General features: G+C 38.1%; 23 protein-coding genes and 4 long non-coding RNA genes across 45 annotated transcripts in view; 14 read left to right on the forward strand and 13 right to left on the reverse strand.

The window, feature by feature from the left end:
- Window positions 1-4,321: 4,321 nt before the first annotated feature.
- Window positions 4,322-15,677, reverse strand: LOC131796795 (uncharacterized). 3 transcript variants are annotated; one of them, XM_066171063.1, is made up of 19 exons: window positions 15,429-15,677; window positions 14,323-14,344; window positions 14,087-14,205; window positions 12,513-12,707; window positions 11,871-12,066; window positions 10,855-11,186; window positions 10,515-10,740; window positions 10,086-10,109; window positions 9,274-9,616; window positions 8,309-8,665; window positions 7,973-8,008; window positions 7,516-7,708; window positions 7,250-7,423; window positions 6,996-7,074; window positions 6,654-6,775; window positions 6,398-6,544; window positions 5,839-6,004; window positions 5,295-5,488; window positions 4,322-4,881 (listed from the first exon to the last, which is right to left on the reverse strand). In XM_066171063.1, exons 1-19 carry the CDS (start codon window positions 15,441-15,443, stop codon window positions 4,561-4,563), a joined length of 3,261 nt encoding a protein of 1,086 aa, XP_066027160.1. In that variant the 5' UTR covers window positions 15,444-15,677; the 3' UTR covers window positions 4,322-4,560. The 3 variants fall into 3 exon arrangements, with proteins under 3 accessions (XP_066027160.1, XP_058970381.2, XP_066027165.1); XM_059114398.2 differs by having other exon boundaries at window positions 15,389-15,677; XM_066171068.1 differs by lacking the exon at window positions 15,429-15,677 and adding an exon at window positions 14,700-14,918.
- A 129-nt stretch (window positions 15,678-15,806) lies between these two features.
- On the forward strand, window positions 15,807-25,083 carry LOC131796749 (uncharacterized). Its single transcript, XM_066169626.1, has 10 exons — window positions 15,807-16,281; window positions 17,368-17,457; window positions 18,305-18,685; window positions 19,508-19,792; window positions 20,477-20,556; window positions 21,532-21,640; window positions 22,293-22,390; window positions 23,093-23,148; window positions 23,374-23,533; window positions 23,968-25,083. The coding sequence occupies exons 1-10, from the start codon at window positions 15,885-15,887 to the stop codon at window positions 24,094-24,096; spliced, it is 1,785 nt and encodes a 594-aa protein (XP_066025723.1). The 5' UTR covers window positions 15,807-15,884; the 3' UTR covers window positions 24,097-25,083.
- On the reverse strand, window positions 20,251-26,339 carry LOC131796750 (uncharacterized). Of its 3 annotated transcripts, XR_009341155.2 has the most exons (5): window positions 25,635-26,339; window positions 25,327-25,386; window positions 23,087-23,129; window positions 22,311-22,381; window positions 20,251-21,579 (listed from the first exon to the last, which is right to left on the reverse strand). It is a non-coding gene; the product is annotated as an uncharacterized lncRNA (long non-coding RNA). The 3 variants fall into 3 exon arrangements; XR_009341154.2 differs by having other exon boundaries at window positions 20,251-22,381; window positions 23,075-23,129; window positions 25,635-26,333; XR_009341153.2 differs by having other exon boundaries at window positions 20,251-22,381; window positions 25,635-26,329.
- Window positions 26,340-36,160: 9,821 nt separating this feature from the next.
- On the forward strand, window positions 36,161-45,448 carry LOC131800061 (uncharacterized). The gene is made up of 3 exons (XR_009341435.2): window positions 36,161-36,252; window positions 36,528-36,584; window positions 42,189-45,448. It is a non-coding gene; the product is annotated as an uncharacterized lncRNA (long non-coding RNA).
- A 2,895-nt stretch (window positions 45,449-48,343) lies between these two features.
- LOC131800182 (uncharacterized) lies at window positions 48,344-56,020 on the forward strand. Of its 2 annotated transcripts, XM_066169633.1 has the most exons (6): window positions 48,344-49,098; window positions 49,146-49,233; window positions 51,345-51,605; window positions 52,047-52,278; window positions 54,106-54,318; window positions 55,912-56,020. In XM_066169633.1, the coding sequence occupies exons 2-5, from the start codon at window positions 49,159-49,161 to the stop codon at window positions 54,150-54,152; spliced, it is 615 nt and encodes a 204-aa protein (XP_066025730.1). In that variant the 5' UTR covers window positions 48,344-49,098; window positions 49,146-49,158; the 3' UTR covers window positions 54,153-54,318; window positions 55,912-56,020. The 2 variants fall into 2 exon arrangements, with proteins under 2 accessions (XP_066025730.1, XP_066025727.1); XM_066169630.1 differs by having other exon boundaries at window positions 48,344-49,233.
- Window positions 54,312-59,944, reverse strand: LOC136282264 (uncharacterized). 3 transcript variants are annotated; one of them, XR_010718166.1, is made up of 4 exons: window positions 59,779-59,944; window positions 59,435-59,531; window positions 57,340-57,382; window positions 54,312-56,626 (listed from the first exon to the last, which is right to left on the reverse strand). It is a non-coding gene; the product is annotated as an uncharacterized lncRNA (long non-coding RNA). The 3 variants fall into 3 exon arrangements; XR_010718165.1 differs by having other exon boundaries at window positions 57,328-57,382; XR_010718164.1 differs by lacking the exon at window positions 54,312-56,626 and having other exon boundaries at window positions 57,053-57,382.
- Window positions 59,945-60,916: 972 nt separating this feature from the next.
- Window positions 60,917-62,082, reverse strand: LOC131796847 (adenosine receptor A3-like). The gene has a single exon (XM_059114454.2). It carries the CDS (start codon window positions 62,037-62,039, stop codon window positions 61,095-61,097), a length of 945 nt encoding a protein of 314 aa, XP_058970437.2. The 5' UTR covers window positions 62,040-62,082; the 3' UTR covers window positions 60,917-61,094.
- Window positions 62,083-66,795: 4,713 nt separating this feature from the next.
- Window positions 66,796-73,337, forward strand: LOC131796678 (probable glycine betaine transporter). The gene is made up of 3 exons (XM_059114286.2): window positions 66,796-67,279; window positions 69,874-69,922; window positions 70,426-73,337. Exons 1-3 carry the CDS (start codon window positions 66,889-66,891, stop codon window positions 72,254-72,256), a joined length of 2,271 nt encoding a protein of 756 aa, XP_058970269.1. The 5' UTR covers window positions 66,796-66,888; the 3' UTR covers window positions 72,257-73,337.
- Window positions 73,338-76,479: 3,142 nt separating this feature from the next.
- On the forward strand, window positions 76,480-80,463 carry LOC131796740 (epidermal growth factor-like protein 6). The gene is made up of 7 exons (XM_066162170.1): window positions 76,480-76,569; window positions 77,002-77,306; window positions 77,418-77,532; window positions 78,478-78,600; window positions 78,872-78,994; window positions 79,638-79,760; window positions 80,321-80,463. The coding sequence occupies exons 1-7, from the start codon at window positions 76,488-76,490 to the stop codon at window positions 80,461-80,463; spliced, it is 1,014 nt and encodes a 337-aa protein (XP_066018267.1). The 5' UTR covers window positions 76,480-76,487.
- A 140-nt stretch (window positions 80,464-80,603) lies between these two features.
- On the forward strand, window positions 80,604-83,219 carry LOC136278923 (microfibril-associated glycoprotein 4-like). Its single transcript, XM_066162172.1, has 5 exons — window positions 80,604-80,697; window positions 81,085-81,207; window positions 81,767-81,886; window positions 82,106-82,486; window positions 82,942-83,219. The coding sequence occupies exons 1-5, from the start codon at window positions 80,604-80,606 to the stop codon at window positions 83,217-83,219; spliced, it is 996 nt and encodes a 331-aa protein (XP_066018269.1).
- A 9,165-nt stretch (window positions 83,220-92,384) lies between these two features.
- On the forward strand, window positions 92,385-98,498 carry LOC131796746 (cytochrome P450 3A24-like). 2 transcript variants are annotated; one of them, XM_059114345.2, is made up of 14 exons: window positions 92,385-92,494; window positions 92,769-92,878; window positions 93,375-93,471; window positions 93,686-93,744; window positions 93,973-94,069; window positions 94,374-94,490; window positions 94,781-94,869; window positions 95,042-95,181; window positions 95,309-95,436; window positions 95,562-95,780; window positions 96,138-96,226; window positions 96,692-96,829; window positions 97,149-97,311; window positions 97,839-98,498. In XM_059114345.2, the coding sequence occupies exons 2-14, from the start codon at window positions 92,790-92,792 to the stop codon at window positions 97,917-97,919; spliced, it is 1,506 nt and encodes a 501-aa protein (XP_058970328.1). In that variant the 5' UTR covers window positions 92,385-92,494; window positions 92,769-92,789; the 3' UTR covers window positions 97,920-98,498. The 2 variants fall into 2 exon arrangements, with proteins under 2 accessions (XP_058970328.1, XP_058970327.1); XM_059114344.2 differs by having other exon boundaries at window positions 92,399-92,494; window positions 92,666-92,878.
- Window positions 98,499-99,552: 1,054 nt separating this feature from the next.
- Window positions 99,553-106,337, forward strand: LOC131796776 (cytochrome P450 3A29). The gene is made up of 14 exons (XM_059114374.2): window positions 99,553-99,588; window positions 99,813-99,925; window positions 100,926-101,022; window positions 101,219-101,277; window positions 101,762-101,858; window positions 101,951-102,067; window positions 102,581-102,669; window positions 102,799-102,938; window positions 103,437-103,564; window positions 103,980-104,198; window positions 104,494-104,582; window positions 104,849-104,986; window positions 105,150-105,312; window positions 105,617-106,337. Exons 2-14 carry the CDS (start codon window positions 99,837-99,839, stop codon window positions 105,695-105,697), a joined length of 1,506 nt encoding a protein of 501 aa, XP_058970357.2. The 5' UTR covers window positions 99,553-99,588; window positions 99,813-99,836; the 3' UTR covers window positions 105,698-106,337.
- A 746-nt stretch (window positions 106,338-107,083) lies between these two features.
- LOC131796741 (uncharacterized) lies at window positions 107,084-129,991 on the forward strand. Its single transcript, XM_066162178.1, has 40 exons — window positions 107,084-107,187; window positions 107,391-107,532; window positions 107,750-107,846; window positions 107,992-108,050; window positions 108,222-108,318; window positions 108,706-108,822; window positions 109,285-109,373; window positions 109,580-109,719; window positions 109,937-110,064; window positions 110,713-110,931; window positions 111,147-111,235; window positions 112,403-112,540; window positions 112,846-113,012; window positions 113,338-113,475; window positions 114,641-114,740; window positions 115,418-115,514; window positions 115,973-116,031; window positions 116,710-116,806; window positions 117,274-117,390; window positions 117,508-117,596; window positions 117,943-118,082; window positions 118,303-118,430; window positions 118,872-119,090; window positions 119,604-119,692; window positions 120,161-120,298; window positions 120,578-120,740; window positions 121,248-121,310; window positions 122,292-122,554; window positions 123,109-123,205; window positions 123,888-123,946; window positions 124,305-124,401; window positions 124,774-124,893; window positions 125,055-125,143; window positions 125,495-125,634; window positions 125,878-126,005; window positions 126,420-126,638; window positions 126,755-126,843; window positions 127,426-127,563; window positions 127,979-128,141; window positions 128,883-129,991. The coding sequence occupies exons 2-40, from the start codon at window positions 107,456-107,458 to the stop codon at window positions 128,961-128,963; spliced, it is 4,737 nt and encodes a 1,578-aa protein (XP_066018275.1). The 5' UTR covers window positions 107,084-107,187; window positions 107,391-107,455; the 3' UTR covers window positions 128,964-129,991.
- Window positions 129,992-132,249: 2,258 nt separating this feature from the next.
- On the forward strand, window positions 132,250-140,485 carry LOC131796766 (catalase). Of its 2 annotated transcripts, none has more exons than XM_059114365.2 (14): window positions 132,250-132,400; window positions 135,936-136,218; window positions 136,499-136,629; window positions 136,716-136,766; window positions 136,895-137,074; window positions 137,341-137,451; window positions 137,589-137,669; window positions 137,839-137,991; window positions 138,076-138,220; window positions 138,471-138,547; window positions 138,651-138,704; window positions 139,078-139,185; window positions 139,578-139,649; window positions 140,025-140,485. In XM_059114365.2, exons 1-14 carry the CDS (start codon window positions 132,344-132,346, stop codon window positions 140,025-140,027), a joined length of 1,506 nt encoding a protein of 501 aa, XP_058970348.1. In that variant the 5' UTR covers window positions 132,250-132,343; the 3' UTR covers window positions 140,028-140,485. The 2 variants fall into 2 exon arrangements, with proteins under 2 accessions (XP_058970348.1, XP_058970349.1); XM_059114366.2 differs by lacking the exon at window positions 132,250-132,400 and adding an exon at window positions 134,360-134,514.
- A 92-nt stretch (window positions 140,486-140,577) lies between these two features.
- Window positions 140,578-158,507, reverse strand: LOC131796767 (uncharacterized). Of its 2 annotated transcripts, XM_059114367.2 has the most exons (18): window positions 158,089-158,507; window positions 156,439-157,413; window positions 156,113-156,310; window positions 154,625-154,868; window positions 153,650-153,783; window positions 152,858-153,116; window positions 151,999-152,223; window positions 150,867-151,055; window positions 147,590-148,017; window positions 146,882-147,061; window positions 145,402-145,654; window positions 144,854-144,987; window positions 144,162-144,420; window positions 143,419-143,637; window positions 142,950-143,126; window positions 142,734-142,851; window positions 142,445-142,514; window positions 140,578-141,879 (listed from the first exon to the last, which is right to left on the reverse strand). In XM_059114367.2, the coding sequence occupies exons 2-18, from the start codon at window positions 156,853-156,855 to the stop codon at window positions 141,778-141,780; spliced, it is 3,606 nt and encodes a 1,201-aa protein (XP_058970350.2). In that variant the 5' UTR covers window positions 156,856-157,413; window positions 158,089-158,507; the 3' UTR covers window positions 140,578-141,777. The 2 variants fall into 2 exon arrangements, with proteins under 2 accessions (XP_058970350.2, XP_066020296.1); XM_066164199.1 differs by lacking the exons at window positions 156,113-156,310; window positions 156,439-157,413; window positions 158,089-158,507 and adding an exon at window positions 155,436-155,548.
- Window positions 158,508-166,442: 7,935 nt separating this feature from the next.
- On the reverse strand, window positions 166,443-169,454 carry LOC131796817 (uncharacterized). The gene is made up of 2 exons (XR_009341169.2): window positions 169,151-169,454; window positions 166,443-166,717 (listed from the first exon to the last, which is right to left on the reverse strand). It is a non-coding gene; the product is annotated as an uncharacterized lncRNA (long non-coding RNA).
- A 4,548-nt stretch (window positions 169,455-174,002) lies between these two features.
- Window positions 174,003-183,367, forward strand: LOC131796659 (calcium/calmodulin-dependent protein kinase type II alpha chain). Its single transcript, XM_059114259.2, has 3 exons — window positions 174,003-174,731; window positions 178,243-178,365; window positions 180,963-183,367. Exons 1-3 carry the CDS (start codon window positions 174,042-174,044, stop codon window positions 181,587-181,589), a joined length of 1,440 nt encoding a protein of 479 aa, XP_058970242.1. The 5' UTR covers window positions 174,003-174,041; the 3' UTR covers window positions 181,590-183,367.
- Window positions 183,368-184,919: 1,552 nt separating this feature from the next.
- Window positions 184,920-186,686, reverse strand: LOC131796788 (histamine H2 receptor-like). The gene has a single exon (XM_059114388.2). It carries the CDS (start codon window positions 186,333-186,335, stop codon window positions 185,430-185,432), a length of 906 nt encoding a protein of 301 aa, XP_058970371.2. The 5' UTR covers window positions 186,336-186,686; the 3' UTR covers window positions 184,920-185,429.
- A 2,905-nt stretch (window positions 186,687-189,591) lies between these two features.
- On the reverse strand, window positions 189,592-197,377 carry LOC131796793 (tetraspanin-17-like). The gene is made up of 8 exons (XM_059114395.2): window positions 197,203-197,377; window positions 195,572-195,760; window positions 195,082-195,156; window positions 194,778-194,873; window positions 194,444-194,554; window positions 192,858-192,908; window positions 191,950-192,066; window positions 189,592-191,769 (listed from the first exon to the last, which is right to left on the reverse strand). The coding sequence occupies exons 1-8, from the start codon at window positions 197,272-197,274 to the stop codon at window positions 191,686-191,688; spliced, it is 795 nt and encodes a 264-aa protein (XP_058970378.2). The 5' UTR covers window positions 197,275-197,377; the 3' UTR covers window positions 189,592-191,685.
- A 1,451-nt stretch (window positions 197,378-198,828) lies between these two features.
- LOC131796670 (tyrosine-protein phosphatase non-receptor type 13) lies at window positions 198,829-239,981 on the forward strand. 3 transcript variants are annotated; one of them, XM_059114273.2, is made up of 55 exons: window positions 198,829-198,998; window positions 201,990-202,099; window positions 202,920-203,076; window positions 203,776-203,871; window positions 204,063-204,148; window positions 204,360-204,425; window positions 204,929-205,021; window positions 205,164-205,250; window positions 205,797-205,868; window positions 206,214-206,400; window positions 206,499-206,864; window positions 207,209-207,449; window positions 207,841-208,033; window positions 208,415-208,483; window positions 208,924-209,007; window positions 209,135-209,225; window positions 209,447-209,517; window positions 209,590-209,663; window positions 210,060-210,243; window positions 210,715-210,897; window positions 211,944-212,009; window positions 212,237-212,305; window positions 212,828-212,904; window positions 213,274-213,377; window positions 213,652-214,005; window positions 217,491-217,556; window positions 220,758-220,841; window positions 222,524-222,631; window positions 222,961-223,095; window positions 223,845-224,108; window positions 224,563-224,813; window positions 224,924-224,983; window positions 225,502-225,853; window positions 225,977-227,001; window positions 227,806-227,958; window positions 228,390-228,494; window positions 229,225-229,404; window positions 229,541-229,816; window positions 230,505-230,588; window positions 230,680-230,766; window positions 230,834-230,925; window positions 231,352-231,490; window positions 233,127-233,956; window positions 234,342-234,480; window positions 234,594-234,684; window positions 234,829-234,896; window positions 235,075-235,116; window positions 235,296-235,394; window positions 235,538-235,596; window positions 235,860-235,935; window positions 236,476-236,541; window positions 236,903-236,982; window positions 237,439-237,511; window positions 237,776-237,838; window positions 238,395-239,981. In XM_059114273.2, the coding sequence occupies exons 3-55, from the start codon at window positions 202,944-202,946 to the stop codon at window positions 238,455-238,457; spliced, it is 8,256 nt and encodes a 2,751-aa protein (XP_058970256.2). In that variant the 5' UTR covers window positions 198,829-198,998; window positions 201,990-202,099; window positions 202,920-202,943; the 3' UTR covers window positions 238,458-239,981. The 3 variants fall into 3 exon arrangements, with proteins under 3 accessions (XP_058970256.2, XP_066020460.1, XP_066020458.1); XM_066164363.1 differs by having other exon boundaries at window positions 234,345-234,480; XM_066164361.1 differs by having other exon boundaries at window positions 220,761-220,841.
- Window positions 239,982-240,798: 817 nt separating this feature from the next.
- On the reverse strand, window positions 240,799-241,769 carry LOC131796832 (uncharacterized). The gene has a single exon (XM_059114436.2). The coding sequence runs from the start codon at window positions 241,741-241,743 to the stop codon at window positions 241,273-241,275; it is 471 nt and encodes a 156-aa protein (XP_058970419.1). The 5' UTR covers window positions 241,744-241,769; the 3' UTR covers window positions 240,799-241,272.
- Window positions 241,770-243,700: 1,931 nt separating this feature from the next.
- On the forward strand, window positions 243,701-245,675 carry LOC131796804 (cytidine and dCMP deaminase domain-containing protein 1-like). The gene has a single exon (XM_059114410.2). It carries the CDS (start codon window positions 243,737-243,739, stop codon window positions 244,982-244,984), a length of 1,248 nt encoding a protein of 415 aa, XP_058970393.2. The 5' UTR covers window positions 243,701-243,736; the 3' UTR covers window positions 244,985-245,675.
- Window positions 245,676-246,475: 800 nt separating this feature from the next.
- Window positions 246,476-253,602, reverse strand: LOC131796748 (calcium-responsive transcription factor). Of its 2 annotated transcripts, none has more exons than XM_059114347.2 (8): window positions 252,759-253,602; window positions 251,699-251,963; window positions 250,935-251,262; window positions 250,318-250,500; window positions 249,547-249,688; window positions 248,622-248,963; window positions 247,687-247,874; window positions 246,476-247,539 (listed from the first exon to the last, which is right to left on the reverse strand). In XM_059114347.2, exons 1-8 carry the CDS (start codon window positions 253,420-253,422, stop codon window positions 246,874-246,876), a joined length of 2,778 nt encoding a protein of 925 aa, XP_058970330.2. In that variant the 5' UTR covers window positions 253,423-253,602; the 3' UTR covers window positions 246,476-246,873. The 2 variants fall into 2 exon arrangements, with proteins under 2 accessions (XP_058970330.2, XP_058970329.2); XM_059114346.2 differs by having other exon boundaries at window positions 248,496-248,963.
- Window positions 253,603-258,069: 4,467 nt separating this feature from the next.
- Window positions 258,070-269,565, forward strand: LOC131796680 (cGMP-inhibited 3',5'-cyclic phosphodiesterase 3A-like). The gene is made up of 8 exons (XM_059114288.2): window positions 258,070-258,985; window positions 262,882-263,145; window positions 263,862-264,635; window positions 264,940-265,051; window positions 265,965-266,257; window positions 266,981-267,184; window positions 267,560-267,718; window positions 268,085-269,565. The coding sequence occupies exons 1-8, from the start codon at window positions 258,206-258,208 to the stop codon at window positions 268,619-268,621; spliced, it is 3,123 nt and encodes a 1,040-aa protein (XP_058970271.2). The 5' UTR covers window positions 258,070-258,205; the 3' UTR covers window positions 268,622-269,565.
- Window positions 269,566-269,710: 145 nt separating this feature from the next.
- On the reverse strand, window positions 269,711-278,009 carry LOC131796681 (putative L-lysine 2,3-aminomutase aq_1632). 6 transcript variants are annotated; one of them, XM_066165437.1, is made up of 7 exons: window positions 277,890-278,009; window positions 274,471-274,594; window positions 273,891-274,115; window positions 272,892-273,107; window positions 272,172-272,297; window positions 270,995-271,184; window positions 269,711-270,503 (listed from the first exon to the last, which is right to left on the reverse strand). In XM_066165437.1, the coding sequence occupies exons 2-7, from the start codon at window positions 274,583-274,585 to the stop codon at window positions 269,891-269,893; spliced, it is 1,485 nt and encodes a 494-aa protein (XP_066021534.1). In that variant the 5' UTR covers window positions 274,586-274,594; window positions 277,890-278,009; the 3' UTR covers window positions 269,711-269,890. The 6 variants fall into 6 exon arrangements, with proteins under 6 accessions (XP_066021534.1, XP_066021517.1, XP_066021532.1 ...); XM_066165420.1 differs by having other exon boundaries at window positions 274,417-274,594; XM_066165435.1 differs by lacking the exon at window positions 277,890-278,009 and adding an exon at window positions 275,121-275,139 and having other exon boundaries at window positions 274,417-274,594.
- A 2,442-nt stretch (window positions 278,010-280,451) lies between these two features.
- LOC131796769 (uncharacterized) lies at window positions 280,452-281,415 on the reverse strand. Its single transcript, XM_066162027.1, has one exon. The coding sequence runs from the start codon at window positions 281,407-281,409 to the stop codon at window positions 280,546-280,548; it is 864 nt and encodes a 287-aa protein (XP_066018124.1). The 5' UTR covers window positions 281,410-281,415; the 3' UTR covers window positions 280,452-280,545.
- Window positions 281,416-281,911: 496 nt separating this feature from the next.
- LOC131796768 (putative L-lysine 2,3-aminomutase aq_1632) overlaps window positions 281,912-283,436 on the reverse strand; it is an 11,954-nt gene continuing 10,429 nt past the window's right edge. The window contains exons 6-7 of the mRNA XM_059114368.2: window positions 283,014-283,203; window positions 281,912-282,524 (exon numbers count right to left, since the gene is read on the reverse strand). Coding sequence (XP_058970351.2) covers window positions 281,912-282,524; window positions 283,014-283,203 — 803 coding nt within the window. The remainder of the gene's footprint in view (window positions 282,525-283,013; window positions 283,204-283,436) is intronic.

Raw genomic sequence — 283,436 nt, forward strand, 5'->3', positions numbered from 1 at the left:
AATATATACCGAACCTAAACCGAAAACCTATGTCGAACTTAAGCCGAAAGTACCTGAAAAGGAACCCAAAGGAGAAACCTACAGGGAGGACCCATCCGACCCATGGGGACCCAACTAATTAACCTAACTACATTAAATTAAGCCGAATGCGAAGTCTATGGACTTCGAGCCGAAATTTGAATTAAGGTTCATCCAGAGCTCTAACTGATAACCCTCCGTCCAACCCAAAAGAAATGAGCTAACCAGTTTGTACTTGTCTTCCATCAGTATCTTCTTTCCCAGTTGAACATCTGCGAGTAAATCCTAAGATGAAGTATAAATTGGAAAGGAGTGAAGAGAAACCTTAGGTCTCATCTTCCAACGATCCAATTTCACACATCTTAAAATGTCCCCATCAGAGCCAAACTGGTACACACTTGCTTGAGTGAAGTGGTTGCTGAACCAGGTGGTAGAACAACACGGGCACATACCACAGGGAAATGGTGAAACTGAAACAAAAAAAAAGAACCCACCGAATTTTTAATTCAATTATGATAGAATTAATGTGTTAGTGAATACAAGAGTTGGTGTATACATAAATGAAGGATAGAAAGAAGGAGGGAATAGAGGTATGAATGAGTAAATGACAGAGTGACTGAATAATTGCATCAATAAGTATTTCTGTTAAAAAGTTCTGGAAACTTTTGGAGCCTAAAGCCAGAGATACATTCACAATTGTAGGAATAATTGCTAACCCTACGGGACAACGCAGGTCTTTTAGGGAATTTCTCGATTGTACAATTGCATTTGTCCACTTTTACAGTTTATGGTAAAATTTCAAACAATTTCTTTTCTTTTATACGCAATTTTATTTTTGCGGGTAAGCTGTATGTAGGAGTACTTTACGGCAATGACTGACTTCATGATAACGAAAAATCGGCTGAATCAGCGATTTTAGAGACAGAGGCGTCCGGAAAAAAGATGAAACAAGCAACAGCTTGAAAATAAAAATGGTGAGAGTGACCTGTGTACGTTTCAAATTATTATCTACGAACATTGCTTAAAAACTTTAACTGAAGCCGAAAACACAACTTTTACTGTAACATGAACGGAAAACTGAATAAAAACTAACGAACAATGGACTATTTAATAAGCGAATTTTGTAAACAAAAAATATTAATCCAATTTGCTTGGTAAAAAAAAAATTGGAAACATGCAGGACAAGCTCTCGCGCCGAAAGCCATTCAAGGTTAGAAGTGTTTTGAACATCACCACTTGAGAAAATTCTCAAATTATTCTCAAGTTTTTTAGCGTTCATTTTGAATTGCTGAAAATTCCATATTGGTTAATGGGAAAATATATCAAAGGAGTATAGTTACTCACCTATCTCTATTTCCTCTGCAGCTTGTGGGTCATCTTCCACGGCTGCGACATTCATATTTTGAATTAATGACGAACGCAAGAAGGCCAAGAAGTAATTCTTTTGGTAAGTTCTGTAACGAAACACGTGTCATTAAAATTCTCACCTCGCTCTAACTGAATACCTTAACCAATTTTTCGTTGGTGTTCACGTGAATTTTCCGGAACGAGCTGAGCCACTAGTTTCTCCGTGAAACACGTGTGTGTGGGAAATTTTATGTTTCATTTTCGTACAAGTGAAACCCTTATATTCAAAGCAAAAATTAACTCACCAGTTTCTTCTTTCTTTCCTCTTCGCAGTTCGGAAAAATTTTCGTTGGGTTTCGCCACTCTGTGAGCTTTGAAGAAGACCGTCTTTAAGCTTCTTTCGGAAGATTGAAACCGTGTGTCATCTTTTCACGTGTTTTTGTCAGAACAGAAACATTTGAAAAGCGCGCCTGGTCTTCTTTCGAGCCCAAGTGGTCAAATACTCGTTGCTGATTGGCTTATTTCATGTCAGCCGTTATACGTCATAGATTGACATCCTGATAAACCACTCCCTCGAGTATTATCTAGATGTCAGTCTTTTTCAGACTTCTTCTACTTCCGGTCAAAAGAACAAGTAGCTCTTAAAAAAAAAAAAAAAAAAAAAAAAAAAAACTAAGCTCAGTTGCTGCGTAAAGTTATCATTAATCTGCATTTTACATGGATTTCGATAAAGCCACAAGGACTAGTGAGACCTGCGTCGTGATCCCAACTCCTGTTGTTATATTAATTTTATTAAATTTGATAATGTACAAATTACAAATAGTGCGCGCACGCTTTTAAAATTTCGTCTGTCTTGACTTTCTGTGATATTTTTTCATTTGCATAACTAATTTTACAAAGACTGCAAATTATACTTGCCCTACGGGCGCGTGCAATTTTGTTATCTTTGAAAATTTACTCGTGCTTATTTACTCCAAACTGCACTTGAAATCATGTTTCATTGCATCGCATTGCCTTGCACTACATTGAGTTGTGCTGATATGTATGATTTCATTTTTGTTTTTTTTTTCTTTGATTGAGTCCATACTGATTTCCACAAAGTTACCTAAGGTATTGAACATTGTAAAAAAAAATATAATACATTTGAACAAAACGGCAAAACAGTTAGTTAGGAAAACATCATACTCATTAAATTATCCATGGCAAATAGCCCCTAGAACTCTATCCTCTCTTACCACCAATTCTTTGATGAAAATCTCTACTTATTTTAAGTTCGAGGGCGAATGACATCAATAACGAAAAAAAAAAACCTTTCCAAAACTGCTAATTTAGGAAACGTCCATTTAGAAGTTTATGCCAGAGATCACGACTGACTTTCCAAACATATGGGAGAAAATGTTTTCCCTTGCCGGGATTAAAAGGTGTGCCGATCCGTCAAAAGTGACACACGGGGAACGCATCAGAACCTCTGTCAATGCGGTCCTTTTGAGTCCCTGACCTTTGAGCGTAGATGGATCGTGGTACCATTACGATCATCATAGCACGTCGGACAATTTGAGCCCCAAGTATCTCCTCACTGACAACACGTTTTTTTATACAGACCCCGAGGATGTTTGAGATAATGATGACGTCATTGTCACTCGGCAGCGAACGAGTTAACAGGATAGGGGCTAATGTTGACTGCCACTACTGCTGCTATGGAGGCTCGAGTCTTGAGGACCGAGTCTACTAACGATTGGGACACTTGCTATAGCCAATTTCTCAAGGCCCCAACCAGATTACACCACGGTACTGACCGCTAAAATTCCCGTGGAGGCTTTCAACTTATCCATCAAGGTATTCCTTTAGTGACTCTAACGACCAATTAGCACAATAAACAAGTAAAAGACTGGAATTCTTTGCTATACATTTCATATGAAACCGTTTTCACCCGAAGAGCCCACAAACTAGCACCTGATGCTAGTCGTAGTCGAGTGTTCAGGAAAAAAACAAATTGCATATTTATCGAGATATGTTGGGATTTCGACCGAAAAGGAGTATGTTATGCCATAAGGAAACGAGTTCAAGATTTGGGGGCGAACTAGTAAAGTTTGGGGAAAACTTGTCTTACCTCAGGGGCGGTCAAGGGACGAAATTGCAGATACCCTGTGAATGACGTGCAATGATGTTGATATGATATCTAGTGACGGCGAATTATGTGTAACGATGGTTTAAGTGCGTAACGAAGGAACTCTCTTGTCTGTAACATTGGTTTAACAATCATCATGAAAGTAAAGAGTAAAACTAGAAAAGCACAATTGAGTGAACCGACAGCTAAGGTAATGTTGAGCTGAAGAAGAAAATATATCATGAATTCTATTAACGTTTATAAAAAAGTGGGATCTTGTGTGTTTATTGCATTTTGTAGCACGAGTAAACTGACATTAAAGGAAACAGCAAACGATTTTTATCGATCGCACACCAGAAATCTCCTTAATCTCTACACCCTAGCATCAGTGTCCACATTCTCCATACTCTCTTTTATGCAGTCCCCTCGTTACTTACGAGGAGAATTTGGTTAATAATCAAAGCTTCTTAAGTCGGTGATCATTTCCTTTATTCACATGATCTTTATAATTCAGCAGTTACTGTAAAGAGAAATTGGAAGCTGGTCACTTCTAGGGTTTGAAAGGTTAAATGATCAAACCCCAAAGTAGGCACACGAGCGTACGAGAACTGAGGTGTTGGTGTTGAGCAAATTTGGAGCTATAGAGAGAGCGCGGTGACTTCCTTTACTGCTCCGCACGGGGGAGAGAGGGGAGGTCGCTTTACTCTGAAGGACCACTTTGTTGAACCTAAAGGTTGAAAGGGTAAAAGGTCGAAGTATGGAGAAGTGTAAGAAAAACTGACATTTTGTGTTCGAGAAGATGCAACACATAAATTCATTGATAAATTTAAATTTTTTAAGATTACTCAATTGAGAAGTTAAAACGCTCCTTTATTGACTGATATTCTTCTTTTCCCTTCCTTTCTGATTGCCATGACAACGTTCATAACATAGAGAAGAGCTGCAGTGATTTTATCTGATTTTAACGAGGAGATTCCTTTTAAGGTCAAAAAGGACACACAAGGTAACAAAAGTTTGGCTAAACTCGAAGTGAACTTTCAATAGCTTGAAATTTTTGTTAATTATCTTAGCCACAGGTAGCCTCAGTTTTACTGTTTTACTTTAACAATGTTTAGAATCTCAGACAAGGTACTTTCGATGTGTTCTATCTTCTTATTTTGAATTTCAATAGTGCTTTCAATGCTTTTTATGCTTTCCCTGTGTTTTTTTACATTATCTGCTGTTTCGCTAATCTTGTCGTGCACATACTGCACTAGAGCATCGTTTGTCTCTTTTATCTCTTCCACAGAATCAAACGTTTGATATAAAATCATACGTCGTTCAGTCTCACTGAACATCGTACCGAACCCGTCATCTGAGCCGTTTGAGGACTGCGGTCTTTCTGAATACTTGACCTCCCCTGGACACATCTGAAAGGCAGAAAGCAGGAGGGAAAATACCAACACTTAATTTAAATAAAATGGGCCCGAAGGCACGCACATGATAAGTTAGGAGGGAAAGAAGGAAGCTATTTAGGAAGGCAGAAATAGGAGTGGGAAGAATATTCCTCCTTTTTCTTTTAAATGGAATGCAGGTTACCCCCTTCATGGTGGAAAGAGTGATTGTTAGTGTTCCTACAGTACCCAACAACACAAGACAATGAACCAACCGGGGTTTGGACCTAGACTTTTTGGCGCGAGGTCTGGGGCGCTGACCACTAGGTCTTTTCATCTAGCATAGCCAAGAGTGAAGTCAGAAAAAAATATTTTGGTGCACTAAAGAGACAGCTACGGTTTCATTTCCGTACTTTGCATAAGAGTAAAAATATCCCATTTCGACGAACCTTCGCCAGCACTCTAATTCCTCCATGCTTCATTCCAACAAAAGGGTAAAGATCTAATTTATCAGATCCTAACTCCACCAAAATCTGAGCCACTATCTGTCCATTTAAGGAGAAGAAAATTGGAATATTCCCATCTTGTATCTCATCAAAACCTACGGTACAGCCAATCAAATCCCCTCGATATACCACAGGACCTGGTAGCGAAGAAATAGAGAAATCAAGTTTACAACATGCAAAAACGATGAGCGAATCACAATTTCGAAATAAGCGTACTTCAAAGCTGGTTTCAGTCACTGACTGTATACTGAAGATAGTATATAAGACGAGGGTCGTTGGTAAGGTGAAATTAAATTGCAATTCTGCGGGTGATTTCGATTCAGTTTCTCGTACAAAATTGAAACGGAAAAGGGTTTCACTAATGGGTAGCGACACTAGAGAACTCCAAAACACTGTCTGGTAGAGAACATAGAGGGTACACTTCCTTTGTGCAACTTATAACTAGTTGTAAAACGTCACGAGATTTGTGTCACTTAAGCCTGAATACCTTCAAAAGTCTGTTTTCCAGAGGCACCGCAGTAAACAATAAGTCCATTACACGCATGATAACCAACAGTATGGCGAACATCTCCAGCGGCTCTGTGCACGTCATGTTTTCCACGAACCACACCAACGACTACGTCCCTCTCGGTTCCGCCTTCTTGAACCACCACCTAAAATACATTCAGACGATAAGGATTCTTTGATTACTTTAACTAATGTTGGCTTTTAATATGTACTAAAACAGTGGATAGCGTTAAAAGCACACTGATCAGCTACTGAAACTCCGAATTTCCTTCGATATTTCCTCCGAGCGACACGCGCGATATTTGCGCCCGAAAATATTGTAATCGTTGCAAGGACAAACTAATAAATGAGTTAAAATCAACTTTTTGTACTACATCATCATCTCACCGGTTAGTATATACTAAAACAACAATTCACTTTGGTGTCGGAGGCTAGCAGGGGATATTTACCTCGCCGCTTTGCGGTTCGGCAAATATCCACCTCCACTTCGGTGAATACAGGTTGTTATTTAACAAGTATCACACGATTTCCAGACTTACCTCAAATTTGGGGAAATCTACGGAGAACGGCTGTTTGTATCTGGCGCCATGGAATTCCTTTGGTGAAATTTTACAACTGCTACAAAGTTCTGGGCCGACGTAGGTTAACATGTAATCTTCAATATGAATTCCTTGACTCTTCCATGCCTGTTGAAATCATCAAACGAAACAATGCCTTGTTTTGCGCAGTCGTGGGTCCGTCGTAGCCTGTTGAGTCTGGTTGTTCTGAAATTACTATAACAAAATGGTAACTTACCGATCGTCCAACGGGACAATGATCCGCTTGATTGGGATCGGGGAATACTTGTCTAACGATCTGATTGCACATCTCCCGGTTTCTGTCCGTTTCTGACAGCATGCTGTTGACTTTACTCTCATCTGTGAAAAGGAGTTGATTTGATACAATCTCAATTACTATGTTACATCTTTTATAATTGAAGCGTCAGCTCGAACCTTCCCGATGCGCTATTTTTTCAACCATGGTTGAAGCGGCCACTTTGCTTTAATCATTTGTCTTTAAAATCACACGGAGTGAGTAAAATTAGCAACTCCAAACACTGGATGCGATAATCTTGATGGCATGTGAGAGAAACATCACCTGATAGTGGAAATGTGGATCCATGCTTCGCAAAATAAATCATTTTTAACTTTTCAGTCATGCTATCTAAGGCTTCCTCCTGGCAAGAACAAAAAAATAACTACAAGTATTATATGAATTAGGTGTTTCGTTAAAAAAAAAAGGTTGATAGGATACCAGAGAAACATACAAACTAAATGTTTCTTTCAGCGCGCCAGATGTGAAAATGGTAAAAAGTGGAATCTCGCAAGAAGCCGTAGTAAACTTGAGCTGACCTTTTTCTGTAATATCTCATTGTCCAATTTATCTCGAAGTTCGTATTTCGATCCCTTTCGCAATGCCAGAACAGGCTGGGATACCAGGTTTAACGGTACCGGAATCGGATGGTAGTCCTTGTAGGTACGAATTGTTACCGCTCTTTTGAAAGACCACTCCTTCAAAGAGTTTTTCTGTGGAAATGAAGATAACAATCACATCCTCAATTAGTAATATCAATTCGTACTCGCAATCTCGATCAATTAAAAGTATCTCAAAGTCATACCTGGACTCGTTCATATGTATTGGAGAGGACAGCAATCATCATATTCACAAGGAGGATTAGAGCGAAAATAATGAATACTGCATACAAAATTTGAGCCAGATAATCTGAAGCAGTTTCCATGCCAGCGTTGAATTGCTCCAATTCTGTCACGCCCAGCAACGTCCAGCAAAGATGCTTGATAATTACCCACCAACTAAAACAAAAGGAAAGAATTGAGTTGATGAAGAAGAAATATCATCCCACGTATGTTCCATAGACCCAAATTGCCACTTACTAAGACTTCACACAAGACGGTGAAGAACGTTCCCAGTAAAAGTAAAAGTTAATTACTAAAAGCTAGATATCATAATCTCTTGGTAAAAAACGTTAGAAACTGTTCAAAGTTTTGGTATTTCACAATTAGCAAGATACACTGATAATAAATATTTCTTCAATCTGGCAAAAAAATCTAACTTACCAGTATAATCCAGAGCTGCCACACTGCATGTTGCCCCTGGAAAACAAAAGAAGAGATTTCAATTTCAAGGTCAATTTCGAGTCAGAAATTAGGCCTTAATTAACACAATCTGCCGACTGAGGAACTCCTGCAGGAAGTGCTTCAGAATCAATCTAAATGGTGAAAAGGTGTACTTAGTGGCCAGAGCAGAAGCCTTCTGAAGCGTGAGTGACCGCTACCAAAGTGTCGTACTTTCCTGGTAGTGAGGACCTTGTATGGCTATTTAGTGACTCACCCTCATTAGACAAAAATCACTACACAACTGAGCTTGCAATACTACCCGCGGCCGATACTGACCTTTTGGCCTCTAGTTTATCCTCACTTGAAAAGAATGAATCCTCGGCAAGATAAATTTTGCTTATTGCCAGAGAAAACGCAAGGATTCCAACCAGAAACTGGAAGAAAATTGTGGCCACATCTTCAATGATGCTCATAAGAGCTATGTGTGTTGTGCCTGTCACCTTGCTCGCCTCCATCAAATGGCCAAATACCCTTAACGTCAGAATCATAGTGTTTAGGCCATAGCAATAGCCAGCGATCACCAACGCTCGATTCCCAGTCGCAGAAGCGGACACACCCCAAGTTATCATGCGCAGCAGGAACGTGACCACAAAAATAACAAGCATGATGAAGTCCAGCACATTCCACCGGTCACTGGGGAAAAAGTATTGAGGTTATCGATAAACGAGCAGAGACTAGGAGAGAGTAAACTGAATTGCCTTCGGACAAAATAGATTGATTTCCTTCGTCAACACCCAAATAAACTGATGTTAAGCAACATCCAAAAAGAAAACGAAAAAAAAAATGACCGCAAACTAGAAATAAAAGGCAGGATTCCTACATATTTTGGTGTAATGATGCACGCGCAAAGTGTATTTATGGAATTAATCATTTTACCATTTTTAACCCTTTCACTCCCGAGATCTAATTTATAATTCTCTTTACTGCCTGCCAAAAAATTCTTATGATGCTAGTTTGGAGCACTTGGCATTGGATTAACCAATAATCCCCTAATTGATACTGTTGCTCGTTCTCATCACTTTTCTGCCTGATTTTTACTGATATTTTAAGTATAAATTCTGTCTTGGTCACATTTTGCCTGCTGGTTTTTGTTTTGATTCTGGTTTGAAATAATGAAGGGAGTTGAAAAAGAAATTGCTGTCCGTGTGGCTAAGACGTCAAATCTCAATTTCATCGATGCAGTGACAATGGATGAACAACACTTTAATAATGATTATTCACTCGTTATTGTATAGACTTACATGAAGTATTTTCCTAAGGTGCTGAAACTCATCTGAGAGAGGAAATCGTCTACTTCAATGGGTGAATCCAAGTCAATTGACTGCTGATAAACATATCTTCTATGTTTTTCGGAATGCCTTGTGTCTTTCTTCAGTTTTTTCGTCGTTTTCCTGTTTTCGTATTCTTTAAATTCGGACAGGAAGCGACCGGCAAAGAATATCGAGATTACCCACTCCAGCCCGGAGAAGGAGACAACAGATGGCGAGAGACAGATCGCCACATGGAGACCCAACAAACACAGATAGCTAAGGCTGTCTCTGAAGAATATGAAGTATGGTGTGGTGAAGTAATCAAGATATTGATCTGTACATGGAAAAGAAAGAACATTATTATCAAACATTCTGGCGTTAATATACGCGACTAAGTTAAGTACAACAACACTATAGTTTTTACCGCCCTAGAAATTAGCTCTATGGGATTCACCATGTTCCTTAAGGGGATTTATTAGCATTTGCACTTTTTTTAGTGCAGGATTAATGGAAGTGTTTTTAACGGGTCACACTTTTATTTACTTGGTCAAATGTTTTCTCGAGAAATAATTTCTTCGCCAATAACGTTTTGCCTTCAATTGCTACCGAGAAGTGTACCAACTCACATTTGAGGCCAACAGAACAACAGATTATACAAATAAATTTATTAAAAAAAAATACAGTAATAGTAATGCTGGACGAGAATTAACGTGAACCTGGATAAAATTTGTAACATCTGGAGAACCATCAGAGGATTGTGCGTCCAAGAATTCAACCTGGGTCAATGTTAATTACAGACTTACCATAAAGATCCTCCTCGTAAACCTCTGCAAATGGAAGAAAAAAGTGGACAGTTGTAATATAGGTCAATTAGATCATACATTTCTTAAAAGTCGTATAAGAGTATTAAATCGGATTACATTTTTTGTTAAAAAATGGAGAACATTTTAAATGATATCCAGAAAATGTTTGCGTTTTAAGCATTATTAGCTTCGTGATATAATCTTCATTTGGAAAGGGATAGAGCTAAGCAGATTACGCTGTTAGTTCACGTAAATGAATTGTGGTTACCGTAATCAGGTCAGGAATTAAAGTGGTATGGAACACATCACGAGCCTAACCGCCCTTAGACATGGATAAAAAATTGAAGTTGTACGAGCTTTAGTCGTATATTTATTGCTGTTCTGCTGGGCGTTCTCGAATTCTTTAAAATAGCACTCGACAAGAATTACCTCGTAGCAACATCTTGCCAAGTTTAGCCAGATCTTCTAATGGACAACGTATGATTTGCTTATCTGAAGAAATAAGCTCCAATTCTTCCACAAGAGGACGTTCTCCAACGGCGACAGTCACAATTCTCGCACCAATAGTCTCAGTTAGATATTTTGTCTTCAAAAGCAGTCTTCCCTTTTGAGGACCAAATGATCCGGTCCTATCATTGGTGAAGAGTATAATGACCTGGGTGGCAATAAAAAAGACCACGAGGCAGATTAATCCATTTTGTTACTTGAGATTTCCCTCTGTTTCTCTGAAGTTGATGTTGTGCAAAGAAAAAAATAAATAAAAAACTACCTTTTCGGATTTGATACCGAGAGCGGCTTGGTTTTCAAAGGCCTCTGATGCTTGATCAAAGTCATCATGTAGTGCTGGACTGCAATTAACGGATGGATTCCGAGCCAGAATATCAAGCTTTTTAAGTAAAAGCTCCCCTCCGCTTTTCAATAATTCATTTTCGTCGAACCTTATGTGTTGGAAAGCCTTTCCCTTCTTGAAAGTTATCAGGCAGTAGTTGGCGGATCTGACGCCAATTTTTCGTACCATGTATCTTATGCAGTCTATCATCTTCTTGAAGTCGTCTTTTCCTCTCTTTCCGATAGCATTAAGAATGAAGCAAAGTTCTATAGCTGCAGACACAAAAATATGAGCTGTCATTTATTATATAGATGGCGGTGCCCGTAGCGAATCCTGTATTCTGATTTGCTATCCGAGCGGGCAGGATGGGGTTTGCCCGCTCTGGATTACCCACTCCCGCGCAAGAAAGAAAATTGCTCGGAACGAACTTACAAAAGATTTCGTAGTTTCCGGAGAGTGTCTGCCATGGAGTCGCTAGAAGTGTTAGAAGACAGTCAAAATAAAGAAAACATGAACGACTCTTGTGGGTTTATTTTGCTTCAAAATAGCTGGCTTTCTTTTTTCTTCTCTCGAAATAAACAAGAAATTCTTAATTCATAAAACGAAATCCTAGACTTCGTCTCAGTCCATAAAAACGCAGAAAAAAGAACTCAGCCAATATCCAGCCATCTTGACGACACGCTTGCTCAATAACGCAAATTTATTGACGATGGCATCAAGTAACTATTGCTCGTCAGGGTGAGGATAATTGCCCAACAATTCCCGAGACAAAGTCAAGTGGATCATTTGACAACATCCACAAAGCTTGAAAAGAATTATAATTGCTCATGTGATTATTAGAATTCCTGAATTCTTCATCTCGTTCAGAAACATTCCTCTACCGAAACATTGAGCAATAGAAACCGGAATATACTTGTATTGAAGAAAAATAGTTTTCATATAATTAAACCACATACCCTTCGACTTTCTTCGCCATGCATTGATGGAATGGGTAAAAAATAGGATGGCAAACATGAATGGGAAAAGGATGATATCCAGTAGACTGTAGAGCTTTAGCAATCTCCATTTCCATATGCACCTCGAACGCAGGCCTGCAAATCGACCTCTCCATACTTTTTCGAGTAAGTTGTAGACAACTGGATGGGAGAGGAACTTGAAGAAAAAAGGTTAAACAACTGTTTGTCTTTTTATAGATGACTGGAGTAGACCACGTTAAACTGAGATATTTGCCACAAATAAGAACGGCCGATTGCATGATCAAATTACCGGGAAGAGTATTGCCAGGCGAACGGCAATTTTGTAATGGTTTTTTATTGACAATTAACTCATACGGTGGAGACACATTGAAAAGCCAGAAGGCTTAATTTACGTTAAACCAAAAGTTCGATGAGGTAGTGGCCAAAATTTTTACGAATTACTTACAGGAGAAAAGTTTGAAGTGGAAATTGAATGATCAATCGAGGTTTTTAGTTTTTTTTAACACCAACATCACTCGTGTGGATGTCCCTTCTTACAAAACCACCGACGGGATATGTCTCCGTAATACTTTATCCAAAATGCAAACTTATGTATCAACCTATCAGGGTGGTTATACTTACCTTTCCTTGATTATACTCTATGGCTTTGTCTATGATCAAGTCCAGCGAATCACCAAAAGCCTCTCTGCCTCTTGTGTCCGTTTTTAGAGGGTCAATGAGACAAGTAGTAAACTCCTCCACGGAATTTGCCAACTTTTTGAGTTCTTCAACATCAGGCCTGTCCTGAAGAGCTTGGTATCTGAGATACCCACTAACCTTAATTCACATGATCAGAAGAGGAAAAAATTATGAAACTGAATGCTAAAAGCATAGGACAGTGCAATGCAGTTTAGTTGTGCAATAAAGTAGTCCATAATTCCTGACGCCTACGGGCTCGTCAAAACACTCAGCGATACTACACACCAAACGTCTGATAAGATACCTATATTTATATACCATCCAGCCAACAGGTAATGAGAATACTCAGGTAAAAGTTGTTATCCAGATCTCACACCAATTTCTCGTAACTAATTTACTAGGAAATGTGTCGCAGCTTGAGGGAAGAATTAACAATACAACTTGGGAGTTAAAGGGTTAATCGAATAAAAAAGGCGAATTTTTCCATGGACAAATTGTTAAAATAAACGTTTTTCTTTTACAGTTTGGAATAAAACTCATGAAACGCTTTCGCCTAAACGAGATTACTGTGTCCGCTACGTTATAGGAGAATTGGTACGTGCTTTTAGCCGTGCGTCTATATCGCGGTAAGGGTGCAATAAGGAAGTTTTTAGAGCACTCAAGATGTTTCTCTCGTGGATTCCAAACTTCCTGCCCGTATCTATACCCCATGATAAACGAACGCTGAGGATGAACCGTAAGTTACGGAACACCAGAACATTACTCAAAACAAACTAATTGAAAAAATAGCAGAGGGAAATTTTAAAAGCTGAAAAGGAACATTAATGGTAACAGTAATATGAAACGCAGCCGTGTCGGTTGTCTGTCACTGTATCACAATAATTATACTTCAGCTTTTTTCTCATATCGGGCAGAAAACCAATCACTAAAGGTCAATCAGACGAAGGAAATAATACAAAGAGCCTATGATAACACAAAGTAAAAGCAACCACACGGCAGCCCTCACCCTTTACACCCCAACATCAGTATGCATATTCTCCATACTGTTCTCTATACATTTCCTTAGGTGTTGACAAGGAGAATTTGTTTAACAATCGAGAGCTTCTTGAGTTGGTGACCATTTACTTTTATTATTCTTGTGACCTTGATGAGTGATTCAGGGTGAGAATGTAAGGAGAAGTTAGATGCCAGTCACTCTTAGAGTTAAAGAGTAAATACGCGCAGGAAACGCGTGTGACCACGTCAAGATTGGTTGCAGTTTTGTTTCCAGTCTCATCAGGCCCCGACCGGTTGTATGAAGGGTAGTACGCCATCCGCCGGATGAAGCTCTATCCAGTAGACAGCGCAGTACGTTTTAATTTATCAATTCTTATCCACTTGATAGCACTGAATTTATTCGTTGGATAGCGTTATTGATCAACTGGCCGAACACAGAGCGAAGTAGAGAAATTCCGATGCAATTCCACAATACTTTGAGCACTTTAAAAAATTGAAAACGACACTAACAACGTACGTACCTCAAATGCCTTCGAAAAAGTGTTCGTAATACAAGCTCCCAACGTTTTCGGTGTGATGGCTTCTGCTATAACATCAAAATGATCAGACGCCAATTTCTCGTTTAAATTTTCCTCCAACTCTGGTCGATATTCGCAAACAAAAAGGAGTAGTTAATGTTATGAATAAATATTCAAATGTTTCTTACTTTTTGAATTGACATACTTTGCATATTACAAGCTTAAAAAGATCAGCTTACTTCTCTTGTCCATGAGTGTAACCTGAAGAACAAAAAATGAATAAAAACAGTGAAAAAATTAGAAATAAATCTCCTAGAACATGACTACATTCAGTTATAATAATTTTTATTGACAGCAACTCCGAGCAAGGCAAAGGCATCGATATCTAACATAAAGGTGTAGAATGTTCTCCAATTGTCTTTCGTAGGTTGGGTTGACAGAATTATCATATTTCGGCATGTCCTCACCAATAAACGCCAAACATACTGTGATGGAATGGCATTGAAGAAAATGGAAAAACTGGCTTCCAGTTACTCTGTGATAAAATTCATCCCTCAAACTATAGCTGAGTTGACATTAGTTTCTGGTGAGGTTAAAATTTAAGTGTTATACTTACAGTTAAGAATTAAAACACGCTGTTAGGGCTTCTCGTAGTTACGATGTGAGCCGATTTGACGTCTCAAACAACTGACTTACCACGAGCAACAAGAATGTGAATGTATTTGTTAATTACTACTTGACCACAAATACGACCGTACACAATACAACAGAAACACAATATACGTTCCTTTCCTGTTTTAACGCTTCAGTTAGTTAGGAAAACAAGAAGTTGAAAATACTTAAAAAGATAATTGGATTTTTCTTAAACTGGTCGAAGCCATATCGATGTAAACTGAATCCTCAGAACTGAAAAGACGTCGCAATAATTTTTGCCAGAGAAAACTGTCTCCCTGTGGAGACGCAAGAAGTGTTTTGCCAGAGAAAACCGTCTTCCTGTGTGTCACGGTCTGCGAAACTTGTATCTTAGCCAATACAGAATGTCAATTCACTCGAAAATGCAAATCGCCCCGAAGTTATTCGCAATTGATGGTTTAGAAAGCCTTTAGCGTGGAAACACCCATTCCTCTCTGAAATGGGAATGATAATTTTTACTCTCAAGTACACGATAAAGTTTTTCATCAAGTGATCCTTAGTAAAACTTCCACAACCAAAAGTTCACTAGTTAACGTATCACGGTGATCGAATAAAGATTATCGCGAGTGCTAGATTTCTCACGTAATCTGTCTTCTCATACTTAAGACTCACCATATCTCAGGAACGTGGATGATATGAAAGGACCCAATACCTGCTGTGTTTTCATGTATTGATTCCCTCCATTCGCTTTCGATAAAATGACGCAAGCACCAGAAGTTTGTACAGAGATGTGCGTGACAAGCTGCTCGGAGGCCCTGAAAAGCCTGGATCTTCGCTATATTGGCGCTTGAATGAAAATTATCAATTTCTTATCGTGATTCCCAGGGTCTGTGTTTTTTTTATCATTATAATGCATATATCAAAGCTTTCCAAGACAAAACAAGCTACTCTTAGAAACGTAACGGCGTAATTCCAGCCGCGCAGCTGTCTGTGTAATACATGGGAACAGACACTCATGACGTCACAGCGTCTTACCTAAATATAGCACAGAGGGGAATACCCTAAGTTTCTTACTTTCCATTTGCGAATGTGTAGTTCATATTGGTAAATACCACTGTCTCTCAACTCTGAATTTTGGAACTCTTCGTGACCAGAAAAGGGCGAGGAAATGGAAACAAACTACAGATCGTTTATTTTAAGGATAGCAGAAAATATCACAAAAGAAAAGCTGGAACAAATGAAATACTTATGCATGGATTTTATTTCAGAAGGAAAACTTGAGACGATCACTTCTCCCTTGCAACTCTTTAGAGAGCTTGAAAGGCTCAAAATGATGGACATTGACAATCTATCATTTTTAAGGGAACTTTTAGAGAACGTCAAGTGTTTAGAGCTGGTAGGGAGACTAAACGACTTTATTTTACGACGAAAACTCTGCCTAGAGGAACAAAGAAAACAGCTAAGATATGGCAAAGACCTCTGCGATGCAGCAGTCAAATGTTTAGTGATGGGAGAAAGCAGAGGGGATCAGCCTCTTAGTCGCACAGAAGCATTGAAGACGTCGGGTGAGTGTCTTGTTTCTTGAGGCACGGAGTCAACAACCCCCTCCCCCCGTCCCCCAAACCCAAACAGTCACACACAAATATAGCAATGGATGCCATGGATCTACTCAAGTTCGCTAATTGCTTGGAACCAGAACCCCAGATAACCGATCCAAGATCTTGGATCTTCCTGCTTATTCCCACAACCACCTTCCCCTACATTTTCTCATCCATACAGTTAAGGTCTAGAAGCCTGGAGTAAGTGTCATTAAGAACAATCAGTAATTGGATTGGTTGATGATATATCTTCGGTATATAGTTAAGTAGGAAAAAGGGGAATGTTTGAACAAAAAAGACAGTTGAAGAAGTTCACAAATCATTTAAAAGTTCTGAATTTGTCATACATGCATTTCTCACACATCTTTCAAAATAAAAAGTAAAATCTGGAGGATATGTTTATTCTAGGCAGCCAGGCTCCATTTAAGTGGGGCTGAATGACAGAAAATGGCACAGGGAAAGAGCATTTATTGGATGAGGTTGAGCATGACATAATTTATTAACTACCAAACCAAGGTCTTGGTTATCTCTCAAAGCTGAAGGTTAAGGCAGATAACACTGACATGAATTTGACAATCCACGATATCATGCAAAAGCCAAATTCAATAATTGTTTTATAATACATTTTTCACACAACCTGCAAAAGAAGAAACCTCTCTGAATTTGTAAAAGTTTGAGAACACTACATGGACAGGGGGTTTAATTAGGGCTGACTTTGAACTCAACCTGATAACTGCAATACCACCTGTAGATTCTGGGTTCTCATATCATCTTCACTGATACACTATAGTACATTGATAGAATGCTCTTGACCAATCAGATTTTTCATAGAAAGTTGAAAGCATTATTATAATAATGCCATTAAGCTCACAGAACTACACAGAACCCAACTGAAAAATAACCCCATTGTAAAAAGTTATCACAACTGCTTTCTAATGATGGTAACTATGGTTATTTTTTTACTTGAAACAAATTTATTGAAAACATGAAAAGGATCATGCAGTGACTAAAGAGCAATGACTGAATTTAATGGTGGGATGATCATTTTTTTAGGTGGAAGGCAGGTGGATGAAGAGGAGCTCAGGTTACAGAATAGATGTCCTTGTGTAGTTCATTGTCCTCCAAATGAAAGAGAGCCAAGAGGTAAACTGTATTTGCCTTAATACATTGTCACTGTTTGCACTAGGGCTCATGGATCAGAAGTGACTTGGATTTTTGCTTCTCTTCTGGGTGGGATGTTACTTTTCTCAGAGGCGAGATAGTACTTGAAAAATAAAAGTATACCTTTCAACCTACTGAAGACAGAAGAGATCAAATAACCTGTTTAAAATTGAACATTTTGGTTCTTAGGGTGGGAGAAAAACTGGAGGAGTTGGGGGAATAACCTGTGAAGAAGGAGAAAAACCATCAATTAACCCATAAGTTAGATCAGAACTTACAATTGTACCTAGAGCTGTGAGGGAAAGGGATGAGACAGGCATTCTTAATGACTACACCAGGAATGGCTCCATTATATTTTCAGTTGATGAAAAGTAAACATGACACAGTGACTTAATAGCTGATCCAGGGTTACAACCAGGTCTCTTGGTTGATCAGGTTCCAGTTGTTAGAAAAGCAGTTGTAACTAATTGCCCATTAATTTCTCTTGTATCAATGCACACACAAGAGCACTGGCTATTGCATATTTGAGTTTCATTGAGGCAAAACATAAGAAACGTAAGAAATAATCAAAGTAGAATTTGTAGACTACCTACATACTAGTACACCTATTTCACAAATCAATCTTACTGTATGCCTAGGTTAAAGTAATAATTTTTTTAACAACTCAGCCCTGGAGTCCAATCCACAAGTGTTGAGGTCCAAATTCTTACTGTATCATGTGGACTAAAAATAAGTAAGAATTTGTAACAAATGGAAAGCAGATGATCCAATTGAGACTAATGCCAACAGCTGACAAGTGGCTTTGTTTTAAAAAATTCATTCCACATAGAAATTTCTCTTCATGTTGCTGTTAAGTTGGCCTCAAAAGGTGCTTGGTTTGCTGGAACATTCTTTATCCTCAAGAGGTACATAAATGATCCTGTGACTCTTGCTGGCTTGTTTGCATCAGTGGTCCTTCCATCAGGAGTAATGATAAAGTACCTTTGTGAAGGTTCTATCATTTGTGTGTTAGAAGCAACTCATCTGCCAGGGCTACAGGAATTGTGGCTAAATTATCAAAGTGGCAAGCTTCTAGAAGCTTTGGAAGAGGTTTTGATCACAGAGGAACTGAAAGCACTAGCAGATGGCCAAGAGATAACAATGAGTGTAACTCTAGATGAGAATATTTACCGTGAAGTATGTTTGGAACTCATGGTTGTTAAACAAAAGGGTAAGGTTCCAGCTCAGGGGGTAAATGAGATTAAAGAAGAGTGGGACAAGGGAATAATCAATAGGAAAAAAGTAGTTGAAACTTCAATTCTTGAGGTTTCTCAGAATTAAGCCAATGAAAAGCCATTAGCCAAAATTACAATCTCAAAAGACTTATCTTTTTTCAATTGTGACATTAAGAGAAGTAAAGCCTCCATAAGATTACAAATTCACAAGATGTACTTTCATGCCTGGATATAATAATAGACACCTGGTGTACAACAAGTCAAATCAAAAGAATATAGCTAGCAAGGTAGTACTTGTTAACAGGTATTTAGAAGAATGTATCACTTTGGTTAACCAACATCAATTTCATGCAATTTGCCTCTAACAGTTTGTCTACTGAAAAACCAATCTCAACAGTGGCAGATCCAGATCATGAGCTAAGGTTTTTTGTCACTTGCCCTGCCAGCTTTTCTTCCTTCTGTGATTCTTTTTTTTTTACACAAAATAAGGGAGGGGCTGAGCCCCCCAGGCCCCTAGATCTGCCACTGCTCAATCAGGCTCTCAAAAAGCCTCACCTCTGAATTTCAAAAATGAAAAAGGAAAAAAAAAAAGAAAAGAAAAATAAACTTGTCATGACTTGGATCCTGAAAAACCTCCTGGGAAATTTCACTCATCTAGAAAGTGTTCCCTATTGCTAGTATTTTGCATCTTTCCATCTGCAACCTTTATTGTAAAAAAAAAAGATTTAATGTGGCCAAATTAAATTCTATACTACAGTATAATTTAGTGAATATATCTGTGGAATTTTATTAATCTACTTGGTCAATTAATTTCACAGTTGATCAAACTTTTGGAAATGTTCAACAGAGACCACGCAGTTTATCTGACAGTCAGATTAATTTCTTTCAAAAACCTTGGACCACCTCCCAAGAAAAGAGCTTACACATTTTGGCTGAAGCAGAGAGATCACGACGCAAGAGGGCTGAAAAAAAATTGGTGAACATGCTAGCTTATCAATCTTTTGAAGCTGATTTCCAGTCTGAGTTCAGTCTCTTAATTGGTGAGAAAGGCCAAGAGACAGATGGTGATGAAAGTTCATCAGTGACCAGCAGTACCACAGAAGGTTAGTTTTTCCTGCTACCAAAACTAAATAACTACCAGCTGTTGATCTCTATTGGTCTATATTTACAGAACTTGGCTTTGTTTCAGTGGCAAGAAAGAACTACTGAGGATGTATGATTATTCTCCTTGGATGGGATACCACACCATAAAAGGGTCACCTTCAGCCCCATTCCCCCCCCCCCTTTCAGCATATTCAAGGCTTTCTTTACATTTTGCCACTATTTATTTAAATTTTTGGATGAAGAGGCTATGTGAGTAAAAGTGACTTGGCAAACTTCACAACACAGCTATTGTGACCTAAATGAATGCTATTACTAGAGAAGATTTGCATTCTTCATTGTGTTTATAAGTATGGCTACTTAATTGATTAATTTACAGGTAGGCACCTAAGAAAAACCAAGTGCTCCATCTTGTAAATAGTATAGTTATATAACTGTATAATAAAAATAAACACATGTATATGGTGCGTCATATTTTATTTAAATTGCAAATCATATACTGTAGTACACACATTTGCTCTGACAAAGGGCCAACAATCAAAATGTCACCTACGAAACTCTTTGCAGTTTCTTTAGAAACTTAATACATGCACTGATAAAATTCCAGCACAACTTTGATTTCGTTGCTTGTCAAGTATACCATTGACTTTTTGTATGAACCACTCTTTGATTGATCATCTTCACAGAGGAGCTCCTTGATTTTGAAGAAGCAAATAATGAACTGTCTGACTTCTGGTCATCCATAAAAGGTGGTCCGAAAGAAAAGGTGCAACTGTTATTGTTTACTTTCAATTGATGATTGCTAGGGTGAATTTCACAAGAGAGGCATCCTTATGAATGTCCTTCTTATCACTTTCCTTCTTCCCCCTTCTTGTTAAGCTCTGTCTATATACATGCAGAACTATGACACTATTGCTCTCTAGAACCTACAGTAAACTTTTTTTCATTTTAAAATACATCTGCCAAACAATAACTACAATGATACAACAGAGATGTGTGATAGAATAACAAAATCCACCTTAAAAAACAATTTAAAAAGCAACTAGGTTACAGGTTCAACAGGTAATTTGGTACAAACCTGTTTCATACCCAGCTAGGTTGATTGGTACCCAGTCAGTTGAGTCATTTTGTACCCAAACTGTGAGTCAGAGTATGCTTAACCTGTTAAGCACATTTTAAGTAGTTTCAGTTTTCATAGAACATATTTTGTTTATGTGGCATGCATTTTTTTAAATGTGACCACCAAAGGGAGACAAACAAATACACAAACTAGTTGTTTCTGCTTCAAAGGTCACAAGTATGCAACTGAATTTTGTTTGTCTCTAACTCCCTTCACTCGACTGAATTGTCGTATGCAATCAACATCTGCTCACATGCTTGCATGTGAGGAGTTTTGAATGAATGTATGTTGAGACTGGTACAAATTGACCTGTGGTTTGGGTATGAAATGATTTGATACCCTGCTAAAATGCACATTAACATCTCTTAATTATTGAGCACTGTTTTTTAGGACTAATGACAGATTCTTTCAAACCATTCCAAAAAGACCCCTCTGCAACCGACCTAACTGTGCAAAATATGATAAGAAAAATAAAGGACTGAACAGCTTCTTGACTAACTTATACTTATTTTGACTTATTTTATTGTCTTACAAAAAGGGATCCCATAATATGGCAAAAAGAAATAATAAAAATTACATAGGTTTACATGACATTATTACACTAAAATCTGTTTTATATAGAGTTGGAAGGACTTTGAAGGTGCTGTCAAGGGATCATATTCAGAATACCTACAGCATGAAGGAATTGCCTTGTTAAAATTTCTTATGTATGTCCTCATGGGCAAATATGGTAAGGACTAGTCAGAGCTATCTTATATTAGATACAAAGAAATTCTGCATAAGTAGTCAATAATAACACAGTTAGTTCAAATAACTGTCACTTTAACTGCACCATGCAAGATAACCAAAACACCAAGAAAGATTGATTAACTCAACCTACCTATCTACAATGCTGACAACATACGTGTGCTATGACAAAGTGAAAGTGCAGACATTTCCCAATAAAAATGCCTAGCATGTTGAGGACATTTCTCATTTAGTTGGGAAGGTCAAAAAATGGTGCTGATAAACATTTTAGTTTTGAGAAGGTGAAAATGTACATGCCTGTCAAAAAAAATCTAGTTTAATAAAATGTTATTGATAGTTACCTCCTCCTCAGCCGATCAAAAACCAGTTTTTTACATGGTGGAAATGGAGGAACCCCTTAGTGGGTTGCTAAGGTACTGCAGTTTACCATCCACAATGACTGATTCCTAGCATCCATACACTCTACTGCAGTCAGTGCACCTAGGACCACATCACAATGCCCCAACCAAGGGTTAAGCTGGGACCCATAAATGGTACAGTACAAAGAGCTTGGTAACCAAGTTTGGTCACCAAATCTCCCAACACTGCCTTAACCTGATGCTAAATTTAAGTTGTTGTACTTAAAAAATGTTTAGAAAAAAAGGAATCTGCACCTGTCTACCGCCATAACTTCATAAGACTCTCAGTGTGGTTTGGATCTCCCAATGAAGGAATGCAAGGCTGCCTAAAGAAGGTACAAGAAAGGAGTTACAAATGCCAATAATATTAATAAGAGTAACGCAAAAGCACATATTAAATACTATTCCTTCAACACAATATAATGATTACAGAATTTACCTACATACAACCAGTACATCTCCACTGATTGTAATTTTTCAATTCTACATTGCAGTATAATTACTTTGTGATGACCTGAGAGCTTGACTTGTGACTGTTTGTACATTTTTTCAGCTATAGATAACAGTACTACACTCTAATCACATGTTACCATTACATATTAGTTAACTCATTCTTGATAGTATATCAACTACAGAAATGATGACTGTGATGACAATTAAAACATTTCATTTACAGGTACAATAATCCTATAAACACTATCACGAGCAGCATTACAGAAGGAAAAATTGTTATGATGATGTGCATGTAATAAATGTTGACCATATGCTTAAAAAAAAAAACAGACAAGATTTGTGGATCAATAGAAGAATAAAAACACATTTTATTTACTTTTCAAGGAAAATGCCAAACCTTTAAAAATCCAAAATACAGTGTAACTGTTACAATTGCCCTCTAAAAAATTTCAACCTTGCCCTGCCACAATTTTGCTTAACTTCATGAAGTACAGATGATGCCTCTTTTTAAAAAATGCTCAAAGAGGAGTATGCCAACAGTGCAACCAAGAGATATGACACTGAACTACAACTTTAACCTTTAGATGCTCCATCTGATGAAGAACTCAGTTTCTGTTGATGCTGATGGTAAAAGAACAAGGTAAATATAGTTAATAGTTAATTTTACTGGTACCTTAAATTAGTTTAGGTTTGGGTCACCAAACTTTTGCATGATTATGACCCTCCCAACCCCCCCCCCCCAAAAAAAAGAAATTTTGGCCAATTAGGCCAACAAAGGTGTAAAATTCAGCAAGCACATCATGTGAACTAAAAATTGTAAAATCTTACTGGATGAAAATCACACAAACTGTTTCATCTTCCTCAGCTGGTTTGCTGGATATATGACAGAAGAAGAGGCCAAAAAGAAACTGCAGAGTGAAAAAAGTGGAGCCTTCTTGGTCCGGTTCAAATGTTACGGTCAACCAGGCTTTTTGCTGACCAAAAAGTCCCGTAATGGTCTAAGTATTGTTGACTTTCCAATCGAGGTAAGTAACATTGAAAATGTTAGGCTTTCTTCATGCTAAAAACATGACTTCAGTAAATTCTTTTGAAAATCTTCACTTCTCACAATTTTTAGGACTTCATTTTGAGCTCTGGATGAGGTCAGAGTTTTGTGTACTAAAATGATTATCTGACAAGATTACAGGGAAACCTGGTTACATGCTGAGGGTAAACTGTATACAAGAGGGAACATTCCCTACAGGGAGAGTAAATGATTCAAGCCTATTGGTGTTGAAGAAAATGTGGACACATAGCATGCAGGCCATTTCTAATCAATTTCAGGCATTGAAATTGTTGGGCTGAAGAAAATAAAATTTAATGTAGATGTAATTTGCTACTCTGTTTTTCTATTTCATTGGATTCCAATATAAACTTCAATATCATGGTAATGTTATCTTTTTTAAAATCCTTCAAATAGGTCGTTAGAGACACAGGAAAACTATCATTTAATGATCGAGATTTCCCAGATCTTCCCTCCTTGATGACAGAGTTGAGGAAGTCATGGATGACAGACCTACAACCTTTTTATTCTATGGAAGGATTTTGAAGAAACCCAACCCTAACAAAGTTTTATCAAGGAGCCAGGTTCTAAATAAAATTATTATTAACTTTTCATTCCCAACCTGTCGGATCATATGTAATTTTCAAAACTATACATTACGGTAGTTTCTTTGACAGCTGAGAATTTATGTAATTTCTGATGTTTGACTGACATGGGAACCAATATGTCAGAAATTTTTATTCTGATGGCATTTTGAAGTGGTTTGTGTGGGATCATGGAAGTTTTGGATCATTTAAGCATTTTGCAGGAAAATTAAGTCATTCTAAGTCGGTAAGTCTTATGTTTGACCACTCTCTTTTTTATATTTCTTGTAGTTTGGTAGTAATTAATATTGCAACCAGGTTAGTTTACCTGGTCCTCAGGGTATTGTGCTGCAGCATTTGATGAGGAACATTTCCACTCATTTTTTGACCACATTTACTGAGTGGTTTTTAGTGGTTTTTTTATATCTGGTGCAGCACAGGTTCTTCATGTAGAACCCCTAGTTTTAGGCTATATATTATAACATTGTATCAGGATTTGTATACTAGAAGACTGACCGACTCATCCTGAATAAACTTTTCACAATGAATGTCTTGTGTGAGTGTAGTCAGAATGATTTCATATCAAGGTTAATCCTCATTAATCACAATAATCTACATAATTTATACAAACTTCCTGCTTCAATTAATTTTGGGACAGTAGTGAGTTTCTAAGAGTATTTTATGCACTGATCACAATAAACAAAGGGGTCAAAGCTCTGACGACAATATTTTATATAAACCGTATTTAATGCAATCAAACTTCGAACTCATGGTTCTGCCATTAAGTTAACCTATAACACTGAGTTGTCAATAAAACTGTCCCTGGGTACATAATACAGTGACATACAATGTTATTCTCCTGATTCTACTATCAAATTAATAACAATATACAGTAAGTTGATTAATTCCAGTTGATTGGTATCAATTGACAACCACTTTCAATGCTTAATGGTGACATCAATGGCTTACCCATACAAATGCTAGACATTGATTAGTTCTTGAAAATCAGTATCAATCAATTTATTACTATTCATTGGTATTGATTGATTGTGATTGTCACCAATAATTTTTTTCATTGATTGGATACCCCAGTTGTTCTCAACCATGGTAGGTTCCCTTAGGAGGGGCCAGGGTCGGGGGAAAGTTTACCCCACCTATCTAAAGTCCTAACATCCATCTAAAAATGTCTCACCTCAAGGAATTAGATGAGTGGTTCTTCGCCAAGTGATGTAGCCGTGTTTTGTGGACCGTGCTTTAGCAAAAAAATTAAATATCTTGATTAACTAAAAAATTTTTATAGGAAAAGAAGGAAATCTAAATTAACTAGCCCAGGAAATCCATCACGAGCGCGCGCACTGAATCTAAAGTTGTTGCGCGCTCAACAGTTCCACTGAACAGTTGCACGAAGTAGCTCTTCCAGTTTGAGCCCAACTGCATGAGCTCCAGGAGTCTTAAATAGTATATTTTGTAACAAAATATATCATGAATTCTCTAACTTACCCAGACTTTTCCACGTCCACATTCCGAGCAATCTGCCTCACAAACAAACCAGCAACTAAGCAGTAAAAAAGTAAACACTGGCACTAATCGTGTGGTAACGTCAGCCGCTGACCGCTCACGGGAACTCCATCATGCCGTGACGTGCATGGAATAATGACAACCCTCTCCCGAACTCTTTTCTCCCACTTAAGCGCTCTATCCTTTTTTGCCAATTTTTCGTAGATTTACACCATTACTGACAGTCTAAATTAGACTTGCCATTGTTACTTGACTGCAGATCTTACGAGAGCCAACTGGTGTTCGCCAATTAACAGTTTTGTGAGGCTGACGAAAGTCGAGATATTTGTTAACGAGAATTCTTGTTATTAGATGCGATGAGATATTTGCATCTCGATGACTTGTAATTGTAACAAAGTGAGTCGTGTGTGTGTGTGTGTGTGTGTGTGTGTGTGTGTGTGTGCGTGTTCTGTTGAAGTACATTACGGTGGTGGGAGTGAAAGTAACTATAACTGCCCTGATTCATAATTCATGATTGCACTACCTTCCCCGGTTCATAATCCTCTTGAGAACATTAAACAACTGTAAACTGGAATAACAGTAAACAACAGTAAACAACAGTAAATTGGAATTCAGGGCCCGTCACCTGATAGATTGCAAGGAAGGTCTTTTTTTTTTTTTCGCTCGAATGTTTTCCAACTTGACCTTTACACCCTTACATCAGTATGCATATTTACAATTTTATGAAAAACGAAGGTTGTTCTGTTATTTCAGCGTGCGTTAGATTTCTCACATAATCTGTCTTCTCATACTTGCTCTTAAATTGGCCTCAAATTAGGTGCTTGGTTTGCTGGAACATTCTTTATCCTCAAGAGGTACATAAATGATCAAACAAAATAACATGGGATAAATGATACCTGGAAAGTTTCTTTTATTTGTTTCCCATAGATCACAGATGACAAACATCAGTGCCTCGTGTGCCCCTTTTTTGTTCTTACCACATTTTAATAATAATAATAATAATAATGAACGTTCTTTAATACGCATTTAAGAATCTCAATGCGCTTACAATTTTTACTAAGGTTGAGATCGGACGTCAGCATAATCAGGCGCCTCTGGCAGCCGCTTTAGTCCATGTAACGATCTCACCTTTTCCCCCCCATCCCACCCCAGGGGAGGACATCCATCACACAGTAATCTCGTGCGTGGGAAATTAACGTCTCCTACCCCTAACCCTGCAGGAGACGGGACCTCCATTTATTCGTCCCTATCCGAGAAGACTAGAATATCTAACCATTTCTTGATGTTGAGAAAGGAAGCATATTCTTCTCAGTTAATTTTAAGACCCTGAGTGTTGGTCCGGCCGGTATTGAACTCTCGACCTCCCGCACAGCAGTCCGGCGCTCTCCCAATTGAGCTAACCAGGCGGCGGTTAATTTTGATGTCATATGTGATCTATTACTGAAAAGACACATGGCAACTTGGAATCTATTTGTTGAGCAGACAACCTCATTCAAGGCTAGCAGGGAAAGCTGTGAGCCCAGGAAAAAAAGACAAACAGCAGCTAAGTCTGCAATTTAGGATAACTTCATTCTAATTTATTGTTACAGCACTGTAACAAGTTACAACAAGATTTTAATTAAAAAAATCAATTATATTTAACTGTAATTAATCCCTTCACTCCCAAGAGTGCTAGGTCAAAACTTGAGAAGAAATGAATTTCAATGTGCAGAATCAACAAAAACAAAGAGTAAAACATGAAAGTGCTGCTTGATGGCTTACATTGGAATGTTCACACACAAGAGTTTTATCCAAATAAGTTACAACCACATAAAATCAAGTCAAAGCCTGTGTCTGGGAGTGAAAGGGTTAAATACCATTTGTATCATCATCCAAAATTAAATGATTCATTTTAAGACTATTTTTAGACTGATAGTATTTATTGCAGTAAGTATAATTTAAGATATTGTATTTTATAGAAAAGAATCAGCAGATTTCATTCACAATTTGTGTCTAACCAAATTTAATGATTGATTAGGACTATTTTACTTGAATAGCTGTAATTGAGGATTAATTCATTTAAAGTTTTCAAGAAAAGAAAAATATATTAAATTCCATCCTAATATTACTATATGTTAATGTTAATATACAATCAAAAATATTTTACAAGTAAACCTTAATTAAGCTTGTAAATAAATTTCATTGAATACTTGAATTTTAGCTGGGATTTTTTAATTTTCAGTATTTATTTTACATTAGTAGCCTCAAATTTTTGCTTAAAACTCCCAGTAAGTTCAGCTTTTCAGGGAAAGTTATTGGTGCTCTGAGTTGGAATTTGGCTATAAACTTGGAATTTCTGGGAATTTTTGGGAATTTCTAGGTTTTTAGAGCCAGAGTTGTAATAGTTGGGAATTCCTAGGAATTCCTAGAAATTCCCAGTTGGAATTTACTGTGAAAATTCACACCTCTTATTCCTAGGGAATTCCAAAATCCATTTTGCAAGGATAATGCTGTCTTAATAACTACACTGTAGCCGTACAGACACAGGATCCTAACTTTATAGCAACAAACAGCAAGCAGCTAGCCTTCACACAAGATCAAGATTATCACCCTGTTTTATAATAATTAGTATACAAATTTTCCAGTCTCTTTTTGCCTTGGTAGCACATGTACAAAAAAGCAAGTTTGAGAAGCGTTTAATTGAGGAAGATTTTGTTTTTTTCAGAGAAATCTACTTTTCCAGCTCTTTAACAAAATTAAAATGTGTTTGGACAGAGATTTTGATTTGAAATTTTTTTGTCACCCTTACCAAAGTAAAAGTACGGGTTTGATATGGCAAATTATGGCCCATACATGGCCCATATATGGGTAAGATATGGGATGGTTAGACCTTCCTATAGGATTGATATGGTGCCCAGTTTTGTGAAAATTCAAGCTATGGGAAGTATATGAGATTGAAAGCCTTAGAAAAGATTTGTATGGTAATACTATGGGAACAAGGTGCCCATAGATATTCCATAGCAATGGCTCATCTGCTTCACTTTTTTTCTCTATGGGAATGATATGGGATCATCGCATTGTGCGGGATAACTATGAGAATCAGGTGCCCATAGGTATTCCATACCAGCTGTTAAAGCACGCTTGCTTTACCTGCTCTATGGAAATGATATGGAATCGTTCAGTTACATAGGAAAACTGTGGGAGTAAGGTGCCCATAGTTATCCCATATCAGCTGCTAATTCACACTTTGTTGTGCCTGCTCTATGGAAATGATATGGGATCATTCTTAACTGCATGGTCAAACTGAAGGAATAAATTGCCCAAAGTTATTTCATAGCAAATGTATGATGTATGACTACATCAAATGTTATGGGAATTCCATATAATTTCACATCTAGGGGAACTATGGGAATATTTAGGTGCTGGTAAGCAACATACACAATCCAGACTAATGCGATATCACTGCTTGCCTTTTTCATACAATTGTATTAAAATAGCTGCATCTAAAAGAAGCAAAAAAGGGCAAAAACAGGCAAGTCAGTAATTCAGCAGGATTTCTGAACAAATAATACAATGGGGTACTTTTGACAAAATTTGAGGTGTTTGGATAGCTGAAGAAACACTTTATCAAGTGTTTGATATGTTTTCTCAATTGAACAGAAACTACAGAATCAGGTTTCCATGCCACAATCATTGCTATGGTTTCCTTTGTATAAAACCTTATGAACTATTAAAATACATTTGAGGAACCATGCTCACAGCTAGGTGGTAATTTATAATGATGTATAAAAAGACTTCAGCTCACAGAAATAACACTGTTAAAAGTACTTTACATGTTTTAATATATTTCTTTTCTTTTTAAACCTTTACAAGTTTCCCAAAATAAAATTCATTCAATACATGTATCATGAGCATTGCCATTGCCTTGCCAACAAACCACGGTTACATTAACTAATAGTTTACTATCAGAATCTTGTTCCAAGTAATTGGGAAAATGAGCTGCATAATGCACCTCACTGTCTGAAAATGCCATATAAACACAGATATCAATAATGTTTTCAAGGGGAACAACAAATACCTGTGTGGGTGGTGCAAGGCAATGATGTGGCTCACTGGTCTCCCAAGCACTTTATGTTGCTCGCAGATACCTTTACTGGTTCTCGACAGTGGCTTAAACACAGCGCCACAGGAGGTCCTGGAACCAACAGGTGCTTTGAAGAAAATCTCTATCTGGCCATATTCAAGAGAGTGATGTTCATCCAATCTGTATGCAACTGTGAATGTGTTTCTTCTGGAAACCCTTTTGTACTGTTTCAAATGAAATACAGCGCTTCCAGCTTGGAGTCTTGTAAAGAACTTAACAGAAGATAAAGAATCCAGGCCCAGGAATGCTTGAAGATCATCTACAAATGGCTCAGTGGTACAGCTGCCACTCTTTAATGCACTGACAACATAAAAATCATCTTTCAGGTGAGTTTTATTGCTCCTTTAAAAGAACATAATAGCAATAAGAATTTGAGATAATAAGTTTTTCTATGATTTACATAATTATACTGGTAAGATGAGGGCGACAAATGTAAATGTTGCTTACATTCAAAACATAAGAATATCAGTCAAATGAGTATCATATAAGAGTTGTAAGCCCCCCAAAAAATTAAAATAATTATTTTTTCTTCCTCTCACCCAGGATAATGGTAATCAGCAAAAAGTCAATGATGAGATAAACAATTGCAAAAAGATTTGAAGTGGATCACATGAACACAGATGCAGCTATAGTCACTATGCCAACTCTACCTAGTATGCTGTCCTAGAAGGCGCATTACTAAATCCTTTGCTCTTCCTGGAGACATCTCCTTGATGAGCTCTGGGAGTTGCTGTTGACTTGTGACAGCAGTCATAATCTAACAATACATTCAAAATTATGTACAACAAAGCATTAGCAACATTTGTCTATTAATATTTCAGTTGATGAAATCAAAAAGACTGAAACATGTTAAACATGTTATTTTATGTTTTTAAATTCTTAAGCTTCATGCTTCTTGTTTTCTCTCTCCCTCCCCTCTGAATGCCTGTCACACAGGCTATCCTAATTTGACCTTGTTGCTATATCAACATAAAATCATCTTCCACAAAAGTCAGCTAACCTGGCCAGCTATGTTCTGAGTCCCATGGAAGTAGTTGCTGATGTCTCCATTCCAGTCCTCAAATACAAAAAGAGAACTAGACCAGAGGGAACCATGATTAAGGACAGATTCCTTCAAGTGCAGCAACATGTGCTGATTCATAAGAAAATACCGTGAACCTACAGGAACAGAATTTGTATCAAATAATTAATGTATATCAAAATCAATAGACTTTTATTTCCCAGATTCAGAGGATTTTCATCTCAGGCTTATAATTAGGTGCTGTTGTAAGTTAATAACAATTGAACCTTCATGCACTGGTTTACTGACCATAATATGCATCAAACATCTCCACAAAATGGATCAAGAGATTACCAGCCAACTCAAGTTGTTCTGGGGATATGGATCTTCCTGAGAGTAAGACAATTCCACCAACTAATAATGCATAGTGCTGATAATATTCATCATCCAGGACACCTTTCATACAGGGTAGTGAATAGAAAAACAGCCAATTTCGGTACTCTGTTGCTGCAAAAAGATCAAAAACAGGTACCAGTGTTTCAATTTAACTAAAAAAGAAAAACAAATGAAATATACAGTACAGTCAGTGGAACCTTGATTTCACAAACCTCTGTTTAACAAAATCCTTGATATAACGAACAATATTCTTCAGCCAAGCCAAAGTTAGAGAGTGATATGTATGGAACAAAACCTTGATAAAACAAACCTCAATAAAACAAATTCCTCCTTGTAATGAATGTAATCCAGAAGCCCAAACACAAAATCTACTGTCAACACACAAAAGAAGATGAACATGGAACAGACCATCAGCGATAAAAATCCTTTTATCTTTGTAACTCAAAACGCAGCAATAAGCTGCACTAATTTAGTGACAAAAGTTGCCCAGGTAAATGTGCGCGCCTCTACAAATCAATCTTAAACTATACCTTGATGGAACATGTATTTGCTCGTTTCTCCTTGAGTTTATTATATGAAGGTTTTCAATGTAACAAACCCTCAATTAAACAAACCAATCCACCCATTCCCCTATGACTTTGTTAGATCAAGATTCCACTATACATATACAATTTTTTTTCAAATTTTAGACTTAAACTGAAAATCTGAAAGCTTATATTGTAAGAAATCATCCATTGTACAACTATAAAAATAACATTTTTTAAAGATAGTGAGACCTAACTTTCCAAAATTTTACATGATGTTCTATACTCCTAGGAACTCTGGTGATGACACTGGGGGGCTTTATCTCCAAAAGGCGCATATCAACTTTCTCAACACTATTTCCACAATACCACCTTTGCCCACTGTGTTTTGAGTTGACCACAAACCAACTAGTTGTTTTACCACCCCAAGGAACACACAGTGCATGGAATCTATACCAATTCCATTAACAGTGTCAAAACTTGGCAGCTGTAACAAGGGACTGGGGGACTTGAAGCCAGAGACCTATGAAGTACATGCAAAAAAATCTGAATCAAACCAAAGCTAGACATTATTAGTGATGGTATAATTTCTTATATTCAGATTGTATAGATATTGGCAGGACTGTATAGCTAGCCGTTTATCCCAATGTGAAAAAAAATAATAGACAATACCTCCATATTTAAATAAATTTAAAAAGTTCCATTTTACATCTGAACAAGATTGTGTTTGATGAAGAAATGAAAAATGCTGAAAATTGTGTTAAGGGAGCTACATCACCATTCGTGTATTTTCAAAAAATTGGCTAAACTTTTCAAAATTGTCTGAATATTATTTTATTTGATGACTTTGTGAGTTCATAAAATACAGTGTATTATTTTTAACTCGTGAATTGCGCGCATGCGCAAGAGCGAGTTATAGATACGATGTGGGGAATGGCATTCGCTCGCTCGCTCGCTCGCTCGATTGGTCGATTCCTGTAAACTTTTTTTAGATTTTAGGCTTTTGAGTGCATTTGATAGTTTTTGGCGAGCAATAAACAGACGAAATGGCGACCTCTGTTGCTAAGAATAGTGGTGGGGTGAAAAGAAGCCAATGATAATCTTAAAAGAGTTTTTTTTTTTTCGTTTTAGTTTCAACAAGCGGCGCCAGCGACTGGCAGGCATGCAAGGATTCACACTGAAATAACAGAACAACCTTCGTTTTTCATAAAATTGTAATTTAAAATCCTTGAACTTGAAAACAATCCGAAGATTCATTGAAAATATCACTTACTGCCAAGCGCTCGGAGTTTATAGATGTTCAAAAGCTTTTTCTGTTAAGGCGTGAGATTGAGGACAAAATTGATCATTACGTTTCGTCGCGTGTGTTTTTCCTGTGTGAAGCAACAGAAGATGCCGGCGACTGACGAAATAACAAGTTAACACGAAAATCAAATAACACCTAAACAAACAATTTTAGCTACCGATTTTCAGTGAATTTTTAAAGAACAATTTTCTTTTAAGTTTCAAGACAATTTGAAGATTCAACATACATACAACGTACTAAAATGCGAAAGTTACACACCACAAAATTGATAAATAGGCCTGAAATGAAATTCTATCTTGTTATTGATTATACGTTGCCTAGCACGTGACTTAAATCTACCCAGGCGGAGATCCAAAATGACGGTGGCAGGCTTGGCTTAGTTATATCACTCAAAACTCGTTCCCGTTTGTCTCATTTGATAAAGAGGGAATCGTTAATGTTTTCACTAAGACAGTATTGCCTTGATTTTCTGATATTTACAACGAAAGACAGTAAATTTCACTTTTCACCCACATTTACTTCCAACCTTTTATTTTGAACCAGAAACAAAAATGATCGAAGTTTAAAAAACATGACATCATCCACCTTGTCAAATGTAATAGCATGATCATTTCAATTGTAATGCCTTCTTATCCCAACGTTACTTGGTTTCTTTGCTACATCAGCGAACACTGAACTACTGCTCGTACTCTAGATATGACAATCAACCACAAAATTCCCTAAACCAGATAACATTAAACATAATCTAAAAAATCATGAGTCAATTCACGAGTTTGCTCACAGAGCACTTTGATTAGATGACAGTATTTAGGCAACCTGCTACTGTATTTTTTTTAAGTGCCTCAAATGAGTTGGCTGTGACTGCTCCTGCAGTTCGTGGTTAGTATATCCTGATGCTGTGTTTCTGAATGGAAATGACATCACATGGCCCCTGGGACCAATCTTGACAGTTTCACCATGCTCATCACAGCAGCTGTCGTGACCAACATATGTAACCTGTTCTAAGACACCAGCGCAGGCAGGAAGATCAAAATGGCTTGAGAGAGCCTTGACCTTAGATTTTGCTTTCAGTCCATCTGGAAGTACCACTTCAATTCCTGTTGGTTAAAATAGTTGATTAGTAATATATAAAAATAACCCACCATTAGTGTTGCCCAGAAGAATAAGAACCACACGAAATGTAAAATCCTGGTTTGTTTGACCAAAATTGTAACTTACTATTAATATCTGTTTCTTGCAAAGTGTTAACAAATGGTTTAAGGAACATAGAAAAGAAAGTTTTCTCTTCTCCAAACCACAGGCCACCAAACACCCTGAACTTGTTATTTCTCCTAGATAATCTGTATTCTGATTTTTGTGTTGTTACAGTGTGAAAGTTCAAAGTTCTACCTTCCAAAACAATAGGATATTAATTCATTATTGGTTTGCATGTTATGGACGGTAATGGTTAGGATTTTTCATTTCAGTTTACAAAGCACTAGCAAACAATTTACTCTCGTTGAAACCTTCAAAACTCAAAGCGATAGTCATTTCTCCAGTCTAGGCACAACCAACATATAATTTTATATTTTACCAGTTACATTAACAGTTTATGTCTGTGTGACATGACCATTTTTGTTTCACTTGCCTCATTGCTGGAGGGAGTTCATCGACAAGAAGAAACAGTGGCCAAACTCCAAACTGCGATGAATGAAATATTGCCACACCATCAGTGTTAAGCTTAACAGAGATGTTGTATGGTTCTGAGAGGAAGCCACCTGACTTAAACTCCTTTTGGTAGAGTGCACCATCATACACATCTTCAATGTTACTGTCATCCCTCTTCATTCTTTGAAATCAGTATTTTAAGCCAATTACAAATTCAGGGTCTGCAAAGAAGGTACTTTAGTTAAATAAAGTTTTTATATCTATGCCTATCTCAAAACATTTTGAAATCATTGGCCTTTCACCGGTATCAGTTAATCATATCAGTAACAAAATAAAGGCTACGAAGTCTGAAAACTTTTTTGCATGATAGTTGGTGTATTGTACAAACAGAAGAAAGAACAACAACTGTCAAACAAAGATGTCAAGGTACGTACGATAAAGAATTGTTTTGTCTTCAATTTGCGCTAATTGATTAACAGTCCAGAAGATCAATGTTAACACCGATTCGCGCCACATCAGAGAGCACTTTTGGTTTGGGATTCTTTTCGTGGCTATTTGACCGACGCTGTCAAGGACCTCCTTGAGAGACGAAATGTTGATGTTGCTGTTATTCCCGGTGGCCTGACGTCAGTTTTGCAGCCCCTAGACAAGTGCATAGACAAGCCTTTCAAAGCCAAACTCCGAATGTTGTATGAAACATGGATGGTAAATGGCCCGTTCACGTATACCCCATCTGGAAAGAAGAGAGCGCCGAGCAAAGAACTGGTGTTGACCTGCATCGATCGCGCCTGGAACGGAATTCCTCAAGATTTAATTGAGAAGTCGTTCAAATCCTGTGGAATCGCGAATGCGCTAGACGACTCAAAAGACGATGCAGTTTGGGAAGAAGAGAATGAAGAGACAGAAAAGGATGCAGGGGAGATTATTGACAATGAATTCGAGACCGACAGTGAAGGCGAAGAAGGAGAATAAAACGTACCTGCAGCAGTATTTATAGAACGGTTCTTTTCAGAACCACCAAGTCGAGTAAAATCAATAACCAATATTCCCAGCCTTCTATCTATTTATTTTGTTTTATACCATGTTAAAGCTAGAAAATAGGACATTCTTGAATTTCGTTGCATGAAAATACTTGGCTATAAGACGCACCCCGAATCTGAGACAATTCAAAGGTGATAAGGCAAAATTTCTTTGAAAAATGGCCGTGCCTTATAACCGGAAAAATACGGTATTTTAGCGTAGCGGTAGCGTTGCGTCAAATGGCTCAGCGTAATTTCGAATGGTACAGCGTACACACAAACGGTGTAGTGTTATGTCGAATAGCTTTGCAGAGCATCACACGCTCTAGCTCAACGTCAAATTGCTTAGCAGTACATGAAATATTTCGATGTTGTGGCAAATCGTCGAGCTTGCTCGTGGCGTGAAGTAAAGGCTATCTCGCCGAAACCACCAAAAGTACCAACCGCAAATGGAACAGCGATCTACTGGAGGCATGACGTCATCGAGTGTAAAGATTGGAGCTTAACCACCACATGGTGTGGTCGCTGTGCTTAAAAGGCTTCACTTCGCCTTGCCGTAAAGCAGAGCCAATACGTAACTTTTCGGTAAGTTTTTCCTCTTTTTTCCCTGCTGATATCCACATTTATTCGTTATCGTTCATGAAAGCGTTGATTGAAATAGCAACAAGACTGAATTCTACCACGGTTTTCCGGCCTCCCGATTTACCGCAGTTTGCACGCGTCTGTTAGCCTGAATGTTTATAGTATTAAGCAGTATTATGACGTGCATTAAATGTCGCTTGTCGAGCTCTCTGCTCTTTTCTGACTCGCACTCAATTTTCAATGAGAGTTTAACTTCAACGACTCTTTCAAAATTACAGGAGTACGTGAGAAGTTGGATTTTGTGTGTGCCTTTGTGTGCAGAGTTGGACGCCATGGTAAGAAAACTGACATCCTTGACCTGTTTTGACATTTTTCAATCGAGTGATATTGAAGAAATGTAAAATGGTTTCCGTGTTTACATAGCCTGATGTAAACACGCGGGAGGTTGGGAGAACACGAGATAAGCGTAGGAAACCACGACGCGAAGCGGAGTGGTTTCCAGTTTATCGATTGTTCTCCCAACCTCCCATTTTACACCTTTTGGTATGTGCGCTGTGCCATTCGACATTGTGCTAAGGCATTTCACGCAACGCTACACCGTAGGCTGTACCATTCGACATTACGTTGAGCCATTTTACGCAAGCTACACCGTTTGTGCACTGTATTGCAAATGAGTGCTTAGCTATTCGCAATTGAGCTAGTCCATTTCACAATTTCATGTTCCAACTCGACATAGGCAACTAGACCGTTTATCATTTGGCTAAATTATTCATCTTTAGGGTGCTCTGTTTCACGAAGGAAAACTAAACCGTCTATAATTTGGCCATGCCATTCCTCTATAAGCTATGCTATCCTGCAGCCGATCCTTAGACCAGCTTTGTATTTGCTGATCTATTTGACATCCTTGTATTTTTGGTGGTGACGGCCGCCTATAATTTCTCAGTCGGCAGTCTACATTTTGTATTCGGTCTGCAGTCTGCATTTTTTACTAGAAGGTATCCGTGGCACCAATACAGTTTACTTTTGGTTATAGTTATTCGCACAAAAGACACAATCTACCACAAAATACCGGTGTGTGAGTTAATTCGACATTTTCGTTCTTTTCCGCGTTAATACTCTTCTTTACTTTTGTAAAAATGTAGATACATTTACAATGTTTCAAGTAATCCACCCACCCCAAAATATAACTTTTGCATGCATAGTAAGCCTATGTTTGTTTATTGTGAGACGTAAAGAAAATAAATAAAACTTGATTGTTTTCTCGAAAATGTTAATCTGCAATTAGCTTTTTCTTATCTGATTGTGGCGTAAAAGATCCCCTGTCACGTGTTTAGAATTAACAATATTGAATGCGCGGCGACAGTAGCAGCTGGGTACCATCGTAAAGGTGTTTCACTCAAATAAACAACTTTCCAGCAGACTTAATTGAATCCATTTAATATCAAAAAGACCGTTGAAACTACATCAGTGTAGTAACTCAAGCATTTTTCACCATAAAGTAGCGAAGAACTTGATAAGTTGAGATCACACAATAAAACATAAAAAAGCCAACTACAAATTTCCTTCTCTAACTTTTTGTTTTGAAACCGTTAAGGGTTTCATACACATGGAAAACCTCAATACGAAAAAAAAATCTACGTATATCAACGTGCTAGGATTCCTTCTTCTTTACCAGCCTAATTCAGTAGTGCCAGACCCAAGGCAGAGGTAACGATCATCAGGATTACACTGGAAGAATATACAGACCCCGCGTTACAGTAGTCGGAGTCACAGCAGCCGACTGCGCATTTCCCGTCTTTAAACGCGTCACAAGCCTTTTTTATTTCTTCACAGGTGCTGCTACAAAAGTTATCCACAATGGTTACGGTATGGTTGTCTTTTTTGACCCAGGTCCTTATGCATTCACCGTCTGAGCAGTCTACCGACATGTTGGCTTTATTTGCTTCCAGTTTGCTCTTGCTACATTTCTCTTCGGATCCCGAACAAGAGTAGCACTTGAGGCTGTAAGCTGAAATAAAGGAAATTAAGAAACTAAAATTTCAATGTGTTGCATATCCGCTCGCCAATTTTTGCCATACATATTTCGAAGTTTTTTCACACTCCATATATCGAAGCTTGTCAAATTCATTTTATTCTGCCAAAGAATTAAGTTCAACAGTATTGGAAATTAAACATGTGCCGAACTGAATTCGTGCTCAGATATATGCCGTATTCCGTGCTTTTAAGTGCGTGCATGACTGAGTCCGTTAGCGTCTATTGTGTATTTATAAAAACACTAGCGTAATTTATGCAATAGAATCGGAATAAGACACATTTTTCTCATCTCTTCTTTAAGAGTGGTGGAATACAATAGCAGCTACATAGATAACCCCGATTAATTCATGATATTGCTAGTTGTACAGGTGTTCCCTTACCAGAGCCTTCATTATTGTGAAAGTGAAAGTACACTAAGGACTTGTAATATTCAAGCGACGAAGTATTCTTTTTGTTGAAAGGAGAATCGATTTGAGCAAAGTTGTTTGTATGTCGCGATTTCCTCGTGCTCGAACCGAAGAGGATTCAGAAGTATTGATGGATACGTTTTTGGTGTGGTAAAGGTTCTGCACGAACTTTATGCCTCCTATGACGAGAGGAAGCAAACCGGAGAAAACAGGCAAATGCTCCTTCTCAAACGAAATAACACGGGATAAATGATACTTGGAAAGTTTCTTTTATTTGTTTCCCATTCTGCACGAACAAGGAAAATTTTAACGAAGGCTTTGAAACGTGATTTGACCAAACAGAACAAATCTAGGCTACAATAGAGAAAGGATTTCCTGGGCTTAGCAGGATTTCCACAAAGATTCCGTGTCACTCAATAAGAGCTGGCAGTATTATCAGAGGCAGTATTATGAAGCAAAATCGATAACACGAGAAACGAAATTGGAATAAACTCCACACATTAACATCACAAGCAGACGGAGAGGTTGGTATTCAGCTTAACGTTACACACAAACAACGCACACAGCTCAATCAAAGAGTTAACTTGTGCCTTAGCAAAGGGAAAGAAGGATGAGCCCGAGTGGACGTCACGGAAGGCCAGTGGCTCGAGGGAACAAAATTATTTCAGTTCAGTTTCGACGTGGCCAACATAAACGAATTCATAGCTTGTAAGGAGCTTGAAAGCGAAAGAAGGGTATGTCGACAGGAGAGATTGCTCGGACGGAACAGGTGGCGTTACTGTTCTCTTATTTCACGGTTGAACTTCACAATAACAAACAGAATAAACTTACCAGTTGCAAGAACTGCACAGAAGACAAAGATGCTCAGCACATGACCCTTCATTCTGCGTATCTCAGTGACTTTACGAACGTTGCAGCTTCCTCTAACAAAATCAGCGCCCTTCACAAACACCCTGTGTAATAGGGCGTTTTTATAACAGGGCCCTACCAATAAGATTACCAGTTTAAAATAGAGCGCCAATCAGGACACTCACTCGCAACTGTAAAATGTAAAAAATCTAATAGCAACAAACTGATTGCTTAATTAACGAAATGTGGTTCGTCAAGTATAACCCGGTCGTTATATGCTAATGATAGAAACAATTCAGAACAAATGAATAAATGTTCAAAATTCGAATAAATTGTGAACATTTATTCGGTCATTAAAAATAATGCAGACTAATAAGAACGATTGTGGCTGCTTTTTTAAAAGGCGAATTCAATGGCCGCTTTTTAAGAGACAAAATCAGCAAAAAGGCGAGCATAATCACCAGCACTACACGTATGAGTGCACCTTCAGGACCTTTAGCCTCCACAGTCCAATGCATTCTCACGTGAATCACTTGTGTAAGCTCAAACTGGTCACGAGGATAGGAATAAAAGTTCAACAACATATCTATCTTTATGACGGCTCTGAGTATGAAGGAGAAATGTCACTACCACACACGATTTTAGACCTCTGGTGCCTTCCGTTTGCGATTAGTGTTCGAGCTAAAATACCCCTACAATCCAACGGCAGAATAATACAATACAATACAATATTTATTTTGCCATATACGACATTTACAGATGGAAAAAAAAAAAATGAAGAAAATTGATGACAGAAAATAAATGGCGAGAAAACCTGAAAGAAACCACGAGGCTTATAACAAGTCAGGCTTTTTCACTTAAAATAACTAATCTTATGTTAGAATTACGATATGGACTTATGGTAATTAACTTTGACCGCGCACACGTACACACACGCACACGCACACACATATTAAGTAAGTTAGTTAAAAATTACTGCCTTACAGAAGTTAATACCTAGAGAGAAGAAATTCCTTAAGCTTTCTTTTAAAAGAAGCGGAGGAGGGAGAACTAGTTATGTCAGAATTAAGCGAATTATAAAAGTTTGGAACTTGAAAGTAAATTGAAAACTTCCTGGTGTTCGTTCTGCACAGTGGCAAACGGAAGGACTGAGCATTCCTAGTATTATAATTGTGGATTTGACTATTCAGTAAAAAAAAGTTATTGAATTTGGAAGGGAGTGTAGAGTTCTCGAATGAAAACATAAAAGTACCTAATTGAAACGAATGGATATCATGAAATTTTAAGAGTTTAAGTTCCTTAAAAATAGGGCCAGTATGGGCAATGTATGTAGAATTGCTTACTATTCTTAACGCACGTTTCTAAGGTTACAATTCTTTGAAGGTTTGACTTATAGGTACCAGCCCAAGCTAAATTGCAATAATACAAATATGGAATGATCATAGAATTGTATAAAGTACGAAGGGAGTGAGTAGAGAGAAAAAACCTAGATTTATGAATAATACCTATAGATTTGGATAATTTATTTGCTGTTAAGGATATATGCGATTTCCAGGTCAAATTGTCATCTAATAAAACACCCAAAAACATGGTCTCAGAAACACGAAGAATAGGCTGCTCATTTATGAAAGCTTGAAATTCAAAGGATTGCTTCTTTTGCCAAGGCTTGAATACCATAAAATTAGTCTTGGCTAAATTCAAGGAGAGCCGTTTGCTGCAAACCAGGTTGACAATTTGTTTAATTCTCTATTTAATGTGTTAATTAGGTAAACAGGATCATTATGGGAGATAAATAAGTTTTTATCATCAGCAAACAAGATTGCATCAAGCAGGGAAGCATTGTTCAAATCATTAACATACAGGATAAAAAATAAGGGACCAAGAATAGAACCTTGAGGCACCCCACAGGGAATCCCCTGTGGGGCAGATCTAACGTTATTAAATTCGACAAATCACTCAATAATCACTCTACACAGCTGTTGTTCAGGTTTTCCAATCTTTACCTTACTCCTGCAACATAGGAGTCCATTCTTCCTCTTAAATTGCTTTATTTCTTAATCCAGTCACGGTGATAAAATCTGAGAGTTAGAAATTGTCGAAATTATTTCACGCGACTTTGTTTTACTTTAATTGCAAACACTATTTTTGGCACACCAATTAAAGAATTCCAATATCACTTTGATTGAACGATGTCAAAACACGTCAAGGATGTCATGAATTGCCTCTGCTTTACGGCAAGGCGAGAGACTCTCTAACACAGCGACCACACAATGTGGTGGTTTCGCGCCAATCTTTACATTCGATGACGTCATGCCTCCAGTAGATCGCTGTTCCATTTGCGGTTTGTATTTTAGGTGGTTTCGGCGAGATAGCCTGCCTTGTTATTACAAACAGTCATCCTTTTAGTTTAAACACTCTAACAAGGCCACTACTAAACAGTGACTATTGTTACATCCTTTTCCTTATTAAAAAAAAAACAACAAAAAAACAAGATAAACAAAAAAAAAACAAAACAAAACAAACGACGTAAGTGAGTTCAACTGTTCAAAGTTTGTGGAACGTAGAAAGCTTACATCCCAGTAACATAATCCCTTAAATAAGTTGGCTTCTTAACAACTCTGACTGATCGCGTCGTTGGGCCTCCCACAGGTAACCCACTAGGCTTAGCAAGTGGCTCCGGTTGCCGAGATGCCATCGCACGCCCATTGGTCGTATCCACTCGACCACTGGGTACGGTTGTCCGCTTACACGGCGCGGAGAGCTCATGACCTGTCTGTGCTTGTTCAGGTAAGGATGTCGACTGTTGATCCGATTGCTCAACGCCTTCTTCAGCCACCAAAGCAGGTCTTGAATTCCTGCAGGCCTCCTTTGTTTTCCTCAGGTGACGGCGATTTCGACGATATCTGGCTCCATCTTCGGTAACCACCTCGAAGGACCGAGTTCCAACACACCTTTCAACCTTTGCTTTCACCGCTTCTTTACTCGGATTTCCAGGCGGCACGAGTTGCAATGTATCTCCACTTCTAACTGCTCTCAGATCCTTAGCCCCCCTTTTTTAAGCAAGGAATTGTCGTTCTTTCTTGGCGAGAAGTTTCTGATAGATCTTGGGCCCGACAACTGGCCTGAGAAGCTTAGGAATGATGGGTAGTTGTGCTCTTGTGCGCCTTGACATCAATCGCTGCACTGGACTGGTGCCCAATCCCTGACTAGGCGTGTTTCTGTATTCGAGGAGAGCGAGGTATGGATCTGTTCTGGCTTTTCTTGACTTCCTCATTTTTAGCGGAGTTAACAGCTGCTTCTACCTTTCCGTGGCTTTGCGGATAAGCTGGCGAACTTACATGCACAAAGTTCCACTGGCGACTGAATTCCTTAAATTCAGTTGAGGTAGACTGAGGACCGTTGTCAAATACACACGGCTCCAGGGTTCCATTCCTTGCAAAGTGCGACTTTAACTTCTGTACTACCGCCCCCGAAGTAGTTTTGTCAAGGGAATCGATTTCCCAGAAAGAAGAATAGTAATCAACACAAATGAGACAGTTTCGACCCCTGTAAGTGAACAAGTCAACTCCAACTTTCGCCCATGGCCGGTCGGGCACTTCATGAGGAATGAGAGTCTCCTTAGGCTGCTTCCGGTCAAACGCCCTGCAGACATCACACATTTCAATAAACTGCTTGATTTCAGCGCTCATTCCTGGCCAGTATATACTTTCTCTAGCGAGCAAAAGGGCGCTTACAACTCCACTATGAGCATAATGCAGACGATACAACATGTCTCGACGCAGCGACTTTGGGACCACTACTGTTTCTCCTCTAATGACAATGCCATCGCAGACGCTCAACTCATCACGAACGTCAAAGAAGGGCAACACCAGGTGAGATAGCTCTCCTTTAGTTTCAGGCCAACCAGCCTTGATGACTTTAATCAGTTCTAGAAGGCTGTTATCCTTCTGCGTGTGGTCTGGAATTTCTTGAAGCGTACTCGGCTTCAAACGGATGTGTGCTGCGTCATGTTGATACTCTCAATCTTTAAAGCGACATCCTGGCTCCCATCGTAGGGCTAATAAGCCCAACTAGGGTGTCGGCCAGATCCATGGTGGAGCCCTTCTTGGGGCCAAGGCTGACGTTGTACAACTGGACTCGCATGAGCATGCGCTGAAGCCTCTTCGGAGTTCGATGCAGTGGCTTCTTGAAAATAACTTCCAGAGGCTTGTGGTCTGATTCCACAAACACTTCTTTTACCGTAAGTGTAAGTATGAAACCTTTCCAAATCGTAAACAACAGCCAAAAGCTCCTTCTCAATCCGGGCGTACCAAGACTCTGCATCGGTTAGCGCACGGCTCGCACAGGCAATCGGCTGACCCTTCTGAAGTAGGATGGCACCCAGTCCTTAATCTGATGCATCGCACTGTAAGGTGAGGCTCTCTGTTGAGTCGAAAAATTTGAGGACAGGTGCCTTTGTGACCAGCAGCTTCACTTGTCGGACAGCACTGTCATGTATGTCAGTCCAGAACCACTCTACATCTGGTGAACTGAGCTTACGGAGTGGCTCCAATGCATCACTTAGTCGAGGCAAGAACTTGCTCAGATAATTTGTGAATCCAATAAATCTTCGTACACTGGCCACGTCAGTTGGCGTGGGCATTTCCAACACCGCCTTAACTTTTGCGGGATCTGCTTGAAGACCCTTCTCTGATATCACATGACCCATAAATGGGACTTCTTTGCGTTGCAGATTCACCTTGTCCTGGTTCAACTTAATGTTCTACTCCCGGCACCTCCGCATTGGAGTGGAAATTGTTGTCATGATCTGTCAGTGCTTCTTCCACTGCAGACCCCTCGCCAAAACTCAAGATATCATCATGAATGGTTAATACATCCGTCAGGCCGTCAAGTGCGTGGTTAAGCCTTCGTTGAAACTCCTCCGGGGTCGAACAAAGACCAAAGGGCAGGCGACGCCAGCAAAATCTTCTAAAGGGAGAATTGAATGTTGTTAAGCGTGAACTGTCATCGTCAAGTTCAACGTTCCAGAAACAGTTCATTGCGTCCATAGTGGAGAACACTTTAGCCCTGGAAAGCTCAGGTAGAATGTCTTCAACTGTCGAGGTTGGGTAGTGGCTCCTCCTAAGAACTTTGTTGAGGTCCTTGGGGTCCAAGCAAACACAGAAGAAATTCTGTCCATTAGGTTTTTGCACGATAACGAGGCTCGAAACCCAAGGGGTAGGCTCTATGACTTTTTCTATGATCCAGAGACTCTGCAACCGTTCCAACTCTCGTTTCAGCTTTCCCTTGAGCGCGACCGGTACTCGTCTGGGAGGATGGACCACTGGCATAGCATTCTCTTCAATTTTCAGCTTGTACTGCCCCTTCAATTTTCCAGCGCCTTGAAACACATCTGGGTACTCCTTTAAGACCTCTTCCATCGAAAGGGGACCCTGACTACCGCGCTGAACCTCAGTATTGACGGTCCTAATATTTTGGTGTTGCACCCTGACCAAATCCATCTGCTGCATCGCTGGATTTCCTAAAATCGGTGTTGACTGGTCATCGTCCACAACAACAAATTCGATCTGATACGTTTTGGAATTCTTGGGGTTAAATACAGCTACAGTGCACGTTCCAAGAGGTTTCATGATTGTGTTGTTATACATTGTGAGTAATTTCCGCGTGGGAAACAGTTCGGCTAAGAAACTTTGCGGGAATCAAATTGCATGTTGCGCCACTATCCTGTTGAAACTTAACTAGTGTGTTTTCGACGATAATTGTAGCAAACAAATTTTTAGCATATTCCAGATCGCTTGCTACATGAACCCTAACTACTTAACTTTCATCCACCGAGTGGAGCGTGAGGCAGTATTCATCGATCTCGCTTTCACTTTCTGATTCCACGACGTTCACTCTCGTTTTAGAAAGGCATTGAGAAGCGAAATGATTCATTCTTCCACAAACCGAACACCTCTTCCCGAACGCTGGGCAACTTTTCTTGGCAGCACGATGTTTTCCACCTCAGAATTTGCATCTCTCGCGTTCCGATCATCATTTTCCCGCCTTTTGGTCGCAGACTTGTCATGGCTTTTGTTAGCTGACACCTTGCCGCGCTTCGTTTGGTCCTTCAATAAGTTTACTGCTTCGCCCTCTTCCAAAGTTTTGGTCCGTGTTTTCGACAACTCGGCTGCTCTACAAATGCTGAGGGATCTTTGTAAATCAAGATCTGGGATCTTAAGAAGTTCTTCTCGAAGGTGCCGGTCCTGGATTCCACAAATGATCCGGTCTCTCACTAGCGAATCTTTAAGATCACCGAAGTTACAGGTCGCGGCCAACAGTTTCAAATCTGTAACGAACTTTTCTTGTGATTCACCCGGGTCCTGAGTACGGGAGAAAAACTTGAACCCCACAACAGTTTCATTTTTTCTGGGTTTACAATGCCTGTCGAACACTTCTAACACCTACGTTAAGGTTCTTTCCTGGCGGGAATTTCGAAGGCCATCGAATCATAAATTTCTCTTCCTTGATTGCCGATTAAATACAGAAATAACTTTACTTTCGTTGCTTCGTCTCTGCCGTTCATTGCCAGATCCATGTACAATTCTAATTCTTGCTTCCATCTTTTCCAACTGTCAGCCAAGTTTGTCGCATCGAAGTCTAACTGAGCGGGAGGTTTAAGCTGTGTAATCCTGTCAGTCGTTCCCGCATTTGCACTTGCCTGTTGTCTATCATGAGTTTCAAAATAAATTTAACTAATTCAAAAGGTGTAAAATAGGACCTGAAAAAAAATTTCAGGTCCTATTTTCAACTATTAGTTCAGTAATGGTCTTAGCTGCAAGGATCTCTTAAATTCCTTTCTTCACCGCACTGCACATATCAAACTTTGGGTTGGGATTTTGCTAACAATGGCACGATTTTTTTTATCCTTTTATGGGCATTGTCATTGTTGACAGCTTTGAGGCTCTTTTGTTATAAGAACAAAGGTTTGAAAGAACCGACGCGTATCCGATTTCCGAGCGCGAGATTCAAAAACTTCGTTAATGACCTGAATGTGACAAAATCTTTCTTTCTCGGGGTGGGCTTAGGGAGAAGTTGTCTTGAGCAACGGCAAACTTGCCGGGGGACGGAAGGGTAAATTTGTTACATGGAGAGCGGGCTGTTGGCTGTGTAAAGTTCTCTCCTTTTTTCCCGCAAATAAACGCAGAATTTCGAGGTAGAGAAAGGACGACAGTTTGTATCTTAAAATACGAATGGAATATGCCACTCAACTATCGTAAAAGAAATCGAAACTGAAGCGAAGGTACAAGTATTTTTAAGTATTTTTGCTGGCCTGTTGTAATGCGCGCCAAACAAGTTGCGAGAAAGCTGTCTGTCTCAAGCGAAGAATTAAAAAGCGTCATAACCAATTTTATTGTTTTTTTAGAGGGCACGGTAACGAATCTTGCAATCTGATTGGTTCTTTACCCGGTCAGTATTTTCCTATCTCTGCCCACGGGCCACGGTAACACTTTCGTGAGTCGCCGAGTACATCCCAACTTTCGTTGTCATTTTTCATAAATATACCTCGTTTTCCGGCTGGGCAGTATTTTTAAGCAAACACGTCGGTCACTACCTCAAGCCGATAAATAACTTATGAATCCTCCCTTTTCTCTCTATCAAATCACTTTGGTTGACAGAAAAATATTGGTTTCAGAATGAATTTGTATAAACAATAGTGTCATTACGTTGGTTGACAAGCGGCCTAAAAACCGTCTGCAATTAATTTTAATCGTTCACAAAAAGTACCCAGAAAGTTGAAACGTGAGGTATTTGGTTACAGTTAAACTGAACGATGGAACTTTCATTCATTTAATATCTGAATTTTCTCGAGCAATTTGTTCATAGTAAAAAAAAAAGCGAGCGAAGTTTTAATTTAAGTTCTACAACAAATATACGCTCCTGGTGAGTCTTTCCAATTCCGTTCAATTTGGACATTTGTACCTTAAATTGCGCAACAGAAATTGAAGGAATTTAGAAAAGGCTGCATTAAATTCCCTTGTGTCTCGTTGGAGTGTGCCGTTCGAATTTAGTTTTTGTGAAGGAAAGATCAGAGTTAAACACGCCATTACAGCAAACAAACGAGCAAACCCTCACAACTTCAAAATAAAAAATTGAATTTATTCACAATTACTTTCCTCGCCGTTTACTTAATGAACAGAGGTAAATCTTCGTACATGAATGAATGGTCGATGAGAGTAAATAATACTTTCCGTTAGATCATTAACTGATTTTTAAGAAAACATTGTCGTGACAGTCCTTGCCAAACTAGTTCTGTTGGTTTTCAAATGTTCCTACGCTTTTTTTTTCTTGCGCGCTCTCTAATTGACAGGTGTCAGATTGTGACAGATACTTGTAAAAATAATGTTTCAAAGTTTGTTTGGAAGCCTTTTAAATCACTTTTATCGTTACGGAAATGAAAATGTTTCGCTGAGGCATCTCTCTTAAATTTGCATCACCTCTATTTTAATTACCATTTACTCAATCAAAAATTGTTCAGTTTATGGAAGATCTTGCCGTATTTACGGCCATAAGTCATTCGGGTTCTCTCGGAAAGAATTTCGTCAAGTTTAAAAACAATAAATATGTTATTTACCAGCTAAGGGTCGGTCCGTATGGTGAAAAACTGTGACCTCGGTCTTGAAAATGCTGCCCTCGGCCTTCGGCCTCGGGCAGTATTTTCAAGACCTCGGTCACAGTTTTTCACCATACGGACCTCCCAGCCGGCAAATAACATATATATATTTGAAATATCTACTGTTAGAGCGGTTTATTGTCATAATAAAACCCCTTTCAGTGCATCAAGACCTTGAAAGTATTCAAAGCTTTTTAAACGCTTTCATAGTATTGTGTATTGTCTTATGGGCTTTGTCGCGAATTTGATCGTCAACAAACCATTAATTGATGACTTTTTTTCTTTCCGTGAAGAAGCGCGCTTGCTTGAAGAAGCGGCTGGGCAGCCTTCAAAGGTTCTAATATAGACTTTTATTCAGATTGTTGTGGGAATCACTGTGCGAATTGCCTATGTATACAATTAAACAAACTTTGTTTCCGTCCCGAAACATCTTTGAAAGCGTCTTTGAAATTCGCGCTCAGTTGACATCAATTGTTCTCTTGTTTTCATGAATGCCCTTATTATGCTAATGACGGGTTTTAAAACTGACGCGCGTGCCACTTGCAATTGACAACAATCATTTCGCTCTCGTCATTGGAAAAGAGTTATCTGAAAATAGTCATCGGAAAAGATCGGTTTAAAGTTGTTTAAAGTCTTAAAATGTTTTCGAAGTTCAAAGTAGGCAAGCCGCAAGCAAACGTCCTCTACAAACGTGGCCCAAGGCATTTCGAGGTAGAGCAGTCTGTCCTCTCTTTGCCCCTTCTTGAGGCGTACGACCAACGCATTCGCCATTTGCACGAAATCGTCAGTGACCAGGAGATGGAATTGGCAGAAAGAAGGGCAGAAGTTTTTCAGCTTCGCCAGGAACTCCAGCTTCTAAGAAATGAGCTTGTCCAAAGTCGCCTAGCAGTGGACCCTGTAAAGAACGCTCTGAAGTTTAACGTTAGCCGAAAAAACTATTGGGACGTAGATAAGTCTTCGCGGTCTATGAAGAGGAAAAAAATCAGAGAGTACCTCCGAAATGCCACAGAGATTTTACCAGCGGAATTCAAACCGATTGAGGTACGTATCATTACGAATTTTTCGTTATCACTAAGTTTTTAGGGGTGGTGAATGGTCTTTGAAGGTCTCGCAAAAATTTGGTCAAATTTTGCGGGTCTCGCAATGTATTTTTTTCGGCGGTTCTGAACGTCTCGCAGTCTCATATCTTTAAGCTTACATGATCATGCTGGGGACAAAATCGCAAATCAAAGGTTGAAAACAGTCTCGTTCTAAGAGAAAAACGTTGCATTCACCATTCGTCACCCCTAGTTTCACATTGGTCAATCTTTTTATTAAGACCTGATGCGTCTAATGGCTCAACGAGAACGGATGATAAATCTTTTCATTAACAATGTTTATTCAGTGTCATAAGCAATCTGTGTGTGATAGCGCTGAAATATTATAAGCCAGTCGAAAAATTTACTTTTTATTTTTCTGAAATATAAACTCTTCATTGAACATGCATAGTGTAGGCAGGTGCTAAGTACCTTTAGGGACTTACCAGGGCTTACTGCAAATAGATATCGACTTTTGGTTATTTTAAGGCAAAATTTATTTTAGCTGTAATCCAAGCCTTGAATTGCTCATTTTTTTTTTTTTGCTCATCGCAAAAAAATTTTTGGACGTGACGTATGTAGTGTGCCCACGGTATGACTTTTAGAAGAAACCGCTGAAAACATGGCGGCATCTCGGTACACGACAAGCGACTAAATACAGGAATGGCTCCGACCTGTGATTGGATGATAAAAATAGTAAAAGTTAATAACTTATATCTTAACTCCTTGCTCGTGAGTATGGTTAACCGCGTGTCTCGAAGCGGAACAATGAAATATCAATGTAAAAACACCGATGAGTATGGTTAACCGCGTTTCTCGGATGAAATATCAATGTGAGAACACCGATGAGTCAATCAAGAAATGGCTAAATTCATTTAGTCAGCTCACGCGGACAACCAGAGTACTAGAGCCATTCCTGTATTTCACTGCTGACAGGAATAGCTCCGACTCAAACGTTTAATAACTTTTTTTCAATGATTTTCTAATAATTTTTTAAACAGTTTTTGAAAAAAAATTTAAAACTAAACTTGTGAGCAGCGCTGTGCAAACAGTAGTTTTAAACAGATGAAGAGCCCGATTAATGGATTTGTCCTTCATGTGAACAATAACCTAGAAAATCAGTTTTCCACGAAAAAAGACTCCCTCGATTGTGGCTAAGCCATATTTCTCCAGCAGAGCATACTGTAAATTAAAAACATCGGGCGCAGCGTCACGCAACATCGCGTGATTTTCCAAACGTGAGATGCAGTTGCTGCATTATTTTAAAACTTAGGAACTTTATGGCCCTGTAGTAATAAAAGAGGACTTCATTTGCAAACACTGTAGACTTCAACATAAGAAGAATCTAATAAATTGCTTTTTCAGTTTTTATCTCGGTGTATGAATTATTTAGCCAGAACGAAAAAAAAAAATAATATACGCATGAGTTGGAGCCATTCCTGTTTGCGGTGAAATACATGAATGGCTCCAGTCTCTGGTCGTCCGCCTAAACTGACTAAATGAGTTTTGTCAGCGGAGCTTGTCAGCGGATGACTTTTTCATCGCCGGAATATCGCTGAACGACCTCGCTGAACAAGCTAGACTCTGCCTTCTCTTGATTATGTAAGTAGCCATTTCTTGATTGACTCATCGGTGTTCTCACATTGATATTTCATTCGAGACACGCGGTTAACCATACTCACGAGCAAGGAGTTAAGATATAAGTTATCACCCTTACTATTTTTATCATCCAATCACAGGTCGGAGCCATTCCTGTATTTAGTCGCTAGTCGGTACACGTACTGACAACAAAACGGCGCTGTATATTTCTAACTGGATAGTTAAAAACTTCGGAAAAAACACTTGGATTCCTGCTCGCCACCACTTATTTCTTCTTGAGGACCTAAGATACTGCTTGTTTAAACTTAATAATTTCATTTATTTTGTGATTTTTGTGTTGATTATATAACGTAAACTTATTCCAGCGCGATGACGTCTCCGTTTTCTTCCAACCCTGCAACCCAGTAACCAAAAAAAATTAGAGACGTCTGTACAAACAGGCTTCGCCTTTAGATGTTCTGTTCTTTTTGCGCACAGATTAAATTTGACGTAAGCGACCGGGAACTGGTGATCCCACTTTCCGACGGCCAACATGACCACGAAGACGAGGGTTACTCTCACGAGGTTGTCCAAAGGATTTTGGCGGCGAAGGATGAGGGGCTTGTGAGCGATAAAGCCTACCATGAACTGAGGATGGCGCTCCCCGAAAGTGTCCGAAGTCACGTCCCGCCACTGTCAACAATATTGCAGGAAAGGAGGACACAAAATAAGGAAATCGAAGTAATTCCAATTCCAGAGGTAGATTATTTTGTTGGTAAACTTATATTACACTCGAGGCAGTTATAGCTTTTTAACGTACGATGGAGGTGGCTCCCCACAGTAAGTTTAACAGGATGACAAGCGGAAGCCATATAATTTCTTATGCATAAGGGTTTGTATTCCTGGCATTCACGCTGATTTATCAACAACAATCCAAGATTTTTTATTTTGATCATTTGTGTGTGTCAAAGGTGCTATGGCAACAAGCATTGACTTTCAGTGAGGGCAAAAAGCTTTGCTGAAAGTGAAAAACATTCAGTCAGCACATTTGCCAAAGAAAACAATTTTAAACCATATTTAACTAAGCCTATGTTTAATCTTTGGTGGGTATGAGATTAGTCTCTTATGATGTTGTAACAATTTTTTCTGATTGTGTCAAATACTTATTAATTACTTTTTTGGGGTTTTGAATTAATGCAGGCCAAGCAAGGTGATGGTGCCCGTAGAAGTGTTTGCGATGTTCTGGAATATTTAATCACTATACCCGAAGTCAAAGAGGCCATCAAGAAAGATGGTTCTAAAATTAAGCTCCGATTTGCGGCGGATGGGAGGCGAACCAGCAAAAGAATCGGCACCGTGATGGCAGTTTTTAACATCTTGTGTGAGAACAAAGCAACGTATGAATACCAGTATACCCTGGCATTGTACAATGGTAAGTGCATAGATCTTAATGTCTACACTGTTTCATTTTTCATAAAACTATAATAAAATGAAAAATGATATATTACATGTACATATTAGATGGAAAGCTCCGAGCATCCTTTTTGGGCAGTGTGTGAAGTCTTAAAATAACTGTGACTTTTTTTTTAACTGGTATTCCGCAGCATAAAAGGGCAGAAAAACACCGAAGCTCCTTTCTTCATAATTTTTCATGCTAAACTTGCCATTTTAAATCAAAACTAAAAGGGTTACATTTGCGTCAACATGGGCCAACAAGTACTGTAAAAATTGTTCATCTTTACTAAACCTACTCAGGGATATTTGAGAAAACAATGTTTTTTGCTGGTCAAAATCTCACCTCTCCCAAAAGTAAAAAGTATTTGAAATACATGAATTTCATATATCTAAAAACATTATTCATCACTTGGATGATTTATTTGGACCCAACACATTTACCAGCTCCCAGTTGGCTTGTTAGCTCAGTTGGTAGAGTGCTGCACCAGTATCGTAGGGGTCATGGGTTCAAATCCCGTATGGGCCTGAATTTTTTTCAGGTCCAATTTTCAACTACTAGTTCAGTAGTGTTTTTTAGCTGTGAGGATCTCTTAAATTCATGAGTCATTTTGCATCACAGTAAAAACTTTTATGATCATGGAATCCAAGAGTCCTTTGAGGTTAGAAAGCAAATCTGTGATATGAGTACATTGCATTAATTGGGCAATTTGCATTTAACATAATTGACTGCTGCTTCATGAGAAAATCCATATTAATGTAGAGACTTACTAAAACTGAGTTTGAATAATAAATTTCATGATCATTAAGTTATAAACATATACATGTATGTATATCTCTTGGTAAAAAATTTTGTATAGCATACCTTTTATTGAGCCAAAGTTTTAAGCCTCTAAAATTACTCCTTTTCTTAAAACCTTCACATTCAAGGTATTGAGAATTTCTTTGAATTAATTTGGACCTCAGGGTATTTAAATTGCCTCAAATTCAATTCCCAGAAATTCCCAAGAATTCCACCCTTCTTAAATTATAGGTAGTTTGCATAGGTGATAATTCATAGGAATTCCTAGGAATTCCAAGTCCTCACTGAACTAGAGTCTTCCTTTCCCAGAAATACCCAAATTCCAAGCTTTTAAAATCAGAGCTTATTTGCATAGTTGGGAATTTTTGAGAATTCCTAGGGAATTCCTAGGAATTCCTAGAAAACTGGGAATTCAGTTAGCAAGGGTTATTTGCATAATTGGGAATTTTTGAGAATTCCTAGGAATTAGGAATTCCCAGAAAACTGGGAATTCAGTTCACAAGGGCAGGGGGGGGGAGGGGTGGTATTTTGTTCCTTGCCCTGCCAGCTTTTTTTCCGTCTGCAATCCTTTTTCTTTTTTACCCAATATGAGGGAGAGCCAGGCCCCCCCATAGATCTGCCACTGCTCAATCAGGCTCTCAAAAAGCCTCACCTAGGAATTTCAAAAATTAAAAAAAAAGTAAATTAATAAGAAAAGAAAAATAAAATTCACATCACTTGGATCGTGACAAACCTCTTGGGAAATTTCTCTTAACATTTTTTTATCTACAGTGTGCTTTTTATTGCTAGTATTTTGCATCTTTCCATCTACAACTTTAATTGTAAAAAAGAAACATGATTTAAATGTGGCCAAATTAACTTTTATACTGCAGTATTTTTTGGCGAATTTATCTGTAGAATTTTAATAATGTACTTATTCAATTATTTTTCACAGTTGATCAAACTTTTGATAAAGTTCAACAGAGACCACGCAGTTTATCTGACATTCAAATTAATTTCTTTCAGAAACCTTGGACCACCTCCCAAGAAAAGCGCTTGCACATTTTGGCTGAAGCAGAGAAATCACGAAACAAGCGGGCTGAAAAAAAATTGGTGAACATGCTAGCTTATCAATCTTTTGAAGCCAATTCCAGTCTGAGTCGAGTCTGTTCACTGGTGAGAAAGGCAAAGGGACAGATGGTGATGAAAGTTCATCTGTGACAAGCAGTACCCCTGAAGGTTAGTTTTTCCTACTACCAAGACTAAATAATTACCGGCTGTTAATCTCTATTGGTCTATATTTACAGAACTTGCCCGTATTTAATAATAATAATTTAACTCTTTTATTGCGTGCTTTCCACGAAATGATCAAGCGCGCATTACATGATTTCTATCTATAGCTGCAATTTACTACAGGGTATCTAACTGATAATTATTTAAAATATACTATGATAAATTAAAATATACAACATATGTTAAGATACTAGTAATTATCATGAAAAAAATTAATAAAAAGCTTCCCTAATTTAATACAGGGTATCTAACTAACAATTATTTAAAACATACTATGATAAAATTAAAATATACAATAGATGTTAAGATACTAGTAATTTTGGTGATAAAAATTAATAAAAAGCTTCCTTAGAAAGGTGTGTTTTCAAATGGCACTTACTCCTTCTTGTTAAGCTCTGTAGTTAAGTTCTACATGTAGAACTCTGACACTATTGCTCTCTAGAACCTAAACTTTTTTTCATCCAAACAATAACCACAATTATCATAATATAGCAGAAATGTACGATAGAATAACAAAATCCACCCTAAAAAACAATTTAAAAAGCAACTAGGTTACAGGTTCAACAGGTAAAAGCCTTGGACAATGATCACTCCCAAAACACAAAAAAAAGCTCGAATAAGTCTTGGGTTGAACTACTAGGTAAAACTGAAAATAAATCAATCCCCTTCCCTACCTGTGTAGTGCTTAGGAAAAAAAAATGCAAACAATAAATCTCCTTAGTACTTAATGTACATTGTACAGTATACAACGCATGTTAGGTAAATGTAAAAATCATTGTTATACAGGTCATACTAATGGTTACCAGTCCTTTCATACCCAGTGTATGTTCATTTCATACCGACTTGTTTCATACCCAGCTAGGCTGATTGGTTCCCAGCCAATTAAGTTGTTTTGTACCCAAACTAATTGTCAGAATATGCTTTACCTGTTAAGTATATTTAAAGTAAAGTCAGTTTGCATAAATAAGTGTTTTTACATGACATCCATTTTTAAACGTGACCTCCAAAGGGAGAAAAACAAATACACAATTTAGTTGTTTCTGCTTAGAAGGTCAAAAGTATACAACAGAATTTTGTCTATCTCTAACTCCCTTGACTCTACTGAATTGTCGTACGCAATCAACATCTGCTCACATACTTGTGTGTGAGGTATTTTGAATGAATGCATGTTGGGACTGGTACGAATCAATCTGTGGTTTGGGTACAAAACGACTCAAATTTAGTACAAATTGTCTGAATTTGGGTATGAAACAATTTGATACCATACTAAAATGCACATTAACATCTCTTAATTATTGAGCACTGTTTTTTAGGACTTATGACAGATTTTTTCAAACCATTACAAAAAGACCCCTATGCGACCAACCTAACTGAGCAAAATATGATAAGAAAAATAAAGGACTGAACAGCTTCTTGACTAACTTATACTTGACTTATTTTAGTGTCTCACAAAAAGGGATCCCACAATATGGCAAAAGGAAATAATAAAAATTACATAGGTTTACATGACATTATTACCATAAAATCTGTTTTATATAGAGTTGGAATGACTTTGAAGGTGCTCTCAAGGGATCCTATTCAGAATACCTACAGCATGAAGGAATTGCCTTGTTAAAATTTCTAATGTATGTCCTCATGGTCAAATATGGTAAGGACTAGTAAGAGCTATCTTATACATGTACAAAGAAATTCTACATAAGTAGTCAATAATTAACACTGTGACAGTTCAAATACTGTAACTGTCACTTTAACTGCACCAAAACACTTAGAAAGATTGATTTACTGGGCCTACCTTTGTAAAATTTGTGTGCTGACAACATACATGTGTGCTATGACAAGGTGAAAGTGCAGACATTTCCCAGTAAAAATGCCCAGTATGTTGAGGACATTTCTTATTCAGTTGGGAAGGTCAAAAAATGATGCTGATAAACATTTAGTTTTGAAAAGGTGCAAATGTGCATGCCCTTCAAAAAATGATTGTTTCCCAGCATCCATACACTCTACTGCAGTCAGTGCACCTAGGACCACATCACAATGCCCCAAGGGTTAAATTGGGACTTATAAATGGTACAGTACAAAGAGCTTGTTAACCAAGTTAGGTCACCAAATCTCCCAATACTGCTTTAACCTGATGCTAAATTTATGTTGTCGTCCTTAAAAAATATTTAGAAGAAAAGGAATCTGCATCTGTCTACCGCCATAACTTCATAAGACTCTCAGTGTGGTTTGGATCTCCCAATGAAGGAATGCAAGGCTGCCCAAAGAAGGTAAAAGAAAGGAGTTACAAATGCCAATAATATTAATAAGAGTAACACAAAAATACATATTAAATACTGTTCCTTCAACACAATATAATGACTACAGAATTTACCTACATACAACCAGTACATCTCCACTGATTGTAATTTTTCAGTTTTACACTGCAGTATAATTACTTTGTGAGGACCCGAGAGCTTGACTTGTGACTGTTATGTTATGACTACATTTTTTTAGCTACAGATAACTACACTCTAATCGCATGTTACCATTGCATATTAATTAACTTATTCTTGATAGTATATCAACTACAGAAATGATGACCATGATGACAATTAAAACATTTCATTTACAGGTACAATAATCCTATAACCACTATCATGAGCAGCATTGCAGAAGGAAAAATTGTTATGATGGTGTGTGCATGTAATTAATGTTGATTATATGCTTAAAAAAAACGGAAAAGATTTATGGATCAATAGAGGAATAAAAACACATTTTATTTACTTTTCAAGGAAAATACCAAACTTTTAAAAGTTCCACAGTACAGTGTAATTGTTACAATTGCTCTCTACAAAAATTTGAACTTTGCCCTGCCAGAATGCTGTTTAACTTCACAAAGTACATGTGATGCCTCTTTTTAAAAAAAGCTCAAAGAGGAGTATGCCAACAGCACAACCAAAAGATCTGACACTTAACTAGAACTTTAACCTTTAGATGCTCCATCTGATGAAGAACTCAGTTTCTGTTGATGCTGATGGTAAAAGAACAAGGTAAATATAGTTAAGAGTTAATTTTACTGGTACCTTAAATTAGTTTAGGTTTGGATCACCAAACTTTTGCATGATTATGACCCCTCCCAACCCCCCCCTCCCCCCCCCCCAAAAAAAAGAAATTTTGGCCATTAGTCCAACAAAGGTGTCAAAGTCAGCAAGCACATCATGTGAACTAGAAATTGTAAAATCTTATTTGATGAAAATCACACAAACTGTTTCATCTTCCTCAGCTGGTTTGCTGGATATATGACAGAAGAGGCCTATAAGAAACTGCAGAGTGAAAAGAGGGGAGCCTTCTTGGTCCGATTCAAATGTTACGGTCAACCAGGCTTTTTGCTGACCAAAAAGTCCTGTTATGATCTGAGTATTGTTGACTTTCCAATCGGGGCAAGTAACATTAAAAATGTTAGGCTTTCTTCATGCTGAAAACATGACTTCAGTAAATTCTTTTGAAAATCTTCACTTCTCATAATTTTTAGCACTACATTTTAAGCTCTGGATGAGGTCAGAGTGCTGTGTACTAAAATTATTATCTGACAAGATTACAGGGAAACCTGGTTTCATGCTGAGGGTAAACTGTATACAAGAGGGAACATTCCCTACAGGGAGAGTAAATGATCCAAGCCTATTGGTGTTGAAGAAAACGTGAACACATAGCATGAAGACCATTTCTAATCAATTTCAGGCATTGAAATTGTCGGGCTGAAGAAATTAAATGTATATGTAATTTGTTACTCTGTTTTTCTATTTCATTGGATTCTGATATGAACTTCAATATCATGGTAATGTTAGACCTATGACCTTTTTATTCTATGCAAGGATTTTGAAGGAACCCAACCCTAACAAAGTTTTAGCAAGGAGCCAGGTTCTAAATATATTAACTTTTCATTCCCAACTTGTCAGATCATATATAATTTTCAAAACTATACATTACTGTAGTTTCTTTGACATCTGAGAATTTATGTAATTTCTGATGTTTGAGTGACATGGGAACCAATATGTCAGAAATTTTTATTCTGATGGCATTTTGAAGCGGTTTGTGTGGCATAGTGGAAATTTGGATTATTTAAGCATTTCCCAGGAAAATTAAGTCATTCTTGGTCGGTAAGTCTTACATTTGACCACTTTCTTTTTAGTATTCCTAGTAATTTTGGTAGTAATTAATACTACAACCAGGTTAGTTTACCTGGTCCTTGGGGTATTGTGCTGCAGCATTTGATGAGGAATACATTTCCACTCATTTTTTGGCCACATCTAATGAGTGGTTTTTAGTGGTTTTTTTCATATCTGGTGCAGCACAGGTTCTTCATGTAGAACCCCTAGTTTTAGCCTATATATTATAACATTGTATCAGGATGTGAATACCAGAAGACTGACTGACTCATCCTAAATAAACTTTTCACAATGAATGTCTTGGGTGAGTGTAGTCAGAATGATTTCATATCAAGGTTAATCCTTATTAATCGCAATAATCTACATAATTTATACAAACTTCCTGCTTCAATTAATTTTGGGACAGTAGTGAATTTCTAAGAGTATTTTACACTCTGATCACCATAGTCAAAGGGTCAAAGCTGACCACAATATTTTATATAAAAGATATGTAATGCAATCACACACCTTGTTGTTCTCATGGTTTGGCCATTAATTTAACTATAATAGTTGTCGATAAAACTGTCTCTAGGTATATAATATAATGCAGTGATACACATTGTTATTCTCCTGGTTCTGCCATCAGTTTAATAGTTAATAACAATATACAGTAAGTTGATTAATTCCAGTTGATTGGTATCAATTGACAACAACTTTCAATGCTTAATGATGACATCAATGGGCTCACCCATACAATTGCTAGACATTGATTGGTTCTTGAATATCAATATCAATCAATTTAGTACTATTCATTGGTGTTGATTGATTGCGATTGTCACCAGTAATTTGTTTCATTGATTGGACACCCCAGTTGTTTTCAACTATGGCTAGGCAGGTTCTCTTAGGAGGGGTCAGGGTCGGGGGAAAGTTTACCCCACCTGTCTGAAGTCCTCACATCCATTTAAACATGTCTCATCTCAAGGAATTAGATGAGTGGTTCTTCGCCAAGTGATGTAGCCGTGTTTATGCACCGTGCTTTAGCAAAAAAAATAAATATCTTGATTAACTCAAAAATTTTGTAGGAAAAGAAGGAACTCTAAATAAACTAGCCCAGGAAATCCATCACGAGCGCGCGCACAGAATCTTAAGTTGTTGCGCGCTCAACAGTTCCACTATACAGTTGCACGAAGTAGCTCTTCCAGTTTGAGCCCAACTGCATGAGCTCCAGGAGTCTTAAATAGTATATTTTGCAACAAAATATATAATGAATTCTCTAACTTACCAAGACTTTTCCACGTCCACATTCCGAGCACTCTGCCTCACAAACTGACCAGCAACTAAGCAATAAAAGAGTAAACACTACCAACTAATCGTGTAGTAACGTCAGCCGCTGACCGCTCACGGGAACTCCATCATGCGCGTGACGAGCGAGTAATGACAACCTTCCCCCGAACTCTTTTCCCCGACTTAAGCACTCTATCTTTGTTTGACAATTTTTCGTTGATATACATCATTACTGACAGTCTAAAATTGACTTGCCATTGTTACTTGACCGCAGATCTTACGAGAGCTAACTGGTGTTCGCCAATTAACAGTTTTGTGAGGCTGACGAAAGTCGAGATATTTGTTAACGAGAATTCTTGTTATTAGATGCGATGAGATATTTGCATCTTGATGACTCGTAATTGTAACAAAGTGAGTCGTGTGTGTGTGTGTGTTCTGTTGAAGTACATTACGGTGGTGGGAGTGAAAGTAACTATAACTGCCCTGATTCATAATTCATGATTGCACTACCTTCCCCGGTTCATAATCCTCTTGAGAACATTAAACAACTGTAAACTGGAATAACAGTAAACAACAGTAAATTGGAATTCAGGGCCCGTCACCTGATAGATTGCAAGGAAGGTCTTTTTTTTTTTTTTCGCTCGAATGTTTTCCAACTTGACCTTTACACCCTAACATCAGTATGCACATTCTCCATACTGTTCTCTGTACATTTCCTATGGTACTGACGAGGAGAATCTGTCAATAAAATCAAGTTGGTGATCTTTTCTTTGATTCCGGCCCATGGCCTTGATATGATACTGAAAGGATCACTTCTGTGCCTAAAACTGAATTCTCTTCTTTTCTTTCTTTTACCGGCGAAATGAAGCGCAAACTGGGAATATAAGGTATGATTTTTGTGTCAAGCTTATGTACAATATAGTCGTTATTATATTCTCAAGATGAACCAAAACTTATCGCCTGCATAAGGGTGTGGAAAAGGAGGGGGGGTAGGGGGTAAGTCGAAGGATTTTTTTGATGGGATCACATGGTTTTTAGGGAACGGAGGGGGGGGTCAGTCGTCGCTCTTGGAGTATAAAAGGGGAGTATGAAAAATTGACTGAATGGGGAGGGATTATTAGAATACTAAAGAGCCTCAAGATGGGATCAGGTAACTTTTATTGTGACACAACCAAAATCCTACGACTCTCCCCCCCCCCCCCCTCCCTGGCGGTAAATAATGACCTGTGCCTGAAATAGCACGAAACAGTTACATAACAAGGGCATATTTTCGCGCTAGATGGAGGCTATCGTTTTTCGATATTTTTTCCATCGTTAGAGGCACTTTCTTAATATCTGCTTCACAGCTTGCCTCACTTCCTTAATTTTCCAGCAGTATAGAAAGGGATTAATCGTTGAATTCAAGTAAATTAACGTGGCCGTACATGTTCCAGCGATAAATATGGGTAGAGGTGTTCCAATCCGAAAAGCGACGGCCCCCAGTACCGAAAATGGAAGATAGCATATAACCAACGTGAGATGAACCCACAATGCACTGTATACTGTTGACTTGAATCTTAGCGCTCTCCTCAATTGAAAACCGTTTAGCCGGGTGTGGCTATCGCGAATTGTAACTCGCTGCCGTCTTCGAAGAAGAAAGAAGATGTTAGAGTAACTGTAGGCAGAAATTACGATGCTTAGCAGTATCACCAGGCATGTTACTATGAAAAAGATTCTTCTGCTTAGCAAATAAGCTATGCCAGTAATGAGGCTGCAAGTCCAAAATAAGACCACAACTCTTATCACCAAAGAACGGGTTACAATACGATAATAACTAGATTTCAGTGTCAAGACCAGTAGTCTGTCGAGGCTTATGGCAGTTAGTGTCAACAATGAAACACCACACAAAGTTGTGCTTGAGACAAATGTTAGATATCTCATGAGGCGGCACAATTTCAAGTGGCCGTTTCCAATGAGCAGTATACTGATAGCGTAAAGGGGTTGCGAGATGATGCCCACACAGAGGTCACTGGTAGCCAAAGAACGGAATAGGACTCTTGAAGGCGCTGACAATGTATATTCCTTACTCAAGGCAAGTAGTACCAGAATATTTCCACAAGAAGCAGTAATTGCAAGCACGATGTTCAAGACGGCAAGTAAAAAATGCCAAGTGAAAATTGTTTCTGTGTTACCCTGTACTCTGGAAATAATCCAGGAACATACGGTTTCATCTTTGTCACCTTCTGAAATCAGTCCAGTGCCGTTGGTTGAGTTGTTCATGTCGTGTTTACAACAAAACGCAGCTTATTTGCAAGTCACGAGAACTTCTCACTCCAGTAAGCAAGAATACTAACACACGCTTTTCCGTTTTGGGGTCGCGAGGTCTCGCAAGATAATTGCTTCCGAAAGCCTCCTGCTACTACCTATTCAAATTCACCAAATGGAAAAGAAATCAAATTTAAAAACAATAGGCTTAGCTGCTCGGCCCGAAGGGATGATTTATTGCCTTTTCAGTATCACACCGACGACAAGTCTAGACAAAAGAATGGATTTTCGAAAAGTTCGATTGTCACGTAACATGAGATATAAACAATATGCAATAGAGCGAATACGACGGAAAAGCACATCGTTCCAGGAGGAAAAAAATGATAGTCCGTTGTTGCTTTTTGTAATAATTATTATTTTATTAATTTTCAGTACTTTTTCTCTCTTCAAAATTAAAAAAGGGAATAGCGTATAGGATAACCTTCTCCCGGTCTATACTGAAAGTCGCTGTTATTTGCTCTTTCTGATTTGAAGTAAAACAATGGCCAGCGCATGCTTGCCGAGGTCTCTCTTTTCCTTGCTTCCTTGCTCTACGTGAAAAAAAGGCGACAACAGAGCTTGCTTACAGGTTAGTAGCTGATATGTCATTCCGGCACCGTATTGCGGCGGAAAGCTCGCGCTTCATATAAAAGAAGAATAACACCTCACTGTGATTTCAGTCCGCAAGCAAGGCGGGAAGTGGTGTCGAGATTAAGCAGTATGTATGATAGCTAAAGCATAAATCTTTATTTAAATCAAATCATCTGAGAAAATCTGTTTTTCAAAAATGGAGATAATTTTTTGGGAAAAACACCAGTAGCAGGTGCTAATATGACACACAGCGCCAGCTTTATTAAACGGTGCACGGGTAAGAACTCGCAGACCTCTCCACATAAACATTCTCCGCTTCCACTTTTCTGTTTTCCAAGCGAACCACAAGTATATTACAAATTAAGTCTTTGAAAATTGCTTCTCCTGCGGAAAATCACCGAGCGGTGAAGAGGTTTTCCTGAAATGTCACACATTTTTTAAAAGGATCGCACAGCAGGGCGACTGTGAGGCTAAAAGGAACGAACTGCAAAAATAAAACCACAGGGTAAGTCACCCGTTGCCAATAAGTATCCATCACCCGAGTCGAAAATACAAGTTAATTGATTTCTGAAGTTCTTCTCTCATCCTATAGTCGTCACTCGCATCAGGGAGCTGCGACGGTAAAAGGCAAACCTTTCTTTTTTCCTATCAAACAAGAAAGTAAAGAAAAGGAAAGAAGAAAAAGACAAGGAAGTTTGAAAAAACTTGAAATAGTCTATGCTCCTTGTTCCCGTTTGAAAGTTTAATGGACTCAGACGATGTTGATAGCCAGCCGACAACTTACTGGTCTTCCCGAAACTACGCACATATACATAAAATCACCAAAATAGCCAGGATGTAGGCGCTATGGATGTAGTGCAAGACTTCTTGGCAGAAAGAGTGTTCGATCAACTGAGTGCTTCCCCGAAAAAAATGCTTGCAACTGTGAACACAAAGCGCCTCACGGCAGTGAGTTGGTGATATCGATAAGTGATGACAAAAATAGGGAAGCCAGAAATGTCGAGTTCTTTAATTAATGATAGAAACAAAAAAAATATTCGCCCAAATATTAGTGTTCGCCTTGAGATGTATAAACTGTACACGTCAATTTATGACACACTTTCAACGCTGTGGTCTGAGCGCATTCAACTACTCTATAAGTGAGGGTAAGCAACACTCGAAACCAGCTGATTTATTATTAAGTTGCCTATAAAACGTGCTAAAGTCCAACGCCCACTCATAGGCCAGTGTTTTTCCTAAAGGTTACATCGCCTCCTAGCCTTTGGCGATTGTTGGTGTAGTCTTGCACGGATGTCCGTCACGAGTTCTTTCAAAATATTCTTAATCAGTGGATCCATTCTATAGAATTAATTGGAACCACAGAGAACTACAACGCTCACAGAATGTGTTTGACAAATACAAACGAAACTCTGACGTCAATTTCGTTTGCACAGCAGGCGTAAACTATGAACTAACTGACAGAAAAAGGAAGTTAATCGTTTTCAACCACTTGAATTTACATTTGCAAATATAAATAAATAGGTGAAGTTGCGGTTTACGATCGAAAGAGTTCTCGATCTTTGGTGCGTTATTTTTCTCAACCTTTACTTATAGTCCTGTTCAAACTCACATTCTCCCAAACTTCTCCCAAGGTGAGGCTACCTTACATCGCAGCCGAATTTTCTGAATGCAGTCATGACCGAAGACCCCTCATTCTGGGGGCGAAACTACTCCTTATCATGGCAAAATGGGTACGTTTCGCTGCGCAGGGAAAAACTCAACCGCCGGAACAGTTGAAAGTTGTGCATAATCCAATTAAAAGTACTTAAGCACAAGTTTCTTGCGGTAAAATTGGAAGCAAAATACAGAGATCTTGTCTTCAACTAGGTCACGACTGAGAGAAGACTACCTTGGGATCCTCCCAAGTGATCCTTAGCACCCTCACCCTCTCCCCCTTTTTATAGGGGCCAGTCACCGGCTGTATTGAACGCACAAAGCAGACCAACGAATTGACAGTGCAACGTTGATGTTGCTTGTTTGATATGTTGATGAAAATCAACAACATATCAAAAAAGCATTTTCTACTAAAAGATCCAACGGTCATGACTGGTTTTTCGTTTTAGCAAAGACTAACCAGAGCCAATTTCCTTGTAACCCAAATAACAGCGGAAGTTAGAAAGAAAACATTGCCCTGACTGCGAAACGCGATATTATTTTAAGCGTTTTTTGCAGATTGAGCAAAACAAATATTTTTTCAAGGACCCGAAGTAAATCACGTTTCGGAGTACTTGCCAAATGAGAAATATTTTCAAGAAAAGAAACTCATGGTATTGAAACTTAACAAGAATGAGAGCAATCAGTTTTCGAGATGGAATGTTCTCTGAAGGAATGGCTCAGAATAGGACAGATTCTAAGACGTATGAGAGAGTCACATGAGGATGTCGTCATGGTAGTCCCTGGCAAATATTTCCTCTTGTCAGATTGTGTAAACTGCGAAACGTTTTTCTGTGACATACATCTCGAGATTAAGAAGCCCTTTCTGGTGTATCACGTTCAATAATCCACATTTTATGCTCGCCCATCTTTACCAGCCTTTTTTTCGACTACAGAGAGGGATAATACTTGTTTTAGAAATCTTAATCTGTTAAACGTCAGAAGACGTATCGTTGACTTGATTTCTTTTTTTAAAGCAGTGATGGCAAATAATTGAAAGTAAAGTAAATATATAAAAGATTAGAAAGAGAGTCACGACGACTGAGGGGACCACCACAAGATCCATTCAGAAACTAAACGCAACGCAACAAACGCGTAAGGATAATGGCTAATAAGATTAAGTCAAAGTTTTCATTAATTCTTGGATAGTTCCGGTCACAAATGGCAGAATAGCAGCATGATCTGAAGAAGTTCAGAGAAATTTGGTCGCTTAAAATCGCTGCTTATTCGCTCACTGTTATAGATGACGTGAGTCTTTACTGTGGTTTGCGTGACTGTTTCCACTTGTGTGGCGCTTGCTTCTCGAATATCAGTCAGCACTTTCATTGAGTAACCAAGAAAATCCAAATGGAATGGAAGTAATGGTGCTCTAAAACCGTAATCGCATAAATTAGATCGTCAAATTCCATTCACGTGATTGGTCTCTTGCCACAAGGAAAAGGTTAAAGATTACATCTGACAGATCAGCAAAGAATTTTTTAATTATCATAGATTTGATTACACACAATAACGTCTAGTTCTTATTACATAAATGGTTATGAAAACAATAAGGAAATATTTCTACTTCAGCTCTCCTTAGTGATGTGTCTATCTTTGGTAGAAGAATTTACTGAAGTCAAATAAAAGGCTTGAGTTTCCAATTTTGCGAACGAAATTCCCTTGAACATTTAATTTCGAAACTCTTATTTCACTTTTCACTCGTAGCTACGAAGAGAAAGCATCTATCAGTCACTTTCTGTTTGCTTTTTGCGTGTCATTCGCAAGACGCTCAGCGATTCTCAGTCAAGTGTCTTGTGTAATTTTTTTCGATGAGAATTTTTAACTGCGAAATAACAGTTTTGAGTCATCTATCTAAACAAGATGAAAGGTTAAGGAAGCAATTCCGGTTCTTTGGTCGTTTACGTTGTTATGGTGGCTTGTCGGTTCGAAGGTCACTTTTTTGTCGATAATCTGTATAAAGCACGAGCATTTCCTTCATAAATCTGACAATTAGAACGTCATTACAGCAGTGATCTGTTCTACACTTTGAGTCCATTCGACCGCGTTTTCGCAGAAAATGTTAGAGAAGCTCAGCTTTTTTACCTGCAGAGACAGATTGTGATATGCCTCGCACGTGCATCAAATGGCGCTCATACGTGACGCACTTAATACTGCACCAACCTTCAGGTTGACCTTGAGTGTATCTCAGATGCGATAAAACCGAGAAAAAATAAATCAAATCAAAGTTAGAGGCCCATTAGCGAGTGAATTATCAGAGTTAGCCTGATGATCTATCCAGTAAAATTACGCGCTTCAGTAATAACCCTGGTACGTGCTAAAGTTGGAGCGAAACCTAAATCCTGTCATTCAGAAGGAAAACAAAAGTGACAAGTCCAGTGGGCGTGTAAGGGGGGGGGGTGTTACACAATCACATTCCATCGAAAAAAAATCAATATTTAAGGAGCCTCGTGTATCAGCGGACAATAAACCGATTCGTGCTCTCTGCCACAAGAAGCGTAACTGGTAGTAGTACTATTAAAACCGAACGTGTCGCACTGCCAAAATGGAAGTTGATAATAACGTTTCGGAGAAGTTCACTTGGCTTCGAGTCAGAAAGAAAATTGGAAGATTTGGAGTAAATATTCGAATTAACCCCATCGTCACTTTCATCTCAGCCGCAATTATTTGGGGCTTCGTGATATTTTGCGCGGTCAAAGCAGATCTCGCTTACAAAGAATTGACGAAGTCCATGATATGGATCACCGACACCTGCACCTGGATGTACATTGGTACCCAAGATGTATGGGCTGTGTTTATTATAGTCCTGTATTTCTCGAAATACGGGAAAATGAAGCTGGGAAAACCTGATGACAAACCGGATTTCAGCGACGCATCCTACTTCACGATGCTGTTCGCCGCTGGAATAGGCGTCGGTTTGTTTTTCTTCGGAGTTGGTATGTACCGGTTTTTAGCTTGTATAAAACCAGTCTAATGGGACAAACGCACTACCGCGCTCGTCAAAATCTATATTTGCCTTGTCTGTAAGGCAACACATGCTTTTTTTACCTTATGTAAGAACATACCCGTTTTTCCGTAGTAATTTTGTTATTTAAAATTGGTGGTTGCTCGATTAGTAGATTATGATAGCCCGACTTGTCACTGTTTTTTTCTCACCAATCACAAAATTGTGTTATAGACGTTAATAAAAGAAAGAAAATTTTCAGGCGTATTTTCAGTATGGAAAATGTTTCCTTTACCTGATACTTCTCCATATTTTCGTAGTTAGACAGACCTAAAAGGGTTATAATTTGCTATGGAGAAAATAGATGTCAATCATTCCAGTGATTTCCCGGCAGTTTCGTGAGTTGATCCGCTTTCGTTAGCTTGTAATGTTTCGGCGCGTTTATAATTGGTCTATACCTTAAAACCTGCCATACCTGTGTTTTTTTTACTTCAATCAAACCCGTGATCAGCGAGGGGTCTGTGCAATTAGATACCAACATATTCACAGATTTCAAATTCCTGTTTTTCCTGTAGGGCTGCGCTCGTGTTGGAGATTGCGTCAAAGTATCTTGCTACGCCGAGAGAGTTTACTTGACGATAAAAGCATTCCATAACTGAAAAGAGATATGTTCTATTGTATTTTTTCCATTTAACTGGATCGAAAATGAAAGAAATCGAAAATGCCCCTACTTTTCACTTATCGACACGTCATCGCCGTAAAACTACGCACGCGATGTTTCTCAGGAACATCTGTGTCATCAGATACCGAAAACGTGAATAATATGTAATTTCTTTGCTCCAGACATTGGAACTTGGACACTTATTTGTGACTGAATTTGTAACATATCCATCAAAAACTGATGTACGGTTCTATCAAGCCAAGGAGCGAAGCTTTGAACGAACCTTTTTTTGTTTTGTTTTAAACCATTTGGCATTTGTCTCAAAAGCACATAATTGACAGAACCTGTACAGACCTGTTCACGAACACCCAGACATCTTTGAAAGATTTGAAGCAAATCTGTGTTATAGTTAAATACGATTACTATTTTGAGGTCCTCTTCAGACGGAAATTCTTCCGTTGATCGCGCTAATCACGCAAACAAGATTCAAGTCACGCAAATTATGAGCTTTGATAAACAATTCAGAGTCGGTAACATAAAGCGAACATTTTGAACCAAACTGACCTTGGCCAATTTGGAAGGGTTTAACATTTCTTTTGACCGGCCTTACGAACGAGAAGGTTGAGTTTGGACCCTTAGATTAGCAAATAAATCAAGTTTTACAGTAGCATTTATTACGAATTGGATGGTAGAAGTATTTACGCTTCCCTTTCTTGCTTGTCCGGAATGTACCTAATTCCTCTCCCCTCCCCCAAGGCTCTGTGATGTTTTTATGATCCTCGCTCTTTGGTAGTTAGTTGGCGGTCAATTTTCTGTAGTTCCCCCTTTATCCTTGCAACGACTAATCCTCACTCCGATCTATTGAAAACCATATGCTTTCCCCAAAAATCATCAACCCACCATTTGTTAAATAATGACTAGCCCCTAATCAACTCGGATCACGCTTCGTTGTAGTTTCATACCGCTACCTCCACCCAAACGCCTTTTATAAACAAATGCTCATATTTGAAAAAAATATATTCGCGAAAACGCTGTTTATATTTGCGGTGACTATGCTTTTCTTAGATGATAAGCAAATGGCAAGAAATTTAAGGCAGAATATTTCACAAGAAAGGTGCATTTGCTCCATCTTAAATGTTTCGAATGATCTACCATACCACAGTAAAACTGAATCATAGAATCAAAATTCCTTTATCAATCGATGGCGCGCCCTTATAATTTAAGAGGAGCGCAGATACTTAAGAGAGGGAAGGAGGGAGAAAAAGGGGGGGGGGGGAATGGGGTGAGAGATTTGATATACTCAGAACATTCTTCATAACCAAGGGAGATACCTCTTTTTTCGTAAACTTTGCCCCGTTTACCAGGGATAGAATCCTAGCGAACTAGACTTAATCCATAGACTAGATTAAGCTAAACTGCTTAATTCTACTCTCGTATTTACTCAGTTACAACGGGTGTGTAATGAGCTACTCTGAATAACTCGTAACGAAATCACTCTCTTATACTACATTCTCCACATTGTGATTGGTTGTTGCTAAGTACTGATATAAAAGGTTATTCAAGGTTGCGTCGATCATGCACACCAATCAATGTCCCAAAATCACGAAAGGCGTTGCTTCTAGCTCTTGATATCAAATGACAGTCTCTTTCACTAAAAAATTGTCTCTCTTGATGTAATGTTTATACTTGTTATCTGATATGTGTCACGCACGAAACATAAAGTCTCCGACACTTTTTAGTAAAATGATTAATTGTGATGGTTGGATGTGGAGGAACGGCTATATACAAGCTAGATTATAGTCTCTTGACGTAAGTATCGACAAGTAGCTTGACTGTTACCTCGAGTAAGGGAAGGGAAAGACCTGAGGTGAGGTGGAAGGGAAGGGCTCACAATATTCTTAACCCATGTTTTTTTCTCTTCTCAGCCGAACCTGTGTGGCACTATTCCGACACTAAAAACCGTTACTATCGCAGGTAATACTTCATAACAACAAAATATGCACGATTAGTAATTTGAAAAAGGGATTTAATCACATCCTGAAACAATACAGGTGGAGGCGTGGTGGCCTCATTGTTAGTGCGCTCGACTCCGAATCGAGTGGTCCGGGTTCGAGCCCTGACCGTGGTCATTGTGTTGTGATCTTAGGCAAGACACTTTACTCTTACAGTGCTTCTCTTCTGGGTACCAGCAAATATGCTGGGGGTAACCCTGGGATGGACTAGCATCCCATCCAGTGGGGAGTAGCAATACTCCCAGCCGCTTCATGCTAATGAAACCGGAGTTAAGCGCCGGCCCCATGGGCCACTTGGGCCTGTATAAAAGACTTTGAAACAATACATCAAATGTGGTCTCTACTCTGTAAGTAAGGCCAGCAACGAGCTCAAAAAGCGTCTCATGTTTTATGCTGTTGGTTTTCAATGATCATTAACTTATTTGTTAATAGTAACTATTAATATCACCGATAATTTATTTTTAGGTACAATGACAATCAGCGAGCTCAGGATGCCATGAATGTTACTTTGTTTCACTGGGGTATTCACGGCTGGATCGTGTACGTCATTGTCGGCCTGCTACTTGCATTTGTTGGGTTCAGGCAGGGTCTTCCCATGACCGTGCGTTCTTGTTTCTATCCCCTCATCGGCAGAAAGATCTTTGGCTGGATGGGTGACGCAGTAGACATACTTTCCGTGGTCTGCACCATGTTCGGCGTCTGCACCAGCCTTGGACTGGGTGTTATACAGATGAATACTGGCTTTAACCGTCTTTGGAACCGGATTGAAATCACAACCAGTAATCAAATCATCATTATCTGGTGTGTCACTGCATGTGCCACAGCCTCAGTGGTTAGCGGTCTGAAAGTTGGAATTCGCCGCCTTAGCGAGATCTGCTTCATCCTGGGAATGTTCCTTATGCTTGTTACATTCTTCTTTCAGGACACCTGGCATATACTCAACGTTTACGTTCAAAGTGTTGGCTACTACATGCAGTGGATCATTCAGCTCGGCTTTCATACAGATGCGTTCGCACAACTAAATAATGCACCGGATGGCAAGTCCAACCCAGACTGGATGGGAACTTGGACCATTTTCTACTGGGGATGGTGGATCGCTTGGTCCCCTTTTGTGGGAATGTTCATCGCCAAGATTTCAAGAGGAAGAACCATTAGGCAGTTTATCAACGCCACAATGACGGCTCCAATAATTTATTCGTTCCTCTGGTTTTGCATTTTTGGCAGCGCGGGTTTGAAAATGGAACGAGATGCTGAATCTCGCAACATCACTAACGCCACTGGGAAGTTCGTTCGGCTTTCGTCTCGAAAAACAGAAGAAATGTGGTTTGATGTTATGGACCAACACGGTGACCTGGGGATGTTCCTATCAATAGTTTCACTTGTAAGCATTGTCCTTTACTTCGTAACAAGCTCCGATAGCGGTTCCCTGGTGATCGACTGTCTCTCAGCAAATGGCGAAGAAGAACCACCCGTCATTCAGCGCGTTTTCTGGGCTTTAACAGAAGGTGCCTGTGCTACAGCCCTGCTTTACTCTGGTGGGACTAACGGGCTGAAAGCTCTACAAGCAGTGTCCATAGCATCTGGCGTCCCTTACACTATTATGCTATGTTTCATGTGCGTGGCTTTATGGAGAGCAGTTAAAATAGAAGCTGGAGACTTAGATCCCCACGGCCCACACTTTTCAACTGGTCTCCTGGACGTTCTGATTGAACCCACCATGTCAAGCGTCCAAAAGGTTTTAATTGCAATCGTGGCACCATGGTATTCCATGGGGAAAGCTGCCTCTAAGATCGCTAGTAGAGAAGACCGAAAATATGTTTATATGCTGGCCCTGGCTGTTCCCTTTTATCTCTGGGTTATTTGCATGGCTCTTGAGCCAGCGGTAGAGGGAATTTCTTACATTGGATGGACAATCTTGATTGGATTCTTCGCTTATGCCACAGCTATCCGTTACTCCATTCGAGAAAAGTACGCCATCTATGGTAACATGACTGAAGACTTCTTTGCAGTAACGCTGACCTACTTCTTTGCGGCATACCAGATGGAGCGTCACATGGACGACGTTGAACACTTTGACAAAGAAAGCACAAACCTGAGTGGAGGAGTCAGCCAAGACATCATGCTCTCCGAGGTTCATATCAACAGGATGACCGAAGACGATGACGTCACAAAACCAAAGATATCTGATTCTAAAACAAATGGCTTTGGCTCAAATGGCCATGTTAATGGTGGTGCTGGTGATAACCATCACATGCCCACAGAAAGCCAAGACAAAAGTTTTGATGAGGCATTTTGAAAAGAACAAGAGAACAATCCGAACAGGAAATCACTCTGATGAAATCAGTGCAGAACTGTTTCAGACCAAACCAACAGAACTCTACTACCTTATTATCTTAAATATATATCAAAACGGATTTCTTTCTACGCTGTAAAGATCGCGTGCGCCATTTTAAGTTTGTTAGAGGGTTAGCATAAGCGGGAGTCATTTCGGGTGAGACATTCCGATACAGAAAATTTTTGCTGAAGCGTAAAGCAAGTGAGGAAGTTTACCTGTTTTTAGCTACGAGGATATCACTTTCACAAGTGCCTTTATTACCAAGGAAGCAATGACTCGGTTTACACCACAAATATTATTTTATAAAATAATCTTCACAAAGCCTTCCTTGAACCTACCTGTTTTTTTTTGTTTGTTTTTTTTTAAGGGAAACGGGTTTCATGAGAACCCAGACTATAACTAGAATTGGGTCCAATGCAAACATACAATTAGATAATTTACTGCACTTTTCAATAACATGCAAACTATGAGGTTGTGATCGTATCACTAAAAATGCGTTTAACCCCCTCCAGCCGCCTAAGGCCCACCTAAAAAGCAGTTGCTCCTACGGGTCAAGTTCCCGAGTTGTGATAGGGATATTTTCAGATCCATTTTTCATGGGTCTGCTCTAAAGGAGCTGTTACGTTAATTATCTGTGATATATGGCAATGCAACACGAAATCTTAACCTCGGAGTTCGCATGTTTTATAAAGACTCTTTATATTAAGGTCATGGATATAATCAATTATTTAATGAGGCTAAATGCAAATATAAGTTTATCAACGTTGCTAATTTATTTAGAAATCACTGGGAAGTTATTTTTTTTTCATAGAATTTTGCATGTGTTATGACAGATGGGACTTGTTAAAAGAGCTCTGCGAAGATGTTAGAACTCTTTCTAGCTTTTGCTTTCAACGTGAAATCGTGATCATCAGCTTACAATATTATTTATACATGACGAAGATTATTCGAGGCATTGTAAATGTCATTGTAAAGCATGAGAAAACTTTTCTATTAAGATATGCCAAGAAACGCTCAATTTGATAATAAACATGTAACTTTGCTTTGAAATCAAATGAATGCTTACAGCTATTGTGCGCCAAAAGCGGAAATGTGCATGTGACTAAATCTGATTGGCTAACCGTAAAACGGCAGTAGTCAAAAAGAAAGGGGTAAATTTCTTAAGAAGCTGTGCTGCTGCATCAGTGTGGGCTACTATAAGACAATTTGGTTCAGTCAACTGAGTTGATAATGCAGTTGACCACCATGAAGAGTTTCTAAAGCCGACGTTTCGAGGGTTAGTTCTTCGCCATTCACTCCTACAATCAAAGGGTTAACGCTCTAATTGTCAGCTGTAGAAACTCTTTTCAGTAGCCAATAAATTATCAACTCAGTTTGCAAAAGAAAACATTCAAAAAGTAAAGTTTTTTGTATTTGTTGAGCGATCGAGCATTATTCGTATTACTTTGCCTCTTCCTTCCGCAACCCCCCCACCCTCCGAGACCCACTGTCGAGTGCGGCATTATTTCCACTAGTTCCAGAGGTTTTTCCTCATTTGTTAAATTAAATACGAATCGTGACGCGAAGTATAAGTTGTTGTTGTTATTGGTACTGTAGATGGCAGCGCTATTGAAAAACCAGCGCCTTGAATTCGGAAGTGCTAAAACTTTTAAATGGGGACACAAAATCGTTGCTTAGGCCTGCAACGACTTATAAAGATCCAGTGTAATGTTGTAAAATATATGATAGCAAAAGGGATCTCAAAGGTTTTCAACAGAATACATGGTTCAACTAAATGAGACTTGCGTGAGGATGTTTGCCCTCACATTAGCTCTGAACAGGGTCGACAATGATAAGATAATAATAGAAATAAATATTAATAATAAAAAAAATATCATCAATGTGAATTTTCACTGTTAAGATTTTTCTTACACACTGACGATGTATTCTCTTCCTGAACAAAAGGAAACAAAAGTAAATTAGATAACGTAGATTTAAAATTTATGCAAAAATAAATGAATAGATGAATATATAAAACTATTCCCTTTAATTTTTGTGTATATAAATCCACTTATAATATATCTTGGGTCTAAAACATTTTGACGTTTTGGAAAACATCTCTTTAAGAGATATCGAACATTTTTGACCAAATTACTATTGAATACAACTAGGTGTAAACAAAGGGCTACTGTAAATGTTCAACCGGTTAAGCTAACATTACCGATTTGCAAAAATAGAAAATTAAGGAAAAAGAAAAAGACCCAGACAGCGAACATCCTTACACTTGGAGAGTTATGTAAGGATGGAAAAGGTTTAATTTTACGGAGAGGGAAGGTAAGGTGAGATTTGAAGGTTTCTCTTCTAAATTTTTGACCAGTGAAATACTGTTTAAAGTACGAGTGAATCGTAAGTTTTCTAAAATTCATGCATAGAACGGGATCACAATCCCCCCTTTATATAATAAAAATAAAACATTTATATAACGCCAAAACTATGCACATATTGAAAAGCGCTTTCATTAAATTGAAAACTATAAACTAATACTGAACGCTTTCCTAAAAAGACATGTTTTGAGTTGTTTCTTAAAAGTAGCTAGGCTGCTACAGGATCTGATTGATAACCGCAACAAGTTCCATACAGCAGGAACAGCACGAGCAAAAGCACGATCCCCAATTGTGGAGCAGTTGACCAGTGGAACGAATAGATGAGATTGTGTGGACGAGCGAAGCGTGTAGTTAGAGGCAGTTTGAAAAGATAAAAGATCTTTAATGTAGGGCGGCGGCTTAGATTGTTTAATGACTTTTAAACAAAAAGAAGCAACTTAAATACAGAAAGCCAGTATAGGTCGAAGAGAGCCAATGTGATGTGGTCAGATTTCGTAAACTGGAAAATCACCCAAGCTGTGGCGTTCTGAATATTCTGTAAACGATCCCTCCTGTCTTGCATTTTAAAATCATGCTGAACGAAGCACTCGAATTATTAATGAATTCTTGTGACTCAGCAAATGTTATCAAAACAACGATAAAACTTCCGTTTCACCTGTTAAATGTCTACGTGCTCACTCTAAACGACTTTTAATTTATTTATTTCATTCAGAGACATTCGCATTTCAAGCTAACTACTATACGAAAAAGAATTCAGTCTTTCCTCAAATATAAAATTTATTTCTTTATTCCAAAAACCATTGATATTACTCTCAATATTCATAGTTAATTCAAATAATATATATCTTTTCAATTTAACTTACTCAATTGAAACGTTGGATGTTTAATTTTGACCAAATCTTTTTGTTTATTGTAGAAACTGCTTAGAATACTACTCGAGCTAGTTTTATGAATACAAGAAACTTCTTGCTTCGGTGTGAATTGGTATATGTCCATCTTACGTCTTAAAAAACACCTGCCGCCTTAAAACGTGACGAGTGTAATTAACTCAATGACAGATTGTAACCACACATATATTATTGAGGTGTTCATGAGGCGGATTAATTTCACCCCTTTTCCCAAATGTATAGTTATTCCTTTTTAGACTGCTTTTTGGGGGTAATATTAATTTTCAACCACTTATAAAAAGTCTGAAAATTATAGTTCCATTACTATAAGTAGTTGTTCAAAGCTAGATTAAGATAACCCAGGGTTAGCGTGAAATCTGACCTCAGATCTGAAAGCTTTAAAAGAATATTCAGCATATTTATTTTTGCCTAAAATTTGATGTCTGAATGTTCTAAAAGGAATTGAAGAAATTATGTGAAATAGGCCTGTGAAAAAGGGAATAAAGAAACCCAGGCTAAAACTTTACCTCGGGTTAGCGCTAATCGGCCTTCGAACAACTGGGCCTTGCTGTCTGATGACATTGAAGAAAGTTCAATATACAGTGTTGTTTTCCAGCTTAAGAGGAATAAAATAATAAGGATGACAAATCAAGAGTTTAAACTTGGAAATTATAGGGGTTGAAGAATTAAGTGGATTTTTATTTCAGGATTCAAACGAATTCAATATGTCAAGGGAGCTAAATTACTGAATAAACTTCATTGCCATTTTTCATTGCAGGTTCTCAATTGATGTATTGTGTACGTGACCTGTTTCACCTAACAAAATTTCATCAGGATGTTTTATTTATTGTTTTACTCTCAGTTTGCCAAAAGTTGCATAATTCAACGTGAAGAGTACAGATCACTTTCATTCCAAGGTGAGGTCAGTAGCTGCCACTGAAAATGGAGTTTAGACTCTCTAAACTTTCCAGGAGCTATTTTAGTATACTGATGATAATCGTTTACTTGGCAAATGCATCTGAAGGTACGTTAAATGTATTAATATCAGTAGTATGGTAAATTTTAGGTTCGATGAAAAAAATTCTTGTCACGAGAGAGGAAGATGGAAAAAATGATGAGGTTTTACAGGGAATTGAATCTTAAACTTTTGGAATTCCGCGCTACTTCTATCTTCTTTTTTTCTCTCAAATGATGCTTTCAACGCTGCTGATCCTAAAGATATGCAGGAAGTGTGTCCCGTTTGAACTCAGAAATGACCTAACACCTCGCAGAGTCTCTGTAGCTAAGTGGTTGAGCGTCCCAGCGCGGAATGCGAAGGCCTGAGCATGATTCTTTACTTTGTTCCAAGCTCGTAACAAGTTGGATAAACATCTACGCTCACGGTACTCACTGCTGGCAATCACAATAGTTTTAAAATAGCCACTTATAGTTTTAACCCCTTCATCACCCCATGCAGGAACAAGATTCATCGATGCACGCAATAAAACTCTAAGCCGAGGCACTGACAGAGGAATGGCTTATGCCAAGTTTAAGGCTCATCAGTTTTCCTATCTCAACATCGCCAGCATTGGTTCAGATTACGTTCTGCAAGGCAGTGAGTGTGGGCTCGTCTGTGTCAACATACCATCATGTTTCTCTTTTAACTTGGGTGCATTTCGCAATGTAATTGGTAAAGTGATCTGTGAATTGCTTCCGTCGGACATATACAACAACTCAGAGAAGTTTGTCCTCAGTCAAAGTCATCATCACTACAGTATCGCGGTGAGTGGGAATTCGTAAAGAATAATATTTCCAATTGCAATCGGTGGTTGGATTAGGCAACATAGACAACTTTAGAGGGAATTTGTTTTTGTTTTCTCTCTTTCTGTTTAGTCACCTTGCATCAGTTGGCCTTGTCAGAACAAAGGGACATGCGCTGCACAATACCAAGAGAATAGTTACGTATGCGTTTGCGCAAAAGGATACACAGGGAAACACTGTGAATTGGGTAAGGAAGTATAAACTATAGCATTATGCAGCTCACACAAATGATTTTTATATGTCCACAGTCATTATTCATCACTTCACGGGTTTATTACAAATTAACATAATGGTCATGGGTTCAAAACTCGTACAGCCCTGAATTTTTTTTTCAGAGCTTTTTTTACTACTGCTTAAGTAGTGTTCATGATTGCGAAGATCGCTTTCATAATTCATATTCAGTATTGCATTAGCTTATAAGTTAGAGTGCTTCGCGCTTTACTAACGAAGTAACTTTTCTCACACGGATGAAATGCGTGGATTTATGAAAAAACATCCGCAGGTAAACTTGGGTCTAAGCGCTGAATCGATTTATTTGAGCGTTGATAAACCAGTTTATTAGTTTAGCCCTGATAGTTTCCTGTCACTCAATTGTATTAAATAGGTGGTCTTGGTACTTGAAATGTGTTTCTGCTCCTTCGAAAATCAAGTGCCCATTTTGTTCATTCGAGGCCATGTTCACCATTCTCCTTCTGCAAAGTGAATTCAAACTAATGGTAAAATGCATGATATGCATGAAAATAACCTCCACATCCAACTATTATATCACGCTTGGGGTATGAACAATGTCTCGAAGGGTCGAATCCCCTAAACTAAGATGGCTGACGTAAAAAAAAGAAAGAGAATATTTAATAAATACGGCAAGAAGCAGTATATTCGTAAAAAGAGCTGATATCTTGGCAGTGCAAGAAGACATGATTGACTAGTCGTAGCCTTGAATCATTTTGATACCAGAATGCAATTTTGAAGTAAAGAAGTGAGGTATTGAAACAGGCTGTCTTCACGTCATAGAGTCGGAAATCGCCCTTAAATTTGCCTTTATTTGACTAACTCATATTCACAGGCCCAGGTTAAACGTCCAATATCAAAACTAGAAGAATATAATTTAATTAATGGAATACTTATTTGCCAGATGTCAATGAATGTAGTTCCTCTTATCGGGTTTGTGACGTAAACGCGAATTGCCACAATACTTTTGGCTCCTACGGCTGTTCTTGCAAAACTGGATTTGATGGGGATGGGAAAACATGTGCAGGTAAACTTGGGTCAAATTACTAGCTCAAACTAAATTTATTGAATATATCTATGATTAGACAATCTGAAGAGCATCCAATAGCCTTTCTCCCACCTTAAGGTTATTCCTCACAAGAAAAGTTATCAAACAACTTTTTAAAACTTTCCTTAAATTTCTCTTACCGATATCTGTTTCTAAAACTGCAACAAAAGAGATAGATCACCGTGCTTACTTAAGTCCAATATCAAAACTAGAAGAATATAATTTAATTAATGGAATACTTATTTGCCAGATGTCAATGAATGTAGTTCCTCTTATCGGGTTTGTGACGTAAACGCGAATTGCCACAATACTTTTGGCTCCTACGGCTGTTCTTGCAAAACTGGATTTGATGGGGATGGGAAAACATGTGCAGGTAAACTTGGGTCAAATTACTAACTCAAACTAAGTTTATTGAATATATCTACGACTAGACAATCTGAAGAGCATCCAATAGCCTTTCTCCCACCTTAAGATGATTCCTCACAAAAAAAAGTCATCAAACAACTTATAAAATTTCCTTAAATTTCCCTTACCGATGTCTGTTTCTAAAACTGCAATAAAAGAGATAGATCACCGTGCTCACTTAAGAGATATAATTGACCAGTTATGCGCCATTTATGCCTGTACTGGTACTTATAACGCGCGTCATTTCATCGGTTTACGGTACAGTTTTCGGTACCTGAAAGCAAAGGTTTTAAGTAAAAGTTGAAAGAATACCTGATAAGTAAAAAGTCTCGAGCGTTAAAAGCAAAAGGGAACGTACAATACCGTGTTCTCGGAATGCGCGCACGCCTATTGGCCTGATTACGTGATTTTTATGCGCAGAAAAGGATGGCGGTGCAATACTGAGGAATCACCTTAAAGAATTGTTTACCATCATTAAAATGGTTTAGTTAGATCCTTTCGCTCAGATGGACCGCTCTATTATTCTATCTCACAAATTCTGGATCCACTCCATTTTATACTGCTAATCTCCAAATTAAAAGTGGTGAATTGATCGAGTATTTTTTCATCAGATGTTAACGAGTGCGGTGCCTCCTTTCGAGTTTGTGATGTCAAAGCCAACTGCTATAACACTTATGGCTCCTACAGTTGTTCCTGTTTAACTGGATATATCGGAAATGGGAAAAAGTGCACAGGTAAAACTATACTAAACCAACCTAATAGTTAACAACTATTCACCGATGTGGAGGTGAATAGTGATAGATATTTACCGAGCCGCGGTCGGAAGATTTGATCGTATCACGATAAAAATTTACCTGATCCCTGAAGGCTTTGTTAGATGTTCATTTATGATTTTTCCTCATTAGAAGTTGACTGGAAGCTCTCAGGCCAATCATTTGCAAACTTAGGGATGCGGGATAGCCTTGTATAGGACATTGGGTGAAAAACACTGAGCACCAGTCGCTTTCTCATTCAGTCATCCACCCGCTCTCTCCACGGCTATTTTTTCAGCTTCCTTTCCCATCCAATACCTCTGCATACTCTGAAACTCGCCAATAAAAGCTATTCGCTAGCTTAATTTTTCCATTTAATGTCAAATGAATGGCAATGTTGACTGAGACTAGTTTTTAGAGGAGTTGTAGGGTGGGAATGTGCACCTTACCAGAACCTATCGTTGCAATACTAGATTGCAATGCACGAAATTGTTCAATCTTTAATGACGCCTATACCGTTGATTGTGCTTTTTTTTATTCAGATATTGACGAGTGTAATTCTTCAAATGGATGTGATGTCAATGCCCATTGCCATAATAATCCCGGCTCGTATAGCTGTTCCTGCAAAACTGGATTTGATGGGGATGGGAAAACATGTACTGGTAAACTTGGGTCAAATTACTAACTCAAACTAAAATTATTGAATATATCTACGACTAGACAATCTGAAGAGCATCCAATAGCCTTTCTCCCACCTTAAGGTGATCCCTCACAAAAAAAGTTATCAAACAACTTTTTAAAACTTTCCTTAAATTTCCCTTACCGATGTCTGTTTCTAAAACTGCAATAAAAGAGATAGATCACCGTGCTCACTTAAGAGATATGATTGACCAGTTATGCGCCATTTATGCCTGTACTGGTACTTATAACGCGCGTCATTTCATCGGTTTACGGTACAGTTTTCGGTACCTGAAAGCAAAGGTTTTAAGTAAAAGTTGAAAGAATACCTGATAAGTAAAAAGTCTCGAGCGTTAAAAGCAAAAGGTAACGTACAATACCGTGTTCTCGGAATGCGCGCACGCCTATTGGCCTGATTACGTGATTTTTATGCGCAGAAAAGGATGGCGGTGCAATACTGAGGAATCACCTTAAAGAATTGTTTACCATCATTAAAATGGTTTAGTTAGATCCTTTCGCTCAGATGGACCGCTCTATTATTCTATCTCACAAATTCTGGATCCACTCCATTTTATACTGCTAATCTCCAAATTAAAAGTGGTGAATTGATCGAGTATTTTTTCATCAGATGTTAACGAGTGCGGTGCCTCCTTTCGAGTTTGTGATGTCAAAGCCAACTGCTATAACACTTATGGCTCCTACAGTTGTTCCTGTTTAACTGGATATATCGGAAATGGGAAAAAGTGCACAGGTAAAACTATACTAAACCAACCTAATAGTTAACAACTATTCACCGAAGTGGAGGTGAATAGTGATAGATATTTACCGAGCCGCGGTCGGAAGATTTGATCGTATCACGATAAAAATTTACCTGGTCCCTGAAGGCTTTGTTAGATGTTTATTTATGATTTTTCCTCATTAGAAGTTGACTGGAAGCTCTCAGGCCAATCATTTCCAAACTTAGGGATGCGGGATAGCCTTGTATAGGACATTGGGTGAAAAACACTGAGCACCAGTCGCTTTCTCATTCAGTCATCCACCCGCTCTCTCCACGGCTATTTTTTCAGCTTCCTTTCCCATCCAATATCTCTGCATACTCTGAATCTCGCCGATAAAAGCTCTCCGCTAACTTAATTTTTCCATTTAATGTCAAATGAATGGCAATGTTGACTGAGACTAGTTTTTAGAGGAGTTGTAGGGTGGGAATGTGCACCTTACCAGAACCTATCATTGCAATATTAGATTGCAATGCACGAAATTGTTCAATCTTTAATGACGCCTATACCGTTGATTGTGTTTTTTTTATTCAGATATTGACGAGTGTAATTCTTCAAATGGATGTGATGTCAATGCCCATTGCCATAATAATCCCGGCTCGTATAGCTGTTCCTGCAAATCTGGATTCATTGGCAATGGAAAATCTTGCAAACGTGAGATATATGTTTAATAATCCAGTCACCCATCCTTTCAGCTTCCCCTCAGTTATCTTATGTCAGTCGATTTATTTGAAAAAACAATACCACAAGCCATACCAGAAGCAAAGATAGTAGTCCCTTGAAGAAACTCATTCATCCAATACCATGACAGACATACTTTATCGTGAATAGGAAAAAATATATTTGACGGTCGCCATATGTTTCTTCTTACAGGAGCTAAAGACTGTGGGGAGCTTTATAACGCTGGAAAGAGAAGCAATGGCGTTTATATAATCAACCCTGATGGCTCAGGTGACTTTCATGTTTACTGTGACCACACAACCTCTGGCGGGGGTTGGACTGTGTTCCAGAAGAGACTGGATGGCTCTGTCAGCTTCTATCGCGACTGGAGCAGTTACAAATATGGCTTTGGTTACACAAGTAGCGAGTTTTGGCTCGGACTGGAAAATATACGCCGTTTGACAAGCAGCGAGGACTACGAGCTTCGTATTGATATGGAGGATTTTACAGGGACTACTGTTTATGCTGAATACACTTTGTTTGAAGTTGGGAGTGAGGGATCTAATTACAAGTTAAACCTTGGAAGCTACTCAGGTAACTTTGCTCTCAATACTTCTTATCTCATTTCACTGCTAGTAAAACAAAGCCAGGGTTAACGAGGAACCAGTCATTCTTTGTCGCCTTGAGAGGGGGTATTTATTTACGGAGTGTAACACTTCATAGTTACAAACTAATGAAATTGTGGCCCTCTTTAAGGTAAAATGAACATGATACATAACCATAAATATAGCATTTAAAAACCCTAATTGAAAGCAGGCAGACTAACTGGATCTATACAAAGCGCTGTCAAGGATTTGAACTGGGGGCAATCGAGAGCAAATCCAGAGAGTAGCTGGGTGCAGGGCTTGGACCCAAGATCCCTATAAGACCAGCGCCCTGGCGCATCCTCTTGAATTCCTTTAAATAGAAGGACTGTTTGACAAACTTCCTTAGGAAGTGCTAACAGCATAATCGCGATCTTTCGATGATATGGATTTTGATTTGATCAGGAACTGCGGGAGACTCGTTTTCTTATCACGATGGTTATCCATTCACAACAAAAGACCGAGACAATGACTCACATGGGAAAGGAATTAACTGCGGTAAGGTTTGTACAGGAGGCTGGTGGTACAGAAGTTGTTGGACCAGTAATCTAAATGGTCATTATTACAAAGGATACTACAAAAAACCAGGCTCTTGCAACAACGGCGTTGCCTGGCACCACTGGAAAGGAAATGACTACTCACTAAAGAGAACTGAAATGAAGATTCGATCAGTAAACTTTTAGTTCTCTTTTTTGGCCTCCAAGTTTTTCTAGTTTCTTTCTTTCGTTTTTTTTTTTTTTTTTTTTTTTTGGAGGAAAATTTTCTACTTAAGGCTTAGACGAGTAGACTTCGTCTCGAGGATTATTCAACAATATTCACATCGTCTTCAGTGAGTAACTGTAAAGTACTCCTGTTATTGCTAAATATTCGCGTTAATCACCTCCCTGGTAGCTTTTGACATAACGCGAGGCAGCCAATTAGAAATTTAGCGCCCCTGCCTTGCTATAATCACTTCGCACAAGGTGATCATAGCGAGATGTGACACAATCCTTGAGCGAGAATTTCTATAATCACTTGAGCAATTATACTAAAATTATTTAGTAGCAACAGCTTATCCTTTGTAATTTCAACTTAGAGCTGTTGCGGTTTGGTTTTCTGGGGGGTGTCTAAAATAGAGTGTCTTTAATTACCTTTGTTAATGCATATGTGCTCAGATAATGAGCTAAATTACTTTCACATTTTGATTGGCTAAATTACTCACGTGTTTTGATTGGCTAAATTACTCATGCATGATTGATTGGTTCGTATTTGTAATCTTTGGGAGGATATATAAATGACGTCACCTTTAACAACACATACGTTTCTTATAAACGTATTTTCTCGAATAAGCGTCTTTACTCAAATAAGCGCCCTTCCCCTCATAAGCGCTTACCTCCAAGGCCAAAACGCCAAGTAAGCGCCCCCTTCGCATAAGCGCCTTGTGTGCCACTTTTGTATTTTGACATCATCTTTGATGTTTCACTACTGAACAGACTTATGGCAAAATGGAACACATTTGTTTAACGTATACTTAAATATTATGCTATGTTTTGAGCACGATTGTATCATATACCAGTGTTGCTGCTGCCTTAGTTTATATGATGGCAGTAACTGATACATTGAAAATATGTGAAGTTAATTTTTTTGGTGTATTTTACACTCGTAACATTGTTTTCTTATCGCTGTTTGTTTCATCGTACCTTTTATTATTGCTTGACTCGGCATTATCTGTGTCGATTTGAATACGTGGACTACAGTAAATCATAAGGGGACCCTGAGGATCTCTTGGTATGCTGCTATTAGATATATTTTATGTACAACTTTATCACGTATTAGCGTTACACTATTAAATGTCACGGGGAAACTAGCTTTCGAGTACACCATGCTCGGCGAAAGTCACCAAGACTCTCAAACTGTCTCTTTCTTGTTTTTCTTTAATTAACCGGTTCTCCAATATACAATTTTACTCACATCCAAGTTTACTTCATCCGTGTAACTCTAGTTAATCTCTTAGGCTCCAGTAACACTTTGATTCTCACTGGATACTTCTCACTGACTTGTGCTGCTAAGTCAACAACGGAATTCTGTCTCTATACTTCTGTCGACATTCTTCCCTACTCCCTCTTCATTAAGTAAGCTCTAAAGAACATGCCTTTATATTTACTTATGACAGATATGGGATGGCATGGCAACTGGCTGACCTTAGGGGATCAAACATTTGTTGTTAGAGCACTAAACCAAACAATTTCACGCGACTTTCGAAATGAACAACAAAGCACTTAATCATAATGCTTCCGATAAACTGAATCAACCGATGGCTGTGTGAGCCAAAACAAAAACTGTCGTGTGGGTCCAAAGCAAGGTCAGTAAAAAGTGACAAATTTTAACCGATAGTCGCAATAAAAGTAAAAAAAAATTCTGGTGACAATGATCTAACTGTTAGCCGTAAAATGGCAAAAATTTTAACTGTTAGCTGTAAAAGCCATCACCACCAGCTGCCTTGGTAAATTAAAATTGTAGCCAGTACATAAATCTTTGAAATTTATGCCGTCTATCCGGTGAGAGGTCATGATACTACAAATGACGGTGGGTTATCAAACCTACGAAGTTTTAGGGATGTTTGTAAATGTTCTCTTTAGCGCGCGCCAAATTAATCGTTGGAAGAGCAAACAACCTGAAAACCCCAACCCAAACTCCGGCGTGCAAAACCTGGAAAACTATGTCCAAGATCTCACATGACTTCCTTGAAGTTAAATGTTCAACCGAGTATCTCCAATCCCTCCAAAACAAGAGATTTCGTGGTCTGGACCAAAGCGCAAATAAATAGAATGCATGCCTTAGTTAGACAGTATCCATTTCTTTCGCATTAGACATTGGATGATATGAAAGGATTTAGTGTCTGACAGCACTGAAATGATATATTCCGCAAAATCCGCGAAAGGAGGTTTTACCGAACAGGTAAGTAGTATTTAGTCGTTTCAAGCATCAAATTTCAAGAGAGTAGATGCAATTCACGAGGGAGCATTCAAGGGAAGAGACTTCCAAAGCTGCATGTCACATAGAGGACCGACGAAGTCTCTACAGGATCTTAAAGAGTTGATGATGCCCTTATCTTTTCAATGTAACCTGCCCAGACTGCAACAGTACTGTGAGGGCAGAGAAACGATCTTGGTTATGCCAAAAAAAAATAAATATCGTGATTACCGGAGAGCGAAACAGAAAGGGGTCTGTTTTTCAACCTCTGAAAGACGGCGCTGTTCATCAATAGAAAATGACATATTACTGGTTGGTTTTGGAAAAATCTTCAAACTATGTTTTTTTCATTTAGAAAGAAAAATGTTTGAAGGTGGTTACATATAATACTTTATTGATCAACTATCTTTGTTCAAAATAATACCATGTCTGTATCCCAGGCTCGGCTCTACTGACGCATTTACATCTCTGCGAGTCACATTACTGAACAAGATGAATGTTCTTTATAAGGGTCGTTTCCAACTGGTTTATGAGGAGAGCCTTTTGCGCATGACAGTAGAAAGTCTTCGTTGGCATGTCGCTTGCAGTGGTACACCAGATCAGCACACACCTCGGACATCCTTGATCGTTTGATATCCTTTTCCTGTCGCAACTGTGCTATCTCCTTCCTCAGTGAAAGCTTCACCATGGAGTCACACGAGGCCATACCTGCATAAGATATTAATCAAACCAATGGTGGGGTGATGATTGGGTTGATCCTGCGCACGTATGGTACTAGCTTGCAATTCTGTTCTTGAAAATAATAAAGCTGTGCTAAGAAGCATCAATTTAGATTGTGCAAGAGATTGTGCTGGCATTTTCACTTCATAACTCTAATTTCCGGCACACTTTTCATCATCTGAGAGCTTTGTGGGCTCTGTTCAGCCTATGTATTGAATGAGCAAGATGAAAGAGGAAAATACCTCGGCAGTCTTTGAGAGAGTTTGATAATCGTGCTCTGAAGATGAACCGTAATTATCTTCGTAATATTTTGTAAGAATTTTGAAATACGTCGGACGGAAATGGTTGTGAAATTTGTTTTCTTAACTTACACTGAACAAAAACAAGGCAGTTTTGACAACAAGGATCCTTTGCGACCTTTCTTACACTTTCCCTTCATAACATTTTTATTGGCTCGACATACTGAAAAAATAAATCCTCCAACAGATGACCAAACATTTTTTCGATGGTGAGGACTGAGAATTTGAAAAAATATCGAAGCTAGTGTATTCCCTAATCGATTATTCACACTATAATTACCGCCTGCGTTCTTGATAATCTGCAAAATGAAATGACGCGAACTTCATTATTCATCCTTCTGCCCTGAAGATCAGTGGGTATTAGCACAACCAACATGGGCTAATCCAGATCGCACCGAAATTCGTTTTTATTCAAACGGGAAATTTTTGCTTGCTTATCATTCCTTGCCATCATAAATATTTTTTCAGCTTTGAATGATACAACACTGATTTTTTAGGACGCAGATCGTTGTGTTGATTCTAGTCATCTTTAGGGAAGGAATAAGGAAGTGTTATCCATTTCATCGTAATATTTTGTTCTTGAAAATTCTCTTGATCGTGAGATATTTTTTCGTTATCTAAAGTAGTTAAGATATTAAATTCTGTATACTTTAAAGGGTACGTTAATGGTTTCATTTTGTCGTAGAAAAGCACCATGAATGAGAAACATACACAACCATACCTGTTTCTTTGTTTAACGGATGCTTTTGTAATCAGGTACATCCATTGTATTCTAAAAGTCACCTCCTCTTCAAAAAAGGTGTTTAAGGCGAATAAAGAAACAATTTGGATGCAAATTTTACAGAGTCTTGTCATTGTAAATATAATTTTTGACTAACGTCGTCATTTAAAATGATGCATGATAAAATTTTTCCCGCCTAGGGTACGGCTCCATTGCCATGTTATATGTCGGCGATCTTTTCTTTGAGATTTACATTCGTAAGTAAACTTGGATATCTTATTTCAAAATTTTCGTTCGCAAATTTCAAGAACCTGGCCGTGTAGATTGTAATAAAGTTACTCCTCCTTGAAGGTAACTATGATTGTTATTCCATATCTACTGGTAAAACACAATTAAATCTTTGTCAGTCTCATTCACACTGTTTCAATCTGTACCGGACTGAAAATTAAATCACTCAGTATGAGTAGTTTAAAGTTTCTATTACTGGCCTTTTTTTCCTTTGTATCGTCGATCGAAATCTAAAATGCATACTCCTTCTTTTTTTTAACCAGTATTGGCGTACCTGCTTTTTTAGCCGTTCGTTGTTCTTTTCGTTGGGAAGGATCTAATTTTGAAAATGTAGCTCTACTGCTAAGACCGCACCAAGCGTCAAGGTCAAAAGCGGTCTTTTTCCAGTGCTACTGTTATTTTATCACTCATGCCCGCTCCAGGGTCATTGGTCGGCGGTGTTTTCAAAGTATAGATAAAAATCCCACAATTCCAAAGCAGCATTGATGTCCTCGTTACATCTACGCGATGGCCACAACCTACCCGGCAAAATGTTTCTTTTCTTCTCTGTCTATAGTTAGTTATTCTGATTAAACACGGAAAGAACGCCGCAGCAAGGATCATTTTTTTAAATAATCTTAAAGTTTATATGAAATGCCTGTCCATATTTGCATACGTATTTAGTGTCATTAAATCTTCTCAATGTGCGTTATAAGGCGATTGCGAAAGACATGTTATAAATCTCATCGAATAAGGTAGCTCTTCCTTACAACGTCAAGACCTATACTAAATGATCCTAAACGCAGACGTCAAGGGAGGATGTGGAAAAGATTGAGGAGAATTATGGGGATGTTTTCAGTGGAGCACGTGGATAGTTTCGAGCAAAATCTGACGAAAAATATGTATCATACTGAACTCAGATTTTTTTTTTCAGGAAAGAATTACTTCGTAGCAGATACAGGTATTACAGGAAGTTCTCAATGGGGTTAACTGTTAGCCGCAAAAGGTAAAAAATAATTTAGCCGGTATGCATGAAAATTGTCCTAAACAAGCTAACTGAAAAAATGTTTCCTATCGACGACGCGTTCTTTTGAAAGTTTCACAATCTTAGACTGTTACATGTCTTGTCGTGTGGCTGATGCAGGAAAACAAAAAATTATCCCACGTAAATCTACCCTTGATACATGACTCTAACGACTTTCAAACTATGAAAATTAATCGTTAACTCTTCAAGATGTTTAAATTTTATCTTCAGCAGTTTTGTTAACTGTAACGTATAGAAATTAACAGATAGCCGTAAAAAACCATCATCCCAATAAAACTCTCTTAAGATCTCTTCAAGGTCTTTTACGGCGAATTGCTCCGTAAATTAAGTGGTTGATAAGGGTAATGCTTTTATAAGTTGCCGACCTCAACGATATGAGATTCATTCCAAGGAAAGAATTTCATCATACAACGTCCTTCCCATGATGAACGCACGAAGTAATCCTCAGTTGCTAAAATGGGATACATAGCTTTGACGCATTGCCAGCCATTTTATCAAAACAGCAATGGTGGCGCCTCCTTTGCAAAACAGCCTCTCTTGGAGACGAAACCTCGTCCTCATCTAAAATGCCAACTTCATTTTTTTCTTCTTTCTTTTACTCCTTTTTACAAGTTCATTCTCAGCTCAAATTTCACAAATCACCTTTTGACCCTCTTATTTCCACCATTTGTAAAAGCGAAAGGTTTCGAGTAAATTCTCATGTTCCTATCATATCACCTCATAGATGGCTGCAGAGTCTTACCATGGAAGTCATTTTGTCGCGGTGAGCAGGTTTTTTGTCGCCGATGAAGTTATGAGATTAGATCAGAGTGGTTCTTAAGTGTCAAAGATTCTTCAGTAATTATATAAACGTGAACCATAAAACTAAAATTGCATCAGGCAGTGTTTTTAACTGTTATTCATTTTTTTTAAATCTCAAAACTTTGAGAGACGGAAGTGCTATTTTATCTTCTACAGCGCAGAGACCTCCTCCAACTGATGTCGGATGTAAAAGGTGAAACAGAAGGGGAAAATTGACAACGAAGATATCCAAGCCCAAAGTGTCATATTTCTTCTCGCTGGATATGAAACTTCCAGAACCACCCTGGGGTTTGTTTGTTATCACCTCGCCATTGAGACACATATGCAGAGAAAAACTGGGAGACGAGAGAGTGACTAACATCTTATTTCTCGTTACAATATCAGCCCCGTATCACACATGTAGGTCACCAGAATAAAGGAAATGATGATCAACTAAAGAAGCTTTTGATTAGTTAACAAATTCTCCTTCTCAGCATCTCAGGAAATGTATAGAGAATGGCGTAGAGAATTTGCATACTGATGTCTGAGCGTAAAGGTTTAAGGAACCATCTATGAAGTAGTCGTGAGTTCGAGTCTTTCAAAAGACAACTTGGTCCCCTCAAGCTAAGTATTCATTTTGTCAATGTTCCACGCATGATTTTGGCAGGTTCACTGAAGCACCCTACACATGAAGCATCCTACACATATATGCCATTTCGTCACTCTCCACAGAACTGTGTCGGTATGCGATTTAGTTTGCTGGAAATTATGGTGACCCTGGTGAGATTACCGAGGAAGTACAAGCTGGAACGCACCAAGGAAACAGCGGCGAGTTACGCAGCATGTCAATGGTTGGATGGTACAGCAATCCATACCCCTCCTCCCTCCCTAACAGATCGCGCTGTAATCACAAATCGTGTCGCTCCCGGGTCATAGACTAATTTGAAGACATCATAACATGTTTAAGAACAATTGTAGCCTCTAAGCAATTTTGCAACGGCGGTCACTTAGTTACCTGAAGAACCTTCAGGTATATATGTTCTAGCTGTTCATGTCTTCCTTTCGTTCACATGACTTGCTAGATTCGCTCAGCTCTCGCCTGAGAGGCCGGCGGTGGTCAGTGGTCAGACTGCAGTGATCATTAATCCATTTGTATCTTTGGTGAGGCTAACTTAATTATTATTTTTTACTTTCTAGGTTCCATTAGGCTTTGTTGTTGGTACTCTCCTTACCTGCCCACAAGGACAAATTATGCTGAAAGTCTTACCCAGAACTTAAAAGTAAAACAGGTGCATAGATGGTCCCTTAACATTAGTGTGCTTTGAGCAGATTGATTTGATTAATCAAGATTAAGCAAGCTATTGGCCACGGAGCCAATGTTATTGACTTGTGTACGTGCTTACTCGTATACTCTCTCTCTCTCTCTCTCTCTCTCTCTCTCTCTCTCTCTCTCTCTCTCTCTCTCTCTCTCTTTGATAAACAGGTTCTTTGTTAATTATAAACATTTCTTTGATGCAATAAACTTGCTGCTCCATGCAAAGTTTGTGACTTCAACTTTGAGGCTCTCCGCTGCTCTAGCAAGAAAAGGGAACGGTGCCCTCGAAGACGCTTTGCATGTCAAATTTTGCTAACTCATGTTTTTTGAGAAAATTTTTTTACAGTCATTTTACTTTCAACATAAAATTGAACAGAATTGTTCCCCGCGCATATGGAAAGAGAACAGTTTCTTGCTCAGATGCATGACCTTCGATCTTGACCTTCTTGTCTCATACGTTCTCAAATAAGCTTGCTCAGGAAGAACTCACCAAACCTCTATTTGAAATCATTTAGTGACAAAGTAAAACCGACAACTTGGAAACGTCCACGTGGCAAGGTCAATATGGGGGTCATTTCTTCGGCTACTGAACTGCGCAAGCGGTAGCCTTAAGTTAGCGGAACTGATGTGTTTGGTGGCACACCCTCGCGATAAACAATCTACGGTATATTCACAACAGTTTGATCATACCCAAACTTAACTCGATATGAGGGCATTTAAATACGTGAGAGTATTACGAGACCCCCCCCCCCCCCCCTCTTGCAATGTCCTCGCTTCCTAAACGTGAAACTGAGAAGGAAATGAAGTGTATCTACAAATTTATCCGGTGTGATTTGCTGCTCAACGGCTGGAGAGTTATCGCTTTACCTGATAACACGACTGTACTCTGAATAAAGTTATCGCCCTTTGTTCAGTGGATCACTTTGCCTTAAAGATTTGATGCCGTCATCATTTAAGTACTACAAGATCAGCTTGTCTCTAAATAAGTCTTATTGATGGTTTCAAATTCAGGGCTGAAATTTTGGTATTGCTGAGCTCAGCAATATTATGACTATTCATTAGGAGGTTTTACGCTTAATTGACACTCAGTCGGCTACAAGAATCAATATTTCAGTTCCCTGCGAAGCAGACATTAAATATCAAATTGAAGTATTTGTGAAAATATTAAAACAAAGGAGATTTCCAGTGTGATTGCATTTAGCTATAAAGATATATTAAGGTGTACTAAATAAAGGTGTATTACGAAATAACTAAAAGCTACCCTGCGACAAAAAGAATCCTCGATTTCGTATTTTGGCCTGTATAGTTTTGATTTTAAATCTGTGGAAATTAAGATATCGACCAGCGCTCTTTATTAACCGATGTTACAGCACCTGCTGGATAGGTTAAGTTCGGCTTAGCTTACAAAATATCTAAAAATATAAACATATTTTATTTTGCCAGTTATGGTAAAAGATTGCGTGATAATGACTAGTGACGCAGTTCCGGTAATAACAAAACCTACTTTAACGAAATCTTTAGCGCTGAAATGCGCGCTCGAGAACGAAAGTGTTAACGACAGAAAATCACTCTCTTTTCGCTGAAATATATCCTCTTTTTTGAAATTTAGTCGATTTATGAGGAAAGGATTACTCACTTCTTACAGAATATGAAAATTTATTAATTCGCCATGAGACGTGACAAATAGTTATGCACTTCAACATTACATATGCAACTAAATTTAGATATTACATTTCCAACACAAATCAAATTATGCATGCAACCTCAGCTATATAAACAACAGACCTGTGCATGACGAGCTTACAGCAGCTGCATAATCTTTCGCTACAAATTACTGCACTTCACACGAAGTAGCACTGGTAAGTTTTGAACTTTTGCTAAATACCTCGAATCAGAATTGAGGAAACCTCTTCCTTGCCATTTCTTGTTGCTCGATGCTTAGAGTTCGTTACATCACCCCTTTGGGGCATCGGTCTCGCTGGAGGGCAGTCGGTTATGATCGCGCAGCTAATTTTTTTTTCTTTTGATAGAGAAGATCTAGAAAACGTGAATAGAGAAGGGAAATTTCCAAATTTTACTTTAGACAGCGACTCGACCTCGAGAAAATACTGATTCAGCTGTATTTATTGCAAGTTCAAGCAAACCACAGCAAAGATGGCGGATTTTTTGCAAACAATAATTCAGTTCGAGAAGGATCACTGGGTGGCACTCTTAGTTGGGTTCCTGGTTGTATTGTTTTACTGGTAAGTATTGACAGTAAAATGGGCCAGAAATGCAAAGTGTAGTTGGTTCAGCAATACGTGCCAGGATTTTCTAACACTGCGACATTGAATACTCAACCGTGCGTACTGAACAATCGAATGTAACTGTTCAATTGACTAGCCAAATATTGTACTTGGCTGTGTACTTGTGCTAGGTAATTGTACAAGTGTATAATCGAAAGTATAAGCGGAGATCAAAAGACCACAAATTACACAAATCGCTCTCACATGCGATCAGTGCCGTAGATAAAGTTTTTGAACAGACGGTAGTGTTCTTTTCTTTTGGAGATCTTGGAAGAAAGAACAAGTAACAGTTTGCAGTCACGTTAAGTCTAAGCCCTGTAGGAGAAGATTTAAGGTGCACTATAGGGGAGATACTGAAGCTAAACACAAAGAAAGAATTCAAGTAACTTATTCAGCTGTTTACATGGGGATGTTTAGATATATCATATACCAAACTGTTTTGTTCCTACACAAGGTACTGTGTTGCCCCATTCACTGTGTTCATGAAACTTGGAATCAAGGGACCAAGACCACTTCCTTTCTTTGGAAACTCAATCAGGAACCTTTTTGATGTAAGTTAGCACTTAATTTTCTGGTATAAGATTTATGATAGAACAGAAATGTTAGTGCCAATGTTAACTTTTTACCTGAAAAAAAAAAAAATATATATATATATATATATCAGAGATTGGAATAGTTCAAAAGTTTGCACTAGTTTAAATGTTGAAACAATCAACTTAAAAATTACTTGTACAGAACTGTCAATGTTTTTATGTTTGATTTTAGCCAAACATTCTTCCAAAACTTCATGTGGAATGGTACAAGAAGTACGGCAAGGTGTTTGGGTATGTGATTTCTTATTCATACTCAATGATTGTATAAATAATCATCATGCAGCTGAGAGAGAGAGAAAGTGCAATATAAGATGATATAGCACTCCATGCTCCTCTGGCTCTGTGTCACAAAGCTGAGTTTGATAAACTCACTTGAAACTTTTAATAAATAATTGACAATTATCAGTCTATTTACTACACTTAAAAAAATTATGCAAGAATAATTTGTTTTTCTTTTAGGATATATTTTTTCCGTCAGCATATGCTAATGGTTGCTGATCCAGACATGCTTAAAGAAATTCTTGTTAAAGATTTCTCTAAATTTCATGACAGAAAGGTAAGTTAGAGCCCCTGTTACTTAATTTTTATGGTCTTAATTGCATTAATTGCTGTTTAATAATCCATGACTTCTTCTTACACAAACTCTTCTGAATACTTTCTTCTTCAGTTTGACATGGATTGTGGAAAGTCTTATCAAATTATGGCCCCCTTGTTATTTGTTCAATGAAATGTTCAGTATTTACCTGAGGCTGAAAAAGTAACTCTACCACACCATCAAAATGCTTTGAGCATGAAGGCTTTTGTGTAATTTGTACATCATTTGAATAACATATTAAAACCTGTAAAAATTATTCTCTTAGCCCATTGTAGAGATTCCAAAGCCTTATAACAAAATGTTAACCATAGCACAAGGTCAGAAGTGGAAGGATATTCGCAACACTCTGACACCAACGTTCAGTGCATCTAAAATGAAACTGGTATGTTCATCTGTTGTCATGTAGGTGCTAAATTAAATGAGTGACATACTATATACAATTAAACTGTCAATTTTTTTTCCATAGTTATCAAACTAATGGTGTAGGGAAATGTTTCAAAAAATCCAGAATATAAAAGCAGCATGAAAAATCACTACCTTCAGTCCAATAGAGACACTTCAATTCTTATCAATTGCTATCCATACAGTATGTGCTACACAGTGGCTATGACTAAATTAGATAATTACCTGTGTTATCTAAATGACATCTCGTCCATGAAATAAATGTTTCAGATGATGACTTTTATGAATCAAGCTTTGGATACATTTTTGTTGAAAGCAGAGAATGCTTCCAAGACTGGAGAGATTGTAGATTTCCACAGGTAGAGTTATATCATAACAATTAAAAGATATATGTAGTTCCCATTTTTCATACTTCCAATTGAAATTTCCCCTCCAAAGGTTTTGCTGCTTTTTGTTTCCTTACTCTTCCCAAAGTGAGACTTTTTATATATTTCAAATGCCACTTACTGACTTCCACTTTTTGCTCTGTAGGTGGCTTCAGAGTCTTACCATGGAGGTCATTTTGTCAACAGCATTTGGAGTCAAAGCAGAAACGCAAACTGTTGAAAATGATCCAATCACTGAACTAGCAAAGAAGGCCATGGCTCCACACCCTCTTGTTGCATTAGTGTGTAAGGCATTTTCTCTCATAACTGTCTTTGTCACTACAATTATTTTATGGTGAATTTATCCACAACGTTATTATATGGACAGCTATGGTAACACATTTCCTGATTGGTTATCATTGTCATTTTGTAGTGTTATTACCGTTTGGAGACCGTTTATTCAAGTATCTTCCAGACCCTCTTGATTTTGACAAGATTGGGTCTGTAGCAGCCGACATTATTGCTGAACGGACTAAAGAAAATGGAAATCGCAAAGATCAAGTGAGTTGGTTTATATTTTTTATAGACTCAGTACAATAATAGGTTTACTCCTGAAAAAAAAAACCACCACGACCGGGCAATTCCTATTTTAACTAATTTCAATATATAAATATGATTCTTTAAAGCGAAAAGACATGCTCCAAATGATGCTGGATGCAAAAGAAGAAACAGGAGGAGAAAAAATTGACAATGAAGACATTCAAGCCCAAAGTGTCGTATTTCTTCTCGCTGGATATGAAACTTCTAGTACCACCCTGGGGTTTGTTTGTTATCACCTCGCCCTTGATACGCACATGCAAGACAAACTGAGAGACGAGATTGACCATATGTGGCCTGGAGACGAGGTATGAGGGGGCTTAATTTGCTGATTTCCAGAGTAGAGGTTGCCCCGTTTTAATATAATTTGATGAGAGAAGTCAAAAGCTGTTGTAGAAAAACTCCAACAATTATCCATTTACCTCAAAACGCTTTCGATGTACGTAATATGGTACGAATACCAGAGTAATTTCCGTAAATAAACATCCAAGAGACTGAATGAACACTAGAACAACAAGAACAATTGCAAAATAAACAACAAACAGCACTTTTAAATGATCTTCATTACCAAATGGGAAATCGTATGAAATAAATGCACTCAGCAGTTGAACAAATGAGTTCTAATTCAGGCGTTGCTTTAATTGTTTTAATCATTAAATCTACAGGCGTCGCCGTCGTATGATGTCATTCATAAGATGGAATACCTTGACATGGTTATCAACGAAGCACTCAGAATGTATCCGCCAGGATTTGCGTACGTTAGCCTTTAAGACCTAGCTGTAACTTGTGTTTCTCTTCTTTCTCCTGGAACATAACGAAAGGATCAAAATGTGCAGTGTATACTCTACCTAAAATGGACATTGCTTTGTTTTCAAAAAAGCTTTCAGTTTAACGGGAAACTCCGGTGAATACCTTCTTGTTCTATGTAAAATGTACCCTCATTTGCAAACGGTTTAATCAATTCGCACCCCAGACTTCGAGGCAAATAAAGGGAGCCTCATTTTTAAAGTATCTTAAAGTTGAGGAAACGTTGAGATGAGACGGTTGGAAGACTGCCCCTGTGAATTGCAGAGAACAATTTTAGGTCATTATGCCAGCCCCTCTCCCAAAATCGGTAATTTACTGAGCTAAGCCTGTTTTGTAAACGGTTACTGTCTAAGTCGATGATTATTATGTTGTACATTGGAATATTTTCAGTATTTCTTTGTTTTCATCTTAGAATCCAGAGGGACTGCAACGAGACTTGCACTATCAAAGGAGTTACAATTCCAAACGGAATGCCAATCTTGGCTCCAATTTATGCCATTCATCATGATCCAGAGATTTATCCGGATCCCGAAAAGTTTGATCCAGAGAGGTGAGCCGTGAAAGGCATTCCTATTTTTCTCCCTCTTCATTTAAGGCTACGTTTTTACTGCTTTCATTTCTGTCATATGCAGAGAATTGAATACAGTATCCCAATCTCGTCAGGTTTCCTGTAATTCTTCTATAGCGATAAGTCTTCTCAGATCATTGAAATGTGCGGAAAATCGCTGTGTAAACTGCGGGCTGTGTGAACTTGCATTGAACAGCCCAGTGAACGCTCTTTGCTAGGTTAAATTATCACACTCAACGTATCATGTGGTTATTTGTTTCATCTTCTGATTTAAATTTTTTTTGTGCGTTGATTTTGGTAGATTCACGGACGCAGAGAAAGCAAAGCGTCATCCCTACACATATTTGCCGTTTGGCCATGGTCCACACAACTGTGTCGGTATGCGATTTGCTTTGCTGGAAATTAAGCTGACTCTGGTTAGGTTGCTGAAGAAGTTCAAGCTGGAACGTACCGAGAAAACAGCGGTGAGTTTGGTTGTTTGGCATTGGCTGATGCTAAGTTAACGCCCATGATGCTTGCCCTTTGCCTTCCTAACTGACTTCAAACAAGATCTTTTGGGCTAGTTTCCTCATAGTAAATAAATTGATCCTCTTAGGAAACCACAGAAAAAATTGCAGAAATTTAAACCTAGAGATAAAAATTCGAGCTTACCAGTGCCTCCCAGATACCTATAAGGCTCTATTACCGACTGCGCTGCAAGGCTACACATATAGTATCAATATGATTATCATCATTTATGGGCCATTTTAAGGCAAGACACCTTGTTTAAAGGAAAAAGAAGGAGCGATGTAGAGGTACGAGTGATTGGCGCTGTAACTTTTCAGGTCGATTTTAGTGTCCTCGACTTCTGTCTACAAGTATGTTGGCCAGTAGATAAATTAGTAAAACTGGTTATTTAGCTTTTTTTATCTTCGCAAAAGCCTTCTAACAAGCATTTTTATACAATTAAAAAATTGAAAAGATAACTTATTTTTTTGTAATATATTATCAGGTTCCGCTGGGCTATGTTGTTGGATCAGTTCTTACCTGCCCTTCAGGAAAGATCATGCTTAAAGTTTCACCCAGAGACTAATACAAGAGGACATTGCATTACCTTTCAAGCACACAAATATATGTTTTTGGATAGATATCTAACATCCAATTTCACTATCTTATACCTTTGTTACGTATTTACATGTATACTGAACTAAATATGCTGCCAAGTAGAATATAGTGATGATGAAGGAAACAGGGATCTTTATAGTTCTTCCAAGATTAAAAAATTCTTTCGAAATAATATTGGTGCTGAGGCTTTATGGCTGACTATGCTCTAGCCATTGCCTCGAGCTGTTTCTACTTATGTTGTGATAAACCTCTAGCAAGGTTTCTATAACGTTCAGGAGGTCAGGATTTTTTAAGTGCTTACGGGTTCATTGCTGCTTTTTTCTTAAATAGCCCACATAGCGTAACCTCTTGAATTTTATAATATCCAGTTATCGTAATCAGGGCTAAAGTATTTTTTTTCTTTGTATTTAAAGATATGTAGTAAAACATAGACAGGAAATATGTACCGTGAAAATAGGTTTATATTAGTGATAGAATGATAACGCATAGTGATCTCTTAACCTAACTGTAAATTTAGATCTCATTTTGACATCAATAAACTACCTAACAAAGTAATGAAGAATATGTCTCTGTTTGATGCTTTTTAGCGCGAACATTTAATTTTGATATCGGTTTGAGTGATCAGTGCATGGACAAGGGTTGGCCAAATACTCAGAGCGTTAGATTCCGAGGCGAAAGGTCTGCATTCGAACCCTGGCATTCCACAGTGACTGTAAATGTGGTCGCCCACGAACTGTTAGGTCGAAATAACAAAAAGCTGGGGAATATAATGTTATGGAGTCACAAAATATGGTAAAAAATGGGAAACAAAAATCCTGACGGGTTCATGCTATTAAAGCTGATATAAGCTATGGCAGGATGGGTTTCCTGGCCCGTCATCTGATGAATTAAGTTGAATGATGAGGCACCAAACATTGACCAATGACCAGACATTTCCAGCCATAGGAAAAAAAAGCGATCTAGAAATATTAAGTGTAGCTGAGATCGTTTATCGTTGGCAAGAAAATGTATCGACCGACACGGTATCTTTGATGCTGGTCACGAAAGAAATCGTACCAGATTATATCAGTAACCTATTTCGTGTACTCAACTGCCGAAGTTTGCAACAGGCGGTCTTTTTAACTGAAAACGCGTTCTAAATCCACAGATATCTTGACAACGGGGATTATTCTCTCTATTCCCTTGAAACTCTTAGGGAGAAATGGCCACTGGACTGAATTACAAAACATCCTTAGCCTGAAGAAAACCCTCTGTTATCTACAAGGCATTAATGATATGTTCCGTATTTGTTGATTTATGCTTTGCGTGACTTGTATTTTGTTGATCAGTTTTTTTTAAATAGCACAAATATCGAATCTAAAATCGCAATGTGGACCCGTTTCAAAACGTGATGCATCTCGTGTTTACTTTTAAGACTGAAGTAATTACCTCATAGTGAGTCTAAAAAGAAAACAATAACTTATTGCTGTCGTGACACCCTGACCCTGAACTGTTGCTAATTAAGTCAAAATTTGTAATCTTCTGACTAATTTGCGTTAGATCGCGGGTTGAAATCTACCGGCGCTGACGTTTACAGATCAGGGAGACCTTTGGTTTTAGAGACGAAATTATTCGCTTGTGGACGTAGAATTTTGTTGGTAAGAACATTCTTTGTATTTAAGCACGAAAGTTGAGATCCAAATATGTGTGTTATTTATGTGTTGTATTGCCTTTCCAGTAACCTGTTGTTCCTTGCACGCGAAGGTACCGTTCTTGTGATTTTTGCAGACACAAATTGCAAAGACGGATAGCAAAAAAAAGCAGAGGCCAAATTTAGCCTCTACAACCGAAAAAAATGATCGAATAACGCAAAATTTTACAGATTCACAGGAAGTACAAAGCAAAGATGGCGGATGTTCTGCAAGCAGCGTTTCAATTTGCCAGCGATCATTGGATTACTCTTTTGGTCGGATTCTCGATCATATTATATTATTGGTAAGTATGTGAAACATAGGTATGAGCACAAATGGTCGACTAATGAGCCTAAGAGACGACAGTGGGGTTTTTATCATAACATGATTGGAAATTCGTGGATAAACTGATAGGTGGAGTACAATGGCTGTAAACATATGAAAATCATGTGTGTGCACTGCGGTTGAAGAAACGAATATAGAATCGATCTTCGCAGTTATGAACACTACTGAACTAGTAGTTGAAACAAGGCCTGAAAAAAATTCAGGCGCGTACGGGATTTGAACCCATGACCTCTGCGATACCGGTGCAACGTTCTACCAACTGAGCTAACAAGCCAACTGGGATTATCAAATAAAGCTTCAAAGTGGTGAATAATGGCTATAAACATATGAAAATCATATGTGTGTACTGCGGTTGAAGAAACGAATATAGAATCGATCATCGCAGTTATGCCGGAACACTACTGAACTAGTAATGACCGGTTCCCAGTTGGCTTGTTAGCTCAGTTGGTAGAGCACTGCACCGGTATCGCAAAGTTCATGGGTTCAAATCCCGTGCAAGCCTGAATTTTTTTTCAGGCCATATTTCAAATGCTAGTTCGGTGGTTTTCATAACTGCGAAGATCGAGTCTATATAGTTGGAGTATTATTCAGGTTGCCATTCCATTTAAACCTTGATAGTATCAGTTCTTTGAGCTAATTTTAGAGACTGAAACTCTGAAATGAACATCTCATGAAACCCTAGATTCTGAAAACACCAATGAAGTTTGTCTTTCTGATTGTCTATTTTGAATTTTGCTCTATTGTTTCAACCTCATGGAACTTAGTATTAATTACATCTGATTGTCACGCAATGTTTCCCGCAAAACCTCCCTTATGTCCTGTACCAACACACTCCCATCATCCCAAACCTATGTTAAATCCATTCATGGTTTAATTTTTAACAAAACGGTTTTAATGGATTGGAGGCAACATCAAAACCACAGCTGTAATCGATGTTTTCTCGTTTTAATTTCTTCAAGGCATTGGGTTTCGTACTACACTGTGTTCACGAAACTTGGAATCACTGGGCCTACACCTCTTCCACTTTTGGGAAATACGAGACAAACGCTTCTTAATGTAAACCAGATTTTATTTCATTTCTATTTCTCTCTTGTGTATTTCAATAATGCTTTGCATATGGCGACTTCTAGAACTCGTAATTCTTTCCATAGCATTCTGCTCGCATAAAGAAAGGAATCCTCTGATCTTGTAAAGTTGAGGACCTGGCCTTCTCTAAGTTTCTTGAGTAACGATTTTGTTTATCTTCTTGCAGCCAAATTTTGCTCCAAAACTTCATGTAGAGTGGTGTGCAAAGTATGGCAGGGTGTTTGGGTTTGTACAACTTTCTTATTTTCTGAACACTTATTTTGTTATCAATTTTGGTATTGCAGTCGATAACAATTTCCCAAATAATCCATTGGATACCTAGATAATATGTATGGCCAGTAGTTTTTTGTTCGCACAACCTCATATTAAACTTCTCTCTAAGTAGCAATTCAAATTATCGTAACCCTTTACTACGTTAAAACATACTCATTGATGTACAGTGGAACATATATGAGGCGCAACAATTCAACGTTAATGTTAAATGTTAAAACATAATCATCGATGTATAGTGGAACATAGATGAGGTACAACAATGTAACGAAAAAAAAAGTGTGATGATGGCAGATGAAGTACTTTGAGAGCAGAAATTTCTTTTAAGATTTAGTTAGCAGTAAGACTAAGTTCACTGAATATGAGATATGAGCCACAGCTGACTGTTAGAACAGAAGCAAAGTATTCTACATAACGAGTAAATTTTTTTTTCTTTCAGAATGTATTTGTTCCGGACGCCTTTTCTAATGGTAGCTGATCCTGAAATGATCAAAGAGATCCTCGTTAAAGAATTTCAAAAATTCCATGATCGAAAGGTTAAAATGACACATAGTTTTTTCTTTTCCTTAATCATCTCTTCTCTTTGTATCGTTATGAAAGACTTAAATTTGTCTTCTTTCAATTTTAGCTCATCGTAAATTTTCCAAAGCCTTATGACAGGATGTTGACCTTAGTACCTGGTCAGAAGTGGAAAGATATCCGTACCACTCTGACTCCAACCTTCAGTGCTTCTAAGATGAAGCAGGTGCTTAAAGTCTTATTTGACTGAAATAATTGCATACTCTCTAGGAGTGGTTCAGGGCAAATATTCAGTTATCTTGACTCCAGCAGTGGTGTTATCACTTGGGTATCATCAGGATATCATGATGTATTACCAGATATTTTGAGTAAGATGGTTGCTCTGGGCAGGCGACTATGGTTCATATCTATAGCAGCTCATTTGAGAAGACAATTTTAAATCGTTTACATTTGTGGGAGTTGGGTTGGGTTGACAAAGATTTTCCTGTTAAGCGTATGTGCAGCTGTATGCCGAGAGAGTGAGATGCATAAGAGGACGATTAAATGAACCAGTTAAGTCTAATTACCTGGAGTGTAATCCAACTGAGGCTAAGTGCCCAAAATGACTACCATTGATTTCTAGTTAACTCCCCCTTAAAAGTCAGGCAAAATAAAATCACCTCTTCTTACCTTTATCCCCAACAAGACTGAAGTACTTCAGGTTATTGGAAGGTTGAAGTTGCGTCATTTTTTTTTTCAGATGATGACATTTATGAATGAATCCGTGGACACGTTTATTGATAAGGTGGACAAAATTTCAGAAACAGGCGAGATAGTAGATTTTCATAAGTGAGTTTATGCAAGTAAATTGTAATTGTTATTTTCTTTTGTTTTAGCGATAAGATAAGAGGAGTGTCAGTTTACATTTTCATGCACCCCTAAGTATGTATTTAGCGTTTTTCTTTTCATGTCTCCCAGGTGGCTTCAGAGTCTTACCATGGAGGTAATCTTGTCAACAGCATTTGGAGTGAGAGCAGAAACACAAACTACTGAAAATGATCCAATCACTGAACGAGCAAAGAAAGTCATGACTCCTAAACCTATCGTTGGGTTAACATGTTAGTTTCGTATATTTTACCCCACAGTTCAATGCTTGCCTCATGTTATTCATCATTTGGAAAATTCCCGATTTCCTACCTCGAAGCTTTCTCCCCGTCAACCCCCAGGAGTACTTCCCAGAAAGAGGTTAGAGAGAAGTGCCGCTGGATGGCGTCACATTTTCACAACTGGATTGAATAAAATAGGTTTACATTTTCAGTAGTGTGACCAGCGTGGGTTCGCACATTTTCAAGATGTAGGGGCAAGATAATCCTGATAAAGAGAAATTAAGAAATGGGAAGATTCGGGGTTAAAAAAATTGCTACATTAACCCAAAAGTGAGTATAATGCGATCTATAATTGGCCACAGAATAGACTATAACCTCGCCCCCGCTATGAAAGTTTCTTTAGAAACTTATCCCCCCCCCCCCCCCCCCCCCCGTAGTAATAGAGTAGATCACTCACAAGATCTTTGAAGTTTAAGTTATTTGGGGTTATCAAAACCATTCCTTTTTCAGTGCTACTGCCGTTTGGAGACCGGTTACTAAACTATCTTAATGATCCCTTTGAGTTTGACCCAATCGGGTCCGTAGCAGCTAATATCATAGCTGAGAGGACAACGGAAAATAGTAACAGGAAAGCCAAGGTAGGTACGATATGCAAGACATTCTACAATCGGTACATATCTTAAACCTGAAGCTGTATTGAACTCGCTGTTCATGCTGATCGTGAAATCTCAACTGTATCCGTATTTCGTTCTGTACAACCTTCGACAGATATTCCAGTCGATCAGATGGAAAACACTTGATTGGTCAGGTCAAAGAGGACTCGTTCATTTCTAAACTCGTTTTCTCAGAGCCGCTTCATTCCCTCCTTATCAATCAAGGATTATTGATTAAAGTTGTCGGTTCCTTACGTTTGATTTTATAACCGATCTTAGTCTTCAAACGATGACCCTAAAAAAATGACCTTATTTCAATTGAATTTCGATACGCGTCGATTTCACTCCTCCCTTACAGCCTTAAGACATGTTATAATATATTTTGAATTATTTCTTACAGCGAAGGGACTTACTCCAAATGATGCTGGACGCAAAAGAAGAAACCGGCGGACAAAAAATTGACAATGAAGATATTCAGGCCCAAAGTCTCGTTTTTCTTATCGCTGGATATGAAACTTCCAGTACCACCCTGGGGTTTGTTTTTTATCACCTCGCTATTGATACGCATGTGCAAGACAAACTGAGAGATGAGATTGACCGTATGTGGCCTGAGGACGAGGTATAAAAGGGCTATAAATTAGTCATGTGTCACCATACTTAAACTATTCTCAATTGAAAGAAGTCAAACTTGTGTAGTGATAATGTTGTCGACAGAGAATATGATATGAATATGATATGATAAACAGTGAGCATGGACTGGATATTTAAAAAAGCCTGGGTAATTATGCAGTTAACAAATTAAATAAATGATGCGTGCAATTAAATAAACGAATTCAGATTATCGGAAACTTCGAATATTTCCCTTTCTCATAAGCTAACTTAAAATGTTTATGACCTCCCATTAATCTCTTCAGGCGTCGCCGTCATACGATCTGCTTCATAGGATGGAATACCTTGACATGGTCATTAATGAAGCACTCAGAATGTATCCCCCAGGATTTGTGTAAGTGTACGAGGATTCCCTGATATCTTTTAATTTGTGGATATGCTAAGCATAGCAACATGCTCGAGTAATGTAGAGATTCGATTTGCAAATTTCTTGGCGTTTGCTCGGCCCTAGGAGTGTGGAGAGAGCATTTGGAATCATAGTATCATTGGCATAAAGTACAAACACAGTATATTTTGATTGCATTCTACACAATATACAAAATTAGGATGTTATGTGTTAGCTATTACTTTTCTTGTGTATAATTTACGATTACACCTCAGACTCCAGAGAGACTGCAACGAAACCTGCACTATCAAAGGTGTCAAAATTCCACAAGGAATGCCGATCATGGTTCCATGTTATGCTGTTCATCACGACCCAGAGATTTATCCAGATCCCGAAAAGTTTGATCCAGAGAGGTGAGATAGGTTATTCGTTTGCTGGCACTGATGAATTGAGTTACCGTTACCGAATTTCATTCGTATCTGATTACTGATATCTGAATGCAGTCTAGACTAGGAAACGGTTTTAACACCCCATTCCTTCAGGACCCTCCTCGAATAGTGTTTTGGTTTTCAACAGGTTCACAGAAGACGAAAAAGCAAAGCGTCATCCGTATGCATTCATGCCGTTTGGTCACGGCCCCCGCAACTGTGTCGGCATGCGATTTGCTTTGCTGGAAATTAAGCTGACCCTGGTGAGATTACTGAGGAAGTATAAGCTGGAACGGACGGAGAAAACAGCGGTAGGTCAGCTGATTGCTTCAATAATTGATTATTAACGATTTCATAGAAAATTTGTTTGTTAAATCCAATCGTTTTTGTCAGTCATTGTCGACCAAGTTGTGTGTCGTCCAAGTTTCAACATAAATGTTTAGTGTCTCTGAGCGAATTATGAAATGTGATTGCAGCTTTCTGAGGCCAAATCTGTGCTTTCTCGCAAAAACGTTCTTGAGGAATTTCCATGTAACTCGTTCCAGGACCTTATAACTTTGTTTTGACCGCACTCTCCACCATCATTGTTCATGATCACTGTTGTGTATCTTGTAGGTTCCATTGGATTACGTTGTTACCTCTACAATGTCCTGCCCGCAAGGACAAGTAATGCTGAAAGTTTCACCCAGAGATTAGAAAACTAAGTGGTGCCTGGACATCAACCTCAATTACTTTTACACTGCTTGACAAGTTTATGTCAGGCTTGGATAGTTTAGACTGAACTGGCTTTAATCTGTCTTTTTAATTACAGTACTTCTTTTGTCAACGTTTTTATGGAAAAAATGTAAAGAAAAAGTTCTTATGAATTTGTCTTGTTTTGTCTGTTTGTTTTAATTTCTGTCGAGATATCAGGTACCGTTCTCAAATTTTGTACTCATGTTATAGATATGGATCACAGCTCACTGAGCCGTGTAGAGCATGATATGTTTTTACATACGACTCTTCCAAAACCGAATCCATGAAAAACCGAGTCTACGAGCGAGACAGCGATATGGTATTAAAGCCGTGTAAGTAAAAAACAGCATCAGGCTCGGAATATTTCAGTAGGGAAGGCTCATAATCGTCTCCATCCTGCAGCATTCACGAACAGAAACTATCATTGCAATTGTCTTACTAATGCGGTCAATACTCTTACGGTCACCGCAGTGGTTAGAGTGGTCCTGTACGGCTTCGTTGCTCGAGCTCCGAGTATGAGTACCAAATTATCGCTCAGCATCTGTGTGAGCAAAAAAATTTAAGATTGGTCCTACAGTGATTTAGTAAGTGTATTCTATGAAATTAAATAAAGCAATGACCAACCACCTAATCTGTCTTCAGTTTGATTAGGAAAACAAAGACGCATAACAGCCATGAAATAGTTGCTTTTGTTTTTAGGATCATTTTGAACCGAATGGGTAACTTCCTTCAACAAAAATTATCTCCTTTAAAGCATTCAGTCATTTTTCCATCAAAGTTGTTTAGCGTATCTACGGTTTTTCTAGAAAACCTCCAGGAATCACAAAGGTTAACTTTCTTAAGCGGTTTCTGCTTTGACAGAATTAATGTTCACCAACCGTATTCTTGTATGAGAGACATTGTAGGCCGTAGGTCTAATGTCAGAAAGTTACTTTGGAAGGTCACGGAAAGTCAAGTTTACAAAGGGGGAACGATCAACCGCTGTGAACCGCTTGATAAAATTTCGACTCGCTGGTTTAAGGACATCCTCTTTCATTTGCGCACATTGCATCATTCAGGCGCGTGGAAATCATTGCATTATATTTCACGCACTGCGGTTTTGACGTCAGAGCAAACTGAGAACCCGTTACTCTCTTGTTACTTTGGAAGAATAAACTCACTTATCCCTTTTCGTTCACAACGCATCTACTGAAAAGTATACCCCTTAAAATATGAGCAGAGCCACCCGGGCATTTCTCCTAGATATTAAAAATAAATAGCAATTCTGGCTCGTCTACCGTGACATCGATATCTGAAACCTCTATCATTACAAAATTTACATACCGTTGAAAGCTTCTATTTATGGTCCTGCCATGCACGGACATGTATAATACTCACTATCTTAGAGTTGATCACAAGCCTGTAAACGCACTTCAGCCAGTTTGTGTAGCAGACAACATCAATTCAGTGAAGTAAGAATTGATTTACTTTGAGTGTTAAGTCTTCCAACCATAAAACGTATCAAATGTGTTTTAATTTATTGTTAAATTGGGAGCTGTAAGGATGTGTTCCAGATCTCCCTGGGCTTCGATTGCACGTAATCTTGCGTTTGGGAGAAAAGGAGTTCCAAAGAGCAACAACTGAAAATAAGGTTAACGAATCTCTTCTACTCCAGACGAGTATAGCCACCTCTACCAACAAGGCAACGCTGTTCTGCAGCTGCACACAAGTGCATCCAAGATGGCTGAAATAATTCAGTTTGCGAGCGACTACTGGGTTACACTTTTGGCTGGTTTCCTGATTCTTCTGTTTTACCGGTAGGTGAGAGACGATGCATTGCTAAACTGCTTAATGTCCACCGATAACACATCATGGATTCAATTGTATCAGAACTTGGTATTTTGGAATTGCTATGAATTTCTACGGATTATTTTCATGGGTCACGCAACCGTGACACCTTGTTCATCCAATAAATAGGTAAATGTACCAACGAACTTATCTGCGACCGCTTAATTAACTCTTCTCTATCAATAGATACTGTGTTGCACCATTCACCTTATTCAGGAGGCTTGGAATCAGAGGGCCCACACCTCTTCCACTTTTGGGAAATTCAGGAAGAGTCCTTTTGGATGTAAGTCGCTGATTAATTATCATTTGTTTATTTAGGATGGGGCGAGTCGGAGCATATTTATTGATTACGACCAAACTGGACAGTTTAATTTCACGATATTGTTGAAATCAAATAAAACCTCTAGCATGTTGGTTTCTTTTCACAGCAAAATATTGCTCCGAAGCTTCATCGAGAGTGGTGTAGGAAGTATGGCAGGGTGTTTGGGTAAGTTAATCAGGAGCCAATTTCATTGTTCGAGTCCAATATGATGACATATCTTTTGGAATGGTGATACGCTAAATCCATGCAACATAGAACTTTGGATGTTTAAAGACATTATTTGCGTACGGATTGTTTCGGGTGATGTGAAGTCATATGTATTCTTGGTTTTGTCAGGATGTACTTTTTTCGTCAGCCTTTTCTGATGGTGGCTGATCCGGAAATGATCAGAGATGTCTTTGTCAAGGAGTTTCCCAAATTTCACGATAGAAAGGTAGTGTTATCGTAGAGTAGATTAATAACCAGTGCATGGTACGTCCCAAGAACCAAACACAAAATCATCAGGGCTTTCCCACAGCAGACTGTGCTCCAAACACGATACTCTGTTCTTTCCTTCTATTCCTTCCTCCTTACCTCTCCCCCTCTCACATTCAAAGTGACACCGTGTGTGCTCTTGCATTGCCAAGCAACAGTGAACAGAGGAATTGGGATTTGTAATGGCAATTACACTATTTTACTGAAGTGCATTTGCAGCCAGGCAAAGACTAGTGTTCACGACTCTTGGACGTTCTAAATGCAGTTAGATCAAGCAACAGCAATCAAGTGTCAAGAATTTGATGTCACATTCACTTTGAAAGGATGTCGTCTGTTTTATCATCAGAACTCCTTAAAATTACGAAAACCCTATGACAAAATGTTGGCAATAGTTACTGGTAAAAAATGGAAGGATATTCGAAGTACTCTGTCACCAGCATTCAGTGCCTCTAAAATGAAACAGGTACGTAGATTTCAGACTCAAAATTAAATAACCTCTGTGCACTAGAATGATGATTAACGAAGGTTTTTATGAAAAGGAAACGTTTGAACGACATTCAGTATGAAGCACATCTCAGTGATAGAGGCTGTAATTTTTAGGATATAACTAATTGAATGAAATAACGAAGCATTTTGCATAACCATAACCGTTTATATAGTTAAATGTTTTTAAATTTATGATTTTTTGGCGAAATGACCAGATTTAATTATAAAGCTTACAATAGATTAAATTGATTTAGAGTAAATTGATTTTAAAGAACCCTTTTGAACTTATTGAAGAAATCAAGTAAATCGTTGAACTAAAAGTTTGACCATATTGTAAATCACATTTGTCACTAAAAAATAATAACCATGCATCAAGTTTAACATTAGAGAGATGTTTACTATCGATTGTAGAATGCTTATATTACACATTTTTTTTCAGATGATGGCGCTGATGAATGAAGCAGTGGGAACACTTATGAAAAAAGTGGACTATATTTCAAGAACAAAAGAGATTGTTGACTTCAACAGGTGATCTTGTTTTTATGCGAATCCTTCCTGATTTACTCGTGTATTAGGGCTCTGAAATACAATGTAAGCGAATATAATTTTATCTCAATAATGTATTAGCCCTCGTCATTCTTCTTTCCCTTTTCCCGTTCTAAATAGAGCACAGCGTCTGCTGAGGTCACCTCTAAAGTAAGGGTTATTAAACCTGAATATATTTTATCCCATAGTTGGCTCCAGAGTCTTACCATGGAAATAATTCTGTCGACAGCGTTTGGAGTCAAAGCAGAAACACAGACTGATGAAAATGATCCAATCACTCAAATGGCAAGAAAAGCAACAACACCACATCCCATCATTGGCGTTCTGTGTAAGATCTGAATTCCCTTCAACCTCTTAGCCTTGAGGAAAGCATTTAATACGTTGGAAAAAATGCTCTCTAGCGTAAACGCAACGTAACATAAGGTCCGGAAACTGTATCTCTGACTTAGAGAAGGTTGATATACTGAAGCGTTCCTGAAACCATTCCCCGTGCTAATGTATTCTGATATTAAGCGTATTTTGAAACCATTCGCTCTGTTATTTAGTTCTTCTGCCTTTTGGAGACTGGTTATCCAAGTACGTTCCGGACCCATTTAATTTTGAGAAGATGTGGTCTCTTGCTGAAAACATTCTTGCTGAAAGGACGAAAGTAAACGGAACAAGCAAACCACAGGTGAGTAACAAACTATGAAGCGCAATCCTTTACACCTCAGCATTAGTTTACATATTCTCCATACTGTCCATACTGTCTATACTGTCTCCATACTGTTTACATATTCTCCATACTTTCCATACTGTCTATACTGTCTCCATACTGTTTACACATTCTCCATACTGTCCATACTGTCTATACTGTCTCCATACTGTTTACATATTCTCCATACTGTCCATACTGTCTATACTGTCTCCATACTGTTTACATATTCTCCATACTGTTCATACTGTCTATACTGTCTCCATACTGTTTACATATTCTCCATACTGTCCATACTGTCTATACTGTCTCCATACTGTTCATACTGTCTATACTGTCTCCATACTGTTTACATATTCTCCATACTGTCCTCTTCGCAATTTCTATTGTATTATCAGGGAGAATTGTGAGAGCCTCTAAATTGGTAATCGTTTCCTTTATTCTCATGGCCTTTATATTTGATTTAAGGGTGACACTGTAAGGAGAAATTATAAGCCAGTCACTATTTGGGTTTAAAGGGTTAAATTAAAATGAAGAGTTAGACTTGAGCATACAGCCCCACGCGAATAACAAGTTCTTTTGATGCAGAAGCTGTCGTTACGGCTTACCAAAATAGCTTTCTTTCAGCGAGGAGACATGTTGCAACTTATGCTGGATGCGAAAGACGAAACAGGGGGAGAAAAGATTGACTATGAAGACATCATTGCCCAGACTTTGGTTTTCCTTATCGCTGGTTATGAAACAACAAGTACCACTCTGGGCTTTGTTTGTTATCATCTTGCTGTTGACACGCATGTGCAAGACAAACTGAGGAATGAAATTGACCGTCTATGGCCCGCAGACGAGGTATGAAGCCGTTTTAGCGCATAACGTAATAGAGCTCTGCCAAGGGCATAAAACGGTTTTCATTACGATAGAAACAAACAGATCCCTTGGCTAAAAGATATTCGAGCTTTTTAGTTTACTATTCTCCCCTCTTGATCTTTGTGTCCTAACATAAGAAGGCTTCAAATGCAATTTGCAATTTTGATATCCCCGTTTAACCTTCTCTTTTTTTTCAGGCGTCACCGTCTTATGATGTCCTTCATGAGATGGAATATCTCGACATGGTTATTAACGAAGCACTCAGGATGTATCCCCCGGGCTTTATGTGCGTATAGGAAGTATAAAAACAATCTCTACTACCCCGCTTAGTAGACAGCTTTTCAATGTTCGACCATTGGCGCGAATTCAAAAATTATCCAGTCTCGTAATGATGAGATTTAATTTATTATAGACGAAGGAAAGTCACGCGATACGAAATTAAATTAATGTCAGGTTGATGTATGTAGATCAAGACAAAATGATTGCTTGAAAAAATTTTTTTGTTGAAAGAAATTGCGATGTCTAAATATTCCAGGGATTTCTGAGTCCTAGTCAACTTTAACGTAAGTTGGATTAAGACCCTTATCACCGATACTACTGGCACAAGCCTTACTCCCATTAGCTATCTACAGACTCGTGGTCGGTTCGCTAGTTCTACAGTTGTTTCGAGAAAGGTTGTCGGAAAAAAGCTATTACAACACGCGACGACCCGAAAGGTATCGTGAGTAGTTTTCAGGTTATCACGGTTTCTTGAGCTTAGGATTTCAGAGAAATCTTAGAAAAAGTCACTGTAAGGACGATACATAATGTTTTTGACGAATTTATTTAAATTCATTGATAGCGGACACCCGAATAACCTTTCAAGGTTATCGCGCCTTCTGCTGAAAAGGCGCCCTTTTGTCTGTGTTGTGGTTTTGGTTTCTTCCGTTTTCCAGCGAACGGAGGTGCAAGAAAAGTGCGAGGAAAGTGCCGGGAAAGTGTGAGAAAAGTAGGAGAATATTGAGTTCAAAGTGTGATAAAAGCGCGGTAAACGTGCGGGGAAAGTGCAGGAAATATGCTAACATAGTACCCAAAAAGTGCAAGAAGAGTATGATTAAAGCGCGATTAAAGTGCGTTCAAAGCGCGTGGAATGTTCGAGAAAAGTGAGAGGAAAGTGCAGAGAAAATTGGACAAAAAGTATTCAGAATAGAATAGAATGTAAAATAACGTAACAACAGATGTCAACCTCATACCTCGAGCGTAACAGAAAACTGGTACGAGAATAGGGTTACTGGTCGTTTCGTACTCAGCTAAGACTATTCATGTCCAGTCGGTTGACTCGTTACGTACCCATACAAGAGCCCATTACTCTCGCGTGCACTTTTGTCCTTTTTTCCGACAACCTTCTCGAAATAGCTGTATTTTGTGTTTACATCTACTAGGTTTTGTCTAATTTACTTGATTTCCGTCCCAGGACACAGAGAGATTGTAATGAAACCTGCACCATCAAAGGGATTAAAATTCCGAAAGGACTGCCCGTCATGATACCAATTTATGCCATCCATCATGACCCAGAGTTTTGGCCGGAGCCAGAGAGGTTTGATCCGGAGAGGTGCGAAAATGACGTCGGCATTTCTAAATATTCTTGTTTAGTGTTTTCTTCAGGGCTCAGAGTTATCGGAATGAAGAATCCCCGAATATTATTTCCTCATATTCTTCCGCCTTATCCCAGCCCTCATGAACAATTGAGAGTCTTTCACCTATTGCCATGATGGTCATTTTGATCTCTTTGATCTTTTTTAAAGAGATCGGCTTTTGTACGGTTTTGCCTACGCTGTTGACGCAAAGGTTTTCAGATAATTCCCTCTTTTCGGAAAAAGCTCGTCTTAATTCCTGTTGACTCATTAATGTTGATAGGTTTACAGAGGCGGAGAAAGCAAAACGTTCTCCTTATGCGTTCCTGCCTTTTGGTTATGGTCCCCGAAATTGCATTGGCATGCGATTTGCTTTGCTGGAAATTAAGCTGACGTTGGTGCGATTACTGAAGAAGTACAATCTAGAGAGCACCGAGAAAACAGCGGTAAGTTTGACTACAATTTAGTTACAATTTAAATCCTTACAGCGACAGCTCTCGTTTGCTTTGTACCTTGTCAACAGAAAGAGCAATCTCGGCCAAAACCCATTGACTACTCACGTTGGAAAACACTTTTAAAGTTAAAATTCGTGTCGATGCAGATCTGCGGATCGAATCTGCGGATGGTTTAAGTCTACCGATTGAATTATGATACATACAAAAAGTTAGACGCAAAGATATGTAATTTTATACGCTTACCATTTTAAGCCGTTACTTTTGTAATATTCATATCATTTCTATGCAAGTAGGATCTCTGTTTGTTTCCTCTTTTGCAGGTTCCCCTGAATTTTGCAGTAGCTCTCTCCCTTACGTGTCCTCCGGGGAAAATCATGCTACGAGTTTCCAAGAGGGAGTAAAGCAAGGTTTTGATCGCTGCCTGCACAATATTAGCAAGTACAATGTAATTGAGTCAGGCAACTTAAATTTTTCAAAAGAAAACTGTTTGTAGAAGGAGGAAAAACCAATTTTTTCCATCACTGCAGATTGATGTGGAGGCGTTCGTAGTAATATTCCATGTATAACTTATGGTGAGAAATTCACTGCTGCCAGCTACAATATTTAACAAATTATTCACCAAAGTAGAGGTAAATATACACCACATTCACCAACATTGAGGTGAATGATCGTTTCAGTATACACCACACAGATACCAAAAAGTGATTTGATTCTCCCAATATACCGAAAAATGATCAGAAATTTAACTCTTGACGCTGGGTTTTGTTCGGAGGAGAATTGAACGTTGCTATTCATTTCTGAACTAGCCGATCAGCGCACGTGAAAAGCACGATTTACTTGTGTGGTAAATACTAATACATCATGTATTATATTCTCTCAGATCTTTGAAGGGCAAGACATGATAATAAATATATGTATACTAATAGAGAAAAGAAAATGGTGAACTATGGCAAAATCACTCACGATGAAAACCGATCATGTTTCGGCGGATTTCCTCGGTATTTAAAGTGTCAAAATACGCTTGTGCAGAGAAATTGTGTACATAAAATCTTTGTAGACCAAAAGGAACTGTAGAAATGTTCAATTTAATGTTAGGGGCACTATTCAAGGACGAGTTGCTTTTGAGTTGATTTGAGCTCGGAGGCTGGTAATAAATGTTATTCACTACCGTAGACGGCTATGTATATGACCACAATACTTTGCGATAACTGTGCTTTGATTAAACGCTTTTTTAATAGGATACAGTCTTCGCAACTACAATTTTGAATTAGATACCCGTCTCTTTTATCAGGATCCGCGATAAATTTAGCGAGGTTAAGATTCCAAAAAACTAATTTTGATTTTAGAATCATCACTTCTCGCTTCTCATGCGTTTCTTTTTTATCAGTTACAAATTTTAAATTTCTGAGGTTTTTTTTCTTCCCTCTATTGACCATCCACCACCCTTTGACTTGATCACATGTTCAGGCATGCCAAGGCATTCAGGGCTATGCGAGATATTTGCATGCAACACCTCGCTGCCTTGCGTTGATGTTATGCAATACAGCTAGAAGAAAAGGGAAGATTCTCAATTTAGTCATCTTCCTCCGAATTTTAGCGAAACGTGATCGCCTTTAATCCCAGAACAAGAAGAGATGATCGACCTTCTACAAACAATGATTCAGTTTACAAGTGACCACTGGGTTACACTATTGATTGGATTTCTGATTTTCCTGTCTTATCGGTATGTAACACGTCTTCATTGCCTTCATTACGTTAGACCCATTAGACACTCAGTCAAGTTGCATATCATTCGCTGATCCAATACTTTTCTTTTGGATATTGGGACTCGTAAATAAGATTTTGGCAAAATCGAAGGTTCAGACTCCAATTATTTAAATGCACGTAACGTAATTTCTCACTTTGAAACCAGTGGAATTAAGACCAATGAACACCGGTCTCCAAGTTAGAGTTCTGACGTGAACGCAAAGGACCTTTGAAAATTTATTCACTGTGTTGTGAGCGAGACATTATGGATATCAGAGTATAAACCCTTGCCACTAAAATGCGCGTGGAATAAAATCTTATACGCCTCGTGTTTGCGGCCACGTTTGGATTAACGCGGCTATGCAAATTATCCGAGGGCAAAGGGTGCCTCCGAGTTCGTGACAAGAGCGGAAGTCACGCACGCACTATTTTCAAAATAAGGTAGGTCCCCGTTCAACAACGTCAGAAATCTGACAACTTAATTTTAAAAGGAAAAGAGCGCTCTGAGTTCATTTTCACGAGATGATATTCTACTTTGTAGTTTCCGATTTAAAATGAAATTACACTACAAATTTTTAACCACTGAGCTCTTCGCCACAATTGGGACAGCTGATGGTTCTAGGCGATTACTCGGGAATATCTTATTTTGTTAAGGTTCTGCGTTGTACCTTTCACTGTGTTCAAGAAACTTGGAATCAAAGGACCTACACCTCTTCCATTTTTTGGGAACTCCATACAGAACCAATTTAATGTAAGTTGGTTGACTTAATCCCAATTTTTTTGTTTACCGTAGTAATGAATCGAGCAAAGAAAGACATAGAGGCCAGTCGAGAAAATTCCAAAAGAGGGAGGCGAAGGGATATCGCGCAAAAAATTAACTCATAATCAAGCAAAGCGTTACTAGACATTCTCCTCAAAATGATGATTGATAATAGGAAATGAAAGTACCAGCTTTAAAGAAAAAGCTGGATGGCGCAATTGCAGTTTCATGTCCTGAACACAACGAGGGCGGGTGAAAAATTATTGCGATCAAAAATCACAATCAAATAAAGCATTGCAATTCTCTTCCTCCTGTATACTGATCGGTACTAGAAAGTACCTGGTTCCAAGTAATACCTTCTTTGGCCGATACCCAATCCGATATAGGTGAGGTTTGAATTTTATAACATTCCCATTCATTTTTAAAAGTGTAAACTTTTCTTTTTGCAGCCAAGCATTGTCCCGCAATGTCAGATATCATGGTGTAAAAGATATGGGAGGGTGTTTGGGTATGTATACTTGAGCGTCCATTCAAAATCACACCACAGTTATTATAATCAAACAGAACGTCATGGCCATAGCTTCTGTCATTTACACGAGAAAACGTGACATATATAAGTCGAGAAAAGGCTATCGTGACTTGTTGAATGGCTTTCTATTTAGAGATCAGCATGCTAAAAATTGTACAATCATTCTAAAACATATCGAGAAACCTTTTAAACTACCGAATTAACACGCAATTGAGTTAGCTAATATTTACACATTTACAATTACTCAGTTCTGATTGGTTAAGATAAATGCAGTTTTCAGGGGATTTAACGCAGAAGAAGATTAATTCGGTGCAAAGAAGTAACAAGCCAGACTGAACAATTCCTTGAACTGTTAACCGGACTTTGAACTTTTTTGCGCCTTAATTAAAGCTGTGAAAATATCACCGTATATAATTGTTTTGATCGTACGCGGTTGTTTTGACCGAACGCACAATCTCACTTGCAGGGGTTGAATAAATTTTTTCTGCACTTGATGCGCGCGCTTTGCTTCTGCATAGTTATGATAAGCTATCTCGTATTTTTTCATGTATATTATTAATACGTAAGAACATGATTTTTCTCGTGCTCATTTATTTCAGATTGTACTCAAATCATGTGATTACCCATACTAACAGTTCCCTTTTTTAACTTTTTTAGCATATATATATTTCGTCAGCCTTTTCTGGTGGTGGCCGATCCAGATATGGTAAAAGACATCCTCGTGAAAGAATTCCCCAAATTTCATGATCGGAAGGTAAATCTAAAAAAAATTGTAAAAGCCTTTGTTCTTCACGAACCATTAATCAACAATTCTATACTGCTATTAGACTAATAAAGGAGGGGCCTCACCCAAATAATAAAACAAGGCCATATGTAAGTAACTCTTAGCCTCGGCCCTGTCTCAACAGTAATGATAAATGATCAGGGGTGAGAAAGTCAAATTTCTCGTACAAACCTGTTGGGATCGTTTCTAACGCTACCACAGAAATTTTTACGATACTTTGTCACAGTTACTTTTTTCAATGCACCATTTATCAGAAACGTTACTCGACAATTTCTCATCGGTACAACTTAGGTGCAAGATTATTATGACCTCAACACGAAAAATCATCAACATGTATATACATGCACAATATATGTCACAAAACCAATACGAACAGACTGATTTTAATTCTAACCTTATGAGTCAGTCTTATTCAGTTTTTTAAATTATGATTTCAGAAATTGGTAAACTTTCGAAAACCTTATGACAGAATGTTACAAGTTGCCAGTGGTCAGAAGTGGAAGGATATACGATCCACGCTGTCCCCGACCTTCAGTGCAGCTAAAATGAAGCAGGCAAGTTAATTTTGAATTTTAAGAAAACTATGTAGATGCATTTAAGTAAGGTAATATGGACGAAACTGTAACCATGTGACACTCACTTGTTCCTCATTTCTGAAACCTTTCTTTCAGATGATGCCCTTTATGAACGAAGCAGTGAACACTTTTATGCAGAAAGTGGACAGAATTTCCAAGACAGGAGAAATCGTTGATTTCCATAGGTCAGAACTGCAGAGTCACATGACATAGGTGGCAAAAAAGAATTTGAATTGAACACATAATTCACTGTTGAAAAATTTCCAACATTTTCAGAAGTCTGAACTCAGAGGCTACCTAAATTAAATTGTTAAGCTAACTTTACGCCTTTGAGCAGAGATCACGTAACGTTTATGTAAAACGTCTGATAAGAATGGCGTTAGCTAAATAAATGCACAGCAAAGAGTCTTCTGTCGAGTCAGCACAACTTTGTCCCACTATCAAAAATCTTCAAATTAATCATCCTCTGTATAGGTACAAAATAGCTATCTGTAAATAATTTAAAATCTATGCTTTGTTCTAATTTTTAAGGTGGTTTCAGAGTCTCACCATGGAGATAATATTTTCGACAGCATTTGGACTCAAAGTTGAGACACAAACTGTTGAAAATGATCCAGTCACCGAGCTTGCAAAGAAAGCCATGGCTCCACACCCTTTGCTCGGATTAGTGTGTGAGGATTTTATTTACTTCAGTTGCCTCTTTTTGTTTCAGTTATGAACATGTCAACGTTCTTCTAAGAAAATATAGCATTATATTGAAGGAAGAAATTTGCTTGTTAGGGTTGACATAGTTACTTACCAAAAAACATAAATCAACCATCAGACATATTTGTACGTACGTGGTTATTCTGACCACTCTAATACTCTAACACTTCTATATTATCTTTTCAGTCCTCCTGCCATTCGGAGAATACATTATAAATAATTTACCGGACCCTTTTGATTGTGAGAAGATTTTGTCGTTATCAGCTGATATTATCGCTCAAAGGAGAGATGAAAAGGGCGAGAAAAGCGCGGCTGTAAGTAAAGGAGTCAGATAGTTTTAAATTGGTGGCATAAAAGTATTAGCAAGTCAGTCAAAAAGCTTGGATAACTATCACAACTGGCAAACAAGCCTTTACATGAATGTGAAACAGCCTATCGTTTTCTCGGGTACTTATTCACAATCTGTTTGTCTCTATCGTGGAATTAGAACGGGAAGAATTTGAAGGAAACCGTATACAGAACTTTTCCCTTTTCATTCCAAAAAAAGCAGAACAAGTGCGCGTACTATGTTTATAAGAAATCCATTCTTATTTCTGTTTTAATGAGAAATCGTGAACATGAAATGAAATTATGTACCACGTTTCAGTAGATCTGTGTATTTCTGTGAATTCGGGACAAAACAAATAAGAAATATTACCTTTGCACAATAGTGCAAGAGTGTCATTCCGATGAAAAGTTCATTTGATTCTTTTCAGCGAAAAGATCTTCTTCAATTGATGTTAGATGCAAAAGGCGAAACAGGAGGAGGAAAGATTGATTACGTTGATATTGAAGCACAGTGTCTTACTTTCCTTCTCGCTGGTTCCGATACTTCCAGTACTACTCTGGGTTTTGTTTGCTATGAACTCGCCCTTCACACAAATGTGCAAGACAAGCTGAGAGACGAAATCGACTGTATGTGGCCCAGAGACGAGGTTGGTAAATATCATTGGAACATCAATATGACAGACTTATTCAATAACTCTTCAAACACTTCGAAATTCACACTGAATGCCTAAAGTAACTTCTCGTTGGACACGTCAAGCACGAATATCTGCAGTGGACCAGGTTCTTGTACGCAACAAAACTTAATCCTAACATTTGGCCATCCCATTTGTCTTCCCAACGCTGAATCTTTTAGTTGGCCTATTTCAAAAAAGAATTTACAAAAAGATTTAAAACTCGCTGTCTTTGAATGACGATATTTCAGACCTGCTAGACCTAAACGTTTGACGAAAACCTCTCCCTTTTCATCATGGATAAAGTAGTTTTTCCCTTGAATGGAATACAACCACAAAATACACAAAGGAGACTTGTGCCATATCCCATAATAATTTCAGACACGCAGAACATCGTCATCGGGGTTGACGATATTTTAATCAGTAAACCAAAAGCACGTTAGCGCGCCATCCGAGAAGAGTTCACTAATTTTGAATTTCTAAATGCAGGAGTCACCATCATATGACACCATTCATAAGATGGAATATCTTGATATGGTTATTAACGAAACAATTAGAATGCATCCTCCAGGATTTGCGTAAGTAATTAAAATAGATGGTAAGAAATGCTAGTAGGAGTCTGGACATCGTATTGCAAAAGGGTTAGGTTATTGGGCCTAGTATACAGCAGGATTGTCACATGCACGTGGTCAAACCTTTACAACAGCGTGAGCAAGCCCAGAGGGTCATATATATACAACATGCATGGAGAGATGGTGATAGGAAGGAAAATCACAAATCACGAACTCAAAGGTGCACGAGATAATAATGAGAAAGCCGTAGTAGTAAGCTATATGCCTTACTCTGGCTGCGTTCGAGAATTCGACATTTTCATAATGCGTCCACATGGCACTCAAAACAAACTGATTCGAACATCTGGCGTTGGGACATTAAATAAAGAATTAACATTTAGCCTCATCCCCGCCACCGCATACTTGAAAGAAGGCTTTGATTAAGATGTTTAATAATACAGAATTACTTTTTCATTTTATTTCACATTGCCTTAGACTTCACAGAGACTGCAACGAGGCTTGCACTACAAAAGGATTAGTCATTCCTAAAGGATTGCCAGTTATGATTCCATGTTATGCAATCCATCATGATCCGGAGATATGGCCGGAACCCGAAACATTCAACCCAGAAAGGTAAGCCTTTCGTAAGATGATTCGTGCATGAACTGACCGGTAGGCTAGATGACTTGTACACGAAACTGGCCTGTGAACGAGTTGACTTCTGGGCGAGACGACCTTTTGGTGAAATGACTTGTAGGTGACACTGACCTATCACTGGCAGGTCAGTTTCGCCAACAAGTACCGAACAAGTACCCTACCGGTTACCCCTCTTTGCGCAAGCCCAAACCTACTCTCAAACCGTAATCCAATTTGCTAATAGTAATAATAATAATAATGCTTTATTCTTGTCAGGTTCACAGAGGCGGAGAAAGCAAAGCGTCACCCCTATGCATTTCTACCCTTTGGGTTTGGTCCTCATAACTGTGTTGGAATGCGATTTGCTTTGCTGGAAATAAAACTAACCCTTGTTAGATTACTGAAGAAGTACAAGCTAGAGCGTACCGAGAAAACAGCTGTGAGTGAAAATCTTCTTTTCCTTTTTTCAGTTGTCTTCATCTGAGGGTCTTCTGATGCATTTCTTCGAGTATTGTCAGAATGATCAGCTTTCTACCAATATACTCTTATCCATCATTTCACCACTGTGTTTTGCTTGGATTTAACCTGTATCCACGTGTTTATATGCACGAAAAAAGCTTAAACTCTACCTTTTTGAGCGTTTTGTCTAGGAGCAGCGCAAATGTGCTCGACTAAAAACAAGCATCAAATGTTTTGGAAACAGGGTGAACTGATAGTGATCGACGAAGTAGAGCTGAAACGTAGCACAACGTCTATGAAATATTAATTACTTGATTGGTTTCTATTGTGAACTGGGCATCAACTGATACTGTAGCTGAACAATGTTCACTGATATATTTTAGCAAAAAGAGATGCGTGAATCAAAATCGATTCAGCTCTTCAATATCCTATGAGTTGTACATCTTTGTACTTGTCAACGAAATTTCCAATGACTTTGATTTTGCAGGTTCCAATAAAGTTTGAAGTCATGTTTACTCTGATCTGCGCTCCTGACACAATCATGTTGAAGGTTTCACCAAGGGATTAAACACAATTATATTATTGTCTTCTTCAACTTTGTAAAACGGTGAAAACGTTGTCTGGCTTTTAGATATGAGTCATTTACCTGTGTAACAACCAATCTAGAGTATTATAAGAAGTTGCTAGTAGTGTACTATTAGTGAACTTTATGAAAAACATTTATTACAAATGAGACAAGTACATATTAAATCTACGCTATGCCCCCAAGGAAAAAAGGTGTATACTAAAAAAATGTACTAAGATCACAAATAAATCTAGTTGAACTCCACATTAAATGCGTTTAAATACTACGACAGCTATTTGAAAAAATATATATATTGTTATGGTTGATCCCCTTTCAATAACACTCTAGTTAAAGTACCCATAGCTCGGATGTCTATCCAGTTGAACAAGGATGATCAGATAAAGTGTATACCGTCATAGAGTGGCGTATTCTGATTGCGATCACTTCTCTTCATCGATTAACTTGTACTTAAATAAAAGCTCTTAGAATCCTCATCTGCCATTGAGTCTGTCAGGTCTCTTTCTTATCAATGGTTGGAAAATTGGCTCTAGCTACTAATCACATTTTATTGGCGATGAAATGAGCTTGCTTCATGTTTCAGGTGGAATGTCTTAGACCATGTTACAAAACGTTTGCTTGATATCATGAATAATTTAATAATACTACTAACTGAATAAAGATGTCAAAGCTTACGATATCAATTGGTGCGGGGTGCAGTTGCGTTCTGATATGAGAAAGGACTTAGTACATCTTTTCTTACATCATACATCTACCACAAAGCTAGAAAGAAAACAGTGAGTGGAATATTGTTAACGAGTCAGTTAACCGGGTCAGGTGCGTCAGTTGTGACGAAAGATCGTGACATTGTTACCTTGTGTTACATCAGCTTTACTACCAATTGAGGAATTTGCATATACACTTATCATATGCAAACTATGTTGTCAATGTTGCATTTTGCCAAGTTAGTTGCAGGTTAAAAGGAGACCCTTGATACCAGAATCACCTGAGGGATGTTGCCTACCACTAAACATCTTTGGTAAAAAGTTATATTGGCACTGCCGTCGCTTTTTCTACCAGAAGAACGAGATTCTTGGACTCTGCAACCAAATTAGATTTATTCAGTTTCCAAAACGAGTAGAGATGACAAACCTTCTCCAAGAAACAGTACAGTATGCATACGATCACTGGATTACATTGTTGGTTGGACTTTTAATCATTCTGTTTTATCGGTAAGTAGTTAGAGTCAATTAAGGGTGTTGAGAATCAATGTTTTGGCTGTATTAAGAGTGTTTGTCGCTCGAGATATGCGCAACTTACTTTTACCTTAATAACTGATTTGATTTTAAACTTTCGAAGCATTTTTCGCGGCTCCAATCAAGCGGTGAATAGAAGCCTTACATGAAATCAAGGTGGTGTATGAGCTTCTACGATATGGACAGAAAGTTGAATGACGCCATTGTTTTTAGAGATTGAACGTATGTAAATAATCCCTTGTTAGACAATAAAAAGTCACGCAACATTGGAAAAATAACTTTCGAGTTCTTTACAAAAGTAACTTCCCGGATGACACTGAAACGGAAATGTGCGTTTTTCATGTTACAAATCTTGGCAACATTTGTTTAAAAGGATACATCAACATTTCAAAAATTTATCTCCTTTTGGTGACCACTAAGTTAGTTATCAGTCGTAGGAATTCAGAGTTAAATTAAAAGCCATTTTTAATGGCCAAACTTTCATGGCTACAATTTTGATATCTAAGTTACTGTTATCTTACCTTTCCAAGATACTGTGTTGCACCGTTTACTGTTTTCAAGAAACTCGGAATCAGAGGACCAACACCTCTTCCGTTTTTTGGCAACGCCATACAGAACTCCTTTAATGTAAGTTGGTTGGCTTAATTTTTTTTTTCATCAGGGCCTAGTTGTTCAAAGGGCAGGTAACGCTATCCAACTGGTAAAATCCCTACCTAGCGGATAAGTGTTCAAAAAACGTACTGCGTTATCCACAGGATTGAGCTTTTATCCAGTGGGAAGCGTTATCCATACACCCTTCGAAGAACTGGGGCCAAAATGATCGGATGGACGGGCAATGTTAACTTTAACTTAACGTGAAGAAGTAATTTATCATTGATAAAATCAAAAGTAGTCTTGTGGAAGGCGCAAAATGGCTTGCCTGATTGCAAACTCCAAACAATAACACGGTGGCATGTACTCAAGTTGAAAGAACAGGAAATCGAACAACGGAGCGGAAACTTGCACTTTCTTGGCCAAGAAGAGAGTGTTGTACGAATGGGGGGGAATCTCTCTTGCAATTGTTGGATGCGGGCGCATCTTTAGCGATTGGTAGAACCGTTTATTAATGACATAGAACCCTGCTGGCCTGTTGAGGCATCACTCCTAATAACCATTGACAAATTTCAACTCAAAGCTGACTTAGCCAGCATGTATCTTGAGGCTGTTTTATCTTAACTATGCCCATCATCAAGCCATCGCAAGTCCATGAGGGGGTTGAATTATGACTTAAATTCTCCCGTAACGGTGTACTGACTTACTTTTTTTGCAGCCAAATGTCATCCCAAAGTGTCAAATGGAATGGTACAATAAATATGGAAAGATATTTGGGTATGTATTTTAATGTTTTTGTTGAAAAAAGTAAAATAAACGAATCACCAATTGGCATCTGCTGATGATGATGATGTGATGATGGTGAAAGAAAGTTCAATCTGGTTGCTGGCCGTAGAAACTACAATAGTTCCTAAACCAAAACGGCCGGTAGGGCTCCCCTATGCACCCTGCATTAAGTATAGTCCCCATAAGTTATTTCAAAATATATTTTCTTCTTTGTTTTCTTTTGTTTCTTAGACTCACCCTCTTTCAGAATAGAATATAAATAAGAAAAATTCTGAGACACCTTTGGTTTTGGCTTGCGAAATGTTCCAACATTAAATCATATTTTTCATATCGTATCATCTTTTTGCAGAGTTTATATCTTTCGTCAGCCATTCATGGTGGTTGCTGATCTAGATATGATAAAAGAGATCCTTGTCAAAGAATTCCCGAAATTTCACGATCGAAAGGTAATAATGATATTTTTCCAATTTCCTCATTTATAGATCAAACCCTTTTTGCTACGCGACACATTAGTAAAGGTTAGGTTGGTTTAGTTATTTTTCAGCACGAATGAACATAACTAGATATTCTGATTTTTTTCATCTCTCTATTATCTTAGCTAGAAAAGCAATTAATATTGTATTGCAAGGGAAAAGGCAACATTGATGAAAGCTGTAATTTGAAGCAAATGATCATCATCGTTAAGAGTGTGACAAAGCTTTAGCGCCTTACATAATCTAACTCATATACAATATATTCTTTAACTAAACGCTAATGAAAGCCTAAAATGTACTGAATTCAAGATAGAAATGACATTCTCCTGTAACATACAATTTCAGAAATTGATGAAGGACCTTAAGAAGCCATATGACAGAATGTTAACAATTGTAAGTGGTCAGAAGTGGAAGGATATACGGTCTACTTTGTCTCCAACTTTCAGTGCAGCTAAGATGAAGCAGGCAAGTTTCGTTTTTATTTTTAAATTTGTATTAATAGGCAATACGGGGCAGATCATTTATTTTTTCCTTCCCTCTGCTAATAAAAATTAAGTTGTTTTTGAAAGCGATGGTAGTTGTCACGAAAATTTGATTTGATTTTGGTATACGTACCTTTCTTGCAGATGATGCCCTTTATGAACGAAGCGATTAGCATTTTAATGCAGAAAGTGGACAGAATTTCCAAGACAGGGGAGACCATTGATTTTCATAGGTCATTATAGTATACTCAATTTAAAATGATTAATGTAGAAGGAAAAACCGAAGTGAACAAACCTTAATCATCATGTGATGTGACGATTCGGTTCAAATGAGTTCAAAAATAAATCGCGAAGGTTAGTGCATGAATATGGCAACTACTTCTAATTTGTTTAAGTAACTTTTCTGGATTCACAGTTTGAACAGAGAACATAAAATATCTATGAAAACTAATAATAGTCTCAAGACTTGAGTAATACTTGAAGAGAAAGACCCTTTAGATTCTCCTAATTGACAAATTATATTTACAAAATGAGTACCTGTAGAATTCGTTATTTATCTCAAACTTTTTTTCCCCTACATTCAGGTGGCTCCAAAGTCTTACTATGGAAGTGATTTTGTCAACAGCATTTGGAGTCAAAGCAGAAACACAAACTGTTGAAAATGATCCAATCACTGAGTTAGCAAAGAAGGCCATGGCTCCACACCCTTTGGTTGGATTACTGTGTTAGGATCTTTTTTCCTTACTTTTTTGTTAGTTCGTTTAGAAACTATCAAGAAGCTCTCTGCTTATCAATATCGGCCACAGAAAAGAAGTTAAATTATAGTCTTTTGGAACACACCATCACACACCCGTTGTATTATGGTACCTATTGGCCAAACAGCAGAAAGCCATAGGATTTATTTTCCCCTATATGTGCCACTTTTTCATGTGCTTACGACTTCTTTACTTTAATCACACATTTGCAGTCCTGTTACCATTTGGAGAACACATACTGAATAACCTCCAGGATCCGTTTGATTTCGAAAAAATTCTTGCCATATCAGCCGATATCATCGCTGAAAGGACTGCCGCAAAGGACAGTAATGATGTACCCGTAAGTAGCTACCATTATGACAAAGAGCAGCACTCAGTATAAAATGATAAGTGGCGAATTTATAGCTCCTATCCTTCCTTAAACTGTCGGGGAGAATGCATAAAACCGAATGCGTTATGCGTAATTGCTAAACATAAACGCAAATAAAACGATTTCTCTGGTTTTCAATTATCGTGGCTCGTATCCATCAATGGTGAAGTTATGTCAGCCACCAAGTTGCAGAAGCACTCTTATCCCGTTTGCCACGTTTTTATACGAACATGTCGTGATAAATTAGATGCTGGTATACTTTTGCGAAAACTAATGACCAAGAAACCATTTCCATTTTCATGGAAAAATGCTTAAAAGGATAATTGAAAAATAAAAACGATTTCTTCCTTTCACACTGATATCCATGCATTCCTTTGCTTTTAGCGGAAAGACTTACTGCAACTGATGCTGGATGCAAAGGATGAAACAGGAGGAGAAAAAATTGATTATGATGATATTAAGGCACAATGTCTAACTTTCCTTCTCGCTGGATATGACACATCCAGTACAACTCTCGCTTTCATTTGCTATGAACTCGTTCTTCACACGGACGTGCAAGATAAACTGAGGGACGAGATTGACCGTATGTGGCCTGGAGATGAGGTAAGTACTCAGAGTGTGTAAAATTTCTGTCAATAAACCAAACATTTGTTTAACGTAATAGTAGGAATCGAATGATTAGATTTTTGAGTTCTCGTAAATGAATTATGTTTTCGTAGGAATCTCCATCTTATGACTCGCTCCATAACATGCAATACCTTGACATGGTTATTAATGAAGCAATTAGGATGTACCCGCCAGGATTCGTGTGAGTAAATGAAATAGTGGATACGAAATTTTGGAATTACTTTGGTTTAAATCAATACAAATCACTTCCCCTTTTAGGGTACGTTTACTTCTAGAATGTAACCTGCATATGGTAAAAGTTTGACCAAATGGATGTGTAAAGCAAACTATCCAAGTTTAAAAGGAAAAACAAGGTGCTTAAAAAGACTATTACATGATGCGAGTATACCACTCAACTAGTTCTTTGAAAGGTCGATGGCTGCACTCTCTTGTATTCTACGCCCGTGATTTGGCCTCTATCAAAAAGGCTTTCTGGGGATTAACAGGGTAATTTAGTGTTATCAGCTGAGATGAAAACGTAAATTGGCCACCGTAAAGAGTTTAAAGGCTGACGTTTCGAGCGTTAGCCCTTCGTCTAGCCCTTCCTATCGTTCTAACGAAGGGCTAACGCTCGAAACGTCAGCCTTTAAACTCTTTACGGTGGCCAATTTCAAATCAGTTGATAACACTAAATTACCCTGTTATACTCTCCCACCGACGCAGCACCACAGTCTCTTTAGAAAACTCAGGTGTAACTTTAGGTTATTTTTCATCATTGCGTCAGTCTTCAGAGAGATTGCATGGAGGCCTGCACTATAAAAGGGCTGCACATTCCTAAAGGATTGCCTGTTACGATTCCGTGTTATGCAATTCACCATGATCCGGAGATATGGCCGGAGCCAGAAAAGTTTGACCCAGAAAGGTGAGCGTAATCTAAGATGATATTCAAGCTCAACATTTTAGCAAGAGAGCTTTTGTTTATGGCATGTTTAAATGAAAATAATTGATAAATATTTTTTTTGTAAATTATTCTTCTGCCAAGGCCAGCTTCTGTCAAAGCTACAATAGCTTAAACCAACTAAGAGTACTGGGATCTTTACCTTGATGGAATGTTGATCATTCACAGATGGATCCCAGTATTCTGTCAAGTTTCCTGTTAGTTCACCATGCAATACTACCCATATTCCTGATTGATAAGAGATTTTAGGTGTCTCGCCTAGAACTCAAACCAGTGACCTGGGTGTAGGCCTCTGCTCACAATTTTTGAGCCGGCGTCAAGCACGCTGGTTATTATAGGTAACCTCGTCTCAAGCATGATGATACTTCCATTACGACAGGTTCTCAGAGGCAGAGAAAGCAAAGCGTCATCCCTATGCATTCATGGCGTTTGGATTCGGTCCACACAATTGTGTTGGAATGCGATTTGCTTTGCTTGAAATTAAGCTGACCCTGGTGAGATTACTAAAGAAGTATAAGCTGGAAAAGACTGAGAGGACAGCGGTAAATATACATCTTCTTTCTTTCGTCCTGTTTAGCTGTCCCTACCTAAGGTCTCATTTGTAATGTTGTTTTGTTGGTTTTCGCGGTTTAAAATTGTTTCTATGTATGTTCATACGTATATAGCCACTGACTGATAATTCAACGTCTGCTAAGAGTTTATATACACGCGTAAGGAGGGAGGCTACCGAAGCTTCTTAAATATCGTAGATCTATCCATAATGTTAGAAAAAAATTTCCCGTTATTCGAGGAATCGCCTTGACTACTTTATTTTGACACTAGTACAATGTTCTTCAGTTTCGCAATATGTCGATTTACCCGTTTAAAACAAAATTTTCATAGCACGATGCAGTTACAAGAAATAAAAACGACATGTAACAGGCACCTAGAAGAGTACACAACATGTCATGTGTGAGACAACAGAGTCAGTCATTCTAAATCTGGGCCCAGTTGTTCAAAGGCCGATTAGCACTAGCCTGGGGTTAAATTTTAATCTAGGTTTCTTTATTTCTTTGTTCAAAAATCCTTTTTAAGGAAAAATCTTCCCTATTACTTTTAGGAAATCCAATGATGAAATTGCAAGCAAAAAGATTTTAACTGAACTTTCTCTTAAAACTTTCAGACCTAAAATCAGATTTCACACTAACCCTGGGTTATCTTAACCCAGCTTTGAACAACCCGGGCCTGGTCATGTATCGTTGTAATTGAGTCTTGGGAATTTAGTTAGCTTTCGTCTTTTGCAGGTTCCAATGAAGTTTGAAGTTATGTTTGTTCTCACCTGCGCTCCTGAGACGGTTATGTTGAAGATTTCACCGAGGGATTAAAATACGATCATATTGTATCTCGTTTAGCTTGTAAACCGATGACGACGTACTTCGCTAAAACATCTTATAGCACTCCTTTGTCAACCTCGGTTACGGTTTCGCCAAATGTTTTTTCACTTTTCTCAGATTGATTATTGTTTGAAAACGTCTATCTGAACACGAGAACCGGCCAGGATTATTAGGTTAGAAGACTCAAACTAAATATATCCATTTAATAATGATTAGTATACACAATTGTTATGCACTTTTAGTACCTGAGGCTTACGAAACGTTTCGAACAAATATCAGTGACGCTTAATACTGTGACGTAAGCAAACTTGGGCAAACTAAGACGTCAGCAAAAGTGGAATAAACAAAAATAAAGCACCAAAGTCACGTTACCTCAAAATACTGTGCCTTCAACGAAGAGCTTCACGATATTTTCAACACTGCTAAAAATACTGACAGAAAGGCATACAAAAATAACCATTATGTAGGATTCTAAATGTTTCAATCGTTTTCCGGAAGATGTCTACACGGATGCAGTTACACCAATCTTTAATCAAGAAGCTCACTCTTTCCATTTTGCATCATATATATTAGCATCAGAGCTGAGAAAAAAACTCAGATTTTCTTCCTTCGATTGAAAAAAATGTACGTTCAACATTACCATTGGGATAAAGGAGTTCTGAAATATACCTCAAGCGGCACGAAATGAAGCGTGCCTGTTGGCACGAAGAGAAGCGCGTAGGAGATTATGTAACAAGAAGTTACATAATCTACAAGCTTTTCTTGCTTTGTCATTTATAACAATCAGTACCTCCAGTGATTTTCTTTTCTAACTAGAAGCTCATGACTCTCCATGAAACGGCTGAGTACGAAAATAAGACCTTGGAGCAGTACACGAAAACCTTGCGAAAGACCATGTAAAGGACATGTTTTAAAGATCAGGAATGTGTCTGCCGTTCCTGATCACTGGTTCGTTCACGGAGACGAAGTCAATATTGAAGCTCTCAAGCTTATATTATATATTTTGTAGTTATTTAAAACTGATCTCAGTACCTTGTGTAGGAGGGAAATTTTGAAATAAGAAAGGGAAGTTGCATAAGCGACACGTTTTCTATCGCTTTCTCCATTAAAAAGTATCTCCACAATTATTTTTTCTTCAAGGTGAAAGTCGTTAAAATTTTGACTTCTGACTATGAAAAGCCTAAGATACTTTTTCAAGCATATCTGAAAAGATACAGATTTTTTTAAGATTAAACACTGTTTAGAGTGATCAAAAGGCATCTAGCGCCAGCCAGAAAAGGATCTGAACTTGGCTGTCAGATCTCTTTAAAAGCATCTATTAAAGCTTGTTTTTTATGCAGTTTGAAAAGGGAATCCAAAATATAGGCGATAAAACTACCTGCACTACAACGATACGAGATTTAAAATTTTAAGAATTCTTTGTTAATCGTGTTTTGAAAAAACAGGCACAATATTCTACGATTGGTTTAGCTCTTGAATTATGTATTTCACTTGTCAAAAAAGTCAACTAACTTGTATCATGATGAAACTGCAGGTTATTTGTAGTTGACTTCAGTGAAGTGCCTGTTGAGGTTATATAATCAAAACAAGTTACATAATCTGAATCCGGGCTTATTTACGAAATCGATCAACTCCCTAAGAGGTTTGTGTTTTTTCTTGGTCTAATTCCAAGAAGCTATTTCATCGAAACTATTGAACAGTTTATTATCAAGAAATTCGGGCGCACTAAAGAGTGTATGTTGCCAGAATTAAAAATTCTGAATGTGTTCAGTGTTCTTGATCACTGATTCATGAATTACGTTGGTTCTCAGGAAGCGAGGTCAATATCAAAGCTTTTATTTTGATAGGTACCGTAACAAAAAAAAAACCATCTTCTAGCACAAGTTTGTAAAGCTTGATTCAACCCGTAAACACGCATCTTCGACAGGTGTATTGACCACTCTTTTCCATATTTAACGGGTGGTGTAAAGATTCTATTGAGGCAACCTGTTAAACCTGGTGGTTTGCCAGTTTCCAGAGCCCCAGCCATGAGACACCTTAACTTAAGGTGATTCCTTTTGCTTTGCACGGAAAAGCAAATTATAGGAAAGCACCAAGGCTTCCCTGTCATCAATTTTTCCACACTGCACTAAAAATAGTCAACTGGTCAGTTTTTCATTTGGGGTCTCAAATTAGCACTCCAGTACTACACGCTTCGCACTTGCAAAAAAGTCATTTAGCTATTGCACTTCACTTTTATCTTGATTGGTGAATCGCGCTTGTGGACTTAATCTATCCATCCTATGCACCTTATCAAACACCCATCACACAACCTAGTAAGTTTACTTGTCTGATAATCTTACCCTGGTACACACTGTATGATGTAAAGGAAAACTTATAAACTTCACTCGGTTGAGTCTGATGCAGTGGATAAAATTTGTCATGAACCAATATTCTGTTTCCCTTTATCGTTGTCAGAACTTTCTTGAATCTTAAATAATAGCTGTAAATAATAGTATAATGTAAAGGACTCTTTATTGACTATTTTGCTAGCTCGAAGCTCCCGCAACGTTTCCGGTATAAAAATGAGTCTTACATCCAGTAAAAAGGCTCTGAAGTAATCGTCGATACCCGATTTTTTATTAAGTAATTTGCAAGAGATGCACAGACTAATATAAAATGTTGCATACACATCCATGTCAGTTTTAATTGTCAGTGTAAAAAAGCTGAAACTTTTTTATCGGTGTAAACCATAATGCATGTTTAGAAGGTTTTTCGATTTTGTCACATTGAAATAATTTCAATTTCCAGCGGTCACGTACAGCACGCGATAGATCATCGGCAGACGTATTTTCAGCTGTTATCACGTAAAAGGAAAGCCGCAACTCAAAAGACGAGCGAAAGGGTTAAAATGGGACTTGGATACACAAAATTATATAAAAAACTGCAAGTATCCCATCTGACCTTTTTAGCTAGCCCGACTCTTTCAAACTTTATCTAAATTTGCAAGCGCAATGCATTGAATCGACTCCTTGTTTTTCATTCCACATTACCTTTAAGACTTCTAATCACGAATTAGATGGCGGCTCGTCCAATCCAGAATTCTTAATAAAAAAATAATCAAAATTGTCTGGCTTCTTTATCGTGAAACTCTTTCAACCGTGGTGATTTGAAAATGAAGGGACTGACAAAGAAAAAACGAACAAGCCTCACGTCATAACTCATGAAGACAATTATATCGTCCACACTGAACCAATATCAAAATTCTGCGTTACGCATGCGTTCTTCGATGTGACTCAGCAATTTGGGTGCATTAAATAACGCGTTACAATTCATTTCAGGTCTCAAAGCGGTAAGAGTCTTTTTGCCCGAAAGATCTCCCCTCAAGAAAAATGACGACTCGTGACAAAGCATCCGAACAACTTGCTGATTATGCAAAGACTAAGAAGGTAAAATTATCTTTCATTGATCGAAACAAGTAGTTATTTAAAATTTGTAACATTTTCTCGTTATAAACAATTTTGAAGGGTCGCAATTTTCACTAGAGTGCCAGCTGTCGTTTGTAAGGTCATGTTTGTACGCTTACTTTCACCGTGCGGATTATTCATTTTCTAAATGTTTCATCTTGAAAAGAAGCACATGACTTTTCTGAGAAGACTGTTGGAGTCCACACAACGAAAAAGCTCCCCAGTAATGTGTACATTAATTAATATATAGCAACGAACATGAAAGCGGTGCTTGCACGCGTAACGGCTGAAAAATCTTCCTGAAATGGCTAGAAATTCCGTAAGAATCATACAGCCAGTGTGACTAAAATGGAGAATTTTCTATGGACTGGAAAATATAGTTTCTGAAAGTTTCACCGTCAGTATTTGCGGAAAATGACGATGAAGCGAGGGCGAAATCAATACTTGCATTTAAATCATCCAACTTAGAGATATCTCTCCTAAGACTATTAATCCTTTCTTTTGGTGACGAAAAGCTTTCGAGCGGTTGTTAATTATTATCTTCTAACAGTAGGGATGCAAATGTGTTTTTGACATGATATGTTTCGTGCGAGAACAACTATGAGTTTTATTCCTGACGCATAAAAGGCATTTAGTAGTCCGTCAGTTCTAAGTCGTCACGCGATCTAAACAAATTTAGTTGTCGGCGGAGAGAGAGTTTTATTTTAAAACTTTTTGGTTTCTTAGGGTACAAACATAAGGTAAAAAAATGTAAAGATGGGTGAAAAACAGTCTAAAATTGCACAAAATCTCTCGGTTACAAAAGCGCTGATTATATTGTTGCGAAATATCTCGAAATTATCCGGCTGAAGTGGACAAGACTGTAATTGTGGTTAGATATATGATATACTACCCTCCTGGCCTGCCAAGAAAATATTTATTTTGAAATCTAGGAATTTTAAGCCATGATATCAATGCGGTTGTCATGTTTCAAGAATGATTTATGTATTAACAAGAGTTCGTTAGTTGCTGCGTCATTGTGTTCGGCAAACCCCGTTCGAGCAACTTGAACGACAACGGAATTTTGGTTCACTAAGGAGGAGGAAAAATAACTTTACTAGTGTAAATATTGGTTTGATGATGTGTCAACAACACTTATTATTTACAAAGAAATATTTCCGTACTTCGCAAAATTTCAGAGAAGTTATCCTGCGATCAATATCAAGGAAGTTATTCACATAAATTAAGGTTCTAAGAAGACTTGGAAAGGCTTAACAAGACAATTCGAGCAGATTATCAGTAAACAAAAAATTAAAACTTTAACGTTGATATCTTTCATCTGGTTTGAGGATTATAGTTTAGGAAAAACAAACCAGGTTGTTTGGATGAACTAAAACAATGTCATTATAATTCACCATCCGGTTCGGTTTGGTGAATTTTTACAATAGGCTAAAAAAATATTACAGGTGAACGTAAATTTACATAAAATTGCAGACTGGACCTCACTATGAGCCGTTAATGACGTATATCCTTTGTTAAGTTTGGAACTTCCTGTGCAATATCAGCAACGACTTGAATTTGGTTGTGACGTCAAAAGAGGCACAAAAATTCAGGAAAGATTACACGGAAATTTAGGAGGTGACTAAGACAATAGGAGAGGAGAAAAGTTCTAAAAATTGCGAAGCAGGTCTATATCGTCTTAGGTTTTTACAACTCTCAGCTCTCACCCACGGACTCCATACAAAAGCGTGCTAATTGATTAATGCTGAAAGAACGTTGTTTGTGCTCATTTGCCGAAAAACAAAGCCAAGGGTATCTCTTGGTCAAATAAATACCATGGTCTTAAATTAAATCTATCGACTACCTGTTGACCCACAGTGGTTTTGACCATCCGTGACATCCCAAATATTGACCAGCGAGTGTCAAATGGTAAACAGAGTGACGTATATGGTATTGTTCACCGATCAGCTAACGTCAAAAATTATTCAAAGCTTTAAGACATTACACGTAAGTGGATTTGCCAAAACAAGCTTCGGCCGATCTTCTAGGGAAGTGATAAAATGGCCAACAGAACAAAAGCATCTGAACAATTAAGCGCCTATTCTGCGAAAAAGAAGGTTTGTGAAATCCCTTGCACCTAAAACTACATGCTCATAGCTGTAGGAGTGATGCCAAAAATACTGACCGCATACGTACCTCGTTGTGCGATTAGCTCCCTCAGTTGACTGTCTCCGCAAACCATCGAAATAGTTCCTTTGATAATAGGAAATTTTGGATCAATAACAATTTTACTGGCTGGGAGCAAACGACAAAGAAATATTTTCTATAGCTTGAAAGCAATTTCCCTCCTACAGTCTTTTAAGGAAAGTTTAATACGCTGGAATCTGTCACGATAGGATAATTTGTTTCCCGTCCTCGATTGATTTGTACTAAATTAAGAGAGTGTAGATATCTCTTGCAAGGAAATAGAGACCTCAAAGTAAGCCTAAAATGTGTATCTTACTAAATTGGAAACAATAGTTACCAACCACTACGTGACATGCGAACAAAAGGGAAATCATACGAGATAACTCAGAATTTAGTTTGTTTCGATTAGATTGTAATTCCCTCGTCAGAATCTTGATAATCGTTTGTGTTATTGCAAATGTATATCAGAAATGTACTTTCGGTGTGTTTTCGCGAAGCGTTAATTATTTTAGTTGCAACGATTTTCAGGACTCAAAGGTCTTTGTTATATTTGCCATTTCTAACAAGTCCGACGACTCGTGAAAAATCAACGATGCGTCGAGTAATGAAGATCGAAGATCATGATTGTTGCAAGAGCTGGAGTTGTCTCAGCCACGATTATTGATCACACTTAAGAACTGTTCGAGCTAAACCCAGAGAAAAATAAGTAAAAGAGCTGCAATGGAAATTGCAAATCAGAGTGCCCAAACAAACCACTACATTCGTGTGTGAGTTATTGAGTGCGTTTCACGGGTGGAGGACCTTCAGCCCCCAGGCACACCCCCTTCCAAAAATAAACAACATTCCCGTTTTGTTATATAACAAGTTTCAAGAGTCGATTCAGGATCACGCCTATGAACTCGTGGCACGACATACACGTGACACGGGATTATTTGTGGTAAAAACTATCTTACACAGTTACTCAATGGAGCTGGTCACTTTTCAATCCCAAATGGGTAATTAGCAGCGTAGTACGATTTTGCGCACAACTGTCACATCGAATCTCCGTAAAATATTGCGAATAGGGTGATTAATGCGCACTTTGCAGAAACATGAATAAACTTGAGTGATTATTTTACAACCGAAGATTTACCCCACGTGGTGTTCCCAGGAAAAAATTCGATGCCAAAGTTTCTGTTAACTTTCCGCAAGATCCAATTTGAAAAAAATCAGTAAGATTGACTTGAGACTCTAACCTATAAGTTACATTTAGAAAGAGGAAGGAAGCAACTGACCATTTCTTAGATGTAATTGAGTACTGAAGCCAAAAGGTCAACAATGTAGTCACATTTTCATATTTTATTGTGTCTAGGAGCGTGATGTTCTCACCACTGGAACTGGGTGCCCAATCGACACAAAGACAGCCACCATGACAGCAGGGCCCAGGGGGCCCATCCTGCTGCAGGACGCGCAGTTTTTGGATGAGATGAGCCACTTTGATAGAGAAAGGATCCCAGAGAGAGTGGTACATGCCAAGGGAGGTGGTGCATTTGGATACTTTGAGGTCACACATGACATCACCAAATACTGCAAGGCTGCAGTTTTTGATAAGATTGGAAAGAGGACTCCATTGTTGGCACGCTTCTCAACAGTTGGTAAGCGTAGTTACTAAACTACAAGTTCAGTAAATATTCCCACGACACGCCGGCAGCACATTTAACCTGTTCGTAACATAATAGCCGCAGTAGCTTGTCACATCTTAGGTCCTTAAACTCTCCTTTCATTCCTTTGATTGTCAGTCTCATCTAAGCTGCTGGTGCCTTCGTTTTTTGTTTCCGTCCCTTTTCATAATCTAATACATTTTCGTTGATGAAATAACTGATTGTTCGATTAAAGATGCATCAGAAGAAACAACATTGTTTTTTAACGTTTCAGGTGGCGAGTCTGGCAGTGCTGACACAGCTCGTGACCCACGCGGTTTTGCTGTGAAGTTCTACACAGAAGAGGGAAACTGGGATCTTGTTGGAAACAACACTCCAATCTTTTTCATCAGGGACCCAATCTTTGTAAGTTTTTAAACCTTTGGTGTGAAAGTTTTGCAACGTTTTTAAAACATTTTAGGTTTTCTAATCGCCTTGATTGTTTTTTTCAGTTCCCCAGTTTTATTCACACTCAGAAGAGGAATCCTGTCACTCATTTGAAAGTAAGTCCCCAGTTATAGAAAATGTCCCGACATGCCGTCCTAAACTACTGATCCAGATTTTAATACCAATCAATTACTAAAGCAGAAGAATAAGAAACAAGAAATTGAGCGACCTTTTTGCTGTCTAGGACCCCGACATGTTCTGGGATTTCATCACCCTGCGTCCTGAGACCACCCATCAAGTCTGCTTCCTGTTTGCCGATCGCGGCATTCCTGATGGCTACGAGCACATGAATGGATATGGAAGTCACACTTTCAAAATGGTGAATGCAAAAGGGGAGGCTGTCTATTGCAAGTTCCATCTCAAGGTATGACTTCAATATCTATTTGTATTTATAGGGAAAGCACAGCCTAACAACACTTATACAAAGTAGCTTCATATGAATATCTATGACGGAACAGTGATTTTGCCACATCAAAAGAAACAGCAACATCATCTCGGCGTCAAGTTGTTTGCACAGTCCTAGCTTTCAAGAAATCAACATATAACACTCCCTCTGGGCTTAAAGGTCTGCCGAATGCTAATGCTGGTATCTTTCGAATGACCTATTGAGTTTATTACTTGCCGTTACAGACTGATATGGGAATAAAAAATTTGCCTGCTGATTCAGCAGAGCGGCTGGCAGGCTCTGACGCAGACTACAGCAACAGGAAGCTTTACAACACAATTTCCAATGGGAAATATGTAAGTATACAGTCACATGTATGTTCCCCCTCATGTTTGTTCACTCTGTTTATTTTTGTCATAGTCAGAATGATCATCTGTATATGTACTGTCATAAATTTTACAGGAAAAAATGAATATTTTTTCTCCTTCCTCAGCCCTCTTGGACAATGTACATTCAAGTGATGACGTTTGACCAGGCAGAAAAATCCTCTTTTAATCCATTTGATCTGACCAAGGTAAATTAAATTCAACTTTTCCATTACGCTAACACTCCATTAGAGAAAAAATTATTCCAAGTTATCTCTGGAAATCTAGAGAACTTGCATAACCTATTTGCTGTTATTCTCTAGACTTCGATAACACCTGAAAGTACTGATGCCTTTTTGTTTTATCTTTGTTATGTAGATCTGGCCGCATACCGACTACCCTCTGATACAAGTTGGAAAAATGGTGCTTGATGAGAACCCAAAGAACTATTTTGCACAGATAGAGCAGAGTGCTTTCAACCCCGCTTCCATGGTTCCAGGAATTGAGGCCTCTCCAGACAAAATGCTTCAGGTACAACAAAGGTCACTCTAGTAAATCGTATTTGTCTTTCAAGATAAAGTCTGAATTTATCAAGTTTAACAAATGATCTTACAGGGCCGCCTGTTCTCCTACCACGACACTCATCTCCACCGATTGGGAACCAACTACTTACAACTGCCTGTGAACTGTCCTTACAAGACAAGGGGTGGAGGTCCCCACCACTACCAAAGGGACGGACCGCAGTGCTATGACGTCGCAGGTAAGGCCTGAGGCATCGTATCGTAACTCAAATCTTACAATAGAACCGATGGCCTTCCCGTTGAACTATGGTTCTTCCTCGTCGATTTTCAAGTCAAAATAAACCGTCAATAAATAGCTGTAAAAGAGTCTTTTAGTTTTGGGCAAGTTGCCCAACTAGCGTCATTTTGTTTTCCAGTTGTCTAAATGAACGTTTAATCGTTTGTCTCTGAAAACTAATTTCCGATTTTTCTATCATTTATGCTTTTCAGAGCCGGGCCCTAACTACTATCCCAACAGCTTCAGTGGACCCAAGGATGACATGAAGTATAAGCCACACACATGTCAGGTGAGGAAAATAGCCTACGCTTACTGCGGACGAGTTTAACCTCATTCTGAACTTTTTGTCTGGGGACAATTTTCACGAAATTCATCCTTTTGCTATTTTGCAGGTGAGTGGTGATGCCAAACGCTATGAGACTGGGGATGAAGACAACTATTCTCAGGTAGGATTTGAAAGCTTTGTTACCCACTCAACATGACAGTGCAATAAATTTGCATTGTTATCAGAAGTTATTTCCTCGTGCTTCCCGTAATACAACACGTGACATCAGCACTGTAATGGATTTAGTACATGTACTCCATTTTCACATCCCTTGAGATCAAAATAAAATGCTTTGGAGTCGTCTTGTCCTTCCCTTCCACAACACCAACATCACGTCCAGAGAACAATTAACAGCTCTCCAAAACTTGTAACTATATTTTGATCTTATCTTCTCAAACCTTGATTATCTTAAATACATATCAGTTGTTATTCTAAAGACATAAATGTTTGCAAAACGAATGTTAATTTGTATCAATCGTAACCTGAATCTATAGGTCACAACTTTCTGGGAGAAAACCCTGGACAAAGGTGCCAAAGAACGCTTGGTGTGCGCCATTGCCGGTCATCTGAAGGACGCCAAGGATTTCCTCCAGGAAAGAGCTGTAAGTATTTGACTACAAACTCTGTCCTTTTTACACTGCTCTTTCACCTTCTTTACAATTCGGTGGCACTGCACTACTGCCGTGGGGCAGAGGGCCTTTTGAGACTCCTAACAAGGACCAAGTTTAAATGTAGAGAGCTTTTCGTGACTTCTAACAAGAACCAATTTTTTAATGCTACCAAAGCTTTGAATAAAGTAAGGGGTACAACCATTCAGTGCTTCAGGTTCGCCTTTTCGTTGAGTTCCATTCCCAAAAATACTGAGTTGGAGGTCAAACACATTACAGAGCCCATTCCACCATTTCTGCAAACTTAAGTGCTCTGTTGTCAGAAAATATTTTTTCATCTCTCCCAAGCCAAGAGAAAAATTGACTTAACTACTTTTACATTTCAGGTGAAAAACTTTTCCCAAGTTCATGCTGACTTTGGTAACCGCCTGAGAGCGAAATTGAACGAGTACAGAAACGTAAGTGTCACTTGTGAAATGAAATAAACATAACTTTTGATATTTAGATCATGGCGTAAATCATCCTGTTTTTACATTTTGGGCATGGGTTCATTAAATCCGATACATTGGAGACATTGAATCGATTTGACAAACGGTCATCTGGTGCTTTGGTAGCTGCTGTTTCATAAGCCCCCCAAGCTTTTGCAATAATTTCGTTTATCAGCCTAAGATCCTCTGTAAGGGTATTCTTTTCAGGGACGAACGCCAGCATTAACTAGTTCTTTTTACCAAGTTTTGATATCAAATTGCCATTCCCAAGTTTTTTTGTCATGCCGACACGCAGATCTGAGACGTGCGCCGTTTCTTACTCTTTACTTATCTTTGTTTCCACAGTAACTCACTGCACACGTACTCTGAGATTGTTGGAGATGACCACAACAACTAAGGCCATTTCGATCAGTGACATTCAGTATTCCCATGACAAGTTTTGATTGTAGTGAGCATTCTAATGGATAACTAATAACATTTAAACCTACGTAAGAGTGAGACAAGAGCACATGTCTCTTGCTTGTAGTCAGTGACAGTTTTGAGCGTAGAGAAATTTTTAATTAACTAATTAATAAATAGCTAATGAATAACATTTAACATACGTAAACTTAAAACAAGAGAACATGTCTCTAGCTTGTAATCAAAACGTTACATGGTTACAAAACCCACTTTTTGAAATTTTCATTTGGAAACTCAAGATTAATAGGACCTTTGACTTAGATAAGCAGTCAAATATCACTTTTTTTCTTGTTGCACGTACTAGGTGGCTGAAGTATCGTTATCCAATAAAGTTGGATTTTAATCGAGTTTGCTGGCAATTAGTAAACAAGGGCGTAGCCAGGGATACTTCAAAAAACAGAAAACGTCCCCAGCTAAACCCACCCCACCCCCTCCCCCACCCTTCACCGGTATGACCAGCCATTCTATTTTTCAAATCTGGAGAGACACTTCCATCACCTTACTTTCCCTGTTCTTTTTGCTTTGTTATGTTTGTTTCTTGTTTCCTTTTTTTGCTTGGGTTTTTTCTTCGTTTCTGTAATTTCTTTTTCTGGATCACTTTGCGTGCATCCTGCGTATGTATCCGTTCAAATTTTTTGAACAACAGAAGTCCAATAGCTTTAACATCAAGGGATAATCCCATAAATCATACTGTATACTTGTAAACATGATCTAGCAGTCATCCTTAATAATTTATGAAGCCACACTCAACTGTACATTTAAAATGGTATTGTCAGTACCGCCTTCACTTCCCCTTGTTAATGTAAGAAAAAGTATAATTTAACTTGGTGCCGATCACGATAGCTCTCAAAGTGTAAACAGATGTATAACGAAATAAGCAAAGACGGTAGAATCAAACGGTTGTGCCAAGGGTAAATGATTCTCCTTTGCAACATTATTCTGGATCACGTCGGTTTCGTTACCCTGGGTACATGTTCGAAAAAAACGACTTGACTGCACTTCCCTTCCAAGAGGAAAAACACTTACAGTTTGGAGAAGGAAATGATCGTCTCATACTGTAATAGCAAGCAAAGTAGATATAACAAAGCTTTGTTGGGATCCGAAACCGTTAAATATCTGTAACATCGTTTGCTATGCCAGATGAGATGCGAAGCCTTTAAACACAGGGGAGGGTGGCCAGCTTCGTTTGAAATTTTAATGAGGCTATATCAATTTGGGCAAGGTTAAAACCAAGTCAATGCAGCGCTCTCGCCATTATAATATGAGGACTTCAGGGAGGTTTGCGAGGGCATTGCGACACGCTATCTGCTTGCATTGTTCTCCTCTCTTCCCCCCACGTTTGGATAAGTACTCATTCCACACACTAGTTTGTCTGTAGTGTGTGACAGGCGCCCAAAGGTAGGCTGGGACTGGGTAGCCACGATGATCACCCTGCTGCAGGGGAGATTGTTGCCATCCCCCGGTGTCGTTACCTTTACAGCTCCGTGTTGATCCACGGCGCGTAGAAAGGTGGGTGGCGTCTGACGCACGCAGCTTGTGCCCCGGTTAAACGAAGTGACTCATTCACGTCAAATTAGTTCATACATGTAGACAATACTATCCTGCATCAGAAGGTCACGCTGAGGCTCACTGCATTGATTTACCCAAATAGTTCTTTTAACTCTTTGGTGAACTGAAGAACTTCGATTATGGTCGGGAGACATAGGTCTATTTTCACGGAGCTGTAAAAGAATTCAGGGCTCTGCAAAACCAAAATAGCACAAGTGACCTACACAGCAGGAAGAAAGACATTCAAACCTCGAAAATATTACAACTCTTGTCGTCACGATAGGAAAAGTATATAGAGAGTGACCCTCCACTTGATATGCAAAATATATACTCGAACATTAGTTCGTCGATATTACCTGTTCAAAGACAAACAAACGAGCAAAAGTTTGTTACAAGTGGAGGTCACTGTGTTATTCCCCCTAAAATATCTTTTACAGCGTGCGAAACAAAACGCTTTCAAACAGTCGCAAACGGATGTTCATCGAGGTTAGTGCGACTTAAGCTTAAGTAGCAAAGAAGTTGGTCAATACCTTGTAATTAGAGCAAAACGCTCTCCCAACTTAAAAAATTTTTTTGAAGAAAGAATTATATCTCACTGAATGCAAGGGACAAAAATTGGAAATATCACTTAAAGAATGTCACTAGGTATTCCCCACTTTAAGCTGAGCCATGTTAGGTCACGTGACAAACTTAAACATATCGCGCGCGAAGTGCAAATATGTAATGGATCGTCATAATACTGAAGAACTTATACCAACCTCTTTTCGCAATTCATTGAGCATGTGCAACAAGGGACCGTCTAGCTTTCCTCTGACACTGATGTCATCTCTGTAAATAAACGAGAGCTGCATAAGCTCCTCCAAGATTTTTACCTTGTATTTTTCTATTGCACTCTCATAACTGGGAGTGCAACTTACGTTAGACTGACGATAACCATTTATAATAACACAAGACAGTTTACCTTGTTACTGCTGTGGTCGATTATGAGCAGACGGCTATTCAAGGATGCTTTTAAATTTCACCATTAGAGAAACTACAACAACTTACATTGGAAATCCAATACCCTGTAACCATTTGGCGACATCTTCTTTCTTCCATTGTAAAACCTTCTCGTTTTCGCTTGCCTTTATAGGAGCGCTTCCTAATAATTCGCTTTGGGAGGCAGCTGTAAGAATATTTATATTAAAAAGAAATCACTATTTCAAGAATTAGAACATGGAAATAGAAATCAATCACAAAAAAATCGAGATGCTGGGTTCATACCAGTTTTTCCTTTAGAAATTTCTTTCATAAGCTGCTGAATTCCAACGTTCGGCTCCTTCCTGAAGTCCATCCATAGCTTAGCGCCCAGAATAATCCCCAGCCAGCCGTCAGGGTTATATCCAGATTCCATCATCAGTGGAATTATGCGCTTTCTTCTTTGGTAAGCGTATTCGGCCTCTAGACATTAACAAAGTAGCTCAACATCGAGACAATCAGTACTACGTGGAGACGTGGAGAGGGTACATGTATGTGAAATTCATACGTCGTTGTAACAATATTCTGTAACGTTAAACACTCCTCAATCGGGGGACTTGAGGAAATTCCAGATTTTCTTCTACTTCTCTCTATGGGATATGCCATCCACTGCCAAATCTCCCACATAACAAAAGAGAAAGCTCCTTTACATTTAGATCAGCATCTCTTTAAACTGTCTCTCTATTGTGGGGAGCTATTAAAGTAAAGTAGCTACCTGATCTACAGTTGGGACTGTTTTGGTACTTTCGTGACATTGCCAAGACTAAGACAGACGATTTCTCCACAGCTCGAGCCATTGTTTCCAAAATGGATCCTTCCATCTGCTCCACGTCCATCCATACAGAGAATCCTCGAGTTTCGAGCTCGTGTTTCACACGAAGCATAGTTTGCTGTGTATCCCACTGGTAGCTTATCATGACATGCTCTTCAGAATCTGCCGAAAAAAACCACAACGTCAGTCCTCATATTATCATAGGTTGTCAAAATCCACCCTCTCACCACCACCCCCCCTCCCCCTTCAAGGTCGATGAGACGATGACTTTTAAGAAGTTAAGAAATGCCTTTTGTTTTCAATTTTGCTGAACCGAATCCTCATGTTTTTTGGCGAAAAGAAGCGAAGTCCGCTAGGTTTAGAACAAGGCGATGAGGGAGCATAATATTAAGTTCATGGCAAATGGCTAAAATAGTGTGGTTAATTTCCAGTCATCTCTTTTCTTACCGCGAATCGATAGTATGTTGTTTACCTCGTGGGCTATAGGACAGAAGTTAGGGTTAGAGACTAAATGAACAAGACAGAACAGTCTTCGATTTTATCGTTACGCAGTTATACTACGAAGAGAGTTGTCATGGTAAAGAACCTTGGTCTGTTCGGACTTTTCAAATTCAATTTGATCCCCAAGCCATATTAGTCACATTTCCATGGCCATGGCCATGGCCTGGAAGGGACTGAACATGTACCTGAGTTTTCGGAGTGTCCTATCTTGCCGTGTATTTCCCACATTATACCAGACACCGCTTGCAGTATTTCCTTGTTATCTGAATTCTGCAGACTTTGCAGCGATGACATAGTGTCGCTGTCACTTCTAATTACTTCTTTGTTGGTCTCGTCGAACGATAACATGTACAGCGCTTTGGCTGCTGCCACTTTCTCGTCCTCGTGTTCCTTGGAACCTTTCAACATGGAGACCAGCATGGGAATACCTCCGTGCAGGCCGATCTAGAAAAATCAAGACACATAATAATACCAAAGTAAGTTAGACGAGAAATTTAAGTAAAACTTTTACTAATAAAGACTTCTGATGAGTTCAACAGAAATAGTGAAAAGAAAAAAAACCAAAAGATCCAAAGTCTATGAAATAAGATCGCTTAAAATGCTCTTGCTAACATTTAGAAATTGATAACTCTTCTATCTTTCTTTAACAAGGCTGTTGCATCCGTCATAATAAGTTGTTTCTCAAGTTCGTATGAGTAGGTGAATGGGCTCATCCAGATCTCATTTAATCGATTAGTATTGGACATTCCTGCAAACATTACCTCGATTATCGATTGGCAGATGCTACCGATCGTCGATTTGTGTTTAACAATCAGCATAAATTATCTTGTTGTAGTTGCTTCCGGTTGTTGGTCAATGTTGAGAAGTAATGTCTTACCATCCTCTTGTTTCCATCATTGGTAGCCACGTGCATCAGTCCATAAGCTATTTCTGCCGCCGAGAATCCTAGACTGCGTCGGTTAGCGGAGTGACTCGCTTTGTCCAGCAACTTCAGTATATCTTTGATGGGTTCTGAAATGAGTGGTTTATGATCTGTTAACGTCAGTTGATGACCGTAAAAGAAATGAAGAATTAAGCTCACACCTCCCGTTCTGCAATGGCTCTATATAGTTGTAGCCATTAGAGCCACAAACGCTGTTGTTTGATGCTTTAAGTTGAACAACGCGTAAGTGAATGGTCCTCATGAGTAATGAGAAAACTTAAAATAATCTCAGATTTACAGTAACCCTAAGGCTAAACCTAATCCTGCACATAAAGCTGCCTTGAGGTTTAGGATAAACAGTATACTGAAAGTGACCAAAGGTAAAAGAAGGAAGTTTGTGGAAATCTGCATTGTAATGCGCACAATAAGGCTTCCAACGATAAACTTTGGCCATGCTATAGTATTTTCTAATCAATTTCAACATGTTTTACCCTACAATTTACCTTCACTAGCCATTATCAAGTGGTTGTTTTTCTCGTCAACCAGGTAAGCCAGCGTTAGAAGAGAAGTCATTCTGTAAACAGGGAACTTTGTTCTGAAAAAGCTTAACAGCGTCTCCACGGCATTACCATTATCAAAATGTTTCTTGAGGCTGATTCGTTTGGAAAGATTGTGAAGCACTCCCAGAACTTCAAATATCAAGCTTCCTTTTCTTGAGAAGTTGGTGTCTTTGTCTTCAGCATCGGTTAGAGGAGTCTAAGAATCATCAAATCTCATTACGTTTAGATCAACAACGGGATTCTTCTCACGAAATACGTGGGAAGGAAATAGTTAGGATAGGCTAAGAAAGGTGAGGAAAGGAGGGCAAACGAAAAGAAAGAAGAGGAAAACAAAATATTTAAAATAAAAACGCGGAACGAAGGAGAAGGGATTTGGAAGGGCTTTTTTCAAGCTGATTTCAACTATTTGTGGCAAGCAGTTTACATGACAGCTGTAGACAACCACGCTTACAAACAGTCGAAGTATTGTACATAGGTACCTCCAACCGGTTTATTAATCTGCATCATATATGTTGTGATTCAAATTTTTCTCTACTAAAAATATTTTAAACCACAATGTGCAGTTGAGCCTGTATTAAGCGGTCACCCACGGGGAATGGCGGAGTGACCGCTAAATACAAGTTCCAATGAATAAGGACCAAACACAATAAAAAATACCATTTCTTCCTAACAGTGCAACGACCAAAGATAATCTGCAATGCGTTGAACACATTTGAACTCTAAGTGCTAACACTGATTTTGTGAGATAAACATGGAATAAATTTGACTTGAGAGAATAATTTTTAGTTTTATTTGAGTGGTTCCGCTTTAAGTGACCATTCAATACAGGTAGGAGACAATACAAACAGGCTGTTGGGACTCAGTCAAGGATGACAACGACCGCTGAATAGAGGTGACCGCTGAATAGAGGCGACCGCTGAAAAGAGGCGAACACTGAATAGAAGCGAACGCTGGAAAGAGGGGGAACTTTTCGAGACTCAAACAACCGACCGCCTGATACAGGGTGACAGCCTAATACAGGGTGACCGCCTAATACGGTGCCACTTAATACAGGTTCGACTGTAGTTTAATTTTGATTTCCCTCTGTCCCATATATACATAACCATGATCAGAGACAAAGAGAAACAAAACTAGTCTGATTAGATAACCTGAAAGCCATAAAAAAAACTAAACACGACAACAACTTAACCCTTTAACTCCCCTAAGTAACCTACACAAAATTTCTCCTTACAACATCGATACAAGGCAAGCAAAATAGTCATGATAATGACGAAAAATATCAATTAGGAGATTATTAGCTGATCCAAGAACAAATTCTCCAATCTCACAACATAAAAATTGTATGGCAATCAGTAAGGAGAATTAACAACAAGATCCTCGGAGTGAAAGAGTAAAAGTAGAGAGAAGTAAGTAAAACTCCCACCGTTTGATCTTCAAACTCTGGCGTACACTTCTTCAGTTGTTCTAACAACTCCAAATATTCCCTGATCAGCCCTGCATTTCCACACGCCTCGCAAAAGGCATCGTGGAAATCAGTAAAGTTCAGAATGGCAGCTGACATCGATAGCATTACTTCGATGGCCCATTTAGCATCTGAATGTTCCTGTGGAAAACACAGAGAAGATTCCGTCATGCATGTCTGTTAATATTGTTTAAAAACGACAGGGTTTCACGAACTTACAAACTCAAAAGTTAACTATACGAGGTACGCATAAAGATACACCTTGCTATAACTCACCATCTCTTAAATTTTCCAACAATCGCCTTGATGGATGTAGGGAAAGAAATTGTCCAAAATAATAAATACCACCCACTCTGCTCACTTTTCACATAAGTTTAATTCTATTGCTGGTACCCAAAAGGAATTAACTCCTTTGAGGTTGCCATTCTCACTAGTTTATTAAGAGGTTGCATGGGGACATTTCCTTAGTTTGAAACTGAACAATTTACTTTTTCGCTAAAAATAGTCTCTTGATAGGGTGGGCAGGAGTTTTTACCCGATTTTCAGATTGTATTTCACCTTAAACATAATATTCAATCTCACATTTGTCTTACACCCTCGCCTTCTCAACAACACGTGCATTCCTCACCAGTAGAAAACTCATTCACAGAGCCAGTTTACATATCATACCTCAGATGGAACCTCATCTCTAAATCCCGCCTTCATTGAGCTTGCCTTTTTCTTTCTCGTTACCTTCACATCTTTCTCCGCAGACAAAACCCGTTTTCCCCTAGCTGCCGAACGCTCTTCAAGATATACACGCCTCCGAAGAATTCTTATTACCTCAGTCAAAAGCTCTGGTAAATCTACATCAACCAAGAAGTTCACCAGCAAGTGCCTACTTGCTGGGTCAGGTATCTTCCCATAGAGTCCAACGAAGCCGTCTGCTTTCCAAAACGCTTCATTTGAAGCTAACTGACCAGATGCCAGATGAGAGCGCAGGCCTCTTATAAGTTTCTCGCTTTCAGAGAGATACACATAAACATCTCGGTGGTTCTTCTTGTAAGACAGAAGTGTCTTCTTGAGATCGCCCTCCTTTGATTTCTCTTTTCCACTCCCTGTTAATAAACGGAAAAGTTTAAATCTACTCCTTTTCCGTGTTAAGGATTGGTTCGAATCTTAATAGCGATTTTTTGCGAACTTAAGAATCAATTAATATAAAGCTAAATGGAAGGCTGACCACGATAAACAAAAAACAATTGACGTCTTAAGTAGCTGAGATTGCGCGAAAGTCTTCTTAGTGCAGTTATAAGGGAGGAGAAGTGAAGTTATAGGGAAGGAAAAGTGCAGTTATAAGGGAGGAAAAGTGCAGTTATAGGGAAGGAAAAGTGCAGTTATAGGGAAGGAAAAGTGCAGTTATAGGGAAGGAAAAGTGCAGTCATAGGGAAGGAAAAGTGCAGTTATAGGGGAGGAAAAGTGCAGTTATAGGGAAGGAAAAGTGCAGTTATAGGGAAGGAAAAGTGCAGTTATAGGGAAGGAAAAGTGCAGTTATAGGGAAGGAAAAGTGCAGTTATAGGGGAGGAAAAGTGCAGTTATAGGGAAGGAAAAGTGCAGTTATAGGGGAGGAAAAGTGCAGTTATAGGGAAGGAAAAGTGCAGTTATAGGGAAGGAAAAGTGCAGTTATAGGGAAGGAAAAGTGCAGTTATAGGGAAGGAAAAGTGCAGTTATAGGGAAGGAAAAGTGCAGTTATAGGGAAGGAAAAGTGCAGTTATAGGGAAGGAAAAGTGCAGTTATAGGGAAGGAAAAGTGCAGTTATAGGGAAGGAAAAGTGCAGTTATAGGGAAGGAAAAGTGCAGTTATAGGGGAGGAAAAGTGCAGTTATAGGGGAGGAAAAGTGCAGTTATAGGGAAGGAAAAGTGCAGTTATAGGGAAGGAAAAGTGCAGTTATAGGGAAGGAAAAGAGCAGTTATAGGGAAGGAAAAGTGCAGTTATAGGGAAGGAAAAGTGCAGTTATAGGGAAGGAAAAGTGCAGTTATAGGGAAGGAAAAGTGCAGTTATAGGGAAGGAAAAGTGCAGTTATAGGGAAGGAAAAGTGCAGTTATAGGGAAGGAAAAGTGCAGTTATAGGGGAGGAAAAGTGCAGTTATAGGGAAGGAAAAGTGCAGTTATAGGGAAGGAAAAGTGCAGTTATAGGGAAGGAAAAGTGCAGTTATAGGGAAGGAAAAGTGCAGTTATAGGGAAGGAAAAGTGCAGTTATAGGGAAGGAAAAGTGCAGTTATAGGGGAGGAAAAGTGCAGTTATAGGGAAGGAAAAGTGCAGTTATAGGGAAGGAAAAGTGCAGTTATAGGGGAGGAAAAGTGCAGTTATAGGGGAGGAAAAGTGCAGTTATAGGGAAGGAAAAGTGCAGTTATAGGGGAGGAAAAGTGCAGTTATAGGGGAGGAAAAGTGCAGTTATAGGGAAGGAAAAGTGCAGTTATAGGGAAGGAAAAGTGCAGTTATAGGGAAGGAAAAGAGCAGTTATAGGGAAGGAAAAGTGCAGTTATAGGGAAGGAAAAGTGCAGTTATAGGGAAGGAAAAGTGCAGTTATAGGGAAGGAAAAGTGCAGTTATAGGGAAGGAAAAGTGCAGTTATAGGGAAGGAAAAGTGCAGTTATAGGGAAGGAAAAGTGCAGTTATAGGGAAGGAAAAGTGCAGTTATAGGGGAGGAAAAGTGCAGTTATAGGGAAGGAAAAGTGCAGTTATAGGGAAGGAAAAGTGCAGTTATAGGGGAGGAAAAGTGCAGTTATAGGGGAGGAAAAGTGCAGTTATAGGGAAGGAAAAGTGCAGTTATAGGGAAGGAAAAGTGCAGTTATAGGGAAGGAAAAGTGCAGTTATAGGGAAGGAAAAGTGCAGTTATAGGGAAGGAAAAGTGCAGTTATAGGGAAGGAAAAGTGCAGTTATAGGGAAGGAAAAGTGCAGTTATAAGGGAGGAAAAGTGCAGTTATAGGGAAGGAAAAGTGCAGTTATAAGGGAGGAAAAGTGCAGTTATAGGGAAGGAAAAGTGCAGTTATAGGGAAGGAAAAGTGCAGTTATAGGGAAGGAAAAGTGCAGTTATAGGGAAGGAAAAGTGCAGTTATAGGGAAGGAAAAGTGCAGTTATAGGGAAGGAAAAGTGCAGTTATAGGGAAGGAAAAGTGCAGTTATAGGGGAGGAAAAGTGCAGTTATAGGGGAGGAAAAGTGCAGTTATAGGGAAGGAAAAGTGCAGTTATAGGGAAGGAAAAGTGCAGTTATAGGGGAGGAAAAGTGCAGTTATAGGGGAGGAAAAGTGCAGTTATAGGGGAGGAAAAGTGCAGTTATAGGGAAGGAAAAGTGCAGTTATAGGGAAGGAAAAGTGCAGTTATAGGGAAGGAAAAGTGCAGTTATAGGGAAGGAAAAGAGCAGTTATAGGGAAGGAAAAGTGCAGTTATAGGGAAGGAAAAGTGCAGTTATAGGGAAGGAAAAGTGCAGTTATAGGGGAGGAAAAGTGCAGTTATAGGGGAGGAAAAGTGCAGTTATAGGGGAGGAAAAGTGCAGTTATAGGGAAGGGAAAGTGCAGTTATAGGGAAGGAAAAGTGCAGTTATAGGGAAGGAAAAGTGCAGTTATAGGGAAGGAAAAGTGCAGTTATAGGGAAGGAAAAGTGCAGTTATAGGGAAGGAAAAGTGCAGTTATAGGGAAGGAAAAGTGCAGTTATAGGGAAGGAAAAGTGCAGTTATAGGGAAGGAAAAGTGCAGTTATAGGGAAGGAAAAGTGCAGTTATAGGGAAGGAAAAGTGCAGTTATAGGGGAGGAAAAGTGCAGTTATAGGGGAGGAAAAGCGAACTTGAATCGTTAATAGTAGCAAATGTCCTCGTTTAACTGCAAACAGTTTTCACTCATATCCTTCGTTGAGACACAAAAACTTAATATGGCCTCCTTCTAAAAAAACTTGAGGACGCACCCCGCCACACCTACCTTGGGATTTCACTGTCTGGCCAAGTTCTTTTATCAGTTGGCTAGTTCCTGCTTCAAGATTTCCATCCTCCCTAAAGTCCATCCACAGCTTGGTGCCCATTATTATGCCAAGCCAGCCTCTGGGTTGAAACCGACGTTCCATCATCAATGGGATGATTTTCTTTCGTAACTGATACGCATATTCTGCTTCTGAGGGATTAAGATGAATTTTTATCATGTTAGTGCATTCACAAACCAAAGGAAACAGTCAAATTTAGGAAGAGATGTTCAGAAACTTAGTTCATCAACAGCTGCTGGCGTGGGAACTGAATTGAAATGCGCGACAGTTCTTCTTGATCACATTAACCACAAACACTTCATGCTATAAAAGAAATACTTTAAATTGCGCGCCGAGCCTGAGGGTATTCTTGGACGTTTTTGTTTCCCATGCAGTGCTATGTAGTTGGTCTAGAAAACTGGTATGTTCACAAGCGTTTTCCCGCGCTGATCTCATTTTCTAGTTTCTTCTTTGAGTTTCCATTGGGCTGAATCTTTGACATATTTCCCTATGTTCTGATTACCTTGGTTTCGTTTTTAAGACACTATCATTAAAATGAACAGTACCTAATCACTCAGCTAATTACTTGTTTTTCTCTGAGGTAAATCTTACATTCAATGAACGGTAGACTACTTTATACAGTTTAAAGGCCCAATTAAGCGGAAAGGGTCCTTTGAGTTCCACGTCAGAATTTCTAACATCTTTAAGTCGCAATTTCAGAACTCTTACAGCACATGTCGTTGTCGGAATTAAGTTTAGGAAGAGGATGTCAGTACAGGCAATAATAAATAATAAAGGTGTTTTACTGACATAATCATCAACCAACATTATTCCTTATAAGTGGGAGATGAGAGGAAATCCTGAGCCATTGTTAGCCTAGTATACGCATATTGCTGCCTGAGAAAACCGGAAACAGTAGAGTAAACATTCATGACGTCCATATTGTTTTTACCTTCTCTTTAGCACTGTCCGCGTGTAATTTCAAGAGAGTGTCCTGAGTAGTCTATCATAATTCCATTGTCATTTTAAAAAAGATCTCGGCATATTCATTAGACTTGTAGGGCAACAGAAAAGTAAATTTTTATCGAGACTTACCAGAACGACAATTCGGGCTCTCAAAATACTTCCGCGATACAGCCATTACGAACACTGCGCAGTTCTCCACGGCAGATGCCATGCTTTGCAACGTAGATCCTTCAATTTTCTCAACATCGATCCACACATTAAATCCTGCAGATCTCAGTTCATCCTTCACACGAAGTATGATTTCTTGACAATCCCACTGATAACTTATCATTATGTGCTGAGAATCTGTAGTAACTAGATTACATGTTATAGTACTGGTTAGTTCAACCTCAAATATCAACAAAAGGCCTATAGGCAAGAGAGTATACAGCTTGTTTTCTCTCGCTGGTAAATTTTAAACTTGGGATGAAGACCCTACAAAAATTCTCAAATTGTTCCTAAGGTTTAAAAACGTGGGAAACAAGAAGAACAACAAAGGATGGAAGGGCAGCAACTTAGAGAAATCTACTCTGAAAAGGGCATATGGAGCAAGAAAGTGACATCTCCATACCAATTTTAATTTCAATTAAAGTCACTCATCCCTTTGGTGCTTGGCTATGGTCTTAAAATAAGGAAGAGGCCAGGCTCCCTGGCTGCCTAAATTTACCTCTTGTTATTATTAATAACAAGACTTTACAAAAATGGCAGAGAGCTACAATGGAATCCTACCATCATGAACTCTTACTTTTTCAACATTAAAAGATATTGTCAGTGTATCACACTAACTTAACCCCACTGAAGATATCTTTGATCCTAAATGACTCGATCAAATTTTAACCAGACTCCAAGAAGTTGTAAAACAAGTGGGCAATACTTCATTTTAAAACTGATGTTACCAAAAGTTAATCAAAGTATAATTGTGAATTATCAAATTGAATATTCTTATTACCTGATCTTGTAAGATCTCTGTTTTCTGTTTCAATTTCCCAAAGAACACCTTGGGAGGCTTTTGCAACTTTTTCATCAGAATCCTGAGCAAACCTTTGTAGTGTGTCAGTGGCTGATGTGAAAGCTTTAATGAGTGCCCTGTTGATGGCATCAAATGACAACATCCACAAGGCAGTAGTCCCTCCAAGCCTCTCATCTGAATCTCCTTTGGAAGTCGTGAGCATGTTAAAAATGGCTGGAATTGCCCCATTAAATCCAAACTGGAAATAAAAGGAAGTACCAGTATTATTTCTGTCATGTAACAAAATTTCTAAATAAAAAACTCTGGCTGATCAAGCCTGTGTAGCAGTCCCTAGGAAATTCTGGTAAGAGTTGTAAAGTTCATATGTAGTATCAGGCACTAGGAGTTTTGTGTTTCATTTTGCATCAGTTTTCACTGCGAGCATACACTAGAGATTTTGTACTGTACTGTTTCATTTTTCTTTCCAATACATCGTCAAAGTCGGTCTTCAGGTTGTAAAGTGTCAAAGTCTGTTCGTGACTTTGGTTGTCCTGGAAAGTACTGTACCGGTCCAGCTTGCAGTGATGATGAACAGCCTAAACTCGAGAAGGTTGAAGAGCTGGCAAATACTGAGAGCACTCCTCCCACCAACAGGAATGGTGCTAATTATAGCGCTTCTTCCCAACCTATGCATAACAGTTAGTCATACCAAAGTGGAAGATAATAAACAAGAACAAGGTGTCATTATCAACTGTTATGGAAATGTAATCATTCAAGTCAAATTTATCACACCTGTTTACTGTTATTTTCATTGACAGCAAGTTTACTAATACCATCAGCTATTGCACTGGCAGAGAAACCCAGATATCCCCGTGTACCTGACTTGATGGCCTTGTCCAACATGTGAATTATAAATTTGATTGGTTCTATAAGACAAAATGATTGTTTTGAAAATCTACGTTAACATGACATGAGTTAAGGATGACTCACCTGAAGAGTGGAAAACTGTAGCTACTTGAAATGGGGCTAGTAGGGACATAGGGGAGGTTAATGAGGTTCTTTTCTTTTTTTATGGAACAGGAGGGGAATTGGGAAAGATGTTTTTCTATTTACAAACATTGATGCAGCAAACGAACATCAAGACCAAATGAAGAGCCAAGAAAATTGCGACCAGAGAAAATACCAACCAAACCAGGGGATACGTTACAGAGACATAGCTTCAATCAATCTCGTAAACTGTAAGCGAATTAAAAAAGGGTCTTATACAATCAATTGTATTCAATTAAACATGTGGCAACTTAACAGCATAAATGAATCTAACATAATAAAGGAACTAATAAATGAATCAAATGCCACAGCAAACACAAAATATATATACAAAATAAAGACAAAACTCAGCTTGCTTGAAACGAGATAAAGGAAAATTATAACTAGAAATAGCTGCCTGACAATACGAAGGTGGTGACTAAATAACACACACAAGGCATAAGATCATAGCAAGAGAAACACTACCTTGCATAAATGGGGCAAGCTACAAAGTGAAAACAAGTGAATACAACTTACAAATCAGTCCCTATACACTGGTGGCATGAACAGTAAATAGTGAAAGGGTGTACGATGCAACAACTAAAAATCAGCAGGAGAGAAAGACTATCGGAAGGAATCAAATGGCACAAAGGCCAACTGTAACACAAATGTCACACAAATTTAAAGTCATACATTTACAAACATGATGCAATTACTCATAAAAATGTTGGTAATTCTTACCAGCATCTGCCATTACTACTCCATTATCTTCTTCTTCAACAAGGTACGCAAGGCAAAATAAACTCTTGATATAAAATGCAGTCACAGGGGATTGAAGGAAAGGTAGTAAATGTTGTATCCCATTGCTATCCAAAAAGACTATCCTGTTTGAGACCTGAATCGCCATATTGACAAGAGACCCAAGAAGTCTTGATAGTGTTCTACCTCTAGCTGTCCACTTTGATATTGTTTTTGTTTCTGGATCCTGTAAAATGTAAAAACCATGTTGTGATTTAGAATGTTAACTTTGTCAAGGTAGTGCCAGTTATCAAAATCTGATATAATTGTACTAAAAATAGAGGCAAATTGACATTCAAATTTAAGTAGGACATGAATATTTTCTGAATTGAACCTTCACTACAATTTCCTGTGCAAATTCCACCATGGAAAATTTAAAGTTCCACAATTAAGCTTATAAAACCCTTTGACTCTCAAGAGTGAGTAACATGTGACTTCTCCCTATGATTTCCTACATTGTCCAGCAGAAAAGTGATAAGAATACTCAAACTCACTGTTGTATCATGCATAAGTTATTATCTTGATCTAATACCAAACTCTTGTAACTATTTTAACAAGGAAATGTGTAGCAGCTTGAAAGGAAAATTAATGATCAGATCCCAGAAAAAACATCTTTCTCTATTTCTATTTCTTTACTGAGCTCAAAACTTACTATCTCTCTAATTCTATTCACAAACATGACACTATCAAAATTGCTGATCCCAACAGTATGTAGGACATGTGTCATATGAACTTCAGAATTGACCCCACTCACCATAGAGTCTCTGTGGCTCAGTGGTAGAGCATCAGAGCACAGGATCCGAAGGTCTGAGGTTGGATTCCTCATGGGGACTCAGAATTTGTTATTTGTCCAATGCTTGTGACAAGACAAAAAATATTTTTCTCTAGATCCCTAGAGTTGACAGGTTAATGTTTGTTAACCATACAACAGAAGTGTATAACAATTATACTATTACAGATATACAGCTATTAATAGTTGCTTTTTTCATAAAATTTTCAGTCTTGACTTCTATCCATATAAACATTTTTCCTTAGTTGATCGTCAAAAATATTCTACTACAGAATTGTAATCCCTTCTTATAGGCTGGTTATAAGGGATATTTAACCTTTTAACTCTAAAGATCTGACTGTTGATTCTCCCCTCTAGCTGCTACACACTTCCTTGTAAATTAGTTATGAGAATATAGTGATAGATCAGGACAACAACTTCTACCTAATAAGTTTGAGTACTCTCAGTAGCCGTTTGCTGGATAATATATGGATATTATGGGGAGAGGTTTCATGTTAATCACTTCAGGGAGTTAAAGGGTTAACTAACTATTGTCATTTTAAGATATCCTTCAATCAACATCAGCAAAGCCAGCTCTTCTTTCAATTATGCAAACTGTTCGAACTTATTTTTAAGTACCAGCTCTGATTTTGTTTTTCTACCTCAAATGGAATAATGTCTGGTATACAATCCTTTAGAGCTTCTGTCATCCCCAGAAAGACTGGAATAAGCCCTGTTTTACCAAATTCTATTGCCAGCTTAGGGCAAGAAGTTAAATTCACAGTGAAACCAGCCAATAAATTAAGAACATCTTGAGCAAGTCTTAGTTCCTCTGGAACTTTTGTATCATATTCAGTTTCCTAAGAAAACAACACAAAAAAAAATTAATATCTAAAGGTAAAAAAAATCATGTATGAAAAGAACTTATCAAAAAACAAGAAACTATAAGTCAAAAGTTTCTTTTATACATTTTCATAAATTCACTTACTTCATCTTTCTCTCGGTCAAAGCTCACCAAAGTTGGATAATTCGTTAACAGACTGGTGTAAATTTCGAATACGACGTGAGGGATGTCTTTCTTCAGCACAAACTCTTCAGACGTTGCTTGAATTTCTTCAGTCTCGTCTATAGTGAAGGAAAACTTCAGAAGTTCCACACAACAAGTCACAACTTCTTTGCGCGCAAGACTTCCTTCTGAAAGATGTCTTTTTAATTCATCTGTATTCCTGTCTGCCTCAGTTAAATTTGATGGTGCATTCATTTCCACGTAATTTGCCTTTTCCTCAGACTGTGTGCCTGAAGCCAAGATGTTCTTTGCTTCACTTATGTTGGAAGTTTTGTTAGGAGTTTGCGACATTTGAGGCTCGCCTTTACTGACTGTGTGGCTAGATGCGCCGCTACCCATGGGCAAACATCAAACTAACTAAAATTGATTTTTGGTGACAGTCTTTCATTATACTATATGAAAAACTGATAGACTTAGCTTAAACGACGAGCTCAATAAGCATAATGTTCATCGTTTCTTCTTACTAAAGCAGATATTAGCTAGGCGTTCACACTTCGTTTCCATTCCTCCTCAGCCTAAAGGTAGACCGCTGTTCAGTCAAATGAAAAACTGAAGGTGTCTTGGAAGTTGAATGATAACAGTCAACTGTGACCACGTAATAGGTAAACCTTACACCGTCGGAGAATGAAAAAATATATATCGTCATCCTTCGCTACGGCTAGCCACGATACAAATCTCCTAGACTGAGTGGGTCGGCCGAACGGGAAATTACTTGGCTCGAAATCATGATGTGCGAACTCGGAGCCCAACCGTTTTCCTGTTCAGCCCGACCTAGTCGGGGGGGAACAGGGAGGTCAGAGTCTCCCGCTTCCTGTATCACGTTCTCCTGCCTCCCGTACCTTTGTGCCCCTTTGCCTCCCGACTCCCACTCTTCACGGTGTTGCTCCCGTCTTCAGGCTAATGAAGAAGATCAGAAGCCCGGGTTTAACTTTCAAACTGTGCCAAAACTTAACATTGTTGTTCATTTTCTGGCCTTTGTTTTGGCGGGGGGATCATTGGTTCCGATGAAAGTTATTACAGGTCAGTTTTCTTAATTACGCTAAGTTTCACTGACCTGGTTATCACAGTTTGACCATCGCTTCAGACATCTCGTTATAGAGACGAAAGTCTCGGTCCACTGTGTGATGTAATAGCTATTGCAATGTAATGTAGGTTTTTCCATGCATTTAGGAATGCCATTTCAAAATCAAATAAAATAATCAAGAGCCAGACGTAACGTTGAAAGCCCCTTGGGGAGAATTAAATAAATAAATAAATAATAACAATAAATAATTAAATAAATAAAGTATGTAACGTTTAGAGTTTGCTTCTCTTGTATCCGTGCTTGCTTTCCCTTTTTGACGTAAGTAACTAGTCGTAGCTAGTCGTGAGCGAATAAAAAAGCTGACTCCAAAGGATGATTTAAATCGCTGCATATCAATTGTTGAACCCTTCCCATTTTAGCGTTCAGCTTAAGTGCAAGTGAAGCTTGATTGAACATTCTTGTTCGGATGATTATCAGATTTGTTCGATAGGTTGAAATCTTCTTGAAACCTCTATGGAAAGTTTCAAGGCTAAAAGAAGTTTTCTAACCTCCTGCGCCGGGAAGACCACACTGAACTCTTCAAACCCCAAATTTTGGTTAGAGTTTCTTCTTCCGCCGAGTCAAGACAACTTCTTAAATTGATTTTCTTCACTGATTTCATTTGTTTTCAAATCACATTCGCCTCGGTAGTCTGAAAGCATCTTGCAGAATGTTTCTTCGGAGAGTCTAAAGCGCCCGTTTAATAATCGAGTGTAAATTGGGGCTGACAAGCCTATTTGACTTCGTAGTATGTCAAGTTTTCTGTATATTTGTTGTATGACATAATCGAATTGAAGGGATTTCCAAATTCACCGGAAGTAATGCTGTTTTTCCAGCCCAAGTAAAAATTTACGTTTTCTTGCTTCCAAAATTTTCTTTTAAACATTGGTGGATGTTAAATGGAAATTTCAAAAGGTAAGTGTTTTTGACTGAATAATACCCAGTAATAAACAACAAACTTTGTATAACCTTCTTTACTTCTGCTCCCGCTTCCCGCCCTCTCCCGCCCCCTGTTCTCCCGGGCTCCCGCCCCCCTGTCCCCTCCACGACCTAACTCATTCAATAACCATTTTCACATATGACCTTCCCTTTCTTATATGCTTCCTATCCTTTCCTCATTTCGCCGAAATCTTGCGGAGCTGTACGGTTCTTTCCAGTCCTGTTCACACCACCGTATATGGCCCTTTTACAGAGATTTTGTCTCTTGTTTTTCAATAAGATCACGCGCAGGACCGTGCAGGTCATTTGATAAAGTTTGTCATCTTTTCCCACTGATTTACACGTAACTTAATCCTGATAGTTTGATAAACACGTTTTTTCAATAACAGTAGGTTTGCCGAATTGCCATCTGCGTCGTATTATATGTTACCCCGTTAAATCTTAAGAGTAACAAGCATTTTATTTCTTGGTACGCGATCACTGCTGAATCAGACATTGAGGTCACGAGAATAGAGGAAGGGATCGCCAACCAAGGAAGAGAACAGTATGGAAAATATACATACGGACGTTGTGGCACCAAAGGGTGAATGGTAACTCTTAGCGGTATTTCAAGTGTCGCAGTTAACTTGTTTTATGAACATCGATTCACAATGTATAAAAAAGATACATGGAATATTTTGCTTAATTTTATTAAATTTTGTCATTTCCTTCGTCCGCCCCAACCACCCTTGTACTTTAGAGTTTGTTCACCCTCATTAATTATTATTTTAAGGGTTTTTTTTATTTGAAGGGAATTCTAAAAAAGGCATGGAATGCCGTGAAGTAGTGATCAGACCGGAGCAATTAATATATTTAACATGCTGAGACTATCAAACAGCCTGACTTTTCAAAATAATTAGACCAGTTTTAAAGTGTACTAATTCCACTCTCAGCTAACTCTTAATAGCTAAACTCAAGTGAAATCCTTCTTAATTGGTTTGATACAATTCAGAGAAGGTTAAAATTTCTCTACAATAGGAAGTATCTCATACAACGAGATTTCATTTCCTCACAAGAACTATTTTACTTCCTTCAGCGAAAAGGCATATGTTCTTCTCGTGACATTTTGACCGGGGCGTCGATCGGAGACAAAAACCGGCTTTTATTATGTCACGTGAAAATGAGATATAAGCGCCTTAGTACAAAAGGCGCTTTTCTTTTCTAAAATATGTTCATATCCATGGACAATTACGGGTAAGGTGTCGCTGAGACCGCTTTACAACTTTCAAGAATCTCTCAAAACTTCTTTGAGCCGTTCTGGCGAAGAAAGAATGTTAACGACCATTAAGTCATTAGAGCGATTTTAAGCCGTATTGTTTCACTTTCAAAGTGTGTTAATCGGCCCATAAATGCTAATTCACTAGCTATTTAAAACGCAACTCAGGTGCCAACCAAAACGGGAAAATCTCTCGATTAAAATTAACCTAGACTCTTGTCATGAACGTGCGCTTTAGACACACTCGATGAATCTTCAGTAAGCAAATCCTCGCCAGCCTTTCTCTTCATAAAATGCAGCCCTGGCATTTTTGGAGATTTCGTCACCGTAAACACCCAGAATTACATCAGTGGCAGGTGGCCGGCCCAGGATAAAATTACTCGTAAGTTGACTGCTTCCGCCGCCTCCACTGGCCCCTGATAAAATTGTGCTATTTGTGTTCATGGTGTTTACACGACTTCTTGAAAGCAATCTTCTCTTTTGAGCTTTCTTGTGTCGTTTAAAGAGCAAGTAAGCACCCAGTACGAGAAGTACGATGATCGCTGCGCCAATGAGCGAGAAAAACACGATATTGAAGACGTAACGTCCTGTGCTGTCATTACAGCTGAAAAATTCCGACATTTTACAGTTCAAGTTTCCGTTCGAATTTCCTTTCTATTTTCCGTGAGGCGTCTTTCACTGTAGCTTTTATTCCTATCGGTGAGACAATCACAGATTTACTGATCTGAGACAAAAGTAAATTAGAATCTCATTAACTAATGACTATCACGCGATGGCTACATATATGAAACAAAAACATGCATATTGGGTATCTCCAACAACAAAGAGAGGAATAAAGTTCACCAATTTTAAATAAGTTTTCTTGGGTACTGATTGAGAATTGATTAAAGATACGTCTCAGTTACGGTAATCTTTTTTTTTTTTGCTTCGTTGACTGTTTTGACAGCGTTGATGTTTATATCATGTACCCCAAATCCTCTGAGATTATTTCGCTAGATGGGGTTATCTCTGAAAACAATAGCGTTTGATTTGGCAGCTATGGCGCAGCCGGACGGGGATGGGGGAGGGGCTTTAGTTCCACAAATTTAAAGCAAAACATAGCATTTTTCAGTTGCTACCATGGAACATTTACTGGAGATACTTAAAGATGTATACAGATATATATAAATTCCGAGAAACCGTGAGGAGATCGTTTCCTAACCCTCCCCCTCTTCCCGTTAATCTCCTATCGAATATTCTTTGTTCCGCCGTCCACTCGTTTCAGATAAAAATAGTTCTTTCTCTTTCAAAGGCCAAAACGGTTGATATTCAGCTCTCCGTGTGGCAAGAAGCTTTCATTTACGGCTGAATACGAATATCTTTCATTTTTTAAAACAAGAATATTAAATGAAAACAAAAAATAACAATATGGACATGTCTCGCTAGCTTCCTCACGCCTGACGCTTTGAGTAAGGGATATTCGTTATCACGTACTATGAGACAAAGTTTGCTAAACGACATCTAAATCACGCATTTCATTTCAGCTTCTTTGTCAAAGATAACCCCTTTCACAATGTAAACTATACCTAAACAGGAATATTAATTGCGGGAAAACTTTTGTATACATTTATATCATTACAAGACTCCGCGGTTCTGACCAAACCTTGAATGGTTTTAATCAAACGTTCAGTATATTGTATCGTTATCTTTCAAAAACAGTTCGTCGTGACGTATCCAGAAATAGGTTCTGATGACTGCTAAAGCGATTAAATCAGTGAAATCTTCCACGTTGGAAAGGCATTCCCGAATGGTTAAAACCACAAAGTCAAAAAGAGTGAAAATATATCTTAGATGTTGCTTTCAGACATCGATAGCATTGACTCGAAAACCCCACTTAACGCCTGAAAAGAATGCCAGGGTGTTTTGGTTGAGTCGATCCGAGTACACAACCACTATAGAGGGTTTCTCCTCCGAAAAGATTCACCATAAGTATTTTTTGTGGATGATATTTACGAGAAAACTGTCTTTGAAATTATTTCCTGTAGCTAGGTCGGTCGAGTGTCCGTTGATTGATAATTGTTTGGTGCCAATGTTTTCTTAACTTACTTACCTCAATCCATTCCTTACAAAAGATAATAAAGAGATTCCTCTGAATAAACCTTGTTTTTACAAGCTGTGTCTCTGTTGCGTGTTTACAAACCAGGTTTAGTTCCTCGCTGTTTTTAATTCGTGCAAAGAAGCGTCTCCCTTCAGCGTTGCCTACTGTTAAACCAGCGATTGATATGTTCAGTCGCCTGTAATATAATATTTGGTAGAAACAGATAAGAGGTCAATTCTGCTCTCGTGTGACGTGTGTTATTGAAAAGAAAATCTTCAATATCAAGTCACAGAGAACGATATTGCCACCGCAACATTTTGACGCTTGAATTGAAGAGGAAATGAATATGCATAACAAACCAGTCAACCTATGAAAAAGCGATTGTGGGTAAATATGCGAAAATTGCGCGCCTAGATTTTTGCCAATTTTCTTCATTTAATTTTTTTTTTCAACGGAATGCAGCTCTACCGGAATACATTCTTGTCGCACCTGCCACTGATATTTGTAATCTTGTTATGATTTTTTTCCTTCCGTTTCTCAATCAAACTAGAATTTACTAGATTCTGCGTTAATCACATCCTTATGAAAAAAGAAAGCCCAGTATTGATCTTTCCTGGGTGCAATTTTTCTTCAAGAAAGAGACAAAAGCAATCACAATAGGTGACAAGTGTTGAGATTAAAAAAAAAAGGATGAATTGTTTCTGTCGCATCACAATAAACACAAATATTGAATTCGGGCAGAAGGTACTCAGACCATCCTTTAGCGCATGTAAGTGTAAAGTCGTTAATTCAACAATTGAATCTTGTTGTTACATTCAATTAGAGGGTGCAAACTTCTCAGACACCCATTTCAAACTCTTGGGACGAACAGGCGCCATTGTTCATCACGATGGTCTGCACGTCCAGCTAGTGATATCTCTTTGAAATCGATAACTGGGGCCCGGTCTCCTATATCAACTAAATCTTGCAGCTCTCCTTTTAGAAATACCAACCGGAAAAGAGAAAAAAACTAAAGAAAAGGACATCAAATTTACGTTGATTAAACTATGCGAAGTAGAAAGAAAAGTGAAAGATGTGTGAAACAATTAGTACGGCTTGGGTTTTCAAATTGCAAATCAAGTAAAGTAGGCCACTAACATATATGAGACCTCACTTCAACAACACTGGAGTAGAGACTCAAGAAGCATCGATTCCCACGACCAAAAACAAAACAAAACGGGACTTTAAGGCCATTTACCGCCGAGGGATTGCGTCTTCGTAAGGTATCCATCACAGCAATAAGAAACAAACAATCAGACCGTGGCAGAATTCTCTATGAGGTGGCCCTCATCACCTGAAGACTGGTGATGTGTGGCGGTTCATATCGGACGTGACCAAATCAGGACACAAGTTAAAATGCTTGTTTACTTATTCATGTTATTTTACTCATGTTTTTACTTTGAAACTCCGAATTTTGAAAACACGACCAGGAAAAAACAAATACACGGAAAGAACTGGTGGGATGTAGAAATGACCAGAAAAGGATCAGAGTAATTATCATGGCGATCTAACCTTGATCCGAAGCAACAACAAGATTATCAGAGAAAGAAACCAATTGCGGCGAGACAAAGAAAGCTATAAAACACGTGGAAATAATAGGGTAGAGAAAAAAAAAAAGTCATTCGCCTTGTTTGGCATTATCATCTATAAGAGAATTTCGGTTATATTCTCTTCTCATATAACATGTTTGAAAAAGAGTATTTGGGTTTTCAAATTACAGCACTTATAAATAGAATACTAAAAATTGTTCTTTTAGGAATCAAAGTCGGTAAGACCTTAATCCGTTTGGTAATAATCTAAGGAAATAACTTCAGTTCTCTCTTAAGAACAATGAGCATCACTAATTAAAAACAATTATAGGCCATTAGTATGTCGATCAGATGTATAATTAACCGCGACAATGAAAAAGCGGTGTAATTTTTTTTTTTTGCGCTTTCCTAAAAACACAAAAAATTACGTCATTTCGGAGGTTAAAGTGACCACGAAAATAATAATTTCATCGTGTGCATACGGCACGAAGAATATGAATATTGTCTACGTACTATTTTAACAATCTGGAATTCCTTCAGTCGACTAATTCCTTAACAACGCGAATTTTGATAAAAGTACTTAATTCGGTACTATCAAACTCCACATTACAAAAAAGATTTCGAGTTTAGCAAAACCATACCAGTTCAAGGTGACAAATGTGATTCTCGAGCCTAATAGCAAAAGGCTGAAGCACGAGTTACATTTTCCAGCAGAGCAGGTGCAGAGAATTAGAGTACAACCCCCTCCCATGGCACAGAAACCGAAGAAAGTTCCAGTTTGGTTGGGCACCCTCGCCCACTTGTTATTTCGCCAACAGGTCATTTTCTGCAACAAGTCGTCTCGCTTACGGGTAAGTGAGCCCAAGAGTCAAGTCGCCTTCAGGTTTATTTCACCCACAAGTCGTTCACAGGTTGGTTCGCCTACAAGTCATCTCGCCTGCGGATCAGTTCGCCCACAAGTCATCTCGCCTACCGGCCAATTTTTGCCTACAAACAGGAGCTCATTACCCGGAGCCTCCATACCAATTGTACCCTTGAGTCAACCCTGTCCTGTATCTTTTTATTTTTATAACTGAAATACGTGGGTAGGTTTTTTAATTTCCCGCGAAAACACGCTGACGTTCGCATAACACCCTAAAAAAAAATGGTAAACTTTCCGCGCTTTTCGCCATTATTGAAATACTTTCGTACGGCCTGCATGCGATGTAAACAATAGAGGACCACAGCTCTCTTATGATTGGCTACTATGTAAACACCCCCGAAAAACCCCGTGGGAGGTGCTTCTAAAAATAGAAAGATACGGGACAGGGTTGACTCAGAGGGTAAGTATGGAAGATGGAAGCTCCAGATAATAGGTTCCTGCTACAAATCATCTCGCCCACGAGTCGGTTCTCCCACAAATCATTTCGTCTACAGGTTTGTCTCGTTCAAAAGTCTTCTCGCCTACAGGTTGGTTCGCCTACAAGTCATCTCATCCACAAGTCACACGTCATCTCTCATACGGGTTGGCTCACCCAAAAGTCAACTCTCCTTCACGTCAGTTTCGCCTACAAGTCGTTTCACTTACGGGTCAATTAGCCCACTAGTCCTTCCCCCCCCCCGGTTTCTTCGCCCACAGCTCATCTCATCTACTGATCAGTTTCACCTACAAGTCATCTCGCCGGCGGGTTGGTTCGCCCACAAGTCATTCCAGTTACGGGTCAGTTTCGCCTACAAATTATCTTCCCGACGGGTCAGCTCGAGCAGAAATCAATTTGCCTACAATGTCAGTTTCGCTACAAGCCATACCGTCTACGGGTCGCTTTTTCACTCATTTTCGGCGCATACACAGAAAGACTGTTAAGAGAGAGGGAATTGTCAACCAAAATCTATTTAGGGACGGAAGTCAAGTTCTGTCAAGTTTGCAATAAACATTAGATCTAAGTCCGCCATGAGAAATTTTGCCAATAATTTCTGGTTGTTGCTTAACCAATAGACTGCACTTTCTATGGGTTTAACGGCGTAATAACCCAAGCGGGATGTTGGGAGAACACTTCAAACGTTTGTAAATCACGAGCCAGAGGAAGAAGAATGTTTTCGCCTTTTCAACCTTTCAAGTGTGTAATTTACGTCAAACACGTTCTCCATACGTCTAACATCTAATCATTCCTTCTGAGCATTCTGCAATTTTTGTAGGCAGTATACATGCAGACACCTATTTTACGGATGTCACTCGGTAGAAACGTCAAGTAACATCCCAAGAAACAGCTGCGTGCAAGACAAACAGCGCTTTTCGTTTGTACGGAGAACCCTGGTTTTACATCTGGAAACAGATAGGAACCACATTTTTCACTGGAAGTATATCGGAGAAAAAAGAGTTATCGCCAGGAAACAGCGCCAGTTAAATTCTCTTGTATAATGAAATGAGGAGCTTTGCCAACCAAGTTTTTTGTCGAAAATTGTATGACCCAAGTCCTCTTTGGGAAAACGTTAGCTCTGTGCGGAAGGAAGACGAAAACACGGTAACAAGGAGGAAGAAATTATTATCGTTGTGGTAATCAAATCACGACACACTTATGTCTTACGGTTTTCCAAGTTTGAAGATAAATACTTGCGTACAAACATGAGGTGCCAGTTACACAATGCCGCTAAGCCTCGTTCACGACGAGGGGGTCCAAAAAGGTCTTTTCAGGCTGTCGACATGCTGTCTGGTAACTTGCGTAGCTGGCGGGTTTCAGGATCATCGCTCGTTGAAAGTTAAGGAAGCGGAGCCGTCTAAAATGTCTATTAGCTGACTAATCAACGCTTCAAAGTACGCACAGATTGTCTCAATAACATTAGCTGTTTAATTCGCCCATTTTGAACGACGTTCCAGGCTGCAGTACACCGAGATCAAGTGATGAAAGTGGTGCAGATTTTGAACAGTAACGGCAGTTCAGTTTAGAAGAAAACCTGAATAATAGTCTTAAGCCAGTTTAATAGAGTGATGTGCAAACAGTACTTCCAAACGCTTTCAGCTCAGCGGCACAACATTGACAACCACTGTACAGTTTATTTATTTATTTATGGAAGAAATTTACAGGATACAAATTATAAAGGGTAAAAACAGGAGTGAAAAGGAATCAAAAGATTATAGACTGCTGTTCATATTCTCTTGAAATGATTACAAAAGTTCAAGTACTAAAGTAAAAATGAAGAAGAATGTATTGGGATGCAGGTAACGTACACAACGTCCGTAGAAATGTCACAAAAATTGTCCCCGTGTCTGTATAATATCACCGTTCCATCGCTTCCACGGGTAGTTTTTAACATCTATAAAACTGAGAATAAAGAAAACATATTTTAATTGATATCAAAAAATGCAGGAAACTTTCGTAATTATTACACTATGCTGTTATTCAATAATTGTTCAAGACATTTTATGGGTGATTCGGCTTTTTACTCAAATGTAATTACACAAATGTGAAGTAAATAACTCTCTCTTCTTTTTTTCTTTCTCTTTTTTATTCTTTTGCTTTGGTTCCATAATCAACCGCTGCTCTGGAAATGAGCCCGCCCTCCTCCTTCTCTATCTCAAGAAGATCGTAGACCGGACGACAAAAACCTGCGCAAGCCAAGCCTATTCGCTGCCCTACTAATTAAAAAAAAAAAGAGTCAAAGAAAAAAAGAGCTCAGCGGAACATCTTAAATCTGTTTTTGAGGTTTTAAAATCTCAAAAACAGTTAACGCCCTTGGGAAGAGCTCAAGCTCGTGCGACTCACTGCATTAGCTTGGTCAGCCCTTATACATGTCGTTCTCTTTCGTGATATTAGGTTCGTCGTGTTATATGGCGATATTGATTAGCGAATAAGATCCTTGGAATATAAAGGCGACATAAACAAATCCATACATGGCGAATACCAATTGTTTCTTTCATTCTTGTGTCACCAATAAGTAAGTTCTCGTTGACAGAGTCGAATAACCGAGAAAAAAAAATTGTGTCAACGTCGAATATAACACCAAACTTGGAACTCAAGGTACTTTTGTTTCAAAACGAGATGGCGTTGTTTTGAGTCCCATGCTTCCCTGCAGCTCAAGTTCGTCAATAATCATGAGCTTTGCAAAAGAAAAAAGGTCGCTTAAACCTTCAACAAACAAAAAAAAAACCGTGTGCGAAGGGTCGACCATTTTTCGACCTCACGCCGAGAAAAAAAACAAGTAGGGATGACAATAAAATCGGCGATGGTCACTGAGTTCGCAGCCAGCTTGTTAGTTATGAGAGATATCAAACAGGGTGGATAACGCAGTGATCATGAGGTGCACAGACTTACTAATCTATTCTTAGCCATCTGTTAAACAGTTGATTTTTGTGGAAAAGATTTGCTTAGGTTCCAGGCGTTTCGTTAACTGTCCGCTAATCACTGATTCGATCATGATTACTTTCTGAAGCGCTGGTGTGTTCGTCTTACTACGAAAGTTATCTGATTTTTACTTACTATCTCATTTCTCTTTTTTAACGACTGTCGAGAAGATCACACAGTGAAAGAGGCATCCCTGTAATTCTGTGCTCTTCTTTCGGAGTTTTGTCGTATCATTCGTTCCTCCTCCGGTGTGAAACGGCGATTAGAGTGCCTCGACGTAGATTCATCGTTAGGTTCACGGCATTTACAAAATATCAGCGATAAAATCCAGAATGAGAAGAAAACACCAAATAGAACTGCTGAAACCACTAGAGCTGTTTTTTTATCCAATGCCATGTGAAGGCTGGTTGTTTTGTTGACAGATGGCGACTGGATTTAGAACACCATGAACGCTCGCTAATTTGTGCATGTGATATGACTTACCGCCTCATTGAAATGCAAGATTTTCACTTTTCTTTTGTCCACATTTGTTATTCTTGAAGTACATAACCCCTAATTTGCATTGTAATTGTATTGATATGTAAACACGTTCCTTAAGTCGAGCGCAAACAAACAGAGATTGCTTTCTTATTGTGTAGTCCAAGTCTAAAGATTCATCTTTGTATTTGAAGCGCTTCCAATTTAGCTCATACATTCAAATAATCACACGTTATGTCATGCTCCCCAAAAATGTAATGTTACACTGAGCTGATTACGAGTCGCTTGGAGATCGGATATCGGATTGTCACGACTTCGGCATTTGAAACGGTTTGCCTTAGGAATACAATCCTGCAAACGGGCAGACAATCAAATATTCCGTGACTATATCGAATCGCCACCGCCCTCTGAACCAATTTACTTGCAATTTCAAGTCAGATTGTATTATTACTCATGTGAGACTTCTGACCAGCTACTCTTGGATACTGGGAAAAATTAATTACTTGGTCCTTTTTTTCTTTCAGTTTCTCGTGTAGCCTCTTTATCATTAAAACGTGTACACCGCGTGAGCCATTGGACAAGTTAAGCATATTCATTTACGCACATGGCTCGTTTGCGGTCAAAAATAGACAAAATTTATTAAAGCTGATAGCCATTTTCCCGAAAATTCTAAAGACTAATCGTATATTTCGAGTACGCGTCAATAAATCCTGTAGTTAGAATGTAAAGGATCGGAGCTTGTTTTCTGGATCAGTCGACTGTGAAGATATCAAACCGAAATGTTGTCATGAATTATCGTACGAATTCTCCAGTTAAGTCGCATGATAATAACTGACAGTACGGACATCTAGACACCCAAAGTAATCATCCGCAATACTAACGGAAGTATCACACATGCGGTGCCGTAGCACGCAGTGAAAAATTTTGAAGACGTACCTTGCTAAGCTAGTGAATATCAGAATCGTTCTTGCCCGCCTAACTGAGGTTTCCTTCTTCAATATAATTGGTTTCCTTCTTTAGATCTTTGCACGGGGTCCTGAAGTAGCACATACTTCCAATCCAGAAGACAAAAAATAGTGCAAAAATCACACTGCAAATTGCAATAGCGGCTGCTGCATCGGCCATAGCGGGAAACGATGAGTTGATTCTTCAGGAATATGCGTTTTGGGTGCTTGAGCCTTCGTGTTGTGAAATTCTTTGATTTGAAAATGTTTTGTGCATAATCAGTCATTCGTATCAGAATTTGGGGTCAGGTCATGCGAAGGAATGACTTGGATGACAATGCGTCGTGAAAAGAAAAATCATGAATAAATATATTTCAATACTTCGGTAAATAAAGTGTATACTAAATTATATAATTAATTAAACCCTACCAGCATCATCCCTACCTCTTCGAATGGGTGACAATAAAACATATCCAAAAAAAGGTTTTATTTATCATTTTACTATGAAAAGGCCACTTGATATTTGGCGCCAGCTATCCCACAAATTTGGCTAAGAAAAATTCCAAATACAAAAACTAATGTCTAACAAACGCGAAATCAAAAAGTGGTTATGGAATGCAAAATACCGCAACCTCCTACGACGACAAGTTTGCATTTGCTGTACAACCATGGATAGATGGATGCATCTTGGGGTATATTGTATGTGGGGCCTATATATGTCTGTGTAAATTAAAATTCTTCTCCTTTTTTCCTTTTTTTTTTCATTTCAGATAGATTTCCCAAAGAATTGCCATTTAGCCTAATCCTGTCACTATATATTCGTGAGAAGGCTTTGAAGGCTCTGAGCAAAACTAATTTGTCATTTTACTTGACATTGTCCCAGACTTCAAGGAGATCGCAACCAGGCTTGCACTACAAAAGGATTGTTTATTCCTAAAGGATTGCCCTTTATGATTCAATGATATGCAATCCACCATGATCTGATACTATGGCAGGAACATGAAACGTTTAACCCTGAAAGGTGAGCCTTTCACGTGATGACTGACCTGTGGGCGAGATGACTTGTGAGTGAAACTGACCTGTGGGCGAGATTACTTGTTGGCGGGAGTAGATCAACCAAACCGTAGGTTACTGCGGTTTCTGTACGGTGAAGCCATAAGCAATTATTGAATGAGGTTGAGCATGATTTCATGAATTAACCGCCGCCTGGTTAGCTCATGCGGATGAGCGCTGGACTATTGTGCAGGAGGTCGAGGTTCAAGACCCAGACCGGACCCACACTCAGGGTCTTAAAATAACCGAGGATAACGGGCTGCCTTTGCTATGATATCTGCAAGCGGTTAGACATCTCGGATAAGGGCGTAAAGCCGATGGCCCCGTCTCCTGCATCTTCTCGGCACTAGTTAGTAGGGGACGTTAAAGAACCCACACACTTATTGCAAAGAGTAGGGAACGTAGTACCCGGTGTTGTGGTCTGCCCTAGAAGAAGCTTTACGAACCTGACCGAATCCGAGAATATAAGCCTTGTAGAGAGGGAATGCTCGTAATATGGTATATATAGATTAATAAAACCGCGGTCTGAGTTGTTTGCTAAAGCTGAAGGCTGAGGCAGATAACACATGAAGGATTACGATCTTGAACCCGCTCTCATACCATATGAGGCCATCGCATCTTGCACTCATGACCTCATAATAATGCTTTATTCTTGTTAGATTCACATAAGCGGAAAGAGCAAAGTATCACCCCTATGCATTTTCACCGTTTGGGTTTGGTCCTTACAACTGCGTCAGTACGTATTGCAACTGACCCTGTTAGATTACTGGAGAAGTACGAGCTAAAGCGCACCGGGAAAATAGCTTTGAGTGAAAATCTTTTTTATCTTTTGCCTCAGAGTGTTTTTTCAATTTTTTTTTCTCCTCTCTGTATGCTATAGAGTGTTAGTATTTGCAATGTACGTTTTTGCAAAGTTTTTGTGTCGTTTCAACAAACACGTTTTGGTAACTGAATGGATGAAAAAAAGGAAAATAAAAGAACAAGAAACAACAGATAACCCAACCTAAATTTGATGGCAACTTGGTGATTTTTACAAACTATCACAATCACAAGAAAGTACTGCACCTTGCTCATTTGGGTTTTAGATCAATGGCAACGAAAGTTTAGTATCTGAAGAGTGCTTTCCAATCTTAAGTGACAACGATTGTTAAGTTTTGAACGATGAATTCAGAACCGTATTAAAAGAAATATTGTTAAGTTCTTTGGTTTGAGTTGCAATGTTTAATTTAAGCTTCCTAATTGATTAAGAAATGTGTCTCTTTTGTTGCAGTTTCGCTGTTTATTTTCCGTTTGAATGCGTTATTGCATAACCGTCTACTTTTTCACAATGATTAGTAATACAGATGAGAAAAACGCCAAAAAAAATCAAACCTGGTGTGAGGCCCTGTTCTTAAAAGAGCTTTCTTATAATAAAATATGATAAACCGGCACATTAAAATTATCCATTTTCATTGTATTTATGAAAGCCAAGAGAACATGAGCGAAGGTGAAAATGTCGTCCCAGACGAGACCTTCCCACGATTCTTCCCAACATTCTGAAGTTTGCTAGGTCACACTTAACTGTGGCCAAAAAGCAATTTTGATTTACACCAAGCACATTTTAAAACTGAAAGGTAATGAGGAGAAAAGGGCGATAAAAAAAATGTTCTTTACTCAAGGAATATTGCTTGATTCAACGTCAATTTTCAGAACTGAATAATAAGACATTTTCATACAATCAGTAAAGAGGATCGGTGTGCAAGTGAAAGAGGTCAGGTTGAAAGTTTTCCAGCAATGCTCCTGAGGATTCAGGACTTCTAGTTGGCGTCGAGAAAACATTTTGAGAATCAGTATCAATGGTGAATGTTGTAAACACAAGCCGAGAAAGGTTATCTTTACTTGGATGTTAATAAGATTCAGTTGATCAGTTTGTAGTCCCCTAAACAGTTGCACGTCGGTGGGAGATGTACTTGTTGTGGAAGAAAAGGAGACATCTCCCAGAGTATGTAGTCAGCACACTCACGTATGCTTTTTTTTTTTTTTTTCGAGCCGAGAAACCACCAAAACAGAGTGTGTGAGACAATATTTGTTTACAAGAGACAAAAAAAATAGAAAACACGACCGAAACAGTTTGATATCGCTCTTGGAGCAACGCATGGTCCACATTTTTCTGAAAAAAATAAAGTAACTCTTAACAGCGAGTCTGAAAATAGAAATCGCTCCTTTCTATCAACCTTTACAAAGCCTAACATAACCGAAACAGCTAAATATCGCTCTTGGAACAGCGCGCTGTCTACATTTTGAGCATAAAAATCGCTCCTTTCTATCAATCTTCACATAGCCTGTATTGTCCAGATTTACCCACGACGACTGAAACAGTTTGATATCGTTCTTGGAACAGCGCACTGTCCACATTTTTCTGGAAAGATAACGTAACTTTTAACAGTGCGTCTGAATATGGAAATTGCTCCTTTACATCAACCCTTACATAGTCTGTATTGTCCAAATGTGCACAACACGACCAAAACAGTTTAATATCGTTCTTGGATCGATTGGAAGAGCACGTTCTCTAAATTTTTCAGGAGTAATTAGACAAACTTTCACAGCGCGTCCGAAAATAGAAATCGCTATTTTCCATCGTCCTTTATAAAGCTTATATTGGCCAATTCGTTCAGAAAAACAAACGTAGGCGGCGTTCCTTTGATCTGCATGGCTAATGATCACGGGTCCATTAGACAGGCTCTCGACTCAAAGTGAAAATTCTCGAATGCCCACTTTAAGGGATCTATTGTTTTCATTCAAGAGGACCGGAGCTGACAGAACTGAAACTCTTCCAGAATGAAGCAGCTGCAATATGGTATTGACACGATCAACGTGTCAACTATTTGTTTTTCAATTCAGTCGCAGGTGGGACACCATATAAGTTTAGGAGACATCGATGAAACCTACGAAACTTAAAATTATTTGAGGAATTTAAAAGTGTTTTCCAATCTAATCTAAATAATTTCTACTGCAACGATTGTCAAGGAATTCTTCATCGCAAAAAAAATGTTGTTAGTTTCTTGAATTTAAGCCCACGTTTTTAATTTTCTATAGATTTTTTTATCATTGATTAAAATAAATAAAATTGACTTTTTCTGCAGTTTCGTTAATTATTTTGCATTTGAATGCGTATACTAATGAGTAAAGCGAGAAAATTAACCTTGAAATATTTTGCTTAAGGCGGTGAAAAGATCTTGCCAATTCAACCTGAAATCTCCTTACGGAGTGGACACTTAGATTCTCGATCCAAAACTTTTCAGCCAAGCGGTTGCAGGGTGTTACAAAAGACGAAAATAGATGACTAGCTAATTCAAGTAGTACATGACATCTGCTTATAACAATATACACACGGAGCATATCGTCTCTCAAACTTATTTTCTATTCTAAGCAATCATTTGGAGTTTGCTTGTTTTTATTGTTTATCAAAACACTAGCTTTTTTTCTCAACTATTAATGGCATAATTCAATTTTAACCTGGAGCTGGAATTCAATACAATTGGTTTACAGCAAAAAGGCTGAGGCCTAAGGGAGTAGGGAATGTTCGTTTCGTTGCGTTCCTGAAAAATACGCGTAAAAATGTATGGTCATACAGCATGTTTACAAATTCGAAAAAAGTAGCGATCAATGATAACGGAGAAGAAAATTAATTGCGTCTTCGATACCTTGTTTTCACACATAACGGAAGTAAACTGTCGTGTAATTTGAACATTTCATTTCCGTAAAGCCGGACGCTTCATCCCAGGCCCTTCTCACAGGTGTTGATAGGATCGATCGCAAAATCACAACCAGATCAATAGCTGAAGTGGAAAATGGCGTCTCAGGCAAGGCCTTTTCACGATATGTATGAAATTAAGGAAGAACTTGGAAGGGGAGCCTTTAGTATAGTTCGTAAATGTGTTCTGAAGGAAGGGAAAGTCGAATTTGCTGTTAAAATTCTCGACACGCGAAAGATGACCTCGCGCGACATCCAGAAAGTTGAGCGAGAGGCTCGGATTTGTCGGGGCCTGAAACACCCGAATATCGTCCGTCTTCACTCTAGCATCTTAGAAGAAGGTTTCTATTACTTAGTGTTTGATATGGTCACTGGTGGAGAACTCTTCGAGGAGATTGTAGCCCGAGAGTACTACAGCGAGGCAGATGCCTCCCACTGCATACAGCAAGTGTTACAGAGTGTTCAGCATTGTCACGACAGCAATATAGTGCACAGAGATCTTAAACCCGAAAACCTTCTCCTCTCTAGCAAGGAAAAATCAGCGATATGCAAACTAGCCGACTTTGGATTGGCAATCGAAGTTGAAAACGGCAAATTAGGTTGGTTCGGTTTCGCCGGGACGCCGGGATATTTATCTCCGGAGATTTTGAAGAAGGAAGCATATAACAAGGCGGTAGATTTATGGGCTTGTGGAGTGATTCTGTACATCCTTCTGGTAGGCTATCCTCCCTTTTGGGACGAAGATCAGCAGAAATTGTACAGTCAGATCAAGGCAGGGGCCTACGACGTAAGTAAATAAGCATAATTTCATGATTTGTATTTTCACTTTGAGAAACTGATACTGAGCGAGCCGGGCGGTTTTCATCGTTCTTTTGTTTCTTCCCACGAATCGTAAATATATTTAAGCTAAGCCAAAACATCTATTCATATTCTTTATTTAACCATCGGTTTAGCGCCTGTATGTAGAACTGTGTTTTCGTTTATTTAGCATATAAATTGCTGTCCGTTTTCTTTTACTGTTACCATTCTTTTCACTTCGCTTTCGAATCGTGATTGACAATGGTAGGCCGTAGTTTCACAATTCGTGCGAACATAAATCATTCCCACTAATGATCTTTCACTAGCCATGGAGTCTAAACCAACATTACTCGGTTACGTGAATATCGAAGCGATAAATTGTTTTTTTGTGGGTTTCTTCTTTTGGTGGTTTCTGGCGTTAATTGAGGAGCTATTATTCCAGGTAACACCTGGCGTCGATAAGAGCGAAGTAAAAAATCATCGACGTGGAGAAATAATTTACTTAACAACTGTAGCCGTTATATTATTTTTTTTCTAAAAAGATATTTTTCAGTTTTACAACGCTGATTATTTAGATTCTGAATTTCTCCCGTGTAAAATGGTAGCTCGTGGAAAATAAATTAGCGTCTCTCGTCAAATTTACAAGATCTCTGATATGGACGCTGTTGCGAAGATCTTATGGCAATTACGCATGTAAGTCCATTGTTTCTTTCATCATTTAAGCTTTTGTTTTCTTTCTGTTACAAAGAATATGGATTTTGAAAATGAATTCAGAGCCACCTCATTAAACACAGATGGATCGTTGAGACATTATGAATAATGCAATATTGTTCTAAGTCATCCAGATTTTGACCTTGCCTTAAAATTTACTTAGTGCGACCTCCCTAGAATTTGGCTCCTGCATCTTGATTTGATTTGTAAGGCAAGAGACCTTGGTGAGGGGTGCAGTAGTCCTCCTTAAGACACTTGAGTAATGGCTTAAAAAGGAGCCTACATTTAATATTTGGCAATATTTTTAGTCAATGGTTTGAGATTTTTACCCTTAAAATACAAGTATATTCACAGAGAAGGTTATCATTCACAAAAAGTTGAACATTTTCTGCAGATGTTCCTATGGCTTCCAGAAGACTCCCTAAAGAGTCTGCTACAAACTTGTTCCCAGTGCACTCCCTTCCTTTTACTTTTATCTTCCTTTTACCCCTCGACTGCTCTGTGTTTGCTAACATGCAATTTTGTTCAAGATGTGTAACTTAGGACTTCAATAGCTCAAATTTCCCAGCTGGAGTTGAGAAAAAGTCTTGAAGAGGGTGAGCTGGTGTGAGATCATTGTGCTTATTCAACTTGAAAGTATGAGAATTTTGCTCATCATATCTCTTATCACCCTACCAGTATGGAGTGTACTTTCTTGTGGTCAGTGCCAGTTTGCTGAGAGTTAAAAAGCAAGTTTCGCCTGTTGGTGCTGTTGTGCTTTCATCAGCTGCTCTTGCTCCAACATTTTTTTTAAGCTGTGGCTTTGTTAAAGCAATTATTTAATGATTGAAGGAACAACTAAAAAATTGGTAAAAAGAGTAAGACTTACTTGACCATATGAAGTACACAAGGAGATGTTAGGGTTAGGGGATGCATAAATTGGAAAGAAAATGCCAAAAACTTGTTTCCGGTGATGTAACAATGTTTTATTAAAGCTTTTATTTTATTAAAGCTGTTCACTTAATAATGAATGAAAAAATTAATTGGTTTCTGCCACTATTGCAAATTGCATAGTAAAATCTTTTCTGATAATAATCAAGGTAATTGTAGCAAACATCAATAACAAAACAGGTAAATTAGACTTTTTAAGGCTTTTCTTGTCTCTGGTGTGGTGGTTTTTGAAAAGGAAGATCCTGTAAAAAAACTCTTGAGCAAGGACAAGGAATAACAACAAACTCACGGTACCTGTGAGACTGGGTTTGCCAATGAAACCCTGGCCACAGTAACATAATATTTGAGTCTGCATCTGAGCCAAGTGGCCCACAAGGCACTAGAGCTTACCCTGATCTTTGAAGCATGAAGTTACTCTGAGTATTTCTGCTTCCCCTATATGGATCAAAGGTTACCCTTAAGCATTTTTTCAGGTCTCCCATTTTACTCTTAGGCAGTGAAACATTCTTGAAAGGAAAGAAAGTCACTTAAACCATATTTATTTACAAAAAATTGTGTACAAATGTACACAACATGACAAATGTTGTTGCAATCTGAAAAAAGCTTGTTATTGATATAAAGACAATGGTGTAAGCAACACTGCAAACTAATTTGGCCATAAATTTGGTGGCAAGAAATGGTCATCAGATGAAGCTTTGCAAACTAGATCTCCACTACGCATTGGAGATGGAAAATGTGCCCCCTTTCCTTTGCAACATCACAGAGTTTGTTCCTGAATTGATATACAAAAAACACCATTGATATAAAAATAGAGACCTACATGTGCTCAAAAAACTATATGAAGTCAAACCTAGAATTCAACTTTGACCTTTTAACATCCAAGATTTTAATATCATTTGCTGTCTTTACTGTCTGATCTGTATGATGTTATGATGTTAGCTCTTAAGAGGTAGATAAAATATTGGTGTTGTTTTGTAGAAATTACTCATTGATCTCTACTTAATGCTTGATTTATACATTTTGTGATGTGAGAGGTGTTTTAAAGCAGTAAAACTGCAGTACAACTATTCATACAGCAAAATGATAAGGTTTTAATACTTTGAAGGCGTGGCACTCTAGGTTGATCACAATAGCATTCAGTGGTACATGGACAAATGATTCTCCTTGTCTGAAATGCCATTATACCTGCCCTTCTGCCTTGGGCATCAGGAGACATGTGGGCTCCCACAAACAATGTAAGAATGTACAACATAGCCAGCCTTAACTACAAGAGGCCACTGCAAATATTACAGACCTACTGAGATATAAGGTTGGAAAAATTAAAATGACATCCTAAATTACATCTTGCTTTTCCATAAATTGGTAACACACTTGGCAGTTTTATTTGCTGACTGCAGCAATTGCCAAAAATTGCAATGGCTGCAATGGCTGTACTGGGCACACCTGGGGATTTTTGTCCATCATCTTTAAACCTCTTGGATAAAATCTACTTTCTGAACTCTCGACATCAAGGCGGTGAAAGGGAGATGAATAAATGTGCACTTTTAAAAGTAGTTCATTTATTTTGAAATCCTGAGAGGGGACTGAATTTTACTTAATCTCATTCTTGTGACTGATGAATCAAACACATTTCCTCATTTCAAACATTGCCTCATTTTAAATTTTGGTGCACCAGAATGGTGAATATTCTTTGATGCCAGTTCATAGAAAGATCAATACAACCTCACTTTCTTATTTGCTACCTTGGCAATGGTTTCTCAAATAAGGCCACCTTCAATTACAAGAACAACTTAAGCTCGTCTTTAGTTTGCTTTTTCAACATGCTAAGTTTTTTTTTCTCTTTTTTTTTTTTTTTGCAGTTTCCCTCTCCAGAATGGGACAGTGTAACAGAGGAAGCCAAAGATCTTATTAACAAAATGCTCACTGTAGATCAAAGTAAAAGGATCACAGCTGCAGATGCCTTGAAACATCCTTGGATTGTGGTATGTTGTTTTATATATTCATTTTATTCTGTCAATTCAGTTATGTGACAGTGTCACTTCCATGAAATAAAATGCAAATAATATCAATATGTGCTCAAAGAAATGACCAATTTGTTTGTTTATGGTACTCAACTTTTTTTCAGCTCCTCTCCATGGAAGTTTAGTTTATAGACTATAGGAAAAATTATGTTATTTTTTTAATTATTTTTTTTTTTTGCGACTTTTGCCCTTTAATCCTCTCCCATTGTGTGTTTTATACATCACTTGTTGAGGGGAATTTGCCCAGGGAATGGCTTTGATTTAGTGACACTGTAGTACACCTCCTGTTTACTCAGATAAGTTAAATACAAATCTTAGACAATTTTGGTGCATTTTGTGTGAAGAAGGAAGGAACGGCCCTTTTAAACTTTGTGACATGTTGTAAAAAAAATTGGAAACAAGGTCGATACAATATTTCAGAGCCATTTTGAAGTCAACTTGTTTGTTTCAAGCTCTTGGCTGCCTTTTTGTAGTTGAATGGTTAAGAAGTATAGTAGCTGACAAATAAGTGAAAAACGAGATTAAAGCTTTTAATTTTGTGCAACTGCGATGTATTTATGCCAGCTGCTATGTGTTTTGTTTATTGAAGAAGAATCTGATGATATTGAAACTCAGACCATATCTTATCCTTTGAAGGAGAGAAAATGAAAAAAAAACACTCCACGCATATTTTCTTTGCAAGTGTTTTGTTTCATAGTTTTCTTGTCATAAAGTTCTGTTTTCCTCTTTTTGAATACATTTTTACCATTCAAAAACACGGCGAAAGAAAATATGACGGGTGAATTAAGATGAGCCACAGAATACACCAACTAATTCACTCAGAAAAATTGAAAGCAAGCTTACCCTTGATGTCAGAATTTGATATCGTGTATTGCTACGTAACTGCAAGATTGAGAATAATAATTCCTTAATCGGAGCATCACATCATTCTGGCGTTGAGATCGGTTCGCAGTTTTTAGAATTATTCGTACATCTGAAATATTTTACAGGAGTTTTGATGCAGTTAATAGACAGCCTTTGCGAGGATACCATACTTGTCATTTCTGCTCGTCGCGAATGCGAGAAAGTGATTGGCTGATGTCAAAATGCTTCCTCCATTTTAATCGTCCACTGAGAATGCGTGTTTGACAGTCTGTTGTGAAAGTTTGAGAAAATCTTCTTGATTTTCCAACAATGCCTCCGAATGAATCCTATTAGTTTTTGTACGTCAGTGTTATTTTAGGTCGCTCCTTTTGTTTATTTTCTGAATTAAAAGTTTTCCCAGTCCACTGAGTTGTCAATCAAAACCGTCATATTTACAACGACAAGAAATAATGCGAACTAAGCCGTGTTTCCTAACATCATCGACTTAAAAAAGGCTTTGGTTCTGACATGACTAGGAGAACGTCTGCTGATGTTGTATCAATACGTTCACTGTTGGACACTTGAAATACCAAAATTACACGATTCACTTTTGAAAAGGCGTATTCTTAAAAGATGTTCCCCTCGGCCTATGGAAGGGTTCTTCGTGGCAAAACTACAATTCTAAACCTATGGTTTTCACTGCTACCAAGGATGTTAGGCTTATTGAATCAGTAGGCTATTAATATACCGACGGTTCTGCAAATGATACTTAGACTGCAAGTGCCTTTTTCCTTTTAAATTGAATGCTTAAAAGATGGCAACACAGACGATTGGTAAACTTTTTCCTTATCTACAATAATTACTTTTGGCCTCTAATGTTTTTCCTATTTAATGATTATTTAAATTTTTAATCCAGACGAGAAACTTTGAAAAAAGAAAATTTAAGCGTCAATTAAAACTTTTACGCCAGCATGAAAAAGCAAATGATCATTTTTCAGATGTAAATTGTTTTCTGTTCTTGTGGAAGGCCTTTTGTATTGTTATTCTACAGAATTTTAAACTGTTTTTTAAGTTCAATAGTTTGCACTAGTAGTTCGTAAATTGGGAAAATTTGAACCCGGAAAAAGACAAGTGATGCGCTTATATTGCATTGTGACCGCTAAAACCTTTCCAGCCTCAAATTATGCAGAATTTAGTTGCTCTTATTTGCATACTGTCCAATGTATGAAGTTGCCTCTCCTATGAAATTAAACGATATCAGAGAAAGACCAACACATATTTACGCCTCCTCTTTCTATTTTCCGGAGCCATCCTGTCCATGTTATTCCAAAACAATTTGTGAATCTACCGGAAAATTACTTAGTTTGTGGTTCGTTGTCAAGTTTCTTGTTAATTGAGCCAAGTGTGTTGTGGTGAAGGGATTGACTAAATCACTGACTTGCATTGTTTGAGCACCTGTCCTTTATGTCAAATGCGCTCTATAAAGATCTGATGTATTTCTTCGCTTCTTCTTGCTGGGGCTGCAAACAGGGATATTCTTTTCAATCTCTTGTTTCACTCGCCTTACAGACGGGAATCTGAACTTTCAAACAGGTTCTTTACTCCAACAGCCTTCAGAAGGTTTCACGATTGACCAGGGTAACTCGCAGTCGCTTAACTAAATTTTTGATTATGAACTATAAAATGCATTATTTTTGTGCTTACAATTTTTTCAGAACAGTGAACGAATTGCCTCGAAAGTTCATCGCCAAACTACGCTCGATGGTTTGAGAAGATTCAACGCGCGACGAAAACTTAAAGGGGCCATTCTCACGACACTTTTAGCGACGCATAATTTTAGCGGCTCGAGAAAGAAGAAGGAATCTGATGAGGATGTAATGGCGACTCATCCCGAAGAAACAGATGGTACCACCCAAGCCAGCGCGCAGCCGCAGTGGAAATCGCAGAAAGAACAGGAAATAATCCGCTTAACGCAGCAACTGATAACCAGTATAACCACTCAAGATTACGACACGTACAGCAAACTCGTTGACTCTCACGTAACTGCCTTCGAACCAGAAGCAATTGGAAATCTTGTGGAAGGTCTAGAGTTTCACAAGTTTTACTTCGATAACGTGCTGCGCCAACGCAACGCACCCACAAATACAACGATTCTCTCGCCTCACGTGCACATTCTGAGCGCAGAAGCTGCGTGTATCTCGTACGTGCGCCTGACCCAGCGAATCGGAGGCAACGGCGAGCCAGTGACGGACCAATCAGAAGAGACTCGAGTGTGGCAGTTAAAGAACGGGCAGTGGGTATGTGTTCATCTACACAGGTCTGCGTCAACTAAAGGACGCTAGAGAAATGGTGATTGAATCTTGTTAGAGAACTGTTACGTGAAGTAAGTGGACAGTTTGTAACTAACAAATATGTTTTGAGTATCAAGCCGGTAAAGACATGGGCCTGGGAATTCATACTGTTGAATTTTGAATTGTCAAGACTGAGTTATTTAACTGTCTGAGCTCAGAGAGTCATAAGAGACTCCTTTTTTTCTACAACGTATCTTTGGCACTGAGCTAAGGAATTGTTGAAATTGAATTGTACAGGTGTTGTTACTCTAATCAAAACACCAATCCAGCTTTCCTATGGGAGCAAAGTTATTGAACTGAATTTTACCGTAGCCAAGCACTTGAATGACTGAAAAGAATATAAATAGAATTACATATATAATTGCAAAATTGATATATAATATGAGACATTACCAGTTGTATTGCTTATAGATAAAGAATTGATAGTTGTTAGTAGCACCGATTTAATCAGCTTGGTTTCAAATATGTGACCTTGTCTTGCATTTCGTTTAGTTTTACTGGAAACCTTCCTTTTTTCCCCAAATCTCCAGAATTGCCTGAACGGGTGTATCTATCTTAAATCGGATCGGAGGCGGCTTTTGCATAATTTGAATTAGTCTGTAAGTTAGTGAATTCAAAGTAAGGCCGTCCGTTTTTTTTCTCTTCTTTTACAATAAGACAGCCACAATTGCTTTTGTTATCTATGATACAAACTTCTAACAGGATCCACTTATCCCATAAAGTGATATTGGTCTTATTAGACTTATTGTTGATCACGTAGATCTTACAATAGCTTTGCACTTTGTAATATTTTAAAAAGTTAAGCTTTTGTGCTATGGGAGATGCATTTTCTTTTCTTAGGTGGGATTAGAATTTCATAAAAAACATCATCCTAATATCTTTATTTAGCTGTTAGCAATGATAATGTTCCTCCATTTAGGTTTTTCTCCACTATTACCTACTGGGAAGGTTTGGACAAACGTGGTATAAACTTTTATTGACATTTTCCTTCTATCTTTAAGTTACTGTTTTATAATTTAACATTTGCGAGAATATTGTGATACTTCTGTTTATTGAAGGAAGTTCGCCTTTTTAATCACTTTGTGTCCAAATTCCCTCTGCGAAATTTGAACAGTGGCTGATAAAGAGCTAATAAGAAATAGTCAAGTGGAGTTTTATTGGGAAAGATGTGACTAACAACAGTCTGAATATAAACAGCTTAGTGGCCCGGGAGGGAAGACTGAGTGAGATGGTTATCATTTAATAAGGAATTATGTATGTAATTAGTTTAGGTCTGGTGCATGTAACTCACTCTTGTAAAACACGGCAGGATTTAAAGTTTCTCATTAGGGTCTTATTCTTTCAAACTGACAGCTGATATTTCTGCGTTTACAACAAAGCAGAGGTGCTCAAAAGTTGTTATTGTAGTGTATAACTTATCTGAGATACTGCCTGTTGTCTGATTGGTCAAACATCTCTCATTTGTTGTTTCAGTGAACCCTTAGCAAAGTTGAAACACTTAAATTTCATTTGACAAATGCGATGGACTGTTCTAGTCTTAAATTGATGACCAGAGTAGCTGTCAGATCTTTGATTAATGCAAGAAAATAGAAACAAAATTTCCGCCGTGTTACGACAGCGTGGTATGTTATATTTAGATTATTGAGTGTTCACTGATGGGCAAGTCCGAGAGAAGTGACGGTAATAATTGTAAGTGTTATTTCTACCTAGAGATTGTGATTGAGTTCGAATTCCAAGTAATTAAGAAAATAAATGATGCACTCAGAAAAGATGCCTCAGACAGCACATTTTCTAAGCGCATGTCATCATGTAACGTTTTCAGAGCTGGACGGTAACGCTCTTCCATAATTTTGTGAAAAAATGTACTGAGGTGCTTAAAACAGTTCGATTATTTTCTCGCCAAGATCGTAAGGATCAAGGATCCGGTCATTGTTTAGCACCTGGGGGTTGGGAGGATTTAGGTTGTGTCATGATAATATTTACCTGGTCGCCCCTCAGACTGTGTAATATTCTTATGTTTCCTCTTCCCCACGCCCTTCCCCCACAGGCAGTTAGTTGGCAGTCAATTTTCTCTAGCACAACTTTTATACTCTGATGGCGGCAACTGAAGCCCCTTCCCTTCCCCCTAAAAACCATGTAATACCCCATAGATCCTTTACCTCCCCTAGCGATAAATAAAGACTGGTCCTAGTTTCGTACCCAGACCTCTCACACAGTAGGATCTGGGTACGAGATTAGACTGGTCTTTAATGACGAAGAAATGTTTCCGTGTTTACCAACCTCATTTAAACACAAGAGGAGTAGGGAAATTAAGATAGTTATGCACCTCAGCCACGTCTCGGGTTTTCAAATCTCTCAAGAACTCCCACACTCTACCGAGTGTGATGAGGAGGCTATGAGAACGCGCAGAAAATCCTTTGTTGCAGTTTTATAATATTCCTTAAAAATGCACAAGAATCTGAAACCTCACACCCAAGGTTTTTAACCCTTTAAATCCCACTAATGACCCAGACAGAATTTCTCCTTACACTATCAGTTCGATATCAAGCAGACGAGTAAAGAGAATAGAGAAAAATATGAAATAGGCGTCATTGGTTGATCCATTCCAAATTCTCCAAACTAACATCATAAATTATAAGGCAGAAGGAAATGAGAGTTACAAATGAAATTTTGGGAGTGAAAGGGTTAAAACACTTATCGATCTCTGAGGGTACGTGGAGTATTGTAAATGTTTTCAAATATCCGTTGTAGAAACTTTCATGATCATGATTATTTAACACGTAGGCAATCAACATTTGAAATAGCTTTCTCTCTTTGCCTTGTTGCCTCACACCAAGCGATCCCAGCTGGACATAATTTAAATGCATCACACGCCCATGTAGCAATTTTTCAACAGAATGTCTACCATAATCTAGGATTGAATAAAGGAGGTAAGTTTCAAAATATCCAAAGGTGCTGCACCGGGGATAATACATTATAATTTGGTTTCATAAAGAGTTTTTCTAAAGCCCTTCTTCAGAGCGAAACAAGGGCCAACGCTCGAAATTTCGTCTTTAAAAAGTCTTAATGGTAGCCAATTTACATTATCAATTTAGCTGATTAAACAAATTAACTTTTAATCCGCAGGATCGGTTTTGAAAACCAGCACAGCTCGGTCACTAGCCTTTTTTCTTGCTTTAGGCATGACTTTGATGTGACTTTCTTTGAGTTCTCATTGGATCCCTGTAACATTTACTGCTGTTCCGATTGTTTGTTGCGTTTACTTTGGCTTTGAATTCACGACTCTTAATCGAAAACTGTATAGACGCTCGCGTTTAACTTGCGGGTATCCTTACTTAATTCAGCCCCTTTTCAATTCTGCCCGTAAAAGGTGAATTTCGGGTCAAAGAAATTTTGCTCCGCAAACGATGGATTTTGGAATGATTGTTTTTCACTTTCGTAACATTTTCAATAGTTTATTTATTTGTTCATCGGTTCATTGATCAATTCATTTTTTACATGTACATATTAAACTGTTAATCTTTCAATGAACCGTGATGGCCAAGTTTTTAGGATTTTTAACCTTTCAACTCTCAGAGGTTGCTAGTATTTGACTCCACGTATTAATGGATACATCATCCATGAAACACTCCGTGTCCAGAACTCTGTTTAGTTTAACAATTTACAAAGCAATGAAAATGAGCTGATTGGAATCTTACAAATCGGATCTTGGGTGTAACAGCGTTCGTCTTTTTGAGAAATCTCTCACAGACTGTAGTCAGACAGCGTATTTTTTCAGTTGATAGGAGAAGATCTTTTTACAGGGCTTCTACTCATCTCTTCTTTCTCCATCTAGCTGGGCGTGCTTGAAGTCATTTCTCTTCCAGTTGAAATGTTTTGAACGTGAACTTTCCTACGCGCCAACAGACTCTGAAAGGCAGCTCTTACATCTCTCTTCAGAAAAGCGTACACTATTGGGTTTGAGGCAGAGTTGATCAAAAATAGCAAATCAATGGCTATATCAAGAGATGCTGTGGTTTCACATAACTCGAACACAAAGCATACACACTTGTAGTTCTCGAAGACGTAGCAGATAATAAAGAGAAACATGATTGCCATTGTCATTTTGGCAGCAGCTTTGCTCTCTTTGCTCGATCTAAGCACAGTAGGTGAATATTTTGGCGCGTGGTTAAAACGGAGTTGGGCAAAAATCTTTGATCTCCTTTCCGAAATCTTGCGTAGGATGCAGAATATTCGACAGGCGACGAATACAAATACAATTGCTGTGACAACTTGGAAGACAAAAACTCTAAAAACAAGTAGATATCTATTTCGCACGTGTAGGCCTCGGGGCAAGGTAAATAATGCCACTGGTAAAATCCACGCCATTGTGATAGCAATTTTGATCACCTTTGGCGACATTATCGACAAATACCTCAATGGATGAACAATTGCGAAGTATCGGTCCACGATCATCACGAACAGATTTGTAGCCGAGAAATAAAGGAATGTCCTAGATACCAAGAAGAACGGATCCACATTTTCGTGGTCGGGATCGTTCAGGCTGTCTATCTTCATGGCGAAGAGTAAAGGAAAAAACGTAAGTCCAACGAACAAGTCTGCGAAGGCAAGGGCAAGCACTAACCAGTTAGCTGTGTTGTGTAAACGACGAATGCCAATGATCAAGCAAATCACGGTTCCGTTTCCAATTACAGTGACTATGGTAAGAAGCCACCCCAAGAGCCAAAACCACCACATTGTTGGACGGTTTCTTAGGAGGGATATCGATCGATTGAAATGCGTCCGTCACTGTTCTGAGTATTTATGACTAAGTATTTATGCGTGTCTTGAATTTTTTCGAAATTTGAATTTAGAGTCATTAATCACAATGAGAGCAGGATGTACCCTTAGGTCGGATATGCATTCAAGCCATCACTCACGATACTAGTTTTGATATATTCTTTCAATTCTGTTAAACCACGACTTCATGTATTCCTTAAAATTTACGCTTTTGTGTGCGGTTTGCGTTTGTTAAAAGTTACTCTCCGCACCATTGGGCTATAAGATAACCCAAAATATTCAGAAATTCTGTCGGTAAGTATGTCTCAAGTCTGACTACAGACCAACGGAAAAGGTGGTTATTTATAACTTTGGCAAACTATTGAAGTTTGATTAGTTTGAAGTGCTGACGTAGTTCACATGACTATTGTTATCTTTCAGTTCAGATAAGAATGATATGGTATTTCAGATTTTTGCTGTATTGGACGAGTGAATTCTTGCGTAGGACAAATTGACACAGCGTGCGCTTTCCGTCAGCGGCAGTACAATTTTCATATAGAAACATTAGAATGCGTCAACCTCTGCATACGAGAGAAAACCAGGGCAAACATGCATCGAAAATATGCCAGAGGCCACTGTCACAAATAATACCAACAATTATCCTATCATTGTCGAAAAAAAAAACATTCTTTGAATAATTTTGACAGTTTCATTCAAGCACGAACTGAGAACTGCGCCTCACAATCGAAATTCAGGGAAAATGGGTCTTAATCGGATAACTTTCAGGCCTGAGGAACTTAAATAGGCAACGAATCGCTACTGTGGGTCTCTCTAAGTCCTATATCAATTTGAACGAGTGGTGTTCTTGAAATTTTCTTCACTTTGTTGAGTAAATTTCAAATCTTTCACAACATCTTGACTTTTGATGGTTCCTGAGCGGTCGCTGTTCTAAAAGCGATTTCGCTGACTGCTTTTCTATGGTATGTTGTACGTTCTAAAAGACTTCTTGTTCACACCGACTCGAAATACTTAATTCGACCTGAGTATGATTTACCAAATGCTTTAAGCCGATAAAGTTAGACAATAAATCACGACATCGACCATAACCACACTACTTAGCTATTTATATTATCTCTTTCTATTTATCAAGGGTTGATTTCTTGTCGTCGACCTCCCATAAACTTAAGCTGACTAAAGTTTTAATATTAATTTCTTAAAAACTAAGATCAACTTAATTTGTAATATATTTGTGTTTTGTTGTTCTATAAAATGCCTTCTATCTTTTCTTGTCCTCTTCAAAAATAGACATTGAGATTCCCATATCATTTAAGTTGGCCGGTTATTGGAACACTTATCTAAAGCCTTCCGATGTGGTTTCCTGTTATATGGGTTGGCCGGGTTTTCGTACTTTTGAAAAAGCCCCCGTTCTTTAAGAACCATTTTGAGGAACAATACGATGAACTTGCAAATGGGCCAAAATAGAACCGTTTCTTTCTTCTAAACTAATAGACTCCTAAAGGTTTAACATATCACAGCTCGATCTGATATCAGTCTTAGCAGGGCAGCTTAACCCTTATCTCATTTTTCTGTACATGCTGTAGTTTAAAACGAATTTCCGCAATATTATTGCCAATACAGTTTTTGTTTGTGTGTTTTCTTTTCCCCGAAATACCACTACCATTCATGCACAAAAGAAAATATAGATCAAGCAATGTTAAAATCGTGTTTTTCTGAAATAATTTTAAACCAAAGCTTACTTACCCATAGATAAGCATTGGTTAATGGTGACGCCCCTTTAAAAGGAAAACGATTGTCCCTTGCGGAAGGACTCGATCTTGCTTCAAGTTGATTAAATAATAAAAAAAAGCACCAAAAAAAATGTCCATTACGTCTTATATCAATAGGTCTCTCAAGTAAATCACAGAGTAAATATTACAGATACGTCAAAAAATTCTGATACGAAGTCACAGTTCCGGCACTTAAGTTATTTTACTGGCCAGATTTTAACGTAAGGGTATAATCAGGCAGTCCACCCTGACTGGCCAAGAAATTTTCACGACCCTTCGATGCAGTGTTAATTGTAAAAGAAATTTGAGTGCAGTGTAAACTATTGACTGTTTACAATGATACTCTTAAATGTTGTGACCTTTCTGAATATACTTTGCATCATGAAATGTTATGTAATGTAGAGTGATGTTAGTTAAGTAATTTTCAGTTGTTAACGTGTTAAAAAAGACAGAGGACTAAAGCTTGGCTACTTACAAACAGTTGTGCTATCAACCACAACATTCAGACTAGGTTTTCCAGTGATAACAAGTAGCTTGACAAACTTCCCAACCAAGGTCGCGATTAAATCGCACTTTAGTTTTCCCCAATGACGTCATTTCATCATGTCAGGGGCAACGGAATGCGCAAATTATACGACCGTATTCCACTTTAGTAAAGGGCAAAAATACGGACGGGAAGTGCAAGACCAAAATTGCTACACTTAAAGATCCAAATTTTGATCCTTTTTCCGCCCTTTAAGCAAAGCACTTTTAAGCGCGTCAGATTATTTCGTTCGTCATAGGAACACTTCAATGGTTCTGTTTGTGTTATTTTACTCTTTCACGCATGTTCAGATAAGGCCAACATTCTAAAAAAATAATAAAAAAATTCAATAATAAATCCCTTATCATGATGTTTTAACGTATAATACAAGCGGACATTTTGCTCGTTGCTTGTATTTTGTCTCGCCCTTACGAGACTCGGGAAAATACCACGCAAGAAACAAATTATCCGCGCGTATTGGATGTTAAAGTCAGTTAAGTGATACCATTGAGCCTTGGTCCAGCGTTAAAAGGTGACTTACGCGATTCTTTTTGAACCAATGAGTCAAATATATACACCTTATTCGATGGTTTAAGCGGTCACCCACAGGTTCGACTGTAAGAGATAAATCTAAAGATGGTGACATATGGAACACCCCGTGAGGTAGACCACGAACATACCAGGTCCATATAAAAATCTGACACTAACAGAGATCACGTATTCGAGACCGCCAGCTCGCTTCCAGTTATCTAATACTGCGAACAATTTTTCTTGAAAACGAGGGGTGGGAGGGGATGGTGAATCACAAGGACTCTACGCCTATGCCTGTACCCTTGTCCGCTCCTTGGGGCCTGGAAAAAGGGTAAAAGAGAACTGACATGATACCTTGACGCTAGAGTAAAGGAAATAATTCCAAAGAACTTAATGATATAAAAAAATTTGTTTTATTAGTACTTTGTACAATGGCCTTCAAATTGGTATTTCTTGCCAAATTATATAAATGCACTAATACAACTATCCTTCAATGCATGGATACAAATGTTTCTGTAACTTTCTTTTCAAATAGAAGCAGAACATACAGATTTAGCTTGCGGGCAGGCCCGCATCAGTAGCGCTGTACGAGTCGAGGAGAGGTTTGACGGGGGTCTGGCTCTAATAATGATTAACAGAGCTAAACCCCTTGCAGACTTCCCGCCGGCTTCTGTTGCTAAGTCCTCATACCTTCCCGCGGACGAGGAAATGCACAAACAATGAGGGCCTGCCAACAGACCTTTTTTCGGTTGCGTTTTGTTTTCACGTTTAAAATATTTGAGAAAATCTTAACTCTAAATAAAGCCCACTTAATGAATACAATGCTTCCCTTGATTCTTCAACAAGGCTTACTATAATGATTTAAATACTGTATGCTTTCCAAGAAATAAAGCCAACATTCTTAAGCCAAAAAAAGTAAATGTAGTAGTTGGTAGACATTAAAATTCGCATAAAATCAGTAGAATCGAAATTTCACAAGACAACATATGTTTCTAGGAATTAACCAAAAAATTCATTTTTAAGACGCTGAAGCAAGATTGAAACTATTTCTGGAACGCTTTGACATTAACCAAACAACCGAAATGTCTTTGTTGTTGCCTTAAAAACCAAACGGTACCGACAAGAGATCTGAAGAAAGCGCTTGGAAAGAGAACTTTCAAGTTCCGGTTGACATCTCTCTACTGAAGCCCGTATTTTCTCACAAAATTAAAGGGAAATTGAGGCACTCCTTACTGAAAGAAATTTTTTGTCCGCCGGCGCACAAAAAATACTATCTGAGTGCAACAGGCAGTATTCAACAAAATTCTGACCTGGATAACAAACTTCTTACCCTTTCATCATCCATTCCCTTGTGTGCTAGCCAGTAGCCTCCTCGTCCATCGGTCTCAGCCGACAATCTTCCTTAACCTTGCCTTTTCTCAGATTATTCGTTATTCTACATCAAATTATTAATATGCCTGGCTTCAAGCCAGTCCTTCTTTCATCTTAATTAGTACAGAACGATTTTAATGAACCAAGGAAATTCAAAATAAAGTGCAAGTAAGTAACCTAACAACAAGGTGAAGGTCTATTTTTGACAGACAGTAAAAATAACTCAACTTGTATTCTTTAGCAAGTCACGCGTTCTGATTTGCCTACTGAATCGATGTCCACATTGGTAAGCTCCAGTCCGTTCGTGAGAAAACACGAACGTTTCGCTTACAACCAATCGCGCAAAAAAAAAAAAATTTGCAAAGGGACACCAGTATATTTACCTGTAAGTAATGCGAGTCTCACTTATAGGAACTGACTTAGATAGCTGACCCGGGGTGTTACCCCTTATCGAGAGAGTGACTATACGTTTTATAAGCAGACTTTCTGTACTAAACATGCCGATGATAAAGAGAATGCTTTGCTATGGAGTGGCAATGTCAAAAAAAAAACCACCACAATTAACGAACTTTCTCATCCATAATATTATACCTAAATTTTCACATGCTCTACAAAACAAATAATAGATTATGCAGTAAAGATGTGCTCTGAGTTAGGCTGACCTGATGAAGATGTCTGTTTCGAAAAAGAAAAAAAAAAAACAAAACAAAACAGGGCACCCATTTACTTTAAGCACAACTTGCAGTAAAACAAGCGATAAGAATGTTCCAAACAACCCAACAGATTAAACAAAATATGCTATTTTTTGGTTATTTATATTAAATTTTCCTTTTTTGCTGCATAAGTTCTGTAATATCATCTTTCTATAAATGAGTCTGGACTAACAAAATACCAAAACAATATATGTAGCTCCCAGAAGAGCTCTGGGTTTTTAGTCTGAAAACCGAGACCTCAACATCACCTATCTCACTACTATGAAATTATCTAAGTTACATATTTCATAATAGCATAGCTCACAGATTGTATTTAAGCTGCATGTAGTTAGATCATACGTATGTAAAAAATGTAGAAAAAGCTTTTTGCATGATGCATTATACCCTTTAAGTAAAGAGGTATCTCAGTTGTAGTAGTCCCTGTCCCATCTGGACTTCTGCATCTTTATATCTGTTATAAGGCTGTTTGCAAAACAAATTCCCATAATCTGCGACAAAAACGTGCAAATAAATTAGACACTTTTGTCAATGCTCTATCATTCCATACAAGATTCTTGGCAAAAGCTGTGAACATGATTGCACAAAGTCGTTCTCCTTCTCCCAGGTCTGTACTGTAGCTCCATAATGCATACCACAATTCAATTAACAGACAATTTTAAAGAACTCACCTGCACTAGGGCCAAACCAACTGCAATCCCACCGATTATTATTAAGTTCTCCTTAAACCAGTCTCTGACTGCTGCAATACAGCCTTTGATGTAAATGACCTTACTCCTTTCTGTATCCTGAATCAAAAAATAGACCTGTTAGTGGAATCTTTCTCGTTAGTGATGCATACCAAACATAACACCATTCAGTTCAACTGATGTTGAATGTTGACATGAGAGCTGAAAATGAGGCTAAATGTTTTATTTTTTAGCATTTGTAATGTCTTTTTAAAATAACTGGGAACTAAAGCATCCTAATCAAAAAAGTTTGAGATTATTATATAGAGTTGACATGGTTGTCAGTGGCATAAATTAAGTATCACAGAATGTGCATAACTGTTTCAAAAATTTAATTAGAAAATTCCATTGTTAACCAGAGTGCATAATTACTTTAACAATACCATTTGTTTCATTTCATGGCACATACATTGCATACTTCAATTACATGCGTAGTGAAAATTCTGAAAATTCTCCTTCAAGCAAATTGGTAGTAGAGAATTGGAATACCACTACAAGGGTGGAATTCAAAAGATTATATTTTCTTTTTTGTCTCAAAATTGTAACAAGTTCACCTTCCTATATCCTAAAGTTTTGTTACTTTTATTAGCTAGTAGACTATCATCCGTTAAGCAAGATAGACAGCAAAAAGACAATTGACCCTTTACACTCCAACATCAGTATGCATATTCTCCATATAGTTCCCTAAACATTTCCTAAGGCGCTGACAAGGAGAATTTGTATAACAATCAAGAGCTTCTTTAGTTAGTGATCAGTTCCTTTATTCTCCTAACCTTAGTGTTTGATTCAGGGGTGATATGGTGAGGAGAAATTAGATGCCAGCCACTATTAGGGGTTAAAGGGTTACTTACGGTATATGAAGGTTTTCTGATCTTATATCCACACTGTGTGTTTAGGGTATCCTGTAAAAAATAAACTCTTCGACATAAGTACATGTACACTTTAGTGGATACAACAAAAGCCTCTAACCTTGTTGATGGGCAGTATATTTGATAGAAATTTAATGCCAAAGAGCTACTTTTCAATGTGGCTGGATAGAAACCTTATAGCAATAAAATTCAAGTCCTCCAAACTCTTTTTAGTACCTTTCATGGGTGAATGTTTCCCTGGAGTCAACGTACAGAGAAAAAATGTTTCTCTATGGTTACAATTCATGTTTTCATTTCCATATGCTCGTGGATTATCTACATGAAATCTATCTGAAATTTTGTTCTATAACTGAGCTCCTTGTTGTCAGTGACACTTTATTCACTAACAAGAGAGGCAAACTTGATAGGTACTCCATGTGACTATGGTACGCTCTGTATAAATGCATGTACACCTGTGTATGACTGATGTCATGACAACATGAGGTAAGCTCTGTATAAATGCATGTACACCTGTGTATGACTGATGTCATGACAACACCAGGTAAGCTCTGTATAAATGCATGTACACCTGTGTATGACTGACCTCATGACAACATGAGGTAAGCTCTGTATAAATGCATGTACACCTGTGTATGACTGATGGCATGACAACACCAGGTAAGCTCTGTATAAATGCATGTACACCTGTGTATGACTGACCTCATGACAACATGAGGTAAGCTCTGTATAAATGCATGTACACCTGTGTATGACTGACCTCATGACAACACCAGGTAAGCTCTGTATAAATGCATGTACACCTGTGCATGACTGACCTCATGACAATACCGGGTAAGCTCTGTATAAATGCATGTACACCTGTGTATGACTTGACCTCATTACAACTTGAGGTAAGCTCTGTATAAATGCATGCACACCTGTGTATGACTGACCTCTACAACATGAGGTAAGCTCTGTATAAATGCATGTACACCTGTGTATGACTGACCTCTTGACAACATGAGGTAAGTTCTGTATAAATGTATGTACACCTGTGTATGACTGACCTCTTGACAACATGAGGTAAGCTCTGTGTAAATGCATGTACACCTGTGTATGACTGACCTCATGACAACATGAGGTAAGCTCTGTATAAATGCAGGTACACCTGTGTATGACTGAACTCTTGACAACACCAGGTAAGCTCTGTATAAATGCATGTACACCTGTGTATGACTGATGTCATGACAACACCAGGTAAGCTCTGTATAAATGCATGTACACCTGTGTATGACAGATGTCATGACAACACCAGGTAAGCTCTGTATAAATGCATGTACACCTGTGTATGACTGATGTCATGACAACATGAGGTAAGCTCTGTATAAATGCATGTACACCTGTGTATGACTGATGTCATGACAACACAAGGTAAGCTCTGTATAAATGCATGTACACCTGTGTATGACTGACCTCATGACAACACCAGGTAAGCTCTGTATAAATGCATGTACACCTGTGTATGATTGACCTCATGACAACACCAGGTAAGCTCTGTATAAATGCATGTACACCTGTGTATGACTGACCTCATGACAACATGAAAATGGTACACCACAAGCCTCTGCACCTGGAGAGGAACAGTTAAAGTATATGTTTCTTTGCCAGTCATTGTAAGTTTCTCCACCACAACACTTGAACTGCAACACGAAATAAACAAATTCAGAACGTGCAAAATCTGTATGAGGCCTTTTAATTAGTTATAGAGTATAGATCAAAGCTTCCCATTTCAATTTCAATAAATCATGACTCACAGCTTTTCTTCATTAAGTTGGCTGATTATTGTTAAAAAAAAGAAAAAAAGCAACATAAATATCTTCATGTTACTTGTTAATATGAGTATTGGATCAAAATCACAAAAACCTCTTGTTGAATTCCATCAATAAAACTCTGTAGATCCACATTGTCCCTGTAACTCTCAATGGTTTCATCTATTTTCTTCTTTACAATACCTTCAACCTGAAATTCAACAAACAAACTGATCTTCAGTCAAGGAACCAATTTCTACAGTTATCATCTTAAAGAACTTGGTGGCACCCACAATATTGCATGCAAGCCGAGAAGTTGACAGTAGTTGTTCTCTAGAATAAAATAAACTGACAAAATGAATGAATATAGTGATTTTTAAATCCCCTTCTCTTCCCCTTAAATAAAAAACAAAACTTACCTTATCTTGAAACACAAAGACAAAAATTCCCAGAGATAATTCAAGGAAGAATATGATTGCCAGGACAATTGAAAACTGAAAAGAAAAAATATAGATCAATAGATGGAATTAATACCGTACTACCATAGAAAGGTACACGTAATGTTCTGAGATTGAAGTAAATGACTTTAACTACAGACACCTGTTTAAATACATGATAAGTGCCAGTTGTAAATAATGGATCTATGGCCATCAATGTGGCTGGACAAATCTTAGAAATAAAATCTTGGATGACAACAAGAAAAGTTAAAATGCCTTATAAATGGCGGAAATCCATATTTGGTGCCATACTTGAGAAGCTCTGAAAACTGACAGAATAGGAATAGGATGGTTCAGTTAGCCAGGCTCAACCTAGCTTAGTTGATTTAATAAACACACAATTTCCCCTGTGTCAAAAGTTATGTCTAGACTACACTGTAGCAGATACAGACTGGAGACAACATAAGCTTACAAACTTCAGAAGGCAAACATTTTCTCTCAAAGCACCGATGCAACCAGTGAATCCAAGGATAAACATGATCCCTCCAGTTATGATCAGTGCAAAGGCTGGGTCCATAACAATGTCATTAAAGAAGCCTTGATATCTGGTCTTTTCAAATCGTGCATAGAGGCCAACACCAGTTGTAAGGCCTCCAATCAGCTACATATATGATAAAAAACAATTTATTAGATAAGTAATGTAACTTATGTAGTTTGGTTAGTAGAAATTTTAGTTTTCTTTGGCTGTATACTGGAACCTTAGAGTATAGAACCCGAAAGTCTAAGGTTTGATTCCTCATAGGGACTCAAATTTCTCCTACATCCAACACTTCCTGTAAGATGCAAAACATGTTGTTCTGACCCCTGTTGTTCAAGGTTCAGATATCACAATCCACTGGATAAATCTCTATCCTGTGAATAATACTTCACCTTTTGCTATCACTTATCTGCTGGATAACAATTTATCCACGGAATAGCATTATCTGCCCTTTATACAACTGGGCCCTGAAGTACAGAACTTTACTCTAACTGATGGTAATATTGGCAATACAATAATCCTAAGTGAAATCTAATGTGGCCAATATCCAACACACTTCAAAAGTTTATCATGGAATGTTCAGAGTTTGACAGTTATTCAAATTTGGACAAACTCAACTTCTGTACAATAAGAAAACAAGATATCTGTACAAAATTCTCGGACAGGCTTCTTTTTTCGCTGGCAATAAACCATGGGACTCTTTTATAAGTACAAGGATGATAACTAAAGACATGCAAAGACCTGCACAATGGATAGTTGAAGCTAACCAAAGACTCAAGAAGAGATAAATTTATAACCACCCTAGAAAAAAAAAACAAATGAACAATTTCATGTGCTACAGCCACGATAAATATTAAGAGGTGAAAATTTCAATCCACCTCTAAATATCACAAGAGACAAGTGAGAACTTGTACACATGCACATGTCCCAACATAGCATGGAATTTGATCACTCTCAGATTTACTGATCATTCTTAAGGAAAGGAGAAAACAAACAAAAAAAGGACTGCTGATATAAGGCGAAAATTGTGAGAAATATTTTATATTTTCATCAAATTTTCCGGAAAGAAATATTGTTCGTGTTAAAGTTTGACCGACACACAAGTGACAACGCAAATATTCGTTGGAACAACATTAAATAACATTTTCACAAATTAACTCAACAATAGTAAACTTTCCATATCATTCTACCATCTCGGCTAATTCTACGTTATTTGAATGAGGTGAGAAATCGTTTCTGACCACGCAAAACGGGACATAACTTGATACTTTCTTAATTACGGCATTAGTAGTATGGTTTAGGTAGTGTCCTATGTGATTCATACTAATACAGCTCCGTGTCAAATTGATAAAATAACCTAAATGCCGCTTCAATAACTCGTTCTGTCCTTTCCTTGAAACAATTGATGCAAAACCAAACTCTACGATAGAAAACGATGGAAAACACGATAAACGAAGCAATCAACAATATGCATGGCTTATTTGTATTCAATTTCACAAAAGAGCCATGTCGCTTTAGTTGTCAACAAATCTCATAGTATGTGTACATTTCTTTCAAAAACTTACCCAGAAAAACACATTGAAGAAGAAGAGAAGATACTTCACACAACAGCTAACTTCTGTAGTTTCCCTAGGCATCGTTAATGGTGTGAAAGTCACAAATTTACAGTATACAGGAAATAGGGAAGTCTGATGAAACGTTTAGTGCGTACACCCGGTCGAAACTTTGGAAACAAGTGGTAACCAGTTTCTTCTCGGTAAATGCATAGAGCCCGCCCACAGCTGCGATGACATCACCGCAACATTTGGCCATCATGTTGCTAGGTGACATCAAGGAGCTAGAAATATGCAAAACTTTACCTTAATCTCCCATAATCCAATATCTAAACATCTTAATGTTTTTTGCAATAATCTCTTGCGTTTCCCTAATGTCACCAGGGTGGTTGAGCACGTTTCCCGCTCTCTGGATAAAATATCAGTTCTTTTGCGCTGCTATGTCGTGATCATTTTAGCATGGGCGAGGATTGAGGGGGGGGAGGGGAAGGGGTTAGTAACATACTTACCTTACGGGGGAAGAATGCTCTTTCCGGAAGAGATTTATATGATGGATTCGAAAAAAGATGTATTTCACGGGCCAAATGGGTGATTCATGCGCATTACCCGAGAAAAAGTGAAATGAGAGTGGTTCGCTCCATTTTGTCAAAAAACTTGGGGCTGGTTAATATAAAGCTGATTTCTAATTATTTGAGCCGTGGTTTAAGATTATTAGCTGATCTCGAGATTTCTTTATAGATGGATTGTTTGATGTAAATAAGCATTTTTCACCTCTTAGCTTTAAGCCTTCTTCACCCTTCACAAATGCCAACATTTGAGTGGAGTGTTCTCTTAATTGAAGATCTAGAGCGTGGTTTTGCTGGATGGCGGTTACTATCTTTTAAGATAACCAGTTCTTTATTTAATTCTAGCCTTACTTTGCAGTTGAAAGAAGTGTCTCAGCTCAAGGCGATTTAATTAAGGGGCGAAGTACTCCTCTTCGTTCTTCGCTCCATGCCTCTATCAAGTCCTGTAGACTTGCTAAATGCCCATAAGAGGCTCGTATTAGAGGTTGTGTATGCATTTGTAGTGTTTTCTTTACATAGGTAAATGACAGAAAAAGAATTTATTCAAAAAATTATTACGTGGAAGGTAAGTGAATAGGGTTAAAGAATAATGCGTTTGGACGGCTGGACCTCGATACGGAGTGAAATTTTTGATTCAACGATTAGGCAAACAATTTTACATTTAGCCAACATTTCACTCTTGATGCAATTTGGGAAGGGAAGGGTTAACCTTTGTGTACCAAATTTGATAACTTGTCTCCTACCAAGCAAGGACAAACTCTCTCGCGTGACTGAGCCCACGGTTTCGGCCGCTTACTTGTGATCGATGAGTGTGATGTGCTATTATTCAGCTCTGATATGCTCGATCTTGTCGAAATTTTCTTTGCCTTTTCGTCCTTCGCTTTCTTAACAGTTCTGGAAGAAGAAATTTGATCTTTCCCGCGGGGTATTATGCTGCTTGCGTTGGCGGAATACATTTGAAAAACGAGCCAAAACAGCCGCGATGACTCATTGGCGTGGAATCAATTGATCACATGGGTTTTTTAGTCCAATCACAGTTGAGCATTTATCGTTGTCTTTGAGCTGTTGCATGGCCGCTTGTTTTTTACCGAAAATTTACAACAACTCAATTGGATTGACAGTTATTTTTAGCACCAGGTGCATCAGTACAGAAGGATTTTTAGCCCTGTTTTGCAGTGTGTGATACAGTGCACTGGAAGATTTTCGTTTTGGGTTGATTCGGCATTTGTCTGGCAGGTTGCGGTGAGTGTACGTTATAAATTTTACTATGAGGTTCTTGTGGTTTCGTTTTCGATCGCTCAGATATAGAGGATTTTGACCATGATGCACACGTAACGCACTGAACCTTCAGATTGATTGCCGAATTATTTTTTTATACTGAATCGACCACAGTTTGAAAAAATTAGTGTGGCAGGTTAATCGTTGTGGCATAAAATTTTGGGCCTTCAATAATGCAATGGAAATCCACTTATTTACAAGAATGATTCCCGCATTTTTAGTTATATGCATTTGCAGGTGGTGTATTTTATCGTTACTTTTGCTTTGAACTATTAGAGAGGAAGATGTCAAAAAGAACAGTATCATTTTATTCTGCTCGTTAGAAGGTTGTGGCAAAGAATAATGTTGTCAGAGTAAAACCCTAATTTTCCCATGGTAACAAACTTGGTGAAAAGTAAGCTATTATACGCGGTTATTTTGGAATCAGAAAGCAGGATATTTCTTTGCACTTTCAAGTAATCTGTTGGTGGTAATATCAGCAAACCCAGTATCTAGCTCTGATGCATTTTTAAACTGGTAAGGAAAAAGAAGTTGAAATCGCAACATGATCTAAATACGAAAATATTCACTCATTGTGTACACACTATTCAAAAATCAGGAGAACAGGGTAAACAGTTTTCGTTTTAGATTATAGCCCGTGCATATCGTTAAAGGATGTTAATTGCTTTGCCATTTACGTTTGTCGTTCAGATGTGTATTTATAGTTAGTCGCTAAGCTCAAAATTAATTCGTTTCCATTTAGAGGCGACATTATGTAAAGAGTCGTGTAAGTATTTGTATCCAAGGGTCAGTGGTCAGGATGCACTACAAATTTGTGCCATCTTCTTTCCTCTTCTGTATAGTTTGCATATCGAGTCTTTTTGCTTAAGGGTAATGTAAGGCAGTAGTTTGTTACAATGCACCCATTTAGCCAGCTACTAATTTGAGAATAACAGATCATTGTTATTACAGTCAATGAATATTGCCAGAATCCAACCACCTGACCAAAACTGAATTTCTTTCTTCAACTTTATTCTGTAGTCATTGTACTTTCAGCCACACAGCTTCAATTAAGCCTGTTTTTTCAAGGGATGTACATTCACTCTCTCTGATGAAGGGCTAATACATCAGCTTTAAAATTCTTTACAGTGGCCAATCTACCTTATCAACTCAATTGAGTCCTCAAGAGGTCCTGTAATTCTGTCATCATGATGTGGTTTTTTTAGCATTCTGAATTGGCCCTGAAATTTCTGAAACATAATATTGCTTATGGTATATTGATGCTCAACTATGAGTGTTTTGTTTTTCTGAAAGTTAAATGTACTTGACCATTCAGTGCTCTATGTAGGCAGAAGTTGTTGGGTTTAGGAAATCAATCTAGTTTATTGCTGAAACTGCTGTTGATTGGTTATGGAAATTGAAATGCTAGTAAGTACTTGGAGTACTGAGAGTTTAGTATTACTTTTTTTTACAAAGTGGTCATCGTTGTAATATTATCTTAGGTATGAAATAATTGAAGTGTGAATATCACATCGGGTACTCACAATTATTTTGTTTACATTTTGATAGTGAATTTGCAATGGCTTTGACAATATCAGTTTCAAAAAGGGTTTCAGGGATTAGTGATATCCATAGGAACATTTTAGAAATGCAGTCTATAGTATAGTGGTACACAAAATGTTAGGATTACATCAGTAGGTACAATTGCTGATGTGTGATTTCCTTTTTACAAGTACAGAAAGTAGGTAGGTTTCCCGTTAAAGATACTTGCACATGGATCTTTTGCAACCTTTTCACTATTTTGTACCACACTTACTCATTTATTTCTTTAGCATTATATTTTTAATGCATGATATTGATAAGATGTTTCATGCTAGATCAGTATTATATTGTATGCTGCTGAGAGCTCTCTATTGGTGAAGTAAGTTAATCAGGCTGTTTTACCTGTTCATGTACCAAGTATTCAGAGGAAGGTATACATGAAATACTCTATTTCTTCTTTTCTGACATTAGGTACATGTATCTATCGGTATATATCATGTGTTTAGTTTTACCTAATGCTATTTTCAGGCATGGTGAATGTAGTTGGCAATCTCATAGCTCAAGTTCTGATACTAAGTCATGCAGGAAGTTTAAATACAACATTTTTTGTGCTGTTAAGGATATTTGGATAAAGCTGATTAAAGGAAATTCTGAAGTACAAAGTGAGATATCAATTGTGTTATACAGTCAAATAGTTTGAGTGTAAAATAACATTATTTCCCCCTGTATCTCTGGCTTTGAATTTTGTCCAATGACAGTAAGAAGATTGTTATAAGATTGTTGCAAGAAGACTTAAGACAATTTTCCTTGCAATGGTTTTTGGAAATGTTCAACTCTAACCTCCTTTGTTGTAATTTGCTTTAATCATATTGTAGGGTTTATCATGGTTTTACCATTTTGCTCTCTGAGAGAAATTGTCTGAAAGTGAATAATGTATCCCATAGACATAAAAGTGGAGAACTTTTAATGCCAAATGTGTAATATTCCAACTGGTTATTGGATTGTTTTGAGAATGAGCAGTAAATTTCTGGTTAATCCTGTTGAAATTATTACTTTTAGCTCCTTTATCAGTAATTTTTTAATTCTGTGATGATTAAGATCTGCAATTGAACAATCACTTGAATTTGAAAGTATCATTAATAGTTGTGATAGTGACACACAGTCACTAGCTATAGTATTGTCTCTTTGTAGAGCACTTCACTTGAAATAACAAAAATATATCACTACTTGTTAATTTTGTTTGCAGGTTGAGCAGCTTGTTTAATTAGATGCACAGTTGGACAAATTCTTTTTTGCACAGTATGCTACTATGGTTCCTGAGTGCATTAATTTTTTGGAAGGTTCTACAGATTGTACTCAACAGTTTGAATAAACAGTCAGTACATAATTAAATTACTTGAAAAACTAACTGGTTGTACTACATTACCTTTGTAGAGATATGGACCTGAAGAAAAAAATTCTGATCAATGGTAAAGTTGCCTCCAGAAGATGAAGGAGAGAAAACTTGGGTACTTTCTTTTGATATTGAGACATTTTAGTCTAAGGTAACTTCACTGTTTTCTGAATCTGGTATATTTGTGATTGTCAGTTTGAATTTAAACCATTGCAATTTCATATGATATGCAATCGTACAACTTTTTGTTGCAGTGAAAAGCTGGTGGCAATTTTCTACAAGTGTTAATTGTACATAGTTCATTGCAACTGAAAAGTCATGTAAATTATATGAAATAACTCTTGGTGGCTCAGATTCTTATGACAAGTGAAGGAGTTTTCCAATATCTTAATGATCTCACTTGATCATTGTACATGTACATGAAACATGAACACAATGTGTCATGAACCTATTTTAGTCTCTTTGGGTGTTTAACAATGATGACTTGTTCTCCCACTTATTCTGATGAGATTAAGAATAAAATAGTGATGTAATACCATCACCTTATAAGCCTGAGTTTTACACCCAAGAGATAAGTAATAACTATGTAATGCTGTTAACTTGTTAATGGAGATGAAGATAAGAGAAAGAGGGTGCAAACATCAGATTTTTTTGCTCATTTACCCAAACTGAGGGCCTAGAACAGGCCATGTAATAACTGAACCATAAATATAGACTGACTGGAGATACCGTGTGCTTTGAATATAACTAAGGGTCTTCTAATGTGTGTTTGAGTTTGATGGGTAAAATCATTTGATAAATCTTCATAAATTGTGGTCATCTTTGAGGTCATATTATTTAAATAGTTAAAAAATAATGGTTGAAGTGCCTGACAAGCACTTTAAACAAAACCATTATTCAGTCAGCAAAATACCAGAATGTGAATATTTAAATACAAAAATAAATTTGCTATTTTATTTTTTAATGTTCAGCATACCAGGTTAGAGTTTACTGCCATGCCAGCTCTTACTGCAAATTCAGTGACTCTAGATGAAATTCTTGTGGTCCGTGCTGGTCCCCTACGTGAAGAAGAGCTGTGGGCATTGCTTTCCCAGTCTAGTGCAGCATTACAAGATGTGTTCATCAAAGGTAAACTGTGATATTTTTTCTTTAAAGATGTTCTTGAGCAGTGTTCTGCGGAAAAACCAGCAGCCATCTTTATCCCAGTCTTCTAGTTTTTGAAGGGCTTGTACTTAGCCAGGACAAAATGGTGTAATGTATCTTTCTTGATTTGAAGTAAATTGTTTTCTTTGCTCTATTTTGATTTATGTATGCAAAAAGTTTGTTTAAAAACTACTAAGAAGGTAATACAGTTCTGCTCAGATTATGTTAACTGTGCAAACTGTTTAAGTATAACTAAGGGGAATAGTTGCAGTGGAACAGATGCTTCTGCCCTTTGAGAACTCACTTGTTTCCTGCCCCTAACTGTTTTTTTCTTTGCCTGGATAATAAAATCTTTGGAAAACTCTGACCCATGTTTCTCTCAAAAAAAGCCTCAGACTGAATCTATTTTCCTTGCTTTGAATCATTAGTGCATAACTCCCAGTGACTCATGTTCCCTGTAACTCAACCTCCTGGAAACTCAAAACTGTTTCAATTTCCCCCAAAGTTTTCAGTCACAAGGTGTTGATGGTATTAATGAGTATAGGTATTTAAATTTTTCCATGAAGGTTTTAGTGGTGATGGCCATTTACACAAAGGTCATGTTTACACTCTTCAGGAATCTTGCCCACACTCAGTTGTTATTGATGAGTTAAAACAGGATTGCTGAATTTGTTTAACCTACAGGTAAAGCAAGAAGGAAAGGCCTTCTAACCTATACAATCACACCTGAAAGTTTACTTCTCTGTCATAATGGCAAAGTCAAGTTTTCACTACACACAGGTAATCTTCAAACCATTCAGAGCTGTTCAAGAACTATTTAGGTCTTTCAAGAAATGTTATAGTTTAGGTTGCAGACTTTTGAAACACAAAACAAGGGACTTTTTGCACAATCAATTTTTTGAAGTAGAAATAATGTTTTTCAATATACATATAGTACTGTAAATAATGGTTGACTGTGATTCATGTTTCAGTTTCATCAAAGAATCGCTCATATACAGCACCAGAAATGTACTCAAAACATGACAAACCTTTGGGAAGTGAGGGAACTCTGGAAAAGGTATAAGTCAGAGTGAATAAAATTCTTGAGAGTACACTGTAGTTATGTGACTAGATTTTTCTTGTTCAAGGTTTCCTTTTGGCTCCTTCGATAGGATTTGCCACTGTAGTTTAATTTTATGATGAGTTGATACATGTAGGTTCCCCAATCAAAAAATTACTTTACTAAAGTAGATTACTGGTTTAATTTTTTAAATTGTTATTGTTAACAGATCTGTATTTATTCTCTGGGAATGACACTGTATCATGCAGCTGAGTATGAGATCCCAGTAGGAAAGGTGAGAAACAGTTGACCCTTTGATTCATAGAACTGATAAACCTGTAACCTCTCCCTACAATGCTAATACATTATCTAACAAATAGGTGATGAGAACAGAGAAACTCAACAGGAGGAGGGTATTATCCTTTTTTAGCAAAAAAAAATCTCATTAGAACTGCGAGGCAGAGCTACATGTACGAATCAGATTATGGGAGTCAAAGAATTAACATAAATGTGTAGCAATCATCACAAGCTCCTGCTTGATAGCTACATACTGACCCACTCAGTGCTTGATTGTTCAAAAAGGGTGTTGTTATTGTAAGCAGTGAGATCGAGAAAATTTTGGGTTGATCATGGAACAAAAAATAGCCTTTTTTACTTCACCACTCAAATGTACTTGTAGTTAAAGTAAAACTGATTTGAAATTTTTGTCAGATTAATTGCATTTAACAAACAACTTTTTTTGTCCCTCAGATAAATTTCCTTTTAGTTCTCATCAGATGTTTTTGATTTTGTCTGCAGCCTGTGAATTTGAGTGAGACTTTAGAGAATGTTCTTCTCTCTATGTGTGAAGAGAGTTCACACTTACGAATTTCTCTGGTGAAAGTTATGGAAGTAAGTGCATGATCTTGTCAGAGTTCTTTTGGTGTTACTTACAGTGTATGAAAATTAATGCTACTGAATTTCCAAATGTTAAGAATTTAATTCCTCAAAAAATAATTTTTTTTCTAATTAAAACGATTTTCTATATTGACAGGTTTGTCATGCACATCGTAAAAGACGTCACTTTAATGACCTCATTGCATCCATGGTAGCAGCTGTTTTAGGTGATGAAGTACCTGATGTAAGTAGACTTTCTTCTATGCTCCCCATACCAAAACAAAACTGTGAATTAGGCTACATGAGATTATCCTTTAAGACTTTTGACTTTCTAGAGCTGCTGCATGCAGTAAAAGGGAAAAAAAAGCTGGAAGGTTCTTGATGGGCCCCATGGAATTTAAGGGAGCCCTATGTGAGGACCTAAGAATTATTTGTTCTTGAATATTTGTATGCTGGGTCCTAGAAGAATGGGGAAGAAAATAAACAAACAAACAGGGCTGACTGTTGATTGAAAATGATGGTGAAGGTTGATGCAGTGATTCATTTTTTGTTTTGTTTTGCTTTATTTTTGTGATAACTTACAGTAGAAATTATGCAGAGATAAATGCTCAGTGCAAAGTAAATATAATTTGCAGCTTGGCTGCATCATGGGTCCTGTAAGCAGTTTTTAGTACATCATTCTTTTTAAGCATGCCCCACATATTGCTGCTAAAAATTGAAGACCAATTAGGTGTTTGTAGGAGTAAAAGGTTCACATTTAATTCAATAATTATAATTTTATCTCTTGTAGAATGATGAAGAAGATCATAGTTCTGAGGAAGAAACAGTTCACATTAATCACTCTGAATTCTTGAATGGAGAGGTATAACTTTATTAGCTAAATTAAATGTCATTTTTAAATCAATTTTTGTACATGAGATCTAAAGTAGTAGTGACTTAATGGTAAGTGCTCTGAACTCCTGACTCTGGATCAAAAGTCTTGGCCAAGGTATTTTTATTACTGATTCACAGTGCTTCCCCTCATTGTCAAAGAAATCTGATGAGATGCTGGAAGGAACTCTTTGCTGAACCATCATTCCATTCCAGTGCTTAAAGCTTCCACTTGCAAGGCCTTTCTTGTGTTGAGTTAAACACTGATATGATCAAGTATTCTATTTAATAAGACTGTTCTCTTCTTTCTCTGCTAATAAATCCTGTCCATTCTCAGAGTCCATCTCCAATTGGTGATGAAGTCAGTCCAAGAAGCCTACCATCACCTCCACCCTCAAGGATCAGCACAAGAGGCCAGTCAACTTCAGAAGAATTGGTGGGATCAAATTTCAGACGATCAGGCTCACCAACTGAATTAGCCCTGATACCTCACAAAAGGGAGGCTCGGATTCCTCATGTTCTTGGTGAGTCTTTCATTTAGTATTTGCTCCTGTGGATAACACAGTAAGTAATAATTAGCATGCTAAATTTGCTAAATTATATCCAATTTTATTTACCATAGATAAATATAAGGACCACCTTGAGAGGGTTCGAAGAGAGCGAGGCCAACAATCTTCACCCAACAACCTCACAAACGGTTTCAACAGCATAGAGCAGTCACATCCAAGCTCATATGACCAGTCAGAAGTTATATCTCCTGATCAGTCATGGTCCAGGTCACAGGATCAGTCGAGACCCAGTAGCTCAGCAGCATTCCAGAATGGAACATCTTGGAAGCATCTACCACAGTCAAGCTCAAAAACATTGGATCGGCAAGCAACAACTTATGATGAAGATGACCTTAGGGATGGATATTTCAAGGGACCTGCAAAAAGTCTTGATTCAGAAGTACAATTGCAATCAAAACCTGACTTAGTTCCTGCAGCCAGTGAGTTGTTTCACCATGCCTGTTCTACTTAAAGTGTGCCTTCAGATTGTTCTCACCAATGATCTTACAATCTGTTAGGGAACAGAAACATTAGTAACATTACTAATGCTTTCCCTGAATTTGTATTTGCTGTGTCTGAGATCAGTAAAACAATATTTCTTAGAAGGCATTAAAATGTGTTTGAAACATTTAAAGTAAACATTTCTTTCAATCTTGTTAAGTCATCCCTCCAACATGCGAAAGCCTTAGAAACAAGTTTATTCTACTCACAAGGTTGCTGTAATAACACCCAGCCTGGAAGTATCAAAAAAAGATTTGTAAGTTGTTTTCTTCTCAATTGCCAGGAAGTTCAACATTGCATCGATATGACAGTGACACATCAATTACAGACACATCTTCCATGGTGTCGGGGCCACGTTCATCAGTGATGTCAGGGCGTTCATCAATGGTGTCAATCACACAAGGGAGCTATGCACCTGAGTCTTATATGACTGATGGTTATGAAAGTGAACCTTACCTCACCAGTATAGGAAGCTCAGCTTCAAGGGCTGCATTCAGGGATGGAAGAGATTCTCATACAATAAGGTTAGACATGCAGGGTTTTCACTAAGTTTTGAACCAGAGGTATGTTTATGAGAAGGAGGTAGTGTTGGGAATCTTGTTCAACAGTCAATATTTATCAGTTTCTTGGCTGCATTAAGTTATTGAGTAACTAGGAAGCCAGAAACTCTTTAGAGTTACTAACAAAGTACACATGCTGAGGCGTGAGAAAGGGACAATCAGTGCATTGGCTTGGGATTACTTTAGATGGGAATAACTCTGCTTTGCCCCAGACTTCCTCTTTGTAAATTGCTGGTCAGGAAAAACCATTTCTCATCTTTCTGGAAATACTTTGGATTGATGAAGCTAATCATTGCTCTTCATTAGAACATTCTAATGAGGCTTCTTTACCAATTTCTATTTGTTTATTTCTTAGCAACCGTCCATATTCTTCAACAATGGACCTGAGGAAACAAGTCATGACGCAACAAAGCTTACCAGCTGGAACTGATGAAGTGGATCATAGGGGTAAGATGCCACAGCGTTTCCTCTCTGTTCCTGACATACATGTCAGTGGTGATGCTCCAAAAGACAAGAGAGCCACAAAAGGATCAAGAACCAAACTTGGGGTTAGTTCAAGTAATCATGACATAACACTCTGATTTTGTTTCTTTTGTTTCTGTTATGTTGTGAAAGATAACAATTACAAAAGATCCATTGCAGTGTCATAATGACATGCATTATATGTAGACCAACAGGAGAGTCTGAAGTGGTTGGATAAATGAAGGTTTAACATCAAATTTTCTAGTGATGCTGGTCATATTGCAGGTTCAAATGCATGTTAGTTTGAGATGATTGCAATCTACTTTGAATTGTTAATCCTGAACAGAGGACAAGAATCAACAAACTATACTCACTTTTGCCCCTACTAAACTGTAATTTAAGATTGTTTTCAATTGAAAGCCTGACAGCACTTAGTTAATCTTTTACCAATGCTTTTCTCTTGGTAGGATTTCTTTGGTCCTGAGTTTGTTCTGGTTGAGAAAGACCCCAACCTGTCAGTTGTGAATATCTCACCTGTAAGTTACATAAAAGTCAGTCTGAGTAAAACCTGTAAAGTAGAGTACCTAATAACCATGGTAATAACCAGTTTAAAATCAATTATCTATTTTGAGACCATAACAGTCAATGCAACAAGTCACTGCTACATGTACATGTCACTGTGACAAACTCCTTCATGTGCATGGCTTTTAAAACAAGTTTATTTTACAAACATGTATTTCACCTTTGTGATGGTTGCACAAAATAAGACTAGTTTGAACTTGCAACTTATTGCAGAGAAAACATTTTGTGTCAGTGACATAGGTGCTCACAAAACTGCTGTTACAACAGTGTTCTCTATTTAATGTCCCTTTGGGTGTTCCATGCAGCATGTTGTTGGGTGAATTGTTCCTGGTTGCCTTAAATTTATTAATTTGTTACTATAATTTTATTTTTCTCATATATTCATGGTGATTAGAGGAAAGCAGGTTCTGTACCACATGGCAGACGATTAGTCACTGTAATTATGCTGAACAGACAAAAACTACAGATGATGATTGAGGTACTGTATTTTTTTGCTTTCTTCTTAAGTGCAACTTGTATCTCAATGCTGAAACTGTATTATCATGGCAACAAAGCTAATTTTCCCAAAACAAATTTAAATAAATGTGTGTGAATTATTCTTTCAGGTGACTTCCACCACTCAAGATTTATTTGAACAAGTTATCAAATATTTGGGACTAACAGAGAAGTTCTTTTTTGGCCTGACTCAGCTAAAGGGTGAGAGAAAATTTCAGAATGTCTCTATTAAAAGACAGTTGTTTATAGAGGAATAACAGTCTGGTGTGGTGTTGAAATGATAGTCACTGTCAGTGGTAATGCTGCATTTTCCATCACTGATACAATGCAAGTGCTTATTTGCCAAATATGATACATTCACACTGAACAAAATGCAGTTACATGGTATGACTTTCTACTAAAGTGTCCACTAATTTTTTCAGATGGTGAACACATCTTTTTAGACTTGGATGTGAAATTAGCCAAGTATGCCCCAGCAAAGTGGAAAGAAGAGGTAATACTTAATTTTTAAATGTCATTAATTTAAGTTTGCCACCTAACTAAACAATGCTTTTTTTCCCCATAGGGGAAGCAACCTGCAGAAAAGTTTCTCTTACACTTCAGAGTCAAATTTTATGTGGAAAGTGTTGCTCTCATCAGGTAATGTTTTGAACAACTCTCTACCTTGTATATTTTTTCTTAGTACCAGGCTAATATAATGACTCCTTCTAAAAGAGATGTAATGGGTTTCATTTTTGGTTGGCTGTCATGTATCAGATAAAGTCAGTTGTGAAAATTTACTTCCAAACCTTGGTCAATTGAATTTTCTCTTGAGCCTTTGCCTCCTTCCTTCCTTCCTTCCTTCCTTCCTTCCTTCCTTCCTTCCTTCCTTCCTTCCTTCCTTCCTTCCTTCTTTGTTTCTTTTTCTCTTTTTCTCTCTCTCTTTTTTTTCCATTCCCATTTTTTTCCCATTTTTAACCTTGGAAGAGAAATATTTGTTGAATTTTGTATTATTTGAGTTCATTTCAATGATAGGTATCTTCTTTCCCACTTCAGTAATCCACAGACCACTCATCAGTTCTACCTACAACTCCGAGAAAACATTTTGATGGGCCATCTTTACTGTCATGAGGAGGCATCATTTACCCTTGGAGGACTTGCACTGCAAGCAGAGACAGGAGACTACAATGATGCACTTGGTGATGAATACTTTCTTGCAGAACATTACATTCCAAACAAGGTACAAGTTTGTCAACTCTGTGCTTTTTATATACGACTGGGCAAAGTGTGATTTGTGTAGCATATACTAGTGAGGGCAATCTGGGTGTGCATTGGTTTTGCACCACTGCACTCTATGATTGGTTATAAAGTTTTGTGCAGCCTCCTCAACCAATCAACTACAAATCTGAAACCAATCAAAGCTTGATCACTCATCTGCTTGTTAGGGCATTTTCTGATTAGTTCTTGACGTTACACTTTTTTTCGCTTTTATGACATTTGATGGAAAAGTGTGCTGTACGTGTTCCCTTGTTGATTTCTGCAATCATTATTACATGTCGTGAGTGCATTTTGATTGAGTGCCTTTAGAGCCAATAAGAAGTCAAACATGAACCTAAAATTAGCCTTAAACAAAATCTTTAACTTCTCAGAGTTATACAAAGAGCTATTGATACTTTCTTCTGAATGTGCAAAACACTTTTTTCGGTTCTAGACGATAGAGAAAATTTCACTTGATCATGCTACACAAGAGTTACCACGTTTCCACAAATCATGTCATGGGTTGTCAGAAGAAGAGGCTGAGCTTGAATTCATAAAGGAAGCTCAGAAACTTCAGGAGTATGGAGTCCACTTCTACAAAGTACAAAGAAAAATTCCCAACACAGGAGGAGGAAAGGTAGAAAGTCTACTTGTGATAAGTGTGGTGTTGTTAGACAAGTGTATTTTCATCTGCAGCAATTTAAGGAACTGTTCAAAATTCAGTTTTTAAACAATCAAGAAATGAATCCTTCTCAGTTGGTATGTCACGATTTTGAAACAGTTAAGTTTGTGATTACCCTGTAACAAACAAACTGCACTTACATCTTCAAACGTAACAACAAGTTTTATTGAAGGGGTGCTTGGAGTATACAGGGGCTTTCACTTTTTCCAGCCAGTTTCTTGGAAGAATACCACCCTAATGGCTGATAAATATCTGCTGCCCAACCTTGAGCCCCTCATTTAAAGCATTCATCAATAAGGATCATTTATGTCCAGAAATGCATGCAGTAACAAAAATGCATCAAAATCTTCAAATCTGCCAAGCTGATTTTGCTATGAAAAATTCAACAAAATTTTGTCAAAATTGTCAATTCCACCACTCTGATTTCGCTTTGAGGAATTTGACTGATATTTGTCAAAATCATAAAATCCATAAGTATTCACTTGGTTTGAAGAAATTTCATTAAGTCTGCCATTTTTGTTACATTGATCATTTTATGTCCAGAAATGCATGCAGTAAAATCTTCAAATCTGCCAAGCTGATTTTGCTATGACAAATTTGACAAAAATTTTTCAAAATTGTCAATTCCACCAATCTGATTTCACTTTGAGGAATTTGACTGATGTTTGTCAAAATCATAAAATCCATATAAGTATTCACTCAGTTTGAAGAAATTTCGTTAAGTCAGCCATTTTCGTTACCAGCTGCATGCATTTCTGGACATAAGTGGAGACACTGATGTGATCTGATAAGGGAAAAATTGAAGAGGGTAAGACAGGATGAAATGGGGGAATGCTCGATAATGTACACTTCAAACCACTTCGGACTTGAAAATCAAGTTCAGAATCCAAAAGTAGAGGGTTGGATTGCAGGCAAATAACATGATAATAAACATCTTCCTTTTTGATGCAGGTATTTTTACAAATCATTTTAATAATAAGTGATTTTGATTTTGAATTTAGTCAAGGAAGAGTAATAGAGAGTCAGTATGGCTTGGAATATGTGTCCGTGGAGTCACTGTGTATGAGGTATTGTGTCAGGATATTTCTTTCTGGATATTAAGTAAGGTTTAAATTTATAAAACTCAGCACTTGTGTATTATAGCAGCTTCCTTCACATCTCATTGATCATTCTTCTTTATGGACTTGACCAGTCAAAAAAATTCTTAATTAATTAGAGAACTGGTATGTCATTTGTTAGACACTGTGGGGTTCAATGTAATGTATTTTTTATATACATCTGTTCCGTTCCCTAGGCCCGTGGACATATGAAATTCCCAGTGAACAGACATTCCTGGCCATCAACAAAAAAGCTCTCTTTCAAGGTGGGTATAGTTTTTGTCTCCTTTGATTTTTTTTTCTCCTTAATTCTAGACTGTACAAAGTTATAATTTAAGTAGTATGGACCATGTACCTTATGTCAGTTAAATGTGAAAAAAATTTTAAAAAAAGAGAAAGGTGAAACAACTAAAATGATCAGAGAGGGTTAGTGGTCTCAGTTTTAATTTTTTCATTGAATGATTCTTTTCATTACCATTCAGTGTTAAGGCATTCTCAAGCAAAAAGGTACTGAGAACATAAAAAAATATCAACCAACTGAGCGAGGGACATTGAGTGATTGAAACTTAATAAATTCTTGTTGCTAAAATTTTAAGAAATTTTGAGCAGGTTTATTGAGGTCTAGAGAGAGGAAGGCTTAGAGTAAACCAAGAGTATATAATATAAGAAGTGAATTTAAGATTATTGTAGAGACTGTGGCTTAGTTGGGACCAGTTATTGTACCTTGAAGACAGAAAAAAAAAGAATGTTCAATTTATAACCTTTTGGGTTTTCTTGCTGTCTTGCAGAAAAAGAAGTTTTTCATAGAACCAAGAGGAAATCCTGATCCACTTAAGATGACATTTTACACAGATCATTATAAAAAGTAGGTACTTTTTTAACTGAATAGTTCATTTTCAGCTACACTAGATGAAAATACAAGGTAATTTAAAAAAAAAATGAATTGCATGGAATGAATGGCATTGTCTGTACAAACAAAAAACTTTATTGCCATTGTTTAACTAGTCCCTAAGCTACACCTCTTTTCCCAGATGATGGGCTAGTGCCTGTCTCTTTCCTGCATAGGGAGTCATGTAAGGGTTGCTGGGATTTGCCAGCTATGGGAGGGGTCTCTATCCATGGAGCTGGTTGCCCCCCTCCCCCCACCACTTACTGTAATGCTAGGATGTATTAATTAACTTACTCCTGGAGTTCCTTGTGGTGATGAAGAAGTTGAACTTGTTATATTTCTCAGGTCAAGATATCTTCTTCAGATGAGTCAAGCATTTCACAGGTTTCAGATGAAGATGAAGACCAAAATGTCTATCTTGGATCAAGAATTGTCCCAAAGTGCTGTTGGTGTGTATAAAATATTGAGATAGGTTTATTACGATGCTGGGGGGTGGGGGGAATGCACAATTCCTCCTCTGGTGGTTCCTCCTGAATGGATGAGTGGCTTAATTTAATGTAACTCTGATGATTGACATTTCCAATAATTGTGTAAATAGTTACACATTTTTATAGTTTTCCTGAAACAGAGTAATGTCTTTTTACAATTTAGATATTGAACTTTCTACTTTAATGGGAATCAAAGGCTTGTCTACAACTGATAAGTTTTGTTTTTCTATCATAGATGAGCCACAAGTGAAGGTGGAGAAGGGTCCCACAGATGTATATCATCGCCCATCATACATGATGGCTCGAGAAGCTTCTAAAGAACAGTCGATACAACATGCTCACAAGACTCTTGAGCGTCAAAAAAGTTTAGACACCAATCAACTGCATCATGACAATCTAACACATACTTCACGGGATTCTGGGACTGAAAAGAGGCGATACTCAACCAGCGATGAATCAGAAGACAGCACAATGTACCAAACACAGCAGAAAGACTTCCTGCCTGAGGGATTGTCAAATTCGTCCTCTCAACGGCAGTTCTCTCAAGATGTGGACAACGAGAGAGATGTTGATATGCCTTACGTCATTGGTCAGTTTAAATTGGAAAACAAGTGTTATCGTAAACCATTTTTCCTTAACAGGGCATCAACATTTTGTGCCAAGAATCCAGAAAATACACTTAAAATGAAGAGGAAGTCAAATTTAAAAAGGGCCTTGTCATCTTCATCTTTTCTCAGTCGTTCACTGAGCAATCCATGTTCTGTTATATATGAAGAAGTAGTATTGTAATGTATGTGAAACAGTCTTTTTAACAGTGGTTTGAATTCATATTAGGCCTTAGAAGAATTTTTTTTCAGTCAGGTGAAACATGTGGAGAATTTTTTTCCATGATTACTTTTTTCCCATTTAGTTTGATGATTTGTTCATTCTTTTGAGGCACTAAATGAATCCTAGTATGGACATCAAAGTATTTTGATGGTTGACATGCTGCCTTGCCTACTCAGTAGTGTCTTTAATTCATCCTTTTAATCTTTGGTGTAACTCTTACTCTTGAACATTCTAATAAATCCTCCCCTTACTTAGAATGTTTTCAGTTAACACACCTTTCTTGTTTTGACTCTGAGGAACAACCAGTCACATGGATGTTTCGTTGCAACCTTGTACACATGCATGACTTCCTGATAGGCATGACTTCCAAATTTAACTATGCCATTGCATAGTTATAAAAGAAACTCATTCTCTTGAGGATAATTTTCTCTTCTCTTGCAAGAGGCACTCACTTGAGCGCTGTTTTGAGTATGTCCAACTGCCTTTTTTAGCTATAGGAGTATTTTGTGTTAATGGAGAGTATGGTGAAGTGCTCTATCTTTATCATGTCAATACCATTAAAACTGTTCTTTGGCATTTTATAACTTTTTTTCTAAGCTGTGGAATGATATTAAATTTGAATCTCTTATGATCTGTTCAAAGTAAAATTTCTTCTGTGCTATAAGACTTGACCTGCAGTATCTTGCTTCATCACTTAGTACAATGTACATTAAATATTTTCCACCTTGTATAAAAATTTGTCATTATCTTTATTCTCTTGTGTAAAAACTATGCTTCTCTGGTCTCTTTTCTATGGCTGTTACCTTACAATCAGCATATTCATATTGGATTTTGTGTTTCTGGTTGCTTAAGTCAAGATCTCTTTCCTCTGTATTCCACCCTTTTTGTTTTCCTGGACTGTTACTCTTTTCATTTAAGAAAAAGAATTCCTGCTAAGGTATCATCTGGCTGCTGCACAAAATTCTCATGCATAAATAGCCACTTTGACATGGTTATTCCATATATAGGTGCTTCCTAATCAGTTGCATGCTTCTTGCATTCTCTTCCTTCTGTTTCATATGACATGGCCTTTAATGGCCCTTCCTTTGTTTCTCCATTGGTTTCCAGTGCATGGGGGTTGTCTTGGTTCAGACTTCCTGGAGGTAAACATGGTCATTCCACATCCCATGCCTCCTAGTAGGTGTGGCATGCCCAATACATTCTTCCCTATTTGTTTCATTCCTTCTCCCTCATCCACCACTACAACATTATCTTTGACAGCTTCTCTATCATCTTTTTCCTTGTGTCTATTGTTTGGTGGTCCAAGTGATAGGGGCTCAAAGGAGAGAGGCACGATTTTTCCATATCGCATGCCTCCTCCTTAGGATTGTAGCCTTGTAATGAATTTATGCACTCTGCTAAACAGGAATTTCAGGAGTTGCAATTCATGTGAGATTTCAGTTTGTTATAATTTGTCCTGAGTTTTGTCCCAAGATGTCCTGCCATACTCTCGCAGCTTTTTGTCAAGCTAACAATATTTCTATCTTGTGAGTGGTTTCACACTTAATTAGGTTTTTATTATATCTGTCAAATGATCTTACTCCGTTGTCTTGTGTTTTTTTTTGCTGTTTTGATCTGAACATTTTGGAAGCAGTATATAAATTGATTTCTTCTACATTTTGGCAAAAAAAGCAAACAGTTTAATTAATTTGTTCATGAAAATTGCTAACCATTTTCTTGGTTTACACACAGGTTATTTGCTAACAACTCAAAAACTGAGTAATGACTTTAATAATCTTGGCTTTTAATTATGAACATAACTATAACTAAATCATTAATAGTGACATCACTCATTTGTAACCTGTAATTGGCCAAGTCTGTTGTTCAGGGTTTTTTTTCACTGTAGAGAAGCCAAAATAACATGAAGGTTCAATTTCTTGCTGTCTGTGACTGTCATTTTTTTCATCTTTCTCTCTCTTTTTTTTGTTTTTTTTGTTTGATTTTGAATTGGGATGCAATCAGTTTCATAAGTCTTATTGTTCTGTAATGCCTCTCAGCACAAATAAATGTCTACCTAATCTACTAGGTATATATTGGACTGGCCGAAACACCCAGGAAAACAACCCTAATTTTCAATTCGTTGCTGAAGCTTTAATCAATTGATTATTTTCTTTTTTAATGAGAATTTCCATGGAATCAAGACCTTTAAAACCATTGACATAAATACAATGAACTGCTATCGGTTGATGACATGAGATGAGTGTGATGACCATGACAGTTAAGATCTCTTTTGATTCCATATCTAAGATAAGAACACTCTCTTATTTTGAGCTGGTCAAATTGATGAAACATGATTGCACATAGAAGAAAGGTTGTCCGTTTTAAACTGGTTCAAGAGAAAAAAACTTGTATCAGACAAAGAGGTAACATGAAAAATTGCTCAAAAGCAGAATCCACATGCGAATCAGAATTTGATTTTTATCAGGTTATTATGACTGTTATGATGTCGTTTCTTTCATGGTACTATATAGATTTAAAGTTCAGCTTGTTAGCTGTTATTTGGAGCATTGCTCTGTCAAGATTTAGTTAAATTTGATTTAAGCTTTCATTCAAAAAAAGAAAGATAGCAAGTGCTTGATTCACGAGGAAATTTTGGGCATTTTTCAGTTTGTGGAGTATTTGTATTATAAGTGAGATTACTTTGTCACTTATTCATTTGCAAATAGCCTGTCATGCTGTGTTACTTTATAATAAGCACAAGGTGAATAATCTACACTCCATTTCTTATTTTTCACTTGATTTCAGAATTCACGATAGTGATCTCTTTAAAATGGATTTTTCAATTTGTGGCCCCAAGAACAGCACAGGAACCACATCTTTCTTTTTGATTGTGATCTTTCTTGTTACAGTTCCTTTAATATTTTTGTTTCTGTAATTGGTCCAGTGTTCTAAACAGATATTGAATTTTTGGAATCATCTTTCATTGCTTCTTTGTGATCGGTTGCAATATTCTCAGAAGGTTTAGCATTGTTTTCTTCAAATTTGGTGGTGATATCTTGTGTATTGATCAGTATTTTTAATTAAAAATTCACTAAGAACACACCTGCTCTCTTCTCAAGCTGTGTGAAGTCTGCTTCCTGACCCTAATACTGTCCTATTTGTAATGCTAAAATCTTCTCTTTTTTCCCTGAACCTGCTTTTTGTGTGGTTGTGTGTGTAATCTGCTCCCGGTTTTGACAATGTTTCGTTTATTTCTGAAATTTCTAGATTCCACCCTAAACTCCCAGAAGCTGAACAAAGTGATAAGCAGAGATTTGTCTATTGAAGCAGAAGGTAAGATTTGGTGATGTTGTTATAATTTGCATCTGTTTACAGACTCTTTAATCTGTCACTTTTGGTCTATCTTGATCTTAAACTGAACAGAATTTCAGTTGTTGTCTTGTACTTTTGGTGTCACTAAAGGAAAAATTTCTGGGTTATCTGTGAATGTATTACTTTCTCAAAGAAAAAAAATAATAAAGGTAATAAATCTGTTTTTAAATCACCTCATCAAGAAATATCTTTTTTGAATTTTCTTTTGGTCTTTTTTTTTTTAATTTCTGTCCTTTTTACCAAAATTGGGGTGAAGTACATATTATATTTTTTTGGAATTCATATGCCATGAAATCTAAAGGTTTACAATACCTTAGTTTAGACTATTCAATTTTAAATCTTGAAGGGATATTTTTTCCTCATTGAAAAATAGAAGTCTTTGTCTGGACAGGTTTAATTGCTTTTGACTGTTGCCAAGTTGATTACATTTTTTCCCCTTTTTTTTGGGGGGGGGAGGGGGAGGGGGAGGTTTGAATTCTTTGAACTGGGCATTTTTATGTCATGTAGATTAGATGTCATCATTGTGCATGAATTAACTTTCATTAGATTTTACAATTGATGGTAATGCAAAAATGAAATATTTTATTGTCATTTAAATTTTGGATTTCAGGACAGTGGTATATACCAAAGACAGATGGAAAGTGATATTTTGAAATTCACCTAACATTTATAAAATTGATATAGATTTGCAACCAAGAAGTATTATTAAGTGTTTGTTGGTGATGTATACTTGTTCTTGTTTTTGTGGATGACACTTCAACTGTTATATGTTTCCTAGTATTAAAAAAGTTGCTTGTGTTTCAATATTGACACTCCTTTTTAACCTGTGGAGTTTTACCATAATTCTTCTTGTTGCTTCTAAAGAATTTTCTTGATGTGAAGTCAAAATAGTGTAATTTTGTTGGTTGAGTGACCCAAACATAAGCTTAGAAATTGTAAACAAAAGTGCAAATTAGCTCGTGTGATTTTTAAAATTCACTTCAAAAGTTGTACACCAAATTAAGACTTAAGGGTTAGGGTAAGGGTTGAGTCAAGTGAGAACTGATATTTTAGGAAGGAAATTTACAGAGTTTGTACAGGTCCAGAAAAACCTGGAAAGTCTTGGAATTTTATTTTGACTTTTTCCAGGACTGGAATTCCTTGAAAAAGACTAGGGAACTGTTATTTATCCAATGTCTAGCCCAAACCATGGTTTTTTACAACTAGTGAGCCTTAGGCTTCCACTGTAAGAGCATTGATATAATAAATAAAATTAAAATGTCCCTCCGTTATTATTTTTTGGCCTTCTTGATACTGTTTACAAAAATAAATGTTCAGATAAATTCAACTGAACAGAGGATTGTTTAGGACATGGTTTTGTTGAGCAATGGCTAATCTTTGTTTAAATAGTCACCTACAGGTCCTGGAATGTCCTGGAAATGAGCTTAACTCAAAGAAAAAAGTTTTCAGAACTTACATTTTAAGAAATTTTTATAATTATTATTATTATAAATAATGCTATTTATTAGGAGTGAATTGCACTGTTTCAAGTAGTGTGGAGTACCAGGTAAAAGGTGCTTAATCAGAGGTGCATGATCACTTTCAGTCAAAGTTTTTGTGTTATTGCTATAAATTTATCAGCTCTGTATGTTTTTTTTAAAGAAAACATCAAGTGCCACAATTATTGAATTGAAATTAATAATCTTCCCAGTGCTGCCATAAATGGTCCATATCACTCCAAATAGAATTATCACTAAGCTTTAAGGAAAATATGAGCTTGTTGCAGTTATTATCTGGTTACTTCTACTGCCTTTCTTTAAGCAAAGCTTACTCACCTCATGTTTTCTGAAACACAATCAACCCCCTGTACCAAATTATTAAAGGAAATAACTCATCATCTATCTTTGAGCAGTAGGCTGAGTTTTTTTATGCTGATATGTAGAAAGATTGAGAAGAGCCAATTAGGTATTAAGTGTATCCCATTTACAAGTTGTGCCAATATTGGCTTCAACCCTTACATTTCTATCTAAAATGTTTGTCATATGAATAGAGACTTGAAATCATTTTAATGTGTAGTGTCTGCTGAAGGATTTTGCACACAGCTTACTAGATGAGTAACAATAATGCTTTGAATATTAAGAAAAGGAAACCACAACGATTTTATGTGACGATTTAAAGCAGCAACAGTGAATTGACATGCAGCACCCAATGTATTTTTATCGCACAAAGCTAGACATTCACAGTCTGGTACTCATGCAACTATTTTATTAAAAATGTATCATAACAAATTTATTATTTGTTGGCTACATTTTGTTAACATTTCAAGTTTTTGCTTGATTGTGTATCAACAATTGCTACTGCGGCCATTGGCAATGAGCATGCAATGCAATTTATTTTGTTTAAAACATCAGCTCATTATCAACACTAAATGTGTCATTATATTGTACATGATCTTGTCTTAATATGTATTTTTGGATAGAGGATTGGTGCACCAGTAATTTGCATTATTAGGAAATTTGTGTGTGACTGTTGTAAGAGATATGACTGTACTTGAGCAGGTGTCTTTTTCAACTGAATTTAATTATATTCAAACAAACAGAGAAATTGGTAGCAGGTTTCTTTGTTTGCTCTGAAATGAGAACTCCTGCATTAAAACATGGAGCCAATTTATATCAATTATCTTCAAAATGTTTCCCTTTTGGTGAATTTGCAAGAGCTGAATTTTTTAAGTACCAGGATCAAAAGCTTTGTTTATATAATCGAGAGAGGGTATGGCAATTGTGACACAATAATTTACATCGTTCCTATTGTCAATTTGGTAAGGTGAACCGATGAATAATTTATGCAGAACGTCATAGAACATCTTGGCATTATGTTTATAGCAGAATTTCTATTTATGATAACTTCTTAGTGAAAGCACAAATTTTTATGTAAGTTGGTGTACACACAATTTATATTTTGTCATTCTGATGGAAATTTTTACAAATTGGATTGTGACATTATTTTAAACATAAGATATGTGAAAAGTTGCTAAATATAAGGTTTTGTGGTGAATTGAGGGATTACTTTAGACAATCTGCAACTGCTTGCTTGTGTATGGTGTGAAAAGTAGCAAGATATCATTTACTACACAAGTGCTGTTACTTCACTTCTGATAATTGTCCTTTTCCACTTGTTTTACAGAAGAAAGGAGCTCTGAAGTGGTGGCATCTCCTGATAGGGAACTTTGTATCATCAAGTTTGAGAAAGAACCAGGGAAATTGTTAGGTGAGGAGAGGAATTTAAGAGTACTGGATCTTTTCTATATTTAGTGTAATTTCCTCTTTTGTGAATGACTGTTAAGAACCACTTGCCACATTTTTTTATTCTCTATTGGAATTATTGTATGATCTAGAAATTTAAATTGCGATCAAAGTTTGTACAAAATATTAGAGCACTTGGTCAAATGTGTCTGATGAATTTAACAGTAATTTTGTATATTTAGTATGGTTCTTTTGATGTGGTTCATGGTGATTATGTTTTGTGACTTGGTAAGAGTGGCAGGTAAACTATGTTTTTTTTTTTTTTTTACAAGAAAGATAATTTACATTGGCACTTTTCTCTGATAACTTAGGCTTAAGTCTTGAAAAGTATTGCTTTACCACTGAACTGGGACTCTAATAAATATTTTGAATAATCTACCTCACTGTTAGATTTTTAATTGTAAGTTACAATCATGCTTGTATGTTAGACCAAAATAAAAAAAGCAGAAAGAGGCAAAGATGCATACAGAAAGTATACACGGATATTTTTTCAGAGTATTTCCTTTGGGGAAGATTTCAAGAGAAATGAGATAAAATCATGTTTTTCTTGGTTTTAGTGACAGATGTAATGTTATGTATGGTCATTGGGGATGCAAAATGAAAAAGCACTCAGTCCTTAGTTGGGTTTTCATTAGTTATTGTGTTAAAAGCTTAAATTTGAATTTAAAGCTGGGTAGATACTATAGTGCATGATTGCTGAAAATTCAAGGTGCTCAAGTAGTAGCTATAGTTACATGAGAACTGAAACAAAAATAAAATTGCGTGCTTTAACCTGTTTGTCTCTGACGAGTAACCAAGTGGAAATGTGTATACAGTTCATTGTATCTTGTGGATCTTTTGAAACACAAAGTTGTGGAAATTGAGGTCCTCAGTGAAACATTTTGGTGTCTAAGGATTGTTAATGAAGATCACTAGGCAACCTAAATGAAACATTTTAAAAATGGAAAATTTCCCCTTTTCTAACCATTTTTTTGTAAATCTTTATTTAAGTAGCTGCTACAATGCACTCCATGGCTTCTTAAGACTAAAGCTTTTAACCAGCGGCTAGAGCTGCTTGAGTTTAAAACATAACGTGCATTAAAAGTGAAATATTTTATACTCATGTTCCTAGTTATCATTTAGAGTAACTGTGTAGTTTTTCAATAAAATCCCTAAATTTCTGGGATGGACCAAAAATATATTTTGCCTTTGTGTATTCAGAACAAATAATGGAGCACTAGATGCATCACTGTCATGTACTTGTCCAAATGGCAAATTTCTTGTCTGAATTTCACACTCAAAGGCCTTGCTGATCAAGTAAAAGTGCAATATTTCCTCTTAAAGTCACATTACGTCACGAGAAACAGGTGCTTGTAGCCTGTCTGCACTGACATGCTTGTTTTGTTTGGGTGTTGAAGTGGCGTCATGTTTGAAATAGTCCATATATATGTATATATTTCAGCATTGAGCACTTTGTGCTGAGGTAGACTCTACCCCCACATTCATTTATATATATATATATGCGTCCTTTTTTCCTCTTAAAAAATATATATATATGTAATGTATATTTATAATTTATATATAATTTTAGAGCCTTAAGAAAGAAACGATAAATTGATCCAGCATAGTTGTAAATTCAACCTCTCAATCTAATTTACAAACTTGCAGGCATCACTGTTCTTGGTGGTGAGAATTCTAAACGACTGAATCGTGGAATTTATGTCAAAGCTGTGACTGAGGGAGGTGCTGCCTGGAGAGATGGTCGGCTGAAAGCTGGTAAGATGATCACCAGTTGATGCAATTAAATATTAAGAAAAGGAGAACCATTGACCATTTCTTCATAACCAGCAATTTTTCTGATAAAGGAATGATTTAACATGAGAAGGAAATGCTGTTGAGCTCCATTTGTTGTTATTGTTTCTCAGAGTAACCCTTGGTTCACACTAGGCTGAGGTACATGATTTTTCTCAGTTTTACATTTTCTTCCTTGAACACTCATTATGGGGAAGTCATGAAAAATCTCACTCTGGTTAACTTTCAACTCAACCAAGAGTACATTTTTACATTATTGCCAACATTTTATCAATATGCTTGTTACTTTGCAGGTGATAGAATCTTAGCAGTGAATGGCCAAAGTTTAGAGAGAGTCACTCATGAGCATGCAGTGTCTGTTCTCAAAAATGTTACAAGCCCAGTGGAACTTAAAGTATCACAGAGTTCATTCCCTATCTCTTCATTAGGTAAGTTGTAGACTCAATAATGCAACAAAAGGTATCAATTTATGAACCGTACCAGCTGCTGATGTTAGGACAACTCTTTAGCCAGGAGAGCTATTCTGTTAGAGTTTATCTCAGTTTTGGTAGTGGGTGACAAGGAGTGTTGATACTCTTTCCACTCTCCCTTCCCCTATGGAAAGGGTGCTCTCTTCCTGATAGCTTTCCAGCACACATTTATACTCTTGGGTGGAGAAAGACACTATGACCTCTTTTTGCCCAACACAATGAGCAACTCCCTGCCAACACAGTGGGGAGTAAGTTCCTTTGAACTTATTACAGCCATAATTATTTTTAATTACTGTCTTAGCTCACTCCTTTCTGGTTTTCCTTTGAGTCAGATTTACCCTCAATTATGAGGTACCTTTTCCTTTTTCCATCTATGAAAAAGGCCCAGTTTGTTAAGCATGCGAAGGTGTTAAAGAAAATGACACTTTGATAAGGAATCATTGAGGTGGAGGCTAAGACACACCTTTGTCATTTCTTTACAATAATTGAAAAATATTGTTCAATGGTATAAACTTGAAAGTAATGCTTATCATGTAGCTCAAAATATTTTGCATTGCAAGTAGACATACAGCTCATTAACATGCAATTTTGAAACCTTAGACTCGTTATGGCCAGCGATAATAATTGTACCCAGCTTCTTCCTCTTTTTCATTTGTAACAGTAGAGATAGAAAAACGTAAGAAAAATATCCAATTTTTCTTGTGCAGATCTCTCCAGCATTCCAAATATAAGTGCAATCAATGAGGAGCCTCAGAGCCTTGAAATTAAATCTTTGACACCAAGAGATACATCTTCAGCTGAAACTGATCACAAGGAAAGCCAGTCATCAAGAGAACAATCTCCAGAACCTCATCCTTCAACCTTTGCTTTTCCATCAGAGGATGAACCTGTTACTATGATTTCTAAATCAATCCCTCCTTCAGTGATGTCTGTATCGTCAGCATCTTCACGCCAAAGAACAAGTAGACAAGGTGCAAAAAATGTTATTTGAGGCATTGTTGTTAAGGTTGAGGACAGTATCTCTTAGTTCACTAGCATATACTTGTTTTCAGTTCTTTCTATATTTGTCTAAACAAATTCTTACAGAAACTACAGTTTTTCGCAATGTTTCTTTTTTGGGGGACCATACAAAATTATCATCAAATTAGAGAAAGCAACAAAATATAAGCATGGGCAGATAACTAAAGCAACCTGTCAGAGGCAAAGAAGGGACTAGGATATTTGAGGCAGGGGAAGACGGACAGAGATTAAAAGAAAACCAACTGGTAAAACTATTGCTGGCAGTTTCTTTCATGATATACACACTACAATGTAGCTTCTAAAAACCAACACTTTTGAAAATGTCTGTAATAACTTATTGTGCTCAAACTTATTATTAATAACTGCAAGATTAAAAGTCTCTTCATTCTTCATTTTGGTGAACAGATTTTGTTGATTCACACAAAGTTTCCCAAGCAAAGTTCAGCTCAGACTCTGCAGATACCAGAGAACCTAATATTCAACCAATGACTAGACGTGCACCTCTAGAAGCTAATGTGATCCAAAGTTCACTTTTCTCTGCTACTGTGCCACTGGTCTCAGCAAGTGTTGCAAACCCTCAAAGGGATTCCCCTAATGGAAGGCAGGAATCCCTCAGTGGTGATGAGAGTGGAGTTTACAGTGAAGATGCTTTGCCGGTTGGTTAAAAAAATGTGATGTTGAAATAAATAATCATGATCTTTTTATCAGAGCAAACCTTTTCAATCATCCCAAATCTAATTTGCTTTTACCATTTTCCTCATTTTAGGAAAAAGCTTTTGTTGTTGAATTAGAGAAGAGAGATGGAGGCCTAGGTTTGAGTGTCAGTGTAAGTGTTTAAATTTCTATCATCAGTGAGCAGAGAAAGCTTTGGACTGATATGATTAGTGCTTTGATTAATTCCCTTAACTAATTTAGTTGGAAATCTATAGTAGGTTGAAGTTATAATTATCATCATCTTTATTTGCCTTATTTACAAAATACAAAATATTTATTTACAGTGGTTATAGCTAGAAGGCGAGGAGACCCAGGAAGCCACCGGGCTTATCAATCAGATACCTCATTCAGTAAATCTCCTTACTGTCTACCTAACAATTCTAATGATGTTATTATTGATAATTTTGTATCGGATCAACTTATCTCCTAATTGATATTTTTCTTTATTCTCGTCACTTTTCTGCTTGATATTGTATTGATATTGCAAGGAGAAATTCTGTCTTAGTCACTTGTGCGAATTTAAGGGTTAAGGGGTAACAGTTGCTGTACTGTAAGGGGTAACAGTTGCTGTGCTTCTCTCTTAGCTGAATCTTCTGCTTACAAAGAATTTTAAATTTTTGTTTCTATTAGGGTGGAATAAATACCAGTGTCAAGCTCGGTGGAATCTACATCAAGTCTCTTCTTCCCAATGGCCCAGCTGATATGGATGGCAGGGTGCAAATCGGTGATCGTATCTTGCAGGTGAATGGTATCAGCTTGGTGGGAGTCACTCACAAACAGGCTGTCGAGACCATAAAAATGGCCCCTCAAAGAACTAGACTTGTCTTGGACCGCTCTGTTGCAGTCAACATTCCAAAGTCCTCTGGGAAAAAGGCAAGGTCCCAACCTTCCGATAAGCCTTTTATGGTAGAGCTTGTGAAAGGTGTGGGAGGCCTAGGGCTGAGCCTGGTTGGTGGAAAGGGAGCTGGGGAAGAGCATGGTGGTGAGTGTAAATTTTTATGTACATGCCACACAGAATTGATGATGTAAAATTCTAAATTCTCAAAAGTGTGTTTTCTTTGGAAGTTTGCAGACTTTTTGAACACTTCATTTCCTGCTTGTTTAGGTTTCCTCAGAATCAAGAAGATGTTTCCAGGACAACCTGCGGCATCTTGTGGCAAACTTCAGATTGGCGACATTGTTCTCAAAGTTAATGGAAATAACATGCATGGTGTCACCCATCAGGAAGCCATAAATCATATACGTATGGGTCCCCAAGAAGTAAAGCTTCTTGTTAAGCGAGACCCATCCTCAATCCCTCCATCTCTTTTACAAAGAACAGGGTCCAATGCCAGTGATGTGGACCCCGCCCAAATTCTTGCAGACATCCAAAATAAGCTGAGAAGTGATCATTCACCGTCGCTAAGTACACGGTCATCAGATTCATCAACCAGAGGACGGCATTCACCTAAAGAAGAGATTGTAAAGGTACAAGAGTCCTCAAACACAGAGGCACCTGTCAGTTTGAGGTCTAGTCTGATGGCCACTGAACCAGTGAAGTACCCTGATCACTCTGAATTCAATCGCCCTGAGCTTGTTAACAGAAGCTCTGAACCAGTCATTCAGGTCAAGACTGTGCACAACACTTTAGTATCAACAAATTCTCCTCCTAATGTGATATCAGTCAGACCAACAGAAAGTCCCAAAATCAGTAGACAAGAGGCTTTCCATCACAGTGAAGAGGATGAAGATGGGGATGTATCTTCCCTTGGTGATGCACCATTAGCTGAAGATGAGTCAAGTGATGTGGAGGACTCACGGAGAACATCTTCAATTGACATTATCCCAGCTGATTGCTCTATATATGATGTAGCAAATGTACAGGAACTTATGGGGAAACTTTCCATCATTGAATCTCAAGAGGAAGGAAAGGTTCAGCCCAATGTAGCAGAATCAGTAAAAGCATCTGTAGTAAGTGATGGTCCACCATTACAGGAGGAAGTGGTTTCCATTCCGTCTTCATCAGAGTCTGAGGGGTCTGATGTGGATGAAGTGGAAGAGCTTATTGACAAAGACAATGATGAAGCAACAATTTCCGCACCAAAAATTGAGGATGAAAAAAAATCTGCAAGCATGACTCCTAAGGAAGAGGTATTGCAATGTTCTTTTCTGTCAGTCATGATCAATTTTTAAGTCTATGGTGCCTGTGAGTCTGTCCTTGAACATCCCCATAATTTGTAAGACCCAATATTGTTAAAACCCAAAATTCACTTCTCATCACTCAGTCACTCTTTATTTCTACTTCTCTCACTCCTGTGAACTTTATGGTAAGTCCTCCAGCATGTAAGGCTTTTGCATATCCAGGTTAAATTACTAGTATTAACCTAGTTGTTAATGTAAATTGGCCACTGTAAAGAGTTTCAAAGCTGATGTTTTGAACATAAGCCCTTCATCATGTGCTCTGACAAAGGGCTAATGCTCAAAATGTCAGCTTTGAAACTCTTTGCAGTGGCCAATTTACGTTTAATAACTTGTTGATAACACCAAATTACCCTGTTATACTCTCCCACAACACAGCACCACAGTTTCTCTAGAAACTTACCCCTTTTTTCACATGTCCAGTTCAAATTCCTGTACCACTGATAACTATTATTCAGTAAATCTCCTTGGAATTGGTCAAAATTTTAAAAATCTGCTGAGAAATAATGTTTATTTCATACCAATCAAGTAAATAAATGTAAATGAATGCGAAAGGTTTCTTTACCATCCAAGTAGTAATGTGATCCATTTATGATATGTCATGAATCACTTTATGGTGAGCAAATAGATCCATAAGTATTTTCTGAGATGTACTTAGAGAATCACACAACTATCTCTTGCATGAAGCAAAGAAAAAGAACCTTCAACCAAGTTCTCTAAATTAAAATATTATAAATCCTTCTCATTCGCGAACAGGTATTATACATAGATTTGGTGAAAGGTTCTGGTGGGCTTGGTTTCACTCTGTCAGGAGGAGCAGACACTGTTGGCGGGTGCTTTGTGCGGGATATTGTTGGTGGTCCTGCAAAAGAGGATGGCCGTTTGTGTCAGGGAGATCAAATACTGATGGTAAGGAAACACTAGATTGTGAGATGATGAATGTAGTAGCAAGTTTACAAAATAAATTCAGTGGTAAGTTAACAGAATAAGATTAGAGGGATTATTTCAAAGCTTGGCATCAGATGATCCAGTGCTGCCCCACTCTTCTCTTTCATACCTATTTTGGAGCACATGTTCAGTCTAAAAATTAATGAGAGAAAGCTATCTGAACATGTGTCAACTACCTTGCAAAAATTGAGATCTCTAAGGGGTTCTGTATTAGTGGATGCCTTAATTGGCTGATAGCTTCTTTTAATTCATTTGTTAGCTTTATTCATTGAAAAAGTCATTTCATGTCCCTTAAATTTTTCTTCCCTGCATGGTGACGACTAAAAATTTTTAATAAACTGCCCTTGGTGTACTGGTATTAAGATCATGAGTTCTTTTTTTTTCTTCCAAAGGTGGATGACAACAATATTTCAAGTATGAAGCACATGGATGCTGTCAATGTTTTACGAGCTACGAAGCAGCATGTTAAACTTGTAGTGCTTAGAAGACCAACAGGGGTGAGTTCCAAAGTACAGGGTTGTTGCTCTATATCTTGTTTCCCCTGTAGGTATTTCTATGGAATGTGCTGTGCTCCTCTCTTCAAATGGCTGCTTTCCTAACTTAAAAAGTTTTAGCTTTTTGTAGTTTGGCTCAATCCACTTAAACCATGTTGGTACATGTTAAGATTTCCAGGTTAACCCTTTGGCCCTGAAGAATGACTAGCATCTGACTTCTCTTTGCAATATCACCACTTAAATAAACATTAAAGTCATGAGATTAAAGGAAAAAATCACCAACAAAAGAAGCACTTAACTGTCAAACAAATTCTTCTTGTGTACACCTTAAAAAATGTACAGCGACTGGTGTGGAGAATATGAATAATGGCTCAGTGAATGGATGATGCACTTAACTTCCTTGATAATCACCTGCAGGGCAGGTGATTTTTGTATGAAACAATTGTCAGTTTGTGTGATTCTTGCCAGAGAAGATTAGCCAATTTATTCAGAATGATGCAAACTTTTGTTTAGCATGGGAATGGGGAAAATACAACAGAGATTCAAGTTGAAACCCGGGAGCTTTTCTAATATTTCATTTCCCAAGGGAGGGCCCACAAGTCTGACTTGACTTAGACTTGCAAAAGCCCAAACAATCTACATCCAAATGCACAGAGATAGTGATACATAGGTAGTTGTACCATGAGCAAAACGAAGATATTAAATTGCTTATAAATAATTATTTGCTTTCCAGCTTGTGGGCTCAACTAAGTCAGGCCCAGTGGAAGTTGTCAATCTGACAAGAACAACCCAAGGTAGAATTGGTCTGTTGATTAGAGAGGGTGAAGACCAAAAGATTTATGTTGAGGATGTTGTCCCAGGGGAGCCAGCAGCTACTCAGGGGAGTTTGCGACGAGGAGACAGAATATTAGAGGCATGTATTGTCATAGGTTTTTTTTTAGTATTATAAGTGTTAAAGCACAGTTAATATTGGACTTTCACTAGATTTTATCACTCTTAATCGATTTTACACAATTTGTAAATCTAATTTACTTCGGATCCATTTTCAGATCAATGGCACTAAAGTAGATGGCCTCGGCTTTGTGGCAGCTAGACAGCATCTAGATGCAGCAAGACCAGTTGCTAGGTTGTTGGTGGAAAGAAGACCTTGTCAAGTTGAATCCAAATATTCCATGAATCAACAGACAAGCCCTGAAGTCCTTAGCCCAACACAGTCTCTTGATATCCCAGATGAGAACAGGACTGGTTCAGGTGATGATGCATATGACAGCAGAGATGAAAATGGTGAAAGAAAAGAGATTGATGATGATGATGAAGAGGCCAAGGTGTGTCTTTGACCATTTTTCTGGCTTTGGTTGTTTGATTGACAGATAGAACTGTTTACTCTTTAAACAAGTAGCACTCCTTCTTGTCGCTTTTTGCAGTGGAACTGAAGATGTATTGTAGAACACGTGTAAGCACATCCCCATATCTATTGTGATTTTATTGCTCAGAACTCCCACAAAAAAAAACAGCCAAGCTGGCTATACATCCGACACATTGCAGTACAGTTGCTGTGACACAGTTATAGTCAGCTGTTAGTGTATTCAAACATTTGAAAATTTATTTGGTATGAAAGTACGTTTAGGAGAGCAATTCTTAAGGGTTCATTTGTGTTTTTCTAAGAAATTTTGGTGACTAGTATACTCCAGCAATACCAATGTATGATGTGTATATCTTGGTTTAATTTGTCAGTAATCAAATTGATTTAGCTGTAATTGTTAAACTGTTTCAAAGACATTACAAAATTCAGGACCTATGAATACTACATATGGTTACTAGCTTTATTTCCAGCTTTAGTTAGCATTCAACATGTTACAATCCAGTAAAGAGCAGGGGAATTGAAACAGGAAAAACACAATTCAGTGGCAGAGTGAACAAAGTGATCTCTAGACTTCTTAAATCCTCAACCACCCCACAATGGTGGCATCTTTAAGATTTCAGTTTTTTTCCTTTAATATTTCCTGATACTAGGGTGAGCAGTTTACCATGAAGCTTGATAAAGGTCCACGCGGATTTGGCTTTAGTCTGGTTGCTGCACCAACATTTAATTCAAATGTGAGTGAATGATATAACTTTGGTATTCAAGTGTTCTTGACCAGTGATTTGTCACCTATTGAAATGTTTTGTTGTCATGATTGTGTTGTAGGCCCAAGGAATTTTTATCAAGACAATAAGCCCAGGAAGTGTTGCTGAGAGTGACGGCAGGTTAAAAGTTGGTGATCAGATCTTGCAGGTATGATTGTATGTTATGCAATTTGTATTAAGAGAATTTTTTATGATACTCATTTTATCTTAATCAGGTCAATGGAGAAGATGTTCAAGGTCTCAGTCATGCAAGGGTCATTGGTATGTTAAGAAAAATTACAGGAACAGTGGAACTGGAAATTAGGAGGTATGCACCTCTTCATAAAAAAAATTTTTTTTTTGGATTTGGAGAACACGCACTACAAACTTTGAATGAAATAAAACTTTTAAATTATATGGCTGCTTATTCTGTTGAACAAGGAAGGAAGACATTTTCAAAGCAACAAGTAATTAACAATTTTTACAGAATTAGAGGTCAATATCTGCCCCTTTAACAACACAGTGTTGAATGAGTACAGTTTAGTAAAAAAGAATGAATTAATTTCTGTGAACTGAAAAATGATCGGAAACTGGACTCTGAGCCAGCCAGTCAATGAATAAGTGAAACACCACTTTCCTTGCTAATGGGTGGTATATTGTTAGGAAGTTATATCCATTAAGTCAATATAAAACATAAAGAAGCTAGATTTGGTTATTTGTTGAGCAGTTTTTGTTTTGTTTTTCTATCTAACAGACCATCTAAACTGTATGGAGCAGATGCTTCTGTGTCTTCACCAAAAGGATCCTTAGGATCATCAGAGGCCACAAGAGCTCCTTTTGAAAGAGCACCTCACTCTGTTGACCTTGATATCACCTTAGAGGACAAGGACAAGGTATTTTAAAATCCTTGAACTGAGTCACCATGATCTTAAATTTATTTTTTGCCTTATCATCTTGTAAAAGAAGTACTCTTACCTGATTAGAAGTGTACCATTGTATCCGACTTAAACCTTCCTGTTGATATAATCCTGTCAATAATCATAAAATGATCCTAAATAATTCCTAAACTTTTGGTCAAGCCATAAATTCTTTATTTAACTGGTCACTGATTTTAAAGCCACATCTTGAAATAAATGCAATAAAAATATTGAGGCTTAAGATATAATACACTTAATCTTGCTGGGAAATTAATACTAATTAGTAGCAGATCTTGAAAATTGTGGGCTGAAGGCTGAAGGCTGAAGGCTGAAGGCATATGACGTAGTTTCCCCAAATTTGGTTTCTCTCTTTGAAAACTTGATTGCAGCATTTATGCCCCCGGCCATGTATTAAGTTACATTTTCAGTGATTTCTTTAAAGATGTTCTTTAGATAAACAACCTAATGATATACCACAGTCTGTTAACATTTGGCCTTCAAATGAATTGAGGTTTAGCAATTTGAATATTACAAGGATGGCTGAGTGATTATTTGTTGCAGTGCTAAGGTAACAGATTTAAGAATAAAATGCCCCAAGGGCATGACAGTTAAATCAGATATCAGTCTGGGCTGCACCTTTTCCTGTTATAAGATATCTTTCGTTTTAACTAACCTTATTTATCAGTTAAATTCCCTTGATTTTCATTCATGTTCTCACTGCATGTCAGAGTGGGATTCTCCTTAACTAAGACAAGATTTTACAGAGGACAGATTTAAAATGCTTACCCTTCTCTTTGCAGTAAGTTTTAATTTTGGTTTTTTTTTGTAATACTCCAGCCAGACATGATTTGACCTCGGGGTTGCCTGAGTAAACAGTTTATCTCTGGCTGAAATACTTGGATTTGTTAACCATAAAATGAGTTTAAAATGGAATAAATTGAATTGTTACATCTTTAATTCATATCTAAAAACTGTATAATCATTTAAATGAAATATCAATGCAAATGGTCAGAAAAAATTTACATAACTTAAAGAGATACTAGAAAAATTGCTCTAGATTTAATATTAGAAGTACTAAAATTAGAGCTGTAAAGTGGAAAAGAAGAGGGTTGATAAATTTCTTACTAAGAGGAACTTTGGTTTGGATCTGTGATTAATGACTTGGGAAAGAGAGCTTGAAGTAACCTAGCATGTTGTATTTGTTAGTTAATATACTTTTTCCCCAAAGTTACAATTTGAGTATCTCAAGGATAGTATGGGTTAATTATACAGTAACAAAACATGAAAGCAAATGCTGACTTGCTCTGCTATCAGCACATAAAGTTGAAATTAATTTCAGCTTTTCAATGTAAAAAAAAACTTAAAGGAAGTACAGTTATGAATTTAGATAATTATCAATATCAATGTTCAATAAAACATGGCAGTTTAAATAGCTTATTTTATTAAGTACATAAAAAAGTAATTGTTTTAAATTTCAATAAACATTAAAATAAAATGTCAACTTAAAATTTTGATTGTGTTATTGAGAAGTAATGGGGTAAGAGTTAAATATTGTCAGAACAAAACATGGCATTCTTAAACAATTATTCAGAGTTTTGACTCCCTTTTACAGACTCTCAGTGGATCCACTAACATACAAGATGAAGATGATGTCACTGAACTTTTGAATGCCATCTCAGCAGCAAATGTTAAATCATCACCTTTCACAAGTCAAATCCAACATGAACGACCTAGGTTACAAAAGCAAGACACGGATTCTGTTTTATCATCCTTACTTGCATCACTTGAACCTCCTCCTTCACCCCCAGAGTCTTTGCCCTCTATAGATCCACGTGAGTTTGACTCACAGTGGGAGAGTGGTTACAGTGATAATGAAGCAACTCCAGATTCAGTTTCTATAAAATCCCGACAGTTTTTCAAAAGTGGATCTAGTCCACCAGCAGGCTACACCAATATAGTTCATGATATGAGAAACATACCTAAACCAAGCATTGGTGATGCACATGAAGTTAATCATACAGATGTGAAACAACTCAGCTCACTATCAAATAATGGACTTGCTCAAGAAAATAGTAATGGAGACAAAAGTAGTGATGATGATGATGATGATATTGACATTGATGATGAAGATGTATTTGACATGCTAAGAGACAACAGCCAGCTTATGATTAACATGTTGAATGAGCCTGACGCCACATTAGGAGAGGAGACAGCCGATGGTAACAAAACAGACAATCAAGATATTCCTAGGAATGTGAATTCTCTTGATGAGATAGGAAGACCATCTGATGTGCCACCACCAATCCCAACCACACCTTTACCCTCAGATGATGATGAGCCACCAGTCAAACCACCTCCAAGAGTAGAATCTTTGCCAAAGTTTTCAGGGAATAATTCCTATTCTACACCAGTTGTAAATGGTACAGTTAGTGGACGTGACAGGTAAGACTCAAATGAATTTACTTTCCTAATTTGCATGTAAAATTAAGGTCTCATCAGCATACACCATTAGGAATAGAGTGGTACTTTTTCAATGGGAGGGTAGAATTGTAGGATAGGTTTTTGGATAATTGATGAATAGACCAGTTAACTGAAAAATGAATAGACCTCAGAGAGGATGGCAAGTTAATGTAGAGTTTTAGTTTGAGGTCTGCTCTCTTGACCATTATGAGATCAAATCCAGATTGTGGATATACAGTGGTGTACTTGCATAAAGATTGGACAGACCCACCTCTCACTAGTTTAGTTTCCTAGCAACATCCTTCCATTGGAGTGCTTTAGAGTATGAATACTAAATTTTAATTTTATTTTGTGTGTTTTGCTGTAGTAGAGAGGAGCCACTCACTGCAACAGAACCATTGATTGATGTGAATGAAAATGGTCGCTACACAGGACATCAGCTCAATGACCTTATTAGGACTGTACAAGAAAAGCTAGACTCAAATGTTCCTGCAGAAGAGTTTAAGGTGTGTACATCAAAGTTGGCTTTTGGTTTCTCTTGTAAGAACTAAATGCCAATTTACTCGTATGAAAATGGTTCAGAATACTTTGATGCAAATTTCCTCTGCTAATGTTGTAGGCACTGAGAGAGATAAAGCAAACAGATGGATGTGATACAGGGAAGAGACCAGCAAACAAGGAAAAGAACAGATACAGAAATGTGCTGCCTTGTAAGTAATTAATCTGTGGTCATCAATGCTTTACATGACTGTGCTCTTTTTTTCACCCTACTTATAATGATGAGAATTGTGACCTAAGAACCTGCTTTCTTTTTGTTCAGGGTACTAACTATATTAATTTATTTTTAACTCTAGTTGACAAGACAAGAGTTAAGTTGAGTGGAGATGGAGACAATGATTACATAAATGCCAGCTATGTGAAGGTGAAGTGTTTGTCATTGAAACTATTTGTCTTATGTTTTGTGTGCCAACGCCAAATGGAACTATCTGCTAGTGGCTGACTTACGGAATTATGTGTTTCTTTGGCCATACCCTGTGCTCACTTGATTTATAGTTTTATTCCAGTTTTACTCAATTGTTTGTATTTCATGAACATTTCAGATTCCAGTTGGTGATGACATCTATCACTACATTGCCACTCAGGTATTGATAAGAATGTATTTCTTATAGACTGATAAGGAGAGTGCCCTAGCCTCCTACATTGATCACATGATAGTTGCAGCTAACCTCCTGATCAGTTAGATTCCTTGAGTAGAATTGTGATTGTCTTTGCATTAGTGAAAGATTTCACTTGACTGAACTCAATCATGTTTTTGTTTTAGGGTCCTCTCCCCAATACTACTGAAGATTTCTGGCAAATGATCTGGGAACAGGAAGTGATAGTTATTGCAATGGTAACACTAGAGCAAGAGGGAGGAAAGGTAAACAATTTCACGCTGTTTATTATTTTTTTGTGTCAAGCAACAATTGAAATTTTATACACAAGATGATGCAATTTATTACTCTGTCTATTACCTGTAGGGATTACCCAAAGGCTTGAATGTCTACAATGTTTTTTCCTTAGGTGAAGTGTCACAGATATTGGCCTGAATCTGAGGATCAACCTTTGGTTTTCAGAGAAAGGTTGGTGTATACATTAACTATTAAACAATAAAGAACTGTTTAGTTGGTTGATTCCTCTGACTATTTCAATACACTATCAAGCATGCTTTTGATGAGAATTTCGAAATATACCAACTTTTAATCTTCAACTATCTTACTGACAGCAGTTGTACATTCATTTCACGTAATGTTCTGAGGTCATCTGGCTACGAAAAGAGAGCTTCCTCTTGCAGAAATTGGTTGCTTAATTTTGACATTTTCCATTTTGTCTTTGTTTAATGAAGTATGTCAGTGAGTCTTCAAAGAAAGGAGGATTTTGATTCATTTGTTGAAAGAGAATTTGAAATCAACAACCTTCAGGTAGAGTTGACAAACAACCTTTTACTGGAAGTAATTTTAAAAGTAGTTCTTGATTTGTTTGTGTGACTTAATCTTTGTTGTATAATGTTATCTTAACCATTTACACCCTAACATCAGTATTTATATTCTCCATACTGTTATCTATACATTTCTTAAGGTGCTGAAAGGAGAATTTGTTTAACAATCAATAGCTTATTTAGTTGGTGATCATTTTCTTTATTCTCATGATCTTAAATGAATAATTCAGCAGTATTATTGTAAGGAGAAACTAGATGCTGGTCACTCTTAGTGTTTAAAGGGTTAATGCAATGCAATCGGGTTAAAAATGGGGCAACCAAGGCTGGAAAAAATGTTAATATCACAACCTTTGGTAAAATCGATTTGAGGGTCTTTGCACTTCTTCTATGTACCTCTTCTATACACTGTAAGTTGGTAATAAAAGACATTGAATAAAATTTGTGTAATTGATTGTAACACTACCTTAATAACAGTGTATGTTACTTTGCTAATACATATGATTGTGTCTTTTAAAATCTATAGACTGGTGAAACTAGAACAGTGTCTCACATTAACTTTACCACATGGCCTGATCATGGTGTACCAAAGGTAGTTTATTAAATCAGTTTTCATAATAAACAAATGCCTTTTATTTATAAAGCAATGAATATGAATTATTTATCAATCAAGGCAAATAACACTGAAAGTTTTACCATTTTACTCTGTCAAAAGAAATGAGGGCTTCAGTGCAAACCTGGGTTGTTTTCTCAGAGGGACAGAGGGCAAGTACTCTCTTACTAGTTTTTTGGCTGTCACCTTGCATGGCACCACTTACTAAGGAACTGTAATGTACTTAAATTAAAAAAAAATCAAGGGCACATTCACTTTTTTTTTTATGGGTTCTTTGAAATGCGGAATTTTGACATGTATGTGTATTATGAATTGAGCAAATATTTTTGTTTACTTCCAGACTGCTGTGGAGTTAGTTGAGTTTGTTCGATTTATGCGACTTCTTGCTGATGGTCCAGGGCCAATTGTTGTTCACTGCAGGTGAATTTACTTCAGTCTTACTCAACAATCATTCTCTAAAGCAGAAGGAAAAATGTTGAAAAATTCCTCAAGATCTGGTGTTTTTAGTAAAATAACTCCAATGACGTGTGGAGCAACTGAATATTGAATTACTTTTTAATGGTATCTTGAAAAGTACCAGTATTGCTTCAGTGTTATAATCACTTTGTGCTGGGTGATTACATTGAGATATTATGTAACCCTCAACCAATCAGTATGCTCCTATCTCTATACTCACTTGAGCAATCATACCAAAATGTCTTAGTATTAAGGGGACTCTGGTATTCCATTTCATTACTAGTTAGTAGTGAGGAAAAATGTTCTCTTACTGGGGAGAGTCAATGTGACTCCACCCATTGCTCATGTTTTTACAAAATAGCCATGGCAATATTGTTCAAGAAAATAGTGTTTAATTTTTTTTCTTTTTCCATGCTGTAGTGCGGGAATAGGTCGGACTGGTGCTCTCATTACAATTGATGTGGCCATGGGACTCATGGAGAGGGATTTATTGGTAGGCTATAGATTTTTCAAAGGAAAAATGATTTCTTGTTGAGTCAACATAGTTTTTTTGTATGTTTTATTACATCATAAAAATGAGTGAGTTGAGACAAGCAGCTAGTCTATGTCATGTTTATAAGTAGCCAATTTGCCTGTTGAATCCCCATGGGGCATGTGAAATTGCCAACCATGGAGAGATCATCTTAAGCAAAATCCAATCGTGATCCTCTGGATGTTGATGTCTATCTGATTATGTTGTGTGCATTCCATTTTGCAGTTTGATGTTAACAAAATTATCAGGAATCTGAGAGAGCAAAGGCAAGGCATGATTCAAACCAAAGTAAGAACACATATTTGATGGTTTTTTTAATCAGAGTTTTTGACAAATTGTAAAAAAAACTTGGAAAATAGAAGAGCTTTGTTGCATTAAGTACACCACAAAGATTAGAGACTGTTATCATTTTGTTGTGACATCCTTAAAGTAAAAAATGATCTAAAAAAAATTTGTTATTTCTCTCCAACAAAATTGTTACTGTTAGAATTTCAGTCTGTGTGATGTTTATAAAGCTCTACCTAAGTTAGGATTTGGGATAAATAATTTAAAAGATACTACTTATGCAAGTGAAAGACATATTCCTCCTTGATTCAACCCCTTCCACCCTAACATCAGTATCCATATTCTCCATACTGTTCCCTATACATTTCCTATGTTGCTGGCAAGAGAACTTGTTTAACAATCAAGAGTTTCTTTTGTTGGCAATCACTTCCTTTATTCACAGGTGTTAAGATGTGATTCAGGGGTGATATTGTAAGGAGAAATTAGATGTTAGTCATTCTTAGGGGTCATAGGGCTAAACCACTTTTTTTGTTTTTTGTTTTTTGTTTTTTTTTGACAGGATCAGTACATTTTCTGTTACAAGGCATGTCTGGATGTGCTTCAATCACTGAAAACTAACTAGAGGAGTCATTTTACCTGTGTAATTGAATGACAGTTGCATATCATGTTCTTTACATGAAACCATTTTTTATAAATTCCTAGGTATTGTTTAAGTTATTTGTACTTCATATTCCTCAAGAGGCATTTTTTAGGTTTTAGATTTTCTGCCCTTTTTAATAAAATATATGTCCTTGTGCTTGTTAACTTAGCTATAGCTAGGATGATATATAGTTATTTTAAAATGATAAAAAGTTAGATATCCTTGTGCTCATTAACTTAGCTATAGCTAGGATGATATATAGTTATTTTTAAATGATAAAAAGTCAAGAATATTTTAATATTTGCATTTACCATGGTGTGTAGAATCTTAAGTCACTACACATGAATATGTATTTGCATCACATTGTCTTAAGCACTATTTCATTTGTTACGTTCTGCAAATATACAGATAATATATGTGTTCATAGTATTGTAGGTATGTTGTGAATTTATGAATACAAAACTTGTCTACTGGAATAGTCAAGAATGGAGTGATAACTGCAGTGAGGTGTTACAGCTAGATATGAATAATTCAATGTTTATCATTAATGATAACATAGCAGGAGGAGGAAAATTATTTTTTCCTTCATCTGTTAAGTTATTGGTAATGATATATTCTAGCAAGGATATCTACGTACATGTTTATAACTGGCTGGGCATCACTGTGATGTTTGATTGCTAACACCTTTTTTTTTAAAAGAAGGAAATTATTATCTGTAGACATAAACACAACATTTTGTCAGTTTTGAAGCATATACTTCAAGTAAAGTACCAATACTTAAATAAGTTATTACAGATATGTTTCAGTTCTTATCCTGTTTGATACCTTCTTACATCTACAATAATTTTTTAACTCTACTTGTCTGATGTTGCGTGTAATTATTACATTTGAACTTCAATTTCTGTCATGAGTATCTTTCTGTTAGAGATGAAAAAACAATGTCTCCAGCCATCCAGTAGTGTTTTAATAATTTATCATATAGTTTTAGAGAAAATTGTAATATTAGAGCCTTGGCTGCTAAGGACTGCACAAAACTGATTTTTGGAGAACAGAGTTGATTTCTTTGGCAACCTGTGAACTCCTCTGGTCTTCAAATCTGTGTGTGTGCTGGGGAAAGAGGGGAGAGTCATTCAGATTTATCTGATTTTAGGCTTTTAACTGTATATATGAGGTTATATAGTACAAGTGTTGACAATTAGTCATGTTGTAGATTATTCTAAGCAACAGTTGTAACCAATTCTAAACTAAGTGGATTGGAGTAGCAATACAATGTACCATAAGTTAGAATAGTTTATTCTAAAGCTCTAGCAATTGAGCTTCTGTACCATGGCAGGAAAACAACATATAAAATGAATGTGCATGTTAACTATCAGTGAATAGGGTGAAATAATTTTCTACATTTTAATGAGTTATTTTAAAATGTCCAAAGCATTAAGCACAGTTCAGAAGAATTGTGAGTGCAAATGAAGTAAAAAGTTTGCCTTTGAAGAGCAACAAATTATTTTACCACTTTGTTTGGATGTGTTCCTTTGCAACCTTTTTAACACCCTTCCAAATGGAAGCACTTAAGGTTATCGTTAGACTTTGGAGGCGATATTCTGAGATGCCTTGGTACTTCAATGCACCTACCCCAGGGTTTTAATAAGCCTTGACAGTGGGAAATTCTAGTGAATTATCCTCCAATTCGTTACCTTCAGAGTTTCATCAGTTGTCAGAGGGTGAACTCAAGGGCTAGAGGTCTGGTATTGTTGGGGGGTTTTCGTGAGTATCATCGGCCACCAAAAGAATATTCCAGGGTATCATAATCTGGGTTCCTACCCCTCCCCTAATCCAACAACAGCCAACGTATAACAATTTAGACTTAATTTTGGGTTAGGGGAGGGGTAAGTGCACTTTTACTAAGAGCTGATATTGATTGGTTCTCACAAAGGGATACTTTGTGGTTGCAGGTTGGTATTTTTAGTGCACTGAAGTTCATGCAGAAAAAAATCCTTTAAATGTCCGGAAAACCCCCCAAGAAACTTAAATTATAATAGACATGTGTTAATTTAGGAGTGGATTCGGTAAAACCTCGGCTCTGTTAGAAATTAATTTGGCTGTTGTAGTTTTTTTAAGGTATTTTATTACAATTTTGATCCACCCTTGGAGATAAAAAATGGGGGTAACTCAAGGGGAACGTGAAATCTAGTAAGGACTTTCATCTACTTTAAGTAATTTTCAATGGACCTCCCATGGCCTGGCACTTCTTTGGTGTAGTTTTACTTTGGGTGAAAAAACTAAAGAAAGTAATGAGGCCAAGACAGAGGTAACAGATTACACCATACTCTTTCACCAATACTCATTTACTAAGGGAAATCAACACTGAGGCATGAGAGAATTGGTAAACAAACTTTTTTTTATCTCTACAATTAGGTTCGTTATGAGCCGCCCTGCCTCTAGGTCCTATTCCTCAATAAAGTTAAAAACATTTACACATTATAACTGATTGCAACCTGGTCAGGATGGATGTTGCCAAATGACAATAAAGCTATCATATAACCTTGAGGAATTCTTACACAATTTTATTCCCCAATCAGCCATCAACTACGCTATAGAGGCGATCGTGAATGAATACATTCATGACCAAAGTCGACTGAAAGGGGTCTGTAGTCTCTCAAAATTCGTGTTAACTACCAAATCTGTACAATGTACCAACAAGTTTTAATAATTATGCCAGTTAACTTGTCCGCTATATACTATTAGTGCTATGTCTTAATGAGGAGGCAGTTCACTGCCTTTCGTCACAAATTCCCTGCTTTTATAATTCTACGGCGCCTTCTTCTCGTTCAGCAATGATCCCCACTCGAAGTCTGTCAACTTCACGTAAGTAATCTACACCGACATACACTAGTCCAGCGCTGGACGCCAGCGCCATAATGGCTCGAATCACTTTGTAGTCTGGGGAAATCTCCTTACAAATCGCCCAAAGCATCAGAGAACCAAAGTTGAACATCCATGTGCCGAACAAACTCCATAAGAGACGTTTTGACCTAGGAGAATCCATGACATCAAACACGGGTCTGTTGTACAGATATGTGGCCATACCAATCCCTGACAAGGTCAGTGCTCCGTGGAACACAACTGATCTCGCATTCTTTCCGATGATAATCTGCTCTGCATAAACTTTCATTGAATGAAGTGCAAGTATAGAGTAGCCAGCTAGACCACCGTAAGGTAGGTATTTCACAAGGGCTTTCTTCGCATCTCTCAAACTAATACTGGCCGCCATTTTGAAATTCCCGTAGATAGTGTCCAGTCCCTATGAGTAATACGATGAAAGCGCAATAAGATTTCTGGGATTGCGTACAAGAGCATCAGCCAACACTGCTCGCATTAGAGCGAAGTGAAGTTTGAACATACAATATGCACGCAAAAATATGCACGGATATTTGTTCGCAGACATAATCTGTTGCGAGATGCGAACAGTTTTCCGAAAGCAACGCCCGAGGAAAACTGTGAACTTCGAGAAACAGGTAATGTCCGAGGAAAAACATACCCGGCGAGCATATTTTCGCACCAAACGGAGGCTATTGTTTATTGTTTATTTTTATAAAATAATTTAAATAGTACGCGCGCTCTGATTGGCCATAAAACCATTTGACATGAGCGTATGTAAACACGGTTTTCGTTCCTCTTTCATTAGTTATTTTATGAAAGACGCTTCGCGTCGTGGTTTCCTACGCTTATCTCGTGTTCTCCCAATCTCCCGCGTGTTTACATCAGGCTATGTAAACACGGAAACCATTTTACATTTCTTCAGTTCAACACGCGAGGAAAGTGTTTACGAACAGCTTACCGTTTACGGCGGAGGATGTTCACTTTTCAGTGTTCTCTGGCACGATTTTGTGAACAATAAAAACGTTCCTTTTTCTGTAACAACCACACAACGCTTTCTCATCTTGAATTAAATTTCAAACGAAGAGTTTTCTCTATTAGACGTAAGATTTAAAAACTGGGAAACATCAGTTAGGGAATAATCCTCGCTTATGATTCATCAAGTACTTTTGCTTGCGCGCGATTGGTCTTCTTAATGCAGTACTGGGTGATATCTAAGAACATCACCCGAGCGATATTCCCTAATTCTTAAGGCTTACGTCCAATGCCATAAGTCTTCGTTTCAAATTTAATACAAGATGAAAGAGCGTTTTGTAGTTGTAACAGAGGAGGGGAAATCTTCTTTTGTTCATTAAGTCGTACCAGAAAACACTCAAAAGAAAACAGCCCAAGCTGCGTACAGTGAGCTGTTCGTAAACATTTTTTCACCCGTATTGTATAGCATTTGATGGATGTTAAATTTAGTAGCCTCTATTTGGGCGAAAATATGTACGGATATTTGTCCTTGGACATTATCTGTTCATCGAAGCTCGCAGTTTTCCTCAAGCTTCACTTTCGGAAAACTGTTCGCATCTTGAAAAAGATAATGTCCGCGTACAAATATCCGTACACATTTTCGTGCCAAATAGAGGCTATGGTTTACATACCCCCCCCCCCAGTTTTAGCTGGGGATATTTGGTCACCTGATCACGGTTTGACCAATCGTGCGCGAGCAAAATATTTGTTTCATTTACAATGACCGTGATCGCCATGGTTATATATGTAACAAATATGTTAAAAGCGGTGAACCACGTAAGAATTCACCTCAATAGCATCCACAGGGGACAGTGGAATAGGAATCGTCATAGTGCGATTAAGGAACACCCGCCCGAGTTGGCCTGTTAGTACCAAACTCCCTGTGGGAGGAGAAATGGGCGAAAAATTCCCTACAGGAAGAAAGGGACAACAAGGAGAGCTAAAGGAAAATAAACTTCCCATTTCTGACTTTCAGTGACGTGTTCCTCGGGGATCAATGGTTAAAAATTACAGTATTTATAGATCTTTCACCTCGATCATTTAAAAAGAACATAAATGAAAAAAGGGGGTAAATTTCTGAAGAAAATGTGGTGCCGCGTCTTTGGAGGGTATTACAAAATAATTCGGTCGATCAACTGAGTTGATAATGTAAATCAGCCACTGTAAAGAGTTTCTAGATCTGACGTTTGGAGCGTTGGTCCTCACCCCTTTGACAGATCGACCGTTGCTGCCGATACACAATACAAATCCAATTCCTATCAAATTACTGACGTCACGCGTTATGGACCTCTTAGGGCTCTCAACATTTGGTGATGTGACATAGCATTAACATATCATCGACGACGGCCATCTTTTTGTTTAAAGCCCTCATAATGGCGTCCAGTAAACCTATCTACACAGACCGTGGTTCTAGGATATCTAAGGAGAATCTATGCATGATTATTGCCCTATGGATGGGAGAACGTCAACTTCAATCTGAAGAAGACGACTCTTACCATAAAGTTGGTGCTGTACTTGTGCGTCCCGACGAAATGATTCATACCGTTGATTGCAGCCGTGATGGCGTCCATGGAATTGCACGGTTGATGATTAAGCACTATGATGTGGCTAAAGATTGTAAAGTCTTTGTGTCGAGAAAGCCGTGCTCCTTTTGCGCAAAGCTTCTGGTACAGTCTCAAGTTAAGAGGGTCTTCTATCTACCTATTAAGCCTGAGTACAAAGTTGAAGAGAAATTAAAGGAGGAAATGTTACGCGTCGATAACTTGTTCAAAACAAGCTGCATAAGCCAGTCTGTTTTCGTCCCTAAAGTAGGGAAAGAAGTGTTTGCCAAGGCTGAGAAATTAAAAGAAACGCCTAAGGATATTAGAGATAGCATAAAAAATGAGCGGTTTGCACAGTACTGGATTGAAGACTGGATGGAGAGAGCGAAAACTCATCTTCCATGGCCAGCTTTTGATGATAACATGAAACAACAGGTTCGAGATGATTTCGAGGAGACCATGGAATGGATGGCTCGGATTTTAATCGGAATGGAAAAGGGATACACAGTTAAGCAGATCAACGCCACGTCAAAGAACGGGACCGTCTCCTTTGACCCAGAGAGAAATGAAGAGCATAAAACTGCTTCTCTTCGTTTTATAACCTTAGCTCAATTTTTAGCCGAACGATCAGACGATCCGAAAACAGGAGTGGGGGCGGTGATTATCAACGAAGCGCAAGAGATCCTCGCTCTTGGGTGGAATGGATTCCCCACAAAGGCGCTTTATGGCGAGTTTCCAAGGGCTTCACATGACGACAACGCTGAAGACAAGAAGTACCCGTACATGATTCACGCTGAACAAAACGCCCTGCTAATGCGGAACACCAAGAGCCTGACGCACGGAATCTTGTTTGTAACGAAGACGCCGTGTGATGAATGCACCCCACTTATTGAGATGGAAGGTATAAAAACTGTTATTCTGGGCCAAGGATTGAAAACAGAGAAAGGGTCAGACGGAACATTGAGTTATATTAAGTTTGATAAAAAAGTTAAAGCTGGTGTCTTCAATTGTTTTGAAATGAGGATCACTGACAATAAACCTCCTCCCGAGAAAGCCGTACAAAACCTGTCTCAAATGTGAAGAGAATCGGAGCTGAGGAAAAAGTTGACTGTTTATGCATTTTTCGGTATGGGAAAAATGTTAAATAAAATTAATTAGATTTAATTCAGTTTAAGTTTGAGGTGACTGACCGCGAGAGTGACTTTGAAGATCAGTCTCAATTTTTTTGTCTTATCTATTTCATTTGAGTCACCTGATAATGGTCTAGCCGGATCCGAGAATAGAGTTGCAAGTCGTATTATCGTCTTTTTTTGAGAGACAATTTACAAACCGTTCGAGACAACTCGAGGTGTTTGTGATTCCTTGATGGAGTTATTCTTCTGCTTTTTCAAGATTTAATTTCAGTCTGTTCGGTGTTGACAATAGACTTTTCTCTTGGTTTTGAATACTAAGCAAGTTTGGCCTTTCTTGGGATTCGTTAAGCAAGGAAACAATGCGTGACGCCAAACCTAAGGGGTCATTTTTTTACAAAAAAAACAAGCGATTAAATGAATAATCTAGTACAATAGTACTTCGAAGACAATAAAGATTATGAAAGCAAAATTCGTCTATTCACATCACCTCTCAGTATTCAGCTTCGACTAGCGCTTTAAACCCAGTTTTCATCGATAACGTCCAACCACACAGAAGGCCGACGAAAAATAGATAATATACATCTTGTGGCGTTCTATCACAAATAGTGCAATCTGATCGGCTGCGCTACTCGCTCTCTAGTCTGTGATAAATAGTGAGTACAGTGAACAGCTTCAGAGTAAGTGGTTGAAAAAAAAACAAAATAAAAGCTTTTGCCTGCCTTCTGATATGTTTTGAACAACTAGTAGATTTATACCGAATTAATTAGATTACTTGCCCTCGATCTCTGTCTGGGCTTCGCCATAGTTAACTTTCACGTGACAGGAATGTAATTGTAAAAGTAGCGTTAGGGATCCACGAAACTTCCTGAATATTACAGTCCGTTCATTACTACTGCTGACAATCGTAAGATCACCTGAAAAAAAAAACAGTACCCAAAACGTGTATTTATTTTCTTTCTTACGAGTGTAACAAGTTTCCTTTTGTTTCGACGATACACAAGTCAAAACCATTATTATAACTCTACGATAACTTAAAACTCTGGAAACTTCTTGACACGTGTTTAGTTGTCATTGAGTCATTGCTCGTTCTCGCCCTAAAGTCAATCAAAGGGAAAAAAATTTCATGCCGCCCCAAAACGCACACCTCGCCCTTCAGTGCGTTCCTGCCACCTTCTGTTTTATAACGCGAAACACGGTTTGGCGGCCCTAAAGTGATTGGGTGGCTCGTGTTCAACCCTTTAACCCCTCAGAGTGACTAGCATCTAATTTCTCCGAACAGTATAACCCCTGCATCGCACGGTGAGGTACTGAGAATGAAGGAAATGATCACCAATTAAATATTCTCTTGATTGATATACAAATTCTCCTTGTCAGCACCTTAGGAATTGTATAGAAAACAGTATCGAGAACATGCATACTGATGTTAGGGTGTCAAGGGTTAATTAAAAACGGACTCCTGTTTATTATTGGTACGATTAGAGCTACGATCTCGGTAGTTAGTTTAACCCCGTCAGGCTACAACACCAAAAAATCATCTGTCGTTATACGCAATTTGGCATAAAACATATTTCGTATTATTATAGCTCAGACGTGAACTGTCACTTGATCACAGCAGTAGTCTAGTGGAACCTGGATGCGGCTACAGTTTTAATTCCTTATCTTGGGCGACATGTTCAACAATGAATTTAAGAGCTGTGAAGCCAAAATGGCTGAGATAGGAATCTTTCAATTCAGTCCAACAATGTGTTCAACACAAGTCATGTTTACGATAATATACCGAAACTTTCACGAATGTTCACGTATGAAACACGAAATGTTTTTTTTCCTTTTTGTTTACTAAGTAAAAACTTCAGGGTTATTAAGGGTGGGAACAGCACTCGAGTGAGAAGCAACAGCAGCTGTGTTCTCAGTCAACTGTTGGTCACTTTCAAACACAAGTGGCATGTTCATATGTTCACTGTTACTGGTGGATTCTGTGGACGGAGTTTGCATGCTGTAGTCTTGAATACCATGTTCTTCGCCTGTTGTGATCAAACTGTTGTCATCTTCAACTGTAAGTTGTTTAGTTTCGTCAGAAGCTACTTCCATTGGAGTACAGACACCTTGCGCGGTTTCTAAGGGGGCAGACTCTGTTTGAGAAACTCTACAAATATCGGTAGCAAACTGCGCATTAGTTTGTTGTGGCGTCCCTGTAATTTGCACGGGAGCTGTGAAAGACTGGGCACTCTGTGCGACAAGTTTCTCCTCTTGGTTTCCAAGTAAAGAGTCACTGTTTTCACTATAATCTCTCACAACTCCCTGTCCACCCGGTAGTGACTGCAAAACTGATTCGGTCACCATGTCCATTGATCGTGTTTCCATGGTAAGAAAATTCTCACTCACATCAGTTTGTGATAGACTGTTAAGCTGGGTGTTTCCAGCTGCCTGTACAGTGGTAGACGTTGGCGCGTTAACTACTGGTGACTGTTCACTTGTTCTTTCACTCTCTACTTGTCCGTCAGCCTACAGGAAATTTAAAGTTTTTGTTACAATTGCATGAAATGGTCAATTAGAAATTACATTAATGAGGGAAAAGACAGAGAGAACTCTCTTTTTGCATAGGGCTACGTGATGGTTTCTGGCGCATAAAACTCCTTCGAAACGTGGTACCTGTTGATCATCAAAGACGACTTCCTTAACCAGTGACGTAAAGTCCATTCCAAGAGCCTGGCGCTTGGTTTGCGGTTCACCCTCGACGCTCTCTTCTTCACAATTAGCTTGTTTTGTGTCTTCCCTGGATGTTGCTGCACTGAGAACAGCTTCAACAGCTGCTTGGGCCGTCATCACCTGCCCTGGAACTAAAAAAAAGTGAAATTTTCACATAAAGCTCTAGCAAGTTTAAATGAACGCGTCGAATCCTGGCTCGGATCTTTAAGAGATTGATTTAATAAGAAAATAGAGAGCAGACGATAATTCAAAGTAAAAATGAGCAAACTGCTTGAAGCGCGGGAAAACATGAGTGACCGAATCTCGATTGGTTTTGGTTTAGGATATCATTGGCCAAAAGAGTGGCGCGAATTTTCTCGACAAATCAAAGACGGAAGAGAGGCAAAACCAATGCAAACCTCTATATTCATGTGAAAATTGCTCTAGTTTTGCGCGATTCTGTGTAACACAGGCTCAGTTTCTGCTGGTGACCTATGGAGTCGGTCTTCCATTTTTCTTCCAAGAAAAAAAATAAGGAAGGGGGTGGGGGGGGCAGACTTATTATTTATATAATATTATTTTGTAGCATATCTCCCGGACAGCGTGTAGTTATCGTACCTATTTTCACATGGCGTAGTTATATGGATATTGACACAAGCAAAGTTTTGAGGGTAACTAGACTAAAGGACAAAACGAGATGTAAATAAAAGAAACAACCTTAACATTTTTTACCAGCATAGGACAAATAAAAAATCGATTCCAAAGAGAGTTACCGGAATCGTGTGCCTGACTGCTGTCTGCTATCTGGACTGTTCCAAGGTTTGAACCAACTCTGATCACAGGGCTAGTACCTCCTGCAGATGCCTGCAGTGCAGAGTCGAGCATGCTCAAAATGTTACCTGACTGTCCATGAGCTGCAAGGTAAGCTGCAGACACAGGCACTTGGTTGATACTGTCCGTTTGTTGAGATGTTAAGAAAGCCACAGCACCACGACTGCTGTCCAGTGCTTGTGGAATGAATGCAACAGTTTGGGGGGTTGCTGCTGACCCCTGTGTCTGGGCTGTTGTGTTGGCTTGTGGAATGAATGCTACTGCTTGTGAACCAGCTGCAGAATGTAGTGAAGCATGGCTCAAGCTTGCCACCTGTGATGCTGGTATGGTTAAAGAGAGTGTTGTTGGTGTCTCAGAATCTGATTGACCAGAGAAGAAACTGCTGGCATTCACAACTATTACAACTTGACCTGTGTGGAAATCATTGCAAAAAGAAAGTATAAAAATTGTGAAAATCAATAAAGACACCCCTTTTTCAAAAGGAAGACACTTATAATACATAATAATCCTTTTCATCCTTAAAGCTGTCTAAGGACCACATGCTACTTGTTTGGTTGGATTTATATTAAGACAACATCTCCCAGTTGGTAATTTCCTCAATTTAATTACTTGTATCCTTGTTTTAAACAAAGATTACTGTAAAGAGAATCAATGATACCAAGGCTCAAGTTCAACTTTTTTTAAAATTTGTTTTGGTAGCTTAAAATAATAAAATAGTCAGCATACATGCAGTTCTAGTCCCAAGAGGAAGCAAAAAAAAAAAAAAAAGACAGAAAAAAATTGAGACAGAAATGTTTTGCAAGTTTATAGTTCACCAGGTTGGGAACTTACCAGGTTGCAAATTTAGACTCAAAATTCTCTTTTCTTCATCTCATGGTAACTAACCTGGTCTCAGTGTGGAGCCCTGCTTACTAGTGGCTCTGGGGATTACTTTTAGCTTAAATAACAATCTGTCTTCACACAAACCTAAATCATTAACATGGGTATTCTTACCTTCATCTCTACCAGTCCCAGAGCCCTGAGTGATAAGTATCTGTGGCTGAGAAGAAATATCTACTTCTGCTGTTTCTCCTTCACTTCCCTGGATAATTTCTAATTGTTGTGTTTCACTGCCTTGGAAATTTTCCCTGCCAGACTACAAAAGCAATTTCAGTACTGACTAAAAAGCCAAGACATCAATATTTGAGATAAATCAATTACAGTTAAGCATGCTCTTATGGGTGATTTTGAGTGAGTGGCCATCAGCCACAGAAGATGGGCAGGTAAGCAGCATAACAATGCCACCAATAATCACAATTGGAGGGCTCAGAGCAAGAACGACCCCTTGATTTTTCGGCCATTTTTGAAAGTGATGATAGAAATAGATTTCATTTGGACTGAAAATCAAGTAAAGCAATGATCCTCATGCATGCTGCAATTTAAGCAATTGTAGAAAAGCCTGAAAAAAATTCAAACTTCAAAGGGATTTGAACCCACGCCTCCTCAATATTAGTTGGCCCTACTACCAACTGAGCTAGGAAAGCCACTACTAATGCTGCAGAAACTCTAAGAGCCTGCTGGCAGACTAAAAAGATTACAAATATAGAAACTTTTTTTCTCCACTATGGATGGGAAAGCTACTGATTACAGTCATTTTGAACTTCTTTCTTTCTTGGCAATAAAGTCATTTGTAACACTGTTTTTTTTTTAATTTTATGCAGTTATGTAGCTTATTATTTTGTTTACTATGGAACAAAACTAGTCTGAGGCAAGTTCTTGTCCTACCTGCTGAATCAACTGTTCTTGTTCTTGATTACTTAACATTGATGGACGTGCTGACTGGTACTGTTGCTGCATGCTAGCCAAAGCCTCAGCTGTCTGAGATGATTGTGATAGTTTTTCTGTTGGATGCTTTCGCTTACGCGTTTTCTCTTTGAGTTGTGGAGAGCTTGGTGGGAGATTTGTAAGCTATAAAATATAGGACAAAAATTTGTTTATTATATTTACAAGATAGTTCTCTGATAGTTTTTACATATAAGTATGTTTACTGAAGCAAATGATCCTGCCAACATGTACCAGAAGACTAAGGAACAACACTTTAAATCTATCAGGATATTTTAAGCAACACGTGTTGAGAGTGGGAAATTAACATTCTTATTTAACCCTTAACTCACATACCAGGTAGACAAAAGATGAAAAGAAAGAAAAATATTGATTAGGGGGTTATTAATTGATCTAATAACAAATTCTCAGAGCTAAAATCATAAGTATAGTATTGCAGACAGTAAGGAGAATTACTTAAGAGATCTTGAGAGTGAAAAGAAAATTCATAGAAAATTCACAAAGAAAAATTGCACCTAAAATTTGAATGCACTTGAAAGCAACTAACCAACTCAACTTACTGGGGGAAGTGGCAAAAGAGCTCCAGTAGCTAGTGCCATCTGTGCTTGGTGAATATGATTCTGGATATCAATGATGGTAGGGAAATATGACTTGTTATGTCTGGGAGGTGGTTCTAAGTTGACAAAGAGTTCTTTCTCCACATACTCCTTTAAGCAGTGCTTAACAGTGTAAATCCCAGTGACACCTCGAGCCACAAGTTCACGAATCTTATGCATGACCTCAGGATTGAGACGTTGACCTTGACTGTCACCCTCATCAGGGTCCATGGGAATGTCATCCACATCATGGTATTCATGAGCTAATGGAAGAGGGAGCTGCACATAGTACCTAAAAGATTAACACCAGGATCAGACAATGACCTCACAAGTGGGTTCTCTTTGTGCTGCAAACATCCCTAGGAAAGTAGGAATTAGACTTTCATTAAAAAACCCGAAAATCCACTGACCAGGAGAGCAGAATATGATATAATATAATTGTTCCTTAGAAAGAAGCACTAATTTCCAAATTCTTACTGGTAAAAAAAAAAGCCTTTATACGGGCTCAAGTGGCCCATGGGGCCAGTGCTTAACTCCGGTTTTCTTAGCATGAAGCAGCTAGGAGTATTGCTACTCCCCCCTGGATGGGATGCTAGTCCATCATTTGCAAATGTGCTGGGGGGGTAACCCTGCGATGGACTAGCATCCCATATTCTGCTCTCTTACTGGCCTTAGTACAAAATATTTTTTTAATCAAAAATTAACAATTTAATCTCTGTTTAAGTTACCTCTCTTCTCCTCCAACATGAACCCCCACAAGCCGTAATGCTGTAAGTGCTCTTTCCTGAGCCTGACGAATATTTTTTCCCTCCAGATTTGGATCTATCCTAAACTCTGGAAATTTGCGTACTTTTTTGATATATATCCTTGCAGGACAAGTTGGGCGATGTCTTTTGACAGGATGGCCATGTTCATCATAGTCAACTTGTTTCTTGTTTACAGAACCTTTTCTTCTTGGACCATATTGACATTCCATAACTGTTGCCCGGCGACCTTAAAAATGTATCATACCTACGTGTTAATTGCTGGAGTAAAATAACAGTTCAATTAAGTGGATAATTTTTCCCTTTCCAGGATCTTTCATTCTAGTTCAGTTTTCAAGCTGATATTTTTTTGGTGTGTGTGATCTAACTTTTGCTTTTAGACCTTTCTTAAAAACTCTGCACCTTCTTGTAAACCTGATACTGTGAGAAATCACTAAATATAATTTACACAAAGTTAAGTGTTTTAAAATTTACAATCCTATTTGCCTTGATCTTCAAATAGTACAATATGTATCTTGTCAATGAGAAAGGTGATGGGAAGAAGAAAAAACATTAAGAAAACTCTGCTTGAATTTAAACCAGACTCTTGGAGCTTAAACTATAAGGAACGTACAACAAACAGGAGAGAAAATTTGTAATACAATCTGGTGAGAAAAAATGCTGATTTGAAGACTGAATGTCAGATACATGTCAAACTGCTAGGGTTACCCTCTTCATTTAAGACCATGGTTAGAACAAATACATCTTTCTTATTAAACCAATGTAAAAAACTGGAAGATCATCAGGACTGAGGCAATCAGAGCAGTAAATAAGGCTCTATGATGCAGCTAATGTTACAAGGGTCACCCCCATAAAAATTCCATTGATGATTGAATTTGATCAAAATTCTTTGGTTCCGGTCCTTGGCACTGATTGATAAAACTAAATTAAATTGTTATCAATGTTCACTTCCTGTAGTGTGGTTCTTTTATATTATTTCAATGACCCCCAAAACAAAGGTGGATTTATAACTAGCCCAAAATACCTGTATTCAGGAATGGTATTCCATCATAAGGAACATATTGGGATTTCCACATAAGACGAATTGATGGTTTAGCTGAAGAAGGGGATTGTCTGGTTCCCCAGCAACTGTTGGTGTGCTGTTTGTGTAGCGTGAGGATCAAGTCCAATTCTACTTCAGTGGTAACATATCCCCTGTAGGAATCCCCTATGAGCTCACAGTCGTGAAGTCGCGCAGCCCAGGGGTTATTCGCTTGTACGGCACTCGATAAATTCGCTATTTGCTGAGAAGCGTCCAGTGAGGTACTTGCAGAAATCGCTACATTTTCAGAAGAAATGACCACACTATCTTGAGTGCCAGTCACGCTTACCACCACTGACTCGTGTTGTTGGACTTGAGGTATACTCTCTGACATTTCTTGTCCGCTTAACGTGGCTGAAGCTCCCTGAGTATCTATAGAAATGCTCTGGGTCGCTATCATTGTTTCTGAAGTTGTCATCGTCTCGGGTAAAGCAGATGCGGAGATCGTAGTGATTACGCCAGCTTGTCGAGGAATAGTTTGGATTGTTGTTGGAATACTAGCCGACATTGTGTTTTGGAGAACTTCGGCCGCAGAAACTTGCTCAGAAGCCATGATTTGTTGTTGAATTGACTCGCTCGACAAACCTTCGGCGGAATCCGCCGCCATATTGCATCAAAATCGGCTAACTCTGGTGAGTTTTGCGCGTAACAGATGATCACTCTTATCAATGAAACAGTTTCTCGTGTTTACGCTTGAAAACGAGACAGGAAAGGGCTAAAAATAATAGCGCCAAACTTTTAAGGAGAGCCTCGCTTTACAACGAGACGATGGCCTCGACCGCGTGGAAGAGAGAAGGCCTCCTTTTCATGCTTGACCGCGGAGAACTCTGGGATGTTTGCAATACCCCGGATTAAAATTAAAAGAAAAGAAATATGGGAGACCTATCTTGGATAGGGGCATATGAAAAGGAAAATTAGAGTAAATTGAAAGGAAAGTAAGTAAATTGTAAAAATTAAATCAAACAAAGAGGAATGAGGGTTGTATAACGATAATTGTTTCTTCTACAATACAGGTTCGTCCCTGTCTGCTTGTCTTCCAGCAAGGAACCAATCACTTGCCCGTTATGATGTGCAGGGTGATATATACCTGCTAGCTTTCTTTTTTCTGCCATTGGTAAAGGCGTAGTATAAGCTTTAGAGTGCCTGAGCATTTCCGTAGAGGGCCAGACGATTTCCGAAAATGGCTTAAAGAAATGAACCAAGATTAACTCGATTCCACACCAATATGCAATCAAACGTTTCAGCCAAAGACCGATCATTTTCATGAATTTTTCATTCTCGTATCCACTCAAGTTTAGTTTACTCTCGTATCCCTTCAAGTTTAGTTTACTCCGAGTATTCTTTGAAAAAAATTTGTTAATTTTGAGCCGGTCAGCAGGCGTGAGATGGCGCGAGATTGAAACTTTCCATCTGCGGTAGTAAGACTTGATAGGTCACTATTCTTCAATAAGTTTAAAATCGAAGACAGATTCTACATTAAAAAGGTGAAATCCGCGATCCTAATCGGCTGTCGTCAACGTACTTAGCCAAGGTGTAGTTAAGTTAAACACAAGGATGTTTTGAGGCTCACCAAAAAAATTTTGATTGCTTCTGAATACCAGCAAATCTATACAACGATGATATCATGGAACTGCACAACTGCGTGCGCGTAACCGGCGAGCAAACGAACGAAGGAAGAACGCAAACACAGCGAGTCTAGAGGCGTTTAATCATGCTGTCGCTCATGACCAAAAAGACAAAGGATAGGGTAGATCTATGGTGGGCAGGGTTTGGGCAAATGTAATACGGCGATCAGACGGGATTAGATAAGCTTCCGATGACAAAAAAAAAAAGAACAGCTACTATTGTTATCAGCTTCCTAACCAACTAGGAGCATTGTGTGCGTCTACCTTCATGTGGCATTTGAATTAAGAGAATTTTGTGTTAGCTTTATTCATAGATGCCAAAATTTGATATCAACAGCATTCTCGTTCCTAGAGCCACTCGGTTTCACTTTAATCGAGTGGCTCCCCGCAATTGGGTAGCGTCCATAAGCTGACCAAAATGCAACAATTTGCATTTTAACAACATAGATGCATTGAGTTATGTATCAACTTTCAGTGTTTCGATTCCTTGTGAGTTAAACTTGCCTAGGTGTCTATAAGCCTTTAAAATTCCTTTGTGAGTCACATGCCATCATACCAACACTGTGCACTCACTTCTGTCTAGGAAAGAGCTCTTTTACAAAAAGCCCGCACTTTCTATCGATCGTGCACTCACCTGGCGCCTTTAGAGCTTTGAGCTCAAACTTCCCGACAAAAAATATTGTGCAAATTGAGTTAGAGTGAATAACACAGATGTGTATCCAGGATTTTTCAAAGGGGGTCACACTGTGTCAACAGAGGGTACTCACTAGTTTTCGCCGCCTGAATATCATAGGTTGTTTGCTCAAAAAAGAGGCTTGAAAAGGGGTAGAGGGGGCCACGGGCATCTCAGGACCCACCCTCCTAGTTGTGTCCTGAACGGACCGTCGCTCAGTATGTAGCTATAAGCACTTCTAGTATAGTACTTGGATATCCACTTCGTGTTGCAATGGCGTTTTATTTGACAACGCCACTCGTTATCTAACCCGTGTTGGAGAGCAAGTAGAATGAGTAGCCTAAAAGTGCGCAATTGTAAACAAAACAAAGAAAGAGCATGAGTATGTCTTGTCGAAAAGTTTCAAACGACTCGTTTATTTGTACTGAAACAATAAGATTATTTGCTATTGATTGATCGCGTGATAATATTGATTTGGGAATACACTTCTTGATTTCGTTTCGCTGGCTCCGTTCAATTGGGGCTTCATCTGTGAATCCGTCTCACGGTTCATTTTCGATTTTAGACTCAGTAAAGAAGGTCTGAGGAGATAACAACAGTTTCCTTTTTGCTCATCTTGCAGCGTGACGATCAATGATTCTTGATAAATGCAAAGTGCATTCGATGGGTTTGTTTGTTAACAAACAGGTTCCACTTCACCATTTTTCAGCTTAAGGTCACAGATGACGTCAAAATGTGACAGGACAAAAAGAATCAAACGGGACCCCCAGGCGAGTTTTTCAGGGTCACTTATGTTCCTACCGCATTTTGGCTTCTGGCATGATCTACAATTGAACAGAGACACGAAAAAATTAGGTATACATCTGAATTATATAATATAATGAACAGGAAGGTGACATGGAAAAAATTACAAATTGCCTCTTAACGCTTGACCGGTCGCGTTAAATGTTCCTGTTTAGGTATTGCAAGGAACTTGGCGTCCGTCTAATCATTGTGAACAGAATCTACAATACTTATTCATAGTTTTTGTAGCCTTCGCTTACTGAGTTTATCCAAAAATATCTCGCAAATATTTTAAAACCGTTTGCCATTTTCGAAAAGCAAAGTAAACAAATTTCATTGACGTCATTTAGGCGTCTGACCTCTGTTAGATTATGGGTAACGACCAATCGGAGCGCGACAGATACATATGGATATATGGGACTATGAGATGTTCGATCTGGTGCTTAAATGCGTCTGACAAAGACCATGGATGTGATATGTGAATTAACTTGGTCTTTCTTTTAGTCCGTTAATACCGGCTTTAATCTGCGGGCACACCGATATTGTATTTTTGCCGTTTACCACTATCAAAATGATGCGTTCTGCTGGTAACTTAGGTGATCCCTTTTTCTATTCACAAACAAACTCTCGCAGTTTACACTACGCGCAGCAAGGTTCCCCAGATTGAAAGCTTGGGATAGCAGTATGTTAAGACTCATCATTTTATCGGCTTTGCAAAGAAAAGAAACTCTAACTTAGTACTCCCATGCTGTCGCAAACTGTAACACACTTAACAAAACAGGAATACTAATTTTATTCTTTTGTTAGCAATAAGGAATAAAAATGTGTCTAACAAGCCTAGGAAAAAATCTAAACGGAAAAAAGATCCTCCGCTCGAAAAATGCAATTGAAAATGCCGCAGATTTTTATCATTTCATCATATCTTTTGCTTTATCAAAATAAGTTTTTCATGATTGATTTTAAGTCGATTGTGCTAGGCAAAAACATTTTGTAATGGAAAACCCAAGAATATTCCCATCTGGATGGGTGACAAAAGATCATTTACTTTTGCAATTTTTTTTTTCCAAAAAATTTCCCCTCGCGACCATAAAAGTAATAACACGTTTTGAGTGGGTCTCCTCCTGAGGCCTCCTATGTTGTTACGATCTTTATGGCTTTGGGAAATTAATCAACCTTGTTTACCAAAGTCGGGGTCTTCAAATGTTTACTTGTCATAAACACTAACTGGTGAAGAAATCAAAAGTTTTGTCTGACAACGGCTCCAGTTGGGACATTTTTATCTCCAGTGTTTAATTGAATGTATAAATATATAGATCATATTAAGGCAAATCCACATTTTTCTTTAAACGGCGAATTATTTCTTTTGTTTCTGTAGACAAAAGAGGGCGAATTTTAATGGATTTAAAAAGGCCGACAATAAAATTAAATATTTTAGTCTTACGTCGAACAAATGAAAACATTGTAGTTTTCAGTGTTTTGAAATCTTGAGTTGTTTTGTCGGAAACCTTACTAAATTGTCCGATTGTTTCCGCGAATTTGAAAATTACTTTGGTACATGGTGCATTGATGCATCAATGAAGAAACTTTAAATTACGCCGCGTCTTTCTATTTTGTTTTGCCGGATCGCGCGCGGATAAAGGGAACTTTTGTGACGACCCAAAATGGATTTCGTTATGCGATTGTCATCGTTCTGTTTATCTCTTTTTCAGATTTTTTACAAACATAATCCATATGTTTTAGATTTGAATGGCCTGTTCGCTACATTTCCATTGATTGGCGAATTGAAATCTATAATTGCACGTCGACGAAGCCAATGATTTTCCTTTTTTGTCAAAATTATGTCGCAGTGGACGCACAAATTAACATTCACCACTGCCCTGTTTTGCATTTTAGGGAACAAAATTATCATAGTAATTTCGGGCCATTTTCGCCCCTTTGAGTTATTAGGCGCTATTTTGTTGAGTTATTTGCGTAACACAGTGCTTAATTTAGGCAAAAGGAAAGATCAATTGCGTACGAATCAACCTTTTTACTTTAACTTCATTGCTGAAAAAAATTGTCAAAGGGATTTCGCGTGACAGCAATGACGTCAACGACTCAAATGATCAACAATAATTGATAAAATTCTGTTACCTGATTGGTCCAGTTCCTTTCCCAGGATACCTGGCGCTGCTACACGAACCGAAAGAGACGTTTCGCTGGCGAAACAAAAGTAAGCAAGGGAGCGAGCATGGAATAGTCGAGCGGAATTCTTGGCTATGAATTTGTCCTCTTTTATTCTTGCAATTTTCCGAATGGGATAAATAAAAATGGCTCCTCCAGGCGAGCTTAATCTTCTAAAAGAACCCCAGCTTAAGGACAAAGAAAAAGAATCCTACAATGGATATATTACGACTACGGTCGCTTCGCTTGACAGACCGCACTTCACATCTTGGACGTTGTTGAATGGTAAGGTGCGAATTGGGCCTGTAGAATCGGGTAGTGGATTTATTTTGCTCTGCCTACTATGGCTTGTCTTCGCCTCAGTGCCAGAAGGAGTTCTTCATGGATTTTGCTCGGTGGTTCAGCGTATCTTTACAATATTTTTACCGCTTGTTTGCTTGATTTGTGTGTTTTATTGGGCCGAACTTCTCATTCATAAATACTGCAAGAGCCAGATCTCGTACGCTGTGTTCCCCGTTTGTCTGTTAGGAGAGCTTTGTACACAAGTTATCCTTGGTGGATCGGATTTCCTGCGAACTACTTTTCTCTTTACTCTCGTGATGGCTGGACTCGTAACACTTGTATTTTCTAAACTTAAAATTCTACCCACAAGTATAGCGCTGTTGTTACTTACAACCGCTCGATTGTCATGTTGGATTACACTTCGTGATATTCCGTCTTTTTTGCGGCCATTTCTAGCCTATTTTTCAGCGTTTAGTGGGCTGATATTATCAAGAAACATTCAAGCATGGTTTTCTCCATCCCCGGGCGAGACCATTCAAAGCAAAGCGCCTCTAATACGGAGACGAACTTCAAGCGTTTCCTCGACTAGCAGTTTGAACAGTAGAAGAAGAACTTCTCTTCCAGCGCTTGGAATCCAAACCAAGGTAGGTAAATCTATGTGAAAGCCTCATTCATTTCCTTAGCTATAGATTACGATCTTTATATTAATGGGTTGGAAGAGCAGTTTATAACTGCCCAAGATCTTTGACCTGTCAAGCCACGGTTTTTCAGACAGAGATGCATTTTGCATCAAGATTCGTCTAATATTTAACAGTACATGATCGAGTAGCAAGGCGTTCGTTTTACATTTTCCTTCATTTATTGTAATGCTGTTTACCATTTGCCTTCTGTTTATATTTTGATAGTCGCGTTGGTGTTGCTCTATTCGAGAAAGCCAGTTCGAGTGCAAGCGGCCTCTTTGATTTATTTCAATGTTGTTCTTTTCCATGCGATGGAGTGTTCGACAAGCGGCAGGGAGAAAACCCAATGTACGCGGTGTACACACGAACATGCATTAAACTTTCATGAGTGCGATTATAGAAAAAATCTTGCGAAATATCATGTCGCAATTTCTGCGTGTAGCACATGTTTACGTTTTATTACTTGACTTTGGATGGATGATGTTCGAAGTCGAGGCTTAGAAGGTTTAAAATACTCGCAAGTGGTGCGGCAAGATTTATGGAGCTCAAAGGATCTCTAATCTTAGCAACGCCAGTTATCTGGAATCACCTGCAATCCTCGCCAATTTCTCGGTGTGCAATATATTATCATTTCTTTGTTAGTTCTTCAACATTTGTTATGGAAATTATTCCTAATCTGGCATGGCTCGGCAAAATGCAAAATGGTAAGGATTTGTTCTATAAGTGATATTTCTTTGAGGCGAAGCCATATGGACAAATCCACACTATTATTTTCGTTATTGATTTTTAGACGACCTTCATCGGGGTTTCGGTGATTGCTTCATGGCCTGACTCAATGAAACACGGTACACTTGGGCCAAATCTCATTGTGCGACTCGAGATGTAATTGTAGATCTTGCAAATGAGATAAACAACAACTGCTCGCTTCCCACAAGTCAAAATCGCCCTTCGGTTTGGCAAATTAAGGCTAATAACTTTGTGCTCGAAATTGTAGTACCGAGCTAATCTTGATAAAAAAAATCAATATGCTCGGGAGTCGAGAACACGGCTTAGTGTTTTGCGGTGATGATAACAATTCCAATTTCCCTCTTCTTGTTTGCAGATGGTGCGACAATAGGGAGAAGGTTTCTGTCTGTTTTGCTAGCGCGGGAACTGCTAATCGAATTCATTGTCGAAGTAATTTTTGCTGTTTTGCTTTCGAGATCGTCTCTTCTTACGCGTGTTCAGTATGGAATATTGTTTTCGCCCACATTGTTTATTAAGGGATAAACATCCGAGACTGTTCGGTATTTGGTGGTCAAGGATAGCGGTTAATTTATGAATTCGCCCCGAAACCAAATAGCAATTTTCTTCAAGAGTATGCTTACTAACTGAGCAAATAAATAAATACCGAAAAGAGATCAGATCAGATTTGATTTGTCAATCACATTTACGCATCCAAAGATGAGGAAAGGCATTTTACAAGGACGATTAAATTAGTTTAAAGCCGTGTGATTTTAGCTGGTGTTGTCATCTTAAGTGGCTACAGGCTGAGTGTTGTTGAAAAAGATATATAGAAATTCTTTCCACTATCAAGTTACTTAAAGCTCAGGAAGAGCTTTGATTGTTTTCTTTGAAACCCAGGTAGTGTAAAAATTCCATATATCTGTTGGCGCACCAAGACTCGTGAATGTCATGGGGAATTTTTATATATGTGATCTTTGTTTTCTTCCTGCTAAAGAACATACGTTTTGACTTTATTGATACCTTGTGAGTGTCATCAGGTCAGGAAGACAAGCACATGCCAAACAAATTATCAAAGATTGTTTACATGCATAACATTTTCCACTCTACTTACTATAAGGGAATGCACATTTAAATGGAAAACAGCTTGCGAATGTTGTGATTTTTCGAACGAATTCATCTCCATGGATGCTATCAAAGAAGAAAAAGCTGCTTTTATGATTATATTTTTTTGATGTTCTCTTGTGATTTGAAACGAATCTAGGGATATTTTTTCCCATTTTTTGCTGAAGTGATGGGTTAACAAACTTAACTATCTTAGAAATTGTGGGTAATTTTTACGGAGAGAATATTTTACCTTCTGTTATAAGATATAAATGCATTTGGGTACATAAACATATTTGTCAAAATGGTTGTTGACAAAAAAATTGGAATCATGCACTCAGCCCTTTGTAGTATCTGAAAATCTAACAAATTTTTGTTTGAGTGTAGCTTTCACTTTTTAAGTTTGATTGTTTTTCATTCAAGTGTTCTCAGTAGTCCAGTGCTCTGAATCATTGGTTTACATACTTTATAAAAAGAATTAACTTCTAAGCTGTATTGTCTGCCAAGGTTTAAACTGTAACTGTGACATTTTTCTGAAAGGTTTTAAGAACTCAATCAGCTATAGCAAGGTGTAAAATATGATCCACATGTTATGAAATATGCATAAGTTAACTATTAAATAAAATCTACATTTTTATTTATTCAGTTTTATATGATAGCAGCGTGTTAAAATTTACCTAAGGTAATCATGGTTTGTGAAGATGTCTTGCTGTGTATTTTACGCAGCAGTTCAATGTCGTTTGTTCCGTTGAATCATTTCTGTAGTGTGAGCTATTCCTTATTTTTAATGATCACAGCTTCTTATTTTAACCAAGAGTCACCTGTATTTGAAAAAGATTTGACAAGAAAGTCTAGCAACAATTTATTTCTCTATGACAGCATCACTAAGCAAAGCAGTAGAAAAACTCTGATGGACATTGAATTTGTTTCAGTAAAACTTATAATTGATAAAGTGATAAAATGCAATAACATCATGGAGGGGAAAACCTCTTTGCCGATTGCTTTTGTTGAGAATTTGGCAAAAATTTTGAGCAGATTGTGTGTATTTTCTGGGTTTGGAGGCTTTTCATGCCCATGAATTGAGTTGTCATTTTCTATTTAGCTGTAAGTTGATCAGAGCCGGAAAAATTATTAATTTGTTTTTACTGCTGAAAGCTGACCTTTGTTATTTAAACACTTAAACTTGAAAAGAATTCCTTGTCTAAGTACACATGTATATGTTATTGTGATTCTGTGACCTGCACAATGCATAGTCAAAGCAAACAGACTTATTTGTCCTAAATGTTATTTTTTTGGACTTAAGGTCAGAGCAGTTGCATTTTATTTTTTTGTCTTCATTACAAATGGCCTTTTATGAACATTTAATGGACACAGGGGGTCTTTTAATCTCCAGGCCATTCCTTTCATTTCATTGGTAATTATTGCAAATTTTGGATTCTTTAAATATCTAATGAGATATATTTATAGAATGAAAGTAAAAGATGTTTATGGCATCTGAATGGGGAAGATAGCATGGAGACATAGTTGTTTTTTTCTTGGTAGGAATGAAATACTACAAACATTTTCACCTTGGAGCAAATAAATTTGAAAGTCACCTCAGACAAATCTTTTGACAGTGAAAGTGTTGCTCCATTCTATTTATTTTTATGAAGTAGGGGACATCTGCTTATACTTTTGATAAGAGAAAGCAAAAGATGTGTTTGATAAGCAGGGTTGTTGTTTAGGGCTGGCTGTGGGCAAAATGCATTGGATGAAGAAGTGCCAATGGCTGAATTTTTCCACTGAACGTTCCATATGGCATAACAGGCACTTCCTAGGTTTTGCAGTTGTAATCATGGGCACAAGATACATTAGACCAGTTTCATGCCTAGAGAGTGAGAGCTTGTTCAGGAGAATTCTTAACTTTCTTTTGGTTTTTGTCGTTTGTTTGTTTGTTTTTTTGGAGGACTTGAATTTATTCATTACAATAATACACAGTATGCACTTAATAACTGATGGTGGCTGTTGTAACTTTTAGCCATTTTTGGTTGCAGGGTTCTATAGACTGCACAACACTGGGAGAAGCTCATGGCATGATCTCTGACCTACTAGCAGATTCTAATGTGCCTCCTAATGTGGCAAGCACCCTTAAAATAATCAGCACAATGATCGCACCACCCACTGCTTTCCATGCAGTACAGCGGCCATTTGTTTCCGCCATGTCACCCCTTATAGAAAAATTCCGGGATGAGAGTCAGGAGGACAAAGTGAGAGATCAACCAGATCTTAAGGATGACATGCCTTTGCCAATGGTTGGGGTGAGTGCATTGTCAGTTGATCTAGGTGCAGTGTAATCCATTTGCTCCCAATATATAAATTTCAGTTCTCCACACGCTGTCTGCCATACATTTCTGATAACTTGGGCTGTGAGAATTTGGTGGTAAATCAGACAGTATTCCCCAGTTAGTACGTTCACATTTTAGTCTTTTATGGGTGTGAAAGAGATAAGAAAGGGTGTTTTGAGGTTCAAGGGACCTTCTGCAGTTGGGTTGTTAAACCCTGGCTGGAATCAATCACGTTTTGTTTTGTGTTCATGAGAAAGACACTTCCCTCTTTCAGTGCCCCATTCCACCTACAAGGGTAGGAGTAGGCTCTAGCAAACTGTCAGAGAAACTTGTCGAAATGTTGAAGGGTTAGTTTCAATAAGCTACAGCTTCCCACCCAGGAAAAAAAAAAGATGGCAGGATGGCTCTTGTGATTTGTATTACAAATTCAAAATTACACATGATTTCTGCCAAAAGTTTTGAAGGCCTGTGACCACATAAGTAGCACTGATCGGATTGTTATGTTAATTTCTCTAACTAGTAAAACCACAAAACTCTTCTCTCCCATTTTCTGTTGCTTTAAGTCATGTTCATTTGCGAAAGTGATTCTGATAGCCAGTGCGCAATCGCAGACTACATAACGCGTTTTAAATTGTTTACATAGAAAACAAGGAAACCATTTACATCGAAACTGACGATCTTTTTTTCAGCAACTCCAGCGAATAAGGCGCACGTTAAATTCCCAAGGGAGGCGCATGTCAAGCACGTGGACGACCACAACCTCCGCCACTGGCATGCCTACTCTAGATCCTGACGTCACAGTGGGTCGCACAACACCTGTTGTGACATTCACTGAGCACAATACTGTTAGTCACGCAAATAAGAGCCCTCAAAAGTCTTCACTAGCAGAAGGCGCTAATATTACCAGCACGAAAAACGGTCCTCAAGAGACTTACACCAAGCATAGACCCGCTTGCTTCAGCCACAGCTTTCCCACTCAGGCTTCACCGGGTCTGTCGCGAAAGCTTTCCCCGGACATGGCCCCATCTGGCTCTCCTCTTCTCCAAAGGCGTTCGCCTGATCGGGCTGCGGCAACGCCGACTTCTTCGTCTCCTAGTCTTCTACGGAAGTCGCCCGATAGGATGTTTACTTCTTCGAATGTGTTCAGAAGACTTAGTAAAGAAGAAACGCAACTTGTCAAAGATGCTCTCGATCAGGCAGAGCAGGAGAAAGAGACGGAAGACGTCGTTGATACTGTGGGGAAATCTAAACCATGTGACTGTGACTGTCACGCAAATCCCTCGTCAACAAAACAAGAAAAAGACAATAATCAAACAAGTAATGAGTCTGTCAAGAAAGCGGACAGTGTTGAGGAGAATCCGGTTTTACCCAAATCAAAAGAACTTGATAAACTACTAGATCAAATCTCGGACTGGAATTTTCCGATATTTGATGCTTGCGAACATGGAAATATATTGACTCAGGTAAGGATGAAACTTGTTGGAAATGTACAATTTATGATATTTACCGACTTGTTCACTTTTCGGTCGCAAGGGAATGTGATGGGTTGGGGGGGGGGGAGGGGATTGCGTGGTTGAAAGAATTATTAACCCGCAGAAGAATTATTAACCCGCATAAATTGTGTTAAAGGCCATCAAGGGTAAGTTTCCTACACAGGAAATAGCCACCTTGAAGAAAACAAACCGTAAAGCTGCTGCTTTTTTCCACACAATAATACGCTTTTTTTCAGTTAAGAAATTTCAGTTTATATATGTCTTTTTGCTGCAGGTTACATACAAAGTGTTTCAGAAAGTTGGACTTTTTGAGGCATTTAAAATTCCAGAGGACAAATTCCTCAGTTTTTTCTTTGCATTGGAAAGTGGGTACCACGATATTCCTTGTAAGTAAGATTTGTTCTGTGTGACTGGGTTGATTTTTTGTGCAGTCTATTTTGCCATGAGGAAGTTTTGTGATCTAGATCGGTTAGAAGGCGTAAAATATCGCGCAGAGTTTTTTATAAAAATAATTCCTCTTCCACTTTTACTCATGTTCAGACCTGATTATTTGGTGATATACTTGAGTCGAGATTTTGGTAAACGCAGAGTCTTAAGGGGGCGACGAATCAGCTCTTAAGTCGTTGATGCTTTCAATGTGCTCAGTTCTGACATGAGAAAAGGTTCGACAATGTTGTAATAATTGTACATGTTAAAAAGTACTGGTTATGCCACATACGCGTCTTTTTCCCTTGAAAAATTTCCTTTTTAAACAGTTTTCCATGTGGTTGAAAATAGAAAATAGTCATAGGATTTCAACTGAGATCGATCATTGACATGTTTTCGCGATCAGAAACGGACGTTCTAGTTTTGGTGAAAAATTTCGCAAGGAAAAAAACTTGTTAAGGTCCAGATTTGTTTGTGTCGATTACTTGACATTTACGATTGTCGAAGGAAATTTCAGAAAAGTTAAGGGAAATGAGAGTTCAACCAAGTGTCTCTTGTCAAGGATTCCGGGCTAAAATCTAGATACAACAAAACATAATTGTCTGACAATTACACCCGCTAAGAACACTTTGCTGGTGTGAATCCGTTTTTCTCAGAAATTTGACTTTGACTGTCAAAACGCTTCCTCTCTATACTGTTCTCTAATCACAACCCATGGTACTGTCTTGGAGAATGTGGTGAACAATCAAGAGGCACTTTAGTTGTATTCTCATTACCTAAATGTATGAGGTAGCCGTGTTACTTTAAGGAGAAATTATATGCTTGTCACACATAGGATTACATTTTAATGGTTAATTTCTATGCTGTATTTAGACCACAACTGTATGCATGCTTCGGATGTTCTTCATGGCGTGTTCTTTATGACAACAAAGAAGATTCCTGGCTTTGGTCCATCAAGCTTAAAACTTGGCGATGATAGCGAGTCGGATTCGGACAGCGGACTAAACGGGGAAGGACGGCAGAAGAGTAATACTGGTGATTATGGAATCTTAATGGACTCTATTCCTCAACTGGAACTACTGGCATTGTACACTGCAGCCACCATGCACGATTATGATCACCCGGGAAGGACAAACGCTTTTCTTGTGTCAACTCTATCGCAGCAAGTAAGTTTATCCAGTTTTAAACGATCTCGCGTTACTTGATGGTTATGTACTGTGTTGTCCTGTGTAGCTGCTCTTTGAGATTAGCCCTGCGTGACATCGCTGAAGATCTGTTGCGAAAGAGGCCACACATTGTATTAGAGGAAGAGTATTTAATGTTGTCCTTTCCTCTCCTTAACGAATGTTTTCAAACGTGAGTGCTTTTTGATGTTGTGTCGCAAAAACCAAAACCAAAAGTAAAGTTATGACAAGGGCCAATCAGAACAAAGGTAAATATTGTAAGGAACCAATGAGAACTCAGAGTGAAATAATGTTCATTTAATGGCCATAAGCGCAGAAGAACGCAGCTACCAAGTCATGATCGGTTGTAGTTTTGCATTTGATTGGCTGAAAGGGTAGCGCGAGTTTTGCAGACCAGTCTTAGTACGTAGTTAACCCTTTTACGCACTGACGTCAGTATGCATATTCTCCATACTTTGCGCCATAAATTTCGTAAAGTGCCGATAGAGATAATTTGTTTCACAATCAAGATCTCATTTATTCGGTGAAAGGAGAAATTATATTAGTCATTCTATGGGGTCAAAGGGTTTTATGAAATAACACCATACGACTTTCGGCGTTTAATTAATAACTGATCTTTTGCGTTCCTTCAGAGGTGTTTTATTTTTGTTTGTTTTACAGGTTACAGATTCTTGTGCCCTAAACACGTTTCCTATTTTTTTTCAGGCTTTATTGTATAACGACAGATCAGTGTTGGAGAATCATCACGCCGCTGCTGCATTCTCACTTCTTATGTCAGATCCAAAGTTTAACTTCTTGTGCGGGTTAGAACCTGTGGAATTCAAACGCTTCAGGTTTCTTGCGATTGAAGCTATTCTGGCCACAGATCTCAAGAGACACTTTGATTTGCTCTCCGAGTTTAATGCCAAGGTAAAGAAAAGTAGACTGTTGTTGCGAGTTATTTCCGTTACTTGCATCAAAGAATAGTAAAAGAAATTATATTCATAACATAAAGGGGCAATTTTTATTTCATAAAACTGATCCACTGAGAAGACTTTGCTTTAGGTATCCTTTGATAAGTCGGCCAGTTGACGCTCAAGAGTTAAAGCAATCTTAACTTGGTATTAAATGCAAGCAAGTCCAGGTTTTGACAATCTTTACTTGTTTAGAATGCAAGCAAGTCAAGTTTTAGGCAATCTTAAATTGGTTTTAAATTCAAGCAATTCGAGGTTTAGTCAAACTTAACTTGGTTTAGAATGAAAGCAAGTCGATTTTAATTAATTTTCGTTCTTTTTTTTTTGACAGATTTCTGAAGAGGGTGGTGGAATAGATTGGTCGCAAGAAGCTGATCGACTTCTGACCCTCCAGATATGCATCAAAATGGCGGACATTTCAGGACCGAGTAAGCGTAGGGACTTACACACTCGCTGGACCGAGAGGATTGTTGAAGAGTTCTACGAGCAGGTAATGGGAAAAGAAAAAGGGAGAAAGAAAATTTATGCCTAGATTACATAGTCTAATATTAAATGATATGTTTTTGTTATGTTACGTGGCCTTACGGTAAGTGCGCTGGGGCCCGTCTCTCAAAAGTCCTGGTAACTTAACGGCCCGAAGCCATATTTTAAAATTTAAATTTAAAGATTAGAGAACTAGGTTCTGGCACCCTAGCCAGTCCATTTTGTTTCTTCCGCTGATACTTTTATTGTAGAATTTTTTGTCATTTCCGACACACGATGGTTTCAACAGTAGGACAGTGGTATGCATTCCTGTGTTTCAAGATTGTGATACGTCTTGCTCTTAATTTCAATTCACTTCTCTCGTTTATTTCAGGGAGATGACGAGCTTAGGCGAGGCATGCCTATATCTCCTTATATGGACCGTGATCATCCTCACGTGGCGCAGCTTCAAGAATCATTCATCAATCATCTGGTTGCTCCTTTATACAATGCGTACGCAAACGCCGGACTTCTACCGGGGGAGTGGGTCGATGTCGAAGCCAGTAGTTCGGACTTGGAGAGCGACGATGAAGACTCCAGCGAAGAATCACCGAGGAGTACCGAAGAAGAACAACAGCGAAGGAAGCCAAAGAAGTCCCGACGTCGAAAGCGACGGAAGATAACAAGCGATCTCACGAAGAACATTGAAAATAATTACAAAATGTGGTTAGAGGTTATTAAGCAAGAAGAAAGAGAAAAACGAAAATTAAATAAGATCGAAACAGATGAAAGCGAACGACAAGAAGTAGAAGGATCTGACGAGGAGTTGATGATGATAGAGACATCCTTGAAAGATGAAATAATTGAGGAAGAGGAGAATGGTTCTGAGTCTGGAAGCGCTGCTGATTCACGCAAGGAAAGTAACTCTTAAGTAAGCTGACTTTGTACTTAACCCTGTAAATTATAAGCTGCGACCATACTGTGAACTTAGGAAAAAATTAGCATTGTCTTTTAAAATGTACTGGCAGGCGCAAACAAACCTGAAGGTTTTCTGTCTTTTCGGTTAACCGTGATGTTAATGTGGTAGAAGTTGTGGCCTTTTGTTGAGTGGTTGTCGTGTTTGTGATTGGTGACTTGTAACTAAAGATTGTTATGTGAATTAGATCATCGCTCGACTCTGGTCACTTTTGTCGTTTCTCAAGGGTAGGGATGGGTGCACGTTCGTACTATCGATGATGGCCTGCGGTAGTCTTTCTAAAGTAACCCAGTCGTTCAAGATTCTGTTCAAGTACGTTTTAGAAAACGTAAAATCAGCAGAGCTATATGAGAGCGAGTTAAAGTGTCAATTTTTTACAAGTGAGCTTGATAAAGCAAGTTTAACTTTAAAAAATATATGTATGATAAAATAATTTTATTGTTTTAATTCACTAATGAAAGTGTTACGGAATCCTGGTTTTAACGAAGGCTTTGAATGAGTTATTTTAGAAAGTTTATTACCCACATTGGAATCAAACTTTTAGCGGAGAGAATTTGCAATGATTAGATGAAAAACCGGAACGTAGAAGTGGACGAAAAGACGTCATCTGAAAATTTCATTTACAGCTGAGATAACATTACTCAGACCTGGCGTGACTAGCACGATAATTGGTCACGCTATCGTCTGCCTGTGTATTATATGTACAGGGAATACACTTGTATGTACAAAACGAGAATCAAATTATGCAATTATAATGTGTAAATAACGTGGATTGCCACCGAGCCTTTCAAGGCCAAAATATTAAAGTATCAGAGTTGAGAATAGATCGACTTACTAATGAGAGAACAACAGCTGTAGTATTTAAGGACTCAATATTAAATATAGTTGGAAGAAATCTGTCACGCAGTAAGTGTGCTATTATAATGACTCTCCTTATCTAAATTTCTACCAAAGACATTTCGAGGCTGGAAACTTTCTCAGATGATTCTGGTATCAAGGAACTCACATTAAGCTGCTACTGACTAATTAAACTAAATCAAGCTGATTAGTTAGTTGAATGCTATTGACTGTAAAGCGGGACTGTATCACCCTGAACTAAGCGGTCGTTTATCACAGGGATTGTTGATGAGCGTGAAAGGAACCAATCGAGAAGAAAAGAAATTGAATTTGCGAATTGGTTTCTGTTAATAAACTCTTTTCTTTTCTCTTTCGGAACTGGACAATTTATTGATACTGAAAGAGAACTCCTGAGGAATTTTCAGCGTCCTCTAACCCTTTGAGCTCATTCTCGTAAAAAAACTGCTCTTCTCCAAACGCCGGTTTTAACTGGTCCAACCATGCTGCTCTCTTGTCGTATTTTGCAAAAAACGGTCGTCCAGTCCATTGAGGATTTCGTGCCTGAAGGAATTGCAAGACGAATACCTTTTCATTGGCAACTTCTGCAGTTCCTAACAAATGTACTTTTCCTGGAGCAGCGGACATGGACGGACCGCGCACCGTTCTCGCAACTCCGGAAACTCGCCGAATAGCTTCGTGATAGATTCGTGAGGCCTCGACCAGTGGAACTTCAAAATAATGTTTAGCACCAGTGTCCCGCTCTACGAACATGTAATAAGGAATCATGCCGAGAGAGAGCTGGGTCTGCCACATTTCAACCCAGACCCACGGGTCTGCATTGACATGATGGATCAATGGAGCCTGAGAGCGAATGACTGCTCCGGTCATGCGTATCCGTCGGATGGCTTCCCTGACGACAGGTGATTGGAGTTCACGGGGGTGGGACACATGAGCCATGATGGCAAGATGTCGACCGGACATAGTGACTGTTTCGAACAGCCTGAAAAGTGAAGAAAGTTATTAAAAATAAGTCATGAGAGAAAGGCGATTGATGTGCGAGATAGGGAAGAGGAGCGAATGCCTTTACCGCTGGTACTCAGTGTTAGCCACAGTTACTTAATTGAAAGATATGGTAAATAAACCCAGATTTCCCTAATATATATATATATCTTCTCAGTTTTGATTGCCTGTTTTGGACATGACCGGACACAATAGCATTCCAAGAAAATCGCACTGAACTAGCTTAGAAAAAGAGGTATCCCATTAATTTACTCAGTCACAGAGTGTGAGCTTAAGAACAAAAGATTGTGCACGGTCTGGGAGCTACCGACATTAATTTCAGAACCGTTGTTTTGATTCTTTTATTTTTGCAAGCTCTCGTAACTAGTCATTAATCCTACTGACTTTAGGACCTGCGAGAAACTCTAAGGACCAAACGCCGCCATGTAAGTGATCATCATCAAAACCCAAACTGAAAAGCATTTAATTTACCGTAGTAAATCGTCAGCGTCATCATTTGTGACATAACGGTAAGGCCAATAAGCAAGAGACTTGGTACCAATCCTGATAGTCCTTAAGTGGTCGAGTGTTGGATCCTGGAGGAGTGGGTGGATGTATCTTTCAAGCTGTTTTGTTGTCATCACCATAGGGTCACCACCGGTAAATAAAACATCTCTTATTCCTACATGAGAAATTGAGTGAAAACTGATATTTAACGTCATCTCATTAGCTGGGAAAGGAGGATTCAAGTGACTAGTAACGGTTTACATTACTTTGCGATCATCTATCTAAATATTCAATCTGCTGTTGAGAATAACCCGAAATTACTTTGGTATCACCTTGCTACAATCGCTGAGATCTCATACCACGCCCTCAGCCAATCCGATTTTGAACCAAAATATATCATGTCTCGGTCACTCGCGTTTTTCCCACGCTTGGAACTTTTACATGTTCTCATTGGTTTCCTACGATATTAACGTGAACAAAGATTGGCTTTTGTGACTTACCAGTCAATCGAAAAAAACTGATCCGTTTCTTGTAATACAGTGATATCAAAAAGAAATTCCCGATCCCAGCTAGTCATCGCTCACGGTCGTGTCATAATTTTTATCTTTATTTAAAACATGTACGATGGTAACTGAAATATTTCCAAAATTCTCTCAATCTTGCTTTAAAAAGGACCAAATCACAATTTATGCAAAGTCGTTACGAACCAATTTGGCCATACATCTGCGTACATTCATGCCGTAGAATGATGCGTAAAGATTTCTCAAGGCACCACTAAGCCTGCAACTCTACAATCTCGGCTATAATGTTGAGAAAAACTAAGCTAAATGTTCTTTTCTTTCAGTCCTGGCAATATGTCACACTCTTCTGACACCTTGCAAAAATTGGAAACGTAAAGCACTCTTACGCAACTAAATTTAGTAGCTTTGTTACCTAAATATCATATGACCCGTCAGGCCCTACGCGTGTGCTTTTATTGAAAAACATGCAAGTATTCCCGAATGTCACATACTACATATGATCACTATCATTATTGTACCCGGATATCCCCGCCGTGGAGGCTCGATCAGCCAACTATAAGTGGATAACACACGATTGGATTATTGATTGCATAACTACAATGCCAGTGTTCAGATATTGAAGCGATTTTTCAAAAGTGTACCTTTGTGTTTTCGAATATAACTTGCCAGTTTCTCAGAATCATATGACTGGAAGGCTTGCGGAGATCCAACCGCGGTAAACTGGGCCCAACGGAAACAATACGTACAGAACGTGTGGCACCACTGACCTATCAAAAGCATTGACCTGTGAGTTACCATGGTCACTGCACAAGGGATTTCTTAATAAAAGCTATCTTGAGACGATTACGAACTAACTGAAAGTAGTTTCAATGATGGCACAATGTTTTCTGGCGATACGAATATAATCAGTTTGTCTGTAATTTTAAAGTGCAAGAGTCAGTCGAGCTAACAGAACAGAGAGCGGAATGGAAGTGAGTGGAGTTCCCTTACAACAAAAAAAATGGTTTTAACTCTCACAGTTTTTTGTTTGTTTTTTTTTTCTCACAGTTTTTTTTTAATGAAATAAATTTATTTCATAAAAGGATTCCTTAACGGGAAGGATAAACCCTCTAAAATTTGCTTCGCTTCCCACATGTGGCTTTGAAGCTCAGTTGGTAGAAGCGGGAAGGCACGGGTGTAAATCCCGTCGAAACCTGAATCTTTTACCATCTTCTTCTAGGCAATTGCTTAAAGTGCAGTCCACCTGTGAGCATCATTTCTTTTCTTGAGGTTTAACTCTGTTAAGCACTTCTCTGCGATGTTAGCTGGAAAGTGTGAACGCATGTTAACAACCAAGCTAATATTAGAAAGTAGTGATATACCTTCGGCGGGAAAGAAGAGAACCGTTTCTCGATATTTGTGCTGCATCCCAGGTAGCTCTTCGCCATTCTCACGTGGCACATTCATAGTTTTCTGGTTGGCTGGATGCGGATTCATGGATGTTCGAATTTTTTCCACTTTTTTTCGAAGAGAAACCCGACTTTTATTATCACGCATGGCATTCAGGATGTTGTGTAGGTCGTCAGGTGACACCATTCCTGATAAAGAAAAAACACGAAAGGATAAGAAATGAAAAGTGCTATCAACTGTCAAATGTCAAAGGAAGAGTTCAAACCCTTTACGTAGTTCGTTTAGAAAGTTAGAGCCCCTTAAATTTGTCGGAACACACCTGAGGTGCCCTCAGTAACGCAATTTTCTCATCGCTAAGGATGGCCAGGAAAGGCAATTATAATAATCATCACTCGAGACTATGATGGAGCTGGATGAACGTAGTTTAATGAGCTAAATCACAAAGGTTATTAAAACATGGCCGACTCTACACACCACCAGTCCTCTAGACGCATATCTACTACATTGTAGAAAATACCGCTGATCACTACAGCAATCAATCAGTTTGGCTGAATCTATCATATGACTTTTATTTCATTAAGTGCCCTCAAGGGCGCCCAGGGACAAATATTAGTAGCCAAGTCTTCATAATGGGCACAAAATATCAGCGAGTGTCCATGTATCAATCTATGATGAAATAAAAGATAATTTCGTTTTATCAACCGAGTTAATAATGTGAATTAGGCATAGTATAGATTCTAAAGCTGACGTTTCGAGCGTTGACCCCTCGTTATAGTGAATCGCGCCTTAAAAGCCCATAACGGTGGCTAATTCACTATCAACGCTGTCAGTAAATTCGCTTGCATGTCTTGCTCAAGGACAAGTTAAACTCGCCACGATTAACGTGGCTTGACACCTCTTGACGTGGCTATGGCTTAACTAAACCGTTTTATTGCTAACAAAATCCCTAATACTAAATTCTTGTAGCTTACCTGGTTGTGGAAAGGTGAGTTGAAACATAGGATCATCCGGTACAGCAGACCAGTCGATCAGCTGAGTAACCACGTAATTGTTTGTGCGCATCGGCAGAACGGATGCCGCTGCTAGGTATGGCAGAGGGTCCACTGACTGAACCCCTCGAGGCCAGTATGTGTTCAATATGGCTGGAATGTGACTTTTAGTGTACATTTTCCATTGCAGCGGTTTGATATTTTCACCTGTAAGGATGATATTGCTTAATTGTTTGTGAAGAGTCTTGAAATTAAACCAAGAATTATTTGATCAAAGAAAATCGCATCAAATCAAAATCTTTTCGCATTCCATTAGAGCAAAACTTCGCAAAGTCTGTCTGTCAAGAAGTCGATCGATCATGCAGTCGGTTGGGGTCACAGTCAGTTGGTTTCAAAAAATCACATTTCTCGTGTAACGAAAAGTACAAAGACAGGTTGGTGTGCTACGGTGTATATTTTTAAGTACACTTCATTTCTTGTGTGTATAAATGTGAATTTAGTCACAGACCTGCAAAATTTGGAATATATGGGTTAGGAACATTGACGCTGCCAACATCCTTACATGTAGAATCGTACTTTCTCTCCTCCTGAGTGTTCAGTGTTGACATGAATCTGCGGGTGACCCATCTCCTTGCGCAACCCAGAGAAAGTGGTAAGACCTTGTTAAACTGAAGCATCTTAAAAACCTGAAAACAACTACCAGCGTGTGAGTCTACAGAAAATGTATTTAGCTTTTAACTCAGAAATTTTGGTGGCATTAGTACATGTAACTGTTGTTATTATCCAACTGCACAAAGAAGAGTACAAATGACGCGCGAATACTGTAAAAATATTTTGCGATATTGTACGGTTATTTGGACAGTTGGTTATTTTGTACTATAAAAACCTGTTTAACCCTCCAAGCATGTCTAATACCACGGCTTGATACAAGTTGTCTAATGTATTCACGAGTCGTACGACTCCCGCGAGTCGTCTAATATATTCACGAGTCGTGTGATGTATTCACGAGTCGTACAACCCGTGCCCCTCACTAGGGAGACTACCATTTTTTTACCTCACACATTAGAAATTTTCGCCAAAAAGTTGCGAGTACATGTAAATGTTATTATCCAACTGCACAAAGTAGAGTACAAATGACGCGCGAATACTGTAAAAGTATTCTGCGATATTGTACGGTTATTTGAACAGTTGGTTATTTTGTACTGTAAAAACCTGTTTAACCCTCCAAGCATGTCCAATACCACGGCTTGATACAAGTTGTCTAATGTAATCACGAGTCGTCCAATATATTCACGCGTCGTATGGCTTGTACGAGTCGTGTGATGTATTCACGAGTCGTACGACCCGTGCCCCTCACTAGGGAGACTAACAGTTTTTCACCTCACACCACTGATGATCTAATGAAGTCGTTTACTTTTAAAGAGCTTTCTCCGATAAAATGTAACATACAAGAACCTCGATAAAACAACATTGTCTGTGAAGACGCTCGCTATTACTAACGCATCGAACAAGTTTGAATGGATGATGATTTTAGATATATGAAATTCATATATTTTCACTGTGGTGAAGAGATGAAATTAAGAGATCCTCGCAGCTAAGAACACTACTGAAACGAGTAGTTGAAAATAGAACCTGAAAAAAATTCAGGCCCGAACAGGATTTGAACCCATGACCTCTGCGAGTAATGAACTTTACTTGCCAACTGGGAGCTGGTAAATGTGTTGGGTCCAAATAAACCATCCAAGTAAAGTTCATTACTTGGATGGTTTATTTAGACTCAACACATTTACCAGCTCCCAGTTGGCTTGTTAGCTCAGCTGGTAGAGCGCTGCACCGGTATCGTAGAGGTCATGGGTTCAAATCCCGTACGGGCATGAATTTTTTTCAGGTCCTATTTTGAACTACTCGTTTCAGTAGTGTTCTTAGCTGCGAAGTTTGAATGGTTGCCACAGAAACAAATGATACATGAATCGAAATGAATATTCATGAATCGACGACTTGTACGACTCGTACGAATCGACACACCATCATCTAGGTTCAGTTCTCCCAAAATGGTGAAAAAATATAAGTCTCTCTAATGACATTCATGGATAGACAACAAGAAGAGAGAGCATTTCGACACTTAAATCATCAAATTATAGTGTTCAGAAGATATAATATTTTCAGATCTTGCCGTGACACTACTAAAGACGATTAACATCTCAAAATAAGTTCACAGTAACATCCACTGACGCATAATTTAATAAAAACTCTTCTTTGCAGAAGTATCTCAATAGATGTGATCTACTCATCATCAAAGCAATTGAGGAAAATTTTTTTCTTTGTAAAGAGAGAATATCTCTTTTTGAGTTAGCGACTTACACCGAATAGGGCCGCCATAAATTTGCGAAGCGAGCAAGCAGAAAAATACGATTCCTTTGAGTTATGCAACAGAATGATGGAGCGGAGAAATGGTGGATTAGTGGAATGGCGGAATATCCAAAAAACGCGTAATGCCTTTTTCTATGAAACTTAAGTCTCAAAAAATGAAATTTCAATAAAATAAGAAAATTATTTATACCTAACAGACGAAATTGAAAGAAGTAAAGATACATTTATCATTGCTAAGGCCCAGAGGCTAGAGGAACCATGAGGCGTTCGAGCCAGCCCCTTAAATTGTTATTATATTACTATCGTTATCATAATTATTATTGAGGATATTATCATTTGCTACCATTTAATTATTGGCTGAGTGTCCATTAGATAATATGTTCTTGGACAGGGTACTCATAAGTATGTGGGATGCGAACAGTTTTTTGTTTTGCATGTAAGACAAATATTCTGCTACACTACCTTGTAGCGTCATTAGACAACCTCTGATTTATTTTCAATGCTATAAAAATTGTGTTAAATCAGTAGCCACATGCAGTCTTTGACTGTCTATTTTTTATACGTGAAGCGCAAAAACTACTCGTCAAAAAGCCAGAGTTGATCTGAATGTGGATGCGCACAATTGACGTAAACAAATACATTTAATTGAAGAGCATTTGAGACCAGTCTTTTGTGTAATTATCTCTAGACTCTATAAAACAAGCCTCTTTTTCTTCCATACAAAATGATAAAGATGAAGGGGTGAAGCTCTTGAGCTGGCTTTTTTTTGTAGGCTTTGTTTCTTTTCGACTCAAATAATCGGAGGACAAATATTGGAGGTTACTGCGTGATAACCGTCCAGTGATTTTGCATTAAATGACGAAAATTAGCTTTGATGGGTGGGCTATGATGTTGAATAATCCCCGAGAAGAAGTCTTAATCAGACACGATTTGCCACCTTTGTTAGTATCACTGCATTAACGTCGACGGCTGAGTCCGTTCCTCCCGGATACCGGTTCTCGGTAACAAAATAATTGATATAAGACCAGCGGATGATATCAAATTTCGAAATACGAACCTCACTGTCTGTCAGCGATACGGAAACCTCTGACAACCAACTTGTATTGAGAATCGTGAAGACTTTGCCGTTCATTCATCAACCTGACCGAGTGGCGCTAGAGGCGAGTGACGTGTCAGCAGCTGATCGGCTATATCAACACACGTGAAAAAATACGATATTTTTTCACGTGTCTTGTTACTACTTTTCTCAGGGCCAGAAATCTTTGTATGACACCGCAGTTTATGTGATAAATATGTCGTACGTGCGCTAGTTTCTCTAAAATCCAAGCGAAGTATACATTCAAAGAAAGCTTGATAAATGCAATTTATGATAAAAATATAATTTAAGCGAGTTTTCCTTTTGGGAAATATCAGAAGTCGGTAAATACCCTGCTCGTTTAAAGTGGATGTATTCCTCCCAAAATCAAATGCAAAAGGGATTCGTCCGACGATCCGTGTCAAACTGACGGTTTATTTCAGAAGATTCCATCGATAAACGCTTTTACATAAAAATCAGGAACTTTCAAATTGATTATTTGTTTACCTTCTACGGGTATTTCAATAAGTACTTACCTTCAAAGACTAAGAGAGCCGGCCTCAGTTTTATGTAATCTTTAGGTTCAGGTTGATACGTGACAATGCATTAGCCTGTTGACGAAGTAGACGCCAGTTCTTCGGCTCACCGTATTTCATGAATAGAGATTAAGAAAACATACTTATTGACTAAGTGACGAACTAAGTGGTACAAAGAAATGACGCACGCACGTACGGACCTTGCACGTAAACCTTGCACGAACGGATATTGCACGTACGAACCTTGCATGTATGGACCTTGCATTGTTCCCATTCATGTTGAAATTTGTCGGATAGCAAAAAGGTTACTAAGAAAATGCCAGAGAAGCTTACCTGTTATCTCAGTTATAGCCTCAGTTGAAGGAGTGTGACAATAGTAGGAATGCAAATTCACGCAGGTTACCGCAAGAGTGGCCTCTAAAATATTGCTGAAAATCGTTTTAATCAAGAAGAAAAAAAAGGTGTTGAAAAACGACAAGTTTTGACCCTCGACTAACATCTACAGGTACGGGCCTGAATTTTTTCCAGGTCTTATTTCAACTACTAGTTCAGTAGTGTTTATAGCTGCGAGGATCTCTTACATTCGTTTCTTCACCGCAGTGAGCACATATGATTTTCATATATTTACAGGTAAAATATTGTTTTTTTAAAAAGATCAGATGAACTTTGTACACTATAGAATAAGTGCTCTCTGGCGCATATTCAAGGTTCTCACAAGAAAATTCTTTGGCGCCAGATACGTGGGACAGAAAAACTTTGCGTAAGTGTACCATGTTAACCATTGAACATCCAACAACTCATCGTCAATTCTTCCCTCGAGCTGCGACACATTTCCTTGCAAATTTGTCACGAAAATTTGGTGTTGGAACACGGGGCTTCCTATTACATTTTCATAACTATTTTAAGTTTCTCTTTACGGTCCTGTACAAAGGTAATTTTTTCATGGTTCAACAACAAAACGAATTTACAACAGAATTTGAAAGCACCCGTGCAATGATACTTAAACAACTATTCGCCTCAGGCTTAGTGAAAATAATAATTATTCCACAATATTCACTAAGACTGAGGTGAGCAATTGCTTAATAACTGTTTCTTCGATTGCATGAAACAGAACCGTCGCGAATCTGCTCTATTTGCTTTGCCATTACGAAGTCTTCCAAAATCTAAGTTCTGAATTTGGAGTTATCAACCACACAGGCATGCCACAAAAGCTCACCACAAACGCTTCAAACAAAAGCGCTTTAATACTAACCCTTATTATCAGATCACAAATGAAAGTCATTAGAGCATATCCTAATTACAGCTAAGCTTTCAGGTTAGAAGATTTAATAGCGCACGCGAATGGCAGGAGTCACTCAAGCTATCAACACCTTTAAACGATCGACTGCCTTTTGCTTTCCGGCTTACCCGGCATGTCACCGTGCGTATTGTAGAGTTATTCACTGGCCAAGTGGCTCCGTTCATAACTCAAATTCAACTGCAACTACTTAGGAAAGTAGATTTACAGAACAATTGAGTATACAATAGTAACGCTGTGTAACGCAACAATTGGCCTTTTCTCGGCCATAATCGGTCTCAAACACCCGCACTTAAAATGCGAGAAACGCATGTGCCGTTGGAGAGCATTTGAGAGCGTTTGGTCAGGGCTATTAAAGAAGGATCAAAGCGGCCATCCAAATCTTTGAAAGGCTCCAAACTACGACGTACATCAAATTTGACCTTCTTGAATTCCGGTCACAAATTACATACAAAAAAACAGTGATTGCGTTTATCCTTGAGAACCATAGAGTACGCGACAAATACGTACAAAAAATACTTTTACACGTTCAGAATAAATCAAAGTACATTTCCCTTGGTGAAAGGAAAAAGGAACGGCCTAACTTTCACGGAATGTTAAGTCAAAATCAGCCGAATTCTGCTGCTTTGACCGCCATATTGAAAATGAAGCTACCACAATGCAACGCAATCGGAGTGTACAAACCGCCTGGTCGTTAGCGGTGCTGGTTGTTTTTCATTTTCTGGGAGGAGTTTGACGAGAAAATTTTTTAAAGGATGATATTTCAGGGATGACGATATGTCATTCACCTCTAACTGTGTTTTTAAACTACTTGTCCCCTTACGTTATGTGCTATGAGGCCGGTGCGCTTGCGCGCTGAAACTAAAAAAAAAAAGAAAAAAAAGGACGAATTGAATTTGCTGTTCAAAATCTTGTGCCACACATCGGGGAGAATGATCTATACCATTGCATACGATTGTAAGCAAAATCGCTTAAAACTGCCGCAATTGAAAACAAAAAAGAAAGATGTCAACGAAGTTTGCTAATTATAGTCCCAACTTTGAAACTGAGTGTTGGCCTGCTTCGTAGCAAGCTTGGATATGACAAATAAAACACCTTTGAGAAATAGTTCGAATACATCCCCATGCATCAGTCCCAAAGGTGAACTGTTACCAACTCCATTTTTCTTTTTATCAAGTTACTGTACGCATAACAAATGATGAGGTTAAACGGAAATATTTCCAGGTAAACAAACAACAAATTAATTGAAAATAAAGATTCTAATGTTACGCGAATGCACAACTTTATTGGTGGCACTGTCAAAATTATCTAACAGTAATCTAACATTAGAATCTAAACTTGGAGAAACTTGCGAGAAACTTAGAGAAACCGCTGTCCAACGGTGAACACCACCGCGATGAAGAGGCCGCCAAGTGAATGGCAAATAAGGTGAAAAAAGATCCTTAGGGCTGCTGTTTCTAACAGCGTCGTGATGTACACCACTGCAGCATAATGAAGAACAAATGTAGAAATCTCGGCGATCTTCATAGGCAAACCACCAACGTATTTGCGCACAGCTCCAGTTGAAAGAGAAGTGACTGCAGCAGCCATGATATTCGAGTAAAGGCCATCAGTGGAAGGTAGAAGAACCGGCTTTTGATGCCTTACCATGAATCGCGGAAGGTCCTTAAGATCTTCTGAATCGCCTTCGATGATCTTCTCCGACCACAGCAGTAAGGGCATCGTCGATGTGTCTGGGTCTCCTCCAGCCTCAGTATGCACCACGTCTGGTGAGGCATGATGGTGGTTATGCTTGGTTTTCCAACATGCTGTTGAGAAGCCCTGCCAAATGTTACCAATGCAAAGGCCAGCCAAGTTGTTGTTCATGCGATTGGTGAAAACCTGGTAGTGAAGAAAATCGTGGGCCAGCCAGCCACACTGCTGCCAGAACAGAGCCATCAGAACACCGCATATGACTGCACCCGACATTCCATTCAGCAAAACAATTGCTGCAACAGCAGAAGCAAGTATGGCGGCATTGGATGTAACCTTAAATGCGTAATACAGCTTAGAAGATTCAAATGCTTTAGCCTTCATCAACTCTGACTTCATGAAAATAACATCCTGTCTATAATCTGCTTCCATCTGAGCATCTAAGGAAGTTACGCTTGAATCTTTTACCATATCGCTAATGTAAAACCGTGGCAATGATTTGTACAGGGAATACACTTGTACAAAATACATATGTACAAAACGAGAATCAAATTATGCAATTATAATGTGTAAATAACGTGGATTGCCACCGAGCCTTTCAAGGCCAAAATATTAAAGTATCAGAGTTGAGAATAGATCGACTTACTAATGAGAGAACAACAGCTGTAGTATTTAAGGACTCAATATTAAATATAGTTGGAAGAAATCTGTCACGCAGTAAGTGTGCTATTATAATGACTCTCCTTATCTAAATTTCTACCAAAGACATTTCGAGGCTGGAAACTTTCTCAGATGATTCTGGTATCAAGGAACTCACATTAAGCTGCTACTGACTAATTAAACTAAATCAAGCTGATTAGTTAGCTGAATGCTATTGACAGTAAAGCGGGACTGTATCACCCTGAACTAAGCGGTCGTTTATCACAGGGATTGTTGATGAGCGTGAAAGGAACCAATCGAGAAGAAAAAAATTGAATTTGCGAATTGGTTGCTGTTATAAACTCTTTTCTTTTCTCTTTCGGAACTGGACAATTTATTGATACTGAAAGAGAACTCCTGAGGAATTTTCAGCGTCCTCTAACCCTTTGAGCTCATTCTCGTAAAAAAACTGCTCTTCTCCAAACGCCGGTTTTAACTGGTCCAACCATGCTGCTCTCTTGTCGTATTTTGCAAAAAACGGTCGTCCAGTCCATTGAGGATTCCTTGCCTGAAGGAATTGCAAGACGAATACCTTTTCATTGGCAACTTCTGCAGTTCCTAACAAATGTACTTTTCCTGGAGCAGCGGACATGGACGGACCGCGCACCGTTCTCGCAACTCCGGAAACTCGCCGAATAGCTTCGTGATAGATTCGTGAGGCCTCGACCAGTGGAACTTCAAAATAATGTTTAGCACCAGTGTCCCGCTCTACGAACATGTAATAAGGAATCATGCCGAGAGAGAGCTGGGTCTGCCACATTTCAACCCAGACCCACGGGTCTGCATTGACATGATGGATCAATGGAGCCTGAGAGCGAATGACTGCTCCGGTCATGCGTATCCGTCGGATGGCTTCCCTGACGACAGGTGATTGGAGTTCACGGGGGTGGGACACATGAGCCATGATGGCAAGATGTCGACCGGACATAGTGACTGTTTCAAACAGCCTGAAAAGTGAAGAAAGTTATTAAAAATAAGTCATGAGAGAAAGGCGATTGATGTGCGAGATAGGGAAGAGGAGCGAATGCCTTTACCGCTGGTACTCAGTGTTAGCCACAGTTACTTAATTGAAAGATATGGTAAATAAACCCAGATTTCCCTAATATATATATATCTTCTCAGTTTTGATTGCCTGTTTTGGACATGACCGGACACAATAGCATTCCAAGAAAATCGCACTGAACTAGCTTAGAAAAAGAGGTATCCCATTAATTTACTCAGTCACAGAGTGTGAGCTTAAGAACAAAAGATTGTGCACGGTCTGGGAGCTACCGACATTAATTTCAGAACCGTTGTTTTGATTCTTTTATTTTTGCAAGCTCTCGTAACTAGTCATTAATCGTACTGACTTTAGGACCTGCGAGAAACTCTAGGGACCAAACGCCGCCATGCAAGTGATCATCATCAAAACCCAAACTGAAAAGCATTTAATTTACCGTAGTAAATCGTCAGCGTCATCATTTGTGACATAACGGTAAGGCCAATAAGCAAGAGACTTGGTACCAATCCTGATAGTCCTTAAGTGGTCGAGTGTTGGATCCTGGAGGAGTGGGTGGATGTATCTTTCAAGCTGTTTTGTTGTCATCACCATAGGGTCACCACCGGTAAATAAAACATCTCTTATTCCTACATGAGAAATTGAGTGAGTTGAATTGAGTTACATTACTTTGCGATCATCTATCTAAATATTCAATCTGCTGTTGAGAATAACCCGAAATTACTTTGGTATCACCTTGCTACAATCGCTGAGATCTCATACCACGCCCTCAGCCAATCCGATTCTGAACCAAAATATATCATGTCTCGGTTACTCGCGTTTTTCCCGCGCTTAGAACCTCTACATGTTCTCATTGGTTTCC

The sequence above is a fragment of the Pocillopora verrucosa genome, chromosome 1 (assembly GCF_036669915.1).
Source record: "Pocillopora verrucosa isolate sample1 chromosome 1, ASM3666991v2, whole genome shotgun sequence".
NCBI lineage: Eukaryota > Metazoa > Cnidaria > Anthozoa > Scleractinia > Pocilloporidae > Pocillopora > Pocillopora verrucosa.

Coding starts and splice junctions, on each gene's coding strand:
- LOC131796804 (XM_059114410.2), top strand. CDS start 243,737: ATGGCGTCCAGTAAACCTATCTACACAGACCGTGGTTCTAGGATATCT.
- LOC131796740 (XM_066162170.1), top strand. CDS start 76,488: ATGGAGTTTAGACTCTCTAAACTTTCCAGGAGCTATTTTAGTATACTG. Junction 78,601..78,871: donor GGATGGGAAAACATGTGCAG/GTAAACTTGGGT, acceptor CTTATTTGCCAG/ATGTCAATGAATGTAGTTCC. Junction 78,995..79,637: donor GGATGGGAAAACATGTGCAG/GTAAACTTGGGT, acceptor TTTTTTCATCAG/ATGTTAACGAGTGCGGTGCC.
- LOC131796832 (XM_059114436.2), bottom strand. CDS start 241,743: ATGGCGGCCAGTATTAGTTTGAGAGATGCGAAGAAAGCCCTTGTGAAA.
- LOC131796793 (XM_059114395.2), bottom strand. CDS start 197,274: ATGCCTAGGGAAACTACAGAAGTTAGCTGTTGTGTGAAGTATCTTCTC. Junction 195,761..197,202: donor TCTTCAATGTGTTTTTCTGG/GTAAGTTTTTGA, acceptor TCATATATGTAG/CTGATTGGAGGCCTTACAAC. Junction 194,874..195,081: donor TCTTTGTGTTTCAAGATAAG/GTAAGTTTTGTT, acceptor GTTGAATTTCAG/GTTGAAGGTATTGTAAAGAA.
- LOC131796847 (XM_059114454.2), bottom strand. CDS start 62,039: ATGAACAACTCAACCAACGGCACTGGACTGATTTCAGAAGGTGACAAA.
- LOC131796680 (XM_059114288.2), top strand. CDS start 258,206: ATGGCTCCTCCAGGCGAGCTTAATCTTCTAAAAGAACCCCAGCTTAAG. Junction 265,052..265,964: donor TGGGTACCACGATATTCCTT/GTAAGTAAGATT, acceptor TGCTGTATTTAG/ACCACAACTGTATGCATGCT. Junction 267,185..267,559: donor TCTCCGAGTTTAATGCCAAG/GTAAAGAAAAGT, acceptor TTTTTTTGACAG/ATTTCTGAAGAGGGTGGTGG.
- LOC131800182 (XM_066169630.1), top strand. CDS start 48,832: ATGTTTTCGAAGTTCAAAGTAGGCAAGCCGCAAGCAAACGTCCTCTAC. Junction 51,606..52,046: donor AAGTAATTCCAATTCCAGAG/GTAGATTATTTT, acceptor GAATTAATGCAG/GCCAAGCAAGGTGATGGTGC. Junction 52,279..54,105: donor TACCCTGGCATTGTACAATG/GTAAGTGCATAG, acceptor AATTTCTTTCAG/AAACCTTGGACCACCTCCCA.
- LOC131796681 (XM_066165420.1), bottom strand. CDS start 274,585: ATGCTTCAGTTTAACAAGGTCTTACCACTTTCTCTGGGTTGCGCAAGG. Junction 273,108..273,890: donor ACTCACCTTTCCACAACCAG/GTAAGCTACAAG, acceptor TTTCTTTATCAG/GAATGGTGTCACCTGACGAC. Junction 270,504..270,994: donor GACGCTGACGATTTACTACG/GTAAATTAAATG, acceptor TTCACTTTTCAG/GCTGTTCGAAACAGTCACTA.
- LOC131796769 (XM_066162027.1), bottom strand. CDS start 281,409: ATGTATTTTGTACAAGTGTATTCCCTGTACAAATCATTGCCACGGTTT.
- LOC131796678 (XM_059114286.2), top strand. CDS start 66,889: ATGGAAGTTGATAATAACGTTTCGGAGAAGTTCACTTGGCTTCGAGTC. Junction 67,280..69,873: donor TTTGTTTTTCTTCGGAGTTG/GTATGTACCGGT, acceptor TTCTCTTCTCAG/CCGAACCTGTGTGGCACTAT. Junction 69,923..70,425: donor AAAAACCGTTACTATCGCAG/GTAATACTTCAT, acceptor ATTTATTTTTAG/GTACAATGACAATCAGCGAG.
- LOC131796748 (XM_059114346.2), bottom strand. CDS start 253,422: ATGGCGGCGGATTCCGCCGAAGGTTTGTCGAGCGAGTCAATTCAACAA. Junction 249,689..250,317: donor AAGAACAGTTGATTCAGCAG/GTAGGACAAGAA, acceptor TTGCTTTTGTAG/TCTGGCAGGGAAAATTTCCA. Junction 248,964..249,546: donor TGGGACTGGTAGAGATGAAG/GTAAGAATACCC, acceptor ATTTCCACACAG/GTCAAGTTGTAATAGTTGTG.
- LOC136278923 (XM_066162172.1), top strand. CDS start 80,604: ATGTCTGTTTCTAAAACTGCAATAAAAGAGATAGATCACCGTGCTCAC. Junction 81,887..82,105: donor CAATGGAAAATCTTGCAAAC/GTGAGATATATG, acceptor TTCTTCTTACAG/GAGCTAAAGACTGTGGGGAG. Junction 82,487..82,941: donor AAACCTTGGAAGCTACTCAG/GTAACTTTGCTC, acceptor TGATTTGATCAG/GAACTGCGGGAGACTCGTTT.
- LOC131796767 (XM_059114367.2), bottom strand. CDS start 156,855: ATGGGTAGCGGCGCATCTAGCCACACAGTCAGTAAAGGCGAGCCTCAA. Junction 151,056..151,998: donor GAGCCCGAATTGTCGTTCTG/GTAAGTCTCGAT, acceptor TTAATCCCTCAG/AAGCAGAATATGCGTATCAG. Junction 141,880..142,444: donor TCAATGAATTGCGAAAAGAG/GTTGGTATAAGT, acceptor TTGGTTTTGCAG/AGCCCTGAATTCTTTTACAG.
- LOC131796795 (XM_066171063.1), bottom strand. Junction 7,424..7,515: donor ATACATATGAACGAGTCCAG/GTATGACTTTGA, acceptor TCATTTCCACAG/AAAAACTCTTTGAAGGAGTG. Junction 6,545..6,653: donor ATTGTCCCGTTGGACGATCG/GTAAGTTACCAT, acceptor TGATTTCAACAG/GCATGGAAGAGTCAAGGAAT.
- LOC131796749 (XM_066169626.1), top strand. CDS start 15,885: ATGGAAACAAACTACAGATCGTTTATTTTAAGGATAGCAGAAAATATC. Junction 18,686..19,507: donor CATGGTTGTTAAACAAAAGG/GTAAGGTTCCAG, acceptor TTAATTTCACAG/TTGATCAAACTTTTGGAAAT. Junction 19,793..20,476: donor GACCAGCAGTACCACAGAAG/GTTAGTTTTTCC, acceptor TCATCTTCACAG/AGGAGCTCCTTGATTTTGAA.
- LOC131796746 (XM_059114345.2), top strand. CDS start 92,790: ATGGCGGATTTTTTGCAAACAATAATTCAGTTCGAGAAGGATCACTGG. Junction 93,472..93,685: donor CAATCAGGAACCTTTTTGAT/GTAAGTTAGCAC, acceptor GTTTGATTTTAG/CCAAACATTCTTCCAAAACT. Junction 96,830..97,148: donor GAAAAGTTTGATCCAGAGAG/GTGAGCCGTGAA, acceptor TGATTTTGGTAG/ATTCACGGACGCAGAGAAAG.
- LOC131796659 (XM_059114259.2), top strand. CDS start 174,042: ATGGCGTCTCAGGCAAGGCCTTTTCACGATATGTATGAAATTAAGGAA. Junction 174,732..178,242: donor TCAAGGCAGGGGCCTACGAC/GTAAGTAAATAA, acceptor TTTTTTTTGCAG/TTTCCCTCTCCAGAATGGGA. Junction 178,366..180,962: donor TGAAACATCCTTGGATTGTG/GTATGTTGTTTT, acceptor CAATTTTTTCAG/AACAGTGAACGAATTGCCTC.
- LOC131796776 (XM_059114374.2), top strand. CDS start 99,837: ATGGCGGATGTTCTGCAAGCAGCGTTTCAATTTGCCAGCGATCATTGG. Junction 103,565..103,979: donor ATAGTAACAGGAAAGCCAAG/GTAGGTACGATA, acceptor TATTTCTTACAG/CGAAGGGACTTACTCCAAAT. Junction 104,583..104,848: donor ATGTATCCCCCAGGATTTGT/GTAAGTGTACGA, acceptor ATTACACCTCAG/ACTCCAGAGAGACTGCAACG.
- LOC131796670 (XM_059114273.2), top strand. CDS start 202,944: ATGCCAGCTCTTACTGCAAATTCAGTGACTCTAGATGAAATTCTTGTG. Junction 206,401..206,498: donor TCGGATTCCTCATGTTCTTG/GTGAGTCTTTCA, acceptor TATTTACCATAG/ATAAATATAAGGACCACCTT. Junction 234,481..234,593: donor TTCCTGCAGAAGAGTTTAAG/GTGTGTACATCA, acceptor CTAATGTTGTAG/GCACTGAGAGAGATAAAGCA.
- LOC131796788 (XM_059114388.2), bottom strand. CDS start 186,335: ATGTGGTGGTTTTGGCTCTTGGGGTGGCTTCTTACCATAGTCACTGTA.
- LOC131796766 (XM_059114365.2), top strand. CDS start 132,344: ATGACGACTCGTGACAAAGCATCCGAACAACTTGCTGATTATGCAAAG. Junction 136,767..136,894: donor ATCCTGTCACTCATTTGAAA/GTAAGTCCCCAG, acceptor TTTGCTGTCTAG/GACCCCGACATGTTCTGGGA. Junction 137,670..137,838: donor ATCCATTTGATCTGACCAAG/GTAAATTAAATT, acceptor TTTGTTATGTAG/ATCTGGCCGCATACCGACTA.
- LOC131796741 (XM_066162178.1), top strand. CDS start 107,456: ATGGCTGAAATAATTCAGTTTGCGAGCGACTACTGGGTTACACTTTTG. Junction 110,932..111,146: donor GTCTATGGCCCGCAGACGAG/GTATGAAGCCGT, acceptor CTTTTTTTTCAG/GCGTCACCGTCTTATGATGT. Junction 127,564..127,978: donor GAAAAGTTTGACCCAGAAAG/GTGAGCGTAATC, acceptor CCATTACGACAG/GTTCTCAGAGGCAGAGAAAG.